At 42.3% G+C, this 216327-nt stretch overlaps 2 protein-coding genes and 1 non-coding gene across 4 annotated transcripts; 1 reads left to right on the top strand and 2 right to left on the bottom strand.

The window, feature by feature from the left end:
* Positions 1-16199: 16199 nt before the first annotated feature.
* On the bottom strand, positions 16200-86015 carry ropn1l (rhophilin associated tail protein 1-like). The gene is made up of 6 exons (XM_080215610.1): positions 85948-86015; positions 77258-77393; positions 72585-72708; positions 70463-70624; positions 55922-56097; positions 16200-16470 (listed from the first exon to the last, which is right to left on the bottom strand). Exons 2-6 carry the CDS (start codon positions 77386-77388, stop codon positions 16383-16385), a joined length of 681 nt encoding a protein of 226 aa, XP_080071736.1. The 5' UTR covers positions 77389-77393; positions 85948-86015; the 3' UTR covers positions 16200-16382.
* Positions 86016-94525: 8510 nt separating this feature from the next.
* Positions 94526-191680, bottom strand: marchf6 (membrane-associated ring finger (C3HC4) 6). Of its 2 annotated transcripts, none has more exons than XM_080203447.1 (26): positions 191500-191680; positions 162406-162502; positions 161177-161250; positions 137945-138088; positions 136270-136342; positions 132150-132318; positions 131207-131423; positions 129503-129564; positions 127812-127844; positions 127270-127321; positions 124553-124629; positions 123151-123231; positions 122117-122185; positions 120943-121017; positions 118567-118701; positions 115127-115246; positions 113320-113420; positions 111413-111550; positions 109806-110010; positions 105511-105580; positions 104282-104463; positions 101324-101458; positions 99407-99496; positions 98561-98693; positions 97821-97956; positions 94526-96065 (listed from the first exon to the last, which is right to left on the bottom strand). In XM_080203447.1, the coding sequence occupies exons 1-26, from the start codon at positions 191516-191518 to the stop codon at positions 95981-95983; spliced, it is 2772 nt and encodes a 923-aa protein (XP_080059573.1). In that variant the 5' UTR covers positions 191519-191680; the 3' UTR covers positions 94526-95980. The 2 variants fall into 2 exon arrangements, with proteins under 2 accessions (XP_080059573.1, XP_080059582.1); XM_080203456.1 differs by having other exon boundaries at positions 124571-124629.
* Positions 191681-207469: 15789 nt separating this feature from the next.
* trnat-agu (transfer RNA threonine (anticodon AGU)) lies at positions 207470-207543 on the top strand. Its single transcript has one exon. It is a non-coding gene; the product is annotated as a tRNA-Thr (tRNA).
* The last annotated feature ends 8784 nt before the right edge of the window (positions 207544-216327 follow it).

Here is a 216327-nt window from a genome sequence, read left to right as displayed (position 1 = left end):
CCCTCTCCTCCTCCCCATTTTCCCAATTCCCACTCCCCGTTTCCCCTACTCCCCCTCCCCATTTCCCCTCCCCGTTTCCCCCATTCCCCCTCCCCGTTTCCCCCATTCCCCCTCCCCGTTTCCCCCATTCCCCTCCCCGTTTCCCCATTCCCCCTCCCCGTTTCCCCCATTCCCCCTCCCCGTTTCCCCATTCCCCCTTCACATTTTCCCTCCCCATTCCCTGTTTTCCCCCGTTCCCCCCATTTCCCCGTTCCCCCCATTCCCCCTCCCCCTTTCCCCCTCCCCCTTTCCCCCTCCCCCTTTCCCCCATTCCCCCCTTTCCACCATTCCCCCTCCCCCCTTTCCCCCTCCCCCTTTCCCCCATTCCCCCTTTCCCCATTCCCCCTCCCCCTTTCCCCCTCCCCTTTCCCCCTCCTCCCTTTCCCCCATTCCCCCTCCCCCCATTCCCCCTCCGCATTTTTCTTCCCCATCACCCCTCATCCCATCTCTACTTGCTCCATCCTCTCCCCAGCTCTATCCTCTATAAATCTCTGCATCCCTCCCCCTCTCCGTTTGTCCCCTCTGTCTTTTTGCCTTTGCTCTCAATTTTCCCCTCCCTTCCTCCAACCCCCTGTATTTATACCCTCTCTTGCCTTTTGGCACCCCCCCGCCCACCCCAACCCCCTGGTCCTCCCTGAGGGATACCCATCCTAGCCGCAGGTTCTGAGCTGAGTCACTCTCACAGTAAGAAGGGAGGGGGGGAAGGGGGGGTGGGTAAGAACGCTGCGACCCCCCCCCCCCTCCCCCTCCATCCAGGAGAGACTTGCCTCCAAAACCCAGCCAGCCGCGGACAGTCTGATGACAGAAGGGCTGAAGGGCTTCACTGCAATTGAAAACAAACGAGTGGATAAAGAAGCTTCTGCGGGGATTTCACTGGGGTTTCAGAGTCGTGTCCCACCCACACAGTCATCATGCATCACTCTACTTTCCCACATGGGGTGTTTCCAGTAAATCTCTGGCTGGCAGTGCTTTCCAAAGGACATTTTTTTTTGTTGCGTGTTCGCACTTGGGGTGAAGTGGCTGTGCGTGTTCAGCTAAAACGAAAGGCAGCAATCAATGCCTATGCTCGACCTCAATCTGTCATTGACAGGCTTTGCAAGGGCTGCACTGAGCAGATGGGTAATCGGATGCCCTGACATTACTTTCCTCGTTAAGTATTGAAGTTTTGTTTGTTTTTTTTGCAACCTTCAGGTAAATTAAATTAATTCTGTGTGGGCAGTGTACTTTCCATTTTATCCCTGCGGCGACAAATTTTACAACAAAATCTTGGGAGGAAATTCTCAAGAAATTCTGGAATTTCGATCATGCCCTATCTGAATTTTCCATCCCATCAGGATTTTCAGCAGCCAAAAAACACACGGATCAGTTACAATTAATTTGATGTTGAAGACTTCCTGTAACGCCTCCCATAGTAATGCTATCCTCGGGCAGGCACACGTGAGGGCAAAGACATTGTTTTTTTAAAATCACAGTGTCTGTCGTTATGCCTTCAGGTTGTGTGTCTGAGCAATGTATGATTATACATTGTCATACACAATGTATGACATTTATCTTTGTCAATAATCCCCCTCAGTTGGAAACAATTTATTGCAATAGTCTCAGATGGATCACATGCTCTCTGAATGGTGTTATCTCCAAAGCATCTCCGAGCTCTTTACACAGGAATTTGGGCTGGGGCACAGGGAGAGGCATTAACAGTTTCGAACATCTTTATCCACTTGTGTGTGCTTCCCAGACAACACACAAGCAGAAGTCTAGGACAAGTCAGGTTTTGTGCGGTGAAGCAGCTGTCACGATTTAAGGATAGTAAGAAGGCTCACAGCCTTGAAGTCCAATAGGTTTATTTGGAATCAGGTGATGAAGGAGCAGTGCTCTGAAAGCTCATGATTCCAAATAAATCTGTTTGACTTTAACCTGGCGTTGTGAGACTTCTTACTGTACCCATCCCAGTCTAACGCCGGCATCTCCACATCACGATTTAAGGAGACACAGGCTCATTTTTGGGCCTGTGATTTGGTTTGATTTATTATTGTCACATGTATTAACATACAGTGAAAAGTATTGTTTCTTGTGCGCTTACAGACAGAACATACCATTCATAGAGAAGGAAACAAGAGAATGCAGAATGTTGTGTTACAGTCATAGCTAGGGTGTAGAGAAAGATCAACTTAATGCGAGATAAGTCCATTCAAAAGTCTGACAGCAGCAGGGAAGAAGCTGTTCTTGAATCAGTTGGTATTTGACCTTAGACTTTTGTAACTTTTTCCCAAAGGAAGAAGGTGGAAGAGTGAATGTCTGGGGTGCATGGGGTCTTTAATTATGCTGGCTGCTTTGCTGAGGCACTGGGAGGTGTAGACAGAGTCAATGGATGGGAGGCTGGTTTGCGTTATGGATTGGGCTACATTCACGACCTTTTGCAGTTTTGGGCAGAGCAGGAGCCATACCAAGCTGTGATACAACCAGAAAGAATGCTTTTTATGGTGCATCTGTAAAAGTTGGTGAGAGTCGTAACTCACATGCCGAATTTACTTATCTTCTGAGAAAGTAGAGGCATTGGTGGGCTTTCTTAACTATAGTGTCAGCATTTGGGGACCAGAGCAGGTTGTTGGTGACTCGGACACCTAAAAACTTGAAGCTCTTGACCCTTTCTACTTCACCCCCATTGTTGTAGACAGGGGCATGTTCTCCTTTACGCTTCCTGAAGTCAATGACAATATCTTTTGTTTGCTGACATTGAGGGAGAGATTATTGTTGCCGCACCAGTTCACCAGATTCTCTATCTCATTCTTGTACTCTGTTTCGTCATTGTTTGAGATCCAATCCACTATGGTGGTGTCATCAGCAAAATTAAAAATTGAATTGGAAGGGAATTTGGCCACACAGTCATAGGTGTACAAGTAGGGGCTGAGAACACAGCCTTGTGGGGCACTGTTATTGAGGATGATCGTGGAGGAGGTGTTGTTGCCTATCCTTACTGATCATGGTCTGTGAGTGAGGAAGTTCAGGATCCAATCGCAGAGGGAGGTGCCAAGGTCCAGGTCACGGAGTTTGGAGATGAGTTTCATGGGAATAACAGTGTTGAAGGCTGAGCTGTAGTTTATAAATAGGAGTCTGACATACGTGTCCTTGTTATCTAGGTGTTCCAGAGTTGAGAGCAGGGCCAGGGAAATGGCGTCTGCCGTGTATCTGTTGCAGCGATAGGCAAACTGTAGTGGATCCAGGTAGTCTTCATAGCATCTTCATAGAACCCCTACAGTACAGAAAGAGGCTATTCAGCCTATCGAGTCTGCACCAACCATAATCCCACCCAGGCCCTACCCCCCACATCCCTACATATTTACTCACTAATCCCTCTAACCTATGAATCTCAGGACACTAAGGGCAATTTTAGCATGGCCAATCAACCTAACCCGCACATCTGTGGGAAGAAACCCACACAGACACGAGGAGAATGTGCAAACTCCACACAGACAGTGACCCAAGCCGGGAATCGAACCCAGGTCTCTGGAGCTGTGAAGCAGCAGTGCTTAACCATTGTGCTACTGTGCCCCCCCAAGTCAGGGAGGCTGGAATTAATTTGTGCCATGACTAACCTTTTGAAGGACTTCATAATGATGGATGTCAGAGCCACTGGCCGACAGTCAGTAAGGCACGTTGCTTGGTTTTTCTTAAGTACCGGAATGATGGTCATCTTGTTGAAGCAATAGGGAGCTCAGATTGTTGTAAAGAGAAGTTGAAGATGTCTGTAAGTACCTCCACCAGCTGATCCATGCAAGATCTAAGCACACGTCCAGGTCCAGTCAAGTCGCTTTCCGTTGGTTGACCTTCAAGAAAGCTGCTCTGACATCTGCAATGGTGACCCCAGATACATGTTCATCCAGGGCTTCCAGGATGGAGGGCGTGCTCTCACTGAACTCTTGCTCAAAACAGGCATAGAATGCATTGAGCTCATCAGGGACGGGTTGTGTTGGGTACACCTAAGGACATGTTTGTTGGTGCACCTTCACCTAACAAAGTATCCTCCATTTAAAAAACAATTCTCCTTCCTACACACTCTCGCTTAATCAAATATCATGGTGGGGGTGAACTTTACCCATCAGGGGCATGGTGAGCAACTCTCTCCCATCAACAATATCAGACACAAGTGAGTCTTTGAACACAAAAGTCACCTGCTGCCAAACTGGGTGCTCGGTTGGAAAGGCAATGACAGGCAAAGCTATAACTTTGCTCTTAATAGAAACACCGCCTGCTCCAATCCAATCCAGATTTTTGGTCATCAGCATTTTGAGGACTACGTAAGCCAAATCTGGGCCTTACCTCGGTTTGGTGTGGATGGAAATCTGGGGTGGGGTGGGAGGCACAGAGAAATTTGGGATGGGAGCCAAGGATTACATCCCATTTGGACCAATACTGTAAACTCCACAAAGTGTGACCATGGGATGACTGCTTCCTGCTGCTTCCCTCACCCCACGTCAGGGAGAGAATGGCTGTGGGAGTTGAAGCTTTCCATGGGACACTATACTCAGCCTGACTCCTGATAGACTCAAAACAGCACGGGTGGGACAGTGCTTAGCACTTAGCGCCAGGGACCCGTGTTCAATGCTGGCCTCGGGTCACTGTATGGAGTTTGCACATTCTCCACATGTCTGCGTGGGTTTGCTCTGGGTGTTCTGGTTTCCTCCCACACTCCAAAGATGTGCAGGTGAAGTGGATTGGCCATGCTCAATTGCCCCTCAATGTTAGGGGGATTAGTAGGGTAAATACGTGGTGTTACGGGGATTGTCGATGCAGGCTCAATGGGCTGAATGGCCTCTTTCTGCTCTGTAGAGATTCTTTGAACCTACGTCCGCTCACCCCAGATATGTTAATAACCTGGACCCCAGGATTGGGGACTTGGCCTAAGAGCGGTCACTGCATGGAGAACCAGGAGCTTCAAAGAGCACCAGAAATTTCACACCAATAACCATTTCTTCAGTGTTTGTTGGGAAGGGATTTGGAAAAATAACACGCAGTGGGTTGGATAAAGAGCTATCCAGTTTCAGTAATGAATTTCTACAGGAAACACAATGCCTTCATTAACATGATATAATTGTTCCATGGCAACATGTGGCAATTAAGGCGAACAATGTCTGATCACCGAATGCGGTGATGATCTCCCTTGTTACTCATTAACTTCCTTATCCTTGTTACCCTTCTCCTCTTGAGAGTCAGAGTATTCAGTGTTCTGCTGGTGGTTTTAATGTGCAGACTGCAGTGAAAGGAGCCTTGGCTCTTGAACACGCTTCCTGAGTGATCCAAACAGTGGACCAGTTTAGTATCTTGTGTGTTTGACAGCAGGAAAAGAATATCAGAAATATCCTGGATTTATATAAGCATCTTTCACAGCTTCAGAAAGTCCCAGTGAGCCAGTCCAAACCACTGATATTTCTATTTGAAATATCGTCACTGTGGTGTAATATAAGAAGCATAGCAGCAGCACGAGAACAGCCAAATAAACTACTTCTCACCAGTGATGGTTGAGGGACAGTTGTTAGCCAGGGCAGCGGAAAGATCGCAAATAATAAACACACAGAAAATGCAGGAAAAACTCAGTGGGCCTGGCAGCATTTGTGGAAAGAGAGAAACAGAGTTTACATGTTTTTGAAGTCCAATGTGACTATTTTGGACTTCTAGATGATGATTTAATTTGCCATTTATGGCAGCACGGTGGCACAGTGGTTAGCAATCCTGCCTCACAGGGACCCGGGATTGAGTCCCAGCTTGGATTTCTGTCTGTGTGGAGTTTGCATGTTCTCCCGGTGTCTACATGGGTTTCCTTTGGGTGTTCCAACTTGACCCACACTTCAAAGATGTGCAAGTTAAATGGATTGGTCATGCTAAATTGTCCTTTAGTGTCAGGGGGACTAGCTAAGGTAAAAGTGAGGTTATGGGGATAGGTTTTGAGTGGGATCGTGGTCAGTGCAGACCCAATGGGCCAAATGGCCTCCTTCTGCACTGTAGGACTTCATGATTCTGAAACTGGAGAGAGGTAGAAATTTGACAGGTTTTATCATGCTTTTGACAAAGGAAGGAAGGTGGAGAAAAATAGAAGTCAGGATAGGTTGGAGGGCTGGACTGATTAAGAGACATGGAACACACGATAGAGAGAGTGGCAATGATAGTGTTGAAGAGTAATTACAGCAGGAGACTGCTCCGGTTCTCATGATCTTTCTCCTCATTTGATAAGTGGAGGCTTCTAAATCGTTAGCCACGGATAAAAAAATCCTGCTCTCGAAGCAGGCTTCTGTTAATTTTTAGGACCTTCAAATAAAATCATTATTCAGTCCTCATTATTAATATGCAATATCACCTTTCACGTTAATGGTACGCTTTCCTGTCAGTTGACACATGGGATCCACCTAGAAAATGTTTTCTTTTGCTTTTGGATAGCAGCTGTTGGTAATGATTCTAATTTCCCATTTACACTTCCTCCTAACTCCTTGGTTTCTCTGAAAAGAATAGAATCCTGATAGTGCAGAAAGAGGCCATTTGGCCCATCGAGCGTGCACCAATAACAATCCCACCCCGGCCCTAAACTTGTAATCCCACTGACACTAAGGGGCAATTGAGCAAGGCCAATTAACCTAACCTGCACATCTTTGGAGTGTGGGAGGAAACCAGAGCACCCAGAAGAAACCCACGCAGACACAGGGAGAACATGCAAACTCCAAATGGCCTGAGGCTGGAATTGAACCTAGGTCCCTGCTGCCATAAGCCACTGGTGCTAGCCACTGTGCCTTGCTGCCTAACTAACCAGTGTGCCACCCTGCTGTCTCATTATCATTTCCTTCTGCCTTTCTCCATCATTTCTTTTCTCATTTAGTCTCTTTCCTTCCACCCTAACACAGATCTTTTCCCTGGTTCTTTCATCCGGTCCACAACCCAGATCCCCACTTCCCTGCCTTACTTTAAAACCTGTTGCATCTCTGGGCATCTGTCAGTCTGACAAAACATCATTTACCTGTTACATCTGTTTCACACTCAACAGAAGTCACCAGAAATGCTGACTTCTTCCAGAATTTTCAGTTTTTATTCTACTTCGAAGAAGGAACCTTGCCAGCCAGTGAAACATTCTTTGCTTCTTTTAGTTGATATCTTTTTTCTTTTGGGAATGTTGTAGAAGTGTTTCCTGGGGCAAGCTGGTATCTTGTACTCATTGTGGAATAAATTGCAGCTGATCTTCTCTGATGCCAGTCAGCTGTAGTAACCTGGAAGAATCTGTATCACTGGAATCCTCAAAGCCATTTATTTCCTTCAGTCGTGGGAAGAACCAGCATCATCCTTTATATTTTATACAAGTCAGGATGCAGCAGATGGCACAGTCTGATTGATGGCACTGCAATAGGTGAAAACAGTTGTCCTCTGGCATCCTCAAGTAGTAATGCCACCTATAAATGCAGGTCCTTAGATACTGTAGGAAGCAAATATTCTGCTTGTAGCATCATTTTCCCCTGTGTCAAAGAGTGCTCTTTACATAACTTGTGTCATATAATGTTCCTAGCTTAAGCAATACCCACCCTCACAACACTGTCATTGCAACTTGTAAAGCAAGGCCAAGTGAAAAAGATACAGAAAGGGCATGCTTTGCAAGGTGAAGGGTTTTGTCAAGCGTACAAGTGAGAAAAGGCTCTACACAGTGGCACAGTGGTTAGCACTGCTGCCTCACAGTGCCAGAGATCCGGGTTCAATTCCAGCCTTGGCTGACTGTCTGTGTAGAGTTTCCACATTCTCCCCGTGTCTGCGTGGGTTTCCTCCTGGTGCTTCAGCTTTCTCCCAAAGATGTACAGGTTAAGTGGATTGGCCATGCTAAATTGCCCTTTGGTGTCCCAAGATGTGCTGGTTAGAAGAATTAGCCAGATAAAAATGTGGGGTTACGGGGATAGGCCCTGGATGGGATTGTTGTTGGAAAGTCAGTGCAGGCTAAATGGGTTGAATGGCCTCCTTCTGCATTGTAGGGATTCTATGATTCTATGAATGTCAAATATACAGCATTGATTCACTATAAATTTGCATTGCATTGTGAATCTTCCTTTTTTTCTAACCCATTGACAGCTGAGTCTTCAGCTGCCTTGGCTCATAATGTGCAATGTGCTCCCTAACTGTCATCACCTCTTTGAACAAGCTTTTAGTAACCCCCTTTGACTGGGTCAGACTGTGTTTGATAATTACTCCTGCGAAGCACCTTGGAATGCTTGAACATGCTAACGGTGCTATATAAATGCAAGTTGTTGGCTGGTGTGAGGGAAGACAAATTTGACGAAGTTTGTTCCTGTTAGGTTTAATTTGATGAAGGTATTTAACATGTTAGAATGATGAGGAGTTGGTAAAAACAGCTTGTTTCCAGTTATTAAAGAGTCTGGAATAAGGATATAAGATGAGATACAAAAAAGATTGAGGACAGAGAGAGAGGGTAAACTTCTTCTTAGAGGGTTGCAAGGCTGCAGAATACATTATCAGTGTTAATGATTAAAGATTCTGTCAACTTTTAAGAATAGGAACTTGAAGATGGGGTAGATAAAATGGTAAAGGGGCAGACCAGCTGCTGATGTGTTGGGCCAACACAAAGAAGAACTGATTAGGTTGTGTGGCCTGATTTTGTGTTGCAATTTTTAATGTAGTAATGAGGAAGTAACGAGGAAGTAACAAGGAAGTTAGTTAAAGGAGAATCAGTGGATGTGATTTATTTAGATTTCCAAAGGGCCTTTGACAAGATGCCACATAGGAGACTATTAAATCAGTTAAATGCCCATGGTGTTAAGGGTAAGATCCTGGGGATTGGCTGACAGGCAGAAAGCACAGAGTGGGGATAAAGGGGGCATTCTCAGGTAGCTGGTGATTAGTGGTGTGCCTCAGGGATGGTGCTGGGACCACAACTTTTCACAATGTACATCAATGATTTGGAGGAAGGAATTGGAGGCGCTGTTGCTAGTTTTCAGATGATACAAAGATATATGTAGAGGGACAGGTAGCATTGAGAATGCGGGCGGGGTTGGACTGCAGAAGGACTTGGACAGGTTAGAAGAGTGGGCCAAGAAGTGGCAAATGGAATACAATGTGGAAAAGTGTGAGGTTATGCATTTTGGAAGGAGGAAAGGAGACATTGACTATTTTCTAAATGGGAAAATGCTTAGGAAATCAGGAACACAAAGGGACTTGGGAGTCCTTGTTCAAGATTCTCTTACGGTTAATGTGCAGGTTCAGTCGGCAGTTAGGAAGGCAAATACAATGTCAGCATTCATGTTGAGAGGGCTAGAATACAAGAGCAGGGATGTACTTCTGAGGATGTATAAGTCTCTGGTCAGACCTCATTTGGAGTATTGTGAGCAATTTTGGGCCCTGTATCTAAGGAAGGATGTGCTGGCCTTGGAAAGGGTCCAGGGCAGGTTCACAAGAATAATCCCTGGAATTAAGAGCTTGTCGTGTGAGGAACGATTGAGGGTTCTGGGTTTGTACTCGTAGTTTAGAAGGATGAAGGGGGATCTTTTTGAAACTAATAAGATACTGTGAAGCCTGGATAGAGTGGATGTGAAGAGGCTGTTTCCACTAGTAGGAAAAACCAGAACCAGAGGGCACAACCTCAGACTAAAGGAATAATCCTTCAAAACAGAGATGAAGAGGATTTTTTTTAGCCAGAGAGTGGAGAATCTGTGGAACTATGCCGCAGAAGGCTGTGGAGGCCAGGTCATTGAGTGTCTTTAACACAGAGATAGTTCTTGATTAATAAGCAGATCAGGGGTTGTAGGGAACAGACAGGAAAATGGGGATGAGAAAAATTCAGACGTGATTGAATGGCAGAACAGATTCGATGGGTAAGTGGCCTAATGTCTGATGGTCTTATAATTGTAAAACTTGGTAAATGTTTGCTGCTAGATAAATGGTTGTAGCTCAGCTTCCAATGCAATAGCAACACTCTGCTTTATGGAGAACACTAAAGCAGGTCAGGTGTTTGACGTAGCCATGTGTCCATACTATGTGGTGTATTCTGGGCTTGGCTCAAACCCTTTGGCATGGGACCTTCTTTAAATAATATTTTCATTCGAGCAAATCAATTACTTAGCTGAGCCTCTGCCCCAATTCACCAGCAAATTAACACCCTGTGAAACTTGTCAGTGTTCATCCAATGGACGGCACGGTGGCACAGTGGTTAGCACTGCTGCCTCACAGCGCCAGGGACCCGCGCTCCATTCTGGCCTCAGGTGACTGACTATGTGGAGTCTGCATGTTCTCCTCATGTCTGCATGTGTTTCCTCTGGGTGCTCTGATTTCCTCCCACAGTCCCAAAGATGTGCAGGTTAGGCTGATTGGCCTTGCTAAGTTGCCCCTTAGTGTCGGGGGAATCAGCAGGGTAAATATGTGAGGTCACGGAGATTGGGTCTGGGTGGGATTGTTGTTGGTGCAGGCTCGATGGGCTGAATGGCCTCCTTCTGCATTGTAGGGATTCTATGATTCAAAGCACAGGATTGCACAACTGTAAAAATGGCCCTTTATGTGTACTTCTGAAAGCCTAAGATCCTTAGATTGGATCATAGTGAATGTGCATACCTCCCCCTTCCTTGTATGAAGAGAAACAAGTACAATTATTAGTGGAAAGTGAAATATATTGGAAGCTCAGGAGAACTCAGCATTCGCTGCCCTGGTTCAAAGTGAGTGTTATTTCCAGGTAAAAGAGAGGAGGGAAGGTGAAGGTGCATTTGCTTCCAGATCTAGGAGATGTTAACAAACAAAAAACTCACCAACTGGGATCATGTAACTGCTGTAGCTTCAAGTTGGGAATGGGTCAACTTTGCAAAGCATTCTAATAATAGTATCCAAAGCTGCGGGAGATCCAGGCAGGGGCCAGTTAGAGCTGATTGACAATTGAGTAGAAGCTTAGGCAGGATCAAGAGCTTAGAGATGGTTACAGAACAATGAGCGACATCCAGAAAATAAGTCACAGTGGGGAAAAAAAGCCTTAAGTGTGGGGAATGTGTACGGTTCAGTAAATAAATAGAGATATTTTGGAGCTAATTGACAGGGACTAAGAGGAGAGCGTAACTTTGAAAGGAAAATGAAATGATAGTGTGAATTGTTGACTAAGATGTGAAGACCAGATTTATTGAAACACTACATTAAGCCTCTTGTGGTAAAGCAGGGACATTAAGCCAGCCATTATAATGGCATTTATTAGAGGGTGTTTGCTGGTTCAAGTACATAAACAAATAATTTGTCCTTATTGGATGATGCAATGTTTATGCTCCACACAAGCCTTCACTCTACTTCATATAACATTCAGTTTATGTATCAGGGTATGTGATTCTGACAAATCAGCTTTCATCTAAGCTAAGAAGAGATAAAGATGATAGTTAAAGCTAAATGTGATGTAAGACCAGGAGACTAAAACCTTTGTGCTGCAGAATAAACTGTGCACTGTACAAAGGATTTGAAATAAAAAAGCTGCAGATCGAATTATGCTGCAAAATTAAGAACCACGAGATGGTCCAAACAAGGAGTAAAAGTTTGTAGGTTAAAAAAGCATGTAGGATAGCTCCTAAGTGTAGCCAAAAGTAAGATGGAGAAAAAGACCATGGAAAGAAGGAGGCAAACAGGGAGTAGACTAATGGATTTTCAAGATGCTGGGGGCAACTTTCCAGCCATGTTCACTGTGGACACACATCCCATTCTGGCCACTTATGGTGAGAGTGTCACAATGGGATTTGTACAGATCTCAGAATGAGGTCACCTCCGCCCCCACCCCCGCCCCCACCCCACCTGTGATGTAACCAAGTTCATGCCGGGCAAGGGTGTGAATCTTATTATCAATAACTTAAATATACATAGACAGCATAAAGTTTTTAAAGTTTAACGTTTTAAAGTTTAATTATTTGCATCACAAGTAGGCTTACATTAATGCTGCAATGAAGTTACTGTGAAAAGATGTGTGGGTTTGGTGAATTGGCCATGCCAAATTGCCCCTTACTGTCAGGGGAACTAGCTAGGGTAAATGCATGGGGTTATGGGGATGGGGTCTGGGTGGGATTGTGGGCAGTGCAGACTCAATGGACTGAATGGCCTCCTTCTGCACTGTAGGAATTCTATGAAAATCCCCTAGTTGCCACACTTCAGTGCCTGATTAGCTACACTGAGGAAGAATTTACAATGACCAATACATTTAATCAGCACGTCTCTCAGGCTGTGGGAAGAAACCAGAGCACCCAGAGGAAACCCACACAGACATCGGGAGAACGTGTAGACTCCACACAGACAGTGGCCCAGGCCAGGAATCGAACGCAGGTTCCTGGCACTGTGAGGCAACAGTGCTAACCACCGTGCCACCGTGCTACCCCATGCATCATGCCGTATGCTCTCTCCTGTTGGTGTAATGTAATGGTGGCAGAAATCACTATGGGTTTCTAAAGACAGAAATTACACTAGGGGCTCAGAGGTGAGGTTAGCCCACAGGTGGTGAGGGATACAGCTGGGCAGTCACTTAGCATGGTGCCCAGGCTTGGCAGCACGGTGGTTAGCACTGCTACTTCACAGCGCCAGGGACCTGGGTTCAATTTCTGACTTGGGTTACCATCTGTGTGGAGTTTGCACATTCTCCTTGTGTCTGCAAGGGTTTCCTTCGGGTGCTCCAGTTTCCTCCCATAGTCCAAAGATGTGAGGGTTAGGTTGATTGGCCATGCTAAAATTCCTCTTAGTGTCCTGGGATGCATAGGTTAGCGGGATTAGTGGGTAAATATGTAGGGATATGGGGGTGGGGCTTGGGTGGGGTTGTGGTCGGTGAATACTCAATGGGCTGAACGGCCTCTTTCTGTACTGTAGGGTTTCTATGAAGGCTCTGTCAACCTAGCACTGTCAGTTGAGCAAGTTAAGATGCTTCCATCTTGTGCTGCCCTTTTCTACTCTGTGCATGTCAGCAGCAGCCAACCTTCAGAACTGACTGCTGGATCCTTGCCTTTGCCTTAGGCATTCCAAGTGGCCCCTAGGCAGCCCGCCCGCTGTCCCTAAATGGAGAATGAGCATGGAGGCAGCTTGTTAATAAGTTGCCTTAGGGAAGATGGTGGAAGTGGGTGAACTATAGATATCAGCAGGGTTCAGACCGAGAAACAGATTGAAATGGGCTAAAAGTATTTAAAGAACAGAAAATTAAGCCCATTATCACAAAATCTTTCCTTACATTTTGTTGTCTAAGACATTGCAGAACTTAATGTACAGGCCAGTAATGACGACCTTTTCCCAAACTGTTTGGGAAGGATAGAATGGTACATCTCACTCATGTTTGTTGTGCATTGCTAATTACATACGATTAGTCTGCCCTGGCTTGTAAACAACTTCATTTAATGCACAATCATATATTACATCTGGATCAAATTCTAAGTTGAGAATGCAGAGCAAAGTCAGAACAAGTGATGATTATATAGTCACAACAACACAATTCCAGGGTACCATTGTATCAAAAGCCCCACTGACCACAAATAAAGTAAATGTTAAGTTTATTTATTAATCACAAGTGGTCTTACATCAACATTACAATGAGGTTACTGTGAAAACTCCCAAGTTGCCACACAATCCAAGACATTCCACAACTTCTGATGTTTATGTTTATTTATTAGTGTCACAAGTAGGCTTCCATTAACACTGCAATGAAATTACTGTGAAAAACCCCCCAGTCGCCACACTCCAGCGCCTGTTTGGGTACACTGAGGGAGGAATTAGCATGGCCAATGTATGTTTTTTGGATTGTGGGAAGGAACCGGAGAATCCAGAGGAAACTCGCTTATACATGGAGAGAATGTGCAGACTCCACACAGACAGTGACCCAAGCTGGGAATCTAACCCGGGTCCTTCATGCTGTGAGGCAGCACTGCCACCACTCATCCACTGTCCCGCGTAATTCTACAAACTGGCCAGCAACTGTCACCTCCATGGAATGTCACTAAATGTGTGTAGTGTAGTGGTCTCTGGTGTCTGAGTGAAGTTGCCACCAGCATTTGGGCCTGGATTTTTGTCACCAAAGCAAAGGGTATGGGGCATAGGTTGGCATGAGCAGTTATGAGGCAGGTACCAGGGCTTGAGGCAGCATGCAAGCATGAGTGGTCGTGGGGAATGGGTATAGTGACATAGTGTTATGTGAGTCATATTTGTCTGTTTTAAAACAGTACAGCAGAAGAGAGTCACCTGACTTGAGGGACTCATGGGAACTGAGAGTGTGATCACCCCAGCAGGTGGAGGCCTCTCTCAGGCAGATTGATTCAGCAGCCACATAGTTAACATGACTCCAGGGCAGCCCAGAGCTGCAAAACTCCTGTACCAAGTTTCTCTTATCAATCAATACCTTTTCATAAAATCCCTATGGTACAGAAGGAGGTCATTCAGCCCATTGAGACTGCACCAACAACAATCCCACCCAGGGCCTATCCCCACAACCTCATGTATTTATCTGACTAACCCCTCTGACACGAAGGGACAATTTTAGCAAGGCCAACCCACCTGACCTGCACATCTTTGGACTTGTGGGAGGAAACTGGAGCACTCAAAGGACAGGGATAATGTGCAGCATTTATATAGACAGTCATGCAAGGCTGGAATCAAACTCAGGTCCCTGGCACTGTGAGGCAGAACTGCTAACCACTGTGCTGCTTTTGTTTGTAACAAAATCTGAAATCTCGAGTGCCAGCGTATTGGTTGGCATTGAGGGTATGAGGGGTTATGGAGTGGGTACAAGATATGAGCTGGTATATGTGGGGCATGGGGAGTGTGTATGCGTCAGTGGTTGAAGGGGTGGGGGAGGACTGAGGGCTGGAGGAATGTTTCATAATGGTTAAAATTTTGGGCAGGCTCTGCCTTCTTCCCAGTCTATCTCCACATCTGGCATCCTCCTCAGAACTGCCAAGGTCATCAGCTCTTGTGGACTCGTGGACAAAAATCCTGGCCTCAGTAAAAGATCTGGTATGTGTTGACGGGAAGTCGCTTAAAATAGAAACATTTTGGGCGGCTTGAGATAACTATCTTGTAATGGACCACACCACAGCATAGCCATTGCTGTAGCACTTACTCACTGCAGTTCACTTCGGCAATTCAGCTGTCATCTTCACAGAATCATAGTATCCCTACAGTGCAGAAGGAGGCCGTTTGACCCTTCAAGCATGCGCTGAGCCCAATCCCACCCAGGCCCCAAAACCATAACCCACATATTTATCCTGCTAATTCCCTGACACGTGGGTTCATTTAGCATGGCCAATCAATCTAACCCGCACATCTTTGGACTGTGGAGGAAACCAGAGCACCCGGAGGAAACCCACACAGACACAGGGGGAATGTGTAGGCTCCACACAATCACCCGAGGCCGGAATTGAACCTGGATCCCTGGTGCTGTGAGGCAGTGCTAACCACTATGCCACTCAGATACCTCACTGTGCCATCATGCCGTGACTCGCAGGAAATATTTCCGATTCAATGTCCTGGGTATTTACCTGGAGGTTTGGAAGGAATGCGAGTAGGAAAATGTTTAACCGCCACAAAAGAATAAAAATGACCGTCATCCCAAGGATCATTTCAATTTCTGTTTCTATGTAGCTGAATGAATGAAAACTTAAAATCTATTAAAATTCTTAGCAAGCTCTATTTCACAAAGTCAGCTATATATATTCCTAAACAATTCCTACCAAGGGAGTGTTCTCCTGGATTCAGATAAATGTTGTATTAACTGAAGTTTATATTTTATTTATCATGCTTTACTTCATTACAACTAAAAGACAGTTTTGAAATTGAACACAAACCACCAATAACTGTCTGGAAAAAAATTACATAGAACTTACAGCTGACAAATGGGCCATTCAGCCCAACAAGTCTACATTGCTGCTTATGTTCCATACAATCTGCATTTGTTTCAATTCCTTTCTCCCTCATGTAGATTTAGCTTTTTCTTAAAGGCTTCTATGCTATTCACTCTCTAAATACTTCCTAGGTGATGGTGTTTCTCTTGAATTCTTTATTGCATTTAGTAGTGACTGTCTTGTTTTGATGGTCCACAGTTTTGGAGACCTGATAAGTGGAAATATCTCTACTTTTCAGCTATTAAAATATAAACATCCATGTAGCATATTAACAGTTCCTCAGGATGTCTCCAAGTCCATAATATCAAACAACAAATAACAAAAAAAAATGCAAACCTTTAGAACAATGCAACTTTATTAAGAATTAAAAAGATCAGAGTGGAAAATGAAGATTTTGTTTTCAAAACGTAGGGCGTTGCTTGTTCCCTGAGGTACATTTTTTTAAAACCAACATTGAACATAACCAGGGAGGCATAAAAAGATTAGTTATGATGGAACATTGTTTTCTTTCACAACTTTTGCTTTATTAAGTTGTTTGAAGTTTCTGGGTTGTATCAATCCACCTTGCTTATCCCTAAAGAAAATACAGAAAAAAAAGGTGATGATTAATGGGTGTTTGGAATTCTCCAATCCAATGAGAAAGCATCTATTTTCATTATCTTCAATACAATTTTCCTGTACTATGCACTTACCATTATGGACTGTTCATTTTCTATCGGAAGCTATCAAGTTAAAATAAGTGTGTCCCTCTTACAATATAAACACATGGAGTGCGATCTTACCACCCGGCCAGCCAAAACTCCGTTCACTGAAGCAGGATGGGAAACCCCCACTGGTGTGAACCATGGTAAGGTTCCAGCCATGATATTTTTCTGCACTTTGTAACTACAAAAATGCAATTACGAATTAGATAATTATTACATTGGGAGTGCTTTATAGCAGCACCTCACTTATTTGAGCATGTCAGCACAGAGAATAGGTAGAATTGTGGGACAGAAAAGGTACACAACATACACTATCCTCAATACAATAGAATCCTAGAATCCCTACACTACAAAAAGAGGCCATTCAGCCCATCAAGCCTGCACCAGCAACATTTCCACCCAGGCCTTATCTCTGTATATTTACCTTGCTAATCCCCCCTGATATTAAAGGCAATTTAGCACGGCCAATCAACCTAACCTGCATATCTTTGGTAAACTCAGGTACACATAACGACAAAGGAAGGGGAAGAATTGGTAACATTTCCTATCAAGTTTGTTCAAACAGTTCCTTTCTGGCTGTGCAGAATAGGGTATTAGCACGTTGAAGAGTGGCTATTTAAGGTAGTTAAATTAATACAGAAAACAGGATAGCAATACGACTTGAAGTGAGGCTCAGGCACTTAGCTTAAAGTTCATTTGGATGAGCACATTGCTGACTAGTTTTGCTAGCTGCAGCTATTTCTGCAATGGGCATCCTCTTTGATGGTACCTGTAACTCATTCTTGCCTTGGACACGGGGTCACTTCATCCACCTCCTTCATGATTAGGTCACCTTGTCTCGTTCATGCAGTGAATGACATTTTATGGTGTCACTTTAAGGGTTGTTATACAAACGTCCTGGTAGTTGTATGTTACATCTGTCCTTGGCTTCATTCCACAGATGGCTAGGACATCAATAGTCTCATTTCCCACATGTCATCCACTTTACCTTAGAGCACATCTACACAGAGGACTGCCTTAAAATTAAAGCATTGCCACAGCAACATGGGAAGTAGCACATACCTCATTGTCTCTAATTAATAACAATGGTACCTAGATCTAATTATAATCTCTTTGTATCCATGCTCATGTCTAGTGCCTCCCAAGGCTACATGGGGGCTTCAATAGGCTTCTTGATAAGTTGGTAATCCAGTGATATTGGGCTATACGGCTGTCACTTTTCAACAACTTGCTTCTATATAGCGCATTTAATGTGGTAGAGCCTCCAAGGATGCTTCACAGGAACATTATTTGACAATGAGCCACATAAGGTGATATTAGGGCAAATGCTTGGTCAAAAATAGTAGATTTTAAAGAGCATCTTTAATGGAGGAGAGAGCAGTAGAGAGACAGAAAGCTTTAGCATAGAGATTAGAATCTAGGCAGCTATAGGTAAATGAGAGTTAGTGAAGCACAATAAGCCAGAATTAGAAGAGCACAGAGGTTTCAGAAAGTGGTAGGGCTGAAGAAGGTCACAGAGATAAAGAGTGGTGAGGCCATAGAGAGATTTAAAAACAATGATGGGCATTTTAAAACCAAGGTGTTGATGGGCCAGGAGCCAAGGTAGGTCAGAGAGCACAGAGGCTATATGTGAATGGGAAAGAACATAAGAAATAGGAGCAGGCGTAGGCCATCTAGCCCTTCGAGCCTGCCCCGCCATTCAATAAGATCATGGCTGATCTGAAGTGGATCAGTTCCACATTCCCGCTCTCTCCCCATAACTCTTAATTCCCTCGTCTGTCAAAAACCTATCTACCTGTGACTTAAATATATTTAGCGAGGCAGCCTCCACCACTTCAACGGGCAGAGAATTCCAGAGATTCACCACCCTTTGAGCGAAGAAGTCCCTCCTCAACTCCGAAAGGTGCTAATCCCATTGATCAATGCAGTTCATAGTGCAACACATTAGTGGACAGCAAATTGGCTGAAATTGTAGATAGACTCAATGCTTGCCTGGAAAAGTACAGAGACATAGCAGTCCAGAGTGATAGTGATAGTGACTGCCAATAGCAATCCTGACTTTGTGTTGATTGTTTTCTGCAAGGATTTTATGTGGCAGATTGCACTGCCTGCAATAGCCTTCCCTCTCATTCAGATGCTGGTGAGGTCACTCCACATGGACATTGCCAGATAGATGTGCCAAGACTTGCAGATGTCATTGGTGCTATATTGATAGGTGTGGGTAATTGAGTACTGATGCCAGTAAATCTGCTAGGCAATTATTTTTGCATCTTGCATCATTCCAATGATCAAATGAGACGCGGGTACCTTAAATAAAACCTTCATAACTTACGAATATTTGGTTATCCAAGAACAACCCTATCCATGTATAAGCTCCTTATTCCATTCTGTTTAGATTCATTGATCACTGTGAATGGGCAGAACTTTTAGTAACAGGGAAATCCTCACTTCATATAAAATGCCTCATATGCATTCACAGCTTCTACACAATTTGCCAGTAAGACACTTGTGTCAATTTGCCAATATACCCCTGTACATATTTTGCACCATTGGAACTTTTCACTTGTTACAAGATATTTATTCTTTCATGGGATATGGGCATTTGTTGTCCATCCCTAATTTCTCTTGAACAGAGTGGTTTGCTAGGCCCACTGAGGATGGGTGCAATTGAAAGTCAGATTGCTGTAGGTTTGGATTCACAGGTAGGCCAGACCAGGTAAGGACGGCAGATTTCCATCTTTAAAGGACATTAGTGAACTAGGTGGGTTTTGTAAACAATGGATGATACTGGTCAAGGTAACCATTACTGATTTTAGCTTTACATTTCATATATTTTAATTTAATTTAAATTCTACCATTTGGCGGGTGCAGTGGAAAATAGTTCCAGTCTGATGACAACGTTAAAAACTCCTGATTAAATATACATATATGTGATTTGATTTATTATTGTCACATATATTAACATACAGTGAAAAGTATTGTTTCTTGCACGCCATACAAACAAAACATATCGTTCATAGCCAAGGAAACGAGAGAGTACAGAATGTAGTGTTACAGTCATAGCTAAGGTGGAGAGAAAGATCCTCTGGTGCTCTGGTTTCCTCCCACAGTCCAAAAGACATGCTGGTTAGGTGCATTGGCCATGCTAAATTCTCCCTCAGTGTACCCGAACAGATGCCGGAGTGCGGCCACTCGGGAGTTTCCACAGTAACTTCATTGTAATGTTAGTGTAAGCCTACTTGTGACACTAATAAATAAATAAACATTTAAACAAAACATTTGAGGAAACATCAGGGTAGATGATCAAAAAATTGTTCAAATAGATAGGTTTAATGAAGTGACTTAACCGAGGAAAGATAGCTCGTGCAGTGGAGGTGCTTAGGGAGGGGATTCCATATCTTAAACATAAAGGCACAGGCACCAGTGGAGGGGCAGTTAAAATGGGGGATGCTCAAAAGGCCAGAATTAGAGGAGTGCAGATATCTCAGAGCCTCCGGGACTGGAAATGATTAAAGAGAGGAGAAGTGCCTCGCCATGGAGGGACTGAATACAAGGTCAATCCATTCAAAAGTCCAGCAGCAGCAGGGAAAAAACTGTTCTTGAGTCAATTGGTATGTGACCTCAGACTTTTGTATCTTTTTCCCCAAAGAAAGGAGGTGGAAGAGAGAATGTGTGGGTGAGGTCCTTAATTATGCTGGCTACTTTGCTGAGGCAGCAGGAGGTATAGACAGAATTAATGGATGGGAGGCCAGTTTGCGTGGTGACTTGGGCTACATACATTTATAGTTCCTTGCGGTTTTGGGCAGAGCAGGAGCCATACCAAGCTGTGATACGACCAGGAAGAAAACTTTCTATGGTACATCTGCAAAAGTTGGTGAGAATTGTAGCTGACATGCCAAATTTCCTTAATCTTCTTGGAAAGTAGAAGTGGTGGTGGGCTTATACTATTGCTGAAAGTCATTCATTATGAATGACGGAGGAACTTGCATTTATATTGTATGTTTTACACCCAATGAATCATTTCTAAAGTGCCATTATTATTGCCCTGTAGGCAAAACAAACAGCAAGGACCCAAAGGTAAGTAGTCAGATAATCTGTCTTTGATGATGGAGACGTTTGATGGAGGAAAGTTGGCTAGAACACCCAGCAAGTTCCTAATTCTCCTTCAAATAGTATTGTGGGGTCTTTCACACCCACCTGAACAGGCATGGGACTCCATGTGGAAGAATCAATGACTCAACCAAAAGTCCATTGACTTTTGATGGCAGGTGGGCAGAGCCAGAAAATCCCACCCATTGGTTGGGCTTAGCAAGATAGTGAGAGAGAAATTAATTCACAAGTGATGCTCACCAGATTACGTGGAATCCCTGGGGGCAGACATCGCTATTAGTCGCAATTCTATCAGTGAAGAATGACATGGGTGGGGGTGTCAGTCCGATAGCGATTGTGGTGCTCCCTGCATCTCCATGGTGCTACATACTATGAATATCTCCCCAATAGTTCTGACAGTCAGGTCCTTCTGTAGTGCTTCTCTGAAGCGTAGCCTCAATTATGTGTTGGAACAGAATCTGATTCCACAATCAACAATATCTTGACCACCGTCAATAGAGTAAAATGTCCCAAGGCACTGCACAGCTATGTTATCAAACAAAATTTAACACTGAGCCACAAAAGGGGTGGCATGGTGGCATTGTGGTTAGCACTGCTGCCTCACAGCACCAGGGGCCTGGGTTTGATTCACTGTCTGTGGAGTCTGCACATTCTCTGTGTCTGTGTGGGTTTTCTCCGGTGCTCTGGTTTCCTCCCACAGTCCAAAAGACATGCTGGTTAGGTGCATTGGCCATGCTAAATTCTCCCTCAGTGTACCCGAACAGACGCCGGAGTGCGGCCACTCGGGAGTTTCCACAGTAACTTCATTGTAATGTTAGTGTAAGCCTACTTGTGACACTAATAAATAAGTAAACAAACATTTAAACAAAACATTTAAGGAAACATCAGGGTAGATGATCAAAAAATTGTTCAAATAGGTAGGTTTAATGAAGTGACTTAACCGAGGAAAGATAGCTCGTGCAGTGGAGGTGCTTAGGGAGGGGATTCCATATCTTAAAAATAAAGGCACAGGCACCAGTGGAGGGGCAGTTAAAATGGGGGATGCTCAAAAGGCCAGAATTAGAGGAGTGCAGATATCTCAGAGCCTCCAGGACTGGAAATGATTAAAGAGAGGAGAAGTGCCTCGCCATGGAGGGACTGAATACAAGGATCAGAATTTTAAAATCGAGCCAAGCATGCAGAGGTTCCAAAGTGAGAGTGTTACCGGTGAGACAGGATAATTAACTTTTCACATTTCTAATTGCTGAGGGCATCAGGGGATATAAACTGCTGAACAGGTTTCAGTTATTCATTAGTTTCTCGTTTCATTCATCATCAGAGACAACTACCTAGGCCTCTGCCGACTATGGTGGTGAGGTGTGCAAGGCATAACAGGTTACAAAATGAAGGCATGTAAAATTGCCGGCTCCGACACACCCCTCCCTAATGAGCTCAATGCATTCTATGCCTGTTTTGAGCAAGAAGTCAGCAAGAGCACACCCTCCACCCTGGAAGAATCAGACGAGCCTATTTCTGAAGTCACCACTGTACATGTCAGAGCAGCTTTCTTGAAGGTCAACCCACAGAAAGTGGCTGGCCCCAATAGAGTAAAAAGTCTGACAACACCAGGTTTTAGTCCAACCTATTTATTTGATAATATACTCACAAGCTTTCGGGGTTAGCCCCTTCGTCAGGTGAATGGAGAGTTCTGGCCTCAGACAGAGCATATAAAGCACAGACAGTTTAGAGATCAGTAATCTCTAAACTGTCTGTGCTTTATATGCTCTGTCTGAGGCCAGAACTCTCCATTCACCTGACGAAGGGGCTAACCCCGAAAGCTTGTGAGTATATTATCAAATAAATAGGTTGGACTAAAACCTGGTGTTGTCAGACTTTTTACTGTGTTTACGCCAGTCCAACACCGGCATACCCACATCATGCCCAATAGAGTACCCAGACCAGCACTCAGATCCTGTGCAGATCAGTATTCATAGACATCTTCAACCTCTTTACAACAATCTGAGGTCCCCATCTGCTTCAAGAAAGCAACTATCATTGCAGTACCAAAGAAAAGCCAAGTAGCGAGCCTTAATGACTATCGTCCAATGGCTCTTACATCTGTCACTCTTCACTGTATACAAATACATGTGACAATAATAAATCAAATCAAATCCAATCAAAAGCTCTACTACTCCATTCAGATATAAGAACACATGGAATTAGGATCTCTTATTCCTCCCAATCACCGCGCTTTCCAATTGCCAACTTCCAAAGGTAACTTCAACTTGAAAGTAATCTAAACGCTGTGAAACAGTTCAGGAAGTGACGAGGACATGGCCTGTGCTACAAAATAATTTATTTTTGTAGTAGGGACCTTCCAGACTCCATTGCCAAAACAATCACTCCCTCCCACACCCAAATTCTTGTAGTAGAAAAAGGATGCATATATAAAAGGTCTGGGCAACTAAAAACAGATCAAGCACTTGAAGAATACAGGAAAGTAGAAAAGAACTGAAACAGGGAGTTAGGATGGCAAAAAGGGGTCATAAAATGTCCTTGGCAGACAGGATTAAAGAGATTCCCAAGACATCTTATACATATATTAGGAACAAGAAGGTAACCAGAGAAAGAGTTGGTCCACTCAAGAACAAAGGAGGGAAATTATGCATAGAATCAAAGTAAGTGGGTGAGATCCTCAATGAGTACTTTGCATTGGTCTTCGCAAAGGAGAGAGACACATTGATTGGCAGTATGTCAGATAGATATGTAAACCCTTAAGAACAAGTCATTGTTACAAGAGAGGAAATATTAGGTGTATTAAAAAGCAGAAAGGTAGACAAATTCCCAGGGCCAGATGGCATCTATCCCAGCTTACTGAGGGAGACAAGAGATGAAATTGGCCACCCAATGTTGTCCTGTTATTTAAGAAGGATAACAAGGATATCACAGGTAATTATAGGCCAGTGAGCTTGATGTCAGTGATAGTGAAATTGTTGGAGAAGATTCTTAGAGGTAGGATCTACACACATTTGGAATTGAATAGTCTTTTAGTGGCAGACAACACATTTTTGTATGAGGAAGGTCATGTCTCACTAATTTAATCAGGTTTTTTGAGGAGGTGATGAAAATGGTTGATGGGGAAAGGCCATGGATCTACATGGACTTTAGTAAAGCATTTGACAAGGTCCCCATGGCAGGCTGGTGCAAAAAGTTAAATCACATGGGGATCAGATGTGAACAAGCTAGATGGATTCAGAACCGACTTGGCCATAGCCAATGGCAGTGTAGTGGTGGAAGGGTGTTTTTCTGAATGGAGGTCTGTAACTAATGGTGTTCTGCAGGGATCTGCTGTTTGTAATTATTTATGTATAAATAAATGACTTGGAAGAAAATGTAGATTGTCTGATTAGCAAATTTGTGGATGATACTAAGATTGGTGGGGTTGCAAATAGTGATGAAGATTGACAGAGAATACAGCAGGATATAGATAGGTGAGAAAACTGGGCGGAGAAATGGCAGAAGGAATTTAATCCAGACAAATGCAAGGTGATGCATTGTGATAGATCCAATTCAGGTGGGAGCTATAAAAGAAATGGCAGAACCATCAGAAGCATAGACATAGAGATTGCTTAGGCACATTTGGAATACTGTGTCCAATTCTCATCACCACACTACCATAAGGACATGGAGGCTTTGGAGAGAGTACAGAAAAGGTTTACCAGGGTGTTGCTTGGTATGACTTCAGCTCTGACAAAGGATCATCCAGAGTCAAAACATTGGTTCTATTCACTCTCCACAGACGCTATCAGACCTGCTGGGATTTACCAGCATTTTCTGTTCTTGTTACTGGGACTGCTGTTTTCATTTATTTGTCAAAAGAAAAATGTGTGTATACCTGAGACCTAATATTTTCCCATGTCATCAAAGTAAATGCTCATGCTGTGTTCACTCATTCATGTTGTGACATGAAGAGCAATGGTACATAAAAGTAAAGGTTACAGTTCCTCCATTCAGCAAAGTGTGTTTACGAAACCCTCATGCTCTGTAATTTACTGTGATAACATTCATAAGGAGCCATCAAAAATTCAAGATGACAAGTAGACTACTCACTGTTTTTAATATAACTAAATCTCTACTTCAAAGTTATATTCCAGCAGAGATAATTTACAAGGACAAAGTTGGAAAACTGTGCACATTGGAATATCTTGTGTAGGAAAGACTGTTGATGCATCGCAAAACGCTAGCATACAGGTCCAGCAAGTAATTAGGAAAGCTAATAGAATCTTATCATTTATTATGAGGGGAATTAATAACAAAAGTAAAGAGGTTATGCTTCAGCTGTACAGGGCATGGTGAGACCACTCCTGGGGTACTGTGTACAGAATTGGTCTCCTTACCCAAGGAAAGATGTAAATGCATTAGATGCAGTTCAGAGAAGATTTACTAGATTAACACCAGAAATGGTCATGTGGTATGATGAAGAAAGGTTGGAGAGATCAGTTTAGAAGTGTAAGAGGCGATTTGATCAAAATCTTCAAGATCCTGAAAGATATTGACAGGGTGGATGTGGAAAGGATGTTTCCCCTTGTTGGACACTTTAGAAGAAGGGGTCACTGTTTAAAATTAAGGGGACATTCATTTTAGATAGTGATGAGAAAAATTTTTTCCTCTCAGAGAATTGTGATTCTTGAGAACTCACTTCCTCAAAAGACAGTAGAAGAAGAGCCTTCGAATATTTTTAAGGCAGAGCTGGATAGCTTCTTGATTAACAAGAGAGTGAAAGAAAGGTAACTGGGGGTAGGTAGGAATGAGGGGTTGAAGTCACAATCAGATCAGCCATAATCCTATTGATGGCAGAGCAGGCTTGAGGGGGACCCAGCGGCCGACTCCTACTCATTGTTCCTGTGTTTATACTGGAAAAGGGTCCAAAACAGAGAGAAAAACATGATTCCTTGATTTAAGTCTTTGCAGCATTGGGAAAGAAACAAAATTGAACATTTCATTGAAACAAAAATTGAGAGGCGACAGGTTACGTGGCTTGTGCAGAAATTAATATAGTCTTTGTAATGAGTTCAAAACGACAGGGTATCAGCAAGTACAAAGTTGCAGGCAAGACTGGAGAAAGATAACACGATATGGCCATAAATGTTCAACATAGGCAATTAAACTGAAAAATTGATCTTTGATTCAGTTAGTAACTTCCCTCTGGACTACAGTGTTACAAAATTTAAGAAGCAGGCTCTGTCCATCTTGCTATTACCCATTCCACCAGGAAACTTAAATCGATTCATCATAAACCACACAATTCTCTAGGCATTGTTAGTCTTGAAGATGGCAAAACAGTGGTATCTGTATCATCTAAAACATTACTGTGTGTCTGTGAGTTAAATCCCCTTGTTTGTCTACTTCAAAAATGGACTCAGACCTACAAATGCATTATAAGTGGACCAGCTCAAAACATCCCTAACAATGTTGCTTGAGAATCACCATAAAGAATAGGCCAGAACAACAATGAATGTATAATCTAAAGATCATTCTCAAGGATTATTTCCTTGCTCTTTCCCCATACCTTTCTGCATTCTTTCTTTTGAAATACTTACCTAATTTCCTTTCAAATGATTCCATAGTTTTTGCTTCAGTAGGCATTTGTGGTAAAGCATTCGGTGTCTGAATAACACGGTGCAAAATATTTTCCTTCTTGCTGCTTTCTTTGAACAACGATTATGAGTTGGATCCTCATCGATACTGATTCACCAACCAGCGAAAGCCATCCTTCACATTTACCCGTGGAAAACCTTTTCTTACTTTGAAAATCTTTCTTAGATCTTTGCAAATGCGAAAATAACTTTAGCCATCGTCCATTCCTTGGACTCACTGTTGTTTCCAAACACTGGCTGGAATTCCCTGGTCTCATACACTCTGCCACTGCTGCCGGCGAGAACGGAGAATTTGGCACTCAGCCAAAACTCCATTCACTGCAGCGGGACCAGAGCATCCCAGCCCAGGTGAGGTTAAGTGAATTTAGGGCATTGTTAGAAGATTACAGTTTGGATGAACTTTCTCTTCTCCAACCTTCCTTTGCTTCTGGTTTGCTGACTTTTCCACCTTCAATTCTAGGAGTTTTAATAGTTTCCTTTTGAATTTTTGTCTTGAGTTTCAGGTCTTTTTCTGGTAGTTTTTAAACTCAGTAGGAACAGAAGTAGGATATTAACTCAGCATCTTTGTCTTTCATACTTTCTTGAGTACAAAACATTCTCCCTCTTCCAGTGGCCTTATCTGTTCTGCGACTTAATGTTGACTGACTGCTTTCTTTCAAACATTCTTTCACCTTCCTAAACTACTTCTTTGCTTCTTCTTTTTGGTATTTAATTTAACAATTTTCAGCATCATATTTCCCCTATCTTTCCTCTATCTCAATGATTTTTTTCCAAATCCACTAATCATACAAACACAGACCATTAATTTCCAATGTACTGTATGGATTTTGTATTTAAATGGCACCATTTCTGACCAATTGCTCAACGTCATTTATTTCTGTTGCAAAGAGCTAACCTGGGCTAAATCCCATCACATTGACATCAGTTCACTCCCAGTTCAAAACCTTGATCCTCAATTCCTATTTTGCTTCACCTACTTTCAACCTAAACTTACTTACGTTACAGTCCTTATTTTCCAAATGTTCTCCTACATTCAGGTATATTTGGTCTAGTTCATTCCCAGAACTAGATCTAACAACTGCATCCTTTCTTGCTGAGTATATAGTACACTGGATAAGGAAACATAGGGTTACCAACTGAAATAACTTCTCAAAGGCAAGCACCTGTCCCTTCAACAAGATTCCCTTCACTTACAAACATATTTCCACTTCTAAAAGTGCTTCAAGTACAAAGTCAGAATTCAGGGTGTGTGGGGGTACCTGATACTCCCCTATATATACACACACAGGTTAGGCTCCCTGATTGGGCAGACAATTACCAATCTTTTTGGCGAGCCAAGTAAACTAACTCAAATAAACAAGGGGATAAATTAAAAGGGGCGGCTCCCAAAAGGGAGGGGAATCGCCTGAAACAAAAGACAAAGTGGAAAGGAAATTTAAAACATCAAATCAAAACATGATTAAAGGGGTCAATAATACACCCTGGTTCCTGCGGTGCCCAGTGGGCACACAAGGTGTTAACATGCCCTCAGACACTGCATGGTCCCTCTCCAGGGATACCCAACTGTGAATGTAGCCATGGTAGAAGTCAGACAATCCCCTTGGTTGCCCGCTGCCTGGACTTGTAGATGGCATGCTTTGCCAGGCCCAGGAGCAGTTTCATGAGGAGGAGGAAATTACCTCAATCCGGGAGCTCATTCTCCAATAGGCCAACCTGATGGGCCTCATTGAGGTCATTACGTCAACCCTCCAGGATTGCCCTAGAGTCTCCAACATGGAAGATCAATCTTTGTGACATTGCACCAAATGAACAATAATCATAGCAGCATTAAATAAAATTGTATTTTTTAAATCATGTTCTTTGCACAATTTCATTTCTTAATTATAAAACCATTGGTGGTAGTGAAACCTTGACCAACAGTTAAGGATCATCCAAATGAGTGATAAAAGCCTGGATGTTTGCAACGGCGGAAAGCCTCTCCATCATTGAAAAAAATAACAGAAGGGGCCCAAATCTGAAGCCCCGTCTCCAAACAAGGCACCTATCGTTTTTGGGGGAGCACTGAGTTGGAAATCAGAAGTCCAAAGGACTTTGGGCATTCTAGTTCAGGAATCTCTGTTAACTTGCACGTTGAGTTGGTAGTTAGGAAGGCAAATGCAATGTTAGCATTCATTTTGAGAGGAATAGAATACAAAAGCAAGGATATACTGCTGAGGCTTTATAAGGCTCTGGACAGGCCGCAGTATTGTGAGTAATTTTGGGCCCTGTGGTGCTGACCTTGGAGAGGGTCCAGAGGAAGTTCAAGAGAATAACTCCAGGAATAAAAAACTTGCCGTATGAGGAGCATTTGAGGACCCTAGATTTGTGCTCAATGGAGTTTAAATGGCTGACAAGGGATCTCATTGCAACTTAAAAAATACTCAAAGGCTTGGATAGAGTGGACATGGGGAAAATGTTTCCATTAGTAGGCAAGACTAGTATCCGAGGGCAAAGCCTCAGAGCAAAGGGACGACTCTTTAGAATTGAGATGAGGAGGAATTTCTTCAGTCAGAGGGTGATGAATCTGTGGAACTCGTTGCCACAGAAGGCTGTGGAGGTCAGATTATTGAGTGTATATAAGACAGAGATAGATAGATAGATTCTTGATTAGTAAGGGAATCAAAGATTTCAGGGAAAAGGCAGGAGAATGGGGTTGAGAAACTTATCAGCCATGATTGAATGGCAGAGCAGACTCGATGGGCCAAATGACTTAATTCTGCTCCTATATATTATGATCTTACGAAATAGCCTGGGTCAGGATTTCCTCATGCACATTTCACAGAGGCAGCCACTCATAGAAATCACCAACTGTTTCCAGCTATGTGTCTGAAGCCAGACATGTAGAGCTTCGACCTGCTGGAGCAAGTCTGAGCTTGGTGCCAGGTACGCAATGGAGAGGTAAGATACGCCTTCGGATATGGCCTCAGAACACCTTTAGGGGAGGTCAGGTTCCCTTTCCGAAAGGTCCGGTGCCCTTTGTGATTCCTAAATAAAATGTGCCTAAATTCATACTGCATAAACTCATTGGAACTGTGAAGCTCATTGGAAGTCAAATGTGTCAAAATGAACCATCAAAGAATGTTGTCACATTGTTAAGGCATTTAAAACTCCTGCTCTTTAACATTTTGGGACACAAAAGCCATCTGGTTCATTTAAAAGGAACAATTGCTTTTCATCTCCACTACAAGTATCTGTCTTTTTTTAATTCTATTTCTTTATTCTTTCATGATGCATGGGTGTCACTGGCTAGCCAGCATTTGTTGCCCATCCCTAATTGCCTACATCAGAGGGCAGTTAAGAGTCAACCATATTGCTGTAGATTTGGAGTCACATGTAGGCCAGAACAGGTTAGGACAGCAAATTTCCTTCCCTAAGGGACATTAATGAAACCAGATGAGTTTTCTGACAATCAACGACTGTAGTCATCAGTAGACATTTAATTCCAGGTTTTTTTTATTGCATTCAAATTTCACCGTCTGCCAGGGTGAGATTTGAATCCAGGTCCCCAGAGCATTACCCTGGGTTTCTGGATTAATAGTCCAGCAACAATGCCACTGCACCAGTGCGTTCCCCTACTGTCTTCTGATTGTTTCGTCTTCATCCTCCCTCTGCACCTCACCACCCTTCCCCCCATCGCAATCCTAAGCTCAAGTGTTACCCATGCCCTTTCAGGTATATTGTGCTCCACTGGACTGAGGAATCCTATCATCAATAATACCTATACTGTTGCCTCACGGCACCCAGGACCCTGGTTCAATTCCTGGCATGGATCACTACCTGTGTGGAGTCTGCACGTTCTCCCCGTGTCTGCGTGGGTTTCCTCTGGGTTTTCCGGTTTCCTCCCACAGTCTGAAAGACGTGCTGGTTAGGTGCACTGACCTGAACAGGCACTGGAGTGTGGCGACTAGGGGAATTTCACAGTAACTTCATTGCAGTGTTAATACAAGACTTACTTGTGACAAATAAATAAATTAAAAACCATACCCCCAACACAATTGCACTTATAGGCTTCTTATTACAGCTGCTCTTAATGGCAAATAACATCGTTAGAATATTTGGAGGATATTGTTAATGAACGAGGGACACTTGTTATATAAATTAAGCAGAAACTACAGTATGCATTTTAGAGGATAGAGTTTGGATATAGATTCAGATTATGGATGGTTCTTAAAGACATTGATCGTAAACCAAGACCAAGTCTCCCAGTCAGTTCTCTTTATGAATACTCCCCACCTTGCTGATTGAACTGAATTAACATGAGTAAACTCGAGAGCAGCAAAACAGTTAGTGGGTAATTTGTTATGTAGCACGCTGTCACATGAAATTGTGGCAGAGTTAATGGGGGACTATAAATAGCAGCTCCTGCCCTATATGTAATTGACTACTCCGGATTCTGTCCTTCAATTAATTCTGTCCTATAATACAATAGAATTAACAGTTAAGGGAAACTGGCTCACTCTCTGCAGTACTGTTGTAGTTTGTGGAAGAAGGATAATCAATCACCAGCAGCCTATTTCGTAATGTTATATTTACAGTCACTAAGCTAAAAGTTGTAGAATCAATTACTTGTAACTGTACATGAGGGAACAGTCAGCTTTTATGTAATCTTAAATCTCCCATTTAGTTCAGGCACTGTGCTTAAAATCACATTTACTTTTCGGAATGCTTGTAAACCATTTTGGCGACATTCTATCTTCTGGTTTACAGAATTAAATCCGCGCCATAAAAGTCAATCAGAAATATTATTTTGCCGTGTGAACTGTTACATAATCTGAAATGTTATGGAAGTGAGTTTCCAGTAAGGTCCTTCAGCTCCATCTCCAATGCAGGAGTCTTGCCTTAATTTCATTTTTTATGCTTTCATGGGAGGTGGTTGGCTGCTGGCTAGGCTAACATTTATTGCCCGTCCTTAATTGCCCTTTAGAAGGTGGTGGTGAGCTGCCTTCTTGAACTGCTGCAGTTTATGTGCTGTTGATACAATCAAGCAAGGGAGGGAGTTCCAGGATTTTGACCCAGCGATAGTGAAGGAACGGCAATATATTTCCCAGTCAGGATGGGGTGTGGTGGGAGAGGAACTTCCAGTTGGTGGCATTCCCATTTATCTGCTGCCATTGTCCTTCTAGATGATAGTGAAAAATGGGTTTGGAATGTGCCCTTAAAAAGGAGCATTGGTTTGTTTCTGCAGTGCATCTTGTAGATGGTACACACAGTTCTCACTGCGCATCAGTGGTGGAGGGAGTGAATGTTTAAGTTGGTGAATAGCATGCCAATCAAATTGGGTGCTTTAGCCTGGAAGGAGTTGAGCTTCTTGTGTTGTGGCCTCACTCATCCAGGCAAATGGAGAATTTCCAACATTCTCTATTTTTGATCAGATTTAATCATTACAATTTTTTCATCTCTCCAATAGCTGCTAAATACCTTCATAATTAACCAATGGATGAAACTATCAATGTCCTGTAAGACACCCAGCTCCTTGAACTCTGACTTAAGGCTACAATTAACTTGAATGTCTCTTCTACTAATGCCCGTTAGGGAAGGAAATCTGCAATCCTCACCTAGTCTGCTCTACATGTCACTCCAGAGCCACAGCAATGCTGACCCTTAATTGCCCTCTGAAATAGGCTATCATCAAACTGCCACGGAAATGCAAGTAGCAAAAAAACTGGATGGAACGTCAAATTAGGCATTAGATACTTCAAAAATATGACCCCAGCCTGGTCACCCATCCAAAGTTATTGGGGCTGCATTCATCCAGGCAAGTGGAAAATATTCCATCGCAATCCTGTGCCTTGTAAATGGTGGATAAGCCTTGAGGCCACTCAGGGAGTGAGGTACTCACCACAGCATTTACATGATTGGTCCAGTTAAGTTTCAAGTCACCCCCAGGATGTAGGCATTCAGTGATGGCAACAACTTGGCAAGATCATTGCAGGCTCTCTCCACTAAAGTTTCGACCTCTTTCATTGACCTGAAACATGGGACTGGATTTCGTGAAGAATGCTGGGGTGGGCTAGATGATGGGCAGGTATGGAGAATTGCACAAACTCGTGGTAGCAGGAAAATTATAATGATTAAGTCAGCAGAGGTGAAGGTAGCAAAACTGAAAATTCACCCACTAGTGGCAAGAAGCTGACTGATCAGCTGAATTTTGTAAATTAGGGTGGCACAGTGGTTAGCACAGTTGCCTCACAGCGCCAGGGACCCGGGTTCAATTCCAAGCTTGGGTCACTGTCTGCATGGAGTCTGTATGTTCTCCCCGTGTCTGCGTGGGTTTCCTCCGGATGCTCCAGTTTCCTCCCACAGTCTGAAAGACATGCTGGTTAGGTGCTTTGGCCATGCTAAATTCTCCCTCAGTGTACCTGAATTGGCGCCAGAGTGTGGCGACTCAGAGATTTTCACAGTAACTTCATTGCAGTGTTAATGTATGACGACTTGTGACTAGTAAACAAAATAAACTTCTTAAATGCAATTCAATGCAACTTAACCCTGCTTTAACGAAACATCTGCATGTCTGTTTTTCTTTAGGGACCTACCCAATGAAAGCTGGCAGCCTATTTTGGCATGCTTGACTCAATGTGAGAGTCATTTGGAGGCTGAGTCAGAAGACACTGGATTCAAGTTGGAGATGTTTTTCTGCATAAAGACTTGCTGACACCCTGAGAAGCAGAACGTCAAGGCAGCAAATTTAGATGCGGTGGGGCCATCCCTTAAAGTGGCAACACAGAGCTGAGTCCCCAAGGGAGGTCACATACTCGGCTGCCTGCAAGGAGAGCGGCTGATAATAGCAGCATGGGAATCAACTGCCCAGTCATTTATTCTCAAGCACTGAGGGACCGTGACACCTCAGGTAAACCCATTGATGCCATTGAATGATCTTGTGCAGTGGTGGAGGAATCTTCTCCCTGGACTTTGGAACATCTTACATGCTGGGGAATCAGATGCTGGATATTTAAGCTGCGGAACTTTCTGTAAAAGTCTGCAATGCAGTTTGCAATGCTAACACGGGACTGGCAGCCTTTTAAAGATAGTACTAGCTCGCGTCTGATGCCAAAGCCACATCCCCACCACGGGATTCAGTGGCAAGTTCACTTCACTCCCATTCACCAGCTTGTTTCTTAGTAATTGGGTGCAGGGAGCCGGCAGGGATCTGTGCCAGAACCTCGCCGATCTCTAAGCCTGCCAGTGGGCGCCCAATGGTGGGATTAAATCCAGCTCATTAACTCCATTATTCTCTTCACAGAGGATGTCAGACCTGCTGAGTATGTTTGATATGTTCTGCTTTTATTTCTGCTGAATACTGTTTGCCTCTCCCTAGGTGCCACCAGAGCTGATTATTTTTAGCATTGCTACTTCGTTACAGATTTCCACCATTCATATTGTTTTACTTTTGTGCCAATATAATTTTGAGAGGTCTTGCGACCATGTGGATACCATTCTTGCCTCTGAGCCAGAAGCTCTGGGTTCATGACCCCCTCCAATGTTTATTGTTGCCAATAATAATGCTTTCAAAATAAGTGATAACATAAAAACATGTGAACATGAGACTTGAAAATGCCAAAATCTTCTATCTACCTAGTGTTGCCCTCCCACCCGTGCCGTCTTTGTGTCGCTACAACTTCTTAACCTTACGTGGCCCACCGCTACGTTTTGGTGTCTGCCCAGGATGTACATCGGAGGTGGAGGTGTCCAGCTGCCTACCACATACCATGGCCTGTGATGCCCTTGACGTCCTCTGGAGAGCCTGGATCTTAAGGTCCCTGGCCGGCTTCCAGGTGTCAGGGACGTATCCATGACACCCTCTTCATCCCACTGCCCCTGAGATGCCCCAGTGCCAGGAAGGGGAATCAGAAGGTATAGCCACTGCTGCACTCTCCTCAGTAGAAGGTGCTGGCCTGGGTTCAAGCCCACCCCCCCTTAGGTTACTGTGGGCCCCAGGGTCACTCCATGGGATGGTGGTGCTTCTGCAGTGAGCTCTGCCGCCATCTGGCCCTGCCAGTCCTGGAGGACCACCTGCATTTTTGCCCTGGTGGTCGAGCCCTCTGCGATGGCCCTCTAAGTCGGGAGGCACCTGTCAACGGCAGCAGCAAGTGGCGTCTGAGACTGGTCCACGCTCTGTAGCCCCCCAGCCATGACCCTTTGTGACTGGGCCACGTTCTCAAGAGTGCTGCTGTAGCCCACTGTGCCTCAGCGCTGTCTCATTGGGCCTCCTGCAAGCTCTGCAGCCTTTCAGCCATGACTTTCTGCGAGTGGGCCACATTCTCAAAGGCTGCTGCCACAGCCCACTGGGTCTCAGCATTGTCCCACTGGGTCTCCAGCAAGCTCTCAGGTCACTCAGCCATGGGCCGCAGGATCTCAATAAGCCTGCTGAGGCCCTCAGCTGTGGCCTGCTGTGACTCTGCCCTGGCCCTCTGGGACTCCACCATGGCCTGCTGTAACTGAAAACTGGTCTGTTGGAAGGACTTGCAGGCTTGTCCATGTTTTGAACACATCTTCCTTCATCTGTGGGGTTGAACTCGAATCTGGAACTGTTGATGCAGAGGGCCCCACTACAAAACCTCCCCAAACACTTCCATCGAAGACAGTAAAGTACAACTGATGTTGCTTGATAATCTATGATGGCCTTTGAAACAGATTTTATCAGATTGCAGGTTCTTTTAGGTAGTGAGATTTTATACTAATAGGAGGAATAGCTACACAACAAAAATGTTGATTGTCGTATGCTTGTCCCATCTTCTGGAGGTGTGCGTGCGTGTGTTAGATAACCAACAAATCCATTTGTCCTACCTGCTATGTCTCATTATCTGCACACTTTCTTTCTCCCATGAAAACATGTATAGTCTTGCCTGTTCTTAATGAGATCCTGAGGGATCTTAACAGGAACAACTCTCATGGAAGGTTTCCTCTTGTGGGAGGATTAGTACAAGAGACCACTGTTTAAACTGAGCGGTTGCCCATTTAGGACAGAGATGAGAATTTCTTCTCACATGTGAGTGGATTCTTGATGAGCGAGGGGGTGAAGGGTTATCAGGCCTAAGTGGGAATGTGGAGTCAAGGTTACAATCCAATCAGCCATGATCTCATTGAGTGGCAGAGCAGATTCAACGGGCTGAGCTGCCTACACCTGCTCCTAATACCTCCACATCACCCTTATGTTTTACATTTTGAGTTGTCTTATCAGAACCAAAATGGCCACTTTGCTGTTGTCTACTTCTACAAACTCTTCTAGAAGACAACACAACAGCATAAGAAATAGGAGCAGGGATAGACCACATGACCCATCGAGGCTGCTCCATCGTTCCATACGATCATGGCTGATCGTGGGCTTCAACGGGGCGGCATAGTGGTTAGCATTGCTGCCTCACAGCACCAGGGATCCGTGTTCAATTCCAGCCTCGGGTCACTATCTGTGTGGAGTCTGCATGTTCTCCCCTTGTCTGCGCGAGTTTCCTCCGGGTGCTCTAGTTTCCTCCCACAATATAAATATGTGAGGGTTAGGTTGATTGGCTATGATAAATTGCTCCTTAATGTCAGGGGGACTAGGAGGGTAAATACGTGGGGTTACGGGGATAGGACAGGCCCGGAGTGGGATTATTGTCGATGAAGGCTCAAAGGGCCAAATAGCCTCCTTCTGCAATGTAGATTTTGTGATTCTGTGAACCCCATTTTCTCACCCACTCCCCATATCCACTGGTACTCTGAGACACCAAGAATCTCTCCATCTCCCAATGATGAGCGGAGTATCCACAACCCTGTGGGGGTACAGAATTCCAAAGATTCATTGCCCAGTGCATAAAAGAATTCCTCCTCACCTCAGTCCCAATTTTCAATTAAATATAAAATGCACAATTAGGTGATGAACGAGTGTTTCCAGTATAGAACAGGATGGTATCACGGGATTGCTTTTAATGATTTTATTTAACATTTCTGCTGCTGTTCAGGCCCATTAAAATCACAGGCATCACTCTTCTCCAGAGGTCACTGAATCTCACAGGGAATCTGCAGACTAAACTTTAATCACAGAGCTGTTACAGCTCAGAAGGTGGCCGTTTGGCCCATCGTGTCTACACCAGCTTTGCAAACGAACATTATAACTTGTGCAATTCCCCAGCCCTTTCTCCATATTCCTGCACAGTGCTTCTATTCAAATAATCATCTAATGCCCTCTTGAATGCCTCGACCGAACCTGCCTCCACCAAGTTTCCAGGCAGTCTATTCCAGACCTAGGCCACTCGCTGTGTGAAAAACTTCTTTCTCACACTTTGCTTCTTTTTCAAATCACTTTAAATCTGTGCCCTCTCGTTTTTGAGCCTTTTATAAGCAGGAACAGTTTTTTTCCTATCTACTCTGTCCAGCCCCGTCATGCTTTTCAGCATTTTCACCAAATCTCCCCTTAGTCTTCTTCTCTCCGAGGAGACCAATCCCAACCTCTCCAATCTATCCTCATAACTGAAGTTTCTCACCCTGAAATCGTTCTTGTGAACCTGTTCTGCACTCTATCCAATCTCTTTTCTATAGTGTGTCACCCTGAACCGTATACAAAACTCCAACTGGTGTCTTAATCCGTGCAATAGAGCAACAATTACCTCATTATCTTGAATAAGGCAGTTGTAGAATGATCACAGAATTACTACAGTGCAGAAGGAGGCCATTCAGCCCATTAAGTCTGTACCGGCACAATCCCAACCAATCCCCATAACCCCACGTATTCACCCTGCTAACTCTCTGACACCAAGGGGCACTTTAGCATGGCCAATCAACCTAACCAGCACATCTTTGGAGGGTGGGAGGAAACCCATGCAGACACGGGGACAACATGCAAACTCCAAACAGACAGTGACCCAAGCTGGGAATCAAACCCAGGTCCCTGGTGCTGTCAGGCAGCAGTGCTAACTGCTGTGTCACTGTGCAGCCTATAGTAGTTTCATTGTAGTTCAAATTTAGTATCTGTGTGAAGCATATTCAAATACAATTGAATGCGCAAAAGGAAAAAGTTTGGGAAGAAAATTTTAAACGATAGTTTGCTTCAACTATTATTTAGGGATAGTAAATCTAATTTAAATCATAGTAGTTTATACGAATGAGGATTAATTGGAAAAAATCACACAGTGGTTCCGTCCCTGCAGTCATATCTGAAGTTGTGCCACATAAATAGAGTGACCAACCCATTTACCAGATTATAAGGCTGAGTAAGACAATAGACAGCCCACTCACTCTGAGACCTGTTGAGGCCCTTAAGTGAACAATTAAATGACTCATTCCTCCTTCAAACTAGGTCACTGGAGTGGTAAACCTCAAATCTTGAGCATCCTTGGCTCCAATCCCATCACACCGGGTGATTTCAATGTAAAAATCCTCCTCCACCACAACTTTTCGGCCTGCAGGAAAGGCAGCTTTGACAGCTTGGGCTGCTATCTGGAAGCAAAGAGTTTTTTTTTTTAACCTCTGCCTTTCTGGTACTTCTGGAACAATTCTGTTTTACTATTAGGCCTGAATTTTCATTCCTGGATTCGGGACAATTCTGCAACCTGACCTGGGGAGAGCATGCAAACTCCAGACAGATAGTGACCCAAGCTGGGAATCAAACCCAGGTCCCTGGTGCTGTCAGGCAGCAGTGCTAACCGCTGTGTCACCGTGCAGCCTATAGTATTTTCATTGTAGTTCAAATTTAGTATCTGTGTGAAGCAGTGGTTCCCTCCCTGCAGTCATATCTGAAGTTGTGCCACATAAATAAAGTGAGTGACCAACCCATTCACCAGATTATAAGGCTGAGTAAGACAATAGACAGCCCACTCATGTCTAATCTGTACAAGTCATACTTCCTACTCCCACCTTGCACAACTCAGATAAGGCTGAAGGCAGCTACACTTTAACATGTACAACTGCCTCTGTTACCTTTTGTAGATAGAGGTGTAACATTGTGTTTACTTAAGGTACCAACAGTTCATAGATCAGATCGAAAAGGGAAACTGGACCCTGACAAGGCTGCATCATCATCTCACACACAAGGGAGTCAAAGGGATACTACTCTGTTTACTGGACGGGAATGCACAAAGACTCCAAATGCAGTAGTTAGAGATCCAGTTGGGGCATGGGCGTCTCGCAGGTGATGGGTTGGGTGTGGGGGGTGGGGGGTGGGGTGCAGCGGTGAGTGGTTGAATCAAGGAATAGACTTCTTTTTGTGCTATGTTCTACTTGGCCTATTCCCTGCCTGTGAAAATGCTGAGGGCTGGGTTCAAGGGTGCAGCTTTCAAATTCAGGCCACTGGAACTATTCTCGTAAGTTTGGAGAGTGTGAAAACTCAGACCTTAGCTAGCCTCATTGCACATGAGGAGTCCTGACCAAATATAACCTTCAGGCAAAGCAAGGTTAGCAGTCAAAGAGTAATAGTCTTGGAAATTAATTCAGATTGGCCAGTAGGTCTGGGGGCAGCATGCCTATCCCTGAGGGGTGAAAATCCTACTCTCAAGTAATTAAGGATGCCCCCAGCATAATATCACGGCACTGCTGCAGACCTTTCAGCCAGATGTTGGAAACTGTGCCTTCTCTCTAAAATTCACCCCACAGTTCTCCAGTTTTACCTTTTGTAGATAGTGGTGTAAAATTGCATTTACTTAAGGTATTAATAGTTCATAGATCGGACTGAGAAAGGAAGCTGGTCCCTGACAAGGCTGCATCGCCATCTCATATAAAAGGGGGTCAAAGGGATACCACTTTGTTTTCCTGGAAGGGAATGTACAAAGACTCCAAACGCAGTGGGTAGAGGTCCAAGTGCGGCATGGACATCTCGGGGGGGGGGGGGGTGGGTGAATCGAGGAACAGACTTCTTCTTGAGGCTTCTAGGTTTTTCCCTCTGGGTTGCTGACATCCTGCAGAGTCTGGTGAAGACAGGTGATCTGAAGAGAGAGGACTGGTGTTAGAGTGCTGGGCCTTCTGGACTCACCAGTTGATGGCAGGCGGGCAAATTAGCTTTCAGCACCTCTCGGTGACTCAGAGGGAATCTCGCCTGAACAAAACTAATCTGTTCCCAAGCACAGAATGTGGTACAGGATTTGCTGTTGTGGCTAGAGGAACAGTGCCACTGGAACTGGCCAACCCCGCACTCAGTCTCAAAAACCAAGAATTCCACTCATAATTGCCCACAATGCAGACAAGCCTCATGGACCATATCTCTAAGTTTGTTAACAGCATTGAGTTAGAACTTTCTGTATATAATGCAGTTGGGAGCAGAAGGTTGCAGGGACATAGACAGATTGAGTAGCCAAAGTTGTGGCAAGTGGAATTCAATATGGGAAAGCGAGAGATCACCCCCTTGGGGAAGGCGATGGCCTAATGGTATTATCGCTCAACTATTAATCCAGCAACCCAGCTAATGTTCTGGGGACCTGGGTTCGAATCCCACCATGGCAGGCAGAGGAATGTGAATTCAATAAAAATATCTGGAATTAAGAATCTACTGATGACCATGAAACTATTGTCAATTACTGGAAAACCTCATCTAGTTCCTTCCTTGAGGGGAGGAAATTTGCCGCCCTTACATGGTCTGGTCTACATGTGACTCCAGACCCACAACGATGTGGTTGACTGTCAACAGCGCTCTGAAATGATCTAGCAAGCCACTCGGTTCAAGGATGGGCAATAAATGCTAGCCTGCCAACAACATCCATTTACTATGAATAAGTAAAGAAAAAGTAAATTAGGGCAGCTTCTGAAGGGAAAGAAGCTGGGGGCTATAGATGAACAAAGGGGTTTAGAGATCCAAGTACAGAAGTCACAGAAAACTAGTGCACAGGTATGAGAAATAATTTACAACCGGAATGGGATATTCACCCTCAGAGAGGCTGGAATATGTTAGGACGTTATGCTACAATTGTATAGAGCTCTTATTAGATCCCATCCACAGTGCGGCATTCAGTTCTGGGACATGCAACAGATTTACCAGAATGATACCGGGGTTAAGAGATTTAAATCATTCAGACAGATTGCAAAGATTAGGCTTGTATTCTAATTGATGTGTCTTAAGATGATCAAATAATTGAACAGGGTAGATAGAGAAAAATGAGTTCATCATTTGGGGGCATCCAGAATAAGGGGACATCGCCTTAAAATTAGAGCCAGGTCATTCAGGGGTGAAACCAGAAAGTACTTCTTCACACAAAGGGTGGAGGGAATCTGGATCTCCATCCCCGCAAAACATCGCTGAGGCTAGAACAATCGAACCCGAAAGCCAACTTTGATTCAGATCCTGAACTCCTGGTTTCTAATTTCATAGAGTTTGCAATTAAAAAACAAATTAAAGCCAATGTGAAGCACCAAATGTTTTCCATAATCTACCATTTGATTGTTGTCCAACAATATGGTGTCAGCTCCATTGTCACCTGGAAGGGATCAGCAAGTTGTGTCCACTTTTCATTCTGTTAGGAGGTCGTTCTAAACCTATTATCCTGTAATTCCTGCCAGGGCAGAACAACACTTCCTGTGATAATCAGTTTATATTAGTGATGTTAACACATCCCTGCCAACTCCTTCAGGCCTGCTGCTATTACACACTCTAACGAACATTGATTGGCCACAGGTGGGGCTTTGGTCCATCACCAAGAGGAAATCCCACCTTCATGAGCTGCTGGCCAATCTAATTAGCTGGCCGCTCTCCAATCCCTCCAAGCAACCTTATTATATCGCCAGTGAGGGGTGGCAAATATTGAATATTGCGATCTCGCCAGCAACATCCGTGGCTTTCGGGTTTCACCCGATCTTCAGCCCCTGCTATCACTCCTGCAGACGGAGAGAGTGGGCTCAAGATCGCCCCCCCACAGGCAGTTTATTCAGAACACTCAACATTGTGTGCCACCTACAAGATGCACTGCGGGAACTCACCAAGACTCCTTAGAGCACCTTGCAAACCCACGACTGCTACTATTTAGAAGGACAAAGGCAGCAGACATTTGGGTACACCACCACCTGGAGCTTCCCCACCACCCCGACTTGGAAATACATCCCCGTTCCTTCACTGTCACTGGGTCAGGTTGCTGGAACTCCCTTGGGTGTATCTACACAACATGGGCTGCAGTGTTCAAGAAGCCGCTCACCATCAATTTTTCAAGGACAACTAGGGATGGATAATACATCTTAACCTAGCCAGTGATGCCCGCATTCTACAAAATGAATTTTAAAATCACTTTCTGTTGACATAGAATGATAGAATTACTGTACATCTACAAAGAGTGAGTTATATTAAGCTTAGTTCCCATTCTAAATGAAAAGTACAGCAAGCTAAACGATAAAGGACAATTCTGGTCGTCTTTAAAATTCATGAAAAATCAAAGCAATTCTGTAATGGTTTATGATAAGGACAACACAGGTTTCCTAGCAACACAATGCATGAAAGCTGGAAGGTAAGAAGCTTTAGTGGAGCTAATACCATATCTCTATTCTTGGAGTTAATAACCATACAGAAAGATTTAGGGATCCAACTACAGAAGTTACAAAAAGCTAGTGCACAGTAGGTTCATTGTAGAGAATTCAACCTGGGATCACAGGGCCTATTATTTTTAGATAGGAGCTTACTTTTGCGCAGACAAAACAAATACAAAAAATATCCCAGTTACATGTTCCATATTCTTTCAGAATTAACTAAAGAGATAGAAGTTAACAATTATTGTTCTGTTGCATCTTGCTTGCTGCACTGTCACCTACAGTGATGCTACCTACACAGCTAGTTAGTATTGCATTTTAAGAGCTTTCTCCTACTTTTTCCAATGATGTTTTCTCCCCTTTTTTAGCTTTGGGTACACATTCGTGACCTGGGCTTGATTATAGAGGGCATAATTTCAAATTTGCAAATGACGCCACATTTGGAAGTGTTTTGAACTGTGAGGAGGATAGTGGTAGAGTTCAGGAGGATGCAGAGAGGCTGGGGGAATGGGTGAACAAGTGGCAGATAAAGCAATGCATCCTCTTATGAAGAATTACACAAAGAGTACAACTCTAAAGTGGGTGTTGGAACAGAGAGACCTGGGCACATGTGTGCAAAAATCACAAAGTGACAGGAGAGGCTGAGAAAGTGGTTAAAAAGACACAAAACATACTGGGATTTATAAAAATATGCAGAGCACAAAAGAAACAAAGTTAAGATAAACCTTTATAAGATGCTGATTCTGCCTAAACTGCAATATTGGGCCGGATTCCCAACCTCACTTGCAGGCGGGATTCTCTGCTGCAATGAACGGAGATTTGCTGAGCACCAAATTCTCCATCTTCACTGGCGGCGGTGGCAAGGTGTGAACTAATGGAGAATTCTGGCCATTATGTCCATTTCTGGACATTGCACTTTATAAGGAAGGATGTGGTGGCTTTCAGATGGGCTGCAGAAAAGATTTATGAGAATGGTTCCACGAATGAGGATCCTGTGGATAGACTGAAGAAGCTGTGGCTCTTTGGGGACAGGGAGGTTGACAAGAGATTTGATGACAGTGTTCAAGAGCAGGTGTTCACACAGACAGAAGGAGCAAGAGCCAGAGGACACTGATTAAAAGGGACAAGCAGAGGCAACATGAACAGTAACCTTTTTACTCATTGAGTGATTAGGGTTTGGAATACACTACCTGTGCCTGTGGTAGAGGGAGATTTAATCACAGCATTCAGAAGGAAATTGGATTTGTAACGTTAAAGGTTCTACATGAATAAAAGTTGTTGTAAATGTAATAACGAGAATTGGAAACAGCCATGTTGTACAATAGAGATGATTATCTGCTATGCTCATAAGAATGAGAGAGGCAGTTAAAAAAAAGAAATATTAGTGTTTTTGATCAATTATAATAAAAGTATCTGTGCTTATTATTGTCAATAAGCACAAAGAATGCTTGTGATTTTGAATGAAGAATGGAATTCGAATAAGCTTTCCTGAATTTTGTTTTGGTTTGTGCTATGTTATTACAGCAGTTAGATAAGCAGGAGGAATTAGCAAACAGCCTAAAAGCAGCAGCAAAACCCAGCTAAGCTTATCAAATCCCCAATCTAGTCTGACCCAGTAAAAGCTCTATTGTGGTGGCAGCAATGTGAAAACTCGACTTATTGCCAATGTGTGTTCATCTCGGTGCTGGCAGTGGCTAGCACTGCTGCCTCACAGCACCAGGCTTCAATCCCAGCCTTCGGGTCACTGTGTGGAGTTTGCATGTTCTCCCTCTGTCTGCGTGGGTTTCCTACATCCAAAAATGTGCAGGTTAGGTGGCTTGGCCATGCTAAGTTGCCCCTTAGTGTCGGGGGATTAGCAGGGTAGATGCATGGGGTTATGGGGATAGGGCATGGGCGGGATTGCTGTTGGCGCATGCTCAATAGGCCGAATGGCCTCCTTCTGCTCTGTAGGGATTCTATGATCATCTCCACAATACTAGGAAATGGTGGACAACTTGAAGCTCCAACATTACAACTTTCTTTTACAACAGGGTATCCTTATGCAAAACCAATCATTGACAGGTGAAGCCTAATTCTCATTCAGACGTTTCTAAATAAAATTGATTTCTTACTCAAAATTTTTCAATTCTGTCTAACTCGATTATATTTATTCATTACTTTATTATAAAGAAAGACAGCTTGGTCTGTCCACCTACTGGATTTACCAAATCATATTTTATTTAGCTTTTTAAAATCTATACTAGGCTTTCGTAACAAGTTATCTCCAGTTCATTCAGTCTCCTTGGTTTTTACCAAGCCTATGTCGCCCTCCTAGATTGTTAGCGGGTATGCAGCAGGTGGCAAAAATATTGGGTGGCGTCTGACCAACTCACCATGCCGGTTGATTGACATGTGAAAAATCGGATTCGTGCCCAGTTTCTCACCTCCTGCAATCTTGCCAGCCCCATTTTGCCAGCGAAATCAGATTTGCACCCAGAAAGGGCTTGAGGCTGATTTCACTATTAATGAGGTGATTAACGTGACAGTAACGAGCCCTGGATGCTATCGTCCAGACTCATTTACCTTAGCTCCCTCGCTGGTCGAGGCCTTACTGGTGAGGATCACTGATGGTCCCCACTAATAGGGACCAGACATGATGTCCTCACTGCCAGCCTGGCACTATAGCACTGCTGACTGGGCATTGCCAAGGGGATGGGGCCTCAAGAGATGGGGTCTTAGGAGGTCTGAGAGAGGAGATGGAGCCTGATGGGGGTAAGTGGGGAGAGCTCTGTAGGCCAGTGTGTGGGTGTGTGTGTGAGGGTGTGGAGAAGGACATCCTGGGCGATAATCGGCTGGGGCAGCAATCGGAGGTGGACAGGGGTGGTTGTGTGTGCCCGAGGTGGGTTTCCTCTTTCATTCTGACCAACTTTGTTAGATGTCCATTGAAGGGGAGGTGGGTGGGGAGGAGTGACAGATCACTCACTGTGTACATTGTGTAGAAAGTATACTGGGAGATTAGGGCATCTGCACAATGGCACCCCCTAGAGCTCAGCAGCCAGTCTCACAGGCATGTAAGACTCCACCCCCAGCTCCCTACACCTTCTGGCAAGAATCACATTATGGCTCCTGTAAATCCCCAGTAAATCCGAGTGCTGTAAATCCCCATTCTCTCACTTGGACACTTCAAATTTTTTTGAGAAAATTCCGGCTCATTGTTTTTTTTTTGAGGGTTCTTTTTCTCAAAGACTAACCTTTGATCCTGGGGGCTTTCTTTTGGTTTTCTGGGCCTCCTCTTTCATTTTCACTAACTACTTTATTAGGTAATACAATCACATTACTTTCTGTTTTTATGTTGAGGTTTGTTTTTAGGACTTCCTGCTTTAGATAGACAAGGTAACAAAAATTCCAATGACTGTATATACATTATTAAACCTTTTAACTTGGAATCCGTGAGCTAGGTCCTGATATTCAGTTTCCTATAAACTCATTTTACAAATAAGATGCTTTTAATTTATTCTAAATAAACCTCATACAATCCACTTCTAAAATGAAAATTCTTAACTACTTGCCACATGATAAGTTATTGGGAGTGGGTCTCATATCTGCAGCCCTTTTTAAAATGTAATTATAAGCAATTAGTGCTCTCCAGTTTTCTTAACATAGAATCTCTATAGTGCAGAAGGCGGCCATTCAGGCCATCGAGTCTGCACCAACTCTCCAATAGAGCACCCCACCCAGTCTCTATCCCTGTAACCTGACATTTCACTTCACTAGTCCCCCTAATCTACACATCTAAGGGGCAATTTTGCATGGCCAATCCACCTAACCTGCACGCCTTTCGGATTGTGGAAGGAAACTGGAGCACCCAGAGGAAACCCATGCAGACATGGGCAGAATGTGCAGACTCTATGCAGACAACCACCCAAGACTGGAATTGAACCCGGCTCCCTGGCGCTGTGAGGCAGCAGTGCTAACCACTCTGCCACCGTGCAGTCCCACTTTACTTTTCTTCAACCAAGTTTCCCCTTAATACATCTGTTATAAATAGATGTTATTCATATAACATGTCAGGATTCTGGCTTCCAAGGGTCCAACTGTGCAACAACGGGAAGGTACATAAATTAATTCCGCAGTAGCAAGTAAATCATTGAATAACAAAAATTGTTTAATTCACATATACTTCACAGTTCAGTGATTTTCATCTGCACTTTAATGCAACATAGATTGGATGGACCAAAGGAATATTATTTTTAATATTTCTATAAAGAACACAAATATAGGACAGGTGTTTTATTCTTAAAATGAGTAGATCGGAGAGAATCAATCTTTCATGAAATCAAAACCAAAAGGAATTAAACATATTTAAATTAAACATATCTTCAAGCGATCAGAAAACTATCGCTTGAATATTAACATAACAATACCAACCCTTTTCCCTTTTACAGAAGCTTTACTCTTCATAATTCAAACAGAGTTTTTGTGGTATTAGCTTCAGAGAGCTTGACTAAGCTTAAGGTTATGTTGACTGGCCAGCGGCTCCTCCGGGGATCCAAAGACCCTTTCATTAACCAGTGGTTCCTTTATGGGCAGCTGGATCAACATTAACTGCTGTGCTTCCTTCCTCTTTAGCCAGACAATTGCTAAAAGGAGCCATCAAGACTTTCTTGATACCGGCAGCTCCCCTGAGACTGCTCCTGGCTGCATTACTGGGATTTGGACTGTCTTAGCCATCTTCTTTTGTTTTTGGTTGCTTCTCCTTGGCCTCATCTCAATGCAATTGGTAATGGGGCAGCAATGGGACTGGCTGGTGTAACCACTCCAGTTCCTGCAATCATAGGCTCCCTCCCTCCTGTCCTTGTTCTTCCTTCACTCATACGTGGGGAGGCAATGGTGTAGTGGTATTGTCACTGGACTAGTAATCCAGAGACCCAGGGTACTGGTCTAGAGGTCCAGGTTTGAATCCTACCATAGCAGAAATTGGCAAATGTTGAAATTTGTATTCAATAAAAATTTGGAACTAACAGTCTAAGGATACAGTAAGAAATCTCACAACACCAGGTTAAAGTACAACAAGTTTATTTGGAATCACAAGCTTTCGGAGTGCAGCTCCTTCATTAGGTGAGTTTGGAGCAGCGCTCTGAAAGCTCTCGATTCCAAATAAACCTATTGGATTTTAACCGGGTGTTATGAGACTTCTTACTGAGCCCACCCCAGTCCATCGCCAACATTTCCACCTCCGTCTAAGGATGACCATGAAACCATTGTCAATTGTTGAAAAACCCATCAGGTTCACTAATGTCCTTTAGGGCAGGAAATATGTCATCCTTACCTGTTCTGGCCTCCATGTGACTCCTGTGGGGGAAGGGGGCAAGAGATTGTTGCCAGAGCTGCAGGGGTGCAGTGCAGCTGCAGCCCAGGATCGAGGGCTCCATCATAGGGCAATGCCATCAAATAAGGGACAGTTGGTCACTCTGGCCTCCGGGGGAACAGCCAGATCGGACGGAGGGAACCTGTGACTGGGGAAGGTGGAGCAGTGGGCATGGGAATGACAGAGACTGTACTCAGAAGAGCAGCTGCTCACAGATACTGGGTGGGATTAGCCAGCCTCCATCTGCGGTGTATTTACCCGTGATGGAAGTGGCTCCCCCTTGGACGCCAGTGGGATCTTCCGTTCCTGCCAATATCTACAGTGTTTTGTGCGGCACACTTGTCCTGCCACTGGAGGGGAGGGGAGGTGGTGGGGAGGAGGGAGGTGTGGGGGTTGCACTTGGTGAGACCTGAAGATCCCACCGGTGGGAAAGGCTGGAAAATCTCTTCCATACTCACTGCTCCTCCAAACTCCGCATTCTTTCTCCATTCTCAACAAGACGCCTGCACCTGCAATTGTTTAGCCCCATTTGGGTCACATTTGACCTGGATATAAAGTAATTTGTATAGGGGATGAACTATCTTGAATTTTTCACCCCCAGCTTTGATTTTCCGTGGGCCGTTCTCAGGGCGAATTCAACCGTTTCCCCCATGTACTTTGAACGCAGTCCTCTGGCCACTCGCTCAGGTACAAATTCCATCAAGGAAAACGTTACTGCCGCCCACTTGGCACCTTTTTGGTGAGTCGGATCAGGAAGTCGGCAGAATGTGTACGAAACCAGTGCTCACCCTGAGACAATGAGTAATCTTGCCCCATTGCTTCTCCAAAATCATTATTACCATCTTGCATGGGCAAGTTCAAATTAGATTTATTTACAGTCTAACACTGAAATAGTATTGCCTGTTCTTGAATGCCAGGATACTTTAGAATTCTCCACTCTCCTCCAGATTGGATCAAGCACCATGCTGTGGGCTTCTCCTGCAACGCCAACAAAATATATCCAGCTCTTTTCATTACCCTTGGAACCACATCTTCTGCAACAATATCTTAAGGAAGCTGCCAGCTACTTGATTCCAATTGCTGCTACATCTCTTAATACAATTCTGATGTTTAAACTATGAAAATCATCAACTTTATTTGCTGAGCGCAATCACATACTGGGGGGCACAACAGGAATAGAATGCAAAATGAGGGAAAGTCATGTTACATTTATGTAAAATTTATATTTAAATTTATAATTTTGGTTAGACCACACTTGGGGCACTGTGTGAAGTTCTGTTTTAAAGTTTATTTATTAGTGTCACAAGTAGGCTTACGTTTGATTAATAAATTGAGGGATAGTTCAATTTGGGGTACTTAAACAGATTCAAGTATTAGAGTCACATAGGCTTACATTAACATTGCAACAAAGTTACTGTAAAAATTCCCTAGTTGCCACACTCTGGCACCTGTTCGGGTACACTGAGGGAGAATTCAGCACAGCCAATGCACCTAACCAGCTCATCTTTCGGACTGTGGGAGGAAACTGGAGCACCCGGAGGAAACCCCACACAGACTAGAGAGAAAGTGCACATTCTGCACAGACAATGACCCAAACCAGGAATTGAACCTAGGTCCTGGGCGCTGTGAGGCAGCAATGTTAACTAATGTGTCACCATGCCACCCACTCTGGCCTCCTCGCAACAAAAAGGACTGCCTAAATATTGGCGAAAATGCAGGAAGGATTTACAAATATGCCAACAGAATTGAAAAGATGCAACTATCAGGAAAGATTGAGCAGGCTGATATGCTTTACTCTAGTTAAAGAGAGCTCCTTTAAATTATGAAGGTGATTGATAGAGTGGAAATGGGAGGCCAGAAAAAAAATACAAGATTGCCCCTAACACATCGAATAAAGACATCAGGACGAAAGTCTTTGCGCAGAGTGTGATGAGATTGTGGAACTCTTCACAATTGGATTGCGTTGAAGCAGATAGCATGAATAATTATATGGGGAAGCTTGACACATGCAGAAAGAAATGGAGAGAAAGTGAGCAGGTCGTGAAGGGGAAATTGGAGGAGGAGGAGACTGGTGCAGGGTACAAACATAGGCCAATTGGCCAGAATGTTTCTGTGCTGTAAATTCTACACAATACAAATATATCTTGCCGCCATTACTAGATTTGTTCCACTTTTTATAAGAAACATTCCTCTATGATCACAGTAAACAATGTGATCATGACTCTAAACCTTAACTAAAATACTAAAATGGTTTTATTAAAGCTAGTTACATCTGATTGGCACATTTCGTGCTATTGGCAAGGGAAAGGCTATGCCATGGAGGGCTTTGAAAACAAGGATGAACATTTTAAAGTCAAGACATTGCTCAACTGGGGCTCAATGGAGATTAGTGAGCACAGGGGCAACAGGACTTGCTTTGAGTTGAGACACAGGCATTATTATGGATGACCTGACCTTTACAGAAGGGGAGACCCACCAGGAGTGTGTCGTAATAGTTGAATCGAGAGGTAACAAAGGCATGAAGGTACCAGTGGCGGGTGAGTTGACATGGAGGTGGACTCAAGTAATGCTACAGGGGTGGAATGAGACGCTTTTATTGATGGCACAAGCAAAGAGTAAATTTAAACTCCATGTAGATTTTTGTTCTCAAGGCCTGCAAGTGGGATTTGACCCCGGACCTCTGTTGCTCAGATCTATGGGACTATAAATTGAGCCAGGACTGACACAGATAGAAAGGCAATATACCATCCTGGAGTCCCATCTGCAGAAATGCCTGTCTGTTTCCTATGTAATTAATTTCTTATCAGTATTGTTTTTGTGACCTTTATCCTTTCCCTTCTGTACAGCTAAGCCACTGACAGAGTCACTGTCTTCCCCAAAGGAACATCCTCTCTTCACCATCACAGCATTCAGAGCTGAATACCGTTTGGAGTGAGGTGCACTCAGGGGACCCTTGCACCATCAGTGCACTCATAAACTGCGTGGGTAACAACCTCCTGAAATGCACTATCCACATCATTCTCAGTCTCACGGATGTGGCACAGGGATACCAGCTGGTGTTCCAGCTCTGAATCCTGGATCTCCTGCTGACATCCTGTGCACGTGGTTGTCTGGGACATGGGAGGCTTCCTGGAGTTCCTATGTGTAATGGAAAGGAATGGGGGTGTTCTGTCATGCCTTTATTTATTAGACAACTCAACAGGTATAAACTAAAAATCTCTCAAAGACTTATAAAACAAAAGGCTACTGGTTACTCACCACTCAGCATTTTCCCTTGCGCTCATGCCATTTTCATTTTGTTTTAACTTCAGTCACTGCCATTCCTGCTCCCTCCTGCTAGTCCATCAGTTTCCCATTCCTTTCTGCTACGGTGTATGGTGGATGTACTTTTGTTATCCCCCCGCCTCCCTTCTAAGGCAAGTCCTTAGCTAAGGAGGCCATCACTCTGTGTGTTCCCACCAAAGCCCTCTATGATTATAGCCAGACCTCCCCCTTCTTCCTGTTAAACCCCAGCTCCCTTGCAGTGAAGGTTAACATACAACTTGCTTTCTAAATATCTTTCTGTACCTTCCGGTTAACTTTCTGTGATTTTAGTATGTGAACATCCAAATCCATTTGACTGCCAAAATTTACTAATCTCTCACCTTTGAAAAATATTTGGCTTATCTATTCTTTTTACAAAGTTTTACATTTCCCCACATGGTGTTTGCCATCTTCCAGCCCATACATTTCCTTAACTAACCTATTCCCCTTTGCAACATCTTTGCATCTTGCTCACAGATTATTTCCCCAAATAGCTTTGCATCATCGAAAACTCAAATATCCCCCATGTAAGTGCTTGTCATAGATTGTAAATAGCTGAGGCCAAAGCATGGAGTTTTATATTCAGGCACATGAGGCAGGGTAAATATATTTATATTGGGCTTTAATAAAATATTACATTACCATTAGCCCATTTTTACTATTTTATTACATCTGACACCCAGTTGTTAAGTGCCAGATTCACTTATGGTTAGAAAGTTGGCTGCCACCTTGCATATATTAATAGCAAATACACTTTGGAAATGATTCACGAGCTGGAACAGGCTGTGAAATATCTTGCGTACCCTGAAAGGCACTATATCAATGTTATCATTCTCCTGGCAATGCACCAAGAAAACCAGCAGTGCAGTGAAAATTAATATTTCATGTCCAAAGTTTTTGTGCCAATGACATTTATTTACCCACAGAATGTCCAGGACAGCAAAACTTGTGTTATGATATTTGATGAAAACAAACCTGAGAGCTGTGGCAGACAATCGGACTGAAAGACTGACCAGTGTGTATTTTTTCTTAGGACAAAAGGAAGTTTGAAGGGCGATAGAGGATTTAAAGGTACAGACAGATTTGACACTGTAAATGCAGAAGTGGTTTCACTTGTGGGGGAGTGTCCGAATGTGACCATAAACATGTGATAGTCTTTCATAAAGCCAGTAAGGAATTCAGGAGAAACATCTTTACCCAGAAACTGGGTTATGGTTATCACAAGTAAAGGTTGAGACAAACAGCATTTGTTATATTGTTATATTATTTATAATGAAACAGGAACTAATTGTCATGAGAATACACATCCAGAGTGCACATTTCCTGCTGCACAGCAGTCAGGTGCCAAGCAACGATGTTCTATAGAATCCCTACAGTGCAGAAGGAGGCCATTTGGTCCATTGAGACTGCACCCACTCGGTGAAAGATCATCTTCCCTTTCCTATAATACCCCTCCCCCACCTCCCCCCCCCCCCCCCCCAACACACATTTAACCACTAATCCCCCTAACCTATACATCTTGGGACACTAAGGGGTAATTTAGCCTGGCCAATCCACCTAAGCTGCACATCTTTGGTCTATATCACCCCACCAACCACATGGAGAGCTGCCAGAAATACATTCGATGAAACGTCATGATTTTGCATCCAAAAGTGTGATTATTTCAAACTTATGGGGACCCCCAGAAGATGTAACAACATAGAGAGATTTAAGGAGAAGGTAGATCACCACATGAGGGAGGAAAAATAGAGGGATACGTAGAAAGGGTGAGAAGAAGTAGAGTAGGAGGTGCTTCATAAGGAGCATAAACATTGCTATAGACCAGTTGTGCTGAATGGCCTGTTTCTGTGCTGTAAAATCTGCTATGCCATATCAAACCACTAAGGATTTAAGGTTGCCAGCACACATTATACTTAGAAGGCAATAAAGGAATCCAGACATCTGGCAATTCTCCTAAAGCTCTGGGACAAAATAATAGTTTTAAAAATGTTTTTTTGAAAGTCCATCTTCACTCATTCATCATCCTTCTGTCATCACCAGCTACCCACTTCCAATATGCTGCAGATTCCACACCAGTATAGACTGCCCTCTATTGAACTTCTCTGGTATCAACAATGAACAAAGAACAGGAACAGGCCCTTTGGCCAACCAAGCCTGTACTGATCATGATGCCCTAACTAAAGTACAACCAAAACCTTCTGCCCTTACTCGGTCCATATCCCTCTATTCCCTCCCTATTCATGTACCCATCCAGATGCCTCTTAAATGTTACTAATGTGCCTGCTTCCACTGCCTCCTCTGGCAGCACGTTCCAGGTACCCACCCCTCTCTGCATGAAAAACTTCCCCCACACATGTCCCTTAAATTTTTCCCCTCTCACTTTAAACCTGTACCCCCTTGTAATTGACTAAACATTCAAAGATTGGTAAAACAATAATGTTGGTTCTTTATTGAAGATAAGTTCACAGTTTATTTATTAGTGTAGGCTTATGTATTATCACCGCAATTAAGTTATTGTGAAAATCCTCTAGTCACCACATTCCAGCTCCTGTTTGGGTGCACTGAGGGAGAATTTTAGCATGGCCAATGCACCTAACTGTCTTTTGGACTGTGGGAGGAAATCGAAGCACCCAGAGGAAACCCCACGCAGACAGGGGGTGAACATGCAGAGTCTGCACAGACAGTAACCCAAGCCAGGAATCGAACCCGGTTCCCTGGCGCTGTGAGGCAGCAGTGCTAACACTGTGCCACCATGCTGCCCCGATAGTTTGGGAAGAAGGAATTGAAGTGCATGATCTGTCATGATCGTACTGAATGGGAAGGCAGACTCAGCAGGCTGAATGGCCTACTCCTGCTCCTATGTTACTACGGTTAAGCATGAAAAAGAGTTTAAGTGTCATTATTCTCAATGTTAAACAAGTCCAAACAATGTAGAGCAGCAACCAAAGTCAAAATAATGTTGAATTATACAGCTAAAACAGGAGAAAATAATTAGAAGATTTGATCCAACCCCGGTCAAATTGCACCTTCAATATCTCGGTTGCCAGGAGACGAGTGAGGCACTCAGGTGTTGAAGTGACAGTCATGAGAAAATTACAGGAATAAAGCAAAGGGACACAAGCTCAAGCTAGTGAAAGGTAGAATTACAACTGATGTCCAGGAAATTCTACTTCACACCAAGAATGATCAATGTATGGAATTAATTTCCAGGTAAAGTTTATGAAAGATTTAATGCACTATTTGAAGAACATGGCGTTCTCCCAGGAACCTAGCCAATATTTTGCCCTCAGCCAGTGTCAAGGTGGTGAAAAGAAACACAATTAAACAATTATTTTCTCATTGGCATTTGAGAGATGTTACCACTGAAGAATGGATGCTTTGCTTTACCTGAATAAAAGTTATTACGTGCGCGCGCGCGCACACACACACACACGCACATCTCACGCATGTCTATCTAATGGATGGTCAAATCATCCATTTTACACCATTGCCCACAGGCAATATTACACACAAAGTCTTGGGGCTGTCACAGAACCTGATCTTCCGCAAGTGTCCCAAGCACAATGTTATGTCTCTTCTAAAAAATGTTAACTGACTAAGTGTTACATAGACTGTCAGTTTTCTTTCTCTCACACTCTCCTCTCCTGGAGAGGCTGATGCTGTGTTGGGGGCGTGGAAGTGGTTCAAAGGCCTCATTCATTGCCAGTGAATGTCAGCAAGATTTTCAACCTATGGGTGGTGGGCAATGTTTAAAGTTTTAAAGTTTAAGTTTATTTATTAGTGTTATAAGTAGGCTTACATTAACACTGCAATGAAGTTACTGTGAAAATCCCCTAGTTGCCACACTCTGGCGCCTGTTCGGGTACACGGAGGGAGAATGTAGCATGGCCAATGCTCCTGACCAGCACGCCTTTTGGACTGTGGGAGCAAACTTGAGCACCTGGAGGAAACTGTCACACACGTGGGGAAGATGCGCAAACTTCACACAGAATGTGCCCCAAATCGGGAATCGAACCCGGGTCCCTGCCACAGTGAGGCAGCAGTGCTAACCACTGTGCTGCTCAGTAAGGGGGCGCAGAGGGCACTGTCCAGCCAGATCACAGCTGTTTAGGGAAAGATCACTGGGTAGAATTCTGGGCAAAAATATTCTGCACCCTCCTCATCCTTTCTCCTCTATGTCCTCTATGAATGGTATGCTTGGCCAGTATAGTGCACAAGGAACAATACCTTTCACTGGATCCCAACACTTGCGACAGTGATAAATCAAATCAATAATCAGAAGCAGGCACTCAAAGCTAGAATGTCACTTACAAGAGGCGTCCCTATAGCCATGAGGTTTGGTGAGTTTTCTGCTTCTGATAACTCAGATGCTCACTGCATAAACATGCAGAGATCTTTGGGAGTTGCCAACACCTACTGTTTTTCATTTCTAATTTCCAACATTCACATATTTTCTTTTTATTGCAACTAATGTGAAGGAAACACAGAAGTCTTCGATAGGACTATAAATAGTAAAAAAGACACAGTAAACAAACCATTGTCGATGGTTCATTCATGTCCTTCAGGGAAGAAAATCTGCCGTCCTTACCTGGTCTGGCCTCAATGTGACTCCAGAGCCACAGCAATTTGGTTGATTCTTAACTGCCCTCAAGGGCAATTAGTGATGCTCACATCCCATAAAACGATAAATATTTTAAAAGTTGAAAAAGAGGTTAAAAGAGCAAATTGGACCTTGAGCTTTACAACTAGAGACACAGAGTAAGATGATGAACCTTTTTAAAAGACCAGTTTAACCTCAACTGAAGTATTTTGTTCCATTCTGGATAACACATTTTAAGAAGGATGTGAAGGCTTTTGAGAGAGTGCAGGGAACATTGGAGAGAATGGTTCTAGGGGTAAGAAACTTCAGTCAGATGAATCGATTGGAGAAGCTGGAATTATTCTCCTTGATGGAGGTATTTAAGATCATGAGGGGTCTAGACAGGGTAGAAGGAAAGAACCTGTTTTCTCTTTGGTGGAAGGGTCCAGAACCACAGCACACATTAGGGGCGCTTGACAAAAGAACCAACAGTGCTCTGGGATGCACTTCCTGAGAATGCAGTGGTGGCAGATTCAATCCTGGTTTTTAAAAGGGAATTGAATGAGTGCCTGAAGAGAAAAAGATGCAGGGCTATAAGGGGGGTTGCAATGGAATGGGATGCACCGAGTTGCACTTTCAGAGAGCCAGCATGGACAGGATGGACTGAATGGCCTACCTGTGTCCTGTAACAATACTAAAATGATATCATACTATGATCTGGAATTTATTATGAGAAATAAAAGGAAATTAGAGAAAGGCAATTAGTGATCATAGGATTCTGCTGATGTTTGTATTAATGGTATTCCTCAATATAATACAATTTTCTGCAGCTACACACATAAGTTAGAAATTCCCGGCATGCTACAGCTCTCAGGCTGGACTACTTTTATACTCACACATCTTCTTTCAGAGCTTGAAGAGTCGCTTGAATACCAGACTCCAGAATGTCCACATCCATCGATGCCAGATAAGTGTACAGAAACTTGAAGGTTTCAAATTTGATGTGGGCGGCACCTCCTGGTGGGTCAGTCGTTAGGATTTCACAGGCATGTTTCAGGGCACTGTACAGACTCTTTAAAAAGAATGTCTTTTTTAAAACATCTGGTGTACATGGTTTTGCATTTAACAGAACATGTGGCTTTGTGTTGTCATAGCCTCATATTTTTTGAGATTTTCTCTTCCAATGTACAATTATCAAGGGACAGAATGTGCTCTCAGCACGGAGGCAACTACAATTCGGACGTCCTTAGCAATCACCTCATAAGTGCTTAGTTTAAATTTGAAATAATTAGCTTTACAAATGATGTGATTGACTAATGGCTATAGTTCTGGCAGGGCTGCAGTATTCACTGGCATGAGTCAGTGATTTGTTAAAATTGCTTCAATCGCTTAAAATTGCATACTATTTACAAGATGCACTGCAGTAGTTCACCAGAGATCTTTAGACAGCACCTTCCAAACCCACAACCACTTCCATCTAGAAGGACAAGGGCAGCAGATACATGGGAACACTACCACCTGCAAGTTCCCCTCCAAGCCACTCACCACCCTGACTTGGGAATATATCATCATTCCTTTGCGGTTGTTGGGTCAAAATCCTGGAATTCCCTCCCTAACGGCATTGTGGGTCAACCCACAGAACATGGACTGCAGCGATTCAATAAGGCAGCTCACCACCACCTTCTGAAGGGCAACTAGGGATGGACAATAAATGCTGGCCAGCCAGCGATGCCCATGCCCCATGAATGAATAATAAAAAATAGAGAATGCTAGAATCCATACAGTGCAGCAGGAGGCCATTTGGCCCATGAATCTTGCACTGACAACAATCCCACCCAGACCCTATCCTTGTAACATTATGTATTAACCCCACTGCTTCCCTGACACTAAGGGACAATTTGGCATGGCCAATCAATCTAACCCTACGGAGCATGGGAGGAAACTGAAGCAGCTGGAGGAAACCTACGCAGACATGGGGAGAACATGCAGACTCCGCACAGTCACCCAAGGCCAGAATCGAACCCGGGTCCCTGGCACTGAGAGGGAGCAGTGCTAACCACTGTGCCACCATGCAGCCCAAAGATGGTGGCTATTTATTTTCCATACGTTTAACTCATTATTCATCATTCTCCAAAGGGTGTTGACCTGGAGGCACTCTGCCCCTTTTAGAAATTTAGTGCCATGTTGTTGTTCTTTTGCACATGATGTGCTTTCATGTCTCCCTCTGTTTAAGGATTGACAACAGTCAGAATGAGAACGATGTAATCAGGGTCTGTGGAGTTATTTGGGGGAAATAGTGCAAAATTCTTAAACAAGCAACAAACAGCTGGTTCTATCCCCATGGAAATGGAGACCAGAGAATAAAAAAAAACATCAATTTATTTTCACATTGAACAGGTTCCAGGATATCTCATTCCCATGCTCTGCTATTATGGCCTCCCATTCTATATTGTTTACTGATGTGTCTAGTATTTTGTTCTCCTGGCCCGTTATTGTAAGTTTGCAGCTATTTACAAGGGGGAAAATGAAACATCAGAGTGTTTAGAATCTTTTTAGTAATGCTGAAGCGCTTTGATTTAAACTTTGCTTTCTAGGTCCCTCTGCAGGTTGACTGGGTTTTCTGGCTTTATGGGATGCCAGTCCCTTAACCTTCTCTGCTCGAAGAATAATCCAGGTTTCTCCAATCTGAATAAAAGGACAGCACAGTGGCACAGTGTAGTACTGCTGTCTCACAGTGTTGGGGGCCCAGGTTTAATTCCAGCCTCAGATGACTGTGTGAAGTCTGCACATTCCCCCCGTGTCTATGTGGGTTTCCTTCAGGGGCTCTGGTTTCCTCCCACATTCCAATGATGTGAGGGTTAGGTTGATTGCCATGCTAAATTGCCTCTTAGTGGGGTGGCACGGTGGCACAGTGATTAGTACTGCTGCCTCACAGCGCCAGGGACCCTGGTTCGATTCCCGGCTTGGGTTGCTGTCTGTGTGGAGTTTGCACATTCTCCTCGTGTCTGGGTGGATTTCCTCCGGGTGCTCTGGTTTCCTCCCACAGGCTGAAAGGCCGTGCTGGTTAGGTGCATTGACCCGAACAGGTGCTGGAGTGTGACGACTAGGGGAATTTCATTGTAATTTGATTGCAGTGTTAATGTAAACCTTAATAAATGAACTTCATGTCAGGGGAATTAGCAGGCTAAGTCTGTGGGGTTATGGGCATAGGGACCGGGTAGGATTGTTGTTGGTGCAGACTTGATGGACCGAATGGCCTCCTTCTGCACTGTAGGGATTCTATGAAATTTCTACAAACATTTCAATCTCTCCATGGATCTGAATCCCTTTCTAATAATTCCGGCCATTTCAATCAATCTTTTCTGCCGCCTCTCTTAGAATGTGATGCCCAGTATTGCTGATCCTATTTATAACCTACAATAAATTTTCAATGCTTCAACACCTTTGTTAAACCAGGAACACAATGGTTTTCCAGTTCACAAAGTGGAACTTTCTCATGGTCTGAATGTTATATTCAGGGCGAGTCTGAAGTTGATGTGAAAATCGCTCCTACCCGAGACTGCATTGTTGATGCACTATCACGCTGGCCAATTAACATCCATCGTGAAACGCACTCTGTGAAAGGCAGAGCGCTGCTGAGAATGGCCGCCTCGCTGATCAGCCCGTCCCGCCAACCGTAAAGGCAGACGGGCAACGTAAAACCCCAGTCAATCGCTGCTTAGTTCATTTAAATTGGCTTCTCGATTGTCCATGGGCGCACTTTTGATTTGCACCCAAAATATCACGCAGTGATGTTGGGGCATGTGCTCTACATCTCCTCGCGTGATTTCGCACGTTTCTGGGTCAGGTGTGTACCTGCCTGAGCAAACTAAAATTCTGGTCCATGTTTCTGCTCCGTGCACTGGATGTGATACAGATCATTTAGGGACTTCCATTTGCCATGGCAACACACACTTCCACATGCACGGTGTAGTCTGGAGTTATGGATAGTGATAATAGCGGTTCCGCTTTCCTTTTCATCACATAGCAGGCCAGAAATCTCTGCTGCTCTTACTGCCTGCCTGTTGCTGAACATTTAAATTCGGTTATTGCCCAGGTAAAGATCCTGGAGAAGGCTACCCTGACTCCCAGTTGGGTGAAGAGTTTTTGTTTCTGGCAACAGACATCGTGGAGAGAGGGGGAAAGTAAAGTGTCTGAACAAACAAGTTTTTCTAAAATACAGCCCCAAACTTCAATATCAGGGCACACTAACATTGATGTAATCTGCCTGTGATAAGCAAGGACCAGTATCTAACATAATTATTGAAATCTCCACTTAATTTAACTCTCTCTCCCAGCTGTTAGAAGTTGAATCTATAATCGCATCACTGTTGTAAGTCTGCAGAGCAGAAATCCCTTCACCAAAATCCCTTTATTTACAAACTCTAACAGCAGTACATTGAGTGCACTGACACTCCCCGTTAAATACAAAGCAAAGATTCCCTGATTGGGCCATCAATTAGATCCTTAATCAGGGACATTTTTTTATGCCCAACCAAATAAAATCAAATTAACTTCGGGACAACTCAAAAGGGGGCAGCTCCCAAGAGGTAGGGAACAAAAGACAAAAGGGGAACAAAAGATAAAATGGAAAGGAAACTTAAAACATCAAATTAAAATGTGATTAAGGGGGTCGATAATACACCCCAGCCCCTGCGGTGCCCAGCGGGAACGGAAGGCATTAACAGTGCCCTCAGATACTGCGTGCTCCCTCTCCAGGGACACCTGGCCGCGAATGTAGTCAAGGTAGAAGGGCAGACAGTCAGGTTTGATGACCCCCTCAGTCATTCGCTGCCTGGACTCGTAGATGATACGCCTTGTCAGGCCCAGGAGCAGAACTCCACAAGGAGGTCGTCCTCCTTCCCTTCCCCCTTCCCCCACCCCCTCTCTCCGCACCAACTGCCTGTAAATCCTTCATCAAGGACATCTTTTAGTGAGATCCTTAATCAGGGAGTTCATACTCCAATAGGCCAATCTCAATGGCCTGATTGAAGTAATTACAATCACCAAAGTAATTGCACTTTAACCATGTGAGAACAATTTACTGAATCTGCTTGAAGACTGGGCTTTGCCTAATCAACATGTTGAATGTTCCAAGCAATGCCTTTGTAAGTGACTAAGATGCTGACGGAAGGTATATAGGCAGCAGTCTATGATACTTGGTGGGAATTATAATGGAAAACCTCATTATAATGTGCAATTCAGATTGTTTAACAAATAGTGTACTAAAGTAAGGATCTGCTGTACATACTCAGATGACACAGCAGCATTCTCAGTGGAGCCTTGACCTCAGCATGTTTCTTTTCAAGTCCCACTTGTTCTCATTTTTGAGCACGGGCTTCAGGTATCTGTACGTTGGATCACAAAATGGGTGAATAAGTAAGAGAAAATCATTGTAAAATAGCTCTGATTGGTGGACTCGCTCAGGCTTCAGTTTAGGGACCATCCCCATGCTGCCAATGACATTAACTGATGGCTTCACAGTACAGGTTCAGGTCAAAATGGGCTCCTCACCCACACTGTTTGGGAAACAGCCACCCATAATAGCCAACAGGAGTCCCTCCAGCAGGAGATGCAACCTGCCATTTCAGGCTAAATAAAGGAAAGATGTCTCCATCTTGCAGCATCCTTTCATCAACTTCTAAAATCTTTAAGCTCAAGAAAATTGACCACAGCAGCAGAAACATCATCATGGAGGGAGATATGCCTTCACTGCTTGCAGCTGAAGCCAGGCAGGCAGGCAGGGAAGGCCTCAAAGCCTGCCTGGAGTGCTGATCTCCGAGGTCTGTTGCTAGGAGGCTGTTTCCAGCTAGTTAATCTATTCCGGAAGACTTGGAGGCCCATAGGCCTCGGTTAATCATTTTAAACAGCCATTTACTCCCATTTGCGGGCAGGTAGCCCTTTCACTCCCCTCCATGCCTCAAGGAAAACGGCTCAGGAGTGGGATGGCACTGAGGATGGGATGTCAGCAAACTGGCATACCAGCTGACGTATAAATCTCCGGTTCCAGCCGCCTTCATCTTCACCCCCATCTGAGGGCAACGCTTCTGTGCAATGGTATGGGACAAGTCTGACTGCTGAATGGTAAATGGTGGAAAGTAGAGAATGAAGTTAGAATGAAGGCAATGTGTACTTGTGCTAACGTAGTCAACATGGAAGTTCAATGTCATGTTGAAAGAAGGAGTATTGTATTTACCTGAATTTTAAACATAAGGCACGGGCAATGGCCGATCCTGGGTCTTAATAAATGGCCGATAAAGAATAACACTGGGAATAGAATGGGTCTTTTCCCACCAAACAGGGAAGAATATTATAAAGGAAGCACTGTAAATGGCAGAAAATCTCAGCAGGCCTGGCAGCATCTGCAAGGAGAGAAAAGAGCTGACGTTTAATGGCTCAAAACATCAGCTGCCGGCGTTTCGAGTCGAGGTGACCCTTTGTCAATGGCTTGAAACATCAGCTCTTTTCTCTCCATACAGATGCTGCCAGACCTGCTGAGATTTTCCAGCATTTTCTCTCTTGGTTTCAGATTCCAGCATCTGCAGTGTTTTGCTTTTATCCTCTGGAAATGACGGAACGGATGTAGAGAGCTCCTTTGTACGGAGCCAAAGGAGAGACTTTAGCTCAGGAAACCTAAGGGGAAATTTAAGGAGTAAACATGAGCCCTCCCATAAGCAAAGTCTCTCTCTCTCTCTCACCCAGCGAATAAGACTTCAAATCCTCCTTCCTTGCTTATTATCCTCACGCTGTGCTTATTAAAATTCTCATTTCTACTGTGCACACAACTTGCTCATCTGATGAGGGACTGAAAAGCTGATAAATTTCCACAAATGGTCGCATTATCAGATAGTTACAATCGGTAATTGAGTTCATTAGGGGAACTAAGGTAACTAACAGTTGCATCGACGAACGAAGCAAGATAAACTATTTTCAAAATGTTTCCTCTTCCTGTGGCTTTGAAGCAGTAATTGTTTCACTACACATAGCACCATCTGCTGTTTCTAACTGGAACATAACATTGATGTTCATATGTAATAGAATGATATATTCCCGATAGTGAACAAGAGGCCATTCAGCCCATCGAATCTGCACTGACTCTCTGACAAAGTATCTCTCCCCATGGCCCTCTCCCCTGCCCTTTCCCCGTAACCGCACATCTTTATCAAGGCTAATCCATGTAATCCACACATCTTTGGACTCTATCGGGCAATTTATCATGGCAGGTTATCATAGAAACCCAACAAGTGCAGGAGGAGGCCACTTAGCTCATCAAGTTTGCATCAACTCTCCAACAGAAAATCCCACCCAGACCTTATCCCTATAACCCCACTCTGCTAATTCCCCCTAACCTGCACATCTGTCCTCGCCTACTGAGGGGACAATCGTTAATCTGAATGCCAGAGTAAATCAGAATTGTAAAGGCTGACCAATAAAAGTGAAGCAAGCCCTCTAATTAGGATGGTGTAGAGTATTTCAATTATTCTTGTCCTCGATAATGAGGGGCAGAGGCTGGATCACTGAATATAGTCAAGGTTGAGTAGACTGATTTTTAATTGATAGGGGAGCCAAGAGTAGTGGTGGCAGATTAGAAATCTTTAGGCATAGAATCATCTTCGGTATCTGTGCTAATAACCCAGCTCAATTCTATCATTATTTTCACCAACTCTAGGATCACCACTATGTTGAGAGAAAATGCTGGAAAATCTCAGCAGCTCTGGCAGCATGTTGTAAGGAGAGAAAAGAGCTGACGTTTCGAGTCCAGATGACCCAGGGTGCCAGACCTGCTGAGATTTTCCGGCATTTTCTCTTTTGGTTTTAGATTCCAGCATCCTCAGTTAATTTGCTTTTATCACCTCGACGTTTTCAGTCTCCTTGTCCAAGACAGTCATGGAGGAATCAAAAGGTTTCTCCGACTGAACTTTCCCGAAGACCGGAGCTTCCATTTTTGACCTTCCCTTGTTTGCCGCCAAGACTGAGTGCCCACTTCTCTGGCAAATTGAACAAGATGACTCAATCGATGGTTAAATTTCAAACCCCACAGCCTGCTTACTTCCGCTATCACGATGTTGCCAGCTTCTGACCCTGCCTCAGACTCTTGCCACTGAAATCCTTTGGCTGCGTTCTTTTTTTCACAACCTCCTTGCTGACCTTCCATACTCCACTCTCCAAAAACTCCCAACCGTTCAAGCTGCCTTCATCCGGCATGGCCTTTCCATCAGTGCTGTCATTCCTGACCCACAAAGCATCCTAGTCCTCCAAAGCAGTAAACTAAGGAAATCCATCTTTGTCTGCATCCGCCGCTGTAACCTTGCTCAATTCTACAACCTTGTCCGGTAATTTTTTTTATCCATCCCCGTCTTTTTGTCCCACCGTTGTGGCAGAGCCTTTGAGTGATCTCATCTCAAAAAGGAAATGGCTTGCGATTGATACAATTTGAGAACTTGAACGGCTGTGTTTTCACATCCTCAGGCTGACATCTGCCTGGATTGCAGAAGCCTGGCAAAATAGAGACAGCCGGAGACAGTTCTGTCATTCCATTTCCAGGAGCTTATGTCCCCTGTCTCTGCTGGGGAGCAGGCCACAAAACTCAGTGCCTATTACACAGCAGCAGCTATTTTATTCTATTCGTTTCTTTTCTCTGATTTATGTATTGTGTCTTGTGACTTTTTTTTCCTACATTCAAACGGCCCTATATAAATGCAAGCACCTGTTGACTGAGGAGTGACAAAAATACTTGTTTTGACCTTTTGGATGCAATTTGAGACTGCCCTGTAATTCCCATTTTACAGATGGCTGTCAGGGTCCTTAACGTAATGAATGTTGACAGTCTCAGCCCAGTCCTTCACGCACAATATAATTTAGCGATCATAGAATCCCTACAGTGCAGATAGAGGCCATCGAGCCTATACTGACAACAATCCCACCCAGGCCCTATTCCCATAACCCCACATGTTTACCCTACTAATCCCCCTTGACGTTAAGGGGCAATTGTGCATGGCCAATCAACATATCTTTGGATAACACTAAATTGGCAATCTCTATCAGGGAAGGCCCACAGATGGCTTTCATACTAAATACAGTGATCCTGTTACCAACAGTGCATTCACGACATCAATTTCTGCTACTTATTGGAGCCCTGCACCATTACGTTTGCTTATTTGTACAACTTGATACCAGAGAAAGAGAGACATGTAACATTTTGTTTTTTAAATTCAATCATGGGACAAGGGTGTCGCTGGCTGGCTATCATTTATTACCCATCCTAGTTATAGAGTCATCGAGGTTTACAGCATGGAATCAGGCCCTTCGGCCCAACTTGTCCATGCCGCCCTTATTTTTTGTTAAACCTCTAAGCTAATCCCAATTGCCCGCACTTGGCTCATATCCCTCTATACCCATTGTACCCATGTAACTATCTAAATGCTTTTTAAAAGATAAAATTGTACCCGCCTCTACTATTAATTACCTCTGGCAGCTTGTTCCAGACATTCACCTCCCTCTGTGAAAAATTGCCCCTCTGGACATTTTTGTATCTTTCCTCTCTCGTCTTAAACCTATGCCCTCTGGTTTTAGATTCCCCTACCTTTGGGAAAAGATATTGACTATCTACATTTTCTGTGCCCCTCATTATTTTGTAGACCTCTGTAAGATCACCTCTCAGCCTCCTATGCTCCAGAGAAAAAAGTCCCAGTCTATCCAGCCTCTCCTTATAACTCAATCTCTCAAGTCCCGGTAGCATCCTAGTAAATCTTTTCTGCACTCTTTCTAATTCTATAATCGGGTGACCAGAACTGCACACAGTATTCCAAGTGTGGCCTTACCAATGTCTTGTACAACTTCAACAAGATGTCCCAACTCCTGTATTCAATTTCTGATCAATGAAACCAAGCATGCCAAATGCCTTTTTCACCACTCTGTCCACCTGTGACTCCACTTTCAAGGTGCTATGAACCTGTACCCCTAGAACTCTTTATTCTGTAACTCTCCCCAAAGCCCTACCATTAACTGAGTAACTCCCGCCCTGGTTCAATCTACCAAAATGCATCACCTCGCATTTGTCTAAATTAGCTCCATCTGCCATTCGTCAGCCCAATGGCCCAATTGATCAAGATCCTGCTGCAATTGGAGATAACCTTCCTCACTGTCCACTATGCCAGCAATCTTGGTGTCATCTGCAAGCTTCTATCATGCCCCCTATACAAAGAACAAAGAACAACACAGCACGGGAAACAGGCCCTTCGGCCCAACGAGCCCGCGCCGCCGTCCCACTGTCTCAGTGACCTATTCATGATTTTAGTCTACGCCTAATGTGCGAGGATCAGGGAGGTCCAATATAGGGACAATTTGTTACCCAATCAATCAGCCTAAAAGCACATCTTTGGGGATGTGGGAGGAAACCGGAGCACCCGGAGGAAACCCACGCAACCACGGGGAGAACGTGCAAACTCCCACAGACACAGGCCCAAATCCATGTGTCCACACAGTAACAGAGATAGTCTCTGAGCTGTCATGTTGCCCTCGAGATGGTCCAGTTTAAGCACACTAACGACATGAAGCAATAGGCAACTCCCGAAGCAACGTCCAAGAGCAGCCCACTACAACCTGCCGCATGCATGCCCCTTGCTGGACTTAAATGCCTGTGGAGACAAAAAATTCATTATTAAACAGGCAAAGACTAACATCCCTGAGGCAAAACGTATTCCCAAGCCTACAATGTTTAGTAAGGCCTACTATATCCCCCTATATGTAGCCCGCTCATGTGGCTGTCTAAGTGACTCTTAAACAACCCTAGCGTGCCTGCTTCCACCACCTTACTCGGCAGTGCATTCCACACCCCCACTACCCTTTGCGTGAAAAACTGCCCTCTAATATTTGTCTTATACCTAGCCCCCCTCACCCTAAGCCCGTGACCCCTCGTTCTATCCATTTCTAATAGCGGAAAAAGCTTACCACCATTTACTCTATCTATCCCCTTCATAATCTTATAAACCTCTATTAGATCCCCCCTCAGCTGACGTCTCTCAAGGGAAAACAGCCCAAGTTCATTCAATCTTTCCTCGTAAGACAGCCCTTCCATACCAGGCAACATCCTGGTAAATCTCCTCTGCACTCTCTCCAGGATCTCTACATCCTTCCGGTAGTACGGCGACCAGAACTGGACGCAGTACTCCAAGTGAGGCCTAACCAACGTTCTATACAACTGCAACATCAGACTCCTACTCTTATATTCTATACCTCTTCCTATGAAGGCTAACATACCATACGCTTTCCTCATCACATTCTGCACCTGCACCGACACCTTCAGGGACTTGTGCACTTGCACCCCCAGGTCTCTCTGCGTATCTATACTCCGGATAGTTCTACCTTTTATCGTATAACTCCCCTCCACATTATTCCGGCCAAAGTGCATCACCTCGCATTTCTCCGGATTAAATTCCATTTGCCATCTATCTGCCCAATCTACCAGCCTGTCTATGTCCTGTTGCATTGCCAGGCACTGCTCCTCAGTACCCGCCAATCCAACCATCTTAGTGTCATCAGCAAATTTGCTGATCACACCACCTACCCCCTCTTCCAAGTCATTAATATATACCACAAATAGAAGAGGTCCTAGTACCGAGCCCTGCGGCACACCACTGGTGACAGACCTCCAATTGGAAAAGGAGCCTTCCACTACTACTCGCTGTCTCCTCCTCCCAAGCCAGTTCTCCACCCATCTACATACCTGGCCTTGTATCCCATGAGCCTTCACCTTTTCTATCAGCCTACCATGAGGGACCTTGTCAAACGCCTTACTGAAATCCATATAGATGACATCAACGGCTTGTCCTTCGTCAACCGTTTTTGTCACCTCTTCAAAAAATTCCACTAGATTCGTAAGGCACGACCTCCCTGTAACGAAGCCATGCTGCGTATCCCTGATCAGATTGCAGCGCTCCAGATGTTCATACATCCTATCCTTGAGGATCCTCTCCATTAGCTTGCCTATAACTGAAGTCAAGCTCACCGGCCTATAATTCCCTGGGTTATCCCTCTGACCCTTTTTAAACAACGGTACTACATTTGCAATCCGCCAATCCTCTGGGACCTCACCTGTGTCCAAAGAAGAGACAAAGATTTGCGTCAGAGGCCCAGCAATTTCATCCCTCACCTCCCTTAACAGCCTGGGATAGATGCCATCAGGCCCCGGAGATTTATCCGTCTTTATACTGTCTAAAAGTCCCAACACCTCTTCCCTCGTGATGACTATTTCCCTCAACGGATCCTCAAACTCCTCAAGCACAGCACCAGACATCAGGCCCCTCTCCTGTGTGAATACCGACGCAAAGTATTCATTCAAGATCTCCCCCATTCCCCCAGGCTCCAAGCATAGTTCCCCTCCTCTGTCCCTGAGAGGACCAATCTTCCCTCTAACCATCCTTTTATTTCTAACATAGGAGTAAAATGCCTTAGGATTTTCTTTAATCCTACCCGCCAAAGCCATTTCGTGGCCCCTTTTTGCCTTTCTGATGCCCCTTTTAAGTTCTCTCCTACATTCTCTGTATTCTTCTAACGCTATCTCTGTCCTCAAATGCCTAGATCTAATGTACGCCTCCCTCTTCCTCCTGACCAGGTCCTCAATATCCCTAGTTACCCACGGCTCTCTAATCCTACCCTTCCCATCTTTCCTCTTGACCGGCACGTGCCTTTCCTGCAAAGATTTTAGTTTTCCCTTGAGAGACTCCCACATACCCAGCGTCGACCTGCCATCAAACAGCTTACCCCAGTCCGTATCTTTAAGATCCTGCCTAATCCGGTTGTATCTAGCCCTCCCCCAGTTTAACACCCTATATTCTCATCCAAATCATTAATATAAATAACAAATAATAGTGGGCCCAGCACTGATCCCTGAGGCATACCACTGGTCATAGGCCTCCAGTTTGAAAAACAACTCTCTACAACCACCCTCTGGCTTCTGTCAAGAAGCCAGTTTTGTATCCATTTAGATACCTCACCCTGGATCCCGTGAGATTTAATTTTATGTAACAACCTACCATGTGGTACCTTGTCAAAGGCCTTGCTAAAAAGTCCATGCAGACAACATCAACAGCACTGCCTTCTTGGTTACCCCTTCAAAAAACTAAATTAAATTTGTGAGACATGATTTTCCACTCACAAAGCCATGCTGACTGTCCCTAATCAGTCCTTGCATCTCTAAATGCCTGTAGATCCTGTCTCTCAAAATACCTTCCAACAATTTACTCACCACAGATGTGAGGCTCACTGGCCTGTAGTTCCCAGGCTTTTCCCTGCAGTTCTTTTTAAACAAAAGCACAACATTTTGCCACTCTCCAATCTTCAGGCACCTCATCCGTGACTATCGACAATTAAAAATTTCTCAGCTAGTGGACCCGCAATTTCCTCCCTAGCCTCCTACAATGTCCTGGGATATACCTCATCAGGTCCCGGGGATTTATCTACCTTGATGCACTTTAAGACTTCCAGCACCTCCTTCTCTGTAATATGTACAGTCCTCAAGATATCAATATTTAATTCCCCAAGTTCCCTAACATCCATGCTTTTCTCAACTGTAAATACCGATGAGAAGTGTTTATTTAGGATCTCACCCATCTCTTGTAGATCCGCACATAGATGACCTTGTTGATACTTAAGAGGCCCTACTCGCTCCCTTGTTACTCTTTTGCCCTTTATGTATTTGTAGAAGCTCTTTGAATTCTCCTTTGCCTTATCTGCCAAGACAATCTTGTGTCCCCTTTTTGCCCTCCTGATTTCTCTCTTAACTCTACTCCTACAGCCCCTATACTCTTCAAGAGATTCACTTGATCCCAGTTCCTATGCATGTCATGTGCTTCTTTCTTCTTCTTGACCAGAGTCTCAATATCCCAGGTCACCCAGGGTTTCTGACTTCTGCCAGCCTTGCCCTTCACTGTGTTTATCCTGAATCCTCATTAACACACTTTTGAAAGTGTGCCACTTACCAGACGTCCCTTTGCCTTCCCACAGACTCCCCCAATTAACGTTTGAAAGTTCCTGCCTGATACCATCAAAATTGGCCTTGCCCCAATTCAGAATATTAACTTTTGGGACAGGCCTATCATTCTCTATAGCTATCTTAAAACTAATGGAATTATGATCATTGGTCCCAAAGTGATCCCTCACTAACACTTCTGTCACCTGCCCTTCCTTATTTCCCAACAAGAGGTCAAGTTTTGCCCTCTGTCTGGCCGGGCCACCCACATACTGAATGAGAAATTCCTCCTGAATACACTCAACAAATTTCTCTCCATCCAATCCTCTGATACTATGATTGTCCCAATGTTGGGAAAATTAAAATCTCCAACTATTACCACACTATTTTTCTTGGAGCTATCTGTAATCTTCTTACATATTTGCTCCTCAATTTCCTGCTGACTATTTGGGGGCCTATAGTACAACCCTATCAAAGTGATTCCCCCCTTCTTTCTCAGTTCTACCCATATAGACTCAGTGGCTGAACCCTCAGGTATATCCCCTCTCAGTACGGCAGTGGTGCTTTCCCTTATCAAAAGTGCAATTCCCCGTCCTCTCTTACCTCCTGATCTATCTTTCCTATAGCATCTGTACCCTGGAACATTGAGCTGCCAGTCCTGTCCCTCCCTTAGCCATGTTTCAGCAATTGCTATAATATCCCAGTCCCACGTGCCCATCAGTGCCCTGAGTTCATCTGCCTTGCCCATCAGGCCTCTTGCATTGAAATAAATGCAGTTTAATCTGGACTTCCCTTGCTCTCTGTCTTGCTTCTATCTGATCTGTGTAGTACTAGGATTACTGGCACTGCCTTTACTAATTAATGTGCTCTCTTTAACTTCTGTGCTGTCCTCAAACTTCTCTTCTGTCTCCATACTGCTTTGGATCCCACCCCCCTGCCAAACTAGCTTAAACCGTCCCAAGTGGCTCTAGCAAACCTCCCCAGCAGTTGCCATGAGAAGGTGGTGATGAGCTGCTTTCCTAAATCGCTGCAGTCCATGTGTTGTGGATTGACCCACAATCCACAGGGGAGGGGATTCCATGATTCTGACCCAGTGACCGTGAAGGAACGGTGATATATTTCCAAGTCAGGGTGGTGAGTAGCTTGGAGGGGAACTTGCAGGCAGCGGTGTTTCCATCTGTCTACTGCCCTTGTCCAAGATGGGAGTGGTCATGGATTTGGAAGGTGCTGTCCAAGGACCTTTGGTGAATTTCTGCAGTGCATCTTGCATATAGTACACACTGCTACTACTGGAATTTTGGACATTATGAAGCTCTGTTGATGCACAGTAAATATTTCATTCACAATTTGGCTTATAACTTCTCTGTTTGGGAAATTTAAGAGCTGCGCTAGTTGTACAGTTATAACCAGTTTGCAAAGTTATACTTACCCCACCCAAGTCACTGCAGGCAAGTGCCAGGAATTTCATCCATTCAAACTCTTTTTCAAAATTGCCCAGTTGTAGAATGTTTTGCAGTTGTTGCACTGGCAATCCTAGATCTTTCCATTTGTTTGACAACTCTGCCTCATTAACCATGACCTTTGGAGATAACTATGGTACATAATCACAATGTAGATAGATACTGATTTTCAGTTTGACACCATTTAAGTAACTTGACAACTGTAAGTCAGTTAATATTTAATCGCAAACTATGATAAATAATATGTAAAAAAAATTACAGAGAAGGCACATTCTTTTCTCTGTTGGGGTGTTCTCATTAATTATGAAAAGGGTTCAGAGAATGAAGGGCCTTCAGCCCACTTAATCCTATCCTATTACAGCATTTAGTTTCTTTACTGAATTAAATATCCTGACCTCAACCACCCTTTCCTGTTTAGGGGCCTCCATTTAAAGAAGAACTCCTAACAATGGTTTCAAATTTAGAATGGACATTCTGACACTGAAGATACAGAGTGCCTAATTTAGAGCAGGGAATCATCGCCAATATTAAGTTAAGTCTCCAGGATTCCCCAAACTCTGAAAGGCATCTCAAGTATCCTACTGAGCTATTCCCTCGTTTGTGCTCAACACAAAACCCTCAAACTCATTTGTCACATTTATTGTCCTTATTCTGTTAACCTCGGTCATTTTTCTTCATTCATTCATGGGACATGGATGCCGCTGGCTGGCCAGCATTTATTACCCATCCCTAGTTGCCCTTGAGAAGGTGCTGGTGAGCTGCCTTCTTGAAATGCTGTTACAACTGAGTGGCTTGCTTGGTCGTTACTGTGGCTCTGGAGTCACATGTAGGCCAGACCAGGTGAGGATAGCAGATTGCTTTCCCTAAAGGACATTAGGGAACTAGATAGGTCTTCCTGACAATTGGCGATAGTTTCATGTTCATCAGTGGATTCTTAATTCCAGATATTTTTATTGAATTCAAATTCCACCATCTGCCATGGTGGGATTCAAACCTGGGTCCCCAGAACATTAGCTGAGTTTCTGGATTAATAGTCCAGTGATAATACCACTATAGGCCATCGCTCCCTAATATTCAACCCTCACCAGATTATCTTCATTATTTCCACTAACTGCAGATGTGTCCTCAGGAACAAAGCTCTCAATGGGGTGATGAGTCAACCAGATTTCATTCTAAACTTGGATGAGAAGTAACTGGAGATATATATTTTCATTGAAATTCAGAAGAATGAGAGGAGATCTTACAGAAACATGTAAGATTATGAAGTGAATAGATAAGACAGAAGCAGGGACGTTGTTTCAACTGGCAGATGAAATTAGAACTAGGGCCTCAAAATAAGGGGGAACAAATTTAGGACTGAGTTGAGGAGGAACTTCTTCATTAAAAGGGTTGTGAATTTGTGGAATTCCCTGTCCAGTAAAGCAGTTGAGGCTACCTCATTGAATGTTTTTAAGGCAAGGAGAGATACATTTTTGAACAGCAAAGGAATCAAGGGTTGTGGTGAACGGGCGGATAAGTGGAGCTGAGTCCACAAAAAGATCAGCTATGATCTTATTGAATGGCGGAGAAGGCTCGTGGGCCAGATGGCCTACTCCTGCTCCTATTTCTTATTTAGCACACAATGATCTGAATATCCCTGCAATGATGAAAGAGCAGACATCCCTCCTAACTAGAACCGTCATCCTATCCAGTGCACTAAAGCTACACAGGGAGTGACTAAAATGTTGAAGAGTGATGAGAGGGCACAAATGGGCAACTTTCTTGCATCACTGCTACCAGTTTGCAAAGTATCTACTTTGTTCCACCAAACTAGCTTTAATATGAGCTCACCAACAATTGCCATCAGTGGAGTCATTACTTGCCAGCCTCAAATCTAGAAACAAGCATGCAGATAAATAGAATCCCATGGTAGTTATCATGCTACAGAAACTCTGTTGATTTAGACTTCTTGTGGTATAAATAGCAACTGGGAGCATTAAACAAGAATAATTCCAACATAGGACGAATGGTCCTTTCCAGCAGCAATTGTGGATTAGTTCAGATTTTTACCAGCAGCCTTGAAGAGTATCATTTAACTTTCTAATAGCGTACCTGATTGTGCAGAATCTTTAGAAGTCTTGGTGTAAGGCCAGTGTCAGTTCTCTGTGTTGCCACTGGCATTTCATATCGATCCTTCACTGGAAGGGTTTCACCTTTAGACAATGCTGAAAAATACCTAAAATCAATGACAGTGATCAGCAAATTACTAATTGCAGCGGTAGAGCAATAGAAACCCTACAGTTCAGAAAGAGGCCATTCAGCCCATCAAGTCTGCACCAATAACAATCCCATCCACGCCTTATCCCTTAGTATTTACCTGCTAATCCCTCTAACCTACACATCCCAGGACACTAAGCGGCAATTTGGACTGTGGGAAGAAACCAGAGCTCCTGGAGAAAACCCACATAGACACGGGGAGAACATGCAAACTCGACACAGACAGTGACCCAAGCCGGGAATTGAACCCAGGTCCTCGGAACTGTGAAGCAGCAGTGCTAACCACTATGATACTGTGTCGCCAATACCAAGGAGTTCTTGTGGTGCAGTGAGTAGCATCCCTGTTCCGAGCCAGAAGCCTCCGGATTTGAATCCCACCCCAGGATCTGATGGCCAATTAAGGAGCCAAACAAGAAAATACTGGAAAATCTCAGCAGGCCTGGCAGCATCTACAAGGAGAGAAAAAAAGAGCTGACATTTTGAGTACACACAACCCTTTGTCAAAGCTAAAAGGCATAGAAAGTGGGAGATTTTATACTGTAGGTTGAGGGAATGAAAGGTGAATCACAGCCACAGAAACAAGGAGAAAGACCACTAATGGCAATCCATAGAGAGAATAAAAGATGAGACTGGCAGTCACATGTAGGCCAGATCAGGTAAGGATAGTGGATTTCCTTTCCTAAAGGACATTTTCCAACAATGTTTTCATTGTCATCAGTATATTCTTCATTCCAGATATTTTTTATTGAATTTAAATTCCATCAGCTCCTGTGGTGGGATTTGAACCCAGAGTCCCCAGAACGTTTGCTGAGTTTCTGGATTAATAGTCTAGTGATAATACCACTCGGCCATCACCTCCACCTGGTTGCATATCGGCCTGCAAATCCTTCCAGTGCACACCAACGGACAGGCAGAGTCAAGCGGCAGAGATTCCTGGTCAGCCATGTGATGGAGAGAAAGTTGAAGTCTTTGCCATTACCATCCATAACTCCAGGCTACAACATGTGTGTCAAAGTACAGGTTGCCGCAGCAGCTCAAACACCTTCAGTGATTCATAAGACACCATCACCACATACAGCAATCTGCCCAGGTGGCCATTGTCTTATCATGCCTGCAACAAGGAAGCACCTTTAATAAAAGTCATTGTGTCTTTTCTATATCTTCTCTCTACAGACCTGTTGATATTCACTAAGCCAAAGCTGGGTCGGAAGGGGTGTTATTGCCAATATTCATAATAAATTTAAAGATTGTTCATTGATGGTTGCCCCTCTTGTAGGAAACGGGCAATGTTAAAACTATTTTGAATGGCTATAAGAATTATCTCATGTGCTTTCCTTGTGAATCTCTACTTTCCCACCTTTGGTAGGCGTGCTTTCAGTCACCTCAGCAAAACCTTCTGGAATTCCCTTCATTAATCTCACTGTTCCTTACCTGTCATTGCTCCTTCAATACCTTCCTTAAAACCCACTCTTCCTTCCTAATAACTCTCATCTGTTTTTGTTCCCATGCACACCGCTCTGAAACATCTCAGAATGGTTTTCTAAGAAATAGATGTCAGTGATTGTTGCTGTTTGAATAAGCAAAGGTCATGATGTCACAATACTACTAGTGCCTACCAGCTTAGATTTGGTTTTGGAGGTTATATAATGAAATGATCATGCAAAACCCGAAGCAAATTTGAGAGTAACTTGTTCAGCATTAGACATGTGGCATGGTGGCACAGTGACTGGCACTCTTGCTTGAGTTATACTGTTCAAGTTGCCAGAGAACGGCTCAATCTTCGTGGCAAACAACGTGTGGGAAGGTCAAAAACGTAAGCTTCAATCTTTGGACAATTCAGTTGGAGAAAACTTTTGATTCATCCATGACTGGCAGTATGGTGGCACAATTGTTACACCATTGCTGCCTCGCAGTGCCAGAGACCCAGGTTCAATTCCTGGCTTGGGTCACTGTCAGTGTGGAGTCTGCACGTTCTCGCTGTGTCTGCGTGGGCTTCCTCTGGGTGCTTTGGTTTCCTCCCACAGTCCGGAAGACGTGCTCATTAGGTGCATTGGCCGTGCTAAATTCTCCCTCTGTGTACCCAAACAGGTGCCCAAGTGCGACCACTAGGGGATTTTCACAGTAACTTCATTGCAGTGTTAATGTAAGCCTTACTTGTGACACTAATAAATAAATTTAAACTTAAAGCCCTGAATATGAGTGTGTTGTGAAAAATATAGCTTGGAAAAAAAAGGTGCTGCTCAGCTTGAGACTTCGGAAGGAGCCACAACACAGTTCCAGTGGGACGGGACAAGACAAGACTATTCAAATCAAACTGAAGACTGGTGAAGATTGCCTGGCCTGCAGTTTGTTGGTGCTAACGGACAGGAAAGATATTTGCATCAAACACAGACCAACTCGTGAATAAATTAATTACTTATAAGAGGATGCAGAATTTGACTAAATCATTTTCTTACAGCAAACACCAACAAAATCTTGCATTTATATAGCTTTTTTATGTAGAAAAATGTCACAGGAGTGTTATTAAATAAAATTAAAACTCTGTGGCATAAGATGAACAGGTGTCCAAACCCATGTTGAAACAGGTAAGCTTTATGGAGTCTTTTAGAGGTAGAGGGAAAGATAGAGAGGTTTATGGAGGACATTTCAGAGCTCGGAGCCCAGGTAACTAAACAAACGGTAAGAAGAAGCAGCGCTCCAAAAGCTTGTGATTCCAAATAAACCTGTTGGACATTAACCTGGTGTTGTGAGACTTCTTACTGTGCCCACCCCAGTCCAGTACCGGCATCTCCACATCCTGACTAAATAAACAGCTGCCGAGGGTGGCCAGTTAAGATTGGAGGAAAATTGATATCTGAGAGAGCTGTAGCTCTAGAGAAGATTTTAGAACTGGGAAGAGAGAGAGAAGCCATAGAGGGATCTGAAAGAAAATATGAGAACTTCAAATTCAAGGCACCACCCCCCAGTGGCTGCCAATGAGCAAAAAAGATTTGATTTGATTTATTTTTGTCACATGTACTAATATACATTGAAATGTATTGTTTCCTGCACGCTATACAGACAAAGCATACATACAGTTTATGGAAAAGGAAATGAGAGAGTGCAGAATGTAGTGTTACAGTCAAAGCTAGGGTGTAGAGAAAGATCAACTTAATGTGAGGTAGGTCCATTCAAAAGTCTTAGAGTTAGATGAATGGAGAGTTTTTGGGAATTGTGGAAGAAGTTACAGAGTCATGAGACCTTTTAAGGGATTTAAACACAAGGGTGTAATCTTTAAATTGAAAATTTTGCAGGTTCTGGAGGCAATCTAGGTCAAGATGTACAAGGCTGAGAACGAGGGGTAGGGGGCAGGGGCTGGTATGGAATATGATCGGGTGGCAGATTGTTGATGAGTTGAAGATTACGGAGAGTGGAGGATGAGAAGCCAGCCAGCAAAGGACTTTAAAGTTTGGATTACAGCGTGGTAAAGTTGTGAATGAGAGATTCAGTACAGGTGTGCTGAGGTAGGGGCAGAAACCCTGTGCCAAATGTGGAAATGTTCTTTATACTGGTGAGTATGTGGTATCAGAGCTCAGGGGTGAATAGTTTGAGATATAACAGCTTTAAGGCAAATGCAGAATCAGGGCATTGGGTTTTGTACAATGAAACCTTTTATCATTTAACTTCTCCTGCTTTCCACCCTATCTCAGACTTTCCCTTCTGTTCTTTTTCCACCCTCTCCCATTTTACTTGTTTAAAACCCACTATTAACATTCAGAAACCTTCCTGCAGGTGTGATCGCCTGGTCTCGTCAAAGGTGACATCCCCACCCTGCTCCCCATTCCTCCCCCCAATCCCTCTCCACCACCCCGCCCCCAACACCCCCTCTCCCACTCCCCCCTAACACCCATCCCCCACCCTAACCATGGACAGTTCCCCGGCGATGGGGTGGACAAGCCATGCAAAACGCTACAGACATCAGTGGAAACTTCCAGTCCCGCTGGCGGCTAATGGCGAGCCACCTCCGCCGCTGGAATACACACTTGTTCGGGATGGGGGGGGGGAGGAATCCCACCCGCTGACCTTCCTCAGTGTGCTGATGTAACTTCACAGACATGATTCTCCGGTCTCATCCGTGGCAGGATCCCTTGCGAGCGGGGATGGAAAATCTGGCGTCCCAGCCAAAACTCCATTCACTTTCGGCGGCACTGGAAAAGCCCAACCGCGGACGAAGAGGGAAAGTGTCGGTCATTAACTCTGCGCGTTCTCTCTACAGATGCTGCCTGACCTGCCGGGCGTTTCTCGAGTTTAAAACCTGTTACATGTCTAACCTTATCCAGTTCCAATGAAAGATCATCAACATGAAAGATTAACTGGGTTTCCCTGCACTAACCCTAACCCTGACCCTGCTGAATATTTCCAACATTTTCTGTTTCCCCTTTTACACTTTTCAAACTCGGATTTTCACCTCTGTTTCACAGCACAAATAAATAGTTACAGTTTTGAATGCGTCCATGGGTATTACTCACGCGGCAGACCACTGAAGAACATCGCGTGGCTGGGTCCGGATGGCAGCCTTTGTAAACTGCTTTAAAATGTCTGGAAATTCAGGTGGGATTTCAATCTGCTGAGCGCAGAACATAACATCAGGAAGCGGCATGGCTGCTGTGAAGAAGAACGAACATGAAATACGTTGAGTTAAACAGGAATATAATCGAGGGACCACAAATCAGAACCGCAATAAAATCCACAACAGAGTTTGACCAGAGGATGAAAGGTTCAACTCCATCTCATGCAGAAATGTACAATTCCTCAGATGGGGACTAGCACAGCTCTGATACACTTTACACTACACCAAACTGAATTGTCTGATTGTGTGAGTTGAACAAAGTGAAGTAGCAAAGCGAAGATTTGGTGCTAAAATCAGAGATGGTTACAGTGCAGGAGGCCATTTGGCCCTTTGAGTCTGCCCTGGCTCTCTGCAAGAGCAATTCACTTGGCGCCACTCCTGCTTTTTCCTCGTTGCCCTGCAAATCTTTCCTCTTCAGGTAATGATCCAATTCCCTTTCGAAAGCCATGGTTGAATCTGCCTCCATCGTCACCTCATGCTCAGCCAGTGCATTCCAGACACTTACTCGCTCTGTGTAACATAGTTTCCCCTCATGTTGGTCATTAATTCCTTTGCCAATCAGCTTAAATTGATGACCTCTGGTTCTAGGATCATCCACCAATGGGCACAGTTCCTCCTTATTCATTCTGTTCAGAGCCCTTGTCATTTTGAATACGTCTTTCAAATCTTTTCTCAATCTCCTTTTCGCCAAACAGAACAGCCCCAGCTTCCTATCTGTCTACCCGACTGAAGTTCCTCATCCCTGGAACCATTCTGCTGAATCCTTTCTTACTCTCTCTGATGCCATCATAGCTTTCGTAAAGTGCAATGCACAGAAATCCATGCAGTACTCCAACTGAGGCCAAACCAACATTTTATACAGGTATACTGTAAATTTCTTGCTCTTGTGCTCAATGCCTGTATTTATAAAGCCCAGGATCCCATAAAGTCATGGTTTGAGGATAAAGAGTAAACCTTTTAGGACTGAGGTGAGGAGAAATTTCTTCGCCTAGAGGGTGGTGAATGTGTGGAATTCACTACCACAGAATGTAGTTGAGACCAAAACGTCTGATTTCAAGAAGAAACTAGGTATAGCTCTTGGGGCTAAAGGGATCAAGGGATATGGGAGGAAGGGGGGAATCGGGACACTGAACTTGATCAAGATGAATGATGGAGCAGGCTCGAACGACCAAATGGCCTAATCCTGCTTCTAGTTTCTAGGTTTCTATATGTTTTATTAACCATGTTCTCAATCTGCTCTACCACTTTTAATGATCTGTACACCTGCACCCGAGGTTCCCCGCACCTGCAGCCCCTTTAGAATTGTACATTTTATTTTCTATTGCATCTCTTCATTCTTCATACCAAATTGAATCATTTCACATTCCTCTACACTAAATCTGATTTGCCATTTGTCCTCTTATTGTATCAACCTGTCCGTCCTTTTGAAGTTGACAATACTTTCAAGTTTTGTGTTGTCTGCAAACTTTGAAACTGAGTCCTGTACAGCAAACGTTAGGTCATTGATAAATATTAAGACGACCGGGGGACCCAACACCGACTCCTGGTGATCTCTGGTATAAACCTTCCTCCAGTCCAAAAAACAAACATTCACCTCTACCCTGTTTCAGGTCACTCGGCCAATTTTATATCCTGCCCTGTCTTTAATTCCATGAACTTTAACTTTGCTCACACATTAACAGATGTGAGTGGTTAGCACAATGCACTTAAGGGCAGCCTGCTATGCTCAAAGGGGAGCTGTCCTCATGCCACAGGAGTTGCTGTAACAGTTTCAGGAAGGTTTCGGATAGAAGGGAACTAATTGCCCCACTGGAGCAAAACAGCAGACAGAGAGCTCCCAGGTTTTCATTTGCAGTCCTGGAGGCCTTTGTGATGGAGGTCAAAAGGATCACGAGTGACACCATGTTTCCACAGGGACATGCACCGTGAGAGCATGACTCAAGGTGCACAATTCCCAGGGCCTGGCCCTGAGGATGAGGTTGCAGCGCTGGAAAAAATTCAATAGCCCCACCCAGATGGTTAAGGTTAGTGAATGCATTTTTAAGGGCTATCTTCCAACCGGTACACAACCTTTCTCACTGCTCAATAAGCCAAACCCCAATCAGCACTCATGCCTAACATGCATGTGATTCACCTCATTCCCACACACTTCCCAATGCTGCCAGTCTCACACCCATTTCTTGTTGCTTTCATGTATCCAACCCCACCCATCCCCCACCCCACTCTCTTCAGCTATGGTACATGCATCTCCCAAATACATTTCAACAGCCTCAATGACATTCTTCCTACTCTCTCACAGGGTAAGATGATCCTTATCTTCAGGGAGCAGCAGAGAACCAGTGAGTGCTCTCAACAAGGTGATGCATTCTGGACAAAATGGACTCAGTCACATCCTGGTCTGTGGCTGAGGCCATTTCATTCAGCATCACCGAGAACATGCAGGTATCACTATGTTCATGTTTTATGCCCTTTCCCACCCTCATCCTGCTACCTGCCATGACATGCCAGCTGCAGGTGGTATGAACATTGACCTCTTGTTTTCCACCCCTTCTGCATTTGTTCTTTAAGTGACCCAAGGGACAACACCTGATCAGCCTCTGTAGTCTCATCATGAAAGGCAGGAGCTACACCAGTCCTCTGGTCGAAGAGCACTGTCACTTTTAATTGGCAGCCACAGGTCAGAAACAGGCACTGTGTGGAGCTGAGGGGGCAGTCGGGATCAGCGCATGGTGTATCACCAAGTACGTGTGGGTTGCAGTGAGGTCGAGGGGTAAGGGATCGCTGCTTTACCGGTTTATCTGTACGTGTTGCGCTGCAGAGCAGTCAGGCGAGGACTCTGATAAGAGAGGGAACAGGAAGACTCTAATGGATATGCTCAACAACATGCACACTCCCCTGGTAGGTTTTCCACCGAGCTCCCTGGTCACTTAAAGGGCATAGAAGAATCTAATAATAACTTGACACAGGAGTTCACACACTTCCCAGATTGGAAATGGTGGCCAATTCCATGAGAGTATTTGCAGATTTAGCTGTGAATGCAGTGTCTGGTGGCCAATATCTCAGCTTCCACTGCAGCACAGACAACCCAATGTCTCAATGTTGGGATACTGGATAGAAGCCAGAGTAAAGGCTCAAACTGAAGTCACGGAAGCCGTGTAGACTCAGGGGGTACTCCAGTGCTCAAAGGGGTGTGCAGGCTTTCAGAGAGGCCCAGCAGTCTCTGCCCCAACACGTTGTTAGGATTCTATCGTTGTTTGGGTTACATGGACTCAAATCATTTTTCTTTCCACAGATACTGCCAGACCACACCTGCTGAGTTTATCTAGCATTTTCTGTTTTTATTTCAGATTATTGGGATTTGCTGAGGTGTTTCCCTGTGCAGGTGCTATTGGATCCATTGTGCAAGAACCTGCCGCCCCTCATTCAACAGGACAGCATTTGTCTTCTCACTACATCAGTTTCCTTGCTATTACCTCTCCGCCAGTAATCTGATGTCCATGTGGAGGTGCTGCTACCCAAAGGAGGTTCCACAATGTCCAGAGCCACTGAAAGTTATCCTGTAAGGCTATATGCAGTCTCACCAAACTCGCGGCATTGGGGTAGCACTGCAATGGATCGCCAAGTCCAGAGAGGGTACTCATAAAATAGGCAATAAGAGAACGCACAAGGATAAATAGTTCTGTTTTGTACATATTCAGTGTTGTCAGATAAGGTTGTGATAGAATTTCTGTTTTGTTGATGGCTTTTATTTCAGGACTTTGCCCAAGATGATGCCGTGATGGTCCATAGCAAATGGATTGAAATGTGGGTGATAGTGGAGGATAGTAACTGTTATGTGGGAATGAGATCACAGGGGAATTGCAGTCTGAATATCTGCTCACAGATAAACTGTTCAAAGTGAAGGGGGTCTCAGTGGCCTCTTCCCTTCCTCCTCCTTCTCCTAAGGTAGCCTTTGAAGGACTGCTTCATGGTAGTGAGGTTGTGGAGGATGCAACAGGCCACCATGGTCTTGAAACAATGTTTTGTTGAGAGCCCGCTGGAGTGGTACAATGATAGAATCATGGACATCCTACAGTGCAAAAGGAGGCCATCTGACCCATCAGGCCTGCACTAACCACAATCCCACCCAGGCCCTATTGCCATGACCCTATGAATTTACCCTGCTAATTCCCCTGACATTAATGGACAATTTTTCATGGCCAATCAACCTAACCTGCACAGTTTTGGACTGGGAGGAAACCAGAGCACCTGGAGAAATCCCAAGCAGACACAGGGAGAACATGCAGACTCCACGCAGACAGTAACCCAAGTTAGGAATCGAACCCGCATCCCTGGCGCTGTGAGGCAGCAGTGCTAACCACTGTGCCACCATGCTATCCAAGTAGCAATACTGTTCTCGCACAGCGTTGACTGTTTTCTCCTAACGCTCTCGATCGCTGCCTGGTTCTCGTTGTTGTTCACATGTAGTCAGGTGGCTCACAAGCCAGGTATAAAGCTATTAGCCAGCACGAGCCAACAGCCAGCATCTGGTCCTTCATGGTGGGTTGAAGACCGTGGGTATAGCTGGCTGCTGCAGAATGAAAGAGTCCTGTCAGAAGCATTCACTGCCAGGGTGGGAGAGCACACTGACACACCAACTGCATGTTGATAGAATGATAGCTTCTGTGGCTGTGAAACATCCCCTTGTTAACCTGTGGGGCTGACAGAGCCATGTGCAGACTGTTAATCACACACACTATTCCACTGCTAATCCCCCAAACCTGGTAAATCCAAGTGCTCTTCCTCCCTGTCCTGATGCACCAGAGAGAAGAAGATCCTACTCCTTCAATACAAGGCATCTGTCACCTCCTTCATTGCAACAATGGATGACAAGCTGCTTGTTGCTTGTGTCAGCTACTCCCACCTGAAAACATCCACTGGTGTAGAAATTTAGGGCCACGGTGACCTTGATGGCCATTGGAAGCCCATCCTTGCTCTGTTGTGTCCCCTCAGGGTAGGAGGGGATATAGTTCATTCACTACCCTGTTGAAATGGAGATTCCTCACACGCAGCTCCTGGCTGAGATGAAAACAGAAGCAGCGCTTGCTGGTGTGTCAGACCGTCTATTTAGGAGCTTCCCCCTCCTCCTTCCTCTGGCACACTCTGCTCCAACTGAAAATCATGCTGCAATCAATGACGTACTGCAGCAAAAGCCCCTATTACTTTGTCCTGACAGGCCTTCCAATTCCTTTACAAGATTGCACTTGCAAGATCCAACATCACTTCCTTTTTAAATCCAAAATCCAACAACACAGACCAGAATTTTGCCACTAAACGTGCAACAGCAAAAGAAACTCCAAAGCATCTCACCTGGAAGTTGGATGACTTCTGCCTCTGTTGTATAAGTAACAACCTCGTGTTGTACCACAATTCCCTGATTTACCAGTAATATCCCTGTTACACCAGTATCCCCTGTTATTTTACCAATGTCTCTGGTATATCAATAACACTCCAAGAATCACGTTGTATCATTAACTCCATTATAGCATTATTCTAATAATGCTAATATTCTTTTAATGCCATAAACAGTCAGCTAGTTCATTTTTTGCCCTTATATACAAGTGACACCGTTTTTTTATCACTAATATTCCAGTTAACGCCTGTGAGCCTCTGTAATATCATGGCGGTATCTGTTACACCATTAACATCATATTATATCACTATTGCCCCCATTACACCAATATCACTTAGTTATAGCACTATTATCCTTCTTATACCACAACAGCCCTTGACTTCACTGGTATCCTGTTGTATCATTAACATCCTTTTATACCACCAACGCCCCACTATACCAGTGACACTATGTTATACCACCAACGCCCTGATATACCAAAAAAACTTTGTTATTTAATGAATTCCCTTCTTGTACCAATAAGATCTTGTTAAAGAAATGCAGCAACTTACATTCATATACTTTCCTTCACAGCCTCAGGACGCCCCAAATATCTTCGATGCAATTAGTATTTTGAAGTCTGTGGCAATGTAATTTCACTAATGCCTCTGTTACATAAGTAACAAACCAGATTATATCATAATGCCCCATTTTAGCAATAATTCCCCATTATTTACTAATGCCCCCGACGATATAACAGTTGTGCAGTTATATCACGACTGCATTTGTTACATCAGTAGCATCGCACTGTATCAAGGGTAGCCTGTTATTTTGCTGATGTCCCTCCTGATATGAGTAACACCAGATGATAAGGAAATAAGACCATAAGAAGTGGGAGCAGGAGTAGACTGTATGGCCCCTCAAGCCTGCTCCACCACTGAGTAAATCATGACGACACTGCTACTTCAATTCCATTTACCCATCCTATCCCTCATATTGCTGACGGTCCTTACTGACCAATAATCTATTCATCTGTCTTTCATCGACTGTGCATCTACAAGCTCTCTGGAGTAGAGGACTCCAAAGGACTCTCAGTCCAAAAGGGCCAACCCTCATCCTGAAACTATGATCCCCAGTTTTCGACTCTCCAGCCACAGAAACAGCCTTTCAGCATCCTGTCAATTTTATATGTTTCAATAAAATCGCTGCCAGTCTAATAAACCCCCCAAAAATACAGGCCAATTCTGCACAATCACTCATCATAGATCAACTCTCTCATCCCAGGAATCAAATTATTGATAAAAAAAAGCAAATTACTGCGGATGCTGGAATCTGAAACTAAGAGAGAAAATGCTGGAAAATCTCAGCAGGTCTGGGAGCATCTGTATGGAAAGAAAAGAGCTGACGTTTCAAGTCCAGATGATTCTTTGTCAAGGCTCGAAACGTCAGCTCTTTTCTCTCCTTACAGATGCTGCCACACCTGCTGAGATTTTCCAACATTTTCTCTTTTGGTATCAAATTATTGAACTTGGGTTCCATCCACTCTAAGGCAAGTAAATCTTCCCTTTGGATATGCAGCACCCTATGTGTTGGTCTGTTGACTGAGATAAAGTCCGAGATAATTGCAGCAAGATTTCTTTTCTTTTATTGCAAATAGGTTAGAATATAATAACCACCGCGCGATTTGTCTTTCTAATCGCTAGCCACACCTTCATGTTAACTCCCTGCATTTGTTCTATGACACTCAAGTTCCTCTGAAACCCAACACATTACTTACACCACATTAGGTTACTAATCCCAGTACCTCCCTGTTATTTCACTAACACTCTATCTCAAGCCTGAGGTTTAAGCCATGGTTAGGCCTGTCAGCAACGGATAAGTTCAGCAATCTGGGCAGCAGGTTCTCTCGAGCTGTCTACATTGAGGACAAGGCACGTGCAAGAACTACCTAACTGTAGCCCTCAGAAGACATTGGGCATCACTGGGACAGTGAACTGGAGGAGGCTTGCCCATCATATTGAAGATTCATAGAACAATAATTCTGCGCACTCTGCTATGCACATGCAAGACTTAGACAGTGTCCACTGCCATGCTTAAGAGGCTCAACCCACTTTCAATTGAGCTGCCTTTGAAAACTTCTGAAGATCAGGAGGTCAGGGGAAATATCAGGCACTGTAGTGTTCACCTGAGCTGGCATGCCAAACAATCACACCAGACTGAGTCACAACTAAGCGGGGCTGGTCATGTAGCCGGAATGCCTGATACTCACTTACCAAAACAAATCTCTGGAGGGCTCGAGTCCTCCAGAGTAGTCAGAGGAAGCATTGCAAACACTTTGAAAGATTCACTTGAGAGTTTTGATTTCAAGTCCTGAGGTGGCGCGGTGGTTAGCATTGCTGTCTCACAGCACCAGGGCCCAGGTTCAATTCCGGCCTCGGGTCACTGTCTGTGTGGAGTATGGACATTCTCCCTATGTCTACGTGGGTTTCCTCTGGGTGCTCCGGTTTTCTCCCACAATCCAAAGATGTGTGGATTAGGTGGATTGGCCATGCTAAATTGCTCCTTAGTGTCAGAGGGACTAGCAGGGTAAATACATGGGGTTATAGCAATGGGGGCTGGGTGGGATTGTTGTCGGTGCAGGCTCAAAGGACCGAATGGCCTCCGTCTGCATTGTAGGGATTCTATGAGAACATTCCCTTGGGGGTCATTCAACAAGAAATTGGGCAGCCTCCTTCCAAAATAAACACACATTGCACAGCCGGAATTCCCTAGACAGTAACTCAGCCAAATAGCCATGGTGTGTTATTGGCCTTAACCACCACCCACTTACCCAGCAGAAACTGACCAAATACCCCACCCAGACAGAGAACTTGGTCATCTCCCCCAAAGGCCAACAAGAGATTTTACCAGAGAGTGCTGCGGGATCTGGAACTCACTAGAACGGAGGAGCAGAAAGACTCCTGGCATCTTGAACACTTAGAGTGTTCTTGAAGTGACCCAGAGGTAGGCTCGGAGCTGGAAGGGGGCATCAGGCTAGAAGTGTTCTTTCACCGACGGGCCGAATGCGCTCCTTCCCCTGTGAGTGACACCCAAGCTCAATGTGCCACTCCCCGGCTCACCGTGTCACCGCCCACAGGCTCACTGTGCCACCCGTGCTGCCGCCTATGCTGTTATCACCGAGTCCCAGCCCCGGGAGAAGGGGATTAAAGAGCATTTACCGGCTTTCAGCCCGCGGCGCTCCCGCAGCCTCTCCTCCCAGCCCAGGTACAGGGTGGGCGTGGACTGCGGACAGAGCTCCGATAGGCTGCCGGTCTCCAAGGCGACCACTGTATCGGTTTGGGTTGCTGGGTTACGCGGATACAACCTGAAACTAATGGGGACGGAAGCAGACAGGAGCCCTGGCTGGCATTACCCGCAATATAGCGGAGCAGCTGGACCAGTACAGTCCCATAACGTCCCCATTATAAGTCAGCTCAATCTCCGGTGTAATTCAGTCCCCAGTAAGACTCAGCCCGGCTCAGTCCCAGTGTAACTTAGTCCAGCGCAGTCCCGAGTATAATTCAGTCCAGTTCAACGTCCATTGTAATTCTGTCCTCAGTGTAACTCAGCCCAACTCAGTCCCCAGTGTGACTCAGTACAATTCAGTCTGGTTCAGACCAGTGCAGTTCAGAACTACTCCATATAATTCAGCCCACTGGTATTCATATCAAGGATACCCTTCGTGCTGTGGCACTATCACCGTGTTAAATAGCTTAGATTTTGAACAGATTCAGCAACTCAAAATTGGACATCCTTGAGACACTGTGGTCCACAGTAGCAGCAGAGTTATATTCAATCACAATTGGTAACCACATGGTCCAACATATCCTCCTCTCTACTATTACCACCAAGCCAGGGGATCAATCCTGGTTCAATGAAGATTATAAAACAGCATGCCAGGAGCAGCACCAGGCACACATATCTGAATGCTAGCCGTCAACTTAATGGATCTACAACACAGGACTGTTTGCATGCCAAACAGCAGATAACGCAAATGATAGATAGAAATAAGGCATCCCACAATAAATCAGAACTAAGCTGTACAGTCCTGCCACATCCAGTCATGAATGGTGGTGGGCAATTAAATAACTAATAGGAGGAGGCTCCATAAATATCCCCATCCTCAATGATGGGGGAAATGCAGCAGATCAGTGCAAAAGGCAAAACTGAAGCATACGTAACAATCTTCAGCCGGAGGCGCCCAGTGGATGATCCTTCACAGGCTCCTTCAAAAGGTCTCCAGCATCACAGATGCTAGCCTTTATCCAATTTGATTCACCCCATGTGATAGCATGTGCTAAAAGCACTGGTTGGTGCAACGGGCCCTGGCAATAAATTTAGGAATTTAGCAGTCCTAAATACTTCATCTCCAGAACTTGCCGTTGCCCTAGCTAAGTCGTTCCAATAGTGGTATTTATCCACAGTGTGGAAAATTGCCCAGGCATATCTTGTACACAAAAAGCGTGACAAATCCAAACCAGCCAATTACTGCCCAACCAGTTTACTTTTGATCACCAGCAAAGTGGTGGAAGGTGTTGTTGACACTGCTATCCAATGGTACATACAAGGAATATTTTTCTTGTTACTCAGCTTGACTTCATTCCAGCCTTCGTGCAAACAAGGACAAAAAAGCTGAACTCGAGTTGAGGTTGGAGTGACAGCCCTTAATATCAATACAGCATTTGACTGTGTGTAGCATCAAGGAGGGTCAGCAAAACTGAAATCAATGGGAATCAGAGGAAACTCCCTGCTGGTTGGAGTCATACATGACACAAAAGGAAGACGATTGTGTTTGTTGGAGGTTCATCTTCTCAGTCCAGGTGTGGCATAGTAGTTTCCAGCACCATAGACCCAGGAAGGTTTGACTTTCGGCTTGGGTCACTGTCTGTTTGGAGTTTGCACATTCTCCATGTTTGCATGGGTTTCCTCTGGGTTCTCCAGTTCCGTCCCAGTTCAAAGATGTGCAGGTTAGGTGGATTGGCTGTGCTAAATAGCCCCTTAGTGTCAGGGGAATTAGGAGGGTAAATGCATGGGCTTGTGGGGATGGGACCTTGGTGGATTGTGGTTGGTGTAGACTCAATGGGTCGAATGGCCTCCTTCTGCACTGTAGGAGTCTATGATTCTATGGCATAATTGCAAGCATTCCTCAGGGTGGTGTACCAGGGCCCAACCCTCCTCAGCTGCTTCAATGACATTCCCTCCATCATAAGGCCAGAAGGATGTCTGCTGATGATTGCACAATGTTAAGCACCATTCATGGCTCCTCAGATACTGAAACAGTCTCTGCCTTTATGCAGCAAGATTTGGACAACATTCAGACTTGAGCTGATAAGTGGCAAGTAACACTTGTGCCATAAGTGCCAGGCAATGACTATCTGAAACAAGAGAAAAATCTAATCTTCACCCCTTGAAATGCAAAGACATTACCAATGAATCCACCACGATCAACACAGGAGTTACTATTGACCAGAAACTGAACTGGACCAGGCATATAAATACTGCTACAATAGTAGTTCAAACATTACAATTCTCCAGAAAGTAGCTTACCTCCTGACTCCCCAAAACGTATCCACCTTAGGCATTCATCAGAAATGTGATGGAATACTCTCTACTTGCCTGGATGGGTGCAATTCCAACAATTAAGATGTTCAATAACATCAAGGATAAAGCAACCCACTACATTGGCATCTCATCCACCATCTTCAAAATTCAGTCCCTCCACCACTCGTGTATGCTATCTACAATATGCATTGTGGCAACTCACTATGGTTCCTTTGAATGCACCTTCGAAACATGTAAGTCTACTACCAAGAAAGGCAAGGGCAGCAGTGACATGGGAACTCAACCGCTTGCAAGGTCACCCTCCAAGCCACAGACCGTTCTGATTTGGAACTCTCTTGCAGATTCTTCACTGCAGCTGAGTCAAAATTCTGGAATTCCCTTCCAACCATCCCTATGCATCTTGGACAGCACATGGACTATGGTGGTTTGAGAAGGCAGTCCAGCACCATGTTCTCAGGGGAAATAAATGTCAGCTGAGCCAGCAATGCCAGCAAATAAAAATGAAATAACCTTGTTGTTAAGGTATGTTTGGGGATGAGTGATCATAACATGATTTCTTTTGGAGTTCGAGAGTGATTTCATTAATAAAAGCTAGGGGTCTTAAATGTGAATGAAGCAATCTACATAGTGGACAAGGTGAGCTCTTTGGCTAGAATGTGGCTCAGAATGATGCCAAAACATAGTTTGATTCCTGTTCTAGCTGCCTTGGGTTCTGCCTTCTTGCCATAGCCCTGAGAGTACAAGACAATGGCAAACCACCACTGGCAAAAACAACTGTCAGGAAATCAGTTCAGAATGAAGCAGTGAAGACAATAAACCCAGGACATGCCTTGAGGAATAAAGAACCCATAGGAAAAATGGTCCAACCATAACAAGAAATCAAAGACAGTTTTAAAGGAAGAGACTTACAGCATAGCTAAAATGAATAGTAAGCCCAAGAACTTCAGGATTTCGGATCACAAGGAAATTGAGAGAACGAGCAATCTAGCAAGAGAAGTAAAAGATTGTAAAAGTTTCTATTGGTATGCAAAAAGAGAATAGTAGTCCCCTATAGGCACAGGCAGTATAAGTTATAACAAGACCAAGAAATGGCAGAGACATTAAACCAATACTTTGTCTTCATGGTTGAAAACAAAACACAATCGGAACTACTGATGAACCAAGAATTTGGTGAAAATGAGGAACTGAAAGTAACTTGTGAAGAAATAATAATAGAGAAATTAATGGATCTAAAAGCCAACTAATCCCCTGGACTTAATGGCCCACATGCTAGAGTTTATAAAACAGGTCATGAGAGAGATAAAGGATGCTTTGGTTTTGATCTTCCAGAATTCCCAAAATCTTAAAATTACTCTCAAGGATTAGGTGAAAGTCTAAATTATTCAAGAAAAGGAGGGAAAGAAGGGACAATTTGTGCCAGTTAGTCTGACATTAGTAATGGGAAAAATTTTAGAATCTATTATTAGGTACATGGTAATAGGACATTTAGAAGACAAAGAATGCAAAGAGTTAATAGTTTGATGAAAGGAAAATAATGTTTTGACAAATCTACTGAGCTTCTTGAAGTTTTGATGAGTAACACAGATAAAGGAGAATTTATAAATGTCATTTTAATAATGTTTAACAATGCATTTGATAAGAATGTTTAACAAAGATTCACTAGAATGATTTCTGGGGTGAGGAGATTGCCCTGAAGGGAAGATCGAGTAGGCTAGGCCTTTTTCCCTTGCAGTCAAAAGTATCTCCTGTACTTTCAAACATGCACCAAGCTGTAGCTTGGCTAGTAAGAGAAGAACCCATGCTATCAGATCCTTCCTGCACAGAGTCTCACCATCCAAGAGTAGGTGATGTGGTATACATGGTTATGAAGCATTTGATATAGAATGCCACATAACAGACTTTTAGGTGAAGTTAGAGCTCAATGAATAAAAGTGACATCACCAGCATGGATATGAAATTGACTGTGACAGAAAAGTGACAGCAGTTAAATGGTTATAGACTGAAGGAAGGCTTATGGGATTGGGGAAATGACTGAAGTTGGTGTTAGGATACCTGCTCTTCTTCATATGTATTAATGGCCTAGCATTGGGTGTATAGGGCACACTTTCAAAATTGGAGATGACACAAAACTTGGAAGAATTGTGAAGTGTGCAGATTGTGCTATAAACTTCAAAAGGCCATAGGTTGGTGGAATGGGTGAAGAAATGGCAGATTAAATTTAACGCAGAGTGCTTCATTTCAGTAGGAAGTACAGCAAGGGGCAATATAGGATAGGATTCTAAAGGCGGCGCAGGAACAGGGGGAACCTTTGGGGACATGTACACAAATTACTGAATCTGGTGGGACAGGTTTGAGAATGCAGTTAAGAAAACAAACAGGATCCTTGCAGGGAACTGACAGATAGTAAATGTCAAGTGGCCTCTTACTTTGCTGTAAGCATTCTATGATGTGCCTGCCACAGGAAGGGACCATTGCCCATCTCCTGCTGGACAATGTTTTTGCAGAGCAGGTCTGGGAAGTGATGCAATGGTTTTTAATCAAAGTTCATCCCAAGCAGCTCGGTAATGCAGGATTCTGTGCTCCATTGGCCATTCCCAGGAATGCACACCAAGATTAAACATCAACTGCTACTTAGGTAATAGCGATCCAGTGTTTGGAAGATGCTGTTGAATGAGGCTTAGTGAGTTGCTGCAGCACATTTTGCGCATGGTAAAAACTACTGCAATTGTGTTGGTGGTGGAGGGAGTGGAGGTTTGAGGTAGTGGAAATGGTACTTGCCGATCAAGTAAGCAGCTTGCCTTGCAAGGTTGTAGATATCCATTTTTTAACATTGAATCAAAAATGAGGAAAAGTCACATTGATCAGAAGCCAAGTTCAGTCAGTACATCAATAATAGTAGTTAATAACCACTTTAAAGAGTTTACAATGACTCCAGATATTAGAAATAAGATTTAACACAGCTGCTGTCAACTGCCATTTCACAAGATTTATATTCCAATTTCTGTTTTCCAGAAGTAGGGTTGCTTTTAGATTTACACAAATTTTGTAATTTGCCTGAGCCGTCAGATATTTGCAGTGAAAATGCGTATGATTCTTGAGCAATATATATGACTATATCCCACTTAGGGATTCAGCAAACATAGCTAAGAAGAGACTGTATACAAGGATAATAGCACTTTGATTTGCTTGGCAATTAATTAACCACGTCTGGTTGACGGTTTCAGTTTCTTCACATCTACATCTGCTCAATCCTGTCGCGAAATCACACTTATTCGTATTGAAGGTAGTTGGTCCTAAGTGAAGAGGATGAAGAGGTCACTAAGTGACTGTACACAAAATGTACTGTAAATCAAAGATCATGCCGTTGATTAAATTTCATGCAAAGGCTTCAAAAGTGGGGATCCATCTGAAGTAACAACATTTTTTGGCATAACACATCAATAACAAATCAGCAACAATGCTAGCCACTTCCTCCTTGAGTGCATCTGCTCATGACTCAACACAGATCAAAGATTGAATGTAGGATTTTGCGCTTATTTTAAAAAATCTTAACACTAGTATCTATGGTTCTGAAAAATTTGTGTTGCTTGCAAGGCTGACATTTATTTCTCATCCCTAGTTCTCTTGATAGTACACTGACTTCTTGAATCTTGAAGAAGTTGCTCCTACAAAGTTGTTTGGTAGGGCTCTCTACAGCTCTGCTTTTTAGATGAACAGAATAAAAAGGGTTCCTGAATACAGAAAAATCCTTTGATGTTAAACAGAACAAGACCAAAAAACCTACCAAAATGATTGTATGAAACAAGTAGTCACATACTCAGAGTTCCTATTCGATTCAGTATCTTTGACCCCCATGTCAACTCTTTATAGAGCATCCAATCAGTCCCATAGCTTATTCCCAGTTAATATCCATCCAGCTTTTGAAACTATTCACTGTCTCCACTGCCACCAAACGTTTGGCAGCAAGCCATTCCAGAAGGCTGCATAGAATGATTTCTTTTGGCCAAACCCTTAAAATGTGCACCATAGTCCTTGTATTAGCTAACAGAGTAAAAAGTCTGACAACACCAGGTTTAAGTCCAACCATTTATTTGATAGTACACTCACTAGCTTTCAGGGTTAGCCCCTTCGTCAGGTGAATGGAGTGTTCTGGCCTCAGACTAGTGAGTGTACTATCAAATAAATCGGTTGGACTTAAACCTGGTGTTGTCAGACTTTTAACTGTGTTTACCCCAGTCCAACGCCGGCACATCCACATCTAAGCTAACAGAAACAGCTTTTGCCTACCTGATCCAAATATTTTGCACTTTGATCAAATCTCCCTTCGAACTCCTTTACTCCATGGACAACATGGCCAGTTTCTCCAGTCTAGCTTTGCAGCTAAAATCCCTCATCCTTGGAAATATTCTCATAAATCTCCTTTGCATCTTTCAATGACTCTCACATCAATCCAAAAGTGGTTCATTTGTTTTTTGGAAGGGACTGGGAGGAAGTGGTGAGGGTACAACCAGCTTCCATCAAAACAAAAAACCTTTCAAATTCCTTTGAACAATCCTGCCCAGGTCAAAGAAATGTAAACACTGTAGCACAGGAGAGCATTCAATCCACTGGCCCTGCATTGCCAGCTGTCCAACTGTAGCCTTCCACTGCAATCCTACTCCTGCCCTAGAATTTATCTAAACTAATACATTCAAGACAAAATAAATTCCATATTAATTTGTGAAGGTTACAATTACAGAAGTTTCTTCCACTGGACCAACATAATGATCAACCCATTCATTAAAATTATTCCTCTGGTTTATGCTGTTAACTTCAGTCAGAACAGTAGTAGACTCCGGTGTACAGGGAGAATGAGTCAGAGTTGCTACTTGAATGAACTAGTAACCTCTGCTGGAACTGCAGAAGAATGTTGTGTTGTTGTTACTCAGCTGAGATAGCGATGGTCAAATGGGCACATCAATGGAGAATAAAATCGTGCAGAAAATGAGAGAAAATGTCTATTAAATGGTCCACTGACAAATCATCTCATTATGCAAAGTGGAGTGCAAATAGAGAAGGCGCCTACAACATCAGATATTAATATTAAATGCTTTATGACACCATCCTAAATGTCACCTTTGTAAATACAAAAGTTTTTCCAGAATAGTTTAATATCGGTATTAAATGTTAAAATAAAAAGTACATTTACAGTTGAATTTTCAGTATATCCCAGCAGAAATCACCTTTATTCGTCTACCATGCTGGGCTTGCCTTCAATTTATTGGTAAAATAGGTTTAATCCAGAGATAAAGTACCAACTAAGCAAATTTGCAGAGGTCAGCAGTATCTGCAAATGTTACATTGCGGATATATGCTTATTAGAAGCATCAAAATCATGGAAGCTAAAATGGTTTACTCCACTCCCCCTTAAAAACATTGTGGTAACAGTTCCATGCCTCACCTAACCATCCCAAATGCTATCACCAGGAAAAGCAATGGAGACCAATATTTGTATTGACAGTTATTTCAGTCAGATTTATACTCATGCAGCTCTGAACTGAAAAAAGATTGCCTGTTATCAAACAGGATGAGCAATTCCGTACAAGCGGCATACAAGTGAACCTACTCTACTGCATGAATTAACTTTCCATCTTCAAGCCAGGTAATGAAATCAGGAATCCGACAGTTATATTAGGTCCTTAAGAAAACAACAAAGTTCATACAATGAAGTTTGCTGAAAAGTCAGTAGTTAGACTGAGTGTGTGCCGGATTGCTGACTGGGAAAGTCAAGTGATTCACAACGTTGGTTGACGTTTAGCACCTGGGCCTCCGACAGAGGTTGAACTTCAGCCCCAGCTGCTTAGTCTAAGTCCACTCTGTCTGTCGAGGAAGATCTAAAGCAAATGGAGTAACTCCTTCTCAAAAGGCGTGTGCGCCTCTGGGCGAAACAATTAAATAGCACAGGTGATGTCCTTTATATATGTCTGAAGGCGGTAGGTATGGGAGAGAGAGAGAGACAGAGAGATGGCCGTTGTTCATATCCTGCATTATCTATAAATCGACAGCAATCAAAAGTTTGGCTTAGATTAAGTGAATTTGGATGGTTATGCCTTTTCAATGGACCTTTTAATTTTTAAAAGGTTAGGTCAGTGTTATAACTGGATACTCACTGCAGCTATACCATAGAATGTGGATGCACACAAATGCAGTCAAATGTAAATATCAGCTGCACTATACAATATTTTAATGAAAATAATTTATCTTTTGATAATATAATCCATTCTTGCACTACCATCTGCAGTTAAAGCTTGCATATCAAAGTACAGATTGTGTAAACATGCTGCTTCTGCAATTGTTCTTTAAAAAAATATAAAATATCAAAATAAGTAGGGATATAATCAAATTTAGGAAAATTCCATTAAGTGTCCAGGTTTAGCCAATATCATCAGTTTTCAGCAAACCATTTTTAAAAGTGATGTACCAACAAATCGCTCTCTGCATATACACTACCGATCAAGGGGCAAAAGCACAATTTCAAACTGAAAATCTATCTAGCTCTTATACACTTGGTATTATGCAAAATATACCACAGTCCACAATCAGTAAAGGCAGTGTCATAATTGCTCAGCATTGTTTCTGCAGAATATAAACTCACTGAACACTATAGATATTCATTCACATTACTTGGCATTTACAGGGCAAATAAAGGGCATGGCTACAAAACAATAAAATTTGGGTAATATGTCAAGTGTAGACACCATAAAAAATGGTTGTCTTACGCTGCCTGAGCGATACAGCCTAAACAGTGTCCTTCATACTGCTGAAAGGATGGCAAAATCAACCTGTTAAACAAGGTAATGCAAAAAAAATCCCAACAACTGAGATCAGAATTGCATTCTGTAGTTACATCAGTAACAGATAGAGTGGGAGTCTGTGGCCGCGCTCGCCTCAAAATTGGAGAATCCTGCCGGATCTTTTCATGGTTTACTCCCCGCCTGTTAGAATTCCTGTGGTGGACAGGACAGGAGGATTCTGGCCATTATGTTGCCAAAGGTGGCATCAAGCTACAAATAGTTTCTTTTTGGGTCATATTACAGTTTACAGACAAACTGCTCCTCTAAAGTCTTTATCAGTATGAACAAGATTTTGTTCCAAGTAAATTTTACAATTGTCATATTAATTACAACTGCAGTGTGAAGGCAGCAAATCATATGGAGAACTTCCATTGTTGCAATTCAGTTGCAGATTTTCTCTTCTTTCCTGTTTAAGAGTTTATTTTTATTCCAGAGTATTAAAACACCGGCCAGTATGAACATTTCTTAAAAAAAGTGAGCTCATGAAGTTTACAAACACATCCTCACTATATTGCCGCTGTGCCGTCGTTACTCCCAAAATGTAGGACAACAGTTCAAATAAAGTGATGACTACATTTAATAAATTAATATACATATTTTAAGATTTACAATGCACATTCATTTATCTTTAAGGGGCTCAATGTTCATTATATTTACACATATACAGTTATCAGACAGCACTGGGAGATAAAACAGGACGGTGTTGGGCTTTTTTTTTGCTGGACATTAGCAAAAATGCATGGGAGCGGGTGGGGGGAGAGAAGAGGCGAGAAAAGGAAGAACACATAGGAGGGATGGCAGGGTCAGCGAACATCAGTTATTCCTCAGAAGGTGACGGAGCCGACATTGTTTGTTTACCCGTCCTTCGTTCATAGTTAACAAGCCGTTGACCAACCAGATACCTAGGTTTAAAGCAAAAAAAGGTACAAATACCATCACATAATGCACATAATATTTTAACTAATATTAAAGCAACATGAGAGATGTATTTGAAGACACTGTGATAGTGTTATTCAGTCACATAATTCATTACTAAGTCAGCCAAAAATGGCATAAGCCAGCTCGTGGTGGTATAATCAACAAGACAGTTCAAAACTCCAGACCACCTCTATACTTCATATGCAGATTTCAAATTGGCTCTAGTTTTTTAAACAAAAAACAACTTTTGTGCTTCTAATACAGGATAAAAACAAATGAAGACATATCTACTCAATATGCAAATGAGCTACTGGCACTAAGTGTGATTGCTATCAAGGTTGGAAACATTCCAAAGTACAGACTGACACTTATAATAAATGACTTTAGAACCCTGAGAATCATCATTCATATCAGCTTCCAAAAAAAACCAGTAATGATAATAAAGGAGTGCAAACTATTGTCAATATTATTGAACACAGATATAATGTAGTAATGGTGATCTGCCCAAGGGCAGATTCTTTGCTTATTTTTCCATGCCTCATCACCCTGTGCTTCCTCCTCCATTGCTTTCAAAAGCCTCACATTTTCAAATGAGTGAAATGACTGGGGAAAAGAATGCACAAGATGATTCCCAGCTCCCTTCCTCATGCGTGCTTACTGGAAATTGGGCAGCAGTGGTTAACACTGGCTGCCTCAGGGCACCAGGGACCCAGGTTCAATTCCTGGCTTTGGTCACTATCTGTGCGGAGTTTTCACGGTTTTCCTCCGGGTGCTCCAGTTTTCTCCCACAGACCGAAAGACATGCTGGGTAGGTGCATTGGCCATGATAAATTCTCCTAGTATACTGAACAGGCACCAGAGTACGGCAACTAGGGGATTTTCACAGTAACTTCTTTGCGGTGTTAATGTGAGCCTACTTGTGACACCAATAAATAACCTAAACTTTCCCAGAGAATATGCTGCCTGTAAGGAACTGTTGTCCCTCGATGTATGTCTTTTTGCTATCACCACTAAAGATTTATTGGCTCTGCTGTTTGCCCTGGCTCATAACCCTGAGCATGACCTCCTTATGTGCAGTGACTCAGAAAAGGGACAACAATTCGAGGTTTGAAGTGAACCTCCTATCCTCGAATACAGTGTTCATTACCATTAAACAAGAATCTGGTTTTGAAAGCTTATTTATTAGTGTAACAAGTAGGCTTACTGCAATGAAGTTACTGTGAAAATCCCCTAGTTGCTACACTCTGGCGCCTGTTCGGGGATACTGAGGGAAAATTTAGCATGGCCAATGCACCTAATCAGCATGTCTTTCAGACCATGGGAGGAAACTGCAGCATGCAGAGGAATCCCACGCAGGCACGGGGCAAATGTGCAGACTCCATACAGAGTGACCCAAGACAGGAATCAAACCCAAGTTCCTGGAGCTGTAAGGCAGCAGTGCTAACCACTGTGCTATCGTACCGCCCTTATGGAAAGCTCATTTGAAATTTCACACACATTATAAAAAATAGATATGAATGAGTTATAACTTATTAGTCTCAACGATCAGATGAAATCTATACTGTAGCTTAACTCTGGTCTACCTTATCATAAAAATTCCATGTACCTCCATCTCAAGTATCCATTAAACCACATAACAGATCTTTGATTGGACTGAGAGACAGGATGAGAAAAGGCACCAAAACATTTGGCCATTTTTATTCGCTGGGACGTGTTGAATTTCCCAGCAGAATACCTACTTGTCATTTTTAATGTGCTCATAGAGACGCTTGAACTGCCGGATTTGGAAGGACAGGACTCCCATCAATATCACCACCATCAGAAGCAATGGATAAATTCGACGCTGGACTAGATTCTGCATCTCAGTAGTTACTCCTGTATAGCAAGAGATAATCAACAATTACACTGAATATTTTGCATCCACAAGCAAACGAAGTAAACTTAGATTTAGTCTCATGGCTACGATGTAAAATGACGAGGAAATGTTGAAAGCAATTTTTTACCCAGACATTTTAATCATGCACATTAATTCAGTTCTTCCTCATTCTTTCAAAGCAGAAACTGGATGTTCTAGTGACAAGGTTAAATGATTAGAGTGTTCAATGTAAACTGAACAGTTAAGCTTTCAGAACCAACTAGGTTACTTTAGGAATTATTCATAGGCTACAAATGCTTAGATAAAACAGACAACATACTTATATCATCTTATCTGGAGGTGGTTTCAGCTGTTACAGTTTATACTACGGATAGATTTATCCAACAAATGCAACCAAGACAGCTGTAATTTCATTACTTAAAACAATTTCTAATATAACCTGTTGAGACCTAGTGGAACTGTATTTAGAGGCCCCAACCAACACTGTTTCTGAAGTTCAGTATTTAAATACAGAGAAAGGTTCAGACAGCCAGAATAGGTTCTCTTAGATCAATGCAACAAACTAGTTTGTTGAAATAAGCTCACAAATGATTCAGTACCTACCCAGTAGGGGTACAATGCCAGCAGCTATGACGTATGGCAGACAGAGTGATAACAGCAGCACTGCAATAACTGGTGCCGCTAGTTTGCAAATTATAAAATGCAAATCAATGTTTCGAATTCCATTTGCATAAACCTAAAGGAAATAATTTAGACAGTTTATGCAGATGTATAAATTCATACACAAGCAGCACTGTATATTTTTAAAGACTATTTAGGTATTAAGTACGAAAATATATTAGTGCAGGACACAAAATGGTACGTAGTGGTTCAGAGGTAATTAACTGGCAATGCTTGATTTTCCAATCTCAGCTGGGCGAGGGGGTGATGATGTTGAGCAGAAAAACAAAACAAAAATTGGGAGACACCCAAACTGCTGCTGCAGACCTGTAGGTTGCTGTTTATAAAGTGAAACTGGCCAACGATTTGGAGGTGATCTATTCTTTTTGGGCACCCCAGAAAGTGCTTGCGTATGATGTAGTGAAATTAAAGGAGGGCATGGAAGTCCCCAATAACAAAGCGTGCACAAATATACAAACTGTGCAATAATAAAACGGCATGAGACCTGTACATTTCCTTATTGCTGCAATGATGAACGCCATCTCAATATATTAAGCTAAATGACAAACATCGCCAAAAATTCTTACAGAATTAAACACAACACTGTCTTCTCTTTTATCAATAAGTTTCTCTTTGGACTTTACCACTTCCAATGCATACACTTAAATCAGTGTAAGTAGCTTAGCTGCAATTGTGACCATGGAGTTAATTGATTTAGAAAATAATTTATTAATACTAACACAGCAAATTATTTCCTCTGAACACAGAACATTTTTGGGAGGTTTTTACCTGTTCAATAACAGTTTTCAGCCACCACTGAGGTCCCATTAGTGTTATAGCAGCTATTATTTTGGCATGGAGAACACCGAGAGCCCAGTCCTAGCAAAAATGGAAACATTAGCATCAAAAAGTGGAACTGGAGGAGTTTATGTACTAAACTACAACTGCCATTCCTCTCACAATGTTATATTTTCCAAATAGGACCCATCTTCAAAACCTGAGGATGACACAAATCCAAATACATTATGGTGATGTTCCCTTGAAAGCAGCAACCAAAACCTCAGATTCAGGTTTGCCATTTTTTATATTTGTAAATAACTAAGTGGTTATATGAATTTACATACAGAAGTGTTGCTTATCTAGTACAGGGTCAACCAAGTTCTGAGCCAATTCTGTGCTCAGTTAGCTCATCAAGAGAGATAATTTGTTTTGGTGCCTCTTGTGGTGGGAGAGATTTATAATACATAAAAACATAATCAGCCAGGGTCCTTGATTGTCACCCAATGACTTGTACCAGAAAGTATGCATGTGCGGATCTCAGGAGGACAGCACAGAAGTCTGTTATGACTCGCTGTCCTCCACGGGCAAATAGCCTATGGCACCTGTCACCTAAAAGATTACTAATTGGGCAGTATTCACTAATACAACAATACAAATTCACCATTTAGCTGCTGATGCAATGTTAGGGCATTTTGTATTAGAAAAGGATCTGAAAGTTTAATGCACTATTGAGAAGGTTCTCAAATATTTCAGCTCGATTCAAATGGCAGCAGTCTAGATTACTGAGTGCACTGAGGACATACTGAGTGCACTGAGGACATACTGCCCCGTCACAGGCGTGAATCTTTCGGATTAGATATTAAATGGAGACTCCCCCTGGCTGAACGTGAAAGCATCATGGAATCTACTAGAAAAACAGGGAGCTCCCCCAATGTTCCTTTCCATCCTTTCCTCAAATACGGCTAGAAACAGTTGAACTGGAACGTCTCTACAAGTATCCTGGAACAATACTCTGGAAAACCAGATGCTGCATTTGTCTACAGCAACTGGTCATCAAAAGTAATCAACTGATTGCAGGGTGCTGTGGACCTGATGGCTATGACCCACTCTGGAGCATCACAAGAATATAAGGCAATATGTAAATGCAAGTTTTTCTTTTCTGACTTATACTTCCCCTCCAAGATTATGCAAGATTCCAGGCACCAACTTAGGTTATCTACCAGAGAATCCCAGGATTATTTGCCTGGAGCTTTTTCCCTCCTTACAATCAACAAGCATGCATCAAATCACTATCAATAGGAGTTTTTATTGTAGATAATAGTTCAAAGAATTCTTCTCTTTGGTGTAGCGTTGGATTATACGTATGAGACTTCATCAAGGATCACAAAGAATTTCAAGCACTATTTATTTAATGGAATTACCAACGTATGGGGCAGGGGTAGCACTAACAAATATCCCGTCTGGTATCAAACTGTATGAAAACATGATGGGAAGTTCTTGCCATGACTTTCCATTGGTTAATCAAAACTTGCATTTATATAGCACCATTTATGACATTAGAATGTCCCAAAGCATTTAAAATAAATTATGTACTTTTGAAATCTTCACTGTTATAGGAAATTGTGGCAGTCATTTTCAAGGTGCTTGCAAATAGCAAGGCTCCAAATGAAGAATAAATTACCACAGAATCTCAACAACTTTGCTTTCTTGAAAATCCAAAGTATTTATAAATTACAGAAATAAGGTTCTAAAATTTCCCACCCTGACTTTAAGATCTTACACATCTCTCAAAAGAGATAATATGATGTCTGTTTAAGGATGACAATTTGATTTGTTTCCATACTTCCTTTGGAATATGTTTGGTGAAATGTCAGCTATTCTAAGGAGGTAAAATGTTGAAAAAGGGACTTGAGGCTAGTTACATACCTGCCATGGATAAAAGAGAGGTGTCTGATCCAGAGGTACCCTTAACGGAGCTACAATAACTAGTTCAAACAAAAGTCCTAAAAGAAGAGGAACCATTCCAGCCAGTAGCAAGGCCACTACCAATGTTTTCACTATCTGTGGAGAAAAGCAAAGCATATTCAGTTACATTCTTACATTGCCAACTATAAATATTAAAAATCAATAGGTCAGTAATGTTTCAGGCTTAATTAAAAATACTGCTCTCTATAATTAGTATTGTGTAATGCTGCACCTGCATACAAGTGATCATGGAATTAATTGATTTAGAAAATAATTTGAGTACTGACATAGCAAATTATTTCCTCTGGACACATTTTACCTGTTCAGTAACAGTTTTCAGCCACCGCTGAGGTCCCATCAGTGTTACAGCAGCTATTATTTTGGCATACAATGTGACACAGCAATATATTTTCATTTGGGAGATATTATGAAAATCATCAACCTTTCTGCCTCTTCATTCCAAAGAAGTTTGCAGGATACTTTTTAACATGGACAATCAAGACTAAAATGCCACATTGATAGATTAGATCTTCAATAGATGTATTAAATAAACCTTTTCCTTTTAACATAAACCATGATTACCTCCCCAAGTTCACCTCCAAGATATACATCACACCAACTTAGACATATCAATGCTTCTCGATTAGCACTGGGTCAACGTTTTGGGAATCACTACCAAACACCACTGCTATAAAGGAATGAAACAGTTCCAGGAAGTTCTACCACCTTTTCACGGGCATCAAGGGTGGGCAATAAATGCTGCTTTTATATCACATACTTGCCTAAAACATGTGGAGATGCCGGCATTGGACTGGGGTGAACACAGTAAGAAGTCTCAACACCAGGTTGAGGTCCAACATGTTTATTTTAAATCAAACTTTCAGAGCACCGAGTCACTTGAGGAAGGAGCAGCACTTCGAAAGCTCGTGATTGCAATTAAACTTGTTGGACTTTAATCTGGAGTTGTGAGACTTCTTACTGTTGCTTAAAACAAAAATGGGGGCAATTTTGAATACTAATAAGGTAAGTCTGGCTGGCTGAACTATACAACTGCTTAGAAAATAACTTCTGTTAAATCAGTTCTACTGTGTGAAAATCCCTCCTTACAATCAATTGTACATTGGAATGCATAGATTTATGCCATAAATTGAACACTGCAGCACTTTTTAACACAGTAAAATATATAACAGATTGTTCTAACAACTTCAATGGTGGTGTGCATGTAATTTGATATTAGAATGCCACCAAAAATAACATTGGACCTGTTGTAGTGGCCAATGGTAACATGCTGTAAGGGTCAGCTAACCCAGTAAACTATGCAACTAACAACAAAATGATGTGGTGGTCAGCTGACTCAGTATAATTACGAATCTGCCGGGGTTTGTGGAGCTCAGGTGAAGCCTCAAGTGTTGGAGTAATTATATTTCTTTATTAAACCTTTTCTTCTGATTTATAAGTTGGAGTAAGTTTTGTTTCATTTTATTGCCTATAACTAAAGAGTTCCTTTTACTGGATCAATATTTGGGGCACTGTAGATCACTGCACGGACAACTGCAAAGTTACATATTGGGACCATCTAAAGGTGGCTCAGTTTGACTGCCTTTACAAGACAGTCTACTCACAGAACAGATATTAAGTTTTAAAATTATAAAACATTTATTCATATCTTGATATCAATATTTGCACTATTGTTTTGCATCATTTTGCCACAAAACATGGCATTCACAAGAAGGGAGTATTCACAAAATTCAATACACATTCCTAATAACAAAGACCTTCACCATCACAGCAACTTTCTCTACTCCATGTATTGCACAGGATATTCACCTTCTCAGCTTATAAAACATACCACAGGCTATATAATGGCATAATACAAGACAGTGTGAATGATGCAGAAAGCTCAAAATGATTGCAAAGTGAGGAAATTCCTATTGAAATCTGAAGCCTGCTTTTTAGGAAAGGCATCACTTCAGCTCTCCTTCAAAACAAGCAACAGCAACTCGTAATTCTTTTTCATGGGACGTGGAAAAGAATTACGTCCTTTGTCCCCTAGTTGCCCTTGAGGTGGTTGTGGTCAGCTGCCTTTTTGAACTGCTGCAGTCCACATAGTATACCCACAGTACTGATATGGTGGGAGTTCTAGAATTTTGACCTAGCTACAATGAAAGAACAGCAATATATTTCCAAGTTAGGATGATTTATGACTTGGAGATAGCAGCGTTTACTTATGCCTGCTGCTCCTGTTCTTGATAGTGGGTAAGGGTGGTGGTATTGAAGGAATTGTGGAGAGTTGCTGCAGTGTATTGTGTAGATGGTATGCCTCACTGCCTGTGTGTCAGTGACAGAGGGAGTGAATGTTTAAGGCAGTGGATAGGGTGCCCATATGTGGGCTGCTCTTATCCACATAAGTGGAGAGCATTTCATTAAAATCCTGATTTGCATCTTGTTGGTCACATGTTTCTGGGGTGCCAGATGGTGAGTTACGCATCACAAAATTTCCAGCCTCTGTACTGCTCTTGAAACTATTAAAGTATGCTCAGCCTACATGCCCCCACTCTTGTCACAACACACATCTGTGACTGCAGCAATGAATAATTCCATCAATAAGAAAGATTTCACTTTGCAATTACATTAAAGTCTTAGAGCTTTTAAGGATTACATAAAAAGACAATACCCCGACAAAATAAAGATTAATTATGTAGACAATCTTAATTATGAACTTTGTAAAATATGCTTATTTTTGAGAGATATTAGACTTAACCTATTACCTTAATGGATTTCCAAGCTACACGCCAATGGTACTTCATGAATTACAGCAGTAGCTATTGCGCTACCAAACTAAAGGTACGTACTTATATATACCAAATGTGTACTCAGTAAATTAAAAAAAACACCACTTCAGTAGCTGAACTGACTCACCATTAGGGACCACTCTTTTAGTTTCTGAAAAATAACATCTCGCCCTTGTGGCATCCATGCTGCCAGAACTGTAATTGCTCGGATAGTCAACCAACAGATATATAATCCACAGGCAGCTGTATAGAGCTCGTGAATTTTGGCACTCCCAGTCCAAAATGACATAAGCCAACGACCTGCTGAAACTGGACACAAAATAATAGATTGTGACAGCTTGACTTAAATATATAACACAAAAACATGATCAAAATGAACTCTTATCAAGACAGAAATCTACACACCAATCCTGTATGCCAATGTACCATCCAAGTTGTATGAATCACTTTGATCATGTAACTTTTTAATTTTTTTTATATTAATGAAGCTGGTCATGGAAGTGACCTGTGGGCAGAGCTTGTCTCATGGTGGTACAAAGATGGAGCTATGGAGGAGTTTTTGATAGAAGGCACAGATGATGCTCATAATGAACTTTTAAAAATTAAGACCATTTCAAGTAAAAAAGACATATACACGGCAGGTTTCTGTGGTGGTGGCTTGCCACAGACACGTCATCTACAGAAAACTGACTGAACAATGGCTACTCGGGAATGTGTCAATGCAAGGTAACAGAGCGATTAGCATTGCTGCCTCACAGCACCAGGGACCCAGGTTCAATTTCAGCCTGGGGTGACTGTATGTGGAGTTTGCACATTCTCCCTGTGTCTGTGTGGGTTTCCTCTGAATGCTACGGTTTCTTTCCACAATCCAAAGACATGCAGGTTAGGTGGATTAGCTGTGGTAAAATGTGTGGGGGTTATGGGGATACGGTGGGGCGAGCTGGCTGGATAAGACGCTCTTTCAAAAAGTCAGTGCACACTCAATGGGCTGAATGGCCTCCTTCTGAACTGTAGGGATTCTATGGACCACCTTCCTGCACCAAGATACTGTGATTGCACTCAGTACTGCACTTCAGCGCAAGTAAACAGGAACCGGTGACAATTCGACTCTGATTGCTACTCTACCATGGTTCTGGTCCAATAACTATTATATATGATTGTTCTTCATTGCTCTCTGATCTTCACAACCCTTAACACATACATACCACCAAATGTTTATATTTTATACACAAATGTATGTGTTTTAAAGACCATCAGGAAATAATTCACATTTCAAATAAAAACGTGGTGTACATGATAAAATGCAAGTCTTCTTGTAAGGGGAGTTGGCAAAAGAGCCATTAGGTTTTCACATACCTGGTAACGTGAGACAGATGAGACTGGCAATCAACAACGTCACACACATGAAAATTACCAACAGCAGAATCTAGTTGAGATAAAGAACAACTTTGAGTCACTGAAATACATGCTGAAACTAATATAACCATTTTATTCCAAATCAAAGAGCATACTTGCAAAACACTTTGGTGGTACAGAGCTGATTTGAAAGCAAACGATTGTGGTCAGAACTGTTAAGTGTATATACTATTGTAGTTTTTATAATAAAGGACAGGTTTAGTTTCCAGGGTAGCTATTGGGGTACAGTTTCTACTTTGAGCACAATTGGCAAATTGCACCAGTTAACTTACCATTCAAGTTTCCAATAAAGAAAATTTGCATAATCACATGACAAATGCAAAATCTTCCATGCAAGTGCAATCAGGAAGTGAAACAGAAGAATCATTTTTTTTCCTTCTTTCCATTGAGAAGCATTCATCGATGTATTTGCGAGTGGTAAGCTGGTTCAGTTTTATTAATACAACTGAAAATTGGCTTTAATCACAAACTGTAAGCAGGTTTTAAATAAGGGTCCAGCTCTCTACCTAACTTGATTTAAAATTACTGAAAATAACTTGCAAAAGCTATATTCAGCTATTTACCACTTCACTGCATCCGCTAGTCAGTTTATTAAAAAATTAAATAATGTTAGCATCAGTGCATGCAAAAATATTACAGCCACCCCTGATCAGTGGAATTGTGCAATATTGACCAGAGGCCATAGTCAGTTTTGTGGGTGAAGCATGGGCTGGCAAAATAAATCTTGAACTGACATAAGACAACAGGGAAACATGAAAGTGTTAATGCTTCGAGTGCAATATAACCTCTCTTCAGAAGAAATCATATTGGACTCAAAGCATTAACTCTATTTCTTATGACTTAAGGCTGTGTGGCCAAATTCCACTCCAACTCTATTTTCAAGTTTGCTGATGACACCGCTGTAGTGGGGTGGATTTCAAACAATGACGAGAAAGGAAAAAGAGAATCTAGTGATATGGTGCAATATCAATAAGCTCTCCCTCAATTTCAGTAAAATGAAGGAGATAGTCATTGATTTATAAGAACATAAGAAATAGGAGCAGGAGTAGGCCATCTAGCCCCTCGAGCCCGCCCCGCCACTCAACAAGATCATAGCTGATCTGTCGTGGCTCAGTTCCACATTCCCGCCCTCTCCCCATAACCCTTAATCCCCTTGCCTATCAAAAACCTATCAACCCACGTCTTAAAAATATTGAGCGAGGCAGCCTCCACCACCTCAACGGGCAGAGAATTCCAGAGATTCACCACCCTTTGAGTGAAGAAGTTCCTCCTCAACTCCGTTCTACCCTTTATCCTGAGGCTGTACCCTCTAGTCCTACTGTCCTTTCTGAGCAGGAAGAGCCTCTCCACCTCTGTCCTATTCATCCCATTCAACATCTTATATGTCTCAATGAGATCTCCCCTCATTCTTCTAAACTCTAACGAGTACAAGCCTAGTTTATTCAGCCTCTCCTCATAGTTCAACCCCCTCAACTCCAGAATCAGCCTAGTAAACCTCCTCTGCACTCCCTCCAAGGCCAAAATATCCTTGCGTAAGTGCGGCGACCAAACCTGCACACAGTACTCCAGCTGCAGCCTCACCAGTGCCCTATACAGCTGCAGCACTTCTATATCCCTACTTTTATATTCAATCCCCCTTGCTATGAAGGCCAGCATCCCATTTGCCTTCCTGACCACCTGCTGCACCTGCAGGCTGGGTTTTTGCGACTCATGCACAAGGACCCCGAGGTCCCTCTGCACCGTCGCAAACTGCAGTTTTTCACCACGTAAGTAATAGTCCTTCCTACCATTATTCCTACCAAAGTGGACAACCTCACATTTGCCAACATTAAATTCCATTTGCCAGTTCCTGGCCCATTCGCCCAGCCTATCTAGATCCTTCTGCAGACTCTCCACACCCTCCACACAATTTGCCGTTCCACCAATCTTGGTGTCATCAGCAAATTTTTTTGGATTTCAGGAAACATGGTGGAGGGTATACCTTTGGCTACGTCAACGGTGATGAAGCGGAAATGCTTGAGACCTTCACGTTTTTGGGTGTTCAGATCACCAACAATCTGTCCTGGTTCCTTCATGTCAACGCAATGTGTTAAGAAAGCCCATCAACACCTCAATTTCTCTGAAGGCTAAGGAAATTTGGCATGTCCACTACGACACTCACCAATTATTATAGATGCACCACTGAAAACATCCTTTCTGGATATATTACAGCTTGGTATGGCTCCTGCTCTAAGACCACAAGAATCTTCAAAATAGCCCAGTCCATCATGCCAAACCAGCATCCCACCCACTGATTCCGCCCACACTTCCCACTGCCTCATAAAAGCAGCCAGCAAAATCAAGGACCCCACACACCCATGACATACTTTTTTCCGCTAGGAAAAGGATCCAAAATTCTGGGAATACAGACCAACTGACTCAAGAACAGCTTCTTTCCTGCTGCCAGACTTTTGTATGGACATATATATTAAGTTGGTCTCTCTGTTCACTCTATCTGTAACCGCAACACACAAATTCTGCACCTTATCCTTTCCTTTTCCCCTATAAGACTATTAGATATAGGATCAGAATTAGGCATTCGGTCCACCGCACATGCTTGCCAATCAGAACGTGAACATTCCACTTCTGATAAGTTTCTTATGAATGGGTATGTATTATCTATATAGTACGCAAGAAACAATACTTTTCACGATATCCCAATACATGACAGTAATAACCAGATTTTACACGCTGCCAGACCTGCTAAGCTTTCCAGCATTTTCTGGTTTTATTTCAGATTTCCAGGATCAACAGTATTTTGCTTTTATTTATGAAAGTTAAGTGATTCTGTGTGTAATGCACTTTCATTTAAAATTTCCTTTCTGTAGCACTAGTTTGGCCATTTCTTTCCAGATTGCTCTGTATTAGCAGGATTGATAAACATGAACTCTACTGCCAATACCCCAAATCATTCTTTTTATAATTATAGAAGCTTTAAAAAAATTAATTCACGGGGCATGGGCATTGTTGGCTAGACAAGCATTTATTGCCCATCCCTAATTGTCTTTAAAGTAGCCATAAGCTGCCCTCATGGACTGCTGCGGCCCATATGGGGTGGGGAGCAAGCTCCAGTATTCGACCCAATGAATAAAGGAATGGCACTATATTTGCAAATCAAGATGGTGTATGGCTTGGAGAGGAACTTACAGGTGATAGTGTCCCCATTCAACTGCTGCCCTTGTCCTTCTAGATTATAGCGGTCATGGGTTTAGAAAGTGCTGTCTAAGACGACATGCTAAGTTCTTGCTGTGCGTCTCATAGATGGAATACACTATTACCGCTGTGCGTTGGTAATGGGAGTGATTGTTTTTGATGATGTGCCACTCAAATGGGATGCTTTGTCCTGAATGGTGTCACAATTCGAGTATTGTTGGAGCTGCAGTCACCCAGCGAGTATACGTTACTCCACCACATTTCTGACTTCTGCGGTGCAGGTGGTGAACAGGCTTTGGGGAATCAGGAGCAGAGTTACATGTTGCAAGGCTCTGCTTTTGTAGTCACAGTATTCATATGGCTAGTGCGGTTCAGTTTCTAGTTGATGGTAACCCCCAGGCTGCTGACAGTGGGTGATTCAGCAATGGTAATGCCACTGAATGTTTAAGGGCAATGGTAGATTCTCTCTTTTTGGAGATGGTCATTCCCTGGCACTGGTGTGGCATGGATGTTAGTTGCCATTATCAGCCCAAGTCTGGATATTGTCTAGGTCGTTCTGCATTTGGATATGGACTGCTTGGGAATCTGAGGAGTCACAAATGGGAATGACCATATGAAAGAAGGAAGGTCATTGATGGAAGCAGTTGAAGATAGTTGTCCTTAGGACATTCCCCGAGGAACACGTGCAGATTTTTGACTTGATCATAGTTAATACAGAGAAAATCACCACCTGAACGGTTACAGAATTCCAATAATAAAAACAATTATTGGTATTCAATCTCTTTACGTTGTATCTTAACTCTTTAAAATGGCAACAGGCAGATTTTGGGAAGGCACTGTATATAGAATTTCCCCAAATGAAGTGCAAGTAGATACGGTGAGCTTTGAACAGCACTACCTTTTTTTTTGAAAAAGGGAAATATGTCCTTAAAATTTTGCATGATCCAATACACACAAAAAATCTTAACACAATGCTTGTGTTTGTAAAGAGTTTCTATTATAATTAAAAATTACCAACATTGAAAATTTAAGAAGTTACCTACCCTAAGAGGAAATTGTAAAGGTTTCCGGTAAGGTTGAAAGCCCACAGGCCCACCCTGTTGCAGTATGGCCTGGTGAGCTGCATGAAGTCCTTCCCCTACTACAGGAATGGCATTGTTATTTCGAGCTTGCTGGTTATTGTTTGCTTGCTGGTTGGCATTGTTCTCATTTTCTTCCTGGTCGCCGAGCAAATATGAATGGAGATCCCTGTCAGTGCGAAGAAAATGCATTCATGATAAACAACGAGAAATCAACAGGATTTCATGTAAACTGTTCTGCAGTGTTTACTCGACAAATTGTAATCGTAGCATTCATTCTGAAAGATGTATATTAGTGATAACAGTTAAGAAGTCTCCCAACACCAGGTTAAAGTCCAACAGGTTTATTTGGATTCATAAGCTTTGGAGCGCTGCTCTTCCTCACCTGTCAGACTTTAACCTGGTGTTGTGGGACTTCTTACTGCGCCCACCCCAGTCCAATGCCGGCATTTCCACATTAGTGATAACAAAGAACAATCAGAACTACAGTCAGATAGTCTAGATCATAAAATATGGGTGCCACTGCTCCACTACCCCTGCAGTTAGCCGTGCAAATCCAGAAGTTGCTGTCAGTGATTCTATGGCCCACATAATCCACAAAGTGGCAATTATTGTTGAACTGTCATCCTACCTGAACTTTGACACTTTTACACTCTCCGTCATAATGTCAAGTTTGTAAGAAATTCCACATAAAAATATTTAAAACTTTAACTTCTACCTTTGTCTCTATGTATAACCCAATCATTTATTCTACTGTCTGAAATATTTCAAATTAAAAGTGAAAGAACACAGCTATTTTTACTTCCTAGTTTGCTGAGTGCACAAATACTTTAAGGTTATTAGCTGCTTAACCTGCTTGGTGACATCACTGGGCGCTAAAAAATCCCTTTAACTGGGGTCGAACTCAAACCGATGGTGTGAAAGGGGAGATCTGCACAAGTGATAGCTAGATCAAAGTAATCAGCTAAGAGTATAGCAGTGAGCGCCATTATACACAGGCTGTATAGGCCAAATCTACTTAACCTAATTTCTCTAAGCTTCCTTCAGTCTTCTGAGATTGAAATGTTAGATTTGGTATCACTTTGACAGTAATTCTTTTGAATCTTAAAAATAATTTGGTATGGTAAATAACTCTCTACTACTAACAGTGCATGTTCCAAAGCACTAGATTTGTGCCTACATGTATTTTTTTCATAGTGGGGCTGATATCTAGGTTCATTTCTTACGTATTCATAGAATCCCTACAGTGCAGAAAGAGACCATTCGGCCCATCGAGTCTGTACCGACAACAATCCCGTCCATGCCCTATCTCATAGCCCCATGCATTTACTAGTCTCCCTGACACAAAGGGGCAATTTAGCATGGCCAACCCACCTAACCCACACATCTCTGGACTGTGGGAGGAAACTGGAGCACCTGGGAGAAAACCCACGCAAACACAGAATGTGTAGATTCTGCACAGACAGTGACCCAAGCCAGGAATTGAACTCAGGTCCGTGACATTGTGAGGCAGCAGTGCTAATCACAGTGCTACCTCTAATTATCAAATAGAAGATGGAAGAATTACTTACAACAAATATCCAGCTGTGACAGTCCATGCTCGAACTAGGCCCTTCAACCATTGCCGGGTGTGTCCCTGCTCCAGTAAGGCTGGCAGTACGACCTGCAGTAGCAGAAGCTCCAGAGAGAGCTCACTGACTGGAGCATCACTGCAGAGAAACCAGAAATGTAAATGACAAACTGTTAATGGGAGAATACAGGGCTTCTAGCTGTAGGATCATCCCCTGAAAACCAGGAGGCCCCTATCTAGCGCAACAGGCCAAATCCTCATTTGTGAATTTAGACAGCAAGTCAGCTGCTCCAACCACAGGAATCACTACAGGTAAGTCCAATTCAGTGTCCATGATTGCTATCCATTGGCAAATGCACAATAAGGAGGAGAAACACCAAATTATTTCCATCACCTTCGTAGCAACTTGAGCTAAACTGGCCAACTCAGAACAGGCTGACACTCACTGGGTCAGTGGGAGTGGGACAGGAAAGAAGAAAGCTCACACTGGGTGCAAGTCTGTTCTGCATTTGGTTCTGTTTTTTCTCATGCCTGCTAAAAAGCGCATTGTACTGTCTGAGCAATAAGAACCTAACATATTAAATGAAGAGGTGTATAAGAAAGCAAAGAATTAATTTACATACGGATTTCATAGCACACCGATATAAATGCTACGAATATTTCGCAACCGATGAGGGTACGCAGAAACAGCAGATTTAAGAATTTGGCAATTTTTTTTAAAACGAAGCATTTAAGACTTAGAAATATACGTGTTAGGAGCACTCGATCTTTCCGAATGTGCTCCACCATTCAGTAAGATAGTGGCTGATCTGACCATAAACTCCCGCCTACCCCGATAACCTTTTAAAAAAGGTTTAAAAGCTGCTTCACTGTGCATTGTATTCCACTCAATACAAGTCTCACAAGATTGCATTATCCAAGAAATGCAGACAGATAACGTATCACAGCAGCACAATAGAAGGTGGTAAGCAGAGGCCAGGTAAAGAAATCTGGAATGAAAACCTTGCTTAGCAAACCTCTAAGCAGCTACCTCAGGATGGTACTGCTAACAAGGTAGGCAGCGGATCACATAACCCACTCACATGTAAAGTAAAATCCATGATTTGTTGAAGTATAAATCACTTCAGAGGTCTTTGAATAAGACGCTAAATGAAGTCCAGTATGCTGTCTCAGCTGAATATAAAAAACCTCATGGCACTGTAAATACCAGGGATGTTCTCCTCTGTGTCTTGGCCAATACTTACTTCGCAACCAACATTAAAACTACCCTTTTGATCATTATTATATTGCTATTCGTGCGCCTAACAGCGCAGATTGACTGTCATGTTTCTTACTTTAAAACTGTGACTTGACTGCAAAAAGTACTTCACATGAGATGGTTCAAGGTCATGAAAATGCCAAATGAATGCAAATTTCTACATTCCAGAATGCACAATATTCCTCAAGAATTCAAGACTTTTAGAAGTTTAACCAGGAAAATTATCAAGCCTTGGTTGTCTCATTTTCACAGGTGACACTAGCTACCCACATATCAAAAATGACAACGTCCCAAGACTAAGAGCTATTTCTCAATGTCAAAACTTATGACCCTAGCTGTGGAATGTTTTAATAGGAATTATCCCTGCTCCAAAAATTAATTTAATTTTAATCTTTTCCCATTCATCGGTTTCTCTTCACAGCATATATGTTCCTGGATTTGGATGGAGGGGGAGAGCAATGAAGCAGCAAAGGAAGCATATTGCAGGCCACAATCAAACTACAAATGGTTACTGTAGCAAATGAGCAACGGTCTTAACCTCAAGTTTATCCCAATAATCATCTCACTACTGTCACAGTGCTACATCAGTGAGTGTGCCATCGGATTGCAAACTATAATGGCTGCAAAGTATCCATGGTACATGATATTACCTGTAAAGCATTACATTGTATGGTAGAAAATCAGGGAGCAGAGTCTTAATAATACGAATTGGCAACCAAAGCATAAGGAGGACAATTGACCCAAATACAATCTGAAAAGAAAAAGACAAGAATCATAAATCAAGCTCTACATGAAAAGTGAAAAAGTAAAGTTTGCAGAGATTGTTTACATAATTTCTATTCGCTTTAAAAAAAATCCTCAAGTTGCTTGCTCTTTTCTAACCAATTAATAAGCTTTCCCACTATTCTCCTCACTATGCTTGATTGCAATGTAATCAGTGAAGTAACTAATGATCAACTAACACAAAAAGCAACCAATGGAATAATTCTTCCGTGGTCCCTTACTATATCTACGATAGTGAGCAGTTTTGCTCCCCTTAAGGAAATTCAGGGAATGATAATGCCTGGTACAGAGATATTGTCTTATGAGGAAAGGCTGAAGAGGCTGGGACTCTACTCATTGGAATTTAGGAGAATGACATACAATCTCATTGAAACATATGGAATTCTTGAGGGGCTTGATAGGGTACATGGGAGAGGATGATTCCCCTCATGGGAGAGTCTTGGTCAAGAGGGCACTGTCTCAGAATAAAGAGGAGCCAATTTAAAACTGACATGAGGAGGAATTTCTTCTGAGGATTGAGAGTCTCCTTGCCACAGAGAGCTGTGGAGGGGCAGAGCCCTTGTGCAAATTTAAGGCCGAGATGGATAGATTTTTGATCAATAAATGAATCTAGGGGTATGGAGAACGGGCAAGAAAGTGGACGTAAGGAATGTAAGTAAGGACGTAAGGGGGATTGAATATAAAAGTAGGGAGGCCTTGCTGCGGCTGTATAGGGCATTGGTGAGGCCGCAGCTGGAGTACTGTGTGCAGTTTTGGTCGCCGTACATACGCAAGGATATTTTGGCCTTGGAGGGAGTGCAGAGGAGGTTTACTAGGCTGATACCGGAGTTGAGGGGGTTGAGCTATGAGGAGAGGCTGAATAAACTAGGCTTGTACTCATTAGAGTTTAGAAGAATGAGGGGAGATCTCATTGAGACGTATAAGATGATGAATGGGATGGATAGGATAGAGGTGGAGAGGCTCTTCCCGCTCAGAAAGGACAGTAGGACTAGGGGGCACAGCCTCAAGACAAAGGGGGGGCGGTTTAGAATGGAGTTGAGGAGGAACTTCTTCACTCAAAGGGCGGTGAATCTCTGGAATTCTCTGCCCGTTGAGGTGGTGGAGGCTGCCTCGCTAAATATTTTTAAGACGCGGGTTGATGGGTTTTTGATAAGCGAGGGGATTAAGGGTTATGGGGAGAGAGCGGGAATGTGGAACTGAGACACGACAAATCAGCCATGATCTTATTGAATGGCGGGCCAGGCTCGAAGGGCCGGATGGCCTACTCCTGCTCCTATTTCTTATGTTATGTTGGATCAGTCATGATCCCACTGAATAGTGAAGCAAGCTTGAGGGGCCAAATGGCCTACTTCCTATTTCTTAAAGGTCCTATTTCAACTTACCCATTTGTGTTCCTAAAAGTAATACAAACATCTTAAAATATGCAACCTTCAGAAAGATTCACCCAGCCCACTCACCAGAAACAGATCCTGCTCTTGAATATGACCAAATTCAAGGTTTTCAATCAGAAGCTTTGTCTGAGCCCTTGGCTGGCCATCCCTGTTCATTAAGTAACTCTGCCCACTGAATTGCACACTACCCACCATTTCCTGTTGAGCATTCTTCGGTTAAATTTTCTCTTTTTAATAAGCAACTTTAATTTCAAGAGCAATCACATGTTGACACGGTACTTACCACGGACAATATAAAGCGTCTGAAATGCCTATAAATAGGTAGATGAATCATCTCCTGAACTGGGTTAAAATCTGGATCATTCAGATTTCTTAAAAACCATAAGACACCGGGTCTCAACACCTGAAACGAAACAACATTGAACACTGACCTGAACAGATCCTAGGAACATCAATAAAAGCAGCACAAAAGACAAGATAGAGCCATTAGAAACCAAAACGACAGTTTTTAAGAAACAGACAACAATTTTTTAAGTGTTAGCAATTAAACGTATTTATTTGGCCAAAGCCACAAACTGCTAGCAATGTGGCGGATCAGGTTTCTTCAGTCCAGTCCAGATAAGTTTCTGAATTCTAATCCACCCTAGGTTATCCAAGTCAATTCTATCAAAGTAATGAGCAAGACATTTTTTTAAGAATACATTAGAGAGCAAAATATTAATGCAAATGATAACTTGTTCTGGAAACATTCTGCCCAGAAACATTTGTGCATAAAATAACCCAACGAATCCCTAAAAGCAAGGGTGGTGTTTAAATTTCTTAAAATATACCAGCAAATCATATAATAAGTAAGGTTGTTAACAATTTTTCAGATCAGTTATGTTCTTTGCGATTTATAGGAAACAGCAAACCAGGCAGCCTGCTGACCATTAAATAGTACGCTGTCATAACCGGCCAGAAAATACTCCCCAACAGATAAACTTCAGAATAATCCAAAAATTACTTGAAAGATCATTAAGGACTCTGCAAGTGGAAGTAAGTTTAAATATAAATCCAAGACTGCACTTACACTACAGGTTGGCATTAGATCATATCAATGCTTCACTTTAATACATGAGAGCCATCAAGTCATGATCAGATTCAAGCAAAAGAGGAGACTTCCTCCTCTAGGCTGACTGAGTTGGGGCTTCATTCACACTGAAACTGTTGCCTAAAGCAAAAATGCTTTGCATCAATGTTACAAATGAAGTGCGAATGCATCCTTAAGTAATATTAAAACATGAAGATTAAGTTGTTCACAGTATAGTTACAGGACTAGAACACATTCCTGTACAGCTCATACCAGCTCTCTGCAGTCATAATTACCACCTCACCCACCACCACTTTCCCCATTGTCTTGCAATTTTTCTCTTTTAATCTACTAACCTAATTTCCTTTTGAGAGCCAGGATTGAATCTGTCTACTCCATTCTCATAATCAGGTTATAACTATTTGTTGTGCAAAATAGATTCTCTTCACATCACCTTTGGTTCTTCGGTCAGTCACCTTAAATCGGTGTCCTCTGGTCATAAACCCTTTGGGTATACAGTTTCTCTCCATCTACTCTGTGCAAACCTCTCACGATTTTGAACCACCTCAACCAAAGCTCTTCTTGACCTTCTCTGCTCCAAGGAGAACAACCCAAGCTTTGCCAATCTATCAAAGTAACCAAAGTCTCTCATCTCTGGAGTCATTCTAGTGTGGGCTGCACTCAGTACCACTTTAGTGAGGTCGAGTGCAGGTGCTGGGAGCATGCATCAGAATTATGCAAACTAGGCAAATCCTGAATTAAAGGCATGATCTCTGACATCATCAACCAGACATGTTTTATACATATCTCCTCGCTTTTTTGGCTTCATTTCACTCTCCACCTCTTTGATATTCAGGATGCTCTGGTTTTGGCTGTCCTACCATTCTCCCTTGTGTAACTTATCTATGTTGTACCTGAACCACCGCCTCTTTAAATGCTACTTGCATTGTTTGATAACATTTTTGTTTGCCAATCTTAGATTACAATTTATCCAGGCCTACTCTCAGCCCTCAAAGAACAAAAAAGTACAACATAAGAACAGGTCCTTTGACCCTCCAAGCTTGTGTCGATCATGATGCCCTAACTAAAAAAAAACCTTCTGCCCTTACTCAGTCTGCATCCTTCTATTTCCTCCCTACTCATATAACCATTCAGTTGCTCCTTAAGGGACAGAAGGCCATTCAGCTCCCCAGAGATTTATTATGCCCAAACCCCCTAACCTACACATCTTGGGACACCAAGGGGCAATTTTCCATGGGCAATCCACCCAATATGCAGATTTTTGGATCGTGGGAGGAAACCAGAACACCTGAAGGATCTCTACACAGGCACAGGGAGAAGGTGCAATCGCCACACCTGAGGTTGAAATTGAACCCAGGTTCCTGGCACTGTAAAGCAGCCGTGCTAACCACTGTGCCACCATTCTGCCCCCTCGAGTAGTTTTACTCTAGATTGCTTCTTGTCCTTTTTGCATGGCCAATCTTATGATATTATGATCACTGTTCCCCAAACATTCCTTGATCAATTTCACCAATATCATTGCTCAAATCAGTTCCAGCAATGCCCTCTTTCTCATTGGGAAGGAGTGAGGCATTATAAATATACTGATCAAGAAAGCTCTCCTGAACACACCAGAAAATCTCCGTCCTTTACACTATTATCCAAGTTTATATTGGGATAATTGAAATTTCCACATTATCACTATTCTGTACAGTTTTCATCACTGTATAATTTGCCTGTAAATGTGTTCCTCTTTTTCCATCCATCTAACTGGTAGTCTACAGAATGAGTTAGCGTAATGGCACCTCTATTATTTGTTAATTTTAACCAAATAGATGATGGTCTTAACCACCCCAGGACATCCAACTTTCTACCATTGCAAAATTCCCGTTAATCAATACTGCCACCTCCCACTCTTGCTTCCTTCCTTATCTTTCCTGACCATCTTGTATTCAGGAATGTTAAGTACCCAATTCTGTCGTTTTTGGAGTCAGGTCTGCTTTATCACATTATATTTCTATCCCAATGTTGCTATTTCTTATTTATCATGATTTGTGCATTTACACTCACGCACTGGAAAATTATCCAGTATCGTCTCTGTCTAATGCCATCTAATACAATACTATTTCTTACTCTAGTGCAATCAGTCTCTCCCAAACCTTTTTTTTTGCATCCTGCTGCCCATCATCTTGCCAAGTTAGGTCAAATCTTCCCCATAATACAGCTGAAGTTCTTGTTGAGCAGATAAATCAGGACAGAAATCAGTTTACATTATTTACCTAGCACAAAAACTTTCAAGTCCATGGTAACGGAATCATCACAAAGGCAAGAAAAATGCTGGAACAAGCCTTTGACATAAACAGTACAAACTAATGAACAAAGCTTTGTAAAATATGACTTGGATGAGACCACATAGGAGTGTGTTCAATTGTAACAAGGGTGACACAGTAAACTAAGACACAAGGAAACATTCAAAAACTGAAGCAGAAGTGAGATGGGCTGAGAAGCTGGCCCTCATCAGAGAACCAATGCGTTGCCATTACATTTCAACCATTTCCTCCTAAATGGGAGAGGGGGGGTGTTGTTATCAGTATCTTGATTTCAGAAATCCCAAAATTTTAACTCCACAAACTGGTGAAATTAGATCAACTCACCTCTCTGAGTAGAAGAATGAAAGATGCAAAGTAGAACACATAGACCATCCCCACGAGCCAGTGCAGGAACATTGTGGTTCCAGGAGCAGATTGGAAACTCAGCTCTCGGTCTTTCAATGTAGCATCAAACATTTCCTACAACCAGATTAGAATCTTATATTCATCACTGCAATTGAGATGCATTTTATTACTGTCTCAATTATTTAAACAAAAATATTTTATTAATCCAAGCAAAAATGACTAAGGGTCAATGCCCATCTTACTATTCAAAAACAATGAAGAGATTCAAATAGGATCCCAGATTTCATCCATAGAAAAACAAAATCATAGACTTAAGCCCGATTACATTTGTGTGCTCTCTCTTGCCACTTACAGACGTCAGTTTTCCTTTAACTGAGCAAATCTGAAATTTTTATTTTTTGTTCTGTTGTCCAAAAAGATCTACAACTTCAGTAAAGGTAAAGGAGCCACTTAGCCCTACAAAACTGTTCCATGCAAGTATGATAGATTCAGGTTAAATTATACATTTGTACATTCATATAAGACTCACAAAGAAATGAACTGTGGAATACAATTAAGAGTCCCAACACAGATTAAAAATCAAGTAAAACAAAGCAGCTGCTTACAGCTGTACGGTTATGATTGCTATACTAGCACATGACAAGAGAACATGGTTCAACTTGGTAAGGAGCAAAAGTAGAAAATACTCTCCCCAAAAAAAATATCAAAATTGACTGCATATTAAGCATTAATTCCCTCCTGAACAATATACATTGGACAACCAAAACAATCCCTGACCTAAAAGTTCTCATTGGCTCTCAAGTAGATTAGACAGCCAGCTCACATCACCTATTAAAGCTGGCACTCCCAACAGGGATCCACAAGAAAGTTTCAAGAGGCTTGCCAAAATGCATCACCTTGTCAGAAGCGAAAAGATTACCGCTAATTTAAAATAATTTAAGCAGAACCAGCAAGTTCTGAACACCAGACCCTTTCAATTGAGATAATCTTGGTAAATCTTGCCTCTCAGCAATATTGGTTGGCTAGTTTTGAGAACGTGGAGGAGCTCCTAGTAAAGTCATTGACCAAAATGGCTGCCACTCAGACTGAAGGAGGTGGGTTTTATTCGAGTGCTGTTAGGGAGGAAGACTGGCTGGGGGTTTCTGTTAATTCAGAAGCACAAGGGTAAGTGGATCAGCCAGAATGCCTGCTTCTCAAGAGTCATGGAAGGGAGTTTTCTTTAAGGTGCCCTTGGATCATCAGTTTATTGGGATTGCTTGTCACCCATTGTCACCAGTTTCTCAATAAGAGCAGCACTTAATTAGAGATCACAGGGAACAAAGGATGCATTTTGAAAATAATGGATGAAAATCTTCAAGAGAATTTAAACTCTGAGGAAAAGGCTTTCAGAAGCTGTAGAAACAGATGGAACAAAAAGTCACTGATATTTCTGAAAAATATTGATTATATTATGTGCCAATTACAAACTTCAGTGTCCCAAACTGACTCATGATACTTTTGACTTGAATACAGCATTTACTGAATAATTCGCAATATAGTCAGAATTTTAAAAATTAACATTGTTTCTACTCTGGGGTGGTTCTGCGATTATCCCTTTTCCCATGGGGTCGCAAAGTGATTAGCACTGCTGCTTCACAGCTCTAGGGGGCCTGGTTTGATTTCAGGTCATTGTCTGTGTGAAGTTTGCACATTTCCCCCCTGAACACATGGGTTTCCTCCCACAATCCAAAGATGTGCAGGTTAGGTGCATTGGGCATGCTCAATTGCCCCACAGTGTCCTGGGATGCATAGGTTAGAGGGATTAGTGGGGTAAATAATGTGGGGTTATGGGGATGGGGTCTGGCGGAATAGACTCAATGAGCCAAATGGCCTCCTTCTGCACTGTAGGGATTCTATGATTGTTCACAGATTTCTAGAATGCCTGCAGCCAGATGACCAAAAGTTTGATAAAAAAAGTAGATTTTAAGGAGCATTTTAAAGGAGGATAAAGAGACAGTGAGGTGGAGAACTTGGGGAGCTGAATGTAGTCCCCAACAATGCAATAATTAAAATCGGGAATGTTCAAGAGGCCAGATTTGTAGAGTGCACAGATCTCAGAGTTGTAAGGTTGGAACAAGTTATAGATAGAGGAAGAGGTGAGGCCACCGATAATTTGAAAATAAACAGGTACAGCAAGTTTCACATTATGCAAGTAAAACAAAAATAATTGGATAACTGATCTTTTACACAGGAAAAAAATAGGTTATGCAATGTGAAATTTCTGGCCCATAAAAGGGAGCCTCAGAAGCAAAAAATGAGGAGGAATTCCAGATTCAAAGAATATCTGATAACTTCCTTATGAGGGAAGCAACTTACCAGTGAACAAATGTCAAGCCACCAGCCACATATGAGGGGGAATACACCAATCTCCACAACCACCAGTAAAGACACCTAAATAAAAAAGCAATTAAGTTCAGGGCAACGTACTGAAGAATGCATAGGTTACTGGTGAGACACAATCGCTAACAAGAAATTCTGTTAGGGAATTCCAAAATGTGTGATCAAATTATTATTGATAATTAGAATGATTTGGGTGTAAGAGGCATTGGATCATCCAAATGCAGCACCACAGAATGGAAAAGTGTGAACTTGGAACCAGAAATCAGCTGAGCTGTTAAACTCAGCCTCGCTATGCATGGAAGAATTGAATGAAGGCCAGATTGTACCTGTGAAGGAGTTAACATTTCATTTTGGGAAAAATGAAGAGATGCGTTTAGTTTTAAAGCAACCCAAAGGGAGGGAGGAGGGTGAAAATAAAGGTCTGCAAATGGGTGAATGTCAGTAGAATTCAGGGGAGATTGCTCCTGTTATGAGCTCCCAATCCTCAGTGTTTCAAAGCAGCTCAATGCTACACTGAGGAACAGCACCTCAGATTTTGATGAGGCACCTTGCAGCCTTCTGGATTAAACACAGTTCAACAATTTCAGACCATATTTCCTTTTACTTTGCTGGTTTTGGTTTTCACTCATTTTTTCAAGCAGCAGCATCCTTCAATTTGCCATTCACACCTCTCCTCGATACACCTTTTATTTCTTTACTAATCTCATTATCACTCCCTTTGGTCTTGCACCATCAACCCTCATTCAATCTCTCCTGCCTTCCAGCATTGCAAGGACTTTTCCTTTTGTTCCTTTTTGCCACTGTCTCTCTTTCACTTGCTCTAAATCAAACACATGCCATGTTGCCAGTTCTGACAAAAGGTTATCAACCTAAAATATTAACCCTTTTCCCCTCCACAGATGGTGTCAGAGCTGCTGAGTATTTCCAGCATTTGCTGTCTTTACATTTCACATAAAATATTTTCAAAGCTTGCAATAAAAAACGTTTTTTAAAAAAAATTTCAAAAATTACAAATGTGTTTAGAAGAGTCAATCAAGCAATTTGAAGGTTGAATAAATTATGGTTGTAATCTGTTTATCAGCGTACCCAAATAAAACATCAAACACAAAACAAAATGACAGTCATAATTTTTGAGGCAATGCAATTATACCTTAACAACAATATAACAGACGCCCAATAAACGTCGAGATCGTTGAAACTTCACCAGTGCAGCCAAGCCCTGTGTAAAGTTAAGTTAAATAAAAGCAAACAAGTAAAGCCATGATGAAAAAAGCACAATTGCTACAACCTGGTTGAGTATGGCAATCCTGAACGCTCTGTAGTTGAGGGTGAACTAATTCCTCCTGGCAACAATTATTGATTGCATTTTTGCTTAAAAGTGTACTGATTCATAGGTGGTTCCAGGGGCCACTGAAGAATCCCAAGCAGAGCCGGCCAGGCACCAACTGGGCAGCACAGTGACACAGTGGCTAGCACTGCTGCCTCAGTGCCAGGGACTGAGATTTAATTCCTGGCTTGGATCATTGTTTGTGTGAAGTTTACTCCAGGTGCTCTGGTTTCCTCCCATAGTCCAAAGATGTGTTAGTTAGGTGCATTGCCATACTAAATTCTCCCTCCGTGTGCCTAAAAAGGCACCAGACTGTGGTGACTAGGGGGTTTTCACAGTAACTTCATTGCAATGTTAATGTAAGCCTACTTGTGATTAGTAAATAATTTTTTTTACTTTTAGCCTGTTGGTCACCGACCGATTTCACAAGGGGTCCCTAAATGCTACCTCTACATACAAAAGTGAGGGAACTAACTCCAGTTCTAAACAACAATTCAGAATGCCTACAACATCCTCTTTACTGATGATGGTGCTGCCTTTAATACACTGTATATAGGGAAGTGGATATTGCACCCTGAAATTGGTATTTTATAACTTTGTTTTAATCTCTGAATCTATGTAAATGAGGATAGGAAACTCCAATAATTTTGCTACATTTGTAAATCCTGAAAGATCTGAACCATCAAGTCAAAAAATGTTTTTATGAACTCAGCCAGGTAGTCTAGTACAATTTACTGCAACACTGGCCAGCATACAACGTTTGATAGCTTCTGAATTTTTATCATTTGGTTATGAAAACTGTGTTTTACATGAAGCTCTAAAAACAAACTTGCTCACGCACTAGATTAAAAGGATACATGACAGATTATTAGAGTCATAGCCAGTAGAACATAGCCCACTATAGTTGTTATCAGACCTTCAAAGTGCGAAGCTTGAACCTGAAAAACAATACCAATTGGTACGGTGCTCAATAAATTTACAGTAAAATAATAGGTTCTATTGTTTGATACAATCTTTGTTTACAGAACTCTGTTTTCTTTGAAAATTGTTTGCAAGAACAGATTTCCCTAAGACTGATATTACTTTACAGCATTTAAGTAACATTTTATAACATACTGTATTATCACAATTTACAATACTCATTCAATTTCTTCAAAATATTCATATTACATTGAAAGTACTTGTATATATCAAGTGACAGATCACAAATATGCAATCTGCACAGTGCTGAATAGGGAGACACATGGTTGATGCTTTGTCCTGCACCCATCAGGGCAGTCACAAGAATGGCAAATTGTGAAGGAAGCAACAATTTATACTGTAAAACAAGACAGTGCAGCACTCGCTTCTCAGGTAATACAAACTGTTGCGCCCTCTGAAATATGGCATTCTTGCATCTGTCCTGACGTGTACGAGTCAAAAAGCTTCAACAGCACATTTCTTTATTCAGCAATACTTAAATTATGTGCTTGCAGGCAACTAAATATCCAATTATGTAGAAATCCAAGACACATTGGCTGTTGGCGTCCCATCTAAAGTAGAATTCAGAAAAGGTTAGACTCGTTTCACTTTTTTTTTGATCATTGGCTTAAAAAGCACCAGAACACGATGGCTTACGCTCATAAAAGGCATTGATTCATAAAGGGGAGGGAAGCCCAAGCTTAATCTCCGATTTGTGCTCAGGTAGCTGATTTTAAATATGGTACCAAGTCCAAAAGGCATCTGGGCTAGGAAGAAAAATGGGAAGGAGTGGTACAAGGGAGGCAGTACCCTCTGATTGTTATCCAATGTTCCTGCTAGGCGAGCATATGTATTGTCAGGATTACCTACAACAGCTCAACAGCTAACTGGAACAGCCCAGGTTCATGAAAAATGGGAACATGGGAAAGGTCCTAAAGGGCAAAGAATTTTCAGAGAAAACTAATTTAAAGTGCACTTTTTAAAAACATATTTCTTTCAGACACTTTGCTTTTAAATTAAGTTACACAAGTGCATTGTGGAAAATGCATCACTATATGCTGAAGTGGCACCAAGCACTACGAAAATATTTTAGCTTCTTTGTGAAAAATCTCCTATAAATCCACAACATTTTTTTTTAAAGTGGAAAGGCCATTCACAGTGCCATCTTGGATTACCATATAGAACACCACAAGCATATGACAAATTTATACAGTACAACTATAATAACATGCATTACCGAGACATCACTACATGCTAGTCAGACTAATTTCATATGAAGTCTTCTCAAAGGGCACGCACCGTATCATTGGTACTTACATACTCCTCAAAACCCAAACCAACAACGGAGAAGTGTCCAATATGATATGGACAGAATGCTGAAATATACAACAACAATGTTATAGAACAGTGTACTAGCACTCACATTTTCTTCATTGCAAACTGCAAACTACTACACTGTATAATTTCAGTTTGTAATAAGTTACTCTTCAAAAAAAAACCTAAAAAATTTAGCACAGTGGGTTAGCAATCTTTCATCAATTGCGACAAGTATAGATCCAGCACAGATTGGAAAAAACTCTCCACTTCGGTGAAATGTGGTTGGCAGTTTTTATTAGGTGTAGGCCCATTCAGTGGAATCACGGTGTGTGCGCGCAATTTGGCAATCTTACATGGCAATGATAGTTAGTGAAAACCGAAAACCTATATAGGTACAGCAGGATGCATAGGCACATTGTTGTTACAAGGCAAAAGGCAGCTTCCTCTGTGCTTAATGCCAGGCCTGACCACAAATTTTGACCAAGGCAATGAGTAGCAAAATCTGCCTTCCAAGGATCTCATTTACCTTGAGAAGTGAATATTAAAAAGGGATAAAACACAACTTATAAACAAAGTTCAACTTTAAAAGTTGACTTTCTCCCCAATTTAGTGCCCAGTAGTTCAGTGTTAGAGGAGACTCCTTGATTAGTGTTGGAGCTATTAAACACAACTGCACATTTAAAAGGAAAAATTGGTTGATGCACCCTTTAAATTGAAAGTATTAATTGGAAACTAAGCAATTTGATTTTCTCTCTGGCTGCCTTGTTTCAACTCTGCTCAGCTAAAAGACACAGCTGTAATTCGGTCCATAACAATGAAAGGCAGGTAGCAAACAACAAACTGAACAACATTCAAAAACAATCGTCCCTTAAAACCTCTGGCTATCATCCAAAAGCACTCAAGTTAAGAGCATTTGAAACACACAAAAAGTAGCTTCCTCCAATGAAACATGTTTATTCATCATTTAGCTGGGTCACACTGACTTTTCTGGCTTAGTGCTCCATTCTCAACCTGTGTCAAGTTAGCTGGTTTTAATCAAGGCATAGGTAATGGGATATTGTTCTCTGCAACCTCTCTATATAGGAGTGGAAAACATTAGCTAGGATTCTTACTCCTAATTGCTATGCGAAAAGGATATATTTGCAAAAGGATATATTGGCCTTGGAGAGAGTACAGAGAACGTTCACCAGGTTGATTCCGGAGATGAGGGGGTTAGCTTACGAGGAGAGATTGAGTAAATTGGGCCTGTACTCGGAGTTTAGAAAGCTGAGGGGAGATCTTATCCAGACATAAGATAATGAAGGCGCTAGACAGGGTAGAGGCAGAGAGATTATTTCCACTTAGAGAGGAAACAAGAACTAGAAGGCACAGCCTCAAAATAAGGGGTAGTCAATTTAGAACAGAGTTGAAAAGAAACTTCTTCTCTCAGAGGGTAGTGAACCTTTGGAATTCTCTGCCCGTTGGAGCAGTGGAGGCTGCCTTGTTAAATATGTTTAAGTCACAGATGGATAGATTTCTCACCAATAAGGGAATTAAGGGTTATGGGGAGCAGGTGGGTAAGTGGAACTGAACCACTATCAGATCAGCCACGATCTTAGTGAATGGCAGGGCAGGCCAGAGGGGCTAAATGGTCTACTCCTATTCTTATGTTTTTATGCATTGATCCCCACTGGAAATACATTTGAGAGAGAATGGAGTCAGACTTCCTGTAATTGCCCTATAGTTAAATCATCCAAAAGATTTGTACATGAATCACCAATGAAAGTCTGATGCCTATAAAACTGCACTCCAGCAAAGGCGTGAATTCCTTTTGGCCAGGCAATGAGAAACGAAAATTAGGCAAGAAAGACAGATAAGCTATTTAGTATTTACAAGTTATAAGATTTTAATTTTAAGACTTTTGATGGGTTTCAAACCAAAAAATCTCCAATATATGTGCTTGAGGTAACTAACTTAGCAGCTGCACTTCATCTCCCAAAGCTGATAGTTAGAAACGTTTTGACAACAATCTAGCCTGACGATTGGAGGTTAGGTTATAATGTACTATAGTCCACATTTTGAATACACCTTGGCAAACAACCTACTCAATTCTATTGTTATCATCCCAGCCTCTAAGAGCAGACACATTTTCGCTATACCTTTACTCTTCCTGAGCTTTATCTTTTCTGGGCTTCCTGAGTTTAGTAAGTACAATTTCTATTAAAATGGTTTTTCAACATCTGTGGCGTGAGTCAGTGTTAATATTCACCTCGATTTACCAACATCTAATAACATGTTGTCAACATCACCAATGTAATAGCACCCATGAACAAACTCAGTGCCCAAGTCTAGGATTATGGTTACACGTTGCAAAAATAACTTCTGCTTAAAACATAGCTCAGGCACTGGCAAGCTCTTGTAGAACAGAAATGCTTTCCAATGTATATTTTAAAAAGTGATTTAGTACAAAGGAAAGCCGACGACATCCCTCCCAAAGTTGCAACTTTAAATCAACTATCCAATTTCTACAGTAATGGAAGTACATTATTTACTGTTATTTTTTTCCCTTGTCTATTGGTTGGGGTTGTGCTCTGGGATGTTACCAATACCAGCATTCAAATGCTGTGGACGAATATGTGCATGGAAAATCACATCATACTTGACATGCATGCCAAGACTTCTTAATTACAAATAAAAATTCTCGATCAAGAGATACTCACCAAACACAAGAATGAACAGTGTATTTAATGAAACCACCCAGAAGACATGCTCCTGCCAGAAAAACGCAAAGTTGTTAGTTACTCCTAATAAAGTCTTAAAAAGTTTGTCTTATTAAACAACACCATTATCTTTATCTGTCGCACTTAAACAGTAAAGAAACAGAAATTTTTGATTTCATACTTACAGGTCTAAAGCATACATACTTTTGTTTTCTTGACAAAAAGTCATGTTAATCATTGAATTTCTTCTCCTGACCAGGCTAGCTTCATATAAATTTGATTATATAGAAGCATGAATATATCCCAGCTTTATGTCAGCTAAGTGTGCTATTTGTGGAAAAATTGTACATTTGCAACTTTGAGGCAGTACGTTACAAAACGAGGGCAAACTATTTTCAGAATTTGTTATGCATATTTTTGTTCAACTGTAAATGGGTTGACAGCAGCAACAAATATTTCAAATTTCATTCTTCTTTCCCCTTCTTGGGACATGCAGACAATGATTTTATTAGAAATGTTGGACTAGCCTTTTTCAAACTTACCAGGAATACAAGTGAACCATCCAACCCAAGCATCTATGAAACAAAAAAAGAAACTTGTTTAAACAGCACACATTTAAATCAATACTACTTTTGATTATTGGAAATACTTTGCCCTTCCTCATCCCAATTATTTTTTGAATTATCCAGTAATTCAAATTAAGCAATCACATTAAAGTGACACATACAACAGAACAATACAAATTAAGCAGCAAATAAGTAACTTTATAATTAGCAATGAATGGCATACAATAGAAAAATTACTCAAGTTGCTGAGTGGGTTGCAATATTCCATTTTAAAATGCATTGAGAAGTCCCATATCATAGCATCTCAAAGGAAATGAGTATTACAAAACAACATAAACTTGATGGGCTAATGGTGTCTTTTTGTCCTGTAATGATTCAAAGTGCTGATATTTAAAAGTCTTGGCTATAGGTGGCACTGCTATCAGTGATAAACTTCAGTGTTAACAACTTAATCAGCTGTTTTAACAATCTAATGTTTTATCTGCACTTGTAGGCTGTTGATCAAATGCCACTATTGATCACCTCAACTCCAGCCAATGTGTTATTAGCCGCAATCCAGATACTGTTAGGTAACATGGGTAATAGGGTTTAATGAGAATTTTTCCCCCTGATCATTATGACTTTCCCAGGTTTCCTCTCACCACACCATGCTTACTATTTTCTTCCCTATAAATACATCACACACCTCACAGCAACACACTTGTATTTTCGTTAACATGGCCCCACATGTACATATAATGACTGCACCCGTTGCTCATGCTGCATTTCAAGTTCATTTTACTTGATCTCCTGTTGCACCAAAACCCAGGCCAATCCATTCTACTCAGCATTCTACTTCACCCACTGCCCACCATCACAGAGTCTCACAATAGGCGCTAGATTTCCTGAAAGAGATCAATCATGACTGCCCACACCAGAGTACTGGTAACCAATAACAAGTACATCTATCCGTTAATCTTGAATCACATAGCCTGAACACCAGCTGAAGATTCAGGCTAGGAGCCATCTTCAAGCCTTGAACATCTTTTATCACCAAGACTTACTTTGCAAACAAATGAAAAAATAGAACACAGCAGCATGAGCTTTGGCCAAATACAAAAAAGGCGCCATCATATACGAGGATGCATGCAACCTAAAACATTCTTAAAAGACAGATGCATGAATCACTTCTAAAGGAACTGGCATTGCAATATGATCCAGTGAATGTAAACATAGATGAACTAATAAGAATGGGCCTGTTTGAATCAGTACTCACTAGTTTTTCCAAATAAAATTCTTCTACCTTGGAGGAGAAATTCCAACTGTTCATAAAGAGTCTCTACCCTTCTGCAGATCTGGAAAATGTATACTACAGGTCCACCTTCAGATGCCCATCACTATCAGTAGGAACTGGCAACCTTCCCAGGCCTGAAAAAACAACCCAGGTGCTTCAATGCAATTCATGGATTTCGAACTGATTGGGTTGTCTTTATTAGGTGGCATGGTCATGGGAAAGATGCATTTTTAAATGAAAATATATTCTTGCCACCCATCCTTATTGCCAAAGCAACAGTTTACTGTTAATTTTATTGCATTTTTTTCCCCAAATAGCACTACTGAAACTCAACTTTATTTTCAACAAAGTAACTTCAGTAATTAAAAACTCAAAGTAAACTGTGTTCACATACCCGCTCCCATGTAAGCTCTTCTGCAGCTCTATCCCATTCTAGTGCATTCCAGTTCATGTCATCTGAAGAGAAAAATAGCTTCAATTCATTAATTGAACTCAAAGCCAACATATCGAATGTATTTTATTTGTACAATTAGCTCCTTCTTTACTGATGGGTATTTACGCCACCTGTCAACTGTTTTGTCAAGAGATTTGTCAAATTGAATGAAATGGTACATTGTTGAAGGGACATGAGGAAGAAGTAGGGACACAGAAGCTTTTGCAGATGAGCAGAAGTTGACCATTGGCAAGCTCTTCAGATTACATCAAGCTTTCCAATCCTTCCATTTTATGGAAGAATAGAAATAAAACCGTCCAAGTTTGACTGCAAACTTAGGAGATTCAAATAGATTGGGAAACAGACACTGAAAAGTGCTCAACATCATTGTATATGGACAAGTGCAAGATGATGAGATAGAGTAAATGGACTACGTGGTGAGAATTTCAAGACAAATAGCGATAACAGAGGGAGTACAGCAAAGGTTTACCAGGCTGATTCCTGGGATGGCAGTTCTGTCATATGAGGACAGGCCAAGTCGATTAGGATTATATTCACTGGGGTTTAGAAGAGAGAGAGAGAGAGTGTGTGGGGGGGGGGGGTCTCATAGAAACTTATAAAATTCTAACAGGATTAAACATGGTGGATTCAGAAAGAATGTTCCCAATGATGGGGGCAGTCCAGAACTAGGGATCATAGTTTGAGGATAACGGGTAAATCTTTTCAAACTGAGGGGAGGAGAAATTTCTTTACCTGAAGAGTGGTGAATGTATGGAATTCACTCCCACAGAAAACAGTTGAGGCCAAAATGTTGTGTGATTGCAAAAAGAAATTATATACAGCTCTTAGGCTGAAGAGATCAAGGGATATGGGCAGGGGGGAAAGAGATGTGATCAGGGTTTTGAATTTGATCAGCCATGATCAAAATGAATGGCAGAGCAGGCTCAAAGGGCCAGTCCCTGCTTCTATTTTCTATGTTTCCATGCAACTCCAGGAGACAGGTCTCTCTATGGATTGACAACTTGTCAATGGAAATTTGCAGCATAAAAGATCAGAAAACATTAGGAAGTAAGAGGCAGGAGGAGCATAAGGAATGCCCTTGGAAGGACAGTGAATTTGTATAAAGTACTGGTTCATCCCCACTTGCAATTCTAATGTAGAGTTTGGGTACACTGCATGGCTATCCTGGCAGAGCGCAAGATAAAACAGAGGACAACGAAATGGTTATCCAGGATTGGGCTCCTGGCATTCCAAAGGAGATACTTAGAGCAAGCACGGGCTTTGAAAATACGCCATTGATCATATGAAGTCATGATGTGGATGGAGATGCTGGTGTTGGACTGGGGTGGGGACAATAAGAAGTCTCACAACACAAGATTGAAGTCCAACAGGTTTATCTGGAATCACAAGCTTTCAGAGTGCTGTTCCTTCATCACTCATCTGATGAAACAGCAGTGCTCCGAAAGCTCATGATTCCAAATAAACCTGGTGTTGTGAGACTTCTTACTGTGATCACATGAGGAGATTTAGATGGCTGCCTCCTCTTCTGATCTTTTACTGCTACATTGAAGTATACTTCTTGGACTATTGCCAGAAAAGTTCTGAATTAATCAACTTCATAAAAAGGCCTCATAAGCCTGCTCAGAATTGATTTATCCATAATACCTTGAGCACCATTGTTGGCATCAGCACCATCTTCTACCACGGCATCATCGTCATCATCATTCTCATCATCCTCATTCTCACCCTCATCTACCCCAACGTTGGCATTCTCCACTTCTGCAGGAGCACCCCCATCGGCTGCTGCTGGATTTTCTGCTGCTTGGTTGGCTGGCTGAGCAACCTGGGGATTCTCAGCTGCGACATTCGGAGCAGCTGGAGGCTGCAGGTTGAAAAATGCTAATTACATCAAGTTTAAAAAAAATTTAAAAAATTTAAATTTAAAAAAATTAAATATTACCATAAAAGTTTTGGTGCAAAGACTTTTGGATTGAACAGGAGTGGGATAAACTAATGCTGAAATTCTTAACTTTGCACCTCTGATTAAACTTTGGTACAGACAAAAGTGCAAGTGAAAGCCAGTTGTTAGATTCACTGTAGCAACTTTGTTGCTGCAACATTATAGTTATATTGAGGGGGAAAATTAATTTGTATATTCAACACAATCGGATTAAAGTTATGTGGCTACATGATAACTTACTTAAGTCTTTGTAAATTAATCTACAAAACAAGTACTAGTCGGCATTACAACGAGCAATGCCACAAAGTAGCGTACAAATTTTTAGAAATGTTGCTCAGTGGACAGTTTGCATGGGACTAATGGGTTACTATCTGGAGTAGAAGTGTATAACATTCAAGTCATCAAGTTAGTTGACATAAAATTAATAAGAGAACAAATGAGCCTTACGTTTTAAATCCCTAAACTATTTAATACAACCAAAGGAGGATAGCAACAATTATGCGCAAATATTACCTTTGGACGGGGCAGGGGGTAGGAGAGGTGTGGTGGTGGTGCGCATGCGTGCACGCACATGGAATCTCAATACTGAATCGTACTGTTAATTTTATTTACAGTAAAGAATGAAGGGGTCATTTCTCCAGTCCTCACCTCATTCTGTTGTCCAACTCCATTGGGTGGTTGGGCCTGATTTTGTTCTAGCCACTGGGGAGCACCGCCATGCACGATCTGCTCTCGTAACCAGACGAGGCTAATAAACGCGCACAGTGTGCACGTTACAACAAAACAGCCTTGCAAAGAGTCTGCCAGCAGATTCTCCCTGGAAATATATAGAACAAATGTTTAAATATTCAGATTCAGCTCTACAGTTAAAATTATTTGTAATTCTAAAAGAATGATGTACACAAGTGAATCTATGTACAATATGTGGCTCACACAAGTGATGTTACAGTTTGATTCATAAAAGTTGCAGTTCCACATTTGAACTGAAGGGGTCTTTTCCTCATTAGTAAATGTATAGAAACACAAACCCGTTCAGACAAAGCTAATTTCAGTGAAAATCCGTTTTAGGAGCCAGAAAACTTATCAGTTATAGCTCTGAAAACTATCATTGTTAACTTGTACGACACATCAGAACTTAAGACCAGTTAGACCATATGCAATAATAGTGATTACTAATGTTCAGCCAAACAACAATCTAATCCATGGCTTCACAAGACCAACTTGCCATGCCTGGTAGAAAATGAGTTATTATAATTGAATGGGGTGTGCAGGATTGAGGGGATAAAAGGGAAAAAAGTTTCAGACTAAGATTTAATGGTGTTTAAAAATAACAAATACTGCTACATGATACTATTAGCTGAACAACTGCAGAAGCACTTTAAACAAAGTCAGCAACATGGATGAATTTTTCATTCCCTTTGCAGAATAATGGCCAATAACATGGCATAAGTGTACAGCAAAGAATGGAGCAAAACCTGTTAAAGCTATTGGCATGCACCTCCAATGCACATTAGAAATTCATTAGAATGGACAGGGAAACAAGGCACACCATGTTGTGTCAGCAGATATCAGAACCAGGGAGGATTCTACATCGAAGTTTTTTTTGTTTTCATTCCAATTCAATCAAATCAAGTCCAATTCAGAGTCCCAACAAGTTGAGGCATTCCCGATCCAAGCTGACAAGACAGGGCTCTCACCTCCTGTCTTGGTCTTGATCTACATGATCCAAGCTGATTGGAGTAGGTGTAGCTTCTCCTCCAAGGCTTGATCTCATTTGCATCTTAGCCAAATGGCCGAGATGCTGCTTTTAAAAATTGCTTCAAATGAAGCTGAAACGTAACCTAATGACTTCAACCAAGCGCAGCATGTTGATACTACACTTGATCTTAGCCAAAAGATCGAGAAGTGATTCTACATTAAAGTATACAAGACAATTCTTTCAAATGATGTGCATCACAATAGTAATCCTGGCAGTGACTTACAGCCAGGTTCACACAGTTGAGAAATGCCATATATGATCAATAATCAGCTACCTGGCCAGAAGAGAATTGTAATACTTCCCTTGTGGCAAGACAGTTCCTTGCTTACTGACCCTTCATTTCACAGGTATGCTCCACTTTTACAATTAACATACTTAGTCTTAAGAAGGGATATGAACATACAAACAAGGAGCTGTTGAGCCTGTTCTGCTATTTAATAAGATCATGGCTGAATTGGCAGTAACCTCAAATCTGCATCCCACATACCCCTGGTGATCCATCACCCCATTGCTTACCAACAATCTATCCATCTCTGTCTTAAAAACATTCAAAGGCTCTGATTCCACCATCATTTCAAGAAGAGTTCCAAAGACTCAAGATCCTCAGAGAAAGAAATTTGCTTCATTTTAAATGGGTGACCCTTATTTTTAAAGTGACCTCTAGGTCTAGACTCTTACACAAGAGGAAATGTCCTCTCCACATCCACTCTTTAAGACCCCTCAAAATCTTCTATGTTTCAATCAAGTCACCTCTCACTCTTCTGAACCCTAGCAGATACAAGCAAAGCTTATCCAACCTCTGCTCATAAGGCAACCCACCCTGTCCACATACTATTCTGGTAACCTTCTCTGAACTGCTTAGGACACATTTACGTCCTTCCTTAAATAATACGACCAGTATCGTACACAGTACTCCAAATGTGGTCTCACTAATGTCCTGTGCAGCTGACGCATAACGTCCGTGTTTAATTCCTCTCATAAATAAATAACATTCAATTAGCTTTCCCAATTACTTGTTACCTGCGTACTAGTTTTCTGCAATTCATATGCTATGACACTCAGATCCCTTTGTACTTCAGAGCTCTGCAAACTCTCACTATTTAGATAATATGCTCCTGTTTTCATTCTTCAAATGGACAATTTCATGTTTTCCTATATTATACTCCATTTGCTAGATCTTTGCTCACTTACTCTGTAGCTTCTTCAAAACTTACTTTTGTACCTATCTTTCTGTCATCAGCAAATTATTTTGAGGCCCCAGCACTCAACCCTATGGCACACTATTCATTGCATCTTGCCAACCTGAAAAAGACCCATTTACGTCTATTCTCTGCTTCCTGGTAGGCAGCCAATCCTCATACGATAAGCTTTTGTTTTCCGCAAAGACAACCAAAGGAGTTGTAGTAACTTTTTTTTTAAGAACAGTGGAGGATTAGTTTGTTCTTTATCCTGTCCTGTCTTTCTCTGAACTAGCATCATCAGAAGAGATTATCCACTTAATTATTTTGTTGGTGCATATGGGAACTTTCTGTATGTAAGTCATTGCTGTCCTACCTAACATCTCAAATAATTAAACTTCAAAAGCACTCCATTAGCTGTGAAGCATTTGGCGACGTCCTAATGTGAAAATAAATGCAAGTTTATTAACTGAGGAAGCGATTTTCCACCCTCACCGTGCCTGGTGCAGATTGTGCCGATCCTGGAAAAGAGCATGCAGGCCCCTAAAATGGATTTTGTGCCTAGCGCCAAATAGTTTGCAACTGTCCCTTTCTAATGGTACAAACTGGATCATGCCCAAAAAGGGCACAAGTCAAATTAGCATATTTAAAGTAGCCTTTAATGCTACTAAAATAAGGGGTCAGTCATTTACGTCACAGCTTGATATGGTTCCTGTCTGTCCAAGACCGCAAGGAACTACAAAAGGTCATAAATGTAGCCCAATCCATCACGTAAACCAGCCTCCCATCCATTGACTCTGTCTATGCTTCCCATTGCCTCGGCAAACTAGCCAGCATAATTAAGGACCCCACGCACCCCGGACATTCTCTCTTCCACCTTCTTCTTTTGGGAAAAAGATACAAAAGTCTGAGGTCACAAACCAACCGACTCAAGAACAGCTTCTGCCTGCTGCAGTTAGACTTTTGAATGGATTTTCCTCGCATTAAATTGATCTTTCTCTACACCATAGCTATGACTGTAACGCTACATTCTGCACTCTCTTGTTTCCTTCTCTATGAATGGTATATTTTGTCTGTCTAGCATGCAAGAAACAATACTTTTCACTGTATGTTAATACACGTGACAATAAGAAATCAAATCAAATTTAAAACGGAGGCGAATTTCGTCTGACCCTTGGTGAGACTGACAAGAATCATTACTGGTCTCCACAAGCGGAGACCAGGCTTGATGGTCATGCTGGAGGTCACTGATGCTCCCAGGTGGTCAAGGACACGGTTGTGCAGTCCCAACTGGCACTGCCAGTGCATCAAGGGCCATGTTAAGGGAGTGGGGACCAGCAATTATACAAGAAAAAAGGTCTGAGTAAATCTATACCAAGTGCCCTCAAATGTATAGAATGACTTTTCCAATTCAGGAAGTATATAAATATGGAACAGAAAGATAAGTTTATGCCACCTGCATTCCAAATATTTAAGAATATTCAAAAATTGAATCAGTTCATGAATAGAGACCAGTAATATTTAAACTAAAGCAAAATACCACAGGAACCTGAAATGAAAACAGCAAGTGCTGGAAAAGCTCAGATCTGACCGCATCTGATAAAAGAACAGAGTTAACATCAAGTCTAATGCGACTTATTTAGAGTCATATTGAAGTCAAAACACTAATTCTGTTTCTCCCTTCACAGCTGCAGTCAGACCCAAGCACTCCAGCACTTTGCTTTTATTCTGTAACATTCAATGCTGCAATATATTGAGTAGCATACGTTCTCCAAACCATCCCAATGGATTAAATTACTACTTTAAAAATAAACATGATACATAAACTTACGTGGATAACATATCTAGTGGCAGTGTCAACAGTGAGCTCACAGAGCCAGTAAACAAGCATTTGTAGATACGGCCTAAATAGGAGATAAAAGGGAAGAGTGAAAAGTCACTTGAGCTACACATTGTGGCTGTCCTTTTCAAGACAATCTCTTAGTACGTTTGGTCACACAAAAGAGCAAGCACTGTGCACTATACTGCCCTGATCATCTTGCACTGCTACCAAAATGGTGCTTATATGATCTTAGCATATTTTCCTAATCAATTACAGAATGTTACTCAGTTCTTTTTTTCCTACAATGTAAATAAAATTGGCAACAGGCAAAAACATTTAATGAAGAAATAGAGACAATGCAAATAAATACTGCACCATCTGCTAGCACAAGCCAGACCAAACCGTTGGGAAAATTTATCTTGAATATACACATTAACATTTTCCTTTCAATTTTTTTTGAAGTCTATTTGCCAAACATGGAGACATTGAGAGAAAGGGAGAGGAGAGAGAGGGAGAGCTCCATTCTACAGACTTTTGACATTGACTGACAATGTTAAATACATATTTTTCAGGTCAAAGTACAGGGGCAGGGTAAAACTTATTTTCCAGTCATTCTCACAATCCAAGCGAAATTGATATTAGCTGCTAGCTATGGCAGTTCTCAGGCTGGTCCCAATCAACTCAGACAACCAAATGTGTTTTGCATCAGATTCATATCTCGCAGAAGTGACTTACTGCCTATTTATGTTAGCTGGATTTAAATTTACATTTCAGAACAGCATAAAGGGTGTGTTGAACCCACCGCATTGCTCAAAATACATTTTTGGCATCGTAGTGACGTAATTCTGGCCCCTCCATACACTGAAGCTATGATAATTTGTCGATAATAAGGACATGAGAAATCGGCAGAATATTTTTAAAATGCTAATGGTTTCCACAAAATAGGAATCATAGCAGAAATTAAATAAACCCTTCTTTGAAATAAAAAAGGACAGTGTGCGAGCCTTGTTATACAAATTGTTAACAGTCTAAGGGATTAGGCCAAGATAAAAGAGGGAAAGAATTTTGCAATACTCAAAGTTTGAATACTTGTGAAGACTTGCTTTACTTAACAGAGAGGGTAAACTCTGCAAGTCAGCCACTTCTTCAGGTATGGAAATGTCATTTTGACTTCTATGGGGTTCAAGGCTCAGAACAAAGGCTGAAGAACTATTAAAAAGTGATGGCAAAACACTTGCAAATGACATTCAAACAATTATGAATAAAAAAAATACACATTGGCATGTTGCCTACTTGCAATATTATTCAAAAGGATTTTTAAAGAAGAAATTTGGGGAACAAATTTCCTGTGTTTCAATAAACTCAAAATATTCAAATCTTAGCTTTATCAAACAACTGGCACAGGCGCGATTAGACAAAAAGCATTCAGTGCTGTATCATTCAATGATTTTATTTGCCTCAATAAATTATAACTGGTCTAATTTAACTTTAATCAGAATGAGAAACACTGAAGTTGTAAGTTCCAAGTACGAACATAATTGGAATCTTTTGAGAAAGTGTAGGAAACATATCAACTGGTCCAAAACTGCTGAAAAGTAAAATAAAACAAAATTCCACCAATAGATCTTAGTAATGATTTGGAACTAGATTCATTAAATATTACAAAATGAAATGTAATGCTTACATGCTGTGAGAGGTACAACTCCCAACCATGCAAAGGCCACCAACGTGTAATGGAACCAGTATCTTATTGCTGTACCAATACTTGTAACCAATCCTGCAAAAATATCCTGAATAGGAAGTCTAGATGGCATATCTGGAGAATAAACTGAAAAAGAAACAAGTTTAACTTAAATACAAATTTGCACTGATACAAAACCAGTTTTAATAGCTCAAGGCAATGATCTTTTATGTTCCCATAAGACATTTTTGTACACAAAGTGTATGTTGTAGAACAATGAGTTCCATATGATGTAACCTTTCTTAAAAAAAGCTGAGACTTCTGTAAATAATGGGCATTTGTAAAAACATTATAATTCCTGACTTAGATATTTATTCAAATGAACAGCTAGCCCTTGCACAATGGGTCAAATGCTCTGCTGTTCCATAATTTCTATGATTAGAATTAGAATCCCTTCAGTGCCATTCAGCCCACTGTATTTGCAGAATCATTGACAGAATATCTTAGTCTGGTCCTCTCCCCCTGCCCTTTCCCTGTAACCCCACACATTTACCGTGGCTAATCCATCTGATCTACACATATTTGGACTGTGGGAGGAAACCTATGTAGGGACAGGGAGAATGTGCAAACGCCACACAGTCCCCAGAAGCCAGAATTAAACCTGGGTCCCTGGTGTTGAGAGGCAGCAGTGATAACCACTGTCACCGTGCCCTCCTATCTAAGATTCTGGAAGGATTTTCAGACAGCAATCCAGAAAGTGAAATATACTGATAATCTTTCATTTTTTTACAAATTGTCCAATAAGCAAAATAATGATTGGGAGATGCACAAAGTAGAAATATGAAACATACCTAAAGACCAATTACAATTGATATTGCACAAAAATAAAATGAGCTTTCCAGGGCCAGAGACGTTGTTTAGCAGTAGCTATGCATTAGTACGCTGTTGAAAACCAGTTACATCTCATTAACAAAGTGTAACATTTTTGGGAATTTTAATAGGTATACTGCAACTTGAAAGGGGACATGTTCACCAATTCAGTGATTTCTAAAGTACACTGCAGGGACTTCAACAGCATACTAATAGAAGAGTAGGGAGGGATTCACTTGCAGCAACTTCAGAATTTCTGCGCTTAAACTCAGCATGTGCAGACACTTGCTGTTTCACAGGGTAATGACAATGAACACTGACAGTTTTGCCTGCCTACTTCATTCCCAACGACAGATCTCAAGAAACTAGAGAATCTCTGACTTTGTAATTCTAGATTAATTTTAAATTCTAGAATGTTGATCATATACATTTAAACATTGTTCGGACAAATCAAGATGACTGTGTTTAAATGTATATGATCAACATTCTAGAATTTAAAATTAATCTAGAACTACAAAGACAGAGGTTTTCTAGGTTCTTGAGATCTCTCACTGGCAATGAGGCAGTCAGGCCTCCTCTCTACCTGGTCTATTTTTTGATATGCTTATTCTACAAGCATTAAGCAAATTTTAAAATAATCAGCAACAGTACAATATAAAATTGAAGCAGCCAATGTTAAATGGGTCAGTTTGTGATGCAATTCGTCCACTTAAAAAGCCCAATTCTTTTTTCCAACCTAAAAAAATGAAATGTGCACTATTAGCAATGATAAAATATATACTTTCTCAGCTTAGACATTCAAAAATAAATCTGACTGCCACCTTTCAAAATAAAAATGGTTCACCAATTCCAAATGGTTAAAATTCACGTCCAGTGAATGCAACAATATTGATTTTTACTGTCCTAACTACTTACAGAAAAACATTAGCTCTGGCTGGAGAAAGACAAGCTTGTTTCTCATTATAGCCAAACGCACATAGGGCAAACTAAGAATCTTGGGCTTGGCAAAGAATGTCAAATGCTAGAACTTATTTGCACTGAAAGATTGTTGTGATGTCAAAATGGAAGTCCTTTTTTTTCAGCTTAAATGTTATAAAGCAGGGAAGTGCTACCTGAACAATACTGATATTTCAAAGCAGTTAGAATTAAAGTAGCTTGACCGCATCGAGTACGATTGCAAATAATCTAGAAGTCAACAGATCAAAGCCTCAGGGACCAGCTCAGACAAGTTAACAGATAAAGCTCCTCAAAGTCACATTATCTTATCCTGCCTCTAGATGGAGGAATTGAACAATATTGAAGTAATTGCTACAGTTTAAAACTTCAGAATTACCATACTACATACTACCCAGTAGCACAAAATTTGATTTTAGTCAAATGAATACTGGATCATTCAAGTCAATATGCCTGAACGTGTAATAATACCTGTTCTTAGCTTAAATTGTTAAGCAAAAAGCCCCATTTGCCTGCTTGGGTGTTGTAAAAGACCCTATGGCACAATTTCAACTGAATAGGGGCATTAAACCTGATGTTCTGGCTAATGTTTATTCCTCAATCAGAATCACAAAAACAGATCAATTGGTCATTATCAGATTGCTTTCAAGGGGAGTTTGTAGAAAACAAATTAGTTGCCATATTTCTTGCATTTCAATAGTGATTACACTTGAAAAGTGGCTCATTGCTGTAAAGTGCTTTAACATACCCTATGTAACACATCCTATATAACCACCAGTTTTTCTTTTCCCCTTTCCCAACATTGCCACTCCACTCTAGGACTAATCACTGAATGTTAATTGAGTGTCACAGACAGAAGTCAACTTGCTCTCTTGTTGCCCATGTTTGTTTTGTATGGAGTTAACCCTCCTCTTATTCTTGATGCGTATATTCCAATGAAATAATTCAGCATTAAGCTCTGGAGTGTTATAACAAACAGGGTCATTTATTCTCGCATGCTTACCCTGAATCAAAGCACTGTCATGCACCCAGTCTCACCCATCAGCACACACAAATACTGATCAGTTATCTCAGTCTCTGATTTATGATTTCCACGCTCCGAGGTGCTAAGCCTGTGGTTGCCTGAATGGTTTTTATGATTTCAAACAAAGGTCTGGTAAAGTGAAGTTTCATGGCAGATTGCTGTGGTCAACTATTTAGGGAAGTTGGTTCTTAGGTGAACCTTGAAGTAAGCAGGTCAAGTGCTTCACCTGCTTGATGAATTGCAGCCAGTTTCAGAGTCTGGTTCTCAGACTGGCTGATGACTAGTGGTTCTGATGGATCTGCTGGGTCCTAGGGTAATGAAGGTGCAGTCCCTGTAACCAGCTTTGATCATGTGACCACTAGGTCAACATGTCTGGGGCCCAGCCAGTCTAGTTTGAATGGGGTAGGCCATGAGAAGTTGACAGCGGCCACTGAGTTTCAATCTTCCTTTTATCCAGTATGAAACATGGAGACAGACAGCCTGAAAATTCCATAGTCTTTATGAGGATGCTTAATCTTAAACAACGAGAGGTGTGAATTCCACAAAGGATTGAGAGATTCCCTTACCTACATCCATACTTAATTCGGTGTTCATTGGAGATTTTTTATCATTTGTTATCTAAATGTCAAAAGTGACATGATTTGCAGCAGCCATCTTATCAGATCGTTTGTCCAACTTTTAAAAAGCATGAACTGAAAGTTCATACCTGCATTGGACATGACAAGAATTAATTCAACCCTCTCCATTTTACAATTGGAAATACTCCTCCAGACACGAGTCAAGTTTTGAAACTTGAAGCTACAATCTAACTGCAGTCACGATCTATTTCTACTGCTCACGTGAACACAGTAACATATTTTCACAGACAGCATTTATCAAAATCCTGGTGGCAAAATTGCCCACAATTCAGTTGCACAAACATTGCACTTGCCTATCATTATATTTTATTGAAAAGTGGTGACAGAACTGTACAATAAGCCCCATTTACAAAGAACTAGCTCAAGCTGCTTTGCAACAATATCCATTTCATTTTTTTTGACACGACAGGGCAGGAACAAAGTTCATACTTGCATAAAAACAACTGGCAGATTATCCTACAACATACTTCCTGGCACTCTAGAGCCTGGGAACAATTATAATGTTTAGTTGCTAACTCAGCTCATCCCTCAAAGGCCAATTCATTAAATGGACGATTGTAGGAGATTACAACAGTTTGTAAACTGCTGAAATAACAACAATCAACATGAAACCTGAAATTTATTTCAGGGTCAAGTTCAAAAATAACTCACCTCTTTTTAGGGATTCTAGTACATCTTTAACAGATTCCACATTACACACACGTCACACCGATCTTACCCTTCAGTTAATGTTCAAGAATATATTTATAACTCACAAACCTATATTTGTTCCATTTGCTTTGTTTCTGCATTAACCTAAGAATTAACTATTCCTCCCTGCTTACTGTAATTTCAACAATGTCCTACCATTTCAAATACCACCCTGTTACCTTCAGTCCAATACATCACACTGTCAAACTAACTTTTTACATGGCCTTGGACATGACAACCTTACAATAACTGGTCTCAGATAACTATTCAGTTCTTAAATTTAAAAAAAAACAGATTTAAATTTGCCCAAATTTTCATTAAAGGAAGTTATAAAAGAAAATTAATCTCAAAATAACTTTCTACAACCAATGAATGCATAAACAGTCTCTAAATTCAACATTCAAGCTTTGTAAAGATGGCAACTCACTAAGTTAACTAAACTTTGAAATCTAACTGAAGTAAAACAAATTTAACACATTTTAACTAAAAATATACTTAAGTGCCTTTATTGCATGAAATGCAGAGGCAGCCATTAAATTTAACAGATTTTAATATAGTGCAATACCTCGAAAGTGTAAATAATCTGAAGCCTGGATCAATGGGATTATATTATATAACAAGCTCACATCATTTTCACCCACATGCAGTGAAATTGCCCAGTTTTTTTTTTACAAAGTCAGTACCTGTACTTATTCTCAAACTTTTAAAAGTACTTATTCAGCTCCTTACTTGAAACAGGGATACCGTATGAGAAACATACAGCAGGTTCATTAGAATTTGGAAGGCAAATACAAGTCAACTACAGAACTGATAATCAATGTTGCGCCTTTGTTTAAAAAGGGCTGCAGGAAAAAAAACTGAGACCTATAAGCCAGTGAGCCTCACATCTGTGATGGGTAAATTGTCGGAAGGTATATTGAGAGACAGGATCTACAGGCATTCAGGGATGCAAGGACTGATTAGGGACAGTCAGCATGGCTTTGTGAGTGGAAAATCATGTCTCAAATTTGATTGAGTCTTTTGAAAGGGTAACAAAGAAGGTAGATGAGGGGCAGTGCAGTTGATGTCGTCAACATGGACTTTAGCAAGGCCTTTGACAAGGTACTGCATGGTAGATTGCTGCATCAGGTCAAATCTCCAGGGTGAGGTAGCTAAATGGATACAAAATTGGCTTGACGACAGAAGCCAGAGGGTGGTTGTAGAGGGTTGTTTTTCAAACTGGAGGCCTGTGACCAGCAGTGTGCCTCAAGGATCAGTGCTGGATTCAGATATTTGTCATTTATATTAATGATTTGGATGAGAATATACCAGGAATGGTTAATAAGGTTGCAGATGACAAGATTGGTGGGATAGAGGACAGTGAAGGTAATCTCAGATTACAACAGGACTTCGATCAATTGGGCCACTGGGCTAACGAATGGCAGATGAAGTTTAATTTAGATAAATGCGAGGTGATGCATTTTGGTAGATTGAATCAGACAGGACTTATTCAGTTAATGATAGGGCATTGGGGAGAGCAAAGACATCGAGGAGTACAGATTCATAGCTCCTTGAAAGTGGAATCAAGGTGGACAGAGTGAAGGCGGCATTCAGCATGCTTGGTTTCACTGGTCAGAACATTGAGTGCAGGAGTTGGACGTCTTGTTGAAGTTATACAAGACATTGGTAAGGCCACACTTGGAATATTGTGTACAGTTCTAATCACCCTATTATGGAAAGGATGTTATTAATCTAGAAAGAGTGCAGAAAAGATTTACTAGGATGCTACCGGGACTTGATAGTTTGATTATTAGGAGAGGATGGATAGATTGGGTCTTTTTCCTCTGGAGCGTAGAGGGCTGAGGGGTGATCTTACAGAGGTCTATAAAGTAATGAGGGGCATAGATCAACTAGATAGTCAATATCTTTTCCCGAAGGTAGGGGAGTCTAAAACTAGAGGGCACAGGTTTAAGGTGAGAGGGGAGAGAGGTGTCCAGAGGGGCAATTTTTTCACACAGAGGGTGGAGAGTATCTGGAACAAGCTGCCAGAGGTAGTAGTAGCAGCAGGTAGAATTTTTTCTTTTAAAAAGCACTTAGACAGTTACATGGGTAAGATGGGTATGGAAGGATATGGGCCAAATGCGGGCAATTGGGACTAACTTAGGGGTTTTAAAAAAAAAAGGGCAGCATAGACAAGTTGGACTGAAGGGCCTGTTTCCATGCTGTAAACCTCCATGATTCTATGAACCGTACCAAAATTGTTAAACTAATTTTCATTGTCAGATGTTGACCAACATTCCGTACATTCTTATCATTTGTCATTTTCTGTCCTTGATTTGAATCCCGTTCTTCCTAGGTCCTTGGGAAAAACAACTATATTTGATACAGGATTACATACTCACCTATTACGATTAAGAAGACATTTGTTCTTGGCAGCATTCATGCTAGATTAATTCCAGCAAGTCCTTCAGGTAATTCTATGATCTCAGTTCTGTATTAACTAATTTGAACACAACACACTGCCCATTCTTTTCAGCATTTGAAACACGCCAGCTATCTATTTCAACCTGCACCACCTCACCTTTAAATAGAAATCTATCCATCTTTACTTTTCATGAGGTGAAGCACTCTAGTAGTACGCGGCTGTATCTCTACAATGCTAACAAAACCTATAAAGTGTTCAGTACGCTGGGATAAGTCAATATCCAGGAATTCATAAACATAACGCCAATGTGGGCGCACCATCACCAAGGACTCAGTTGTCAAGGCGGTCCTCCACTGCTGTCTTCTGAAGTCAACTGCTAATCGCTTGTATACCCAGAACATAAACATATTTTAAATAGCTTTATTTTGCATCCAACTCCACTATACCTGGTGACCAAAACACACAGCATTTTCTGTCCTGGCACTTAACCCCACAATTGGGTAAATCTCAATGTGATAACCAACATCAAGTTGGTAAACAAGCAGAACACTTTGGTACGACCACTGAATTCCTAAACCCCCTATTGTAGATACTTGTTTTGGGTATTGCTGTGGAAGTCAGGTTACAAACAATTGTGAAAATTAAAGTTCCATAATTGCCAAAAACTCTGTCAAGTATTGGAAAATGATTAGCCAAACAAGGCCTTCAGTCAGGCCTCCAATGAGCCCAACACTTACATACTCAGGATAAGCAAGTATATCTAAAACCTTATTTCATAAGCACTGCATTCCAGCTAGGACAACAGGATGAAAACAAAGAACATGTTACCGTGACAATTACCAAATAGCAGGATATGGGGACATATTATGCTAATGTGGATTGGTTTACTATTGGATAAAAATGTATGACAATGAAGGGTTAGAAAAAACCGCTCATTTCTCATTTGCTGCAATTAATTATAATTGCTAAATTTTCTGTATGAATCAACAGAACACCCAGCAATATTTTGCTTGCCTCATGTTCTCACTTGTGCACAAGTTATTAAAGCTTGAAAATTGAGTACTCTAGGTTTAAGCATTGTCTGACTTCAGTTTAAGTGTTGTTTGTACCCAAAGCCGACAACATTAGAAAAGCTCACTTTTGTGGCTCGTCACTATAAATATGGTCTTCATGATGAAGCCAGCTCATGAACCCTTCTGTATATCAACATTAATAATGTTTGTAGGGTGTATTCCCGGAAAGTAATATCCTGATACTTGGGGGGGCAGGGAGAGTGGGTAGGGCAGACAGCAAGAGAGACATGCAGACTGCAAAAAAAGTGAAAAGCAGCAGAGAGAGAAAAACTCAAAGAATATAAATATTGAAAAGGGTAATAAGTGTGATAAAAAGGTGAAAAATAGAATGCAAGTAATAAGCCAGGAATATAAAACAGATTGTAAGAGCTTATACAAGCAAATCAAAACAAACCGTTAAAAGTAAATATTGACTTTTCAGAAGCAGAGGGAGAAATTAGAGATAGAGAAAATTTCAAAGACACTGAATATTCTGTTTGCCTTCACAGTGGAAGGCAAGTTAAATATCAGCAACTGAGGATAACTTCGAGGTTAAGAAGAGTGAGGAGATTAGTGTAATGACAAAAAGCACTAGAGAAACTGGAGACTAAAATCTGCAAACCCCCAAGACCTGACGGCCTAATTCTACAGTTTTAATGAGACAGCTGCAGAGATAGCAGATAGTGGTTATGATCTTATAGAATTCCCTGGACTCTAGAATGGTCCCACTGGTTTGGAAGTGAGCAAAGGTAATAACTGTTATTCAAGAAAACGGAACGACAGGCCAGTTAGCCTGACATCAGCTATCAGCAAAGTGCTGGAATCTATTATTAAGGGTGTCTTGTACTTAGAAAATCCTAATATGGTCAGACAAAGACAACAAGGTTTTACAAAAAGTGAAACGGTGTTTGATAAATTTAAAGTTTTCTTTGAGGATGCTACTACATAATGGTAGCTAATAGGGAACCAGTAGCTAGGAATACTAGGAATTCCAAAAGGTATTTGATATGACGCCATACAAAAGGTTGATATGCAAGACAAAGGCTGAAAGAGTTGGGGTTAATAAATTAACATGTATAGAGGGATTGTTAACAATCAAGGACTGACAATGGGGACAAATGAGATTTTTTCCAAGTTGGCAGGATTCAACTAATGGAATGCTGAATGGAAGAGTGGTGGGACTCTATATTCCCAATCTATACTAATAACTTAGTTGCATTACTCTCTGACTCTTCAGTATAGTGAATAAGGTAGATGAGCTTAGGGCGTGGATAGCTGTTTGGGATTGTGATGTGGTGGCCATTACGGAGACTTGGATGTCTCAGGGACAGGACTGGGTACTTCAGGTGCCAGGCTTCAGGTGCTTCAGGAAGGACAGGGAGGGTGGCAGAAGGGGTGGTGGCGTGGCACTGTTGATCAGGGATAGTGTCATGGCTACAGAGAAAGAGGATGTCGTGGAGGGATTGTCTACAGAATCTCTGTGGGTGGAAGTTAGGAACAGCAAAGGGTCGAAAACTTTGCTGGGTGTAATCTATAGGCCGCCCAATAGTGACAGGGAAGTTGAAGTGCAAATAGGGAAACAGATTCTGGAGAGATGTTTTAATAACAGAGTTGTCGTGATGGGAGACTTCAATTTCCCAAACATCGACTGGAATATCCCTAGGGTAAGGGGTATAGATGGGGAGGAGTTTGTTAGGTGTGTTCAGGAGGGTTTCCTGACGCAGTATGTGGACAAGCCTACGAGGGGAGAGGCTGTACTTGACCTGGTACTGGCGAATGAACCAGGGCAGGTGATGGATCTTTCGGTAGGAGAGCATCTTGGATATGGTGACCATAATTCTATCTCCTTCACAATTGCGTTGGAACGAGATAGGATCAGGCAGGCTAGGAAGGTGTTTGTCTGGGGTAAGGGGAGATACGAAGAGGTCAGGAAGTTACTTGGACAAATAAACTGGAAGGAGGCGTTCTTAGGGAAAGGTACCGAAGGAAGGTGGCAGATATTCAAGGAATGTGTGTCTGGAGCTCTGAATGACAACGTTCCGATGAGACGAGGGGGTTTTGGTGGGTCGAGGGAACCGTGGTGCACAAAGGATGTGTTGAACCTAGTCAGGAAGAAAAGGAAGGTGTACAAGAGGTTCAGGGAATTAGGAGATGTTAAAGATTTTGAGGAGTATAAGGACTGTAGGAGGGAACTTAAAAGGGAAATTAGGAGAGCCAGAAGGGGTCATGAGAAGACCTTGGCGGGTAAGATTAAGGAGAATCCCAAGGCCTTCTATAAATATGTGAAAGGTAAAAGGATAAGAAGAGAAGGGATAGGACCTATAAAAGGTGAGGGGGGAAAGGTTTGTGTGGAACCAGAAGAAATGGCGGAGGTGCTTAACGAGTACTTCGCCTCAGTATTCACGGTGGAAGCCGATCTGGGAGATTTTGTTATGGATTTGCAGCAGATGGAAAGGATTGAGTACGTGAATATTAAGGAGGAGGATGTGTTGGAACTTTTGAATTCTATCAAGGTAGATAAGTCGCTGGGACCAGATGGGATGTACCCCAGGATACTGTGGGAGGCGAGGGAAGAGATTGCAGAGCCCCTGGCGATGATCTTTGCGTCGTCAATGGAGACGGGAGAGGTTCCAGAGGATTGGAGGATTGCGGATGTAGTTCCTATTTTTAAGAAAGGGAACAGAGATAGCCCGGGAAATTACCGACCGGTGAGTCTGACCTCAGTGGTTGGTAAGCTGATGGAGAGGCTTCTGAGGGACAAGATTTACGAACATTTGGAGAGGTTTGACATGATCAGGAATAGTCAGCATGGATTTGTCAAGGGCAGGTCGTGCCTTACAAGCCTAGTTGAGTTCTTCGATAATGTGACTGAACACATTGACGAAGGAAGTGCCGTGGACGTAGTGTACATGGACTTCAGCAAGGCGTTTGATAAGGTCCCCCATGCAAGACTTCTTGAGAAGGTGAGAGGGCATGGGATCCAAGGGCCTTTGGCCTTGTGGATCCAGAACTGGCTTGCCTGCAGAAGGCAGAGAGTGGTTGTGGATGGGGCTTTTTCTGAATGGAGGTCAGTCACCAGCGGAGTGCCTCAAGGATCTGTTCTGGGACCCTTGTTGTTTGTCATTTTCATAAATGACCTGGATGAGGAAGTGGAGGGATGGGTAAGTAAGTTCGCTGATGACACGAAGGTCGGTGGTGCTGTGGATGATCTGGAAGGATGGCAAAAGTTGCAGCAGGACATAGATAGGATGCAGGACTGGGCGGAGAAGTGGCAGATGGACTTCAACGCGGATAAATGTGTAGTCGTCCATTTTGGCAGAACCAACGGGATGAACGAGTACACTATCAAGGGCAGAAGTCTGAGTAGTGTTGAGGAGCAGAGGGATCTTGGGGTCCGGGTCCACAGGACTCTTAAATCGGCCTCGCAGGTGGAGGAGGTGGTCAAGAAGGCGTATGGTGTACTGGCCTTCATTAATCGAGGGATTGAGTTTAGGAGTCGGGAGGTAATGCTGGAACTTTATAAGACCCTTGTCAGGCCTCATTTGGAGTATTGTGCGCAGTTCTGGTCGCCTCACTATAGGAAAGATGTAGAAGCTATTGAGAGGGTGCAGAGGAGATTTACAAGGATGTTGCCTGGACTGGGAGGCATGCCTTATGAAGTTAGGTTGAGGGAGCTGGGACTCTTTTCCCTGGAGAGACGAAGGTTGAGAGGCGACCTGATAGAAGTTTACAAAATGTTGAGAGGAATAGATAGGGTGGACTCTCAGAGGCTATTTCCCCGGTTTGAAATGGTCGCTACGAGAGGACACAGATTTAAGGTGCGGGGAGGGAGGTTCAGAAGTGACGTTAGGGGTAAGTTTTTCACTCAGAGGGTGGTGAGTGAATGGAATCGGCTGCCGTCAGTGGTGGTGGAGGCGAACTCGCTGGGGTCTTTTAAAAGACTTCTGGATGAGTATATGGGGTTTAATGAGATTGAGGGTTATAGATAGGTCTGTAGGTAGGTAGGTGATGTGATCGGCGCAACTTGTGGGCCGAAGGGCCTGTTTGTGCTGTAGTGTTCTATGTTCTATGTTCAGCTATGTTTGCTGATGATAATGTGCTAGGTAGAAATGCAAGCTGTGAGGAGGACATTTCATGCTGCAGAGAGCTACAGAAAATTAGTGAATGTGCACAAATGAAGTATAACGTGGAAACATGAGATCCTTCACTTCAGTTGTAAAAATAGAAAGGTATTATTTTGTAAAGGGTGGGAAACTTGTAAGTGCTGATGTTCAGAGGGACTTGAGTATAGTCATATGCGTACTGAATATTGCATGCAGGTACAACAAGGAATTAGAATAGTAAATGGCAGGCTGACCTTTATTGCAAGGGGTTCGGAGTACGAGAATAAAAAAATCTTGCACAATTGTACGTGGCTTTGATGAGACCACATCAATGCTATGTAATATGATGAATCATTTTCATCTTCACAGTCATGGAAGGATATATTTGCATTGGAGTTAAGACATAACAGTTCACTGGATTTGTCCCTGGAATGAAAAGGCTATCCAATAAGAAACCAAGGAAATTGATCGTTATGTTCTGGAGTTTGTAGAATGAGAAGCGATCCCATTGAGTCATCCAGTAGGCACAGAGGTTGTTTCCTCTGTCTGGGAATTCAGACCACAGGGGCTAAGGCAGCATATAGGGATAAGTGGACAACTATTTGGGACTGAGACAAGGAGAAATTTCTTCAGTCAAAGGACTGTGATTATTTGAAATTCCTTACCCAGAAGGCTGCAACATTAAATAAATTGAGGAGACGGATCAATTTTTGGTCTGTTAGGGAAATAAGGGATCTAGGAGAAAGTGGGAAGTGGTGTTGAGGCCAAATATCAGCAATGATCGTACCGAATGGAGAAGTTGGCATGACAGGCCACATGCCTGTCTACTCCTGCTTCTATTTATATTAAGGAGGAAATTACAGATGTACATCAGGTTTTTAGCAATCATGGGGTCTTTTAGTCTTCATGTAGATTGAGCAAGTCAAGTTTATACTACTGGTGTAAAGAACAAATTAATAAGCATTCTTTCGAGGTAGTTTTCTAGATCAATTGTCAAAGTACCAACTAAGGAATAGACTATTCTAGATCTAATTTTGTGCAATAAGAAACAGTTAAATAATCACTTTGGAATAAAGGAGCCTCTGCGGGGAGAATAATCATCAATTAAATATAAAATTCAACATTTTAGTAGTGATTAACTCAAGCATTGAGATATGGTGTTAAATCTGAACAAATCAAACTACAGGGGTAAAAGGGATGAGTGGGAAAATTGCATTAAAATTTGATAGCAGATAAGCAATAAGAAAGTTTTAAAGAATTAATTTGTGATTTGCACTATATATTCATTCCCTCAAGGAATGAAAATCCAAAAGAAAAAGTGCAAAATGCTGCTGAAAAGAGTAATAAGTCTGTGTATTTAGGGGCAGGGGTGGCGGAGGGGGAAAAAAAACTAAGTAATTAGAGAAAGTAAAGTGGGTGTTTCAGAGCGGAGACAGGAGAAATGACAGTGAATGAGGAAATGGCACACAACAAATCATTTGTATCTGCCTTCATGTAAAAAAGGAAATAATGGGGGAACCAAAGCATTAGCGAAGATGAGAAATGTAGGGACATTAGAATTATGAAACAAATTGTACTGGAGAGAAATACCACTAATCGCCTGCAAATAATAGCCTACTTCCCAGGATTTTAAAGAAGTGGCAAGAGAAATTTAGCTATTTTCTCTTTGTTCTAAAATTCCACAGATGATGGGAAGGATCCAGATGGCAAAGAACAAAACAGCCTGGGAAACAGGCCCTTCGGCCCAACGAGCCCGCGCCGCTATTCCAACACCACCAGTCCCCCCCTCCACCCATGACCCTTATCTATTGTTTTATGGCCATCCACATTGAGGGAAACTAATTTAGGGACAATTTATTACTGCCAATAAGCCTAATAGCACATTTTTGGGGTGTGGGAGGAAACCGGAGAACCCGGAGAAAACCCACGCAAGCACAGGGAGAATGCGCAAACTCCCACAGACACTGGCCCAAATCCAAGTGTCTGCACAGCAAACAGTGATAGTCACTGAGCTGTTGTCTTGCCCAGCATCTGGTCCAGTTTAAGCACACACTAACGACATGATGCACTAGGCCTATCTCGAATAACCAAGAGAAGCCCGAGTACGACCCATCGCGTGTATGCCCCTTGTTGGGCAACAAGGCGGATCGACTTAAAACCTGTGAATGAAAAAGAGAAAAAACATTATCATCATACCATATCCATTTACCTTACCAGGGACGCCCCAATGCTAATGAACCTTATTTAAAACAATCTCCTATATCCACCCAACTCCAACCCACTCACGTGCCTAAGTTACTCTTAAACATCTCTAGCATGCTTGCTTCCACCACCTTACTTGGCAGAGCATTCCATACCCCCACTACCCTCTGTGTGAAAAACCTCCCTCTAATATCTGTGTTATACCTCTCGCCCCTCACCTTAAGCCCATGGCCCCTCGTATTATGTGTCTCTACCATAGGAAATAGCTTATCTCTGTTTACTCTATCTATACCCTTCATAATCTTATATACCTCTATTAGATCCCCCCTCAGTCACCGTCTTTCAAGGGAAAAGAGCCCCAATTTCTTCAATCTTTCTTCATAACCCAGTCCTTCCATACCAGGCAACATCCTGGTAAACCTCCTCTGCACTCTCTCCAGAGTCTCCACATCCTTCCGGTAGTAAGGCGACCAGAACTGGACGCAGTACTCTAAATGCAGCCTAACCAACGTTCTATACAACTACAACATTAGACTCCAGCTCTTATATTCTATACCCCTTCCTATGAAGGCTAACATACCATATGCTTTCTTCACAACCTTCTCCACTTGTACTACTACCTTCAAAGACTTGTGCACTTGCACCCCCAGGTCTCGCTGCGATTCTATACTCCTTATGGGCTTACCCTTAATCGTATAACTCCCCCCCTACATTATTCCAGCCAAAACGCATCACCTCACATTTATCCGGATTAAACTCCATTTGCCATGTATCTGCCCAATATACCAGCCTATCAATATCCTGTTGTATTGCCAGACACTGCTCCTCACTGCCTGCCAATCCAGCCATCTTGGTGTCATCAGCAAATTTGCTGATCACACCACTTACTCCCTCTTCCAAGTCATTTATATACACTACAAACAGAAGAGGTCCCAGTACTGAGTCCTGCGGCACACCACTAGTGACAGACCTCCAGCTAGAAAAGGACTCCTCTACTACTACTCTCTGTCTCCTCTTTGCAAGCCAGTTCTCAACCCATCTAGATACATGGCCACGTATCCCATGAGCCTTAATCTTTTCTACCAACCTACTATGAGGGACTCTGTCAAACGCCTTACTGAAATCAACATAGACGACATCAACGGCTCGTCCTTCGTCGAACGTTTTTGTCACCACCTCAAAAAATTCTACCAGATTCGTCAGGCAAGACTTCCCCTTTACAAAGCCATGCTGCGTATCCTTAATCAGATCGCAACGCTCTAAGTGCTCATACATCCTATCCCTAAGAATCCTTTCCATCAAATTGCCTACCACTGACGTTAAACTCAATGGCCTATAGTTACCCAGGTTATCCCTCCTACCCTTTTTAAACAACAGCACCACGTTCATTATCCTCCAGTCCTCTGGGGCCTCAGCTGTGTCCAAAGAAGAGACAAAGATTTGTGTCAAAGGCCCAGCAATCTCATCCCTCAGCTCCCTAAGCAGCCTAGGATAAATGCCATCGGGCCCTGGAGATTTATCAGTTTTAATGCTACCTAAAAGCCCTGACACTTCTTCCCTCGTAATCGATAGATCTTTCAATTGGTCTACTGCTCCCGCGATGAGCGTACCAGACATCAAGCCCCTCTCCTTCGTGAATACCGACACAAAGTATTCATTTAGGATCAGAAAGATAACAAGGAAGGTGGAAGAAAATTGTGACCAAAAGGGCAACTAGTCTGATATCAGTAGTAGGGCAATGTTAAAATCTATCATCAGGTACACAGGAACATGGCACTTAAGATAACCACAATTTTAATTGGGGAGCCCCAACATGGATTCCTAACAGGGAAATAGTGTTTGAGAAATCCATTTTTTTTTTAAGCGTGACGCTAGTTGGGCAATTAGCCAGGAACCAGTAGATGTAGTGTATTTAGATTTTCAAAAAGCATTCCTAAGGTGCCACATTAGACGTTGTGATACAAAATTAGATCACAAGATTAGAGTTACTATGTTAGCGTGCATTGAGGATTGGTTAATGGACTGAAAACAAAGAAGAAAACAAACAAGATTTTTTCAGGTTGTTTGTATCTAGTGGAGTACCCCAAGGATCAGTGCTTGCATCTTAGCTATCAACAAACGATAGCAACAATGTAGAGTTTAATGTATCCAAATTTGCTGACAATACAAAGTTTATTGGGAAAATAAATTTTGGGGAGGATGCAAAGAAGCTTTAAAGGAATACCGACAGGTTAAATCAGTGAACAAGAACATGGCAGATGGAATGTAATGTGGCAAAGTAATACAAAAAGTAGAAAAACAGAACATTTTTTCAATGGCGAGAGAATGGAAATGCTGGTACTCAAGTACATAAGAACATAAGAACATAAGAAATAGGAGCAGGAGTAGGCCATCTGGCCCTTCGAGCCTGCCCCGCCATTCAATAAGATCATGGCTGATCTGTCGTGGCTCAGTTCCACTTTCCCGCCCTCTCCCCATAACCCTTAATCCCCTCTCTTATCAAAAACCCATCAACCCGCTTCTTAAAAATATTTAGCGAGGCAGCCTCCACCACTTCAACGGGCAGAGAATTCCAGAGATTCACCACCCTTTGAGTGAAGAAGTTCCTCCTCAACTCCGTTCTGAACTGCCCCCCCTTTATCTTGAGGCTGTGCCCCCTAGTCCTACTGTCTTTTTTGAGCGGGAAGAGTCTTTCCACCTCTATCCTATCCATCCCATTCATCATCTTATACGTCTCAATGAGATCTCCCCTCATTCTTCTAAACTCTAACGAGTACAAGCCTAGTTTATTCAGCCTCTCCTCATAGCTCAACCCCCTCAACTCCGGTATCAGCCTAGTAAACCTCCTCTGCACTCCCTCCAAGGCCAAAATATCCTTGCGCAGGTGCGGCGCCCAAAACTGCACACAGTACTCCAGCTGCGGCCTCACCAATGCCCTATACAGCTGCAGCAAGACCTCCCTACTTTTATATTCAATCCCCCTCGCTATGAAGGCCAGCATCCCATTCGCCTTCCTGACCACCTGCTGCACCTGCAGGCTGGGTTTTTGCGACTCATGCACAAGGACCCCGAGGTCCCTCTGCACTGTCGCCTGCTGCAGTTTTTCGCCACGTAAGTAATAGTCCTTCCTACCATTCTTCCTACCAAAGTGGACCACCTCACACTTGCCAACATTAAATTCCATTTGCCATTTCCTGGCCCATTCGCCCAGCCTATCTAGATCCTTCTGCAGACTCTCCACACCCTCCGCACAATTTGCCTTTCCCCCAATCTTGGTGTCATCAGCAAATTTCGACACCCTACACTCGGTTCCCTCCTCCAGATCATCTATATAAATGGTAAATAGCTGAGGCCCCAGCACCGACCCCTGGGGCACTCCACTAGTCACCAACCGCCAATCCGAATAGCACCCATTGACCCCCACTCTCTGCCTCCTATTTGACAACCAATCCTCTATCCACGCTAACACCCTACCCCCAACTCCATGTCCTCTGACCTTCTGCAGTAACCTCTTGTGAGGTACCTTATCAAACGCCTTCTGAAAATCCAGAAAGACCACATCCACCGGCTCTCCTCTATCCACCGCCCTAGACACATCCTCATAGAACTCCAGTAAATTTGTCAGACACGACTTCCCTTTAATGAAACCGTGTTGCGTCTGCTCTATCAAGCAATTCCCTTCAAGATGCCTCGCAATTTCCTCCTTAATGACGGATTCTAACATTTTACCTACCACAGACGTTAAACTAACCGGCCTGTAATTCCCCGCCTTTTGCCTGGCACCCTTCTTAAACAACGGCGTAACATTAGCCGTTTTCCAATCCTCCGGCACTTCCCCGGAATCCAGCGACGTCTGGAAAATAACCACCAAGGCATCCACTATCACCTCCGCCATTTCTTTCAGAACCCTCGGATGCATTCCATCCGGTCCTGGGGACTTGTCCACAATCAGCCCCTCCAGTCTGTCGCGCACCACCTCTCTAGTAACAGTAATGTCATTAAGACCCTCCATTCCTACCACCTTTCCATCGCTAACACCCGGCAAATTATTCACGTCCTCCTCCGTGAAGACAGAAACAAAAAAGTTATTCAAGACCTTAGCCATATCCCCATCCCCTACCACTAGGTCCCCTTTCTCATCCGCTAAGGGACCAACGTTCACCCTAGCCAGCCTCTTCCTTTTTATATATTTATAAAAACTCTTGCTATCCTTTTTTATATTAAGTGCTAGCCCAGCTTCATAGCTTAGACTGGGATGTCCTTGCGTACAAATCACAGAAATTTAACATGCAGGTACAGCAAGCAACTGGGAAAGCAAATGATATTTTAGTCTGTATTACAAGTACAATTGGTCGAATAATTGAAAAGGGCTTTGGTGAGAGTACACAGTAGTGTATAGTTCTACTTTTCTTATCTAGTGAAGGACACTTGCCTTCAAAGGAGTGCAAAGAAACTTGACAAGACTGATCCCTGAGGGGCAGGGAATAGCCTGCGAGTAGATTAGACCTATATTCACTAGGGTTTAATGGAATGAGAGGTGATCGCATTGAAACATACAAAATTCTTATGGCCATCGACAGGTTAGATACTGGGAGGACTTTTCTCCTGGAAGGTTAGTCCAAAAATAGCAGTCAGATCTTAGGATAACGGATTTAGACCTGAGGTGCAGGGAGATTTCTTCACTCACAGGGTTGCAAATCTTTCAAATTCTCTAATTCAGAGCACTGTGAATGCTCAGTCAGTGAGCATACTGAAAACAGAAATGGATATTTTCGATGCTAAGGAAACCAAAGAATATGGGGAAATTGTGGGAAGGTGGAGTTGAGGCTGAAGATCAATTATTTTTTAGAAATGTGTAACATGCTCAAAGGACTTGATGGTCTACTCATGCTCCTATTTCTTAAATTATGATTTCAAAACACATTTTCCATCTAGCCAGTTAATATACACATACAACAACGATTCCCTTCATTCACCACTTTCAACAATCAATATTTTCTGACTGCACTGTAGTCGTCAGCATCCTTGTAGTGAAGAAAGATGGACAGTGACAAGAGGCATTATTATTTTTAACATATTTAAGGACCATTGTGTTATTCTATGAAACAGGTTTGTGGGTCTGTGTGCGACAAATAATTTACTTGAGCAGAGGACTGATGTCTGGTGTGGTTTGTGGCATGAAAGGAGTGGAAGTACTAACGGTATCCATTTGAAGTAGTTTAAAGTTTAATTTGTTTATTAGTGTCACAAGTAGGCTTACATTAACACTGCAATGAAGTTATTGTGAAAAGCCTAGTCGTCACACTCCGGTGCCTGTTTGGGTAGACAGAGGGAGAACTTAGCATGACTAATGCACCTAACCAACATGTCTTTCAGACTGTGGGAGGAAACCAGAGCATCCGGAAGAAACCCACACAGACACAGGGAGAACATACAGACTACGCTCAGACAGTGACCCAAGCCAGGAAACAAACCCAGGTCCCTGGCACTGTGAGGCAACACTGCTAACCACTGTGCCAAAGTAGGCATGGCCAAGTGAATTTTCAATAAGTAACAAGCAGTGGGGAGGGTTTGGATTTTCAAACAGGAGTAAATGGTTTTCAACTTGATAAAGGTCATAAATAAGCTAGTTATATTTTGGGAAAGTTAAGTTTCAAAGAGGGACTGAGGATTATAGGATCAAAGATAAAAAAAGAGATGTTAAGCTGTGGTGGTGATGGCTATGAGAGATCTCCTGGAATATATTGCATTGGGAAAAGAGCCAATCCAGAAGAGTGTCTGTTTCCCTCAATGCAATATTTTATGTTGAGGTTTTTTGAATTTCCACAGTGAATGAGAAGTCCTGAGATGTACCTTTCCTACAGGAACAGTGGATTACTGGAACGTTGTAGTTAAACGTCTATGAGGAAGATTTGCCTAGAGGGTATTTACTTGCGTGTCTAGCCAAGTTATTTTGAGAAATGTTCAGTGAAACAAATTTTAACAGTGTAACTACAATCTTGTGTACTTAATTTTACTTAATGGTTAAAATCTCAGAAGTGTTACTGGAATTTGTGGCGTCTAAATTCAGTTGTGGGGGGGGGGGGGGAGGAGGAGGAGGAGAAGGAGGAGGAGGAGGAGAAGAAGGAGGAGAAGGAGAAGGAGGAGGAGGAGGAGGAGGAGGAGGAGGAGGAGGAGGAGGAGGAGGAGGAGGAGAAGAAGAAGAAGAAGAAGAAGAAGAAGAAGAAGAAGAAGAAGAAGAAGAAGAGAGCAGCAGCAGTCACAAGGGATGCATAGTCCAAGGGGATTCAAGGAGACTTGAGGCCTGCCTCAGCCACTGCACTGGGAGAACAGCCTCCCATATTTCTGGAGGCCTGGATGGAAGGACCTCCTCCCTGAAAGAGCAACTCCCAGAACTAATCCAACCCCACCCTTCACTCCTTTGTGACTTCCAGCCAGCCCGCCACAACACTCAGGCCTCACACAGCACCTGGCCCTGACTTCTTCCCCAATAAAACCCCACTTAAAAATGGGCCTACCTCCCTGACCCTACTACTCGATAGCTACAGAACACCGTAGCACTGTAAGCAGTATTTTTATAAGCTCCATCAATAGGTACCTATGTACATGCCAGTGAAGCCACAAGTTTCATTTTTGCTAAGCTAGTGGCAAGAGTCATCCTCTATTTAGGTTAGTCATTCAAAAAAATGCTGACTTCAATGACAAGAGCATAACAACTATAACAAACACACACACACTCAAGAGTATTAATGACAGTGTCAAAACACCTATGTAAGGTTAGCACAATTTATTCTCAAATATTCTTCCTGTTTCTCCAAAGTAGATCAACACCATGTCCAGTGCACATAAACTCCTGGTAGATTATTCTTGCATGTCCACCAATGAACATATCAATTAACCACAGGAAATAGGGGGAAGAGGGGAGGAGGCAGGGTAGATAAACATTGAAAATATACTACATGCTAATTCTGGCTATCTAATGGTGCACTCACACCAGCAGGGCTATTCTGTTGCATTATTTCATTTAGCCTTGTCTGAGATTTGAATTATTGAATAGACCAGTGAGTCTCATGAGGATGAGCAGAACATTTCATTCCACTGCCTACAAGACCCTCTGTGACTGCCTGTCAATGCTTCAGCCAAAATGTAATAAGTCCAAGCTGATCTAACATACAGCAAGTCTCGGTGGGCCACAAGTTAACAGCCATATGCAAGTTCTTCAATCTCTTCAGACAAGTCAGGTGGTCAGTTTGCCACTAACATAAAAAAAAGTCTCTCCGTTCAGATCAGAAAATTCCCTTCTGCACATTTTGGGTTTCTCCAACAGCTGTCAAGAGAGTAGAAGACAGAGCTGGTCCCACGTTTCTGTCAATAATTCTTGATTCAGCCACAAGGAGATGCAATCCAGGGTGGTTACATAAAATTTCCCCCGAAATTCCCTGTATGAAACTGCTCTCCAAACATAGGAAAACCCAAAGATTCATCACACCTAGAAGCTCCAGGAGGAAACCAGTCCCATTCCTCTGTGGTTCAGCGTGTTGATGCACCAATATATTATGCAACTTAATTCCATTCTTTGAATTTGGCATCTGATGCTTTTTCATTCCAAGTTATCTTTTACAGTTTCATTAGCACTGTTGCATTCCATTTCAGTCTTAGATCGCGTACTTTAAGTTGCATTTACAAATGGTGCTAAACTTTAAAATCTGTCAGTTTCACTTGTAGAAACAAGTAGTTATGAAATCCAGCACTGCATCAAAAAATATTTAGAAAAAAATTCAAGGAGCAAGTTCAAAATAAAGTTTTTTAAAGTTTATTTATTAGTGTCACAAATAGGCTTACATCAACACTGCAATGGAGTTACTGTGAAAATCCCCTAGTCGCCACACTCCAGCACCTGTTGGCATACACTGAGGGAGAATTTGTCATGACCAACGCACCAAACCAGCGCTTCTTTCAGACTGTGGGAGAAAACCAGAGCACCTGGAAGAAACCCACAGACACAAGGAGAACGTGCAGACTCCGCACAGGCAGTGACCCAAGTCAGGAATCGAACCTGAGTCCCCAGCGCAGTGAGGCAGCAGTACTAATCAATGAAAATACGCACACATTCAAAAATGTTGTGTGTTAAGATTCTAAATTTAAATCCTGTTCAGTATTTTAATCCATTTCTGCATTAGATGTTTAGATGTATTTGTTAAATATCACTCACGGCACTATATTCATCAACAGAGAATCAAGGGCAATTATATGCTTCCAAGTCGACACTAGGCAATTCTAGTAACCTCTGGTCAATCTTAGTTTTACAAGGAAAAATATACACTTTACACAATTTCAAGATGCCAATACTCTACCAGTGCACATCAAACTGTGGAGACTCTGGCCCAGTGATATTAATCACTAGACTATTAATCCAGAAACTCAGCCGATGTTTTGGAGACCCTAGTTCAAATCCCGCTATGGCAGCTGGCGAACTTTGAATTCAGTTTTAAATATCTGGAATTAAGAATCTACTGACGACCATGAAACTATTGTCGATTGTTGGAAAAACTCATCTGGTTCACTAACGCCCTTTAGGGAAGGAAATCTGCCATCCTTATCCAGTCTGGTCTATATGTGACTCCAGAGCCACAGCAGTTTGGTTGACTTTCAACTGTCCTCTGAACAAGGGCAACAAGGGACGGCAACAAATGCTGGCCAGCTAGCAACGCCCATATCCCATGAATGAATAAAAAATAAAGATATACAGATGAAAATGCTAAAATTATGAAAATATCCTGACAGAAAGTAATCAAGAGTACATAATTTTTTTCACGTTGAGATGCTGTTGATAATTTGTGGTGTCCATATACTTTCTGCTTATGCCATCTTCTCATTAGTTATCAGTTTCCATTACTAGAGCTAGGGACATCAATAAAAGGTACATATGGACACAAAATGTCAACTCTACTTCTCTCTCCACAGATGCTGCCAGGCCTGCTGAGTTTATCCAACATTCTGTTTTTACTTCAAGAAGCAGTCAGTCCTTCATCAACCAATATGGAAGCTGCATATTCAAAGTAGGATGTTTTCCTCCAATGGTTTAATATGCAAACACATTATTTGTTACAAAAATGAATTCTGAATGCTGTACACCATTTGAAACAGCCTCCTGAACAACTAGTATGGAGCAGTGCAACACAGATTTAATTGCCTCCTTTGCCAAGTTTCAACTGCAACCATACCATTACATGGAAGGACACCAAAACAAATTAATTGACTGATATGCACCAACTTGACACAAACATTAGTTACTTACTTGGTGTGAAAGCAAATCTGTGTTTGCATAGTTCACAGTATTCTTTTCTGCTGTGTTTGAGCCATTGAACTAAACTGGGAAAAAAGTTTAAAAAATTAGTACTGTCAAATATGGACAAGTATTATTCATTTCTTTTTACAACTATCTACAGGATAGTTTTGCTCATGCTATAAAATTTCACTGGGAGCATTATTCCCACATTGCAATTTAATAAAGTGTATCATAATTTTTGTTCAGCAATGCATCTTCACATCATACACTATATATACACACACATATATATTCATCACGTGTAAGCAAACACTTAACTGCATACAATTATGGTTGATTTGCAGCAATCATACCTTGCATTAACTGCTGCATAAGCTGATAAACCTTACCAGATCCAAATGATCTCATCTATCAAGGCACTGTTGATTTATTTTATGCTGATTTAGTGACTAGGCATCATCAGCTTAGTTCTCAGCTCATCTCAGTTGGTAGGGCTCCTGTTCAGGCTAGAATTTTAAGGTTTATGCCTCTGTATAGTCTTGAGTGTATAATTGAGGTTAACACTTCAATGCAGTCCTGAGGGAGTGCCATATTGTTGAAGTTCTTGGAGTAGATATTAACTAATGTAAAAGAATTATTTCAGAGCCCTGATTCTGCAGGGATGCGTAACTTATTAGATAGCTCTACCAAAGCAGCATCAGTGACCCAGGGACAATGGGTTGAATGCCTTTTCTGTGCTGTTTTATTCTTCAATGGCTTCTAGATTCAGATTTTGGGATGGGAGGGGTGAAATTTCAGGGCAGCAAGAGCTCAAATATTTACCTGGGAAAGAATCAAAACTTGCCTTTTCCGATGCTGATAATTAGCTTTACAAGACCAGCTTCATCTCTTTTATTTTGTTCTTTCAACATTTACAATTTTAGTTTTTCTATCTGTTGTAGCTAATTACTTAAATATTTCCATCATTAGACAAACCCAATAACATTCACATCAGTTTACAATTTATATGAAACACATACCCCATCCCCATTGCAAACAATATTAATTAGCTTCAGTCATATTGAAAACATTATTCAGCATAATATCATTGAGATGTTGATTTATGTAACTATTTTAAAGAAAGCTAATGTTGACAGAAAATTGTCTCACCTCATTGTAATGCCATACTACGTTATAAAACAGTAATTTATATAAAGGTAAAAGACTACTGCACAGTATATTAATCTGATCCAACCTACCACTCTTGGTGGATAAATTTGATACTGCCAGTGCACACGCAAGGATGGTAAAGTGGTTTATCTGCTGTCCCCTCTGACCGACAGACCCGGCATATATCTGTTGACAGAGAAGAGAAAAGGTGTCTTGGTATTGAAGTTTTAGCAAACTCATCGCTCATTTAGCTTACTAGTTAAGCCATTCGGTTCCAACATTTATTCTGAAAGTTCAAACTAAAAGAATGTACTGTCCAACAAATAAACACTGAAGATTCCTGAAACTGAGCCTTCATTTTTATTTAGAATAACTCAAGCAGCAATACAAGGCATTTCAATAGGCTGGTTGTAGGTATGTACACCCCACCCACACCCCTGATGCCAAAGCCATACTGCTGCACAATTGATTGGTAGCAAGCATTACTGCTGTCTGAACTGCACTGCTAATCAGTAAACAGATTAGCACAGAGCTCCATTCACCTGTGATGTTTTTCAAAAGTTAGAAACACAAGACAGTGCCCACGTAAGACAACTCTTATTCAGACTCATAGTAGTACGACGTGCCTTTAACCAGGTATTCAACTTAAGATCACACTATATTCATATGCCACATTCTGTCATCTCAAGCAGCGAGATAGCTTCTTGATGAATAGAATATTACACCACTGAGTCATGAAGCAATCTGACCTTGGCAGCTGATCAACGCACAACAAATCACACTGCAAACCACAGAAGCGATTGGACAATTGTAGCCCAATACACAATTCACCGCTAGATCACAAATTACTTTCTCATGTTGCTTCAAAACAACAAACTTGGCTTTTTAATAGCTATTACCACGAACTTCAATTACTGGATGCAAATTTTGTGGTTACAGGACAGCACACTGGCACAGTGGTTAGCACTGGTGCCTCACAACAGGCACCCAGGTTCGATTCCTGACTTGGGTCTGTAAGTTCTCCCCATGTCTACTCAGGTTTCCTCCAGATGCTCCAGCTTCCTCCAACAGTTGAAAGATATGCTGGTTAGGTGCACTGGCCATGTTAAATTCTCCCTCAGTGCACCCGAACAGGTGCTGGAATGTGACGACTAGGAGATTTTCATAGTAACTTCATTGCAGTGTTAACGCAAGTCTACATTACATTGTTTTAAGTTCATTTATTATTGTCACAAAGAAAACTATTAACATTGCAGTGATCACTCTTTCCTTCTCAAAATCACAGCTGAATGCCACAGAACAAGTCTGCGCAGATTATATATATACATTCTATAATTTCATGGACTTTGGTTTTGCTTATGGGAAGACAATTTCAGATGTGAAGGATTCAGAATACTAAAAAATTACAAATATAAAAGTATTAAATTTAAATGGCTTTATGTTGTGAACGAATAACCAGAGTTCTGCATCTGTTCAATTACTTTTACAGACATTATTTGTTATATCCAAATAGGAAAATAATCTAGGCAGGAATTCTCTGTGTCAGATGTCTGTCAGTGAGAATGGAGAATTTGGCACTCAACCAAAACTCTACACTGCAGCTGGATTGGAGAGCCCCAGCTGTGGGCAAGATCGAAGAATTCAGGCCCTTATGTCTGCAGATACTTCCCGTCTACAAAACCTTACTTCTATGGTGACAAAAGTGATAACCAACCCACTACTTTTTCACCATTGTATTTCTGTAATGAAAAATGCCTATATAAAAATACCACATAATTACATCCCCTCAGCACTACAGTTTTGTCAACTACTTGAGAATGCCTTTCCTAATGAATTTTCTCATTCCAAATTCACAGAAGCCATTTTGAACATTGCTGTGCTGGGAGCTTGCTGTGCATAAATTGGCTGCTGAATTGTTCTGGGCTACAGTGACTATACTTCCAAAATGATTTGTTAGCTGTAGTGTTTTAGGACATCTAGTAGTCATGAAAGGGACTATATAAATTCAGATCTTTCTTTCTCTTTACCCAGATCTAACATGAATGATCTGTGACTATTTCACTGTACTCATTTACAGAAATTTCAGAGATAGTAGAGTGTCAACAACAATCTCACGCTGCCAGCTAAGAATTGAGGGCAAAACAATGCTCATTTCAATGAGCAGATCAAGTGATAGCACGTAATTATACCAAAAATAAAAAATGGCTACCAGCCATTGTTTTAGCAAAAACAGGTTCAACTTCTTACCAGTTCAAACCAAAGATGAGTTAGTTTGGCGATGCCATACTAATTGTTATCTCGAAAGGTTCCTCAGAATCATCTCCAGAAGTACCAACTTTAGTCCCTAATGTTGTGAATACTACTACGGAAGACTTAATTGAAGCGGAATTAGCTACTATACCATATGACAATGATGCATAATTAGTTTCAAGAGAAGAAGTGAGTAATGGAATTCCAAATCATTCTTCTAGGGTCAAGGACAGCCAACTTTTACAATGTCATATACAACCAAAGAGGAATAGTCCTGATCAACTTTCTTATTGATCGTGTATAATGGTTAATGATGCATAGTATTGTCCTATATATAATCTGTCATGACCACAGAAGTAAGGGGTTGCAGGTTGCTTTAAGAACTAATCATACAATTTGATGGTGATGTCATTAGGGTGTTTGCAGAGGCTGCTGCTTTGCTTTCAGTTTGTACTCTACAGTGCAGATGCCTCTTTCTGCCTGTTGTGTATTAGCCTGAATTTGTGTGTGAGAATCACATCTTTATTTTGTTAAAACCCACAACCTCTAACGTAGTCAGGACATTATAAGGTCTTAACAGTCAAAGCAATGGAATTTAATTCATAGATATTGGATAAGTCAGTAGCAACTTACTCAAGTTTCTCTACGCTGAGCTTGTACAAATGCACAACTAAGGAAAATCCAGAGAAATTAAGTCACATCTTTTATGTTCAAAGTCTTCAGGAATGTATTTTGGCTCCAAGCTGGTATACCAGCAGTTTGTGCATGCCCAGTGAAAAGCAGTTATGAATAGACCCCGAACAAACTTCCCCTTAAAGTAACAGGACACAAGAGTCTGCAAGTACGTGATAAATATTTGAGCTTTAACTTGGTATTATGAAGGGATTCTAGATATTCCTCCTTTTCTGGGGAATATAGAGGAGAAATACAAAGACCAATGATGACTCTGGACACCACTTAGATACCAGTAGCCAACTTTGGAGGTGTACAGATAGCCAAGAGCAGGAATCCAGATTCATAATTTTATGAAAGTAATTAAACTATGCGGTGAATAGTCAGAAGAAAAATAAATCGAGTGGCTTTGTGGGAGCGGTTAGCTGCCACAAGAACACTCACTCACTGTTTCCCTGTTTTGAACATTCCCGTTGACCAACTTCAATGTGAAGACAAATTTTTTTAAACAAGATCCACTAGGGTTGTACACTATTAGAACTCTCAGTTCCTTTGAAAGTTTAATATGGGGTTATTCATTGACATCCAACCTAACTGAAAACTTACCCACGTTCACATTTGCTTTACACTCATTCTGTCCTCCCAGTTTCCACGTGATCTTCCAATACCCCTCATTACAACTCAAACCACGTTCTTTCAACGGAAAAGGGTTACATCAAAACACACAGCACACAATTAAACCTTAAGGTCAACGGGAACCACTGCCTATTACATTTCACAGCTTACAAGTGAAAACCAGTAGCAACTACAGTTATGAACATTTGTAGATAACAGTTACATAGACTGGTAATTAAAATGCGAGTTTGAAGTAAGAACTTTTAATGTAGTATTTCATGTTTGCTGCATCAACGTAACTGTTAGGAAGTTCCTTGCACCAGCTGCTTTAGATTGACAGATCGATCATAAATAATTCCACATTGAGGAAAACATTTCAGAAGAAATTACACATTTCAACCAGTTTACAGCAATTTTGCTGAGAGGTTAATAACAAATAATACACAAGGTATTACAATTCTTACAATGAGGCACAAAGCAGATAGTTTCAAAATCTATGGTCTTTGCATTTTCAGGGCCCGCTACCCTTCTACACAGCAATCATGGGGGCACAGTGGTTAGCACTGCTACCCCACAGTGCCAGAGATCCAGGTACAATTCCTGGCTTGGGTCACCGTCTGTGAGGAGTTTGCATGTATGCACGCTTGAAAGACATGACCTGAACAGGTGCTGGAGTGTGGCAACTAGGGGAATTTCACAGTAACTTCATTGCAGTGTTAATGTAAGCCTTACTTGTGACTAATAAATAAACTTAACATTTCACCTGCAGTGTTACATTGGGAAGCAAAATAGCTTGGAATCTAAAGTGAGCTTAACTGTGAGTTCTAAAGAGGTGGTGTGTTCAAATTACAACATCTGGATAAAGCTGGCCCAAGGCAGCCCAGTACTGTTTTTGTGTTTTGTTAGCTGATTTGGTTTTGAAAGGATGCTTCTATCATTGCTGTCTCACTGATTAGTATGCCTAAATCAAAAACTAGATAAGAGTTGGTTAGATTAGAAATGAAGCAAATGCAAATTAATGAGCATGGATTTACAATTTATACACAACCTTCAAGATTTCCAAGTATACACTTTCACAAGCTGCATACAAAGTCAAAGAAAAGTAAGCTGAGCTATAAAGGCCAGAAAGGTCAGAGTCATTTTATATTGAGTTAGCTCATTTCAGTCAGGGTGATCATAGTTCTTTTCTGCTTAGCTTCTGGGGCAGGAAAAGAAAAAGTATCTTGGGTTCCTTCCTCTAAACTGCAATACAGTTTCACTACTGTATGAAAAAACATGGGGTCAGGATCAGATTCCCCTGCAAACTTCCTGGCTAACTGGTGGCACCTACTATTCAGGGAAATGAAGAATGAACATTTGGGTGAGGTACAAGAGAGCAACTAACAATTATGGAGTCAAACCAAACACGGAATAAATATGGTCAGAAGTAGAGAGTAGAAAGAAAGTTTAGTTAAAATGGAGGGAAAAGGTACCTAATTAAATTTCTCGATTATGTGTGATATTAGGATGACAGCTTTTTACTCCAGCAAACATTCATTCAATAATAGCATGAACAAGGTCTGTGTTTTCATAAAATATTGCAGAGGGCTGCATTTTGCATTTAAGCTATCAGAATAACCAGAACAATGATGCACTGACACATCTCAATTACCTTATGAGCACGTATTTAAAACTTTAGTTCTTACTGAGTCCATTGGAAGAAAAGGTCTGATTTGTTATATTGTCTGATCTGGTTTATCACTCTCAGATCAAAGCAGCAGGCAAAATAAACATTTACTTTCAGGTTTCTTTACAGATCTTAAAAACAATCTTTACATTACACACTCACACACAAGTCATCAAGTTGAAATGTTAATACTTTTGAAACAGGATGACTCCAAGATGCCGGTCAGGAAGCCTATCAACTTGTATCTTGCAGCTCTGCTGTTCTGTGGATTTAACCTCAAATGTGATGTTTAGTTACCAGTTTTCACTCCATGGTGGCTTAGTCTGAATCCCAAAACGCAACAAACTTTTTCAATTCACTTGATACATTCTTAAACAAATAAATTTTCACTCTTTCATCTTCTGGCTCTTATTTTAAATTGCTTTTCTCCTTCTCATTACCTGCCTATCATCTTTAACCCATATCATTGCAACTACTTTCCCCCAAAATCACATTCAATGTTGCACCTCTGATCAACTGTTATTAAAATGCTGCTAGGTTACGAGACTCCTCAGGCATAAAACTACGAAGAAGCAGTTAAGAACATCAAGGGAATTTACAAGTATGGTAAACTAAGAAGCAGCAATATGGAAACCAGCAACAGCAAATCTATGAAAGCAATTAAAGAGATCTCAATAATTCATACGAGGCTTTGTATTTGCATGGCAAAAGCTCAAACTGAACATTACATTAAAACCCTCAAGAAACTAATTCATTGCACGCAACTTTCACTTCAGGCCAAATTAACGTTTACATCCAAGCATATCTCTTACAGTCAAGAGAATTTTTCCTTTGATACCCAAAGAGGCAGATGTACTGAGGTCAACTCATTTCAGCATTATAGAGGCATGATCAAACATAAAATATAGCACAATAAGACAGAGGTTTTACAGATCAACAGAACATTCCGCAACACACTATTAATAAATCATTCAAACCATGCAATTAGATTTTTCTGAAGTGTATAGAACAACTTCAATGCTGAAGCAGAGAACAGCACGATTTCCAGCCTGCAATCACTACCACTCACTGGAATGAGTGTTGGCAAACAAAATAAGGACTGACTTTTAGGCTTTCAACTTACAAGTAGCCGCCAAAACATTGATCATAATCATTTGTGAAAAATGGGAACTTAGGTGAGGTAGTGAAGAGTAGACTCTCTCTTCTCCAGAGCTGCATTCCAAGAGTCAGTGCCTTTAAGAATGAAAACTGGAACAAAGATCCTGTGCTCCTCCAATTCCCATCGCTCGAGGATTCCCAATTTTAATTGCTTTGCTACATTTTTTTGGGCTCCACAGTGACTAGCACTGTTGCCTCACAGCGGCAGGGGCCTGGATTCAATTCCAGCCTCAGGTGACTGTATGGAAATGCACATTTTCCCCATCTCTGCATGGCTTTTCTCCTACAATCCAAAGATGTGCAGGTTAGGTTAATTGGCCATACAAAGTTGCCCCTTAGTGTCGGGGGACTAGCTAGGGTAAATGCATGAGGTTATGGGGATAAGGCCTGGTGGAATTGCTGTTTGTGTAGGCTCGATGAGCTGAATGGCCTCTTTCTGCACAGTAGGGATTCTGTTCTGACTTACTCCTTCATGACACTTCTGAACACCTACCGCTTTGACCACAAGTTTACTCGTCTGACTAATATCGCACATGGATCACTATCAATTTTTGTTTGATGATGTAGGTACCTGTGAAGCATCATATATGTTTTATTGCTGAAAAGATGCTTTATAAATAGTTACTTTTGATATTTCAAAGGCACAGGCAATTCACCTGCTGCATCAGCAAGTGATGTAATGCAAACTTATTAACAACAATCCCTCAGAAGTGATGGAAAGTCTCAGATAAAACTGTATGCCTCCCCACATAAATTAGAAGGAATAAATGTGACTAAACACATTGACGAAGGAAGAGCAGTGGATGTGGTTTATATGGGCTTCAACAAGGCGTTCGATAAGGTTCCCCATGCAAGACTTATTGAGAAAGTGAGGGGGCATGGGATCCAAGGGGACGTTACTTTGTGGATCCAGAACTGGCTTGCCCGTAGAAGGCAGGAAGAGGTTGTAGATGTGTCTTTTTCTGCATGGAGGTAGGTCACCAGGAGGTAGGAGTGCCCAGGGATCTGTTCTGGGACTCTTGCTGTTTATAATTTTTATAAATGATCTGGATGAGGAAGTGGAGGGGTGGGTTGGTAAGTTTGCCAATGACATGAAGGTTGGAGGTGTTGTGGACAGTCTGGAGGGATGTCAGAAGTTGCAGCGTGACACAGATAGGATGCAAGACTGGGCAGAGAAGTGGCAGATGGACTTCAACCTGGATAAATGTGTAGGTGGTACATTTTGGCAGGTCAAATGGGATGAAGGAATATAATATTAAGGGTAAGATTCTTAGCAGTGTGGAAGATCAGAAGGATCTTGGGGTCTGGGTTCATAGGACTCTCAAATCAGCTTTGCAGGTAGAGGATGTGGTTATGGTGTACTGGCCTACATCAATCGAGGAATTGAGTTTAGGAGTCAGGAGATAATGCTGCAGTTTTATAAGACCCTGGTCAGACCCCACTTGGGGTAATGTGCTTGATTCTGGTCGCCTCATTACAAGGATGTGAAAGCCATTCAACGGGTGAAGAGGACATTTACAAGGATGTTGCCTGGATTGGGTGGCATGCCTAGGAGGATAGGTTGAGAGAGCTCGGTCTTTTCTCCTTGGAGAGATGAAGGACGAGAGGTGACCTAACAGAGATGTATGAGATGTTGAGAGGTATTGATCGGGTGAATTCTCAGGGGCTTTTTCCCAGGGCTGAAATGGTTGCCACAAGAGGATACAGGTTTAAGGTGCTGGGGAGTAGGTACAGAGGAGATGTCAGGGGTAAGTTTTTCACTGAGGGTGGTGGGTGAGTGAGTGCAATCGGCTGCCATCGGTGGTGGTGGACGCAAGTTCGATAAGGTCTTTCAAGAGACTTCTGGATGAGTACGTGGGACTTAATAGAATTGAGGGTTATAGTTAAGCCTAGTAGGTGGGGATGTGATCGGCATAACTTTTGGGCCGAAGGGCCTGTTTATGCTGTAGTTTTTCTATGATTCTAAATAAGCAGTTAGTGGGCAAATTACTCTGGCCAATTTCATGCATTTCATCTTTGCTGTTTGCAAAAAATTACTGCCATCAATAAGCCTGCAAGGAAGTTCTCGCAGGCTCCGCCAGTCATGACGCACTGAGAAGATTTTTTTAAAAACACACAGTTGACTAACTAAATGAAAGCACATTTTAATCGTAAGTCAACTGCTCAATTTCAGCTATTTTTGGGTGAAAATCAACTGAACAGTGGACTCTATTTCTTTAATAATACAAATCAGTTAAATATATCCAATTGCAGAATGTCTTTTTAACAGTATCAATTTCAGAATAAGGGACAGGGAACTGTAAAACACAGCCTAGTGGTATAACCTATAAATCATCAGAAAATATAGAAAGATAATTGGCCCATTGCGAATTCACTCCTTTAAACAGATCATTTTGTGATATCGTGGATTGTACTCAACTGATTTGATCTTGAGGACATAAGATTATCTGTAACGACTGAAAATAAATTTGTTATAAAGGCAAAACTCACAAGATATCAATCTTAAACATAATCTTTATTATTGAGTCGTCTTTTTGGGCATAGAAAATCTAATAGTTGGAATGATATTCTCATCGTTTCATTATGTCGTAAAGACATTTTTAAAACTATATGAAAAAGGTCATAAGCTGTTTAAATCAAATCATACTTCCTGCTTATTTAAAAAGTGACTGCTGGATCAAAAAACATGGCTGCTGCAGGTCACATTATTTTCAATTTCGCTACAGTTCTACAAACTTCCAACAGTAACTATAGGTCGCAGATCAACCCCTTTTCTTGTGTAATCTCACACCTATCATTGTGTGGACCAATTACAATAAAAACATGGGGAGCAATAGATGGTCTATTAACCCAGCACAGATTTGCAATAAAGAGAAAGCTATCAAAACCGTTATACCTGCTGAGGTGCTAATAACCATTATTTATCTCCCAAGATGAATGGACTTTGATCAGAAACACAGAAGCTGATTGATAACCTGAAACTGACTGATCAATGAGTAATACCACATATCTGATTTGATGGACACTTCACTTATTGTTACACGTACTGGAATACAGTGAAAAGTACGGTTTCTTGCATGCTATACAACAGAAACACACTATTCAGGAAGTATAAAGGGAAATGGATAGCATGCAGAACAGTGTTGAAGTTACAGGTAAGAAGAAAAAAGATCAGCTTAATATATGACAGCCATTTAAAAATCTGATGGCATCAGGGAAGAAGCTGTCCTTGAGTCTGTTTTCAGACGTGTTTTCAGACTTCTGTATCTTTTTCCCAATGTGAAAAGCTGGAAGAGAGTATATCTGGGGTGTGTGGGGTCCTTGATTATGCCAGCTGCTTTTCCGAGGCAGTGGGAAGTGTATTTGATTTGAATTATTATTGCCACATGTATTAGTATACAGTAAAAAAATGTTGTTTCTTGCACTTTACAAAGCTGTACATACTGTACAGAGAGAAGGAAATAAGAGGGTGAAGAACGTAGAAATAAAATCATTGCTGAGTTTAGAGAAAGATCAACTTAGTATGAGGTAGGACCACTCAAAAGTGTGATGGCAACAGGGAAGAAACTATTCTTGAGTCAGCTGGTATAGGACCTCAGACTTCTGTATTTTTTCCGGACAGAAAGGGAAGAGAGTATGTCCACTGTGCATGAGGTCCTTGGTGATACTGGCTGCTTTTCTGAGGCAGTGGGAAGTGTACAGTAACAAGTCTCACAACAGCAGTTTAAAGTGGCCCAGTCACCTGGTGAAGGAGCACTGCTCCAAAAGCTTGTGATCCCAAATAAAGCTGTTGGACTTTAACCTGCTGCTGAGCGACTTCTTACTGTGCCCACCCCGGTCCAACACCAGCATCTCCATCTACATCATGGGACGTCTAGGCAAGAGTCAATGGATGGGAGGCTGGTTTCAGTGATGGACTGGGTTTCGTTCACAGTCCTTTGAAGTTCCTCGCAGCCTTGTGTAGAGAAGACATGCCAAGCTGCTTTGTCTATGGTGCATCTGTAAAAGCTGGAGAGTGTCGTAGCTGACATGCCAAATTTCCTTAGCCACCTCAAAGTAGGTATGTTGATGGGCTTTCTTAATTATAGTGCCGGTGTGGAGGTACCAGGACAGGTTGTTGGTGATCTGGACACCTAGAAACTCGAAGCTCTTCATCATTTCCACTTCATCCCCATTGATAGAGACGAGGACATGTCCTCCAATATGTTTCCTGAGGTCGATGACTAGCTCCCTCATTTTACTGATATTCAGGGAGATTACTGTCATCGCACCATTTAACCAAATTGTCTCATCTCTTTCTTGTACTCCATCTCATCATTGTTTGAAATTCAACCCACTACAGTAGTGTCATCAGCAAATTTGAAAATGGAGTTGGAGCAGAATTTGACCACACAATCGTAAATGTATAAGGGTATCAGCCACTGCCTTGCAGGACGCCGGTGTTTAGGATATTTGTGGAGGTGGTGTCCTTACCTGTCCTTATTGATTGCGGTCAATGGGTTAGAAAGTCAAGGATTGACTTGCAGAGGAGCAGAGCCCTTGGCTGCTGAGCTTGGAATGAATTTTGATGGAATTGTGGTGTTGAAAGTTGAGGTGTAGTCGATAAATACGAGTCTGACATAACTGTTCTTGTTATCCAGGTATTCCAGGGTTGAGTGTAGGCCTGGCTTTTCTTTGGTATAGGAATGACGGTCCTCTTCTTGAAGCAGATAGGAACCACAGATTGGAATAAGTAGAGGTTAAAGCTGTCTACGAATACTCCTGCTAGCTGGTCTGCAGAGATCTAAGTGCTAGGCCATAGATTCCATCCAGGCCAGTTGCATTCCGTAAGTTGACTTTCAAGAAGGCCGATCTGACATCTGTGATGGCACCCTCGGATGCCGGTTCAGCCGAAGTTGTTGGGAGTGCATGACGACTTCTTGCTGACCCCTTGCTCAAAATGAGCATAGAATGCATTCAGCTCATAGGGGAGGGCTGCACTGTTGCCAGTGATTCTACTCGCCTTTGCCTTGTAACCTGTTATGTCATGTAGACCTTTCCATAATTGATGGATATTTGTGAGACTAGCCTGGGACTCAAGGTTGGTCCATTATTGTCTCTTGGCATCTCTGTAGATTGTCCTGTAGATCATACCTGGATTTCTTGTGTAGGTCAGGGTCACCTGATTTGAACATACATAGGAATATATAGAAAATAGAAAACAGTTGTCCATTCGGCCCTTCAGGCTTGTGCCACTATTCATTATGGTCATGACTGATCATTTAATTCAATACCATAGTCCCACCTTCCTCCCATAATCCCTTGATCCCTTTATCCCCAAGAACTATATTTAACTACTTGTTTAAATCACAAGGATTTGGCATCAACTACTTTCCTTGGCAGTGAATTCCACAAATTTACTCACCTCAGCCCTAAAAGGTTTATCCTTTATTCTCAAACTACGATCCCTATTTCTGGACTCCCCCACCATTGGGAGCATTCTGTCTGAATCTACCCTGTCTAATTCTGTTAGAATTTTATAAGTGTCTATGAGATCCCTCTCTCTCTTCTAAACTCCAATCAATACAATCCTAACCGACTTAGTCTCCTCATCTGATAATCCTGTCATCTCAGGAGTCAACTTTCGCTGCACTCAGTAAAAAATATCTTTCCTCAGGTAAGGACACCAAAATTGCACACAATACTCCAGGTGTGGCCTCACCAACACCTTAAACCAGTGGTTCCCAAAGGGTGCGGAGCGCCACACTGATGCAGCAAGAGAGGATGGCAAGTGTGGCGGGAAGATTCAAAGACAATTAAAGAAACATTTAAACATTCATGTATAGAAACCCATTGAAGTTTCCAGATTTCATGCCATCTCTGTGTTAAGTGCAGTGTAGTATAGTATAGTGTGTTATTATTGCATTTATATTTAGTATTATGATTAATTTTTTATATTTGCAGATCATGGATAGATATTTTTCCAAAGTGAGAACAAGAATATCATGTGATGCTGAGGTCCATGTTGTGATTCAGAATCGCCATTCGAACACAGTGCTGAAGAAGTCGTTTAATTTTACGCCAATAACAGGCCCAAGCAAACCTCCAAAAAAGAAAGTTTGTCGACAATATATGGATAGCTATCTGAGTCTCGGTTTCACGTGGGCTGGAGATGGAAACGTACCTCGGCCTATGTGTTTGATTTGTGGTGAGAAGCTTTCCAATTCCAATATGGTCCCAAGCAAGATGAAAAGACGTCTGATGTCAAAACATGGAAATCTGGCAAACAAGGATGTTCAATATTTTGAAAGGTTTTTGGAACAGCAGAAATGCCAATCATATTTCAAAAAACAAATGACAGTCTCAGATAAGATGCAGACTGTATCTTAGCAAGTGGCTGAACTGATTGCTCAACAGGCAAACCACATACAATAGCTGAAAAATTGATTCAGCCTACCTGCAGCTTGATTGTGAAGACTTTGTTTGGGGATGATGCTGAGCAAGTTATGAAAATTCCTTTGTCTGATAATACAATTCGCAGAAGAATAGTTGATATGTTAGCTAATGTCGAGAAGCGTGTTTCCAAAAGTACGAAGAATTCTAAATTTGCCATTCAAGTTGATGAATCAATCAACACTAGTGGAAAAGCACCGTTGCTTGTGTACATCAGATTCATTCACAATGATGAAATAATCTTTCAGTTTTGCAAGGAACTTGAAAAACATACCAGAGGACAAGATATTTTCCGAACCTTGTTTGAGTATTTGGAAAAAGTTGAGATTTCATGAAATTCTTGTATTGGAATTTGTATGGATATCTACAGAAAAATTCGACTGGGTTAGAGACCTCTTTGCGAGTTCCAGCTGTTCAGGTCTGACACTGGACAAGGAGGAGGAAATGGTCTGCATTTTGAGTGATCGCACCTTGAAAATGAAACACAGGAGTATGCCACCAGACTCTTTTTGGATTTACAACCAGAAACAGAATCCACATATCGCTTCCAAGAGCATTAGCTATTCTTCTACAGATCTCCACGACATATCAGACCAGAAAAGAGAAAGGCTTCTTTGGTTGATGAGGAAATGAGTTTGTTTGTCTCAAATTAGACCTAACATAAATGAGATTACCCAACAAAAACAAGCTCACACCTCTCACTGTGTTTGTATACTTACTTAAGGTTACATATGTAAGAAGCTTGTCTATAAGTATATTTTGGGAATGAATCATGTTTTTATGTAGCTGCATTGCTTTATACTTTCTGGATGCCCCATGACCATATTATAAAGTAGTTGTGTTCTATGTTATAAATCAAGCACTGCTAGGAGTTCTTTTATTGTTTTTGAATGTATTTCTTATCTAATAAAAAATTTGGTGTGGTGTGAACAAATTTTTATTCTGAAAGTGTGACCCAGTGAAAAAATTTGGGAACCACTGCCTTAAACTATTGCAGCAAAACATCCCTATTTCTATACTCAAATTCTCTCGCTATGAAGGCCAACACACTATTTGTCTTTTTTTGCCTGCTGTACTGAAACGTTTACTTTCAGCAATTGACACAAGAAGACACCAAGTTCTGAGTATCCACCTCTCTCAATTTACACCCATTCAAATAATAATCTGCCTTCCTATTATTACTACCGAAGTGGATAACCTCACATTTATGCACATTATACTGAATCTGCCATGCATATGCCCACTTGCTCAGCCTGTCCAAATCACACTGAAGCATCTCTGCATCCCACTCAAAGCTCACCCTCCCACCCAATTTTGAATCACCTGCAAAAATGACCTAAGCACCTTTTGGATTTTGGGAAGTTCTAATGTTACATTCCGGGATGCCCAGGTCAGTCTGCTGTTTGATTTCCAGCCTGTCAACACCAAATCAGGTCTAAATCTTCTTGAAGCCCAGCTCTCCAAAAGACTCTGCCATCGTCTATAAAATGGACCAATCTCATCCTGCTGCATCATCATCAAATTTAAAGGAATTCCACAGTTCCTGATTTTAGATAGCCTAACCCACATGAACCTTAACGCTTACATGAAAGAACCCTCACCAGACACTGACATTCATGTGAAATAACATGGTGTCTTTGGGGTTCTTTTAAAGTTATTTTTGGTTGTAAAATTCTCATTTCCTATTTCTTTCTGGTATGTATACATGTAGTTTTGACGATCACTCTTTGGGTTTGAATGTATCAATAAACAATACTTCTGATTTAACCCAAAAAAAAGTTTGCTGCACATCACTTTAAAACTAACTTCACGGACAGAGGGTTTGGGAAAACATGCCATAGCCCATTTCAAAAAAGTTAAAACATCTCTGCTTATGGACAGATGGTGAGAAAAATAAAGGAGTTCAGTTCGCCTCTCGCCCCTGTCTGTAACAGCAAGACTGGTGGAAAACTTCTATTGTAAAAATGGGTGAAATTCAGCCAGATATATGACTTAATTATCAATTGACGCATATTCCAAGGTCTATAACAGTGGTTCCCAACCGTTGTGCTGTGCCACAGAAAGCTTGCAAGTATGCCACAGCCTGCTGTGGCTTTTAAACAGCGCGCATGCAGGAGCCTGAAGAAGATCAGAAAAAAAACCGGAACGTAGCACTGAATAGAGTGGGGGAAGGAAGAGGAACTGGAAGTGTGGTGGACCCAGAGTGGGAGTGCGGTGCACCCAAAGTTCTGACTGCTGCTGAGAGCCCAGTATAAATATTTTCTTCAGTGATCATTTGACAGCCACCAAATCTTTGAAGGACAGGAAGATCTGCCTGATGCTGAAGAACTTGCTTTCCAGGAATTTCTCCCTCCTTGGCACATTCCTTGGGGCTTACCTCACAGGCGAGAAAGTTTTCCCTTGATTTTGCAAAGTGCATTTCCATTTTCCTTATCACTCACAGTGGAAAGTGACCTTCCAAATTAGCACTCATCCATTTGCAAACATACCACAGGTTAGTTTAAATTTCTGGCAGGTATTGGGGCATTGGCTAGAATTCTAGCCAGAGTTACGAATGGGCCTGCCTAGTGCTAGTGTGCAGACAGTCTGGGATCAGCCTGCACATACTGTGTTGCTACATTTGCACAATAAATAACAGCAACAGCACATTCCGTTTAGGCCTGACGCCACACTTTAGCAGTAAAACACAAGCTAACAATATGATGGGGTAATCATAATTTTATCTTCCGTCCTTCTCCCCATTGCAAAGCACATATGAAAAAAAGATCCTTTACACTGTTTCTGATTAATTCCTCATAACTGTAATACAACACGAGTGCAAGTTTACTTGACTCAGTCATGTTGACAATCTGTGGCTTCAGAGCTGAGGTGCAATAGTTGAGGTTAAACTGCAAGTGCATCCACTCGCGAATACTTTGTCCTGTTGAGAATGAATGGCGGGCAGGTTACATGCACGTGAGATACATGGTTAAGAATAACTAAACCGTTTCCCATTAGGGAGATGGCTAAAAGCAATCAGATGAACAGCACATCACTGCAAAATGTGTAAACATCAACAGCAAATTAGAAGTTATTAATTTTCAACTCTGAGTAAAGCTTCAAACATCTGCAGCGTTCCCAAAACTGCAATCTAGTGTATATGCTTTGACAATTGCCCTGTAGTAAGACTATAAACAATAGTAAATGTAGCAAGACCGTAACCATAGTAAATGTAAATAAACATGATGTTTATGAGCAATCGATTCAGTTGAAAAAAATGTAGATGTGCCATGGAATTGTTTATCTCATTGAAATGTGCCGTGTTGCTGAAAAGGTTGGAAATCAGTGGTCTATAGCTCACTTATGCACAAGATGATTTTCCAGCAATTCATTTTGGAAGAGGCAACAATGCAGCAGATCACATCACCTTCAACTCACCCCACGCGATGGCTTCTCCTATCTCTGTAACACCTCCAGTCCTAAAATCCTTTGAGATATCAGTGTTCCTCTAATTCTGGCCTTGTTTGCATGCCCAATTTTAATCACTTCAGCTGCCTAGGCCTTATCTCCTGAAATTTTCTCCCTAAACCTCTTCACCTCTTGTTTCTCCCTGAAAATACTCCTGAAATCCAACCTCTAACCAAACCTTTGGTTATTGGCCTAATATGACGTCAGCAATGGCATCAAACAGGCTGTGTGCTCGCACCCACACTGTTCAGCATCATGTTTATTGCCATGCTGAATGATGCCTTCCAGGACAGTGTTGTTGGAATCAGCCTCAAGTACAGAGTGGATGGGAAGCTCTTTAACCTGAGGAGACTTCAAGCTATTACCAAAGTGAAAGAGACTGTTCTGAGAGATTTCCTCTTTGCTGATGACTGCACCCTGTATGCTGGCTCACAGCCAGAGATGCAAGTCAGTATGGACAAATTTTCAACGGCTTGTGACAACTTTGGACTCACCATCAACATTAAAAAGACCGAAGTTATGCACCAGCCTGCTCCTCATGCACCATACACAGAACCCATAATCACAAAGGGCAGAAACTACAGGCAGAGGACCAGTTCACTTATCTTGGCAGCACCCTCTCCCAAGCAGTGACTACTGAAACAGAAGTTAACTGCAGATTAGCAAAGGCAAGTTCTGCTTTCGGCAGACAGCACTCCACTGTATGCGAACATCGAGGAATCAGGCCAGCAACAAAACTGAAGGTCTACAGCACCGCGGTACTCACGATCCTCCTGTATGCCTGTGAAAAGTGGACTGTGTATCGAAGGCATGCAAGACAGCTCAATCATTTCCACATGACTTGTCTTCGCAGAATATTATGCATCACATGGCAAGACAAAGTACCAGATGCTGAAGTTCTCTCCACAGCAAGTCTACCATCAGTCCACACACTGCTGATGAGAGCGCAGACTTGTGGGCAGATCATGTCATCTGTACATCAGACAAGCGCATACCCAAGCAGTTCCTTTTTGGGGAACTCTCTGCTGAAAGGCGCTCGCATGAAGGGCAGAAGAAACGTTTCAAAGACACACTCAAGGCCTCCCTAAGTCACTTGACATTGACACGACCACCTGGGAAACGTGGGCACAAAACCGCCCTACCTGGCGCTGCCTCATCCACAAAGGCTGTCAAGCTCACGAAGCAAGGTGTATTGCTGAAGCACAACTTAAGTGCGAGCTGCGCAAGTCCAAAGCCACCAGCGCAACAACTACAGTGTCTACACAAGTCTGTCCAATATGTGCCAGGACATTCCATGCCTGAACTGGCCTGATCAGTCATCTTCGGACACCCGTAACCAGCTTCAAAATGACTAATGGTGTCGAGGTCCTCATCGATGACAACGGACGAACATCAACAACTGTGTTTACCCCAGTGTTGGCGAACACTTCAGCGGTCACAGGCATTCGGTCTCTGATCTTCGGGTAAGTGTTCTCGAAGGCAGCCTTCACAACACACGACACACAGTCACTGAGCAGAGACTGAGAGCCAAGTTCCGCACATGAAGACGGCCTCAACCGGGACCTTGGGCTCATGTCGCACCATCTGCAACCCCCATGACTTGCCTGGCCTTGTAAAATCTCACTTACTGTCCTGTCTGGAGACAATACACATCTCTTTAACTTATGCTAATGCTACCTCCACTCACATTATCTGCATCTTTAAGACTTGAATAGCAGTTTAGCTGTAAAGACTTGCATTCTAATCAGTATTCTGTAAACTATATGTGACTTTATATGCCTTTCTCTGATCAGAACCTTCCACACACCTGACAAAGGAACACCGTTTCCGAAAGCTTGAGAGATTACTATCAAATAAACTGGTTGGACTCTAACCTGGTGTTGTGAGACTTCTTACTGTGTGACAGTAGCCCAGACTCCATCGCCAATTTCCCTTTCCTAGGCCTATCCAACATCAATGAAAATGGCCAATAGACAGACATGGAATCATGGCCCATCTTAACATTTTATCTGACAATAAGAAACTTGGATTAAAATTTTGACATGTCTAAAGAAATGTTTATACCCTTCTTTGCTTCGTCCTTGCAAACCATTAAAACTTTATTTGTTTCCAAACTCTGAAATAACTTCTAATATCTTTCTTCTCAGATTATTAATGTCACAAGTAGGCTTACATTAACACTGCAATGAAGTTACTGTGAAAATCCCCTAGTCACCACACTCCAGCGCCTGTTCGGGTACCCCGAGGGAAAATTTAGCACGGCCAACGCACCTAACCCGCATATCTTTCAGACTGTGGGAGGAAACCGGAACACTCGGAGGAAATCCTCATCGACAGGGGAGAACGTCCAAAGATGTGCTGGTTAGGTTGACTGGTCATGCTAAATTGATCCTCGTGTGAGGGGATAAGCAGGGTAATCATCATGTGGAGTTATAGGATTAAGGTCTGTGTGGGATTGTGGTCTGTATAGACTTAATGGGCTGAATGGTCTCCATCTGTACTATAGGGATTCTATGAATTAAGTTGTGGTTTAAACTTCCATTAAAACTTATTTGCATAATCAAAGTTAAAAGTCACGAATCAGCACAATTTGGCACTGTTTTATATTGTTCTCCTTGTATTACAAAACGCTTCTTGATTATATTGAAAAGTGGTACAACTTTATTAATACAGTTGAAAATGGGTTCATCTCAAGAATGAAGTGTTTTTAATAAAACTATTAAACCACCCTTTAAGTAACCCCATTTTAAATATCTGAAAATTTAAAAAATAACAAAAAGAACCATTTACTAACTGATCTTCATGCAGTTTCTTCATTAATTCAATCTGTTAACGTTGAAAAGCTTTCCAAAAAAATGTTTATTAGTGTCTTTGTGCCTAAAGTACACTTTAAGGACCTTTTTAAAAGGACCACAAATAGACGCAATTAGTGGAAACTTGCCATGTTCATTAAATTGGCATGGGGTGTGACCAGAACCAGATTCCAGCTTTTAAACTAGCACAACATATTACAGAAACTTGGATGTGTGCTGGACATAATTTGCACTTGAAATTTCTTGATTTCTTTGCACTGGTTTGGTTTTGAGCAAGTTGCTCCTGGAAGCTAATGAAAACTCTATCTTGTATGGATTTGACACAGACTTTTATACCGTAAACTCAATCTAACTTCCTGACCATAAAGCACTAGTCCTTAAATCCATCTCTGCTGCTACTGGAGAGACTCAAAGTGACTGAAAACAGTCTCTTGGTATCCAAAATAATTCAATAATAGTTGGCTATGTCCACCAAGCTTCCCAGTAAAAATAAATCTAGTCCGTGCCCCTGACAGATTACAGACCCCTCCTTCAAGTACCATGTCTTAAGAGGGTGTTGGCAACCATGGACATCTATTGGATTGGCCCATGATGATGACTGAAGTACTGCAGTGCATTGCCACTGCTTTCTGTAACATAGCTGACCAGAAAACTCTCCCATTCTTATTACCTGCCATCAGACGTACTGAAAAGATCAACTAGTTTGGCCATGAACATACCCTTGCGGCCATCAAGTCAAGGAGTGGGACTTGAACCTTGAGCTTCTGACCCAGAGGTGGAGAATCCAATGCATCACAAGACCTCTGGACCACATGACAATATTGTCAAATAAAATGACCAAACTAGGTTGGGACCTATCCTTTGATCAATGTCGATGCAACTTGGAAACAACACTGCTCCCAAAGCCAGCTTAGCAGTGGCAGGCTGCATCTTTCCCGATTGCTTTAAATTGAACAGATATTCATCACCATTGAATAGAAAGCCAATCTGATTACATCCAACGGCACAACACGAACCTGTCCTACTTAGAACTCAGTTGTGCCAGGAGACACCCATTAGGACAGCAGAAACACTCCAATGTATCCCTGAAGAGGTCAAATATCCTTGTTGACGCATGGGAGATCCTGGCTTGGAGTCTCCCAAAACGGAGAAGATTCATTCACGAAAGCACCAAACATAGAGAGACTTCATTGGGAATACAGATGTTGGCGTGAACACCTCATTCTACCCAAACCTTGAAGCACCACCTGCTCTGCACGTGGCAGAGTCTGCAGATTGCTGTCAAGTTTAGTGTGCAATCTCAGGACCCATCGAGCTGAGTGCAAGTCATCCTTGATCCAAAGAGCCCAAGAGAAGTAACAGCAGCAGCCAGCCGTTTTGTAGGCCAGTTACACACCTTGAGAGATTGCAAATAACTTAGTTATCCTGAGGTGGTGGCTTTTGATGAAAAATCATTTGAGCTTGGGTGTCAGCGCCTCAATTGATTGTGCCTAACAGTGCTAAAATGCATTTTTGACGCAACAATGCACATTGATGTTAGGATCCTTCATAGAGAAGTGGTTTATCAACTGATGTAACTTGCACCAATTATTTATCTCAAGCTATGGAAATACTATTGCTCAAGAGTTGCAATCCAGTATCATTGCCAAACGTTGTAACTATGCACACACATGTAGTATATATTTAGCCCGGACACATTCAGTTCTTTGATGGCTACATATATCTAATCATTTTATTAAACTATTTAATAGCTAGCACTGCCATAAACTTAACTCAAAGTATTAAAAGGGTTTGAGCACTCCCAGAAAAGACTGAATCACTTGGTGCATATGAAATCCCAGACCAGATGGTGCCAGACTCAACTCCAAATTTTTGGTTTACTTAAAACTCAGTTGCAGTGCTACAGAAAGAGTTGAATATAAAGGGGGGGAATTAGCTTTCGTTCAATTGACAACTATGTGCTCTATATACATTATATTACAACTGTAAGATTATTTTGAAAAGTAGTTCTGACTTTGCTAACCATGGCTTAGCTGGTAGCATTCTTGCAGAGAAGAGAACATTGTGGTTTCAAACCCCATTCCAGGACTTGGGACCAGTGGTCTAGACTGACATCCCAGTGCAGTACGGAAAGAGCGCTGCATGTTGGCACTAATGTATTTTGAATGAGGTTATATCAAGGCCCTGTCTGTCCTCTCAGCTAGTCTCAAAGATTCCATGACACTATTTTGAAGAGGAGTGGGGAAGTACTCCCCAGTGTCCTGGCCAATATTTATCCCTCAATAAACATCACAAAAACAGATCATCTGTCTTTATCATGTTGCTGTTTGAGGGTTTGCTGTGCACAAATTAGTTGCTGAATTTCGTATATTCTAACAGTGATCACCCTAAAGGTGAAGTGGTTTGACACGTCTATTGATTATGTGAATGCTAGAGAAGAGCACATCCTTCTTTTTATACTTTGTATAATTACGAAATGTATGTTGCACTGAACCTGCATATCTACAGTTCAACTTACCGTGGATTTCTCAAATTCTCTCTTCCTTACCAGGTCAAGTAGTTCACTTGTTCACCTTGGTCCACGATTTGTAATTTGATTAAAACAGTAGCTCTGCTAGCTAAAATCAAAACACTACTGCAACAAAATCAAACATCCTTCAAAACATGACTGAGCTTCTCTTTGTACAGATATGAAGGAAAGTATGAGCTTCAAAGTTCCATCAAATGCACATAAGTCACTCGTACCCTAACGTCTGATGCAAAACAGTTCTCAGTATGTTTGTGTTGAGCAATTTAAGTGCCGAATCGCCATAATCAGGATTAGAGAAGTAGCATGGGATCACCTGTGGGAAGTAGTCTCACACCATATCAGCTTTACACTCGCTACAATAACAACAACAGACTATTCAATACAAAATTCAAAGACTAACTAGCCAGTACACATAAGACAGTTAGATCTCTAGTAAAAAGACATTTCTTTTTAAAAACTCCTTTGATAACTACTGAATGCCTCAGAACACTTCACAATCAATGAAGTACTTTTGAAGCGCAGTCACTACTGAAGAAAGCGTGGCAGCCAAACTACGCAGAGCAAGCTCCCACAAAAACATTGTGATAATGACCAATCTGTTTCTGTAATGTTTATTAAGGGAAAAATACTGGTCAGGACTCTGGGAGTAACTGTCCTACACTTCTTCAATCTGGTGTTTTTGGAATCTTTTACAATCACCAGAGCAGGCAACTGGGGTTCAATATAATTTCCCAGCCGAAAAACAGCATCTGTGGCAGCGCACTACACTCTTCAGTATTGATTTTAATTTTTGTGCTCAAGTGTTAAATGCATTAGGATAGAGGCCTGGGTGGGATCTATCCCAGGATATTGTGGGAGGCAAGAGAGGAATTGCTCGGGCCTTAACAGATATCTCTGCATCCTCTTTGGCCACAGGTGAGGTTTCAGAGGATTAGAGAATGACCAATGTTGTTTGTTTCCTTTTTTAAGAAGGGAAACCTTTAAGAGATAACCCAGGTCAATAGAGGCCAGCGAACCTGATGTCAGTGGTGGGGAAGCTGTTGGAGAAGATTCATTCGCATTTGGAAGTGCAGGTTTGTTAGTGATAAGCAGCATGGTTTGTGGGGAGAACGTCAAGTCTCACAAACTTGACTGAGTTTTTTTTTGAGGTGGTGACAAGAATGGTTGATGAAGGAAAGATGGTGAATGTTCTCTACATGGACTTGAGTAAGGCACTTGACAAGATCCCTCATGGTAGGCTGGTACAAAAAGTAAAGTCTCCTAAGATCCTGACTGTGCTGTCTAGATGGATACAGAATGGGCTTGGTCATGGAAGACAGAGTGGTGGTGGAAGGGTGTTTTTCAAGACAGAGAACACAAGAAGAACACAAGAAGAACACAAGAAGAACACAAGAAGAACACAAGAAGAACACAAGAAGAACACAAGAAGAACACAAGAAGAACACAAGAAGAACACAAGAAGAACACAAGAAGAACACAAGAAGAACACAAGAAGAACACAAGAAGAACACAAGAAGAACACAAGAAGCAGGAGTAGGCCATCTAGCCCTTCGAGCCTGCCCCGCCATTCAATAAGATCATGGCTGATCTGTCGTGTCTCAGTTCCACATTCCCGCCCTCTCCCCATGACCCTTAATCCCCTTGCCTATCAAAAACCTATCAACCTGTGTCTTAAATATATTTAGCGAGGCAGCCTCCACCACTTCAACAGGCAGAGAATTCCAGAGATTCACCACCCTTTGAGTGAAGAAGTTCCTCCTCAACTCTGTTCTAAACCGCACCCCCCCCCCCCCTTTATCTTGAGGCTGTGCCCCCTGGTCCTACTGTCCTTTCTGAGCGGGAAGAGCCTCTCCACCTCTATCCTATCCATCCCATTCATCATCTTATATGTCTCAATGAGATCTCCCCTCATTCTTCTAAACTCTAACGAGTACAAGCCTAGTTTATTCAGCCTCTCCTCATAGTTCAACCCCCTCAACTCCGGTATCAGCCTAGTAAACCTCCTCTGCACTCTCTCCAAGGCCAAAATATCCTTACGTAAGTATGGCAACCAAAACTGCACAGTACTCCAGCTGCGGCCTCACCAGTGCCCTATACAGCTGCAGCAAGACCTCCCTACTTTTATATTCAATCCCCCTTGCTATGAAGGCCAGCATCCAATTTGCCTTCCTGACCCCGAGGTCCCTCTGCACTGTCGCATGCTGCAGTTTTTCGCCATGTAAGTAACAGTCCTTCCTACCATTATTCCTACCAAAGTGGACAGCTTCACACCTGCCAACATTAAATTCCATTTGCCAGTTCCTGGCCCAATCGCCCAGCCTATCTAGCAGACTTTCCACACCCTCCGCACAATTTGCCATTCCACCAATCTTGGTGTCATCAACAAATTTCGACACCATACACTCGGTTCCCTCCTCCAGATCATCTATATAAATGGTAAATAGCTGAGGCCCCAGCACTGACCCCTGGGGCACTCCACTAGTCACCAACCGCCAACCCGAATAGCACCCATTGACCCCCACTCTCTGCCTCCTATTTGACAGCCAATCCCCTATCCATGCTAACACCCTACCCCCAATTCCATGCCCCGTGACCTTCTGTAATAACCTCTTGTGCGGCATCTCATCAAACGCCTTCTGAAAATCAAGAAACACCACATCCACTGGCTCTCCTCTATCCACCGCCCTAGACACATCCTCATAGAACTCCAATAAATTCATCAAACACGACTTCCCCTTAACGAAACCGTGCTGCGTCTGCTCTATCAAACAATTCTCCTCAAGATGCCTCGCTATTTTCTCCTTGATCACGGATTCTAACATTTTACCTACAATAGACGTTAAACTAACCGGCCTATAATTCCCTGCCTTTTGCCTGCCACCCTTCTTAAACAACAGCGTAACATTAGCCGTTTTCCAATCTTCCAGCACCTCCCCGGAATCCAGCGATGTTTGGAAAATAATCACCAAGGCATCCACTATCACCTCCGCCATTTCTTTCGGAACCCTTGGATGCATTCTATCCAGTCCTGGGGACTTGTCCACAATCAGTCCCTCCAGTCTTTAGAACACTGCCTCTCTAGTAACAATAACGTCATTCAGGCCCTCCACTCCTACCATCTTTCCATCGCTAACACCCGGCAAATTATTCACGTCCTCCTCCGTGAAGACTGAAACAAGAAAGTTATTCAAGGCCTCAGCCATTTCCCCTCCCCTACCACTAAGTCCCCCCTCTCATCCTCTAAGGGTCCAACGTTCACCCTAGTCAGCCTCTTCCTTTTTATATATTTATAAAAACTCTTACTATCCTTTTTTATATTAAGCGCTAGCCCAGCTTCAGTTTATCCTACCCTCCTTTATCAACTTCTTTGTCATTCTTTGTTGATACTTAAACCTCTCCCAATCCTCTTCTCGCCCACTACTCTTAGCTACTCTAAACGCATCCGCTTTTAATTTAACACTTTCCTCTACCTCCTTCGTTATCCACAGCTGATTATCTCTCCTCCTACGATCCTTTTTAACCATCGGAATACATTTCTGCTAAGCACCAAGAAAGATCTCCTTAAAGATCCTCCACTGTTCCTTAGCAGACCTACCTTCCAATGCGCTCCCCCAATCAACATTCGCCAATTCCTCTCTCATCCTATCGTACTCCCCTCTGTTCAAACAAAGGAACATGTCCAGGAACCCAGTTTCTCCTCCTCCATCTGCATCAGAAACTCCACCATACAGTGATCACTCTTCCCAAGAGGATCCTTCACCACAAGGTCCCTAATTCTACCTGCCTCATTACATAACACCAGATCCAAGATAGCTCGCTCCCTCGTCGGCTCCAACACACACTGTTCAAGGAAACTATCCCAGCAGCATTCCAAGAACTCTTCCTCAAGCCCAGGGACAAACAGAGGTCAATAACAACTGGTGTTCCACAGGGATCAATGCTGGGACCTTTGTTTGCAACATATATAAATGATCTGGAGCAAAATGTATATGGTCTAACGAGTAAGTTGAGAATGGCAAAAATTGGCACTGTTATAGATAGCAACAAAGATTGTCAAAGGACACAGCAAGATCTCGATAGATTGCAGACTTGAACAGACAAATGGTAGATAGACTTTAATCCAGACAAATACGAGGTGATGTATTTTGGAAGATCAAATTCATCTGCGAATTATACAGCATATGGCAGAACACTCAGGAGCATTAATATACAGAGGGATTGGGGCGTACAGGTTCACCGATCCCTGAAAGTGGAAACACAGGTGGATAAGGTGGTCAAAAAGGCATACAGCATGCTTGCCTTCATCAGCTGGGGCATCGAGTATAAAAGCTGGCAAGTTTTGTTACAGCTGTCTCAAACTTTAATTAGGCTATTTTTGGAATTTGCGTGCAGTTCTGATCACCTCAGTACCAGAAAGACATGGATGCTTAGGACAGGGTGCATGAATGTTGCCTAGCCTGAAGAGTTTTAGGGAAGAGGAGAGTTGAACTGTTTTCATTGGAAACTCGAAGGCTAAGGGGCAACCTGATAAAAGTCTGCAAAATTACGAGAGGCATAGAAAGGGAGGATAGTCCTTTTTTGCAGGGTGAAAGGGTTGACTAAAAGAGGGCACAGGTTTAAAGTGAGAGGTAAGTTTAGGGAAGAAGTGCGGACAAAGTTTTTCCACACAGAGTGTGGTGAGTGCCTGGAGCACACTGCCAATGGAGATGGTGGAAGCAGGAACGTTAGCAACATATCTTCACAGACATGAACGGGAGGCGATCAGATGAATAGAAACCACGTATTGGCACAGGTGTGGTGGGCCGAAGGGCCTGTTCCTGCACAGTATTGTTCTTATTTAAATTGGACGTGGATGCTGTGGAATAGTTCTGCACGAGGTTCACTTTATCCCGACTGAGAAACACTGCCAGTTTAACTCTCCTCTGCCACCCTGCATTGCTCAACCTAGCAACAGTCAATCAATAACCTTAACTATAGTCCAGGCCACCTAACCTCTCACCCTTAACTATTAATCACAAATAAAAATATCAAAAAATCCCAGATATTAGTAAAGTCTTGTAGGGAAGTTAGAGTAACACCCTTGAAGTATCTTTCAATTCATCCTAACGAAATTATCATTTATGTTCTAATACTGTAAAAAGTGGAATAAATTGAAGTGTCACACGTCTGCTCTGTGGATTACAAAGTTGCAAAATTCATTACAGTTGGATAAAGTTACACAGTCATGGTCTATAAGCTGCTCAAACCCAGTGTGGATAACCTCAAACCTGCGTTAAAAGGCAGGGAATCTAATATTTAATGAGTGCATTATTTTATATTATACGTAGCACTGCCGTTAGCTGCGGCAAGAAATCCTTAGACTTCAATGTGGAATAAGAAAGGGCTTTCAAGTATTCTTAGCATAATCAAGGTTACATCAGTTGTTGCCTTGTATTACAATGTTTTGTGCACATTTGATATTTTCTCCAGCCTTGGAAGGTCTAAAATAAAAAGAAAGCAGTTTTCTATGAATTCTCTTTCTCCACTCCAACATTCCCCACCAGCAGAGTCAGACAATCAACCTGCTTCTGATACTCATGTTGTTTTATGTTACTGGATGCAAGAAACATGTCTGGTTCTTCAATCTTCTGCATCTCTGCATTTGATAACATGGAAATTCTGAACCAGAGGTGCTGTTGTAACTGGTTTCAGCTGGAATTATTTATTACCTGGGCCTTCACATTTTTTAGCTCAAAATGCAATAGACAAAATGAACAAATGCTGCACAAATCATGCTGAGGGCTTGGGAGACAACTTTGTAAAAAACTATACCCAAGTAGCTCGTAAGTGGCAAATGTTTAAGGATGACATAATACCTATATTCCTCCACAAACAGAAACATGATACACCAGCCAATGTATTACACTTCATTGAAGTTTGCACTTAACATAAACATGTATGTTAGTAACTTTAATTCAGGTTTCTCAAATTTGTGATATGATCTCTGCTTCTTCCAGCACATCACTGTAACCATAGCAAGTTAAACAGATCACATAAGTACATATAAAAGTTCAAGTTCTTTATCAAAAACTCCCAAACTTCCCAACTGCCATATTGTATTAAACGTGATTATAAAAGTAGCAACTTAGAGAAGTTCAGGTGGCATTAACCTACAAGAAAGAATCATAGAATCCTATAGTGCAGAAAGAGGCCCTTCGGCCCATCGAGTCTGCACTGAACACAATCCCACCCAGGCCCTACCCTCATATCCCCTACATATTATACCCACTAATCCCTCTAACCTACGCATCCCTGGACACTAAGGAGCAATTTCTTGGCATAGCCAACCAACCTAACCCCGCACATCTCTGGACCATGGGAGGAAACCGGAGTACCCGGAGGATAGGCCCCAGAATCATACTCCAACTTTCGAAGCGCCAGTGAACACACCATATGTGATATTATTCCCTACAACCACCACCACCTCCTCCATTGGATTAGTTTGTACAGTTGCTCAACATGATTAATATTTGGAAATTGCTGAGAAAGTAGTCACAGTGGTACAGTGGTTAGCGCTGCTGCCTTACAGCGCCAGGGAGCCAAATTCAATTCCAGTCTTGGATGGCTGTGTGAGTTTGCATGTTCTTCCTGATTTCCTCCAGATGCTTCGGTTTCTTCTCACACTCTAAAGATTTGCGTGTTAGGTTGATTGGCCATGCTAAATTGCCTCTTACTATCAGTGTAAATATGTGGGATTACAGGGATGGGGTCTGGGTGGGATTGTTGTCAATGCAGGTTTGATAGGCCAAATGGCCCCCTTCTGTAATGTAAGGATTCTATGAAAGAAAAGCACGGTAGAACAAGACAAGACAACATGGGGGATATTGATTTACCAGTGCCTGATCACTGAAAATTCCTGACCAATTTTTCAATCACTTCCCCCTATTTGTCTCCCCAATAACTCTGATTTCTCTCTACAGATGCTGCCAGACTTGCTGAGTTTACCCATGATGTTTTGTTTTAAATGACAGATTCCCAACATCCACATCTTTCCTTTGACTTGGCATTTTTGTTTTAGGATGGGGGATATTTTCCTACATTTAAAACTGTATAACTTCTAAAATGAAAAAAGGAAAGTTGCACTTTCATTACAAGTTTCACCTCACTAGTATTAGTAAACAGGCCCTAACCAAAGTGCTTCTGCTTTTCTCCATTTATTGCTGAGACTCTTCTGGCATAAATTTTTTTAAAAAAGTAATCGCTGGCTGGGGTAAAGCATCACCTGAGGCAGTCAGAGACAGTGTTCCCCCCCCATCCAAATCTCCCACGGTCACATGGAATTTAATCCCCTTCTTACCTCCCACCCTCCCCAAAAATAAACAGGGGATAGGAGGAGATGGTTGAGGAATTTTTAACCTCTCACTCTTATCGGTGAGCAGTGCAGTGGGCGGCCTGGGGCTTTGTTGAGACTCTGCCTCCTGCTGTTTTCCTGCTGCTTCATTCCCCTGGAGGAGGAGGTGAAGAGAGAGAGAGGCCTGCTCACTCCCCTGAGTCCTCGGCCTCTCCTGATTCCTCTCCCCGCCGCCGCCGCCGCCGCCGCCGCTACTACTTTCATTCTCACCCTCCTCGGTGCTCTCCATCCTGGCACCTCCACCTTCTTGGGGGCCTGTGGGAGGAGGCCTAGGCCTCCCGCTCGGTTGACGGCTCACTCGTCCTCGTCGTCGTCGTCGCCGCCGCCGCTGTTATTGTTGTTGCTGCTCCTCAAGCGCCTGCTCCCGCGCTCGAGCCCACGGCTCTCACTGCGCCAGGGACCGAGGGGGGGGGGGAACGGGGGAGGGGCGCCTCCAACATGGAACAGCCCGGTGGCGCAGCGCGACAATGTCGCACGTCACCTATTTACGGCACGGCTCCTCCTTCTCCTTCTGGAGCCACAATACGTCCCCCCCCCCCGTCTCAGCGCCCTCTACAGGCTTCAGGACGTACGTGCAGCTTCCAGGTTGATTCTGGATCATTATCCTCCACTCCCCTCATGCAGCTTCCAGGTTGATTCTGGGTCATTGCCCCCCCCATCCCCTCGCTTCCCGCTATGCAGCTTCCAGGTTGATTCTGGGTCATTGCCCCCCCCATCCCCTCGCTTCCCGCTATGCAGCTTCCAGGTTGATTCTGGGTCATTGCCCCTCCCCACCGCCCCCCCAGCCATGCAGCTTCCAGGTTGATTCTGGGTCATTGTCCTCCTACCCCCCTCTCCCCCGCCCTATGCATGAGCTTTGGGAGCACTGCATCACTCACCTGATGAAGGGGCAGTGCTTTGAAAGCTTGTGCTACCAAATAAACCTGTTGGACTTTAAACTGGTGTTGTGAGACCGCTTACTGTGTACACCCCAGCTATGACTGTTACGTTATATTCTACACCCTCCCCTTCTCCCCTTTGTGGTCTAAGAACGGTATGCTTTGTCTGTATGGCTTACAAGAAACAATACTTTTCATGGCACGGCGGCACAGGGCTTCAAAGTGCCAGGGACCTGGGTTTGATCCCTGGCTTGGGTCACTGGCTGTGTGGAATCTGCATGTTCTCCCCGTGTCAACGTCAGAAACCTCTCAGGTCCTCTTTCAAGGTCAAACCAAATAGACAAACTCAAATCAGGACAAAGTAAGAGGGGAAGCTCCCCAAAAGGAAGGGGAACAGCCCGAACAAAAACAAAAGTACAAAGGAAACTTAAGACACATCAAATCAAAATGTGATTGTCAGGGTCTATAACGCACCCCAGCCCCTGCGGTGCCCCGTGGGCACGGAAGGCGTCGACTGCGCCCGCGGACACCACATGCTCTCTCTCCAGGGACACCTGGCCGTGAACGTAGCCACGGTAGAGGGGCAAACAGTCGGGATGGACGACCAGAAACCTCTCTGGTTTGCGCTCACAGTCTGAAGGATGAGCTGGTTGAGTGGATTGGCCATGTTAAATTCTCCCTCACTGTACCCGAACAGGTGCCAGAATGTGGTGACTAAGGGATTTTCACAGAAACTTCATTGCAGCATTAATGTAAGCCTACTTGTGACACTAACACATAAATTTTAAATTTTTCACTGTACCCAAATACATGTGACAATAATAAATCCAATCAAAATAAAATGTGGGAGGGCGTTGTACTCTCGGATTTGATTTGATTTATTATCACATGTATTAGTATACAGTGAAAAGTATTCTTTCTTGCTCGCTATACAGCCAAAACATACTGTTCACAGAGGACATGGGAGGGGGGAAGGAAAGGATAGAGTGTAGAATATAGTGTTACTGTCACAAGTAGGATGAAGAGAAAGATTAGCTTAATATGTGGTAGGTCCATTCAAAAGTCTGATGACAGCATAGAAGAGACTGTTCTTGAATCAGTTGGTACGTGATCTCAGACTTTTGTATCTTTTTCCCAACAGAAAAAGGTGGAAGAGAATATTGTCCAGTGTGCATGGGTCCTTGATTCTGCTGGCTACTTTCTCGAGGCAACAGGAAGTGTAGACACAGACAATGGATGGGAGGCTGATTTGCACCATGGACAGGACTACATTCACAACCCACCACCACCCTTCAAACAGCCTTTCCTCTGCCACCTCCAACATGTTTTATAATCAGTATGTAAAATGCACCTGTTTTTCTCATGTCCCTGAGATTTTTCACCTGCACATGGGTGGTCAACAGTACCCTCGAGATCAATCTTCAAATTCCTGAAGGCTCCAGGACAACCCAGGAGGGTTGACAATCCTACGTACATGTAGCTGAGGTGTGCTGAAACCCTCTGCCTTCAATTCTAACATATGTAGTGAAGTGAAGTCCAGCATCAGAGAGAAATTAGGCCCACCCACCCCGCTTCCCAAATATCTAAACTAAAGGCACATTGAACAGCAGCACCGAGGGCTGCAGTGTCAAGGATGCCAATTGGGGAATGGGATCAAAACATCAAACATGAAGCCACATCTGCCTTCTCAGGTGGACATTGAAGATCCTATGGCGCTGTTTCGATGTGCAGCAGGGGCATTGTCCACATGTCCTGATCATGATTTATCCCTCAGCTAGCATCACTAAAAACACGTTACCCGGTCATCATCTTGTTGATGGGTTTGGGACCTTGCAAATGTGGCTACCACATGTCCTGCATTTTTGAATTGAATTGGTTTATTATTGTACGCATTGAGATACAGTGAAAAGTATTGTTTCTTGCATGCTATACAGACAAAACATACCATTCATAGAGTACACAGGGGAGAAGGAAAGGATAGTGTGCAAAATAGAGTGTTGCAGTTAATGATAGGGTGAAGCAAAAGATCAATAGGACTGTTCAAAAGTCTGATGGCAGCAGGGAAGCAGCTGTCACACTTACTAAATTCATTGCCACAGTTAATAAATTTCAAAAGTATTTTCATTGCTTGTAAAGCACTTTGGGAGAATCTTAAAGTTGTAAAAGGTGCTATATAAATGCAGGGTTTTTTTTAACAAGTCTAGTAATATGGAGCCTGCAGCTTTAAAAGCAAAGTAAACAATAAGCACTAATAGAAAAGAAAAATGCTGTGGACACTGGAGATTCAGCATGCTTTTGTATTTAGTAACAATTATTAATAGACCTATTTTGTTTCAGGGTTTATGCTTGAAGCATTCACTTATCTCTTTTTTTAACTTTTTATACACTGACACACTTTCCATCCCTTCCCATTATTTTTGGTTTCTATTTCAGAGCCAATGGATGCTAATCATTAAAAGTGACAATCATCAGCTCGTTTTACAAATCTGATCAATTTTGAAATATATCTGGCACATTCCAACTGACATTATTGTAGCTCTCAGACATATGGTACAGGTGTCCCAATCAATTGAAGAAAGCTACATGGCATGAATATATTTTGTTTTGATTTGGGATCTCACTCAAGTGAACTTAAGCACAATTTTATATTATTTAGGGGATTTCTGATCAGTCATGCTTGTAGATTTCAATACTTTCTTCATGTCAACAAGAATTATTGAGAAACTAAGCACAGAAAGAGACTATTTGATGCAGTTGGTGTCTTTAGGTGCCTCCTCCCATTCTAACTGCCACGTCCCACACTGCCCATCCTGATCCTTTGTGCATGCATTAAGCCTCCCTCTTAAATGCTACAATAAAAATCTGCTTCAACCATTCTACGTGGCAGCCTGTTTCATGTTCTCACCACTCTGTGTAAATAAGTTCCTCCTCATCCTTTATTTGTTCTGTGAGTGACAATCTAGTATTTATTTTCCTTTGTTCTGGACTCACCCACAACTGCAAATGACATCCATCTTATCGGACCTTCCTACTTTAAAAAAGGCCTCTTAACCAGAGAAAATTGCTCCCTGCCATTTCAAACCTGGTCAATACTCTCATCCACCCAGTTCTGGTAACTGCTCTACAATTTCCATTCAAATCCAATGACTTGATGACAGAAAATAGCTTCTGGCTTTTTTTCAATCCGGTGACCTCAGATCTACCTGCAGGGCTGGGAGCAAGAAAATTTCAGGAAGTAGAACGGAACCAATTCCTTGTAGCAATACAAGATTTCTGTACCATTGCTGTCTTCTTTTTAATTAAGTTCAATAAATCAATAATTACACTCAATGTTAAAGCCATGGACCCTTTTCATTAATTCAGAACGTACCCTCTTCATATAAATACTGCATTGTGCTATATTGGCACAGTGGTTAGCATTGTTGCCTCGGACCAGATTCAATTCCAGCTTCGGATCACTGACTGTGTGGAGTGTGCAAGTTCTCACCATGTCTGCACTGGTTTCCTCCAAGTGCTCCTGTTTCCTCTGACAGTCCGGAGATGTGCGGGTAAGATTGATTGGCCATGCTAAATCGACTCATAATGTCAGGGGATTAGCAGGGTAAATATGTGGGGTTATGGGGATAGGGCCTGGGTGGGATTGTTGTTGGTGCAGGCTCAATAGGCTGACTGACCTTCTTCTGCACTGTAGGGATTTTTTACACTGATTTATTATTTTAAAGTGAAAAGTTACTTTTTTTAAAAAAAGGAGTCCACAAACATAATGATCACTGAAAGCCCATTTTGTCTGATCATACCATCAAAATAAACCTGTACGCCACAAATCAGAAGGCAGTTCCTTCTTCTTAACCTATCTGATTTCAATATATTTGCTATTAGCTATGTCACATTTACAGAGAGTGCTATTTGTACAGAAGACCTGGTTCTGATATGTTCACATAATCTACAACATCGCAGCCTTAAGGATAGAGGTTACATTTACTTTGGAAGATCGCATGTCTATTCTAGTGCAACAGTTTTATTGTAAGACTTTTTCTTAACATCAGTAAGTGTTCTGTTTCAAACAGGCTGGTGGAGTAGCAATAGATTTTGATCAGAATGGCTACAAGCATCCCCTCAAGAGCACCACAGGTGATAAAAAGATGGCCCCACCAATTTAAAACACACCCGCCAGTAGATTCAGATGATTATACATTGTTAAATGCCTACAGTGTAGAAGGATGCCATTTGGCCCATTGATTCTGCACCAACCCTCTGACAGAGCACCTTACCCAAGCCCACCCCCACACCCCATTGCCTTAATCTCACACATTCTTCTCACTCAAGGGCTGATGAGCAAATTTCAACAAGGAAAACTTTGGCACAATGTGAAATATGAATCTTTTAAAAATCAATGTTAGCAACATCATAGAATCCCTGCTGTACAAAAGGAGGCCATTCAGCCTGCACTGACAACAATCCCACTCAGGGCCCTATCCTTCACTATTTACCCTGCTAATCCATCTGACACTAAGAGCAATTTAGCATAGTTAATCAACCTAACCCGTGCATCTTTGAAGTGTGGGAGGAAACCAGAGCACCCGGAGGAATTCCATGTAGACACAGGGAGAATGTGCAAACTCCACACGGACAGTCATCTGAGGCTGGAATTGAACCCACGTCCCTGGCACTGTGAAGCAGCAGTGCTAACCACTGTGCCACCATGCCACCCATAATTAGCAACCAATCTGCTCACCCTCCACACAAACTTCTGGGCAACCGCTGGATATTGCATGGGTCAACTCCATGAATATTAAAATGTGAACAAAAGATAGAAACAAGGAGAAGCAGTCCAGAAAATCCCAAGGTCAGGAAGGGTGAATATTTCAACTTCAATATGGTCAACTCTGTAATTATACACAATCAACGAAAAGTAGTTTGGTTTGGATAATGGCATTCACAAGCCAACGCAAAGCTGTTGTGTGCTCAATTTCAAAATAAGGAAAATGCCACTTCGGACCGAAATGAGGAGACATTTCTTTATACAGAGGGCTGTGACTCCTTGGAATTCTCTACCCCAGAGGGCTGTGGAAGCTCACTCATTGAGCATGTCTAAGGTAGAGTTTGCTGGATTTCCGATTAAGCATAACATAAAGGTTATGCAGATATTGGGTGTAAGAAGTATTGAACTGCCTGATCGGCCATAACCGTATTAAATGGTGAAGCAGGCTCGATGGGCTGAATGGCCTACTCTTTTTCCTATGTTGCCAGACAGTAAAATATTTTCAACCAGTTCTTTACACATTCTCCCTGTGTCTGCGTGGGTTTCCTCCAAGTATTCCAGTTTCCTCCCACAGTCCAAAGATTTGGTGATTAGGTGGATTGGCCATGACAAATTGTCCTTAGTGTCAGGAGATTAGCAGTGAGGTTGCAGAGATAGGGCTGGGTGGGACTGTTGTCAGTGCAGGCTTGATGGGCAGAACGGCCTCTTTCTGTATTGTAGGGACCCTTTGATCTTTAGATGCTGGATTATTGGAAGCCGTAACAACTGGGGTCCCTGGAGTCTGTAAGGGGAAAGCAAAAAGTAATCCATGTCTAGCATTCAATATATTGTGCATTCTCAGTATTGGCTTACTGGTATATTAGTGTTGCTGTACAAACTACAAATATCTTCTGGAATGATGGAACACTTTTCCTTGACATTATAAGAACATAAGAACATAAGAAATAGGAGCAGGAGTAGGCCATCTGGCCCCTCGAGCCTGCCCCGCCATTCAATAAGATCATGGCTGATCTGTCGTGGCTCAGTTCCACTTTCCAGCCCTCTCCCCATAACCCTTAATCCCCTCTCTTATCAAAAAACCATCAACCCGCTTCTTGAAAATATTTAGCGAGGCAGCCTCCACCACTTCAACGGGTAGAGAATTCCAGAGATTCACCACCCTTTGAGTGAAGAAGTTCCTCCTCAACTCCGTTCTAAAACGCCCCCCCTTTATCTTGAGGCTGTGCCCCCTAGTCCTAGTGTCTTTTTTGAGCGGGAAGAGTCTCTCCACCTCTATCCTATCCATCCCATTCATCATCTTATACGTCTCAATGAGATCTCCCCTCATTCTTCTAAACTCCAACGAGTACAAGCCTAGTTTATTCAGCCTCTCCTCATAGCTCAACCCCCTCAACTCCGGTATCAGCCTAGTAAACCTCCTCTGCACTCCCTCCAAGGCCAAAATATCTTTGCGCAGGTGCGGCGCCCAAAACTGCACACAGTACTCCAGCTGCGGCCTCACCAATGCCCTATACAGCTGCAGCAAGACCTCCCTACTTTTATATTCAATCCCCTTCGCTATGAAGGCCAGCATCCCACTTGCCTTCCTGACCACCTGCTGCACCTGCAAGCTGGGTTTTTGCGACTCATGCACAAGGACCCCGAGGTCCCTCTGCACCGTCGCCTGCTGCAGTTTTTCGCCCCGTAAGTAATAGTCCTTCCTACCATTCTTCCTACCAAAGTGGACCACCTCACACTTGCCAACATTAAATTCCATTTGCCATTTGCCATTATTGACACACTGTTTCAGAATATGGGAATGGGAGAGGATGGATTATATCCGGTTATCATAGAACAAGGTCAGAATTTATCAGGGATCCTCCAGAGTGAAAAGGTTGAGAATCAGTGTTAAAGGAAATGAAAAAATGGTGTTAGCAGCTAACTGAACAGGGAATTGGAAATGAGAAAGATCTATAAATAACTAACAAAGAGAGAAATCCATGTAAATCCAGATTACTGTTTTTTTATTCATGGCTGTGGGCATCACCAACGAGGCCAGCATTTATTACCTTATGGTGCAGTTATACATGCCGCTGTTAGGGTGGGTGTTCTAGGATTTTGACCCAGTAACAGTGAAGGAATGGTGATGCACTTCCAAGTCAGGATGGTGAGCGACCTGAAGAACTTACAGCTGGTGTCCCCTCATGCATCTTGTCCTCTTGGAGGGAATGATTATGGGTTTGGGAGATTGTTGAAAGAGCCTTGGTGTGCAGGTTGCAGACGGTAGAGATTGTTGCTGCTGTCTGCCTGTGGCAAAGGTTATGTTTAAGGCAGGCTAATCCAACCTTTTTATGGGTGGGGGGGAGGGGGTCAAAGAACAAAGAACAATACACAGCACAGCACAACAAGCACAGGAAACAGGCCCTTCGACCCTCCAAGCCTGCTCCGCTCATTGGTCCACCTAGACCATTCTTCTGTATCCCTCCATTCCCAGTCTGCTCATGTGACTATCCAGATAAGTCTTAAACGATCTCAGTGTGTCCGCCTCCACCACCCTGCTTGGCAGTGCATTCCAGGCCCCCACCACCCTCTGTGGAAAATACAACCCTCTGATATCTGAGTTAAACCTTGACCCCCTCACGTTGAACCTGTGACCCGTCATCTTTTTTTCTCACTCAAAGGCCCAATGAGCAAATTTCAACAAGAAAAGCTTTGGCACAATGTGAAATATGAATTTTTAAAAAAATCAACGTCAGCAATATAAATAAATCAGAGAATTCTGGCCTGGAGATTTGCTAATGTCATATGGGCGGATTCAAACTAATTTGGCATGACGGTCAGAATCAAAGCAGAGATGAATTAACTGAAGGGGAACTAGACAGTAGGGCCAGTAAGACTCAGAAGAAGAGCAAACAGGGTGTGGTTATTGATCAAAAAAGACCTGGTGGACTGAAGTGCATTTGTTTCAATGCGAGAAGTGTAACAGTTAAGGCAGATTAATTTAGAGCTTGGATTATTACTTGGAACAATGATGTTGTTGCCATTACAGAGATTTGGTTAAGGGAAGGACAGGATTGGCGGCTTAACATTCCAAGATACAGATGTTTCTGGCGGGATAGAGAGTGATGTAAAAGGGATGGGGGAGTTACACTACTGGTTAAGGAGAATATCACAGCTGTACTGCAGGAGACACCTTGGAGGGCTCATATAGCAAGACAATATGGGTAGATCTTAGGAATAAGAAACGTGTAGTCACAATGTTGGGGGTTTACTACATGCCTTCGAACAGCCAGCGTGAGATAGGGGAACAGATATGTGGGCAGATTTTGGCAAGGTGTAAAAGTAACAGGGTTGTTGTGGTGGGTGGTTTTAACTTCCCCTATGTTGACTGGGGCTCACTTAATGCTAGGGCAGAGTTTGTAAGGAGCATCCAGGAGGGCTTCTTGAAACAGTATGTAGATAGTCCAACTAGACTAGATACTGGACCTAGTATTGAGGGATGAGCCCGATCAGATGGTCGACCTGTAGGGGAGCAGTTCGGGAACAGTGACCACAATTCAGTGAGTTTTAAGGTACTGATGGGTAAAGATAAGTATCGTCCTCAGTTGGAGGTGCTAAATTGGAAGAAGGCCAATTACAACAATATTAGGCAGGAACTGAAGAATGTAGATTGAAGGCAGAAATATGAGGGCAAGTCAACATCTGGCATGAGGGAGGCTTTCAAGTGTAAGTTGATAGGACTTCAGGACCAGCACATTCCTGCAAGGATGAAGGATAAGTATAGCAAGTTTCAGGAACCTTAAATAAGGAAAGATATTGTGAGCCTCGTCGAAAAGAAAAAGGAAGCATTTGTTCAGGCTAGGAGGCTGGGAACATATGAAGCAAGTGTGGAATACAAGGAAAGTAGAATGAAACTTTAGCAAGCAGTCAGCAGGACTGAAAGGAGTCATAAAAAATGATTGGCCAGCAGGATTAAGGGACCAAGGGTTTTTATACATACATAAAAGAGCAAGAGGGTAGCCAGGGAGAGGATTGGCCCACTCAAGGACAGGGGAGAGAATCAATGCATGGAGCCAGAGGAAATGGGGATGTATTAAATGAGTACTTTGCATCTGTATTCACCAAAGAGAAGGATTTGGTGAATGATGAGTCTGGGAAAGGGTGTGTAGATAGTTTGGGTCATGTTGAGATCAAAAAGGAGGAGTTGTTGGGGGTCTTGAAAAACATTAAGGTAGATAAGTCCTCAGGGCCTGATGGGATATACCCCGGAATACTGACAGAGGCAAGGGTGGAAATTGTTGGGGCCTTGACAGAAATCTCAAGGGGATGGTCAGGCATCAATGGAAGATCCTGCTGTAAATTCACGCTGGCATGAAACTGATTTCTGGGCCTCCCACCATATTTCCCCCTCAGGCCCACCACTGAACATGCCAGCAGGAGCTTGAGAGAATTCGGCCCACATACCTCGATGGGGCACAGGTCTAGATACCTCGGGGTCACTTTCTGGACAACACCTCATTGACATATCCTCATAGCTGTTGAAGACTGGGACAGCCAAGGTCCCTGGCACTCAGAGGGCTGCTGAACACCAGCCACCCGCTCAGGCCAGTCAGATGATGAGCCTCTGTAAGCAGCTGAAGGCAGCACAATGGTACAATGGTTCATAGTCTGTTTGCATTCTCTCTAATGTTCATAGAATCCTTACAGTGCAGAAGGAGATCATTCTTCCCATTGAATCTGCACCAAAACAAACCCACCCGGGCCCTATCCCTATAACCCCACATATTTACCCTGCCAGTTGCCCTGACACTAAGGAGCAATTTAGCATGGCCAATCAACATAATCTGCACATCTTTGGTGTGTGGGAGGAAACCTACGCAACATGGAGAGAATATGCAAACTCCACACAGACAGTCACCTGAGGCCAGACAAAAATAACCCCTTTTGCTAGCCTCTCCAAAAAGCAATCAATCTTCTCGTGAGCCTTTGGTTCCCCTTCAGCAAGAAACATTGCAGCAGCTCTCTGAGATCTGCTTTGACTCAACATTAAACAGGAGTTTTTAAAAAAAGGATGAAGACGTGAACAACTTGCTGAGCAAACAAAATGTCAGTGTCAAAGCAGTAAATTGGTCATTTTTTAAAAAGTGTGCAATTAATATAAATGGTCATTGGAAAGGACCGAGCAGCAGAGCTAACTAATAAAACCATTTTTTGACTCTTTGTTTATGAAATGGAACTAGGGAGACACAGACTAGGCCCCAAGTCCAGATGCCCAGGGAAAGGGAGAGGAGGGGGCCCTACTCAACACAAACACACACACACACACACACACGCATGCACACACTCGCACACATGCACCCAGACACACACACACGTGCACACATGCACTCAGACACACATGCACACACACTTGTTCAGGAGTGGCCAAACCATGGCTCATAAGCTGCACTTGGCTCTTTCACACAGAGTTAGGCTCATTCCTTGTGCTGTGAAACCTGTTAAATCTGCATTAGAGGGAGATAAATATTTGGGTGCAGCCATGGCCATGAACAACTTCAGAAGCGGTAGAGAACCGGAGAGCAGGCAGCAGTAGAGGGAGGAGGGTTAACATCAATGATTCGTTCCAACGCCGTCAGGAAATTTCTTTTGCAGAATCCCGTCAGTATTACTGAGGGCCATGTGACCCTCAGCGCCGTTTTCCCTAGCTTCCTTATCCACCGTCTCAGAACTGACCATCTAACTTGTGGCCTCTGCCTAGAAAGGGAGGAAAGAGTTTTGTACAAACAAGAATGTAAGAATCTACAATGTGGGGACACAAATACTCTGAATCCAATGCCTTGTTCAGTGGGTGGTTACGACCTCCCCTGCCCCCACCCCCCCAATCTTTTTTAAATCTCTTGACTGATTTTCCACATTGGAAGAACAAGGATGCCAAAGTCAGTCATGTTATAAGCAAGGACTAACATAGATTTTTTTTATCCATTCATGGGATGTGGGTGTCACTGGCAAGACCAGCATTTATTGCCCATCCACAGAGTAACTAGTGAAGGAGGCCATTCAGCCCATCAAGTCTGCACTGAAAGAGCACCTTATCCAGCCTTCAGCCCTATCCTCCAATGCTGTGCAATTACCACGGCCAATCAACCTAATCTGCACATCTCTGAACTGTGGGAGGAAACCCATGGAGACACGGGGAGAATGTGCAATTCCACACAATCACCCAAGGCTAAAATTGAACACGGCCTCTGGAGCTGTGAAGCAGCAGTGCTACACTGTGCCAACATGCTGCCCACAAATTACCATTGAGGAGGTGGTGGTGAGCTGATTTTTTGAAATGTTGCAGTGTGTGTCAATGAAGCAAATTTGTCCAAAGTTTTTTTTAAAGTTTATTTATTAATGTGACAAGTAGGTTTACATTAACACTGCAATGAAGTTCACTGCAGTGAAAATCCATTAGTCACCACACTCCAGTGGCTGTTCGGGTACACTGAGGGACAATTTAGTCTGGCCAATGCACCCAACCAGCACGTCTTTCGGACTGTGGCAGGAAACCGGAGCAGCCAGAAGAAACCCATGCAGAGACGGGGAGAACATACAGACTGCGCACTGACAGTGACCCAAGTTGGGAATCAAACCCAAGTCCCTGGCGCTGTGAGGCAGCAGCGCTAACTGTTTATTTTTGCCACGACCTGAATTGTATGTGAAGATGAGAGAGAAAAAAAATGAAAGTTTTCTCGCAGAAGTATGTGCAACAGGAATAAGAACAAGTCTGTAAAGATTCTGCACTTTACACCTCATGGCTCCTGAATGTCTGAAAACTACTGTACGTGGTCCAAAGTTTCAGAAGGTTTGGCTGCTCTAGTTTAATGCCAGGTAGTCTGTCCAGTATTATTTATTGACTTTTCTGTAGCAGATTCATACAACCGAATGGCTTGCTAGGCCACTTCAGAGGGCAATTATAGGTCAACTACATCGCTGACATATGCATGCCAGACCAGAGAAGGATGGCAGAATTTGTTGCCTAAAGGGCATTCATAGAAGAAACATTAAAATTAATAAATTGTAGCCTTAAGTAAGAATTGAAAGAATGGGAAATCTTGCAGGAAATTGAGACAGATTTATCCACTAGTTATGGAGGTACTTTGGCAGCTATTGGAGTGATGAAAAAATTGCAAGGATGAAATCTGAAGAAAAACAGGAAATGCTGCAAACAATCCACTTGTCGGGCTCCAACAAGTTCTTATTATATTAGTATCACAAGCAGGCTTACATTAATATTGCAAAGAAATTACTGTGAGAATCCTCTAGTCGCCATACTCCGGCAACTGTTCGAGAGAATTGAGGGAAAATTTAGCATGGCCAAACCAAAACTGAGAAGTGATACAGGCTCTTTTCATTAGAAATAGAACAACTTTCATTTATAATCAGGCACTTCACAGCCATCAGAGGTCACAAAGTGCTTTTTGCAGCCAATGAAGGGCTTTTGAAGTGTAGTGACTGTTGCAGTCTGATAGTAGAGGTCTTTAAAACAATGGAAGATTTAGCATGTAGACATAGAAAAGGTGTTTCCTTTGCAGTGAAGATCAGAGCTAGGGACCACAAATATGTGATAGTCACTAATAAAACAATAGAGAATGCTTATTCATAATCAATCAGTCTGCACCATAATGCTTCTCTTTTGTACATCTAAATGTTCAGCAAAGTTTAAAGTTTATTTATTAGTTTTCCATGATGTGCAGGTTAGTTGGATAAGTATATGGGCTTTTTTTTATTGAATCCTACAGTGCAGAAGGAGGCCATTTGGCCCATCGAATCTGCACCGACCACAATCCCATCCAGGCCCTATCCCCATGCATTTACTCTATCTAGTCCCCCTGACAATAAGGGGCAATTTAGCATGGCCAATCCATCTAAACTGCAAGTCTTTGGGAGTGTGGGAGGAAACCAGAGAACCCGAAGGAAACCTATGCGGACAAGGGAGAATGTGCCAACTCCACACAAACAGTGACCCAAGCTGGGAATTCAACCCAGGTCCCAGGCATTGTGAGGCAGCAGTGTTTACCACTGTGCTACCGTGCTGCCCCTAATTATGGGAATAGGACAGGGTGGCTGGGTCTCGGTAAGACGCTCTGCTGGGGAGTTGGTGCAGAGGGATTGGGATGGGATGAGGATTCAAAGAGGACTTTGTGTTCCCAGAAGAGCCCTGCCTAAAACTTAAACAGCATATTTAGAGTCACAGAGATGGCATTGTTGGTGATATCATTAGCCATTGGAATTGTCTTGAAACTATAGAATTCTATATGTATAAAAAATCATGTTGTTATTCCTTTAGGACTTATTGCTGTATTATTAGGAATTGTAGAGATGATATAATTTTAAGAGCATATAATATGTTATGATAATATAATTAAATTATATAATATGGCAATTGCAATTACTGGACATCAGTACCAAGAACAAGATGCTAGAGATAGAATAATAGGTAAGTTGAGGCAAAGAGGCCATTCAGTCCACCACATCTATGCCAGCCAGAAAAAAACTAGTTTTCCATTCTAATCCCACCTTCCAGTCTGTAGCCTTGCAGCTTATAGAATTTTTGCTGCAGATCGAGGTACGTTTTAAGCGAGTTAAGGGTCTCTAGCTCCACCACCAAAACGGGGTGAGTTCCAAATTCTCACCAACCCTGGGTGAAGAGATTTTTCCTCATGTTCCCTCTAATTGTTTTACCAACACCTCAAATCCATGCCGCCTGGTAATTGACCCCTTAGCTAGGGGAAACAGGGCATCCTTGTCTACTCTATCTAGGCCCATCATAATCCAGTACACCTCAATCAGCACATTCCTCAGCCTCTTCAGTTCCAAGGAAAACAAAATTGGCCTGTCCAATCACTCATCATGGCAACCAGTTTCAAGCCCCGTGCAAGATTCTTGGAAATTTCCACTGTACATTTTTCAGAGCAACTATGTCCTCCTTGTAATGTGGTGACCCCAGAACTGTACACAAAATTTCAGCTGAGGCCTAATCAGCATTTTATAAAGTTCTGGTATTTCATCCCTGCTTGGGTACTCTACACCTATACCTAGCTCAATAAAGGAAAGCATTCCAGTTTCCTCTTGCAGTCCAAAGTCAGGTGGATTGGCCATGCTAAATTGCTCTTCAGTATCAGGGGACCAGCTAGAGTAAATAGGGATTGGGCCTGAGGTGGGATTTTGGTTGGTGCAGACTCAATGGGTTGAATGGCCTCCTTCTGTACTGTATGGTTTTATGATATTTTATGATGATATTTTCCATTTGCAAAAGCTTTAATCAACCATCCCTCTTTGTTTCCTGTGGCTGAACCAATCGTGGATCCAACTGGCCACATGTTCCCCTGTATCCCTTGGACTTCTACTTTTCTGACCAGTCCAAGGTTGTAAATATGAAAAGAAAGCTAATGTTTGCATGTGACCTTTGATCAAAAATAGGTTACGTGTAAGACAGCCACATTCATATACGTGTCTGACTAGCAGAGTGTTTCCCACATTTTTATTTCAGAAACAACTTCAGAGCACGAACTCTCCTCACCATTCCCCACCCCTTCCCATTTCATTCCATTTCTTCTTTTCACCTAATTTTTTATCATCCTTCATTCTCACTTCCATTTTTTCACTTCTCCATTCTCCTCTCCATCTTGCCCTTAACACCCCCTCTCTTTCACACATCCCCTCCCTCCCCCCTTCCAGTCAGAGCAACTGCCACATTCCACCTGCAGTCCCTTAACAGTGTGTACCTCTTCTGCCATTCACACATTCTTATCACTTAATGGACACTTTTAGCACCTTTCTCAGCTTTGTTTGTTTTCATTTATATTCCCTTTGCCCTATTACAGCCCCCACCCACCCTCATAGTATAAACCTCTTTCTTTGCTCTTAGCTCTGAGGAAGGATCATCCCGACTTGGCTCTATTCTCTCTCCACAGATGCTGTCGGACCTGCTGAGTTTCTCCAGCATTTACTCTTCTTGTTTCAGATTCCAGCATCCGCAGTACTCCGCTTTTATTCCAGAAATTTGCTTTGGGATTCAGATTTAAAAGTGGGGGGAGGGGTGGGGAACATAGAATGTTCTTGGGGTGCAAGAGGAAGTAGTGGGGCGACAAAGGCTCTGTGAATGAATGGGCGCCGCAGTGAGTAACATGCGGCAGTGCCATTCATTCATGGAACTGGGTCACATGACCAGGGCACACTTGATACACCGGGATCCACGGGCGGCTGCGCTGGGCCCGGCCGACCGGCGGTGCTCTGCGCGTGCTCCAGGTGCTGTTGCTCCTCTGGCTGGTTGCCGACAGACTGTCTGTGCGGGAGGTGGAGGGGTTTGCAAAAATTGCGACCCGAAGGAAATCAGCCGCCTCCTCTAGATATTAAATATGCCAAGGGATCACCGTTTTATTATTACTTTTTTTTAGAAAGGCAAAGTAATAGATATCTTCCTCTTACCTCCACTCAAAAAAAAGACTCGCAAGATGGTGCAGGCAGTTTTTGTGCCTGTCAGAGTTTTGTAGCCTTGGAGCCAGAGGACAGCCGCGGCGCCGTGGCTTAGTTGGTTAAAGCGCCTGTCTAGTAAACAGGAGATCCTGGGTTCGAATCCCAGCGGTGCCTGCTATTTATTTTCCCCACCTCACTCTGTACCCAATTTTGCTACTCTTAACAAATGGTGACAATTATTAGGGCATGCCTGAGAGCGCATATTTTTTTCCCTTTAAATCGTCAAACATTTTACACCAGTGGATCGATGTGCAAAAGTCAATCCGTTAGATTGCCCCCTAGTGAAGTTTCATTTTTGGAAGAGTCACAGCTCAGGAACATTTCTAAAAGGATGAACAGGAATGACATGGCTTCCTTTGTCTTATGACCCTTGCCAGCATTTCACCTGTCATAAGTTGGGGAATCTTATTTCAGGCATCACCTTATTTTTAACAGCAATAGAACAACAAGAAATCAAATTTGCAGCTCATGTGAATTTATTTTTCAAGGCAATTTGATTTGATTTATTATTGTTTCATGTATTGGGAAAAGTATTGTTTCTTGCGTATTATACAGACAAAACATACTGTACATAGAGTAGAGGAGAGGGTACACAATGTAGTGTTACAGCTTCTTCCCTGCTGCCATCAGAATTTTGAATGGACCTACCTTGCATCAAGTTGATCTTTCACTACAACCTAGCTATGAGTGTAACACCACATTCTGTACTCTCTATGAACGGATAGCGTGTAAGAAACAATACTATTCACCGTATACTAATACATGTGACAATAATAAATCAAATCAAAAATCAAATACAGTCATAGCTAGGATGTAGAGAAAGATCAACTTAATATGAGGTAGGTCCGTTCAAAAGTCTAACGGCAGCAGGGAAGAAGCTGTTCTTGAGTCGGCTGGTATGTGATCTCAGACTTTTTCCCAGCAGAAGAAGGTGAAAGACAGTATGTCTGGGGTGCATGAGGTCCTTGATTATGCTTGTCGCTTTTCTGAGGCAGTGGGATGTGTAGATGGAGTCAATGGATGGGAGGCTGATTTGCGTGATGGACTGGGCTTCATTAAGGACCCTTTGTAGTTTCTTGCGATCTTGGTCAGAGCAGAAGCCAAACAAAGCTGGATACAACTAGAAAGGATGTTTTCTATGGTATGTTAAGTGTATTTTTCTACACTCTATATTTTCCTTGTTTTCCCTCTTTAAAGTTTAAACTTTGTTCAATTAAAAGCCTATTGGAAATAATTGACAAGTTTCCTTTAGTAAGAATGAAACAATATTTAAGCGCACCAAACTGCATTAATATTTATCCGTTTGTGCCTCTCACTGGTTTGAAATGAATGGGCACATAATATGATACCGGAGTTGAGGGGGTTGAGCTATGAGGAGAGGCTGAATAAACTAGGCTTGTACTCGTTAGAGTTTAGAAGAATGAGGGGAGATCTCATTGAGACGTATAAGATGATGAATGGGATGGATAGGATAGAGGTGGAAAGACTCTTCCCGCTCAAAAAAGACAGTAGGACTAGGGGGCACAGCCTCAAGATAAAGGGGGGGCGGTTCAGAACGGAGTTGAGGAGGAACTTCTTCACTCAAAGGGTGGTGAATCTCTGGAATTCTCTGCCCGTTGAAGTGGTGGAGGCTGCCTCGCTAAATATTTTTAAGAAGCGGGTTGATGGGTTTTTGATAAGAGAAGGGATTAAGGGTTATGGGGAGAGGGCGGGAAAGTGGAACTGAGCCACGACAGATCAGCCATGATCTTATTGAATGGCGGGGCAGGCTCGAAGGGCCAGATGGCCTACTTCTGCTCCTATTTCTTATGTTCTTATGTTCTTATTAGATTGGTTTCAACATCTGTTTGGTAACTTGGAAATTTTTCTCAGTGTCATCTCCATTTGGATGGTTTCTAGGAAACTCTGCCATATTCTGTGACGTTTTCATGCAGGCCACGTGAAAGAGACTTTGTTGTTGTTTTTAAGGACACTTAAATGATTTTGGAAGTGTACCAGGGGGAGTCAAGGCTCAGCTTTCAGTTATTCTGAGACCATTTCATATTGCAGATTAAACCTGGTGTTGTGAGACTGCTTACTGTACCTGGTACTAAACATACAAATAGTGAATGCTAGTCTGTGGTGAGTAGAAGCAGAAGGGAAAGTGTCTACACGGTAGGTTCTGTAGCAAAATCTCATGTACATTTAAGAAATGCTGAAATAACATTGAAATACCACTGATGCTGGAAATCAGAACTATAAACAGAAAATGCTGGATAAATGCAACAGGTCTGGCAACATCAATGGAGAGAGAAACAGAGTTAACAGTTCCAGCCTGTGGACTCTCCCACGATATAATTCATTACATTTCTACCTCTCTTCAGTTCTATAGAAGGGCCAAATGGATTTGAAACATTAACTTAAGTCTAGCATTCTTGATACCATCTATTAAATCCCCTGCCCCTCTGCTACTCAGAATTGGACACAATGGGCAGGATTTTACAACCTTGCTCGGGTGAGCCTTGTAAAATTCCGCCCGTGGCCAACAGAGAATTCTGTTCTGCAAGCCTGCCCTGAAATCAGAGCGGGCAAGGTGTTAAAATACTGGCCAATATTCCAATTGGGGTCTAACTGGTGATTTATAAAGGTTTAGCATAACCGCCTTGCCAAATATGTCTCAAGTTTTAAAGCCACTTGTCTTGACAGATTCAAAGTTTTGTGTATGTCCACCTCCAGGCAACTTTAGCATTGTACCATTCAGTTTCCTTCCTCCAAACAAACTTTGCAGCAAAATTCACCTGCCAAATGTCTGCCCATTTCACTAGGCTATCTCCTCCTCAAATCTTTATTGTTTTACTACATTTTGGAGCTCTGTGGCATCTGTAAATGTTGGAATTATGCTCTATTGCTTGAGTCCAGATCGTTAACATATATCAAAAGGAGCAGTGGTCCTGATACCAGCCCCTGTTGTGCATGAGGAAAATATCTGGAGCAAAAGCCCAAATGACCATCAACTTAACCTAAACACAGATTATATCTGAGCTTATCTCAGATTTCTTTCCAAATCTTTCGAGAGCCTTTAGAACTCTTCTCCTTAATTCATGACTCTTCCCTGTAGTTCACTAATAATGACAGCTCAGCTCATTGTTATAAGATACCAAAATACTAATGTAGTCTCACACTGCATTGGAATCTGTAATGTAAGGATTCCCATGGGGATCCCTATGTTAAAATGTATTATAATACTTAGATGTGTGTATGTTGCTCGTCATACCACCAAGTGGTATTAAAATGGGAATTTCAATTTATTTACTGATAACAGTTCCTTGTCCCACCACAAGGTGATGCTTTAGAACTTGACTACCCCTTGATACATCTTCCCTATTGTGCCACCTGGAGGTACAGAGCATAATATTTTTACATTTTGCAATTTTTGTTAATTTTTATCTTCATTGCACGGACAGCAAACTAGAGGAAAATGAAGTGCGTTTTATAACAACCAAAAGATTGTTTTGCCAGTTTAAATTTACTATATAAATGCTACCATATTTTTTAAGGGGCTAAGAATTGTCTCAACTCGTCTAAATTTAGGTTTTTGATTTGATTTGATTTTGATTTGATTTATTAACATACGGTGAAAAGAATTTTTTTCTCACATTATACAGACAAAACATACTGTTCATAGAGAAGGAAATGAGAGTTTGCAGAATGTAGTGTTAAAGTCATAGCTAATGCTCAGACAAAGGTCAACTTAATACAAGGTAGGTCCATTCAAAAGTCTGATGGCAACAGGGAAGAAGCTGTTCTTGAGTCAGTTGGTACGTGACCTCAGACTTTGGTATCTTTTTCCTGGTGAAGGAAGGTGGAAGAGAGAATGTCCAGGGTGTGTGAGGTCCTTAATTATGCTGGCTGCTTTTCTGAGGCAGCGGGAAATGTGGACAGAGTCAGTGGATGCCAGGCTATTTTGTGTGATGGATTGGGCTACATTCATGACCTTTTGTAGTTTCTTGTGGTCTTGGTCAGAGCAGGGGCCATACCAAGCTGTGATACAACCAGAAAGAATGCTTTCTGTGGTGTATCTGTAAAAGTTGGTGAGAGTCATAGCTGACATGCCTAATTTCCTTAGTCTTCTGAGAAAGTAGAGGCATTGATGGTCTTTCTTAACTATAGTGTCAGCATGGGGGGACCAGGACAGGTTGTTGGTGATTTGGACACCTGAAAACTTGAAGTTCTCGACCCTTTCTACTTTGATGTAGACAGGGACATGTTCTCCTTTACACTTCCTGAAGTCGATGATAATCTCCTTCATTTTGTTGACATTGAGGGAGAGATTATTGTTGCCGCACCAGATCACCGGAATCTTTACTTCATTCCTGTAGTCTGTCTCATCATTGTGTGAGTTCTGACCCACTGCTGTCATCATCAAATCGAGTTGGGGGGGGAATTTGGCCACAGAGTCACAGACTTATGAGGAGTACAGTAGGGGGCGGAGAACAAAGTCTTGTGAGGCACCGGTGCTGAGGATGATTGTGGAGGAGGTTTTGTTGCCTGTCCTTACAGATTGTGGTCTGTCAGTTAGGAAATGAGGAGATAGGCTCTTCAAACTTGGGAACCTATTCCGCCATTCAGTGACAAAATGACTGAGCTTTATCCTAACTCTGTTCACTTCCTTTGGCTGAAACACTTCAATACACACCTGAAGGGCCGTGTGCCACACAAATACCAAGAGCTGGAAGGGTGGAAGTTTAGAAGTTTGGAAGATTATGGTAAAATATTGATCATTTACCCACTAACTGCCTTTAAAACCCTGGGGCAGAAATCATCAGAAACCTGGGCCCTGGTCAATCTTTAGTGGCATTATTTACTCCGATAGTGTTTTCTTACTGACATTATAACATTTTTAGAGTTCCAGTCATAGAATCACAGAATCTACGGTGCAGAAGGAGACCATTTGGTCCGTCTAGCCTGCACCGACAGCAATCCTACCCATGTCCCATCTCCGTAACTCCGCATATTTATCCTCCTAATCCCCCTGACGTTAAGGTGCAATTTAGCATGGCCAATCAACCTAACCCACACATCTTTGGAGTGTGGGAGGAATCCGGAGCGTCCGGAGGAAACACAGACATGGGGAGAAAATGCAAACCTCCACACAGACAGTGACCTGAGGCCGGAATTGAACCTGGGTCCCTGGTGCTGTGAGGCAGCACAGCTAACCACTTTGCCACTGTGTTGCCCCTAAAATCCTTGATGTAATATTCGTTTCCTTGGACCATCAGGCGTATATTAGGTCTTAACTGGGGTAAAATTTAGAAATTTACCCATTTGCTTTATCACTTCTATCATTAATTAAAAATGTCTCTCAGGTCTGCACCCTCCCATGCCCTGGCCTCACTTTCTTTTTGTATAAATCCTTCCCCATGCACTTCACCCTCCACCAGACAATGCAAGATCTCTCACCCTGTTTTCAGCAACCCACCCTCCCCACTTGAAGTTTAAAAGGCTTCCCTGCAGCCCTATCACCTTCCCCAGAACCAACCACAAACATCCAGCTAAGACAAAATACAGTGATGCTGGAATCTGAAGCAAAAACAGATAATATGGAAAAGTCTCAGCAGGTCTGACAGCATCTGCGGAGGGAGAATAGAGCCAATGCTTTGAATCTGGATGACCCTTTGACTTAGAGGCGTTCATTAGTAATCACACAAATGGTAGCTTCAAACCATCAGCTCGTCAGCCAAGCATATACGCCAAATGTCTGAACCTGCGGTTCCTTTTGTACTGAGCAGAATTACTATTGCAATAACAAGACAAGAAAATAGCGCAAGATTTATACTGTAAAGGTGGCGGGGGGGGGGGGGGGGGGGAAAGGTGGGGAACTTCTGTAATTCACCAAGATGTCATAGACAAAAGGACAAAGGGAATGTAAAAGGTGATGATAAAGGCTGAGAATGGTGTTAATAGCATTCATTGAGCGATCGGAATGTGTAACTGGCAGAACAAAGATACAAAGTGGCAAAGGACAACCTAAAGAATGTGACTGATGACCCTAGGGACGAGGGTGGGAGTTAGTGGGGATAGGGGAGAACAAGATGGAAAGTGGGATTTAAAGAGGTGGACAAATGAAATGATGGAAGAAATTAAAATTTAAGATATATAATAAGAGTATAAAGTAACAAAAATGGATTAATAAGATAGAAAGAAATGAAAGGAAATAAAATAAATGGAAATGGAGTGGAGGGGGAAGAGAGAGTTCATGCTCTGAAGTTGTTGAACTCAGTGTTCTGTCCGGAAACCTATGAAGTGCCTAATCAGAAGAAGTAGTGCTGTTCCTCCAGTTTTTGTAGAGGTTCACTTGAACATCGCAAAAGGCCAAGGACGAACATGTGGATAGGAGAGCAGGGTGGTGTGTTGAAGTGGCAAGCGACAGGAAGATCTGGGTCCTACTTGTGGACAGACCAGGAGTGTTCTGCAAAGGAGTCACCCAGTCTGTGTTTGGTCTCTTCCATGTAGAGTAGACTGCATTGAGAGAAGCGAATGCAATAGACCATATTAAAAGGAGGTGTATGTGAAGTGCTGCTTCACCTGAAAAGAGTGTTGGATCCTGGGATGGTCAGCAGGCAGGAGGTAAAGGGACAGGTGTCTACGATGGGAAGGTGCTATGGGCGGGTGGTGGGTGAGGTGTTGGGTGTGTGAAGAAGTGGACCAAAATGTTCCAGAGGGACCAGTCCCTGTGGAATGCTGATTGGGGGGTTAGTGGAGAAGGGAAGATGTGTTTGGTTGTGGCATCAAACATCCAGCAGAAAATACTGCTGGTTTCTCTCAGTCGCCACTATTCCCACTGTACCACCGCCCTGTGGTTCATGAAAATTGCTGTGGACATTGATGCCATGAGAAGGAAAATTATGAGCCAGATTGCGATCACATGATTTTCACCTCGTGATTATAACCCACTTTGACATTTCAGTAGGAATCTGGCCAGTTCTAATGGACATTCTATAAATAGAAAGTATTTTTTAAAAAATATACTTAAGCATGTTTCACATTCCTACCTCTACAATTTGTTTGCCTTGCATTCTCTTTATTTCAATTTGGCACATGAAGTGGCCAATTTTTATTGGGCTCTGAAGTTTTCTTGGGTGTGAGCAACAGGGCAAAACCGCAATTTATTACCCATCCTTTGCTGGGCTAAAGGTAGTTTTAGCTACAGCCAGTCCCCTCCATCCTTGCCAAAAAAACAAGTCAACATATGGGATGAGTAATACTCAATCCACATTGCTTAGTGAAATATCTGATTCATTAGATCCTTCTGAATTCTGGACCATCACTATAGGTTAACAGATAAAATAATCCTGTGTTGCTTTAAGCTGACAGCTCTGATCTGAATTTTTGAATTACATTTGAACTTTGAAACCATCTCAGAAAAGGGAAGACCTTCGGTCCATCAAGCCCATCTACTCACAGTATTCCTGTGGTGCATTTTGTGATAATCCTGGATTCTATGTGTAAAAGTTTCATAGAATCCCCACAGTACAGAAGGAGGCTATTTGGCCCATTGAGTCTCCAATGACCACAATCCTATAAATGGAACCCCATAACCCTATAAATTTACCCTAGCTAGTCCCCCTGACACTAAGCAGCAATTTAGCATGGCCAATCCACCTAACCCATACATCTTTAGACTGTAGGAGGAAAACTGGAACACCTGGAGGAAACCTCCACAGACACGGAAAGAATGTGCAAACTCCACACAGACAGTGACCCAAGGCAGGAATCGAATCCAGGTCCCTGGCGCTGTGAGGCACAGTGCTAACCACTGAGCCACTATGCTGCCCCAACTCAAAAGCTTCTTGTTGATAAAAGGAGCAAGTTTTTTTTAAAAAAGGTTTTGGAATACTGCACGGTATCCTTCTCTGAGCCCTTTGTCTAACAGGGAAACACAGTACTGTGTACAGAGCTGTCCTAAAGGACGGCATGGTGATACAGTGGTTAGCACTGCTGCCTCACTGTGCCAGACGCTTGTGTTTGATGGTGGCTTCAAGTTGCTATGTGGAGTTTGCATGTTCTCTCCGTGTTGAAGTGAGTTTGCTCCTCCAAAGATGTGAGGGCTACGTTGATTGGCCATAGTAAATTATCCCTTAGTGTCAGCGGGGCTAGCAGAATAAATATGTTGGGTTTGTGGGTATAGGTTCCAGATGGGAATGTTGTCACTGCTTCTGCGCTGTAGGGATTCTATGAGTTTATGCATTCCTCAACCTGTGGCCATGCTAAATTGCCCCTTAGTGTCCAAAGATGTGTAGGTTAGGGGATTAACAATTGTAGAAATGTGTGGGGTTATGGGGTTAGGGCATGGGTGGGATTGTTGTCGATGCAGGCTCGATGGGCCGAATGGCTTTCTTCTGCATTATGGAATTCTATGATTCTAAAGTTGGGAGTACATCGGCCAAAACATGCACATTGAGGTCCTGGCAAACAGCAATGAGATAATTGTGTTTCAGTGTGATTGAATTGTAAATATTGGCCACAACACCAGGAAGAGCACCTTGTCCTTCTTCACATATGCCACAGTGTCTTTTATCTTCACTTGAGAGCAGATGGCCCTCAGTTTTACATCTCGTCCACAAGTGCTCCCTCAATCCTCCATCAAAGTATAAATCTCAATTAGTGACTCGTGTAGAGCGAGCGAGAGTTTAACTTGTAACTTTCTGACTCAGGAATGAATTAAGCCTTGGCAAACAGTAGCTACCTAAATAATTTGACTTGCGCAACAAGAATGCCTTGCTTGATTTTCATTTTAGTTCAGAAATGGTTGAATAGTTTTCAAATTTGGAATAATTAATGTAGATTTGATGTTTTTGTGCAATGGGATAATTCTCCCATGGGCTCAGGTGGTGGGTTCAAAGGTGGCGGTGGGAGGAG

Source organism: Carcharhinus amblyrhynchos, chromosome 2 (genome assembly GCF_965287045.1).
Source record: "Carcharhinus amblyrhynchos chromosome 2, sCarAmb.v2.hapA, whole genome shotgun sequence".
In the NCBI taxonomy this organism is placed as follows: Eukaryota; Metazoa; Chordata; class Chondrichthyes; order Carcharhiniformes; family Carcharhinidae; genus Carcharhinus; species Carcharhinus amblyrhynchos.
This window is presented reverse-complemented; position numbering and strand designations above follow the sequence as displayed.

What these genes read in the sequence shown, in the direction of transcription:
- marchf6 (XM_080203447.1), bottom strand. An exon ending in ATGGTTCACTTGTATTCCTG is followed by an intron (nt 127,322 to 127,811) that starts GTAAGTTTGAAA and finishes TTTTTCTGGCAG; the next exon opens with GAGCATGTCTTCTGGGTGGT. An exon ending in CTCTCTTTTATCCATGGCAG is followed by an intron (nt 99,497 to 101,323) that starts GTATGTAACTAG and finishes CATTTTTGCTAG; the next exon opens with GACTGGGCTCTCGGTGTTCT.
- ropn1l (XM_080215610.1), bottom strand. Translation starts at nt 77,388, where the DNA reads ATGCCGCTTCCTGATGTTATGTTCTGCGCTCAGCAGATTGAAATCCCA. An exon ending in TAAAGATTCTGCACAATCAG is followed by an intron (nt 70,625 to 72,584) that starts GTACGCTATTAG and finishes TATGTACCATAG; the next exon opens with TTATCTCCAAAGGTCATGGT. An exon ending in CAAGCTCTGAAAGAAGATGT is followed by an intron (nt 16,471 to 55,921) that starts GTGAGTATAAAA and finishes TATTTTCTTTAG; the next exon opens with GGATAAGCAAGGTGGATTGA.